Source organism: Phyllostomus hastatus, unplaced genomic scaffold (genome assembly GCF_019186645.2).
Source record: "Phyllostomus hastatus isolate PE091 unplaced genomic scaffold, TTU_PhHast_1.1 phas_scaffold_78, whole genome shotgun sequence".
Lineage (NCBI taxonomy): Eukaryota > Metazoa > Chordata > Mammalia > Chiroptera > Phyllostomidae > Phyllostomus > Phyllostomus hastatus.
Genome location: NW_025334041.1, coordinates 6,751,811 through 7,040,168, shown reverse-complemented (window position 1 = coordinate 7,040,168; position 288,358 = coordinate 6,751,811). Strand labels below are relative to the sequence as shown.

The 288,358-nt window shown below is 49.2% G+C and overlaps 3 protein-coding genes and 1 pseudogene across 5 annotated transcripts; 1 reads left to right on the top strand and 3 right to left on the bottom strand.

Moving 5' to 3' along the window:
- Window positions 1–14,400: 14,400 nt before the first annotated feature.
- On the bottom strand, window positions 14,401–80,487 carry DPY19L1 (dpy-19 like C-mannosyltransferase 1). Of its 3 annotated transcripts, none has more exons than XM_045827941.1 (22): window positions 80,022–80,487; window positions 66,345–66,369; window positions 65,639–65,726; window positions 63,387–63,524; window positions 60,800–60,920; window positions 60,128–60,221; window positions 51,939–51,996; window positions 47,600–47,691; window positions 43,515–43,614; window positions 41,285–41,362; window positions 37,314–37,400; window positions 35,148–35,207; window positions 34,523–34,603; window positions 33,358–33,459; window positions 30,931–31,002; window positions 28,988–29,037; window positions 26,370–26,394; window positions 25,295–25,414; window positions 23,753–23,927; window positions 23,024–23,123; window positions 21,870–21,977; window positions 14,401–17,110 (listed from the first exon to the last, which is right to left on the bottom strand). In XM_045827941.1, exons 1-22 carry the CDS (start codon window positions 80,302–80,304, stop codon window positions 16,954–16,956), a joined length of 2,214 nt encoding a protein of 737 aa, XP_045683897.1. In that variant the 5' UTR covers window positions 80,305–80,487; the 3' UTR covers window positions 14,401–16,953. The 3 variants fall into 3 exon arrangements, with proteins under 3 accessions (XP_045683897.1, XP_045683896.1, XP_045683898.1); XM_045827940.1 differs by having other exon boundaries at window positions 21,852–21,977; window positions 80,022–80,484; XM_045827942.1 differs by lacking the exon at window positions 41,285–41,362 and having other exon boundaries at window positions 21,852–21,977; window positions 80,022–80,485.
- A 16,532-nt stretch (window positions 80,488–97,019) lies between these two features.
- DPY19L2 (dpy-19 like 2) lies at window positions 97,020–154,291 on the bottom strand. Its single transcript, XM_045826976.1, has 23 exons — window positions 154,210–154,291; window positions 145,163–145,690; window positions 142,234–142,258; window positions 140,826–140,913; window positions 138,225–138,362; window positions 136,779–136,899; window positions 133,249–133,342; window positions 128,434–128,491; window positions 126,507–126,598; window positions 124,243–124,342; window positions 121,098–121,175; window positions 120,259–120,345; window positions 117,224–117,283; window positions 113,030–113,110; window positions 110,856–110,957; window positions 109,681–109,752; window positions 108,851–108,897; window positions 106,815–106,839; window positions 104,091–104,210; window positions 102,968–103,142; window positions 101,298–101,397; window positions 99,875–100,000; window positions 97,020–98,441 (listed from the first exon to the last, which is right to left on the bottom strand). Exons 1-23 carry the CDS (start codon window positions 154,289–154,291, stop codon window positions 98,291–98,293), a joined length of 2,550 nt encoding a protein of 849 aa, XP_045682932.1. The 3' UTR covers window positions 97,020–98,290.
- Window positions 151,502–196,522, bottom strand: TBX20 (T-box transcription factor 20). Its single transcript, XM_045828591.1, has 8 exons — window positions 195,930–196,522; window positions 192,466–192,721; window positions 191,297–191,461; window positions 187,651–187,759; window positions 183,812–183,970; window positions 175,633–175,709; window positions 157,787–157,896; window positions 151,502–156,442 (listed from the first exon to the last, which is right to left on the bottom strand). The coding sequence occupies exons 1-8, from the start codon at window positions 196,054–196,056 to the stop codon at window positions 156,102–156,104; spliced, it is 1,344 nt and encodes a 447-aa protein (XP_045684547.1). The 5' UTR covers window positions 196,057–196,522; the 3' UTR covers window positions 151,502–156,101.
- Window positions 196,523–249,518: 52,996 nt separating this feature from the next.
- LOC123812249 lies at window positions 249,519–249,593 on the top strand (annotated as a pseudogene).
- Window positions 249,594–288,358: the final 38,765 nt, after the last annotated feature.

Genomic DNA, 288,358 nt, shown 5'->3' with positions numbered 1-288,358 from the left:
GGCGGCGGGCAGAGCTGCTCCCCCCGCGTGACGCCCTCTGGAACCTCGGGCCAGAAAGGGTCCTGCACCACCAGGTGAAGGCACCCTTCAGTGACCCGGGGCCTGGACAACGAGACAATTCAAGTGAAACAACAAAATAACTGGAGGGGAGAAAACACAGGCCCATTCATTCGCCGCGATTATTCTAGAATGCAGATTGGGTGACATCAGCCCCTGTTAAAATCGCTGCCTTTCCCCCGTCCCCACACACCGAGCCTTGGCTCGGCCCACAGTTGAGCACTGCCGGGGTGACGGCAGGACCCTTCGGTCACCAGTCTGCCCTCGCCGCTCCCCCTCCCTGCTGGCAGGAATCCCACCTCGAACCCTTCTTCCAGGGTGACACTCTCAGAGCCGGGGAGGGGGGGGTGTTCGTGGACCGGTAACAGAAGGCAACACCTCCCGGAACTAGAATTCCTGTTCTTCGTGCCGAGTGCTGTGCTGGGTCCTTGCTCACGCTGCGTTTCATTTAATGTCATTGTCACGGCCCCGCCTGAGGCAAACGTCAGCACCTGCACTCTGCAGACGAGGAAGAGGAGGCTCAGAGGGGGTACACGCTACACGCCCCTGCCACCTGTCCAAGTCGGGGGAGGGGCTTGCACCGGGCCTTTCTGGCACTGGTCTCGTGCGCGGCCTCCGGTGACACGTCCCTGCCCTCGCCCGCCCTCCTCCTCCTCTCCTGTTCTCAGAGCCGCAGACGACACCTCTCCCCTGACCCGCTGTGGCCTGTGTGTCAGGTGACCCTTCCTGTCACCTCCCGTCCCACCTGTCCTTTGCCCCTTCACCTCCCCATCCCGGTGTTTGCTGTAGCTGCGCCCCCGTGTTCTCGGGACCACGAGGACTGGGCACGTGGTGGAGGCCCACAGTGCGTCTGAGGACAGGGGTGGGCCAGGCGGGGGTGGGGCCCGCGGAGGCTGCTGTCACAATGGGGCTGTCAGGGCCAGACGAAGTGCCACACACACAATGCCTTGCGTTTGTCTCTGAATCAGCCCCCGGCCCATCTGGCTGTTTCCTGCCCCTGGAATCCTGTTCCACCCGCCGAATAAAGAGCCGTTGTGCCCAGTTCCCATCCTTCCAGATGCAGACGGAGCCTGGTCCTTTCAGTCGGCGTGTGCAGGGTCCTCACTCTTGCCAAACAACAGCTGCCAGGTTCCGCCGAGAGCGGGAGTCGGCACGGCTGGGGGTGCCCGGGAAGCTCTGGGGCTGGACGCCCTCTCGGAGAATGGCTCGGTCCCTCACCTTAACCTTGGAGGTCTTCAGGTCAACCTGGGGGAGGAGGGCGGCTGGGGATGGGGCTGCAGGGCCAGGCCCCGCTCCCTGGGCCCCTGAGGGGCCCGCCTGCGGGAACAGCCTCTGGTCTGCCCCCAGTCCAGCCGTGTGCACATGGGCACAGGGAGCAGCTCTGCCCGTGGGAGACCTCGCCCGCAGGACAGGGCTTTCAGACTCCAGGGGCGGCAGAGGGACCGCCGGGATGGGGGGATGCACACAGGTTGGGATTTGGCCTGGGATCCTGCAAGTCCAGGAAGTTCAGAGGAGGCCAGTGGTGCCGGCCCAGGACTGTGGCTTTATTGCCAAGGACAAAGGGGCCTGCTCATTGCCCCCAGAGAGGATTAGGGCTGACATCCTGAGGGGCTTTTGTGAGGCTGTGAGGAAACACCCAGCAAAGTCCAGGCCTCAGGAGAGGGCTGGAGGGGATGAAAGAAACAATCAGAGATGCTACAGAAAAAAAAAAGAAAAAGAAAAGACAGCTGCAGATCTGGGGTGCCATTGGTCAGAAGGTGAAAAACGGCTTTGGGGTAGACGCTAATGAGTGAGAAATCACCAAAATGCGGTCATGAGTAGGAAGCCAGGCCCTTACCACGTCCACGAACCCTCCCTCGTGCCAGGAGTCCTCTCTTCCTATCAACCCCAGGGCCGACCAAGAAACGCCCTGGAGGAGGAGCCAGAGGGAGACGCGGCAGGCGAGCTGCACCCGCGGCTGCGGTGGCCCTGGGCCCGGGGCCCCCTCCAGCCGCCCAGGACGACACCAGACACCCGGCAGCTGTTAGTGCCTCTTCCCCCAGAGGGGCCGTGGGCCCGTCCACGCCCAGTGACACCGATGTCAGGCCCTGGTCTCCCAACCTGTGGGAGGACCGGTTCCTGTTGCGTGAAGCCACTGCGGTTTGGGGAACTGGTCACAGCAGCCTCGGGAAACGCACACAGAGGGTTAGCGTTCCACTCGCGTAAGCCAGAAAAACCCTGCAAAGTGATCAGGAGTCTCCCGGCTTGTCTCCTCAGCATGGCGGGGGGGGGCGAGGGCTGCCCGGCGTCTCATCTGGGGAGAAAGTGCGGCTGAGAGCGCCCAGCACCCCTTGCTTCTCGGGGGAAGGTGGGGTCCAGGGACACGACTTCGCTTGACCCGGAGCAGTTGACCAGTCCCTAGCGAGAGAGGCCGCCTTCGGTCACCAGTCCCAGTCCACAGCGTTTTGTACACACACACACACACACACACACACAATTAGGTCACAATAACAAGAATGTAGTCAGGGAAATAATGGTAAAATCAGGCAGAAGAATTAAGATCGCAGAAAACACGATGTAAAAAGAGAAAGAAGAAAAAAACATGAATGAAATACACAGAACCCCAAAGCCAACAGAGTATCTAGGTTGAGCTTCAACACAGAAGGAAGGCATTGACTCAGGAAGTGGGGGGATCCTTCAAGGCATCTTCCTTCATTCTTTCCATCATTTTGCTGGCGTGAGGTTTGTGCTGAGAAGGCGATGGGGCGGGGCTGTGACCACGGAGGCGGAGGCTCAGAGCAGAGGCAGAGGGCGGCAGGACCCAGGGAAAGAACTAGCTGCCCAGCCACAGCGAGGGCCGCGGCAGCTGCAGGCCGGGCTCCGAAGGGGCGCTCAGCCGGCTGCCTGGTTCCGGGCCTGAGTCCCCCTGGAGGGGTGAGGCTGAGACGCTGCCTGAGGCCCTCGGAGAGGCCTGAGGGCTTAGGTGTTTCCCGGCTGTCCCTCTGCCTTGTCGTCTCAGGCCGTGGGCACTCCCCACCCCTCATGCTCATCCACAGCCTGAGCTCCCCGCCCGCGTCACCCACGTGCCCTTCTCCCTGACCCCGTCCATGGCCCGAGGCCCCACCCCCTTCCTGACTCTGCACCAGACTCTCCACCCCTTCCTCACAACCTCCCCACTCCCGACCACCCACCGCCTTGTGTCTGTGCCCGGACAGTGGGTCAGCGCCCCCCTCCAACCCCGTTTGGTGACATACACTCTGCAGATGCAGAGGTAGGAGCAGGAAACCAGCTAACGGATGGGACGATGCTGGATCTGAGGGACCCCCACGCCCTGGGGGAAGAGAGCAGGCCAGGGTCCAGAATCTTGAGGCCCGCTCCGGGCCATGCAAAGGCTCGGTCCAGGCCGTGACCTCTCCCTGGCGACATCACTCTCCCTGCCCCTCAGCACTCCAGCATCCTCCACACCTGACCCCGCCCACCTCTCCGACTGAGAGAGCCCTGCAGTCCCGGGGGGCCCCCCCCCCGCCCCCGCCCAAGTCTGGATGCACATCAGGGAGTGGCAGGGGCTGCGGCGAGCTGGGCACGCAGACGCCTTTGGAAGGACAGTCACCCCTCAGTTCCAGGCAATCAGTGTCACGTGACAAATGTAGCAGATTTCCGTTTCAGACATTGCGTGGGAAACTTCCCAGTTTTAAAACATGGTGTGAGATGGCTCTGGCCGGGAGGCTGGGTCGGCTGGGCCATCGCCCCGCACAGCAAAAGGTGGCAGGGCTGGCTCCCCGTCGGAGCACACACCTGGGATGCGGGGTCAAGCCTCGATCGGGGCGCGCGCAGGAGGCAGCTGCTCCGTGCTCCCCCCTCGCACTGATGCTTCTCTCTCTGGTCGATACGCATGTCCGCGGGCGAGGAAAACAAACAAACAGAAAACCAAACATCGTGCAAAGGAAATCAGCTAATCGATCTGCGAGCCAGACTCAGCCCGGGCGCCCCTCGCGAGGCCCCGGCTTGGAGGCTTGTGAAACGATCCTTCTCGCCATGGCCTTGAAGTGAGAGCACCTCTGGCGAGGAGCCCGGATGCTTCTGTGAGACTCTGACGCGCCAGAGACAGAAACTGTTTAGGAAGCTTCTCTGGAGGAATGTGAGTATTGATTACGGTGGCGTTAATACCACTTTACCAGCCCCTGTCCTGCCCCCGCTGGCAGCTCGCCCGCCTTGTCAGGGCCCGAAGACGGGGGTCGGGGGGTGGGAGGGGACAGTCACTCCGCGGCGTCTCCTCCTCCTTCTCCTGGCTGCCACAGCCAAGTCGTGCCCACGTCCTGGACACGTCAGCAGCCAGGAGACCTGTCGCTTCCACCTTCATTTCCGGCCACGCCGTCCTGCTGCGACTATGCTGATGCTTCCTGACGGGTGCCCGTCCCTCCCCTGGGCTGGTCCCCCAGGGCAGCGCTACCACCCAGGGCACACACCGTGCGAGACACTGTCCCCTGCCACCAGCACGTCAAAATCTGAGCTCCCTGGTGTGGGGACTATTCACACGTGCCCCACTGCTGGGGGCGACGGGAGCGGGAACACCAGGCAGGGTCCATGCGGGGGAGCGCCCTGGGGGCCCCGCTGAGGAGTTGGGCTGTCCTGCAGAACAGCGTCGAACCAGGGGAGGGCTGAAGCACAGAAGAACCTGCTCTAGATTTTACGAACCTCGGCACCCTGAGTGCGTCTGTCACGGCACTCTCCCGGCTTGTATGTCACGGGCTGGCTGGGTTTTTCTCGAGCGTCTCCCACACACCTTCCCACTGAGAGAGGAAAGGAGCCCCGTGTGCTTTACTCCCCTGCTGCCCTGCGAGGGCCTGCAATGCAACCGGCATTCAGAGAGCCGCTGAGCAGAGGCGCCAGCCGATGGGGACGGCAGGAACGGACGAGCAGAGTCAGCACAGCGCTCACGAGGGGTCCCATCCACCCGAACCCCACCCCACCCGTCCCGCGTGTGCCCAGGGTCCTCTGAAATACGCCGAGGCAGGATGCGCATTGTGGTGGCGTGTTGGTCACGCACAATGATGCAGCGGCGGTGACTAGGCGTTAATAACGGGCATTGTATTCCATGAAGTGCAATGCGGAATAGCAACCGGTACGTGATGAGAGGAGTGAGACCTTCCAAAGCACGCACGCACCAAAATTAACTGAAAACTCTGCTTGCCGTTACGGGGAGCACAAAGGCCAAGATCTGGTATTCAACCTGGGCTGTAAGCACGAAGAATCAAGGAAAGTAGCAAGAGTCCTTATTCAAGTATGCCTTTAAAAAAAAAAAAATCAAATCGGTCAAGTTCTCTAACAATCTGGTCATATGCTAAAATGTCACCAGGGATTTTCTTTGGGCAGTGAGGTACCCTCAGTTTTCTCGGATTTTCAGTAATAAGTGCGCATTATTTCTTTTAAATCAGAAAAACAATAAAACCTTAAGAAATGGTTTAAGAGGCAAATTGATTTACTATGTTGTCTAAAGTCATATAATGAATATTTTCCAAACTCTTCCAACACTGTGTTTCTCCTTAGAGTGACACACTTTCAGCACAGGCGGGAGTCCTGCAGGCTCCCCTCACGGAGCCCCCTCACCTTTCCCCGGTGCACTCCGTCTACACGGGGTCCCTCCCACACTACGCGTGATTCCAGTGCAACCGTCAGTCGTGGGGATGGGCGGGGCGGGAGCGGTGTGTGGAGAGGCTGGACAACATGATCCGAACTGGGCAGTAAGAGAAATTCGAGTAATTTCCCTGGAACCAGCAACTAATCCGGCAGAGGCTCAGTGCTCACGTGACTCCGGTGGCCATTCAGATCGTTTCTGCCGGAGAGAGGGCTACGGTCCTTGGCTCCGCCCTCAGGGAGACAAGTGGGTTTGGAGAGCTCATTTGCACCTTGAGTGACAGATATGGCTGGCCCACCTCCTTGGACTTCCCAGAAAAGTATTAAGCCAATAAATTACCCTTTTTGATGGTTTGAATTAATTTTCTGTCACATACCTCAGGAAAAACTTTTAATAACCACTCATAATTAATGCCACTTGTCCCTTTTATTAAAGTCTCTAAGTAGGAGGACTCCAAAACACATCTGAGTCTCCCATTTTTATTTTTCTTATAGTGATAGTAAAAAAAAACAAAACAAAAAACCATTTCTTACATTCAGCTGAACTTCCTACTATAATTTTAAGACTTCTGCCTCCACACAAGTTAGAGTAACAGAAAGTGAATTTATTTTCCTCCTGAAATAACCAAAAAAAAAAAAAGACAAAAGAAAAATAAAACAAAGATGTCCAAGTCACTGGAATGAGGTGAGCCCCGCCGTCGCCCCCGATCACCGCCTGCACAGAGTGCGCAGCCTGCGGCATAAGAAGGGAAAAGCCAAAGACAGCCCGAAGACAGCCCGGCGGCCTCCCTGAGCTGGAGGGGCAGAGGTGAGAGTCTGGGCCGATGAAGGGATCTCAAGGTTGCAAGACCAAACACCACAGAGGGGAGAACTGCACAGAGAGTGGTCCGTAGAAGCTCCTTCTCAGCCCCTCAGCACAAGGCCGGTCAGCGTGTGTGTTTCGGGAAACTGTCTAATGTTGGGGGGAGGGAACCACCCGGAAGGGTTAGAGAACGTGCCCAGTGCTCACACAGGAAGGCGAACAGTGCCCACCCCTACCAGCCAGCAGGAAAAAACACAACCCGTGACACATTGGGCAGAATACATGGGAAAGTCAGGCCTCAGCAGTAAGGAAGACTTAGGCCTACACTGAGCACGGCTGTGAACCCACCTAAAAAATCATAAAGACAAGACCCAAAGGGATCTGTTTCAAAGTAACAATTGCATCCCAGAATAAAGTTCAAGGATATTTATAGGAATATAAAAATAGCACCAAACAGGACAAAACTCACAATGTTTAGCATCTAACCAAAATGATCAGCATGTCTAAAAAAAAAAAAAGGTAAGAAAACATGACTCTGCCCTGGCTGGTGTAGCTCAGTGGATTGAACACAGGCCTGTGAACCAAAGTGTCGCCGGTTCGATTCCCAGTCAGGGCACGTGCTGGGGACACACAGGGCACATTGATGTTTCTCTCCCTCCCTCCCTTCTCCTCTAAAAATAAATAAATAAAATAAAATAAAACATGACCCATAGTGAGAATAAGCCATCAGCAGAAACTGACCCTGAACTGGCAGAGATAGGAGAACAAGCAGAGAAAAACATTAGTGTGTTTGTTATAACCATTCTCAAATGTTCACCTGTTTTATAGAGACATGAGAAATATTCTGAAAAGACCCCAGTGCAACTTCAGGGAGTACATCTGGGTCCGAGATGTAAAATGCACTAGATGGCATCCACAGAAGAGGAGATATTTCAGAGGAAAAGAACAGAAACTACCCAAAGTGAAAGACAGAGAGTCAGAAGCATCCCTCCCTCTTGACCCCCAAAATGAACCGAGCATCAGTGAGCTGAAGGACAGTTACAGGCAGCCTAATATTCATCAGCTGGCGGCTCCAAACTGGACAACAGAGGGAGGTGAGGACAGATAACATATAGTATGCGAAGAAATAATGGCTGAAGATTTTCCAAATTTGATGGAAGGTATAAGCCTGTGGATCAAAAACAGCTCAGCGAAACCCAAGCACAAGAAACATGGAGAAAACTGCACTAAGACACACCACAATCACATCACTTCAAATCTTAGAAGCATCCCGAGAACACGGACATAGTACATGCAGTGGAGCAAAGTTAAGAATGACAGCAGATTGCTTCTTGGAAACGGTGCAAGCGGGAAGACAGTGGAGCAACATCCTTAAAGTGCTGAAAGGGAAAACTGTCAACCTAGAGTTCCTTGTGCAGTAAAATCGTATTTCAAAACAAGGGCAAAAGTAAAGATATTTCCCATCATACAAAACCGGGAAGAATTGCCCCAGCTAGGTGGCTCAATTGGTTGGAGCAACATCCCATATACATCAAAAAGATGCAGGTTCCATGCCCACTCAGGGCACATGCCTAGGTTGTGGGTTTGATTCCTGGTCAGAGCACATGCAGGAGGCAACCAATCAATCTCTCTCCAGTCAGTGAACATATCCTCCGGTGTATACTAAAAAAACAATTAGAAAGCTGGAAGGATTCATCACCAGCAAACCTGCCCTGCAAGGAAGTGCAGAAGGAAGTCCTTGCAGCGGAAGAAAAGTCATCAATGATACCCGACGGAAACATGGAGCCACACAAAGGGCATTGGAACTGGCACAAAAAAAAAGAGCAAAAATGTAAGCTTGTTCCTTATTACTTCAATTTCAAGTCACTCTCCGTTCACTGAGCCCTCCATGACCTCCAGCCCTGCGTATCATTAAAGGTCGGTCGAAGCGCCTTTCACCCACCTCTCCTCCTAACTGGGCATCCTCACTGCTGCTGCTTTTCCCTTCCCTGGGACTCCTCTCTGCACCTCCGGGACCTTGCTGCGCCTCTGCCCACCGCCTCCCTGAGCGGCAAGACTGAGTGTCCCGAACAAGCGTCGTCAGTACCAGCAGAAAGCTGTCAATGGCTCCACTGCCACCTGCTCTGCTCGAGGGCTTCTGGTGCAAGTTGTGCCTTATCCCTGTCTGGAAAGTCACGGCGCATGTCAGCACACAATAGGTCCGCAGGCGGGCGTTACTCAAGTATTCTGGTCCACACTCCTTATCCTCATGTTTCCCCAGCTTACTGACCCCAGGATCCTTGGGACACGGTTTGACAATTTTTGATCCTATTCAATGTCCTCCTTTGATGGACAAGAAAACTAAAGTCCAAAGAAGTAACCTGCCCAAGACCCCACAGAAGGTTAGCATTAGAGCAAAGAGGATACTGAAGTCTTCTGGAACGAGTCCCGTGTCCTTTCCCGAGCCCGCTCCCAGAAACCCGGGAACTCCTGAACCCTCCCTGAGGGATTCCCTGTCCCCCCAACACCCGCCCCACAGCCGGCAGCCTCGCCTCTTGCTCACCAGGCTTTCCCCGGCGTAAAGCCCTACCAGTGGACGCCTGGGTGTCTGGACACGCACCGGACCCTCAACTCACGCAGAGGCCTGTGCGGGGGCCGGGGGGGCAGGGGGAGAAGCAGCTGGCCGAGAAAACGCCATCTGAAGACAATGCCGCACACTCGAAGAGGCGGCAACTGTCCTTGGAACCGGCAGGCGTTCCTCTGTCATCACTCCGTCACTTGCCCGCTCCGTGCAGAAGGCAGCCCTGGCTCTGCCTGGAGAGACAGACGGTGCTCAGCAGAGCCCCCGGCCCGCCCAGCCGGGCCCGCTGTCGGCAAAGGCTGAGAGAGGGGGACAGGTGTGGAGACAGACTGTTTTGACAGGGGATTGATTTTTCTCCCCACTCCTCTCAAAGGCCTTTTTTCTCTCCTTATGTGTGGATGAATTATCCCTACTCACAATGAAAAGCAAAGAGGAACGGCAAGAAATTATTCCAAAGGGGAAGAGGAGACACCTGGGAAGGCGCACACGCACACGCACACACATGCGCGCGCACACACACACACACACACCCTCAGAGGTTGTCAGCACTGAAAATAGTGACTGACCAGGTCCACCCTGATTTGCTCACCTCTGCAGGGCCCCGTGATTACGGGAGGGAAAGGGAGGGAGATGTTATTTTTGTAAAGCTGTCTGCTATTTAAGCTTGACAGAATTCATTGCAGAGTGCCCCGATCCTCCGGCTGGGAAAAATAAGCTAGCAGACAGGTTTGATTAAGACCGAGAAGCCCCCCGGGCATCGATAACCTAGATAAGAAGGTTAGACAAGAGAATTAAAATCGGGGTCTCGGGGAGCTGTGGGCGCTTCTGTGCACTGCACTCACGATGGCCAAGATGCGAAACCGCCCAAATGCCTGTCGACAAATCGCTGGCTTTTTAAACTGTGATGCACAGACCTGTGTGGCGGGTGCTGCTCTGTGCGCCTGGGTCCCATCAGCAAACAGAACAGACCGAAAAGCCATGCCTTCCCGGAGTTCACGCTCTATTGCCAGTTCTCAGAAATGCCCCACGTGCTGGAATAGAATGTATATTCTTTACTTTTTTGGTGCAGTTTTTCTGCAGATGGCCATTAGTTCAGGATTGCTTGTTCTATATGTGGCCATTAGTTCAGGATTGCTTATCTCGTTGCTCAAATCGTGTACATCCTTACTGATTTTTTTGCCTGCTTCTTCTATCGGTTTCTAAGAGAGATGTGCTAAGATGTCCTGCTGTGTTTGTGGATGTCTGTTTCTCGTTGTTAATTAGCCCCTGAGGAGGCATATCCTTTTGAAAGACGAGAAAACGCGTTCTGGAATTAAGAAACACGTTTTATCTCGCCGAGTCTGTAAAGGGCGGGTCCAGGCTTCCGCTCCAGTTCTTGACAGTGACAATGCTAACTGCATGACTGCTGTCATCGGCTTAGTCTAACAACTTCATCCAGCAACGACAACACGCGTGTCTCCTCATCCTTTGGGAATGTCCTCCTCCCAGACTTGAACCAAATTCTCCATCCGAGTTCCCTGCTGCCCGGCCAGCGGGGCACGGTCCCCGGACCGGCCACCACAGTGTCCCAGGCCGCACCCCCACACCAGGCCGACGAGAGGCCTTCCTCTGGAGACCGACGCCTGTCTGCCATGTTGCTTTCCAACAGTTATTCGGTTCCCAGCCATGTCCGAAAGTAGCAAGGTGCCTCGTCAGGATACGAGGATAATGACTTTTAAATTTTTTATTTTTAGAAAGGGGGAAGGGAGAGAGAAAATGTCCACCAGCTGCCTCCTGCATGTGCCCTGACGGGGAACTGCACCGGCCACCCGTGGGATGACACTCACCCAGCGGAGCCACGCCGGCCAGGACAAGGTTCATCTTTGTTTTGCTGTTCATCAAGGGCATTCTTCTCTTCTACACATTCATCTCCACACACACACAAAAAAATGTCCTGGATTTCCTTCTTCTTCCATCACCAGAGCTGGAACACATCATTTTCCCTGTTAACAAAAAAAAAAAATTCGAGTGCCATCTCGAGTTTACTTCATTGCTGCAGGAAGACGGGTTTATCCCCCAAACCATTAGGCGATACTACTTGCTAGGAACTATGCTGGGTGGCGTGGTGGGTTCGGAATGCAGTGAGACGTGGGCCCAGTCTGGGAGGACACAATGCAGAGGGGAAAGTCCTGTGAAATGTGCAGAACGTAGGGACTACAGGTGCATGGGCAGTGGGGGCAGTTCACTCAGCCAAGGGGTAGGAAGTCAGGGAAGGCCTCACAGAGGAGGTGACATTTCCAGTTGCATCTTGAAGTGAAATCTGATCAAGAAAGCGTAGTCCAGGAAAAACACATGCAAAAAGAAGAAACATGACTCTCTGCACCAGTATGAACAGTTCTAAATGACTGCTCATTTATTTTTTTCACTGCCATGTTTTCAATTTCTTCTTGACACTCTAACCAGGGTTTGCAAACACGGGGCACCCATCTTGCCGCCGGCCCCCTCCCCCGCCATGGCGGACATCTCCAACTGAACACGGAATCCTTTCTTTAGTCTACTCAACGCTAGGTTCCGTGATTAAGAGAAAGTCAACACAGTCGGTCATCAGCAATGAGACAGTGTACACCGAGGAGACATCTGCCCACGTTTCTAACTTGATCGGGTGGACACGAGGAAACGGTGTCCATCCAGAACGGAGGTGGAGAAGCCAGGGCCTACAATGTCACCTGGGCAATTTTTTAAGTTCCAAACCTTAAGCCACAACCGAGACTGCTTAAAATCCCAAATTCTGGGGACGGGGAAAAGGCTTTTGTGTTTCCCAAACTCCCCGAGTAATTTCCAACGTGCCGACAGGCTTGAGAACGACTGTGACCTCATCACAGATGTGCGGGGCCGGAAGGGCTACGAAACCAGCCGCTCCGCCCAGGAAGAGAGTGCGCTACGGCTCCGTTTTGATGGCCTGATGCCACGTCTCCTTAGAAACGGTTATTTTCATTTCTAGCTGTTAGAGAAATGGCTAAGTACTAAAGCTTTAAGGGCAAGCAGCGTAACAACCCAATGATCTTAATTTTGCTACGCTGAACCTTCTTTCTAGATACTAAATTTGCATATAGGAAAAAACTCAGGTACGTTAAGTATGAATGAAATTGTACTGTGCCAAATTAAAAAGAACAGTGCCTGCCGAAACAGGATACTCAGCAGCACTGCCCCAGATACCGCGAAGTCTTCTGACATGCTGCTTATTTACCTGGAATGTGAGGTCCCAGTTCACTGAGCACAGAAAATGTTCCTTTGAAAACAGAGCCAATATCAATACTATGCTAATATCGTTGCAAAAACAATTCGACCTCTTAATTCTACCACAATGACTCAAAATTGTGAGAGAAAGTCTTCAGCTCTTCCATTCAATCAGAATTTCAAGATCTCTCTCACGGAGGAAGAATAAAAGGAGAGCGTTTTCAAAACCTTTCAGCATCTTACTGTCCTTTTCAACTGCAAATGTAAAAACGCATTTGTACTGTATTGATGCAGCCTGCAAAGTGAAGGCCAGTGTAAGAATGTAACTGACGTTTACAAGCAGCTCGGCTCTGCTTTTCTTTTTTTCTGCGTGAGGAACAACTGCGCCGATTTCCATGAGAAAGCTCCCAGCTGAGGGCAGGAGAGGGGGCAGCGGACTGGGGTGGGACCCTGTGACCCCCAGCGGCCCCTCACTGCTCTGAGACAGGGAGAAGACCCGGAGCACTGCTGGGAGCAAACGGAAGCAGTCAGGTGGGAAGTGTTTTCAAGTCCATACGTATCACTCATTCGTCTACTTCCTTCCAGACAGAGCGAGCTCACGAAAGGAAGTCCGATGGATTCCGAAGGGTGTCACTCTTTTCCCATCTCTAAACGGAAAGTAACAGGTCCAAGCCCAGTGTAGCTTCAAAATACTTATGACCCACAACTCACCTATTCAACATGGACAACGCAGACCAACTGTATTGGTGCTCTGGTTAAAAATTACCCTATCTGGCCTTGACTGGTGCAGTTCAATTGGTTGGGCGTCGTCCTGCAAAGTGAAAGGTGGCCGGTTCGATTCCCGGTCAGGGCACATGCGCAGGTTGTGGGTTCAGTCCCCAGCCAGGGCATGTTCGAGAGGTTTCTCTCTCACATCAATGTTTCTCTACCTCTCTCCCCCCCTCCTTTCCCCTCTCTAAAAATAAAATCTTTTTAAAAATTACTCCATCGGTTCTTTGCTCCTTGTAATCCCCATTGAAGCAATGCCCCCTGAGAAACAAGAGACCCCACAGAATTCAGCTCCCACTCCAGGGACCCTCCAGCCTGTCCCAGTGAGATAAACGCTGTGAGGAATGGAGCGCCCCCTGGAGGCCAGTCTCCCAGAGTCTTATTAAAACGTGGCTCACAAATACGGTCCCTGGAGTAACAGTATCACCGGCATTACCTGGAACCGGCTAGAAGTGCAGATCCTAGGGCCACACCTGTCTGAGTCCGTCGGGCCACCGTAATGTGCCACAGCAGAGACCCGTTTCCCCCAGTTCTGGAGGCCGTGGGTCCGAGATCTAGGTGCTGGTGGGTCCCCTGTCCGGTGAGAGCCGTTTCCTGGCTCACACTCGGCACCGTGTAGCTGCAACCACAGCCCGTGGGAGGAGGAGGAGCGAGGGAGCTTCCTTGCCCCGCCCCTTTTTTCCTCCGGGCACTAACCCCTTTCATACAGGCTCCGCCCTCTAACCTCATCATCCCCCCCCGAGGGCCCCCACCTCCCAGTACACTCTCAGCAGGGGTGAGGACTCCCACCTCTGCATCCTGGGGAGACATTGAGTGGGGTAGGCTCCAGCTCAGCTCAGGTCAGCTGGGGGTCAGCACCCCCCCTCGGGGCAGCCGTCTGTGTCCCGGCCGGCTCCACGGTGACTCGGACACACGCTCGATTCGAGAGCCACTGCGCTGGTGACCCTGCACCCCGGAGGGAGGTGCCGCCATGTAAACAACTTAATCATACCAGCGTGGACCAACCTGTCTGTCCTCCAGGGAGACAGAAAAACAAAGCTGGTGCTTGTATCAGGCAAAAACGTGGAGCTGAGATTTAAGAAATGTCATGAGACCCAACTGTGGTTTAATGTCTGAGAAAAAGCTCTCGGCAATGCTGGAATTATCCCCCAAATGTCCCTTGATGCGAACGATAAAGTAACGTGCGTGTGTAAATGCCATGAACAGAAGGGCGTGGGCAACCCCAGCACCCGCCCCACGCCCACTGAGGAAGAGGACCAAGTGGCTCTGCGGGCCCCGAGCTGCGCTCCGCCACACACCGGTCCGTGGTTACCGACCACACGCCGAGGCTGAGCACGTCCATGGCCAAGGTGGAAATGAAAATGACAATAAAAAACCCACTCCGTATTTTCATGATCTTTTTTATTTAACATACGTAGTACATGTAAACAACTGGCATAAAATTCATAAAAATACAATACTCCTACATAATATCCCTTTGTTCCTGAAACACCCTCTCATTCTCTCCTTAGTATCGTGGCCGTCTTAACTCCACACTCTCCTGCTGCGGGGTGTTGGAGGTGCACCTCTGTGCGGAGACACGGCCAGGCTCTGTCCCTCCTCGTCCCAGCAACGGCTGCTTCCGTCGCCTCCCGGCCGCCCCCACCTTCCTCACACAAAAGCAAAAATATCTCCCAGTGCTAAACATAAGCAAAACACTGAGCTTTAATACTGTTCCGTCGTGTGGGTCAAACCTACTTCTACACTTCGTCGCCGCAGGAGAGGTTCGTGAGTGACAGCACCGGCGGCTCCCCGGGAGCGGCACAGCGCCGGGCAGCCTCGGCTGTTCCACGGCGTCTGGCCCGGCGCCGAGCAGAGCCGGCCGGGGGGCTACGTCAGCAACTTCGGTCACAGGTGGTCTTCACACACAGAATCAGCTTGACAGCTTTTGCCCTGTCCAGCACAGGAAACAGTTCTAACAGTATTTCAGTGTTTTTCCCATACTGAATTCCAACCTTCACCTGTGAGCTTTATTACGAAGGGAATGAGGAGTGGGCAGGAAGAACAGAGAGTAATATTAAAAGTGCCATCTAAAAGCCACATTTGGGTGAGAAGCAACGGCAGACAGAGCCCAGCGCGCCCCCTCCTGCCGCCCTCGAGGTGCCCTCTTCCCGCGTTCCTGGACGGCTGCATCACTGCTCAAACGCCACTCCTAGTCCACACCACTCCTAGTCCACGACTCCCGGCTGCTTCCCTGTTTTCTGAAAGTGGCAAAACCCCAAGAGATAAGAGTCACACAGCAGGCGAGAAGGGGGCTGGCACTTGAAGAGGCTGAGAGAACCTGGGGGCTGGCGGGCAGGGCAGGGCAGGCGCCCGCCCACTCCACTGCCCACCCTGGGCTGCAGCGGCCCCGGGCAGCCACGTCCAGGGCTCCGGGCGAGGCAGGAGCCAGGCCTGCGGGCCGGGTGTCCGGGACACCCCGCTGGGAGGGGTGTCTGCCTGCGGCGAATCCCGAGAACACCGTGTAACTGCATGGGGGGTCCGCCGAGGCGGGGTTTGCCTGGAGTTTAAAGCCCCAAAACCACTTCTCAGCCATACAAGGGATTCACTGTTTTGCAAGATCTCATTCCACACAAATCACCTTCTAAAAAACAAAAATTCATCCTAGGAATTCAAAGCAGGTTCAGAAGGTTTTTAAAATAAAAATAAATAGGAAAAGAAAGAAGAAGAAGGCTGAATATATTCATCCTCATACTGCAATGGTTTTTTGAACCAAAACTCTAAGGCTTAAGGCTTTGTCTTGTTAAAGACGGGCAATTTAAAATAAAAATATAAAAACTCCATTCACTTATCATTGTTCACTTACTTTTTGACAGAAAAATTAGTTATGTTTTATTGTATCTTAATAGTAAAAGAAAAACTGCCACGCACTACAGTCTATTGTTCCACAGCACATTATGTCTACAGAAATATACGTTAGTTTCTGGATGCACTGCATTTGAGGTTGTTCAAAATAGTTTTTCTTAAAACTATAATTAGACATGAAAAGTTTTAAAAGTGGTTTAAAGGTATTAAAATATACACATTTGAATAATACTAAAAATGAGAAAATACACAATTGCCATTAATATTTTTTAACCAAGAAAAAGTACTTGATACGAGAAACTAAATGAGTAAATACCACTTATCTGACAAAGAATGATGGGAGAGAGAGGGAGGCAGGGAAGAAGGGGGGAGGGGAGAGGGGAGGAGAGAGAGGAGAGAGAGAAGGACTGAGGGGGAGGAGAGAGGGGGAGAGAGAGAGAGAAGGAGAGAGATGTCTCACTGACACCACACTGCTGGTCGCACAGGAGCTCGGCCCGGACCCCCAGGCCCAGGAGTCGGGGCGGATGCCGGCACGTTCTGTCAGGAACAAGAACAACAGAGACCGAAAGAACACAGAGGGAAATAAGCAGAAAACTCCAGGGAGCGCACACACCCTTGTCGGCTGCACCTGCTCTCGACCGCAGGGACCGAGGGGACCGAGGAGCTCACGACAGCCGGCAGAAGGACCCACGGACAAGAGCAGAGGCAGGGACGGAAGCAGGGGCCTCGACAGTCCACACGCTGCAAAACCAGCCCCCACACAGTTCAGAGTCGACCACGCTTTCGCATCGTCCTTTCACGACCCGTCGCGTTTGGTAGGCAGAGAGCTTTGCTCATTTTAGCACAAATACTTAAGTCAAATACAAGCATATACTCATTTGCATAGCAAATTTTAAGGGGTGCACTGAAATAGTACCCGACTGATAATGGTATACATATTTTTACAATCAGAGTGACATTCAAATTGACCAAGTAAAACATTTTCCGTTTGAAAACAGTTACCTATAAAAGTTTTTGGGATCGGAATTAAAAACAAGGCATGAGCTGTCGGCAGAACATCACAGGCATCCCCGCTGTCTTCTCGGGGCAGAGGTCACTCCTCGATGACCTCCAGGACTTTGTAAACACTGTTCTGGAACACCGTGGTGAAGTGCGGCTCAGACTCCTTCACCAGGAGGGTGCACAGCGGGGGCTTGCCGGCGTTCGCGGGGTCCTCCACGTCCCAGATCTCGGGCATGCTGCAGCCGGGCCTGGGGAGGGGCACGCCGGTCAGGGGCCCAGTGCGGTGGGCCCGCCCTCCGTTCCCACCCCCCCTCGTTTTCTCCTGCCCAGCTTAAAAACATCGTATCACAGCTGTTCCTATTTGTGTGAGCTGCCACTAAGTCCTCCTCAGAACAAGGTGAACGCAGCAAAGGTGACTCTGAAGAAAGAAAATGACCTGCGAACTACAGGTGATGTGCTTAAGTCCTGCCTCAGCTCCGGCCCAAACCGTGAACGTGTCCAGTTACTCGGCCTCGCCGCCCCCCCGGAGCTGTAACAGGGGAAGCTCCCCCAGCGCAGCTGTGCTGTGCGGACTGAGAGGGGAGGCTATTCCCAGCACCAGGCTCAGCACAGAGTGAGGGGTAATGTGTTACATTAATTTTAAAAATCATAATCGGCAAATACACTTAGTTCCCGTCCATGCAACTTCCCGTTAACTGTATTCCGGAATGAGTCAACCTCAAGAAAATCCAGTCGTGTTAAGCTCTCATCTTAACTAAACACATAATTAAATCTTGAAAGCAATGTATTTGTTTAAAGAATAGTAGAAGTAAAATTTGTATTGGTGCGATATTGGTCCCAGTAAGTTCTTCTAGATAACTAACATTCATTTTAAATTTAGAACTGTTGCTTTGGCTAGGGTTCACAATTTCTTTTCCTTTCTTTTTTAATAGATGGAGAATTTGTATGTTATACTTCAAACTGTCAGTCTCTTCTTTCAGAGCTTATGATTTTTATGTCTTCTTTAAAGAATTCTTCCCTATCACAATATTGTGAAAATATGCACTGTACATTCTCTGTGAAAGTTTCAGAATTTTGTTTCTCACATTTATAGCTATTTCTCAACTAGAATTAAATTCTTCAGTGTGGTGTAAGGTAAAGATTTAATTTTAAATTTTTCCAGATATTATAGATAGTCTAAGTAGCTCTTGGTCCAATTATTATTTATCAAATCCATTTTTAAACTCCCTCACCAGTGACACATTATCTTCAAGCCCATTTTGCCTGATCGCCTATGACCACTCATGTAACAACGGACTCAGGGGAGGACAAAAACGACGCAGAAAGTGCCTGCTGAAAGGCTGCTGAGAAAGAGGGTAAACCGATGGCCTCTCAGGGTCCCTCCACAGGTTTCTCATTAATGACAAAGGAAGCCCCTCTCCTTAGCTGGAGAGCGGGGCGGGGGGCCACGGCCAGCACCTCCGACAAGCGCTCGACCCCAGCACCCCTAATACCAGACAGAGTGGCATGCCCCCTGCAGAGCCGCCCGGCAGGCGCACCCGCCTTCCCGCCCTCACCCGCCGCCCCGCCTGCAGTCACGAGGAGCGAGCCAGGTGAACCGAATCCGCCCAGGGGACGTGCTCACACGACCACCGGCCTGGACTCTCCTGATTGTCAATAAAGACAGAAAGACACAAGGAGCAATTACTGACCAGTGACAACTTCCTACGTCCCGCCACAGCGGCATCACTCTCCTTGTAAGAGAAGCAGCTGTTCCCGCCGGCCCCTCCTGTCCCCAGTGGCAGCCCCCCTGCCCGGCCCCCCAGCAGGAGGCGGCACCAGTCTTGAACGGAGAGGTGGAAAAGTGTCCAAAGAGACCCGTCAGCATGAAACCCCGACCCGCACCGCTCGGCCTTTGCCGTCTGCGTTCACGCGCGCACACGCGCACGGGCAGAGACTTTCACGTCTACACGGATGCTCCCGCTGCTCTTACAAAGACGGGATCATCCTGGGACCCCGCGCTGGCCGATAAAACGTGGCCATTTTCCATCTCATTCCACGAAGACCCACTTTCTTCTTGACTGTTGCTTGTACTCCCATATACGGTGTGGCAGTCTTCAACCACTCCTCCTGGGACGGGTGTTGTAACTGTCCCCCGTGTTACTGCCACAGAGCACACTTACACAAACATCTCCGGGCCTCTCTCTCCACAAGCTAGGAACCATCCAGAAGCGGAACCATCGCTACAACAGGGGGCTAGGCGCTTCTCATGCTGCCGGCAGGAGCCTGTCTCCGCAAACGGTCTCCCCATGGGTGTCCCATGCAGGGTGCCCGGTGCACGTTTTTGCACGCCCTGGCTGACACGGAGCACACGTGACAACAGGACGGGGCTCGGGTCGTCCACCTTCTGATTTCTCCCCCGCCCCAAGGCCACGCTGTTCCCACACTGCCGGCCAGGGGCCGCAGAGCACGAAACGCATGGGAAGCGGCGAACCACCCCGCTCCCGCGTTCCGCCGCTCTGCCCGCCCGAGTGCGACATTCCTCATCCCGATCGGAGTTCCCCAAGGTTCCGCAAACCAGCCAGCTACACCTTCACACGGCCTTAGTGACAACCTGAATAATTTCTTCTGAGTTCATGCCCTTGGATCTCATCTCAACTCTGTTACTGGGATTAATGAGAAAGAAAGCAGAGAATGGAGAACAAAGGAATAGTTAACTCACAGCTCATCGACAGCTTGTACTGGAGTGTCTTTTCGTGCGTGTATTTAAACACAGGGTGTCAAGTATTTAAGGAATAATCATGCCACACGATCAAGCCACTTGGAAATGAGACCACTGAGTCGAGGTCTCACCGGAGTGCCAGGCACGGCTGAACCCTGGGTCAGCTTTGCTCCTGCTTCCCTTTCTTCTCCTGCGTGAGGTCCCCTCCTGCTCCCCGGTTCTGACATATCCTCCTGTCTCAGTGGCACGCCGGTGTCTCAGCTGGCGTAACTGAAGTGCGGGTGAGGGCCAGGGCACGGGGGGTGGGGGGCACTTTGTGAGAAACCCTGCTCCCCCCACTACAAAGGCAGGCACTAAGCGCTGTCCCCCATCCCCGTCCTGCTCTCCGAGTCCCCACCGGCTTCCCCAGCAGAACGGAGGGCGCAGTGCGTGCTGTGTGTCGAGGACCAGGCACAGTCCCCCGCCTGAGGTTTCCAGGATTTACCGTCAGTCTGGCTTAAATCCTGCAGCAGACGGAGAGTGCTGTGGAGACCGAGTGGGTGACAGAGAAGAGAGGTCCCTTCCTTCGCTGCCCTCCTCCCCGCTCCTGCTGGAACCAGCAGACAAGGGCAAACCGAGGCCCTGATGGGGATCCCTGGGGGATCCAGCACGCCCCACCCCCGGCTCAGACGCCAGGCGGGCCGTGAGCTCTAGGTGGGTGTGCTCTGACGCCGGCTCACTCACGACCGACTTTGACTAGGGTGCCCGTGACCCGCCGCACCTCTTGAAATTGTCCCTTCATCCCTCCTGGGTGCAGAGGGCAGCGCTCCGCCATCAGAACAGGAAACTACGGGACAGGCAAATCCTGGGCCCTGCCTCCACATCTCAGAACATGAACCCCCCCAGCCCCTGCGATTCCCACAGATTCAGAACGCTAGGCAAGGGCCCAGGGGACAAAGGAAGAATCTTGAACAAAGGCTCGTCACTAGCTTGGGGGGAAAGGTCACGAAACACGTTTCTGCTCCAGAGACTGACAGGCGTCTCAGGCTGGCAGAGCGGCAGTGCGGAGAGGGCCAGGCGGCCAGGCAGTGCCCACCGCGTGGGGATCGAGCGCGTCCGACGGCGGCGTCCGCCCACCGCTCAACGTCCTCAGAAGATCGCCACGGGGGAGCTCACGACTGCCCTGCGCTAAGTCTACACGGCCAGGTTACCTGAAGGTGAACGTGTGAGTTTCACGTACATTCTCACGTTCAGAAGGACTCAGGGCACGCTCTGAGCCGTGACTCTAACAGCAGTGATATTTCCTATAGATCCCGATTCAGTTCAAGTCACTTGCGACATTCACAGAACACCAACAATCCACGACTGTCTCCGTTTCCTCGTGGGCAGTGCTGGCAGACAGACTGTCACAGGACTATTTTTACTCCCGAGGGAACGTTTAATTATTCCGTCTCAGCACCCTCGCGTGAGACTGAAATGCGCGGTGAGTAAGTGTGATGAAGCCACAGACACGGCAGCCTCCTGAAGGCTTCTCTTCAACGAGGAGTGGGAATTAATCAAGTAACAGCGCTCTGTAAAACGCCCCTGACTTCTGGCGAAACCGTGCGTGTCTGCGTCTCCCCGGAGCAGGTGCTCTGGTGTCTCAACAGCCAGCTCCTGCCGCCCGTCCCCCGGCGCACCACGGCCGCCAACTGAGGGGCTCACGTCGGCTTTGAGACGCTCGCCAACTCCGGCTGCCCCCCTCTGCCCACTGAACGCCTCTGTGTGAACAGACCTTTTGAAAACCGTGAGCCCAAGAGCACACGGGTCTGTGAAATGGTTCCCCCACCCAAGTAGGAGGTGAAGCAGCAAGAGACGCCTCAGTCTGGCTGCGTCCGTCCGCCACGGGACGCCACGGGACGCCACGGGACGCGGCGCGGCGCAGGGCTGGGGGCGAAGGAGGCCTGACCCTCCGCGCCCGACTGACGCCGCTACCACGAGAGTCTCCACTACTCGGGCTCAGCCTCTACACGCCTTTTGAAAGAAAGTACATTCGGCTTGAAGTAAAAGATTCAAAAAACAGGCGAAAGTGAATAATTCAGGAAATTACCCATCACTGCCTATATAATACCCTTAAGAAAAGTGCACACATGCCAATCATTACAAAGAGATGCTCACGATGACTACGAGAGAAAAAAACTCCAATTCAAGCGATCACCTAGAGTTCTTTCCCACTACGCTTTGCTAGACGCGGTCTACGCCTCACGCACGGCCTCGCAGCGCAGCCCCGAGACCGGGCCGCTCCCCGGGCTCCCCGGGCGACTACTCACTTGGACCTGCGCACGCACCAGGACTCCTCCAGGATGTAGTAGTTCACCTGCAGCTTCACCAGCTCCCGCTTCACTTCCTCGGCTGCCTTCCGGCTGTACATGGAGTACACGATCTTCGTTCTGGCTCTTGGGAGGGAAACAGCCGGGGAGAAGACCGGCGAGGTTAGGAGGCTGCAGGCCTCCTGTTTGGGGAGGCTCTGAACGGGGCCGGGAGACAGACGACACGGAAGACTCCGGGGGTCGGGACACACTGCAGGGGAGTCCTCGGGGCGTCAGGGAGGGGGCCTCGGGAAAGGGCGGAAGTGGCCCCCAAGTCCTGGGAGGAGGGGCTGCCACACTCAGGCGTTCTGTCTGTCCGCTTGCTTTTGTCCTAAACTCTCTACGGACCGCTCTGTCACAAACACGAGCCAGGTTTCCTGTGTGTGGGCGCGTCTTTAAAGCCGCGAGGGTCCCAACCTTCACCCCAAGAACCACCAGCAGTCGCTGGCTCTCCACTTCACTCCCGGGCTTTCCGAAAGCTGAGTTCACTCAGAATAGCTGCTCTGGAAGTCAGCCTGCCAGGACTGTTTTACTGAAAAACTTTCTACTTATACATAGTTATGTCCTGCTGTTAGTCAAAGGAACATATTAATAGGATTCACCTTTTCAGGAAATTAATAATCTGACCTACCTTAGAAGTTACACAAAAATGAAATCTATTTCCTTTAGAAGAGAATGTATTTTATGCGTTTATGAAAAAATAGTGAAAAAACCTCCCATCATTCTAACAGGTTAAACTGGTGAGAACCAGAATAAACCCCTCTTTGAATGCGATTGCATTTTCAGCTGACTCCTGAGAATCCAAGGAAAACGCCCGTGAGAAACCTCAACAGAAACGTCAGGCTGATGAACCCTCGGGGCAGCCTCAGGACGACGACGACGAAGACGCTGCACGCTCCGGGGCCTTGCCGACCCACTCAAGACTGATCCGCTGGGACGCCTTCTGCTGCCTGGTCAACCAGATGACCCCAAGGTGGCAGCTGGGTCGCCCCTGGGGCTGGAGCAGTCTTGGGTGTGACTTGGCACTTTACCTCGGCATTCCTCCCCCAGCTCCACCAATCCCAGCTCACCGCCATTCCCTTCCTTAAACCCTTCTTGGCACCTGCTGAACAGCGTGAGCATTCTGTACTAACCTCAGACCCGCATCTTCATAATGTGGGTGATTCACCACGGGCCGAAGTGCGGAGAGTTTCACACTCGCCATGGTGGGCATGGCCCCCGCAAACACTGCGTCTGCGGAGCAGGAAGCGAGGGTCAGCGAGAACCGGGAGGGAGTCGGGGCGGGCACAGGGCCGGGCAACTCCCGAGCCCGGGTGAGCGTTTTCTTCGGGCGACAGTCTCATCCCACTGCTGAGAGTTTGTGTGTGTGTGTGTGTGTGCATGTGTGTAACATCGTGGGGATCTTTCCTGATTCTAGGCAAGTATGAAACGAACCAATTTTTATAACACTAAAAAACCCTGTAGATGATTTAACAGTCATTCCATACTCAAATGACAACACCTCCCTTCTTAAATGTGAACAAAGATTAAAGATTCCATGAGTTCGCTTCAAGGAGGAATTTGAAGGGCTAAGAGTAAAAATTCATTAGGAAAATAAGCATTAAAATTATTTTAAACTGTGGCATGTAAAACTTTGAAAAAATCAGAATTTATGGAAAATAGCAAAACTAATTAGGAAGAAGCTGTGCACAGCATTTCCTTTGCAAACCATGGAAGTAAATAACAATGGCATTTCTCCCTCTTTCTGGAGACTCTGGAAGCAGCACTGATCAGAAAGACTGTTGGCAGTTACTCGGGTTTAGGATTTAACAGTGGTATGCAAAACTCGGGAAAAACACTCCTAAAAATAATATTTTTTTTACCTGGTTTAGTACTATATTTGATCCACTCTATAAGTTCTTCTTGTGGCAAATTGCTGAATTCTCCTACAATATTCCATTGGGTTTGTAGGTTTGCTGAACCTTGTATCGACATCGCTGCTAACAGAGCAAAAACAACAGCACCAGGATGTACTTTGCAAAAGAGCCATCCAAACAGCTGAAACCAAGTCAGAAACACATTGGTGATTGTTAGTAGAAAGCAACAAGTATCCAAAAAGCAACGGTTCTTCCCAGAGGACAAAGCAGCCTCTGCTAGAGTCCTGGATAAGCCTTAATCACCCTAGGGAAAGTTCCAGAAGCAATGACCCTAGCAATCAAAAGACCCCACCACCAGCCCTGCACGAGTGGGCCACGGTTTAAACCGCGTTCAAGTCGAGCTCTTCTCTCAACTCGCTCTCTCTATTCCCAGAGCCAGGCAAGGCCGGGCTCACTGCAAAATGACAATGTGGGGCCCTTGTTGGAAGATTACTAAAAAGACCCAAACGGCAACAACAGAGCACAAAGCCAGGTGCGGGTGCTTCTCCGTGTGGGCGCCCTGCATGCTGGCCTCCAGCGCTGCGAGGCCAGCCCGGCATCTGTGGTCATCGCTCACACTGCTGGTGGGACTGAAGGGACAAGCGTCCAAGCAGCCTCCCTTCCTGTCCCGGCCTGGAGGAGCCAGGCACTGCGGCCTCACCCTCCCTCAGCCTCTCCAGCTTGACCACAAGCCGCCTGGGAACCTTGGGGCTGGCTACTCTTTTCCATATGCAAATAGTCCCCTCTCAACAACAACACTCTGTCTCTATTGTTCTCTCCTGAGGACTACTTCCTGAGGACACACACAGACACTTCTCCTTTTGGACTTCTGCACCCACCACTGCACCCTCATCCCCAGCTGGCGGTTCGGATGATTAGTAACTAATGCTAATTTGGCCATGGTGCCTTCTGTCCCTGACTGATGAAAAGGTGAGCCCGTGGAGGGTGGAAGTCCTACGCCTGTGACTGCAGAGCCAGGAGGCAGGTACCTGGGGAGAGTTGGCAGCGAGCAGCCATGTGGCTGCAGCTCCGTTTGAGGGTAAAGCCTCGACACTGAGCAAACTGTGCATTTGTATGCACACGTACACTCAATGAAAAGAATTAAAGCTTAATACTGAAAGCCCATATAATTTGAAAGTACTTATAACTTGAACTCAATTGTTGGAATTCTTTGTGAGATGAATGTCAAAACAAAAAATTATTTCTACAATTAGTCTCCGCTTTCCATCAACATCTGCAGTAATCACTCGCGAATTCACGAGGCTGATGGTCTGTTGTTAGGCAGGGACTGTTTCAGAAGTTAGAAGAATAGAAAATGATCAGCTCTCAGGGGGTTTTGTGGGCTTTTCAAAAACATCGCTCAGGAACGATTAGCACAGACCCAGAAAGGACTTTGCTGGCAATCATCTAAAGAGCCCCAGGGACTCCAACACGCTTCCGGGCCCCTGAGCACCGAGGCTGCGACCGCGCCCAGCAGCCACAAGGCCCGCGCAGCCGCCGCCGCCTCACCTGCCTCGAGCAGACCAGCGACGCCATCACGCACATGTGCGGCGTCAGGAAGAGCTTCAGCCGCATGATGAGGACGCCCAGCGCCGTGTACGCCACCAGCTGCAAGGCGTGATAGACCAGCTGAAAGAGAAGGGAGACCGCTCTGACGCCTGCTGTCCGTGAAGTTCAAGACTATACCGTTAAAATGGCGGATATACAGAAAAGGGCACTTTTCCTTAGTAACAACACTTTAATTTCAGGTATAAACAAGTCTTGAAATCCACTTTCCAGCGTCTCCACTTGAGTAGAGAGCTAAGCTTGTACAATTGCTAAGGCCAGTGGGTCTGCAGCCCTGCTCAGGACCACGCCTGCAGTCGGGGAGCCCCCACTTCTGCACCCCCTGGGTGCGCCCACCGGCACAGAGGGGACACGGGAACCACAAGTGACTGCTGTCAGTTCCAGACCCCAGAGTCCCGCCCCGCCTTGGAACAGCCACCGGAACCCGGCTGAAATACACGGCACAGTATCGTCCACTACGGTCAGCGTGCTTCTGCGGAGAGAGCAGGCCTCAGAAGGCCTCATCAGAAGGAAAAATAGTAACCTGTGTAACTAAGTATGGTGACAGATGTTAACTAGACTAATTGTGCTCATCACTTCACAGTGCACACACATCCGAATCATTGTGTTGTATACATGAAACTACATATAATATAACGTGATATGTCAATCATACTTCAATTTGAACAGAGAAAGAAAAAATAAAAAAACCACCCGGCCAAATCCCTGGAGATGGGAGGAGCTCACATCCCTGGAGCCCTAGGCTGGGGAGCGGAGAGGAAAGTGTCTCCAGTCACTCAAAGGACACCCCCTGGTGTCCCTGGGGGTTCCAGCCACAACCTGCTAGGGCCGCGAGGACGGTCTCAGGGACTGGAGGACAGATGTGTCTGTGACATCCTCCCACGAGCACACGCAGGCCGACTGGGGAGATGATCAGTGCCAGTCACTAACAAGCACAGAGGCCAGAACTAGGAAGGAAAGTCCCGACACACACGTGAACACTAGAATGCGGTGCATGTTAGTAACACTGGGTCTTTACCTCTCCGTGGTCGAACTGGTGTTTCCTGAAATGGAAAAGAAATACAAAGTAACTGTGGAGGCACTTACTTCCGTTATCTGCATTTGTATCTTACAAACATGAGGTCTGACAACTTGTGTAAGATTCCCGCAGGGCACATGTATGTAAATCAAAGTAACTACAAAAGCTACAAACCGAAACCCAGGCTACACTTTTTTGAGTTTTCGGGGGGAACACGACGACGCTGCAGGTCTGCAGATCTGGCTGCACGCTGCGGCGTGTCAGCCACCTCCTGGTGACCCCCGGGCAGGGGACACGGAGGAGGACCTCCGAGCCCCCCCATGAACAGGAAGGCACAGCGGAGAGGTTTCTCTGCGGCGTCTCTGGAACACACAAACAGCCTCTAAATCCCTCCTTCCACTCTGCTGGACAGTCTCAACTTCCCGAGCAGACGTGTGCTCAGAGCCCGCCCCGCCCCCACTCTGTGCCGGGCCCCACGGGTTCGCATCACAGCGGGGTGCCCTCCGATCTTTCACACGTCACCCACGGTCTTCCCACGCTGGTCCCCACTGCTCATCTCTGAGGCTCCGAGAGGCCTCGCCAACCCCGCCCCCCGCCAGCAGCAAGTTTCCTTCCAGCCTCCAAGAGGTGCCCGACTCCGGTGGTCAGCGCCCCTCCTCCATCCATTCCCCTCCCCCTCCCTGGTTCGCCTCCTCTCAGAGAACACTTCCACTGGTTTCCCTGACCACCCACCATCTGACTCTCCCCAGTAAGACGCAGCCTTCGGGGCCCCAGGGCTAAAACCTGCCCGACTCAGGCCCATGATGCACCTACGGCGCTGGGCACACAGCAGGAACAGGAGGGAGGGCGCCTCTGCCCTCGCACGGACGTCGACGGGGAGGACGAGCAAACAAAGAGGCTCCTGGACCCCACATCTGGTCACGAAACCGTCTCCCACTGTCCCCTTCCCTTTGCGCACGGCACATGACTCCGGCACTCAGGCAAAATGAAATGTCACCGCACCTGTCTCCAGCCAAGAAAGCCCCGGCCCTCCCTGCAGGGAGGCCCCATCAAGCTCCGTGGTGGTTCACAGTTACTGCCACCGCTGAGTCGCGCTGAAGGGAGCTCCGTTTCCAAGAACAGTCCCACCTTCCTCCCCGAGCTGCAGATCACAGCTGCAACTCCGTGCAACTCTGCAGTCGGTGCGAGCCTGCCGGCTCTTCAGCAACAGTGTCAGCCCGGGGAAGGGGCAGCTCGGCGTGACGTCCAGGGTCACGTCCAAGGTCACGTCCTTTCCCCGGCCCCCAAAGGCTCCTCGTACCAGCGAGGGCACGGCTGCAGCGCACTGCCCGTAAATGACACCGAGGACGGTCTCGGGGGCACGTGCAGCGGTCTACCGCTCGTCGGCACAAGTTTGTAGGTGAGAGAACGCTATGTAAGCCGTGTGTGTTCAAGTTATAAAAGGAAATACGACACTTTCACCGATCATTCTCTAGACCCCACAAAGTCCGACAGAAGCCGGGAAGCAGAACTGAAACTTCCTCTCCCCCACCTCCAATCCCACGCCCTTCCTCATTACAGGTCTCCTCCTTCCAGGTCCTTCCCACGCACCAGGAAACGCACCATCTTCCTCCTTCAGCGAAAGCGCACTCCAGATTAACGGGAGGAATCAACGGTGCCGACGGAAACACCCCCACGCGGAAGGCCCACACCCCAGAGACAAGGGCCTGCTCAGGGATGAAGATGGTCAGGGAAGGCTTCCTGAGGGAGGGGACATTCGGGCAAGGATTGGAGGAGGCAGCCGTGCAAGAGCCAGGCTGCAGGCCAGGCGGGGCACAGCCCCGGGGCTGGGGCTAGGACTCCCGTGGAACTGCAGAGGCAGGAAACTCCCGCTGTGTGTGGGCCGGGGGCTCGGGGGGCGGGCAGCAGTGCAGCAGGAACGGGAAAGAAGGGTTTGATTTCCGCTCAGTGGCTGTTTCTGTCCTTCACTCATTGTCCTAACAGGGTTTTAGTATTAACAGAAGCTCTTTATATGGGACGATCATTAGCCCGTTTTCATAGAATACAAACATTTTCCCCGATTTGTATTTTTCTTTGAACAGTACGTACAGTGTCTTACCAAACCAAAGTATGAATCTGGTCAACCTTGTCATTTTTCCTTCTAGCTAACAGGTTTTCTGTCGTACTTAACAAGGCCTCTCTAACCCTAAGATTATAAAAATAATCTCGGGCAATTTTGAGGGTTCCTTTTTCCCTGTATTTAGATCTGCGCTCCATCTGGAATTTACATCGCCTGAAAAGGGAGGGGTGGGCCCGGTTTCACAGGCCCTGCGCCTGTGACTCTGCCACCACCAGGGCCTTCCCTCTCCCTGCGGAGCTGAGGCCCGGCGCGGTCCTGCGGAGGCAGGTGGTGCGCGTGCACGGCCGCTGCGTACGGGGCCGCCCGGGGCCTGCGGCGTGACCGGGGGATGTGCCGAGCTCGGCGTGGGTGGGAAGTGAGAGCGGCACAGACGGGGACGCCGACGGTGGAAAACGCCGACTGGCAAAGGTCGAGCGGACAGCGCGCCACCGTGCGCTGAACGCACTCTGAACGTCTGCTTTGTCACAGATGGAGGGAGTAGCAAAATGTTAACACTTACCTTGCATGTGTCTGCTGCTTCACTAAGACACCCCACATGTCACTAACAATCTGCAAACAGAGTTTTTAGAACACTTTAGAACAGCTGTTTTGGGAAAAGCAGAATTTCAATTAAAGTGTCTTCTAAACTTTCAAACTTCTACTTAAGTGTAAGTACAGAGACAAGACATGGCTCAGAAAGCAATGACGACGACAACACGATCTTACACGTGAACAGAACTCGCGCAAACCTAACACCCAACGACCCTGTTCAGGCGCAGTCGCCGCCCGTCCTTGGTCAGTGAGCGACAGGCTCCGAGGGAGTCAACGACCCCCACCCAGGAAGGCGGCGAAGCCCCGCTGGGTCTGTGAACCCGGCCTTCAGCCCCCGGTCCACACCCGGAGATTCCCACCACCCAGGGCGTGCGCCAGGCCTGCCCTTAACCGCGGCCCCACAGGACCGGGGGGACCGTGGTCACAGACGGAGAAGCACGACCGTGAGTCACTGAGTTCCCCTGGTTAGCAGTGACCGGGAGGCCACCTGATCCGAGAGCCCCTCCCCGGTGCGATGTCCTCCGCCTGCTGACGGGTGTGAGTCCAGCTCCTGGAAGAAGCCCCCGCCCGGCCACTGCCTGACCCTGTGACACCTTCCGGATCAGGCCGGATCGATGCCGGTCAAAGGTCTTACTGCCAGGAACTGGCCCGAGTTCTCAGGAGCCAAAATGAATGAACCTTATTTCTACGCGGCAGGCTTTTAGCTGTGTGAAAACAATGATCCTCTTTCCGTTCAAATGTTTCTTCTTCAGTCAGACACCCCACCTCTTGAACCCGATCTGATGGTCTTTGTCACCGAGCCACCCAGACGGCTGTCTTGTAACGCATCTGGATCGCCCACATGCCGTGTTTTTTATTTCTTGCCGGGTGCAGACCCACACGAGGTGTGCCCAAGTGCCAAGGACCCAGAGCGCCTGGCACGGGGCGGAAACTGATGAACCCAAGTGGATGTGAGGGGCACGAGACCCCACAGCTCGAGGCTACACGCTGCCCGTGAGCAGGGAGGGTTCTCAGTCAGTGGACACGTCATGAGGCCGCTGACCACCCCTTGATCTTCCCACTCTGCACCTGTCAGAACAGGGGTAACGGTGTCTATGCACCTCACGGGGCTGTCGACCAACCAACTGAAACGGCACATGTGAAATGACTTTCGGAAGCACAAATTACCAACTGAACAATAATTACAGTAGTGAACAGTCTACAAGTATACGGCACTGCCTAAAACAGAAATCCTGGCTACAAACCAGAAAACTCTCAGGGTCTGTTATCTGCTTTTCTATTACAGATTTATCTCAGCTCATTCTCTCAAACTACCTACAGCTAAGCTCACCAGTTCTTAAAGGACAAAGGAGAGATCATCACACCCCTCTTCGGTAAAGACAGCAGCTTCCCCGCCCAGGTCTCCGTCTGGGCTTCGGGTTTCATCATCGTCAAAGCCAGGCCGGCAGTCTACGCATTTTACTGAGTTCACAAGACACAGATAACATCCTCCTTGTCTGTTTTGATTGATGATAACTTGGACCCAGGAGTTAGCGAACACCACACACACGACTCGGAAAGGCCCCCATTCAAGAGTTCAGGGGAACGTACAGGCAAGTTAAAAGCAAACCGGTGATAACTCGGAGGCAAGAACAACTGCGTCTGGGCCCACAGGGCCCCTCTGACCCTGACTCTCAAACACAGGCCGGTCACGGCAGCAGGCCAGCCTCCCCCCTCCCCACAGCTGTGCTACGTGGGCAGACGGCAGAGCCTTTTTAAGGCGTGTCCGTGCCCGTCAGAGGCCAGAGCAGGTTTCCACGCACCCACACAGGGTGCTGTCGGGTGCACACGGAGCCCCGCGCGCTGACGGCTGCGCAGACGCGGGAAAACGTGTTTTTGCAGGGAAAAGCTCCTCTCTCGGGAGACACATACCTTTCTGACGATGGTGATGAACACGACGAGAACAACTGGAAGCAGCAAAGTCTTCGTGTACCGCAGGGGGGTCTGCAAGGAGACCTTTGTCAGAGGAGTGCCGTTCTGAACAGACAACACTTCACCCCGAGTAATGAACCCAGAGAATCGCACCAGGAGCTCCACTCAGCGAGGGCCCACCCCGACCCCAGACTCCCATCAGAAGAGTGGAAGTGCCCTTCCACAGGAACAAACGTACCCAGAACGTCGAGCTGAAAACACTCACACACACAGTCCCCAAACACATGTAAGCGTGAAATGCGACTAGAGATTACGGTTCGCCTCCTGGCAACTGCTTCCGTACCTAGGGGCTCACCTCCCTACTCCCTACGTCAGCAGACTCCCGGGAAAGGCTGGAGCTTTCCCTGCAGACCCTGGGGGGGCCGAACGTCTTGGCCACGGCCCCTCGGCACACACGCAGTGACCAGTGTTTGCACAAGGAATAACTCTTCAGCATTCTCTTTAGTAACAGTTCAACAAAACTACACTAACCAAAACCGTACACGGCAAAGCCCTGTACAGTGCAATCCTACACACCTCGCGATGATGAGGTCACGGTCTTAAGCAATCTGAACTTGGAACTTCTCCACTGCAGCTGATTTGCTTGCCACCGCTTCCCCCGACAAAACAATCCCTTATCACTGAGTCAAATAACATGCACTTTCCCTGACATGTTCATAAAAAGAAACCTAGTTTCAACTATATTAAAATACTGGTACATTTTAATTGTACAAAATACAGAGTAAGTAGAATTTTATGATTTTCCCTCTCAACAGTCCAATTTCTCTCATTTATTAGTCTGTACTAGATGGGTAATTTATTACACAAAAATGCATACTTCATGAGTTAGAAGTCCTACTAAGAGAATTTAAATGTTCTTATCTTACTATTTACCTTTACAAACATTTTCATAGTATGCTATTTTTATATATATATATTTATTTTGTAAATTTTTAATTATGTCTCAACCTAAGCAAAAATCATAACTGAAACTATCTTAATATTTTAAAAATTAGGTATTTTCTAATAACTAATAAATACAACAAAAGTTGTAAGATGTGTGTTTACCTTAAAAAGGTAATAAATATATCATAATTGTGTTAGCATTTAACAAAATTTAACAAAGTGTTAAAAAAAATTTAATGTTATATTCCAAAAGCTTAAAAGGTATTTAAAAATATTTCTCTGTCAAGGAAAATCAGATTAGCACCAGACTTTGACAGAAATGCTCCTGAGCAGAAGACAATGTACTAACTTATTCAAGAAACTCAGGACAAGATACAGACCGCAGACCTGCATCTCGCCAACAGCGCCACAGAGAAAACACCGATGAAACCCTTTGAACATGCCAACACTCAGGACTCTGCTCCCAGGACCCCTTCCCGAGGGGTCCAAGACGAGGCAGGAGGGGCTTCCCGGAGGCCTTCACCCCACTGGCCGACCCAGCTGCAGCAGCGACGGGGACACAGAGGCGGCAGAACGAACAGTGCGCGCAGTGAGTGACGCGTTCTCGCCATGAAGACAGTGGGGCGCACTGCTGCCCACTGCTCTGCGCCCCGGGACTCGGGCTGACCCAGCCGGAGTCGGAGGGGGAAATGAAAGTGGCAACAGAGCACTGCTGGCCAGTTTAACGCACAGCACAGAATTCGGAAGAACCGCGTCTCACAGACAATAAAACATCACAGTGCACGAGGCCACAGCGTGGGGTACAAAGACCCACGTGTCCTGCTGTGGAACCAAACCAGCGCCCAGAGAGCTGCGGCATCACATTTCCCAGAGACACCGGAACAGCCAAGGACCTTCCCTTGCACCTCGCTCAATCTGCGCCGGCCCGGCCTGCGGGCAGCACCCCACCAGAAACGCGGGGCTCAGACGCGAAGGGTGGGAGTCCCAGCTCGAGAACAGTCGGTGGCACCGCAGGCCTGTCTCCCAACCCACCGAGCTGCGCTGAACACGGCTTCCTTCTAGACGTCTGAATGCAGTTTTCAAAGAAAAATGCTGCTGGAACGAGCAACTCGCACTCGGCCTTATTTCAGGGCAGTGAGGCCATCAGACACAGCGCTGCCAAGTGAGTGGGGACGTAAGAGCCTGCGCTTCACCGAACTAACGCCGCGCCCACGGAGAGGCCGCCTGAGATGCCTCTGTGCTCGCTCGTCCAACAACCCGCTGGTCGGAACGCGCGCTTCTCAATTCCTCAGGTGAGGAAGGACCACGCAGACCCGGGAGCAGTGCCAACGGGAACAGGAAGAGCTTCCCCTCGGCCACCACATGTGTCTCCTCCTTCAGACCGAGGTGACAGCACAGAGGACAGAGTCTGAACAGCGGGGACAGCCTTTCGGACAAGTGAATGGACCAAAACCTAAGGGGAAAACCGGAAACCGTACCTACCTCCTTTTCCATGAAGTCAAACTCTGCTGCACAAGTATACAACAAGGTATCAAAGTCCTTGTAACTGAAGAATTTTGACGTTAGTAAGTTGCCAATGTGAGCCTAGTAAGGAATAAAACGAGGTACCCTTAGATTATGCCGTAGAGTATAGTAATGCATTTTAATCGTAACAGTACCCAAAAATAGCCCTCACTACATTACAGAGCTCTCTGTTCCCACCCAGCGAGCTTCCGCTAAGCAGGAAGGCGCCGCACCCTCCAACTCCACAGCTCTCTCTCTTCTGCTGACAAATGAGGGCGCCAACACCACCCTGCTGCCAAGGTGGGTCATCGACAAACCCAAGTCTTTTCTCCTCGTCTCGTCCCTGCTCAGCGTGCCCGCCCTGGGGCAACACACTGGCGTCTCCTCTGCGGGAGCCCACCGGGACGGGTGGGCCTGGTGGCACAGGCCCTCCCGTCACTCACAAAAGGACCAAGTGTGACAGAGAAAGGAGACACTAATTCAGGTTTCTGGAAAGGGGACTGAAGACCCTTTGCAAGCAGCAGCACATGCACAGGCCTGGGGAGGGCACACACTTCCCACCGCCAGCCGAACCCTGGGTCACCTCGACATGTCACCAGGTGCGCGCGCTCACACCAGTCATCTGCTCCCCACAGAAAGCCACGTGAGGAACACAGACTATTTTCATTCACAAATGAGACATTTGCCAAACTTTCCATTCATTGTTGTCTAAAAAGGCAAGGACCGAAGACGGGCCAGGGGTGGGGCAGAATTACACCTAAAACAAACCATAACTAGAATCCCAGACGGCATCCGGATGATGGGGGTGGAGCGGGGGGACCGGGGACCGAGGTGAGGGTAGGGACTGAGGGGGGGTAGGGACGTGCTGAGGAATTTCAAAGCTCCTGCTGGAGAACAAAATGTGTGCTAATAAATGTAAGGAATCAACAGGGAGAACAGGTAGAGCCTAAAACAGCGCGAGAAAACTACCTGTCCAATGAAAAGGAGGAAAAAGTCTAAACGCAAGTAAAATGGAAACAGATAAAAAAACAGATAGACTTCATCTTGGAATTTGGGTTAAATAGGGGCATTTTAATATCACAAGTAATTTGTAGCTTGTTTGATCCTTTTCAGGTCCTTCAAGCCTAAGCAAAAATGCACTCACGTCATCTGTGATGCCGAAGAGTTTAGATGTCAAATACTTGAGAATGACAGTTCCAAATAACCAACAACACCCTTGGATAACCTGCAAGAGAAAAACGTAACGAAACAAAATAAACGGGTGCCCCTGCAGCCGTGTCACAGACACGGTCTGGGAGGGAAACGAATGCTGTAGTCGCACATCAAACAAGTCTCTCCACGTGCAAGAGAAAATGCTAAAAAAAAAAAAGGACTGCACCTTAAATTAAAATGTTACTCTAAAATCAAGGAGCTATCACTAAAATTAAAAATAAAAATGTACAATCCTATTATAAAAATTCATACACTTTATAGAAGACTTGCACAGCAACTACAGTTCAAGTCCCTTCTACCAACACTTTCTTGCACACGTACAACTCCTTAGCAAAAACATGGGTGATTAATAAAATTGAAACTCTTTACCTATCAAATATTAATCTTAACTTGCGTCGTGGAAAGGGCAATTTGCTACATTAAAATTGAGCTCTAATATGTCATAAAACTGTTAGATCCCCTGCACTGCACAGATCGTTCCCTTAAAAGTGAAACATAAAACCAACGCCACATTTTACAGAAGAAAAACGTAAGCGTTCAAATAGATTGATTCTTACCCATAAACTAAGTTCAGATACATTTATTTTCAGGAAATGTGGTTTCATTGCCAGTACGCCCTGCATGGAGAAAATAACACAGCATACCGTTAATACTTATAATGTAAGTGCCATAAAGTACTTCTAAATAGTAAGACTCTCGAGAACCTGAAATTCAGCACACTGTCGACCTTCCACACGGCACTGCCACTAGCTCACTGACTTCGAGGACAAGCCCTATTTTAACCAAAGTGGATCAGGTGAGTTAATGACTTCGTTTAGCAGAAAACGGATTCACACATTAATTTTTATGAGTGCCTTTTGTGTCTCTGATTTACCTAAGAATCATGAAGTATAAAATGAACTCAGAGTTTTAGACCAATGTCTTACAGTAACAAGATTTTTCTTAAGGTAAATATTATTAACTCTTAGGATAAACTACAAATAAGTTTTTAATGGATCAACTAAATACTTCTTTATCAATACTCATGTCTTTCCAAGTACATAATAGATTCTCAAATATCATACCTATTGGCATCTAAATCTACTTCAAACTTGGCAAATACAGTCAGAGATCAAAATGTAAATATATGAACCCAAATGAAATCTTTTCAGAAGTTTCTGAATATCTAGAAACACAGACGTGTTAAAATTAATGTCTCAAAGTGATAACTCTCAACAAAAATAGGCAAATGTTTGTTGATGTTTACACATGCAAAAACACGCTATATTCTGTAACTGCTGGCACTGTTTAGTTTTAGACAACAAACTATGTGAGACATACATAAATATGCGTAATTTATCCCTGTGACACACCTCAGTGTGAAGCACTTAGTAGGAAACCTGACACACTGTAGGTGCTCAACTCAACAAATTTCCTGTGAAATGTGCTCAGATTAGCTTCTACTGATGTACGATCTTCTGCTCTATGGCTTCCCTGGACACACAAGTCCCAAGGGTCGGGTACTTGAACCTGAGTAACAGCAGGCCTTGCTCGTGTACACGTGTAAAATAGAGACTTGAATACATTTTCACGTTTCCTGATTACAAACATAATTCACCAACTGTAAAAACTATCATTCTCCTCAAAACACAGCCACTCAGTTCATGATTTTTTTTGTCACTGTTGAAAACACAGCATTGCCACATGCTAATCGCCACCTTTTGTGACGAAGTATACTTGCGTGGCACAGCCTGAAAAGGGTGGTGCTATAGACTGAAAAGCAGCCTATCTTTGAGAAATGAGATCTAAGACAAATGTTACTTGTAAAATGAGACAAGGAAATAGGAGGTTCCAAACTTGCTAATGGGCGTTAGAAATCCCGAAAGCCAAAGTGACCTGAGTAGCTTAAATGACTAGTCAAGAAACAGAGTACATTTCCATTAAGACACTACAACAGGCTTTTGTCTCCCAGAAACCAGCCTCTACTAAGTATAGGAATAATTTCTTTCTTCAGAGAGTTATGAAATATTGTAATGGTGACGCCTATTGATTTTAAAAAAAGGCATAGCTCCTTCGGGAAGTCCTTAAATTCAGGAAAATGGGTAGTTGAGAAAGTCATCCCACCAAAGTAGCGAAGGAGTCAGGTGGCCTTTCCCGGTTTGCTCTAATTCTGTGCCAGGGGCTCCTGACCGCCTCAGCCCGCAGTGACTCAGCAAACTACAGCTGAATCACCACCTGGTTTAAACTATCTGAATGTTTCACACAAATAAACACGAGGGAAGACCCTAAAAGCAAAAGCCTCAGGCCCCGGGATCCAGGGGCATGAGGTGGAGACACTGCTGGGAGATGCCACGGGGAGGAAAGGGGACCAGGAGGGAGCAGGAATCGGGCAAAAACTGAAGAGGAGAGGACGAAAGGAAAAAGGAGCAGGCACAGAAACCTCTCTAAAATTAACCCTGGGGCCTAAACTTAGGAGGCAGAAAAGAGGAGGAGGGAGGAAGGACGGCTCGGACAGTGAGACAAGGAGCTGTGCTCTCCGACGTGACCCTCCAACGTGACCCTCCGTCGTGCTCCTTCGCCGCTCTGGGAGCGAGCACTCGAACACTGGACCACGGGCAGACGCACGCAGCAGGACCCTGAGCTGCTGCTGCTCACAGAAAACCCCTCACAGATCCCGAGCCAGTGATGACCAAACTGATAAGCCATTCATTTCAAACACAGCCATGTACTTAGAAAACACTTACCCAAATAATCACCAAAGAGGAAGCATAATAAGAAGTTAATAACATTGAGTTTCCAAACATCAAAACAAAACAAAGTGCAAGAGAAATCTGGAAAAATCCAAGAAAAATACAATTAATGCACATAAAACAAAAAAATAATTGCACATGCCCATGATAAACAAAATTCAAACTGTTCAAAAGGGAACATATATATAAAAAAAAAACAGCCCAAACCCTTCCCCACACTTCAACACCCAGGATCACCAGAACTGACACTTTCTGTGCGTCCTTCCAGGCCTTTACATGTACAGATTCAAGTTTATATTTTTTAAAGAACACGCAAATGGAAACTTAACCCATAAGCTATGCTATTTCTTGCTTTTACTCTTAATTTCTTTCAGAGAGCGCCCCTATCAATGCCGACCCACCCCACTTAAACGTAACCAGTCCTCTGACTGCTGCTGCACGCTTCCAGCTTTCCAGCATTGCTCTGTTGTTACTTCGTATTTCTCTACGCAAGCCTTGTTGTGACACACATCCCTTCTGTGCGCATCTTACACACATGCCAATACAGTGAGGGGTCAATTACTAGAAGCGAAACTGATGGATTCAAGGTACACGTTAAAATCTGAAAAGATAAACAGCCATGCAAAATACCGCATCAATCTACTCTCCCACCAACAGGGCACGGAAGTTCCTGTGAATACACGTTCCTGCGTGATTATCATCCTTTGAAATATCTGCCGATACCATATAAGAAAAATGTTGCCTCATTGTTTTGCTTTTAATAACGAGACACAGCATGTTTTCCTCTATTTGCTGCTCCCGTTGTTACTGTGCTGTGAGTGTGTATGTGTGAGCTGTCTCATCCTACTGACTATTCCTCGACGAGGTTTTGGTTGTTTCCCTTAAGAGCTCTCTTTACAGAACGTTAAGTCATTACCAAGCAAGCGTAGATATTTTTATACACGTGGACACTGAAAATGTGGTGTTTGTGTGCACACACGTAAGAACATACAGGGGCAGGCGAGCGTAGGTTTACAGTTGAGTACGTGAAACACAGCTCATCCTTGTATTATTAAATATGGTATTATTTGTATTACAGTTGTAAACCTACTTTTGCCCACCCCGTAGTGTATATGAGTATAGATCAATACACGAATACCTATGTGACTATACATGATACTATCCAGCCATAAAAAGAAGGAAACCCTGCCGTCTGCGCCGACATGAGCGGGCCTCGAGAACGCCAGGCTGAGTGGGAACAACCACGCGGGAGGAGACAGATGCGGCGTGACTCCACTTCCAGGAAGTGCCTGGGGTGTCAGAATCGCAGACACAGAAAGCAGAATCCGGGGGCGGTTTCTAGGTGCTGGGGGGAGGAAGTGAAACAGGGACTGTGGTTTGATGGCTACAGAGTTTCAGTTTTGCAAGATGAAGAGTTCTAGAGTGTGGGTGCACTTAACATCATGGATATGTATACTTAAAAGAATTAAGATGGTAAATTCTATGCTATGTAGTTTACCACAGTAAAAAAAAATGAGGAAAATCCCGTTTGGAGGTAAGTCTATTTTCCCCCTTTATGCAACGCAGGAATCTGTGCGGGGACGATGGACGAAGATGCTCCATGTTTGGTAAGTCACACCATCAGGCATGACCCCAACCCGAGAGCGGCTGGACCGACCACCAGGTAAACCTGTGCGCCGTGAGTGCTTCCCTACCTCCGAGTGCACGTCCTCACCCCAGCTGCCCAGGTGGTTATGGGGCAGAATCTAAACCGGGGCACTGAGGTTGTACTAGGATGGTCAAAAGCTGCATTAAACAGTCTGCGGGGATATAAGCCAAGTGTCAAAAAGAATTTACGGTTCAATCCCATTTAGGAACAGGTATTTAAAAATCCTGACAAAGTAACAGCAAAGTGAATCAGTGCTGTATAAAAGTTGTGTTTAGGAGAAAAGTAAGGATTCTTGATGTAGAAAAATCTTATCAATATAATGCATCACTGCAACATATGAATCAGGGGGAAATACATGAGACCACCTAGAAAGACGCAGGAAAGCACTTGGTGAAGTTTAGCTTCCATACACTTCCTTTAAAAAGTGCTCGGAGCGCGATGAAGGTGAGTCAGGAGGACAAAGATGACAGCCTGGAGCTGGCCCAACAGGGAGCAAGGCAAGCATCAATGCAAGCAGTGAAAACAGTGGGTTACCCTGCAGTGAATAAACAGATGCCCTCTCTCTTAGACACAGGAGAACAACTGGTAAAATATATAAAACGGTAATGTTGCAAAAAGGGAAACACAGAGGGCCCACAAACACAACAAAAGATGTTCAGCTTTATTGAGAGTGACAGAAAATACAAATTAAGGCCATTAGGACACCATTTTATACTCATCAGATTGACAAGATAGAAAAGGACATAGAAAAACATGAACTGTTATACATTACTGTCTGAAGCAGTCTAATCACTTTTGAAAAACAATGTAGTATTAAGTCATGAAGTTGAACACGTATGTAATTTACCACCCAGAAATTCTACTGCCACGTAAATGCCCTACGGAAACTCAGTGTACACACCCCAGACAACACAGATAAAAATGCACAGCACTACTCATAAACGAAAAAACAGAGGGAAATACCTAAGTGTCTTTCAGTAAGAAAATGAATAAATTGTGTTTTATTTACACAATGTAAAATATAAAGCAAAGACAATGTCTACACTCCATTAACACAGAAATCTCAGAAACCTGAGTAAAAATGTAAGTCTCATAAAACTATACCAGTTTTACAAACCTTAAAAACAATATTAATATTTAGCAATAAAAATACAGGGTGAGACAAAAGTAGGTTTACAGCTGTGAGTACAAGAAAGAGAGTCTGTTCTGGTGTCATTCTTTACCACTGTACTGTCTGCCACAGGCACAGCTGCAAACCCACTTGGGCCCCGCCCTGCGTGCGTTTGTTTAAGAGCACGAGTCTGGCTAAGTCCTGGGGAAAGGCGGGTGGAGCATGATTTAACAGGTCAGGACAACGGCTGTCCCTGGGGGTGCTGCGAGTTCTTGTTCTCAACTGGAGGGCAGGCTCGTGGCGGTTCATGTCATAACTTTGTTGATAACTTCCCTAGATAGTAATAAATGCCCTTCAATGTGAATCAATTACTAGAGAATAAAAAATAATAATGGTGTATTGTAGTAACATTAAAAGTATAGGAAAAAATCCATCAAAATTATGAAGAACTAATGACAAAAAAAAAGAGAAATGTTTTTAAAGAACAAATACTCATCAAAACTGCCCACCCAGGCTGAGGATATCTGCTCTAGCAGTCTCACTGACCCAGCACGTCCCTCTCCGAGAAACCTACTCAGCAAACCCCAGGTCCCTCCCTTCCAACCTCTGCTCCTCTACGCCCCATCTCAGCAAGAGCAGCCCCGCCCACCCGTCTGCCACCTGGACCTCCCAGCCCTGACACTGGCACCCCGACCTCCCCGGGGAGCCAGGACGTGTTCTCTCCTTCTGTCTAATCCCACACAATCTACCCTGTCGCTGTGGCTGTTACTTATCCTGTCTCCCCTCTTCCTCCACTCTGCTAGAAAGTAATCAACACGTGCGCTGGGCTCTCTGCAGCCCCACTCACTGGCATGTCCCACGTGGCTGGAGAGTCGGCACTCAGTAAATGAACACTCCACATCCTTCTAACAGAAGGCCCTGGACAGTATGTCACTCCATGGTCCCCTTTCATAATTATCTCTCTCACAGATGACATGTTAAGTCAGGCACAACCACCTCACCTCAGGTAAAATGACCCAAATTGAAACTCCTGGGTAGTCTATTTAAAACAAGGTCTGTTAACTGTATCACGGTTTTTGAATGCCACTTGTTTTAGTCACAGAATTGTTATGACTAGTTCCAACCATAAGCAAATCAAATACTGATCAGGAGTTTGTTTTAAGATCAGCTAAAAGGAGAACAAAAAGCAAATTTAAAAACCATTACCATGTGTATATAAATGATCTTCCGTAATTTGCATATATCAATGTATCCCACAACATACACTGTGAATAATGATGCAATCTGAAATTGAAACAGAAGTTGTTAAAAATAAAAAGTACATAGACAAAGGGTAGCTATAAGAATAAAAAAGATTGTTTTTATTGCTGTTTCAAACTAATTTGTATTTATTTTGAAAGGGAGTTCTGTAGTTTCCCTCTTACCCAACAGCTGACCATATCGAATGCAGTCAGCACACTAATGTAGCACGTATCAGCGGGTGTTTCTTTCCCACATGCAGGTCTCTCAATGAACCATCCAAGTGACCTGCTCTGTGAATCATCCAAAACCACACTCACTCTAATGCTGGGGTGACTACTGCCAACACGCACGGGCACACGCAGCCTCGCCCAGGAAACAACAGGAGAATGCAATTTTAACATACGATGATCGGTGCATAACGGGAGAAGGTACACTAAGCTAAAAAATAATTATGTAATGCATGTGTGTATTCACGTATTTTTATAATTAATACAGTGAGAACTTAAAATAACATTAAGTCCTGCCTGTTAGTCACTGTTTACAAGTATCTTCCTTAGTGTTCTCTTTCATTTAGACAAATATTCAAGTGTTAGTTACCCAACTTGCCAAATTTCAAGTGAGGAGGACTTGCACCACAGAGGCAACTTTGAGTCCCTCTGCAGCGCTAAAGAACACCGTGGGCGTGTTCACCGGGCACTCCGGGCACGCCGGGGCTGTTCACGTGAGCTGACTGCCGGACGCGTGCCCCTGAGTGACGCACGAGGTCTTACGTCAAAGGACGCCTCTCTGCCCTTATCCCTGCAGACAGGAATTCAAACTGAACTCCAAGTTCCTCCTACTTTGCCCACAGCCAAACAGTAAAACATACCACGTAAGTTCCATTCCTCAGGTATTTTATCTCCAAGCAAGCTACAAGGAAGCTCCTATCAGCGAGAGCGCCAAGGCTCCCCTTCCCCCAGGGCGGCCCCATCCCCGGGGTCACTGCGCTGCTGGAAATGACTGGTATGGCACCTCAGCAGTAGAGGAGTGTGCACTGTCTGTAAACCTCCCCCCAAGAGAGCACCAGCCCCTCCCCACACTCCAGGACCCCCCAGGGCACTCCCACCGCCCCCCCGCCCAAAGGCAGGCCATGTCCTCTCCCTGGAAACGAGGGGAGTGCTGCTCCCCTTCCACCAAGGGGCTAAGCAACACACAGCAGCCCACAGGGCAGGGTCTTAAGGAGTGACTCTCGGAGACACTTGAAACCAGACACATTTACAATGTCATCACAGGAAAGATGACAAAGGAGTCTAAGAGGTGAGATCGTAGAAAGAACTGAGTACAAAGACAGCCTCTTTTTAAACAGTAACAGCACCAGCAGCTCAGCTGGCTGAGTGGGGCAGAAGCACCAGGTAAGGTGTTAAGAGCCTTACACACTACCTCGTCTGACCCTAACCATGGGCCCCTAAGGTGGGCTCTTAACATCTTATTTCACGACCAGGAAACGGAAACTAAGGCGCGTTAAGCAGTCTGTCCAAGTTGAGAAGCTGGTGAATGCAGTCAGGATGAAATCCAGTCTCACTTCTCTTCTTAAGCTAGAAATTTCAGAGAACGTGAAAAAGCGACTCTTCCACTGCTTTATATGAATATAAACGTGGCCAGCACAATACAGAAGCAGTGCGTGTGTGTGGGGGGGGGGTCCGGGAGAGAGAAACACACAATAGGCCCCACTCTACAAGTGGGCTCTCCCTCGTTCTGGAGACCTCCGTTTGGGCAGAGAGGGCGACGAGAGGGCATGGCAAGAGGACACGTAAGTCACAGGTCAGTAGGGAGCTGCGGAAAGACGAACCGTTTCGCTGTTATCCTGGGCGTGCTTACCCAAGGTAAGAATGTACAGCGTTATTCACGAAAGAAACACATTTCCCTAAAAGAGACCCATCAAGTGAGAGTCCTCGCCCTCTCTCAAGCACACCAACAAATACGGAACGAGACAGGCATCCTTACTAAAATGCGAGTTCAACAAATGCATTCTTCTAGTACGTAATCAACACCCATTAATAAGTAAGTAAACCCTACACACTTCCCTAGCCGGAACTTTGTTTAAAAGGATTAACTGGAAAAAAAAAAAAACATTTTAGGAGTCAGAATCATACATTTCCGGTTCTATAATTTGATGCGAACGAGCTTAAGCCGGGGAGACACCGAAGCCCCTTACCTGGGTGAGAAGCACGAACTGGGCGAACTGCCACGGCAGCATGAAGAACACGTTGGAAACGCACAGGGCGACCAAGCTGCCTCGGTAAAGTTTCGTGGCCCTTGAGAAGACAGACACAAGTCACTCGGTTGAACCACGAAATATTCCAGCGTGGCTCCGACCTGCTGCAAATCAGAATCTCTCGACGTGATCTGGTCACACCATAAACCGGACAAAATGAACCGAGGGGTCAGAAATCACACCGCGTGACACTCGCTTCGGTAACTTTCTATGAAAATTACCCGTTATTACTGTAAAAACAAACGAAGCCTGACAAAGTGCGGGGGCCTGGGCTGGCGTATCCGCTGAATTTTGTCTAACTCTATCCTGGCAGATTCCTGTGGACAGATGTCTGAAACACCACTGCAGAGTCTGCGGCTGCGCAGGATTCCGCACACACGCCTGGCGCGGATTCCGTACGCACGTCCGGCGCAGGATTCCGCACGCACACCTGGCGCGGATTCCGCACGCACGTCCGGCGCAGAATTCCGCACGCACATCCGGCGCAGATTCCGTGCAGGCAAGTCCTGCACGGATTCTGCGCACACGTCTGGCGCGGATTCCGCACGCACGCCTGGCGCAGATTCCGCACACTCGTCTGCGCGGATTCACACCAAGCAGGTGACGAGGCCCTGGGATGTGGGGTGCAAGCGGGTCCTGCCCAGGCAGGACACAGACAGGACAAGAGGACCCAAAGGCGGGGGTCACTCCGAGACACCTTACAGATGCCTCACTTTGGTCCAACTTGGAATTTAGGGGATTTTGAGGAGGGTGCGGTGCTTTTATGTTTCACGTTACTTTTAAGTACTACCTTCCCCCTAAATCAGCGAGCCAGTGCAAAGCCTCCAACATACCTAATGTCTTTGCAACAGGAAGTGTGCATGTGAACGTCCTGAGACCACAAGGTGAGCTCCTCGGACCGTGTGACGGACCGTGGGATGCACAGATGCTCTGAGAGTCTGTCTTTATTTCCGGAAGTGTTCCTTCTCCCAAGGACACGCCTTGTGCTGTTCTAGTGCCCACCCTATCATGCCCCTAAATCGAGCAGTTTTAAATTCCAGTTACAAAATTAACTTGTTAGATAAGAACCAGCAACGTTTAATAGAGTACAGTGGAAAAAATAGGCTGTCATCCTACATAGTAAGGGTTGCACGCCATGAAACTGTCTGGGCTGTGTGTGGATAGTCGTAAATGGGTGTACAGGGTCACAATGAAAAACGTACTTCTTCTTTCTTGTAGAGCAGGGGTGTCACACTCATTTTCACCAGGGGCTGCATCAGCCTCACAGCTGCCCTCAAAGGGCGGAATGTAATTTCAGCTCCTTAACTGTTAAGGAGTAGTTACATCTGTACAGTCCTAAAATTATTTCAGCCCCCTGACAGCAACCGTGAGGCTGAAGTGGCCCCCAGTGGAAACGAGTTTGACAGCCCTGCTGTAGGTCACAGTCAGAAAGCTGAAAGCCAGTCTAAAACAGCCTTTTCCCACTACTTTCGAATACTGAATGTGACTTTCACTTCATGGGTAATGAGAGGCAAAGGAACAAATAGAAAGCCAAGGAAGTCCAGCAGGCAGTGGCTCGATGCAGCACCGAGCAAGGGCAGCAGAAGTGGGGACGGAGGTGCGGCCACAGGCAACCAAGTGCGAGCTAGGACTGGCTGGTATGAGGTGACTTATGCAAAACTGAACTTCTAAAAATATTTGAAGTTCAAAGCTGGACAAAACGAGTATGCTAGGGCAAAATATCTTCCTAACCTTATTTATAAATGACTCCCAGCATTAGGGACAGGCTGTCCCTGCTGTGCAACAGTGTCCCCAGGAGCTGCAGCCACGCCAGCAGTCCCCCTTCTTCCGGGCTCATCCGTGCTGTCCACTCCCCACCCCAGGAAATGTCGATATGGGGCGGGGGCGGGGGGCTGAACTAAACAATGTGGCTGTGCCACCAGAGCAGACAGGGTTCGGTGAGAAGGACGAAGTGCCAGAAGACTCGGCTGACCCACAGGGCTGAGGGCGCCATCCCTCGGAAGACAGGCAGGAGGTGGCCGCACCCCCAGGAGAGGACGGGGTGATCTGCCTGCAACGCAGCTGTTGCTACAGGGAAGGGACAGCAGCCACCAGAGTCCACACCAACGGGAAAACCTAAAACTGTTCTGCAAAAACCAACAGGAAAGACAGGAAGGAGCAGGTGACAAGGGGATGTGACAATGACCAGGCGGCTGAAGAACAGGAGAAAGAGCTGGCACAGAAGCACCCGGAGAACAAGACGGAAGAACCTACCAGAAGGCAGCCCCTGCAGCCCGGGAAGAGGGGAAGGGGCAGCCCCACTGTGCCTGGGAAAGAGTGGCCTCTAAACAGGCCCGCGTCCTAATCCCTGGACACTGCGCAGGTCACCTTACCCGGCAAAGGGGAGTGAAGGTTACCCATCAGGTGACCTCCAGGATAGGGAGATTAGCCCGGATTACCCAGGCGGATTATCCATATTATCCCAGATCATCCCGGATTACCACAGGGGTCCTAGAAGGCACAAAAGGCTGGAGGGAACTGAGGAGAGGAGGACTCAACCTGCAGTGGCCGGTCCTAAAGACAGACGGGGCCACAGGCCAGGGAATGCACACAGCCTCGAGAAGTCAGGTCAAGGGCACTGGTTGGCCCCTTGAACCTTGGGAAGGAGCGCAGCCCTGCTGGCACCTGGAGTTTAGGCTCCCCGACCTCCAGGACTGCGAGAGGTAAGGCGGTAAATCTAAGGCTGTGGCGGTTTGTTGAGTGGCCCTAGGGACCTGGCAGGACCTCCTGCAGCACATCCCCGGGTGGATGAAAGGGAGCAGGGCTGGCAGGCGAGCAGCTCCATCCACGGCTGCCAGCTCAGGGCGCTCAGTGAGGCAGGAGTGTGGGAGGAAGCAAAGGTTTGGCATCACTGGATTTAAGACAGAAGCAGAGGCGGAAGAAAATCAGGAATTAGAGACTTATGGGCAGTTCCTGCATCAGCTGGAGAAGCAAGACAAGGTCAAGGGTGTGGCTGCCTCCCAGGCTGCTGAGAAGGAAACTCCCGTCCAGGTGCCTTGGGGCCAAAGATAAGGAATTCACAGGTTTCCTTATATGACGACGCTAAACTAAAGAAGCTTTAAATCCCGTAATAAAAGGCATCCAAGAGAGAGCCTTCAGGCTGGAGTTGCAGGGACTTTAAGAGCTGAAAGGGAGGCAGCCAAAGGCCTATCCAAAAACCGAGGAAGAGACAAAGCCACCTCCCAGCTCTGCTCCTGCTGACCTTTTCACTGGTGACTCAGAGCGTCCAAAGTGACAGGCCTCAGCCGTGCCCCCCGTGTTCCTCAGATCACAGAAGGGACTTCTTAGTCCAAGCCATCTTCAGATTCCCACCACACTCCGTTCCGTTTTTCCATGGGCCCCTCCTGGTGCATTTTCACCCTAGAGCGGAGGCAGCGCCCTCTACACTCAGTATTTGTGGGCAGGAAGGTGGAACACTGTTCTCGGTCCTTCTCCCCACCTGGGTGGGGCTGGAATCTCTGTGCGTCTCTAGCTGAAGGCCAGAGGACCAGCGCCCGATCCCATACTGCATTTTCAGCAGGAATTCTCCTAGCAGACTTTGGGCCTATGAGTGGTGTCTCCTGCCTCTGACCCGCAGGGGTGCTAACCACATGGAGGGCAGAGAGGTGCACATGGTCCTGTACCTGGGCACGGCTGTTCTGCGACCCACTCTTAGCCCCAAAGGACCCTCTGCTGCCCCCAACTTTCCCCTTCTTTCTGCCTGTTTTTTGGGAGGCTGTGCTGGTGGCAAAACAAGCGGGACGGGTTTGCTGCTCCACGGGGGGGGTCTGCAGACCACGGAGAAAGAGGAAGGAGACTGGAAGGCAGGCTAAGGAAATGTCTTTGATAGTAAGTATTTTGACATTATATACTTAAAATAACTCTATGAATTCAACCTAACATCAACATGATCTTAGTTACGTTATTACATTGTTTTTATTGTGGAGGCTTATAAATCCTAGCTCAAGTTACTCAAGGCAACAGAAACCAAGGGGAGGGGGAGTTACCTGAGAATGTGAGTGACGAGCAACATCTGCAGGACGAGGAACGGGTACGAGAAGCTCTCACGGAGAGGCGGCGTCCACATCACGCGGGTGCACTGGGGAGGAATCACAGCGGACGGCAGAGTCGCTAACTTTGTTAAGTAAGGCGTGCCACGTGAGAGCTGCTATTTACGTGGACAGAGAGCAGTCTCCCGCACGTAATTTAAATGGCGTGTTGTCAGACAAGCCACGGATCTCTACCCACAGCAACGCTGGGGAGTGAGACACTGGCGAGAGGGAGACGCTCAGCACACGGACCCCAAGAGATGCGGACGGCGTGAACTGCCGACAGCCCAGCACCGAAAACTCCGGCGACAGCCTCACAGGACAGTGGGGAAAGGGCCAGCTGGCAGATGCTCTGCCAAAATGAAAGTCATCTCATTTGAACTGGTTGTGTAAATCGACATCGTTTGTCTTCTTTCACATGAATTTCAGCAAAACTATAGCTGAGACTGCAGAACTCTTTGCGGTCATCAGTGTGAGTGTTTCCACCCAAAGGCTGCTGAGAAGGAGTGCTCCAGCACTGTTTTTATTCCTCTTGGCCCGAGCTACCCTGGGCTGCAGAGTATTTAAAAGTGCCAGAGAGGATCCAATAAAACAACAGACGTCCTAAAATAGTCAAGTACCGATCTTTCTGAGAGTTTACTTCACACTTAATTACAACATGTACTGCCCCGGCTGTCACACTCAAGCATTCCTCTGCATGCACACTAAATATCCCAACAAGTCCATCTTTCCATTTTAAAACCCTGCACTGGAGTAAATACAAAAGCCAGATATTACTACTACTAAGTCAGTCACTCCAGAAGAAATCATTACGTCTTTCAAGTCAAGCAGGGTTCCTTTGAAGACGATACAGCATCATAATCAAGAGGTAAATTCTAGTCAACAGCATTAGTTTCCCTACCTAAGCATATCCCTACCTGAGCGTTGCACGTGTTCAGAGAAGTTTGGAGAGGTTGCTGGTTAGTCAGAAAGTTCAGCATCCTCTCCCTGCTTAACAAACCTGAGCCAAACACTCAACCATTCAGTGCTTCCACTTCAGTGCACAACAGAATGATACTGTTGACTGCCTGTCGACCACACGAGAACACTATAGGGACTGATGAGACTGTTTCGAAGTGTTCTGAGAATCTCTTTCCAGATCTTATGTAAATGATGTAACTACGTCAATAAGTAATTAGAAACAGGTACATTTACTTGTATATTTTTATCTCAGTTCAGTTCCAAAATATTTAAGAAACTAACACGGGACAGAAAAATACGTTACGTGTAATAAAAGGGATAACTAGCTATGTCTGTAAAGCCACCCTTTTATATGCAGGGTCCAGCAGAAGTAACGCCTGCGTGGGAGTGGTCGGTAGGGTAATGATATGGGTATGATAATTTACAGTTTTGATTTGAGCATTTCACCTAAACTGTTATATGGTGTGCTTGAGGGTGATATTGTTATGTTACAGAATTATATGCTTATGATTTTGTAATAAAAGACTTTGTAATAAAAAGGGATGTTATTTGTGCCAGACCCTGTACTTTGAATTATTCAGTTTAAAAAACGTAGGAATTTTCTTCTTCATATGTGTATACCTTTGTGTCTGCGAACATGGCTTATAGAAAACACTGTTAGGACTGACAACAATTTTTAAAATCTCGTCGTGAAAAAGCAAAACAAACCTATTTTACCTATAATAAATTTCTAACATTCAAAATTGGGGAAAAGTATTTAGTTTTTTTTTTAAATGTACTGATCTAGATGCTTCTCAGTCAGCGCCGTGCATGCTACACACCCCAGCTTATCGAGAGGAAACATTCTGAAGACGGAACAAACCACAAACTTACACCTGAGCCGTAACCCTGGACAGGAACAGGACCACCATTTTTTGAAAAACCTAGATAAGTGAAAACCTCTGCATGACTTTATCATGAAATGTATAACCTCTAAGCAATGAATAGCTCTCCTAGTGCATTTTCGCATGTTTCACATTTAAGCTTCTGTTTTAAATAATCGGGTTGTTTTATATTATGTATTTTGTAGTTCTTTTGTTCAGGCAAAATTTTTCCTATGTAAAATCACCTAAGAGAAAGATTATTTTTAAAAGTATGTCATATGTTCTCTTAGACTCAAGTCCAGAGCAAGCCCAATAATGGAAATAGAACTTAAGAGCAAGTAACAGTTCGCGACTGTTTTCCGGCACACAAACCACGGACTCCCAGGATGCAGTGAAAACAGCTCTTCCAGAAAGACGGGCGCTGACCGGTAAGCACCCAGCGGTTCCAGGGGGCAGAGCCCCGGTGCCGCAACCAAGCCCACTGCCTGCGTGAACGAGCAGGTGCTACAAGAGTAGGCGCTTCTCCCTACATAAAAAGTAGACACTTATTATATGTCCTAGGCAACACTTTTAAAAGTCAGAAAAATACAGGGTCTGAAAATCTCACAATCTGAAAAACAAAATGAATACAAAATTATAATAGTTTTCAGTTACTTGAGTTCTCACCATTACGACACACAAAACTTCAATTTATGCTCCCAATTTTAATATACGTCATGACCCAAAATGGTCATTTTTCTGCTCTAAGCTAGTTACTGATGCGAGTACAATTATCCACCTGTTTCAGTAAAACCAAAATTCAAATCACCCCGAGTTTACCTTTTCCTAAGTAGAAGGTGATAACTAAGCATGTATAAATATACCAAGTAGATGGAAAATACGTGTAAAATCCATCGACCTGAAAAACGACCCGGACGGTGGGAATCCCACCGCTGAACACTAAGGACTCTGTACCGAACGCTGTCCGTGCTGCGCGCGTCACCACCGCGAGAAAAGCAACATCGGGGATGAACAGCTTCTGACACCAAGGGCAAGACAGTGGACCTTTCTGCTCCCAGTCTTTAAACCTGCATCCAGTTTATGGGGGAGCCACCGGTAAGTAAAGTCACACGGGTTTTCAGGGTCCCTCCGCCACTGCCGCCCGGGCACGCTCGCGGCCCCTGCTTCCAGCGCCGGATGGGCACCTCCCGCTCCTCGATCCCCTGACGGCATCGGTGCTCCTTGCTCTGCGGTCCGCACTGCGACACTGGGCAGCATCCACAGTCAGAAAGAGCCAAATAATCCCTTTTTAAAATTTTCCCACTCAAAACTCATGCCAAACCAACTAATGGATGTTATACTGCAACCATCTGTCAAGTGCTCTAACCTAGAAGATCACCGTAGTTTTAAATTTCTGTGATCCTGAATATTCTGCATGTGTTATTAGTTCAACATCCTTTAGCTGTTCATCCCACTGAACAGTTAAAAAGTTCAATCTTGACCCCGCTGCTCTCAGAGCTTCGGAACACGCACACATTCCCAGACCGCAGACACTGAGTGTGCCAACACATGGAGCAGCTGACCTTCACCTCTCCGTGACACAAAACTCACTTCACCTGGAAGGACACTGGGCAGATCTGTTACTAGAAATCCAACTGCAACTCTGACTCAGCGAAAGGGTCTCACGGGCTCCGTGAGCGTCCAGCAGCCGGCAGTCTGGACTAAGTCGCAGCAACAGCACACACCGACCGTCACACGGCGGTTACCGTGCGCCAGGCACGGCTCCAGTCCTGTGCACACCCGAGTCCACCTACTGTCCCCCACGATCCCGCGACTGGGTGACGTCCTTATGCCCACTTACGAAGAGAAAATTAAGGCAAGAAAAATTAAAGGAGTTGTCCGGGTCACATGGCCACTAAATGGCAGAGGCCGGATTTGAACACAGGTAGGCTGGGCCCAGAGCCTGCTCTCTCCGGCACCGTCTCCTCAGAAAGCCCTTCGGTGCATGCAAGCGTGTGACTATAATAAAACAGTCTACACAGGACACGTAAAAGTGTATCGAGTGTAGTATAAATTCATTAACATAGACATGTAAAATACAGCTCTTACAACAAAAAGTTATCTCCACCAGGTAAATTAGCCCCATCCATGCAGTTTTAAATCACACAGAGCCCTGCCACAGACCCACTGCTGCTTCAGGTCACTGAGAGAGGTTATCACATAAAATACATCATGATCATGAAAAGTTAACTAAAATAAAAGCTAGTGTTTAAAGTCTGCATCAAAATAAGACCAAACATTTAAAGAATGCTACCAGAGTTTAAAGAAATTAAATTTTAAAAAGAAACCTACGCTTCCATTAGAAAAAGCTCCTAAAAATTGAAAAAATACTGGACTATCACAGAATGACCCTGTATTTCCAGAAGGAGCCCCACCCCCCCACCGCACGCGCCCCCCCCCCCAGTCTGGAAGACGAGCCCAGGCCGACCACCTACCTCCCCGTGGTTGAAGAAGAAGCACAGCACGGTGACCAGGCCTCCCAGGCGGCTGCCGCTGCAAGAGAGGGGAGAGGGAGAGAGGGGAGACGGGGCTCAGACGGCGGAAGGGCAGGCCTGGCCTCATCAGCCTGGAGACAGCAGGACGGCCCCCAGCACAACAGAGACTTCAGCCGCGCCAGAACTCCCCCACCTTGCTTATTTACAAAGTAACTTCTTTCCTCTAAAGGACTGTTAGTCAAAAAAAAGTTTCATTTTTAAAAAGTCATTCCCATCTTCAAAATGTCCAGACAGGGAGGGAGGACAGGAGAGGGCTTTGCAGCCACAAAGTTGGAAAACGCCTCACCTCATCCCCAAGCCACTGTTCTTCAGAATGTGCTCGGGGAACAGCAGTTCACAGAAGAGGTTTTATCTTTCAATTGTTTTCAAAATGCAACACAAGCGTCAGCACAGCTGAAATGCTCTTTTTCCTTCAATTCTGCATCTCCAGTCTTGTCCTCGAAGGGCTTCCCACCTCAAAGTCACGGGTTCTACCACCACACAGGCGATGGCAGGGCACCCCCCGTGACTGCGGACAGCCTGGCCAGCTACCCGGGGAGGCAGACTTTCTGGGACACGCGAATGCTCCGCTTGAAGCCGCAGGGAGCGCACCGAGGCACAGCGGCTGTGGAAGGATGGGGCCCCCAGCACTCCCCTCCCTGCCCTCCGCCCTTCGAGACGGCCGCAGGGGTCACTTTAGTTCGCTGAACAGAAAAGATGTCCTAGCCAGAATACTTGAAACTGATCTTTCCCCCATTACAGTTGATCGGTTACTATTTCAGCACTCCCTAGCGGTTTAAAGGACTTTCTTCTGCAATCTCGTCGCCAACTGTCAGGACACAGGAGAGCCTCGAGGGGGCAGGTGCTGCAGACGCTCGGCGCCCGCCACACACCCACCGCGGCTGCTCGCGGCCTCGCTCGCCTCTTGAGCCCCGGTTTCGTCAGGAATGAAGTAAGGGGATAGTAATGTAAAAGAACTTCAAGATACTTGTCAGTTCTGACACTTAGTAATTTTACAATTTTCTTTTTTCCTTTTTTACATCCTTCAGCGACATGGATTCAAAGCAATCATCGCATTTTTGTGGCTTCATTAATCATTTGGGGTTTCCCTCTATTTACTGAGGAATGATAAGACATGCACAGTTCAACACTCAAAGAGAAAAAAAGCAATCACAGTTCATTCTAAACAATTTTTAAATAACCCTAGGAGTTCGTTTTCTCGCTGAGTAAATGCTTACGAAAGAGCGCGCGCAGAGAACCACCTGGGGGTCCCTGGGTGGGGAGCCCAGTCTCCGGCCCCAGACCACCTGCTGGCCGGGCAGCGGTGCCCCCCCACCCCACGGGCCGGCTGGGGGCACAGCGCCTGCCCCCAACCCTGCGGGCAGGGACACGCGGGGGCACTGAGGAAAGAGACAGACAGTGAAGGCGAACAAGAGGACAGCAGCGAGGAAGGGCGAGAAAAGTTTTCAGCTCAGCCCTTCCAGTCTGGTACAAGCAACTAATCACTAATCAATACTCTAATTTAATCTTTGTCTGCCGGGGCCAAGAACCAGAGGGTTTTGTTTACTGGACTGTGAACATCCCAGTTCTTCGATGCAGCCGCCTCGGTGTCTAGGCCTGAGCCCTGCCTGTGGCGGGGAGTCGATGGAAACATGGAAGGAGACACAAAAATCGATCCGATCCAAAGACTGCGGGCATCCCACTCAGACGTGCAGGCAGACACAGCTCGCCTTCCTGTCATCGCGACCCCTGACCCTTGGCCACTGGCCCAGACGGGGCTCCTGCTCATCATCGGCGCCCCGTGTTCAGTGGGGTCTCTGCTGTGACCCCTCCAGACCCCTCCAGACCACCCCCCCCCATGCCCTCGGAACCTTCCATCCACGGGGACCCACTTCCTTCCCTCATGACCCACCCGGATGCCGCCCTCTCCCCTGGCCTGGAAAGCTTGCTCTCCTCTGGGAAGATGCTCCCAACCAGAGGGGACCAGACGTGCTCTCCTCTGAGAAGGTGGGCCCGAGGGGAGGCGACACCCCGACCGCCTCCCGCAGACCCTGCTCCGGCCCGTGGCCGAGCCCTGCTGCCTGTGTGGAAGCGCAGGGAGGCCAGAGCTGCTCTCAGGAAAGAAACCAGCAGGTTTCACGACTAGTCGGATGAGGCTGTGACTAAAGAGGAAAGTCGTGGGTGTATCACAGGGTTCAGACTTGGGCAGCAAACAGGGTAGTTCAGTGTCATCTGCTGATACAGTGACATAAAAAGGGGGCCGGTTCTAGAGAAAAGTTGACAATATTTTCAGCCAATAACTTTCATCAATTTATGTGTGCTAAAGAGAAATACTTGGCTTTTACATATTCATCTACAACTGTTGGACCAAACGACGAGATGTGCCAACAAGCCGGCTGACGGAACACTCTGAAAGCCACCGGGATGGAAGCGGCTGAGCCGGCGCAGCCCACGGCCTGCTGCAGACGCACCCGCGGCCCAGAGGCGGCCTGCGCGCACAGCGGAGGCTGGGCTTTTTACATGGAGAGCAAAACGACGTCCACTAAAACAATGGAGACAAAACTGGCAGAAAGAATGTAAAATTCAGCTTTTCCTTAAAACAGGTGGGGTACGGGAGGAGAGTAAAAAATTGATATGAAAAGCTGCTCTATTCTGCCAAAGAGCCTAACAAGAATCCTGAGTCCCTTCGTAGGTAACTCGGGCTGGACCAGGAAAGCTGGTTGTATTCACCGTGACGCTTCACTTCAGAATAGGAAGGGGCACGTTGAGCAAAATTTAAAGGGAGGTTTGACATACAGACTAATCCTCTCCTCTGGGCCCTCATGGCCTCTGGAACAGATCTAGAAATAAAGTAGTTTTAAAAAATTCTTTCCCGTATCAAAGAGACTATGAAGCTGCAGTGACCAGAGAAGACACCAGAGAAAAACAGACTCCGAAGAGGAATGCACTCTGCTCTCTGACCAGCTGGTGCCCCGTGTAGAAGGAAAGGCACTTTCTGATGACTTGTTCCATCTACAAAAGGATGGCCAGCTTCTACCCCCAGAGCCGGGAAGCAATGGAGAACTGAGTGGAGACGCACAGAGGAAGGTAAACACTGAAAACAGGAGGAAAAGAGCCGAAACAGGGCGAGTGGCCGCAGAGATACGAAGCAGCAGGCGTTGCACGTGGAGTGCATTCAGAAAGGTCACTGAACGGCCTTCTCCAACAGCTGTCTCAGCACGACACAGGGAGAGGAGGAGGGGCGGGGCGTGCAGGACCTGCCCCACGGCTGCACTCAGAGGCCGGACGGTCGCTGGGCCCAGGTGCCTTCTGCACCGAGGAGGCCAGAACCGGATGTGCCTCCTCCACTCTCTGCTGTCTGCTGGGAAACGAGAGAGCCACAAGAGGAGGGGCGCCTGGGCCCCCCCACAATGGAACTTACGGTCCGATCTCTCAGAAAACCCACAGGGCAGTGGGTCTGGTGCACCTCGCAACCCTCTGACCACCTCTTACGAGCTAGGGCGATCTGAAACATACCTGTCAGGTCAGGTGAAGGAGCACCTACCTACCTGGCTGTGGGGACACTGTCGATGTGGAGACGCGGACACGCAGGTTCAAGGAGACCAGGGCAGGTGGGGGGGGGGGGGGTGGTGACAGGGACATGGAAGAGGCAGAAGAAAACCGCAAGTTCAAAGTTCACTGGAAGCGCTGCCCCCTCCCAGAAGGCACAATAGAACACAATGGACAAAACATTCAAACGCAGGGGTTTGAGAAAAGCGGAGACAGAGGAGAAGAGAAAGTCGACAAAGGACAAAGCCAGAAGAAGTCTCCCCCACAGGGAGGAAGGCAGGCGCCCTGGCGGACGGAGCCCGGTGTCTGAGGACAGGAAGGGAGCAGTGTCTGCCACATGGTGGCCGCCAGGACACGGAGGAGAAGCAGGAGAGCCTGACAGATGCTCAAGGGGAACGCAGGCCCGCACCCGAAGGGGTCCACGCAGGACGGGGCCTGACCTTTGCACAGCTCTCCTGAACCTCCGAAGACACGGTCTCTGTGGAGCAAGCTCCGAGGGAAAAGACTACTCCAAGGGAAACCAGCGAACCCAGTCACACCAGTAATCAAGCACGAAAGAAAAACACGTGTCCAACATGCACGCACCTATTTTTAAACTCCTCCCACGTCCTCCTCCTTGGACACTGCCTGAGGATGGGACCCTCCAAAACGAAGGAGTGAGCAAGGGAGAAGCCCACATAGGACCAGCCAGCGGTGACCCCGACACAGAAGGGAAGCGAGGGGAGCTCTCCAGATGGGGGGGCCACACGTCCCAGCACGGCGGGGCCCACCGGCCAACCTGGGGTGGGAGCCGGGGACAGGGGGCCCAGGAGGGAGGCCCCAGGGCTGAGGGGGAAGAAAGAGGTGACATGATGGGTTTCACACACTTGCCAAAGTGTTTTACAGTTCAACTGTAGAGTTGGAGTGAACCGGTATGTAGAAAACGAAGAAAAACAAAACACTGGGCAATTATTAACCACACGAAAGAGCGGCTACCAGGTGGGCGTGTATTTACCCTTGACTCAGCACTGAGCCACATGCAGATCGTCACACCGACGTACACCTGGGCCACTGGCTGACACGTTAGACGCTCCGCGGCTTCGGAGACCTCGGAGCGAGTTTTCTCGGCAAAGGGACGGCCGGGCAACGGGGACATGTGAGGCAAGGGACCGCCGGTTCGCTCCACCACAAAAAGCCAGATAATTCCAAAGTCACACACGTGCACACAGAATGATGACCCTTGATTTAAAAACATCCTCGTAAGGGTCACACCAGCTGCAGGACACAGTCATCGGAAGAACGTTACTCAGTGAGCTGATTTGGGGACCTACTGGTATTTGTCGGAGAGCTATGAGGGGAAAAAAATCATGAAAATATTTCAGGTAGCATTAGAAACAGATGTTCTTCTTCACTGAAATAAAAGTGTACTTTATTAATTTGGGTGTAAGAACTATTAGACAAGAAATTTGTCAAAAACAAAGAAAAAGGCTGAAAACCTGCCAAATCATTCAAAACGTCCACATCGGGCGCAGTTCAGCACGGAGGAGGCCGAACCGGGGACAGACGTGTGATCACAAACAGAGACACACACTGGGCTGCCTCTCGTTCCAACTTGTACAGCAGCAGGGAAATGACTCTGAGGAGCGTTCACAGGTGAGGCAACTATTAGAACGATCATCACATTAAATGCATTATGAGAACAGAAATGGAGTCAGACAGGACCCCGGTAAATGGCAACACGGGAGCCAGAAGATGCCGACACCGCAAACTGAACTAAACGACGCCCGCAGACGGGTCAGCCTAAGAGCAGCAAGCCCCGGCCAGCTCGGGGTCGCTGGGAAGCGAGCTGCTCCGGAAAAGAGTGTAACTGTAACGAACGTCTGGATCCTTGCGAGGACCCTGTTCCTCAAAATACCTGTATGAAACTTTTCCATGAAATATAAACACTACCGCCTTTGGAAATGGAATAAACAGCTTTTTCTTCACGATTCGGTGTCTTTAAATACGCAGTAGCTGGAGCTGCAGACAGCCGAACCACTGCTGGGAAGAGGTGCGAGCGCACTCCCAGAGGCGGCAGAGGGCGGCGGCCGCAGGTGCTCACACTGCAGCCTGCGCTCCAACCCCACCTCTGCGGCCAGCGCACAAGACCTGCCTGACCTCAGGAGAGTTCTTCCACGCCCCGGTGCCTCGGTTTCCTCATCTGTAAAACGGTGAACCTACCTCATAGGGCTGACCCTAAGGGTTAAATAAGTGGATGATGGTAAAGAGCTCAGACTAGAGCTGGGTACACAGTAAGTGCTGTAATGTGATTCTTCCATAAACAACCAGCTCTAAATAAAGGGTGGAGTCTGCAGAGGAAAGGCAGATGAGTCCCTTGGAAAAATATCTGCTACAAGGGTAAATGCCCATAAAGTTTATGTCATAGATAAGATATTATTATTACTGTGCCTTTCCTATAGGGCGACCATAAGCCAAGTTTTCCTTTTCCATAATTTATTCACTTCATTCTATTCAACAGTATTTTCTGAGGGCAAGCATTCTCCCATCTCCTTGCAAGTGTTGCCTTATCCATTCTCCCACAGAAGACTCCTAACTCATTTAGGTCTTCTCCTTCCTACCTAATCACCTCTTAACAATTCTCCTATGTGTGTGTAACTCCCATCGCACTGACCCTGACAGACGTCTCACCCCCCTGTGACGACCCTGAAAGACCTCTGTCACAGTGTATGTATTTTTATAAGGCAAAGGCAAACCAAAGAACTGGCAGTAACTCTTCCTTCCCACGTCATTTATTCAAATTACAGAAGAACTCGGCGCTAACAGCTTCCACCCACAATGCAGAGCTCCCACCACGCTCCCCGGCCCCGCAGTCCCACTGCTGGCGGCCCCGCCCAGCCAGACAGGCGCGGACACTCCGCAGCAGGGCCTGCGCCTCCAGCCTTGGAAATGACCGTTGTAAAAGGCGCCTCGGAAAATGATACTGAATGATGACTTTAATAAACACATAGAAATTCTTCTTGCCATGAAAAAAAGTAGCGCCACTACAACAGACGAGCCACTCAGCAGTAACGTCGTGTCCCGTATTTTAACTTCTCTTACTTAACGCCTCATCCCCCCACGTAATGAAGCTCTCCGCGAGACGGATGAGCACGCTCGGCACACAGGACAAATGCCCCGTCTGTGTGCCTTTGCTCCTCGCGCCCCCGGGCACGGCAGCCCTGTTCTCCCCGGCCCAGCCTCCTCTCCCGGTCACCACGCACTTCTGGGTAAGCTGTCTTGTTTCAAACATAAAATCTTTCACATCTTTTTTTAAGATGTATTTATTTTTAGAGAGAGGGGAGAGGAGGAAGAAAGACAGGGAGAGAAACATCAGTGTGTGGTTGCCTCTCATGTACCCCGCCACTGGGAACCTGGCCCCATAATCCAGGCCTGTGCCCTGACTGGGGATTGAACCTGTGACCCTCTGGTTCGCAGGCCGGTGCTCAATCTACTGAGCCACACTAGCCAGGGCATTCACATCTTTTAATCATGCATTTTCATTTCAGTCTCCCCCAATTAAGTAATGAAAAGAACTTTCTCAGAAATAAGTCACAAATATTAGCATCAGAGTATCCAATCTATATGCAAATATATTCTCAGTTGATCTAATAGCTACCTCATTTAATAAATATCTATGAAGGAACAGCTATCTACTCAGATGCTAAGAACTCAATAGGTACTAAAATGAAAATGCCACACTTCCAAAGCAAAGACGAGAATGGGGGAATAGCAGATTCAAACTCATTAACACAAACTGAAAACCATACATACATACCCATGCTCGTACAAAGAATCAGTAAGCAGTAAAACAAAAATTCTAAGGATACTCTCATGGTAAAATACTTCATCAAGTACACAATTTGGAGAATTGTGAAGAGAGAGAGAGAAAGAAATAGAAAACCACTTAGAAAATCTGTTAATCTTTAGTTTTAGGAATGTTGCTTAATTACAAAGTAAATAGGGTCAGATAGTAAATACCTGCATAAAAGATATTTTTATTTTAGCCCGGACTGGTGTGGCTCAGTGGACTGAGTGGGGGCCTGGGAACCAAAGGGTCGCTGGTTCGATTCCCAGTCAGGGCACATGCCTGGGTTGCAGGCCAAGTCCCCAGTAGGGGGCACTTGAGAGGCAACCACATATTGATGTTTCTCTCCCTTTCTTCCTCCCTTCCCCTCTCTCTAAAAATTAAAAAAAAAAAAAAAAGAAATCTTAAAAAAAATTTTAAAGATATTTTTACTTTAATATTAGCAAAGAGCCATTAACACCATTTGATCATGAGTGGTCCTTTCCCTTATATTTTATGTAATATATATTGTTTATGTTCAAATGCCTATGGACTACCTAAAATGTATCAAACATGCCCACCATGTTCTACTTAAGCCTTTAAAATTATTCTCACTTTTACTGGCCATGACAATGGTGAAATCATCCAAATGGGGAGTACTTTTATATCTACAAGTAGATGGATTAGGAATGACACTGTTATAAAACTGAACCAAACTTTAATGATAATCCCACTATTTATATTACTCTAGCATACAGTAGTTCAAACACAGAAAAATATTCTCAGCCAACAGTCTTACCTTAAATATGTGCCATAAATGAAGAACAAGGCCATCATCAGTCCATTTAAAATAAAAATGACGGCAACATAAAAGCAAGCCGGATCTCCCAATCCTTTAAAAATAAACACAATGTATGTTTTAAAAACCACTTTATGTGAAAAGGCCCTCACTTGGAAGATGGCTGCCCGGTCCCCACCCACAGGACACGACCACAACACACAGATGACCGTGGCAGTGCGCGCGGCTCACAGCGGGGCTGCAGACTCACAGGCGCCCCTGCAGCACACGCGTGGGGCCCACACCCCGTCCTGAGCCGGGCGGGGCCTGCGACCACTTCCACGGTGGGCAGACGCCACACTCCGTGACTGCCCTGGCCGGGTCGTAAGAGGCCACTCGGTGTCCACGGGAGCTGAAAGGCCTCGGGGAAAGCCTGGCTGGCCTGAGACACACGCGGGACACACGCCTGCGCTGCATGGAAAGGGGACACGCAGGGGCCCCAGGTGGCAGTCCCAGGGAGCCCAGCCCTGTGGGCACAGAGGGTGAGCGAGGCAGCCCCCGGGCTATTCCGGCCGTCCAGCCACCTGCGTGGAGACACGGCCTCTGACCCCGGGAGGCCAGGCGGGCCCGCCACCCACCCACCCACCCACCCACCACGGACGAGGCCTCGTGCACAGAACGAGCGGCACGTGCCTTCGCAGCTTTCGATCGGGCTGAGTCCTTCTCCTCTGGTCACCGTCCAGCAGATCTTGGTTTGCACGCCGATCAAGTCCATTATTTTGGTGTAAACTCGGTACCAGCTGGCTAAGATTACCTAATTTTTAAAAAAGAGAGACAACAGGAGAAAAGACATGATCCTCAACAGTGTCCTTACTGGGACATTTTTAAGACACTTGGTAATTTACAGAATCTCCCCTCCGGTAGCATCACTTGGCACCTCGGAACCCTGGGAGGGTGGGCCTCGCAGCCCCCCACCCAGGCCCCACGATTCGTTCACCCACGGACAACAGCACAGTTCACCGGGGCACGTAAGATCTCCACTCTCGAAAGCTATAAACCTCGACTAGGAAACATAAAATAAGATGTGAACAAGTAGAAAGGTACTATGTCTTCCTGAATAGGTCTGATTTTTCGAGATGTGAATTCTCCCTCCAATTAATTCATAAACATAAAACAACACTAATCACAATCCCAAGTGCCCGCCCGGAACTGCTACCTGGAAGAACCACCACACGGAGACGAGGGGAGGGACGGTCCCCACCCACACCGAATGCGTCACTCACGAGGGAAACGGTGCGATCCTGGCACGAGAACAGCCGAACAGACCTGCGGGACCCCTGTGGCGGCGGTGGGCTGCCACCCACCCCTTAGGGCTGAGGCCCCCCAGGCCTCCACAGCCGGGGGGTGGGGCTGCCAGCCCTCCAGTGAGACCCTGTCTAGGAGCCCCCCTCTGCGAAAGGGTAAATTCGCTCAGCATCACCCACAGACAACGGCATCCTTTGAATGACTGACTAGTGGCAGGGCCCTTGCCTCCAGGACAGACAACTCTGCAGAGCCCTCCCCACTGCAGAGCTGAGGGGGCGGGGTCTGGCTGAGGCCTTTGCAGGGGCTGCGTCACAGCACCCGCTCCTGCTTCCTTCTTCCCCCTTCAGTCCAGATCCCAGGGCACCCCCTTACTCGTCCTGCAGGAAACCTCAGTCTCAAAGTCTGCTTCCCGACCTCAACCCCGGCCGCACGAAACACGAAGTCCGAACACAGAAGCAGCATCGACGTGCGACAATGCTGTGTGTCATGACGCACGAGGGGGGAGGGCGGACCACACAGCGAGGTGGCGGGTTCCGCAGAGGACCGCTGTGAAGGATGTGAGATTCCCACCCCACGCCATCGCAAAGCAAATCCCAGCTAAATTAAAGAGGTAAATAGTAAAAATGTAAGTACCACAATTAAAAAGAGCGAAGATATTTTACACACACGAGTGAAAGAAAAATCGTCCATTAAAAAGATTCGGACAGGGCAGCTCCGTACAGAAGAAGTACACACACGCGTCCTGCGCAAAGCTGGAAGGCAAACGAAAAGCCGGGAGAAACGCTTTACCCACGTAACACAGCACCGACACCCCCCGCGTAACAAGCGAGCTCTCGTGCGATTGCAATGGGAAAAGACAAAGGGCGTGAAAACACATTTTTGAAAGGGAAGATGCATTTTCCGCTGGATTCATACACACGCAGAGCAAAGAATCAATCAAATTAGCAAGGGTTCAGGTAAACAAGCATTTCCAAAACCACCGCTGACGGGAGTCTCCATCAGTGCGACCTATCTGGAGTGCGTTTCGGCGAGAGGTGCCTCGGCCGTCAGAGCGCACGGCCATCAAAGCACACGACCACGTCAGCAAAGCCCTGGCGCAGAAAAATACAGGCAGGCGCCGGGAAGACAGCTCAAAGACGGCGACAGCGGCGTCCGCCGGCTTTGAAGGGCTGGAAACTAGCAGATCTCTCACCGACAGTGGACCAGACACACAATGGTGCACTGTGCACACAGCCATTAAAGGGAAACCGCGGAAGACCACGACGACAAAGGGAAATGGTCACAAACGGTCTGAAAGACAAAGGCGCTTACGGAGAGAAAACAGGCCGCGCGATGCCATCTTTCTCCTGCCGCCCGACTGCTGGTGCTCGCGTGGTCACAGAACGCACTGCCAGGGAGCAGGGGAGCACGGAACTGCGGGGGCCGTTCCCTGGTCTCTGTCGCCTCATCTATCAGTGGGGCTGACTCGCTGACCTGGGGGCCCAGCCCTCGCTCCCCGGGAATGACCGAGAGCCCCGCAGCGCTGCTGCCCAGCCAGGGCCTGCGCCCCTGCGCAGTGTCCGTGGCGTCCGGCCCGTGGCGTCCAGCCCAGGCCGTCCAGCGCAGGATCTCACCAAGAAGGGGCGCACGGGAGTGTGTGCGTAACCGGAGAACCGCCCGCCCCACCCAGGGTGGCACTGAGGAGGGTGCAGCTCAGCAGGGCCCTGGAGAAGGCTCTCAGGTGTGTCACATGGAGCCCGGACGGCACCAGCGCAGGCCACACGGCCTCCACCAGATCTCACTGCCCCCCGCCCCCGCCGAGCCCTGCAAAGCCGATGATTTTTTTCATACTCCTTTCCAAGGAAAGATACATTTTCTTTTTAAAAATGAAGTAAAATTTAATGTATTGAATCATGCCTTAGATTTAGAATTAGCCATTAATACAAGTAACAGTTTTTTCTAAAGTAAGAGAATCACGAGTGGAGAAGTAACTTACCTCAGGGTAGAGATTGAACCTTTTTAACGTGTTAATGACAAGCGGGTACTCGGTCAGCTTGTCATTCATAATCGTCCACACTCCATTCAAGAAGGAGGGCGCCTCCACAATCGTCTTGAAGTAGGAGTAATATAATCCCTGGGGTAAGCGCATGTCACAGTTATAATGAAAAGTACGTAACTACTACACGTCTCATTGGCTTTAAATAAAAGCTAAAATACACTGGTTTTAAAAAGCAAAGCAATCACACAAGTTAACAGCTACAATCAATTCCACAGATTTCTAACCACTGATAAAGTTTTAGGTTGCAAAAATAAAAAGCTACATATTTTTGTATAACTTCGTCTTTACTGAAGCAACCGGGCTCAAAAGAACTTCAAAAATAGTTTCCACGTTAAAAAAATAAAATAACTCCGCATACTGCATTTAAGAAAACCCTATAACCCATATAATGTAAGTATTAGAGAAGATTATCTTAGAAATAGGGTGAATGATTTACTACAGAACTTAAATTTACCCTGAACCACAAATTCTTCCCTAGCCAAAAATGTTTCCCCCAACTGCTTATTTGAATCCTTGTTTTGTAGGTTTAATTTTTGGAATAATGTAAATATATTCTTTAATTACAAAAAAAATTTAATCCTTAACTATCAAAAAAAAATTTTTTTAGAAAAAAAATTAACCTTGCTGGGATAGGATTCCCAATAACTTTAATAAGATACAATGATTTCACTGCACGTCCCCACTGTATATCCTAAAGCCAGCTGGGAAGGCAAACATAAGTAACTTCAAACCCAAGATTCTCAGAGTAACAGGAAAGTTACAAATTTAACGTAAAATAAGTAAAACCCATGAAATCCTAACTCTGAATTTAAAAATACGAAGATGAACTAATAAGGTTCCTTTCGGTTTCCTAATTCTGTCCACTAAACAGCCGGTCGAGGAGCGGCGAGCACCTCCAGCAACAAGACTGTGGTCTCCAGACACCACCCGCCCCAGCGCGGCACGGGGCTTCCTGGAAAACCGGAGGACCCCAGGTCCGGAGACGGGCGTCTCAGAGCCCCGGAAGGTCGGGAAGCTACAGAACACGAGCACGGCTAAGGGCGCACAGAGCCCACCGCCCGCCAGGGCTTTCACCACCCGACGGCAGGTGAGCTCACAGAACACGGGAAAACCCATCGGATCGTAACGACGCTCCTGCAGAAGGAACTCCCCCGGCCACCGTGAGAAGACGCAGGGGACCGACTCGCTTTTTGGAAAAGCGGTAACCAGGAAGAAGCAAGAATGAACCCATCTTACCCGTGTGAAGCACACCTCTAAGAAACCAAGTAAGTATCGTAGGAAAGTTCTTTACAGAAGAATTATAGTTAATAGTGCGGAAAAGGTAATAGAAGAGGTAATCACCATTTGGCAACCCCAACAGAATAACTGACGTAGGCTGATGGCCAGCTGACGACAGTAACTAACGCCACTGATCAGTGCTAACATCACAGAACGTGAGTCGGCCAGGTACGGGGTGCCTCTGCGTGCAGTATCATAAATGCAGAGCATCACTTATGAAGTGTTCCTGCAACCCCCCCCCAAAATCAAACCTTCAGCTGCATAGGCTCTTACCTATCAATTTTCAGGAAACTTGGGACAGTGGAACATAACAACATGAATTATTTTGGGTAATTCTATGGGAAAATGGCCAGGATTCTTCAAAAACATAAATAGCAAGGAAAACAAAACAAAAATGGGAAGAGGAATGTATAAATTGAAAGACTTAAGAGAGAAATAAGAGATACATCAACTGAATGCAATGCATCAACCGTGTCTGGCTCCTGACTCAAACACACCAGCACACCAAGTGTAAAAAAAAAAAAAAAAGAGAAAGAAAGTCAATCAGGATATTTAAAGAGTGATTGACACTTGATGTTATTAAGCAGTTGCTGTTCATTGTTTTCAAGTGTGACAAGGGTTCCTGGTTAGCGAAAAAAGTCCTTCCAAAGAGACCCGGGACAGTCCTTCCAGGTGGAATGACGCCGTGCCTGCGGTCCCCCGTGAGGACAGCTGGGCGTGCGGGGGCCGGGGGGGGAGGGGTGCCGTGGAGAGAGCCAGGTGCGTCCCCGGAGGCCGGCACCGGGGATGCGCGGACGGAAGGGGTCTACTCTTTCCACTTTGGAACATCTTCGAGAATTTCCATAAGAGAAAGCTTGAGATTTTTAAACTCCTGAAACGCCCCGGTAAAACACCACAGGAAACTCACTCACCATTTCAGTGCGAAAGGCCATCTCCCGCTCCAGGGTCGAGAGGTGGGAAAAGTGGCGGTCGTTCTCGAAGAGGTGGGTTATGTGGCTCCTGCGGAGACAAAACCGCAATGCAGCAACGGCGTGGGGATGCTAACATTTCTGAGGGAAACACTAAATGCAAAAGTAAAATCACCTCATCATCTGAAGGTAATTTTGTGGTAAGACTCAAATACAATGGCACCCCTACTTGTTTCTCTGCTCGGCATGTCCTACAGTTATCCTAAAACTTCTTTCTACTAAAAGGGCCATTCAAATTAGATTTCAAAATCCGAATGAACCAGGGTATTTTAAGCCAAGCCCAATGAAATTATAAACTATAAATGTCACTGAGTTACCATTACAGAAATGTCTGATTAATGAAATTCACATTTCTATCTGGAAGATTAAAAAAATTAATCTTCTTCTCACCACGAACACCAAACTAATGTTAAGCAAAGCACAGTCTCCAATCTAACCTCTTCAATAATGAATCTCTTTATTTAAAAAAATTACATTATTCTGACCCTGATTTTTCAATTAAACTACTTTTTCAGACTACTGGGCGGCATGCGATAACGTGTATTCATCCTTATCACACTGAAATTAGTCCCTTACAGCTATGGGCAACAGTGATGGCAAGCCATCACCACCTGCATAGAAAAAAAACACAAGAGAAAGACGGTCTTACCAGTGCAATACGGCGGCACAGGCGGCTGGAAGAGAAAGAAAGGTGCATCACTACGGGGCCAGGGAGCCGAGTTTCCAGCTCCCAGAAAGCCCTCCCGCAGGTACCCCCGGCTCAGGACGGCAGAGGCTCAGGACGGCAGACGGCGAGCTGCTCGGGGGCGGGGGAAGAACATTCTCCCTTCAACAGCAGCCCCAGGGCTGTGCCTGAAATATCAGCGGGCTGAGTTATACAGGAACTAAGCATACACATGTCTACAATTTTCATTCACTTGCTCTTTCGACAAGATACACGACGGCCTGTTATTTGTCCGAACCCCTTCTGATGGCAACCACATCCACACACAGGACTGTGCAAGGGGGAGAACCAGCCGGGAGAGGCAACTCGGAACAAGAAATGCGTTGACTCCAGGCAACAGGACTGTGGATGGTGGATGGAACAACCGTGAACTCTCGCTTTTTCTGTGCTGCTGCAACACTGGAATTTTTATGAAAACTTTTGCTCTTTTGAACAAATTTAAAATGAACGACATAGAGGAGGAAGAGATGGCGAGAGAAAGAAGAGAAGGTAAGGGAGAGGCCGTGAGAACCGTTAAGAAGCAGACGGCAGACCAAACATGGAGTCACTCATGCTCAGCCTCACGGCAGCAAACCCAGACGTACTTACTGCCCAGCCCAGCGACAGCGCCGGCCGGCCCGGGGATGACGCAGCCTTCACCCGCCAGCCCGGAATCAATCGCCGGTCAGAACTAGAGAGGCCGCCGCAGGAAGGCCCTTCCCCTTCCCCTTTGGGGGGCCACCTGGGCTGAAACAACACACTCTATCTTACTCCCCCTTTTTGCCTTTAAGAACCTTCCCTTTCCTACCGCCTAGGGGAGCTCCTTTCTGCTTGCTGGACGGGATGTCCCCCAATTCATGAATCATTCAGTTACAGCTTTAAAATTCACTCGGCTGAATTCCTGATATTTAGCACAATCAATAGTCTGCTTTTTGTCCAAATACAAAGAACATATTAAGATGAATCCAGAAAATACCATTCAATTCTCTCATATCACGAGGTTAATCTTACTGCAGTCTTTTGATTAAATAACTACTAAAGAATTGAACAATGAAAATACTCTTAGAAATAAAACCAAACAGCTCAGATCTTTTGCCTATTCTTAAAGAAGTGTTTAGCTTAAAAAAAATACATTTTACCTGGGAGATATCAGTGGTTATAAAAAATAAAGTTCCTCTCTAGATTGCTGAAACTGCAAATATTTAACTAGGTTTGTCATTTGACATTTGTTTATGCCACTTTGACCTTTGGAAATTGATTCTCTTTCTTGTTGACAAATCTGCCATCCACTTTCCTTTTGGTTAATGATTTCACCCCACCATGGTAAAATCTGGGGTTTACTTTCTCAATGATCTAATAACAACTGTTCTGAATAAACCACTCTTCCCTCACGGCATGCAAATGCCCCCTCCATCATCCTAAGGACTTGTCTTCCTTTGGTAATCCCTTTGAAAAGATGACTGGGATTTCAGCCCTGGCTGGCGTAGCTCAGTGGATTGAGCGTGGGCTGCGAACCAAAGTGTCGCAGGTTCGATTCCCAGTCAGGGTACATGCCTGAGTTGCAGGCCACGACCCCCAGCAACTGCACATTGATGTTTCTCTCTCTTTCTTCTTCCCTTCCCTCTCTAAAAATAAATAAATAAATAAATAAAACTGGGATTTCATCTATAAATTAACTTGGGAGGAATCTTCACGTTTACAATGCAAATCCGCACATTCATGTCCATAAACATGCTATGTACCTGCAAGTATTCATCTTGCTTTTCAATTGCCTTGACAAAAATCCCTTCAGTAGAGTTAATACATATTTTAATACAGAGTCAATTCATACTTCTTGATACATTTTCCTGGGAATTTAACATTTTTTTTCTGCTAATATCCATGAAATCAATTTTTCATTATACATACCAGATATTGTTAATGTATTTTTCAATTGTATTTATTTCGTAATGTATGTATTTGTGGCTTATTCACTAAACTATTAGTTGTCAGTCTTTTCTGGTTTATCCTCGAGTCTCCATATTAAACAATATTATTTAAAAATAATAATGTTGCTCCTATTTTAGAATTTGCTGTTAGTTTCTTCTTCCCGTCTGGCAATAATAAACTTCTAAAATACTCAGTGATTCTCTGAAAGAAGGCATCCTGTCTTCTGCTGGCTGGAACAGCAATGCATTTCACACCATGCCTTTAGACTGGCTTTTGACCTTCACAATTCTGGAGTGAGAAACAGGATGTCTGAAGGTCATCACCCCCTACTCCCTCAGAGTACCGGGACTTCTCAGGGGGAGGACGGGAGGTACGGGGCGGCCCTGGACACCTTCCTCGGTCCCCTCCACTCTGCTCCTGCGGCACCAGGGCCGACAATCCCGGGCATCTGAATGGCACTCTTTCGAGTCTCTGGGTCCATTCATAATGTGCCCAATGTTTGAAACCCTTTGTTCACTTCCACTGAATAGTGATAATCACACAGCAGCTAGCATCTGAGCTCTCATCACAGGCCAGGAACTTTCAGTGCTCTACGTGAGCTAAACTCAGCGCATCCTCACAGCTGAGTCCCAGGTGGCGGGTCCGCACTGGAAAACGCAGACCCACGACATACCAGAGGCCCGCCCCAGGAAACACCATGGGACAGGATGGGGGGTGGGGGCAGAGAGAGGGGCACGGCAGAGCCACCCACGACCTGGCCCTTTGGGGGACAGGTGGTCAGACCAAGGCTAAAACCTCCTTACTCCCCTTCCCTTCTTTTAATATTAAAGATAAAAGGAAAAATGTTGCAATTTATCTGTTCATATAGGCAGTACGTTTTATAGAAGCTATTTTTATATAGAAATGTAGAGCTATGCTTTAATTTATTCAAAATAGAAATAAAGTATATGTATATGTCATTTGAAAACGAAAGCACAAGCAGATACTTACTGCCTTGTGAGCATGTGATTTAAGCATAAACACATGAAATGATAAAAATTTCTGAAGGCACCCCCAAAGAACTTCTCATGACTTCATGACTACAAATCAGATTAAAACTGGTTTCCTCTCAATTTACTCAAGGGATTATCAAGCCCGTTTATACTTTTTTGGGAGTGCCACAAAACTGCCAGTCCATTTTTTTCCATTTTAACACATATATTTTCCACTCTGAGGTATTCGAGTAAATATAGCAAGTTTTTTTTAAAGCAAAACCTAAAACTAAGCCTTAAAAAATCCAAACTTATTCAATCACAAAGAGGTGTTCGGGAAAGAAGGCCCGCTCTGCGGTCAGCATCGGGAGACCACAGCCCCAGGCGGAGCTCCGGGAGGCTCCGCGGGTTTGCTGGGAGCGCGGACTTCCAGCGCTCGGAAACCAAACCGGGCGCTCTATCGCGTTCGATGAAAGGGACTCTGTACCGGACTGAATGTCAATTTATACTCATTTTCAGTGTTCTGGGATTCGAGCGGCCTGTTCACTGCAAGTTCTTCTTCTTCTGTTATCAGAATCTTGTTTACACAAAACAGAGCATAACTCCCTGAGGGTGGAAACGATCACTGACCTTTACTCGAGCACACAGCCGAGCACACAGCCAGACTCAAGGGTTTGCTGAATTCATGTGCACGACTTGATATAATTAAGGGGGAATGAAATAATCCTAACTCGTGTCCACACAACACACCGAAGATGGATACACACACGGGCACAGACACACACGCACGTAATGGTTTGTTTTTCCTCCCCCCCCCCAAAAAAAAGTCACCACCGACTCAGTGTAAATTAGAGCCCTGGTTCCCACGCTTGGGGGCCCAGAGCTGGGGTGCCCGGAGCTGGGGTGCCTGGAGCTGGGGTGCCCGGAGGGGGAAACGGCTGTGTGGCCGCAGTTCCCAAGGTCCTGCAGCAGCTCCCGCTCCCCCACACGCCTCCTTCCAGCCCCTCACAGCTGCAGCCCCCAAGGCCAGTCCTGGCCTTTGTTCCTGCCCTTCCACAGCGCCGCCCAGGCAAGTCCAGGGCCCCACCCCACTGCCCGGCCACCATATCAGCAGCAGTGAGGGGGGGCAGGAACAGAGAAAGACACAGGACAGGGGGTTCTTCCCTACTGTTCTGACCAATCCCCAAGGGCTCCCAAGCCCCATTTCCTCTGCACCCAGCACCCAGCACCCTGCCTCTCAAAGCTGCGGGAAGTCCCGGGGCCCTGCCCAGCCCCATCAGCATGACCAGGAAGTGGAACCCTGCGATCTGCATTTTTGAGATTCCTTGGCTGCGTCTTGGCCTTGAACGTCCCAGCGCAGGTCCACAGGGCCTCTCTCTGGAGCGAGGAAAGCCGGCCTCCAGAGGCGCCTCCTCCCAGGCACACGGCTGCTCGAGGGCAGGAACTCTGGGGACCCAGGGGTCCTAAGCCCAAACCGCCGCTTGTCTCCGCCACCCTGACAGGGCTGCCTCCCTCCCCGTGGGTGGGCACTTGGTGACCTCACCTAGTAACAATATTTACACGGAGAAATGCATTCTAAGTCCAAAATGACTTGCAAATTTTAAAAACACAACTTATTTCTAGATCGAGGTTAATCCATGCTTAAAGAAAGAGTTTTAGCCTCCCTAACCCTCAAGTGACAAAATGACAGAGAGGTTGTGGACGTCCCTTAAATCTGCTAGGCAAGGCTTTCAAGTGGACCGCGGCGAGCTCTCAGTGTCCCAAGCTTCTCAGTGTCCCGGGGGTCCTTCCGGAGGGGGACGCTTCTCTCCACAGGCCGGAGTCAGCGATGGAGAGCACAGCTGCCCCACGCCGACTCACTATGGAGAACGCGGCAGCGTCTGCACGGACAGACCCAGCAACACCCCCCCTCGTTTGACCTGCCCCTCGGCCTCCCAGGGCTCCCGCCGCAGGCCCCACACACAAGATGGCCTGTTTCCAGTCCATCCCCGCCGCATGGCCATCGTGCAGGCTGCACTGGGCCACGGCCCCCTAAAATACCCAGTGCCTTCCCGATGCTATGCCTGTGCAACTGCCCGAAAAAGCCAAAGGGACGCAACCGCGGAATTTTGTGGTGCTCATCCTCCACCCCGGCTGCAATGCCTTTACCACGGCCCCTGACCAGCAAGTCCCTGACCAGTGAGTCCCTGACCAGCGAGTCCCGCCCACGACAGCTTCCCCGGCTGGAAGGCAAGCGCCTGGAGGCTGAGCGTGTGAGCACGGCTGAATTCATCACGGCGGCCACATCTCTTGTCCCTGGACCGGCCACCTCACTGCAGTGAATTGTTAAGTGACTATCGTCACGTAAGAGAAATTACAGAATGTACTCAATTAAATAAACAGCTAAACACCTAAACTACTCCTAATCATTCTGAACTACCCAAAGCAGTCCCATTACATACAGGCAAATATCTATAGAGCAATAAAGTTAGCATCATGAAGAAATATTTCTAGTCCATGGAACCTAGAACGAGACACAGCCCAGTTTCTGCGCAGCACACTCCGGAGAGAAAAGACACTCTAGGAGCCCGTCCGGGAGAGAAAACAGTCCCATAGACCACGAGCTCGGTGCCTCCTGCCTTTCCGGCACCGAGATTTGCGCGTGAGTTACAAGCGCTTCAAAGTCAACAAGTATCTGAATGCCTACTAGGTGCGCCACACATTCTCCCAGGAACCAAGACCAACACTGAGGAAACACTAGCCAGCATCTGTGCCCTCGCAGACAAAATCTTCCAGGTAGGTTTTAGGTGCATAAAGTAACGGGAGAGCACGTCAGGCACTCCGACAGCACAAAGCCTACGGGCTGTATGGAACCTGAGAGGGCGGGTGGGTAACGGCCTTGTCGGGCGGGGTCATCAGAGTGGGATGGGGAGGGGGTCTCAGGATGTGATCCCAGGTTAGGTGGGACTTGCAGCGAGCAGCCAGGGAAGAAGACAGCCAGCTACAGAAACGCTGGACGCTGACTTAGACCAACCCGACAAGACAGTCCCCATCACTGATGCCGATGGTGCAGACTACAAATGGCAATGACAACAACGAGGTAATATTTACGCAGGGCCCACTCACCAGACACAGGGGTGGGCAAACGGAGGCTTACGGCTGTGAGGACGCGAGTTCATTCTTGTATTACTGCTGGGTAACTACTGTGTCGTTCATTTGTATTACAGCTGTGAACCTCCCCGCGCCCGCCCTGCACACAGTGTGTCCGGCCGGCTCTCAGACAGCCACGGACACCAGGACGGGCTTTCGGCAGAGCTTCCCGACTGGAGGGCCTGGGGCGCCCAGGACAGGCCAGCCAGAGGCCAGTGACCAAGGGGAGGGGCGCACTGGCATGCGGGACCAAGTCCCAGACGTAACTTAAAAACCGAGGGCAAAGGTTTAAAGTGAATACATGAAAACGGAGCCTAGAATGTGCACGTCACCACCCCTAACAGCTTAGGGTTAGGCGTCTAACCAAAGAAACACACACATTCTCACATCTTCAGAACATTTACGTATACACATATTTTAACACAGGCAATACCTAACGGAATAATTACCCAATATATGTGTTTGTAAAGAACTACATTCTAACTTCCTTTAAAAATCTCATCCTCACACAACGTGAGCACAAATATGTCTAAATCAAACAGTAACCCACCTTAGTAATTTTCATAAAGCAACTTTCTCCTTATGCAAACAAATGCATTTCAGTATTTTGAGAACAAAGACCTGGATAAAAAGATACGTCCCAAATAACGTGCTGGCTCAACAAGTGCACCTGAGCAAGTGCAGCAAAACAGCACGACTCGAGCAAACACCGTGGGGGCGTGGAGAGGCCACCCGCCTGCACTGCAGGAGAAAGAGACCCATGGGTACACCGCAGACACCCAGGCCCGTCATGTTCGGCAAGAGACTTTAAGCGCATTAACAGAGAAACCGACCCGATTTCGAGACTGTGGATTCTCCCCAAATCGCAAACTGCTGAGGATATCACAGTGTCTCACTTAGCCTTTAAATGATTAAGAAAACTGTGATACTGTTTTTACTATTTTAACTCTACTTTTATAACCATGTCAAACAACCCACTAACATCATCAAACACAACTTAGTATTTTAAGTTTTCCAACAACAGTCCCGCAGAGACACAATGGGGACTGACGGGTTAACCACAAGGACGAACAGTGGCTGCCCCCAGGAGCAGCAGCGGGCCCCGGGGTGCTGTGCTCTTCCTAAGAGAACTAGCAGATCGCCTTCCCATTAGCGCACCTTTGACAGCTGCCTCAGCCTGCAGGTCTGACACCTACAACCTGACGGATGTGCCAAGACCGTAACTTCAGTCCCCAGCTCCACCCCGTGAACTCACCGACGTGTCTCCTCCCTGGTGAAACTGCAGGAGGTAACCTTTAAGTTCTCGATTTTTACGGTTTCCATGGAGATCAAAGATGAGAAAAGAATAAGAAATAAGGTCTTAAAACATGTTAAACTCAGTGGAAAACAGTAGCGCTGTGCCAGTTACATAAGTACTTTATGATCAGTACGAAGACACGGGAAAAAACTCTGAGGTCTGACAACCCCGGCGCTGGAAGGCGGCATTCCAGAGGGCAGCGATGGCCGCTCGGGGGCCCACGGGAAGACGGGGCGCGGAGCAGTGACTCTCGGGCAGACCTGAGTGGGCACAGAAACGGGAATAAAGCCTGCTCTTCTCAACGATAACCATCGTCTCCCTTTAAAAATGTGTCAAGATGGACAGTTTTCGAAAGTCGCTGGTTCCGTGACTGACACCCGTGCTCAGGTCCAGTCGGTGCCACTGGAAGATTAAAGCACCCGCATCCCCACTCAGTGCGGTGAGCCACACTGGAGCCTCTTCGGGGACGTCGGTGGCTGTGCTCTTCTGTCACCACGTGCTGCTGGAAGTTAACACGACAACATGCCATCCAAGCACGGGTCACATACAGTGATGGTGCCAGAAACGCACCTGACAATCGGTCCCTTCGGCACGAGAGTCAGCCGTGAGGAAGTGCACCGAACACGAAGATGTAGGGACTGCTGATTTATATGTGTGCAAAAAAGAAAGAGATAATGCTGAGAAAATGAACAGCACATGGAAGCAAAAACAATAGTTACAATAGCTGCAGATTTGTGTGCCCTGAAAATTAACTGCTCCACTGTTTTAAGTTTATTCCTGCTCAATGATTCTTGAATTATGAAAGGCCATTCATGCAGAATTGACCTCTCCTATGGAATGAGACTGCCTTCCGTGGAATCGAAGACCCACATAATGATGCTGACCTAGAAAACAGTTGTAATTTTTGCTCACGTGGATGACTAGTAACCATTAAAATGGCAACTAAAGAAAACCAGCAAACTCTTCCCGGGAAGAGTCCCGTCCTGATGGTTTGGGTGAAGTACCATCTGATGGCAAAAGACGAAGGAGCAAAACAAGAGTTCAGGACTAAGCACCTAAATAATCAAGTCGCAAACGACCCCACCTGGCCGGGCGGGCGCCTGCGGGCTAGCAGCCCCTGTGAGGGTCTAGCTCACCAACACGAACCTCGGCCCCGCCCCTCGGCCCCGCCCCTCGGCGGCCCGCACCGCACTGGGCAGAACACCAGCTCCCCCAGGAGACAGGGTCTGCGCCCCTCTCACGGAGGTGCGACTCGGCCCCTGCAGCCCATGTGGCCCGCTTCCCAGCCTGCATCCTCTGCTCCAACAGGTCTCGGCTGGAATGGAAGCCTTTCTATTCCCCAGAAGAAGCCCCCCAGAAGCCCTCCTGACCCTACTTACAGGGGCATTTCCTGGGGGTTTTTTTTTTACTGTCTCCACCCCTTGTTTGCTCCACCGCACTTCCTGCAATGTGCAACTCACTTTTATGTACGTGCCCCCACCCCAGACGGACGTTTCCGGGGGGCAGGAGCGACAGCTGGCCTGTTCTCCACGGCACCCCCAACAAAGAGCACCTGGCCCGGCAGGCATTCAGCGGCCGGTGGGTGTGAACGAAGCCACAGTGATTTTTCCCGTTTTATTTGTTCTTTACCATGGCCAGGCGAAACACTTATCATCACCGTTTTACAGATGAGGCAACGAAAAGAAGCATTAGGAGATCTGTATCTCTTAAGTGTAGCAACAGGATGGAGATGCAGGTCAGTACTGAGATGCCCAGCTGTCTCCCCCACCTGCCCCCGTTCCCAACACCTGGACTCAGCCCTCAACCCTACGCAGCTTCCTCCCCCTTCTGCCCCTTGCACGTCACGCGTCTTTCCAAGGACGCGGGCTTCCAGGCCCTTCCAAGCGGTGGACGCTGAAAGCAGTGCTCCTAAATGGGGTGGCTTCGCCTCCCAAGGCACATCTGCCACTCTCTGGAGACATCTGGGTTGTTACCACTGGGGAGGGGCTGCAGGCTTCCAACAGGTGGAGGCCAAGGATGGCTGCTACCCATCCCGTAGTTTACAGGACAGCGCCCCCTCCCGAAGGAAGAATTCTTCAACCCCAGGTGTCCCGGCGCTGAGACTGTGAAGCCCAAATGGGACAGAGCCAGCTGAGAGCAGAGGTACAGGTGCCGCGGGCCTCAGGAGCCAGGCAGGCGACGGGAATGAGTCAGGCAGGACCCGCAGAAGGGGATACACCGTTCGTTTTTACCACCTATTCAGGCTGCGTTTTGCACGGTGCTTGTTTTTCAAACGGCATCTTTCAGGCCGGTCGTTCACCGCCAACAAGCGTCGTTTGCACGTGTAACTCGTACACTCCTCGCTTCCCCAAGGGAAAGAAAGCACCCTTGCCGTTATTCCCGGAGCCCTCTCCAGCCACCCTTCTGTCTTCCCACTCGTGATAAGGGGCATGGGCACGAGAAGGGTCACTCTCCTCCCGGCTCCAATTAAAATAACAGCCACAGATGATAAATGGCAACTCAGAGCCTGTTTCGAGCACACAACGGAGGCTAGGGGAGACTTCCGTACACTGGACCATGCGCCCAAACTGAACAGGGGGAGAAGATTTCCTCAGTTCCGGGGGATTACTGCAGCAGGAAGGTCAGCTCAGGGATGCCAGATGGTCTGCTTCTAGGGAGAGGCAGGGCGTCAGACGCTGACACCACCCACACGTCCCCCAGTCCACCCCACCCCCGGATTCCGATGTCACTGACCAAGCCATCTGGCTGTTTCACGTTTCCAGGTGACTCCAGCACACAGCTGAGGCTGAGCGCTGCCAGTCCAGCCCAGGCCTCCCATTTTCACGTGTGCATAAACTGAGGCTCAGAGCAGCACATGCTCTGCTCAGGCACCTGACAAGTTCGGAACAGATACAGAGTCGGAACGCGGTTCTCCTGAGGTGGTGTTTGCAAAGTACGGGTCATCACAGCAGATCAGGAAATCAGCGTGGTGGCTTGTAACACACAGCGCTTTTAAAAAGGGCAGGCAGAAAACTCAGAGTGTGGCGCACACTATGGGGGCTGGTATTCTCACACGACACTGCTGTTTTGGTTCGATGTAAGCACACACGAGGCGAGTCTCCGGCTGCCTCTCCGAGTGCATGCTCTGCCCTCCTCTGCTTTCTTCCCAGCCCAGGAGGCCGGCCCTACAGATTGCATCGCCGGGCTCCTTGTAAGGGTTTCCAGCGGGTCGGCCAGGGAGAGGCAGCGGCAGACCACAGGGCTGCAGCATGTATTTGGAGCCGCTCCTCTCAGTCACCCTGCTCCCAGGCCCAGCTCCCGGCTCAGCGGGCCTGAGGACACCCCCTCCCCCTTCAGGCCCGCTGTGCGCAGCGCCTGGGTGCTTCAGGGTCCTCTGTGGATTCCTTAGGCCTGCTCACAGTCCTGAAAACAGTCCTTCCATTAGATGCTTCCTGCCGGGGCACTGACACACCAAAACAGACACACACACTGCCACGTGTGCACGGCGCAGCGTTCCAGGAGCGTGCGCAGACTTTCACGTGAACCGTACTGTTTACTGTGGGTTGTGGCCGGTCCTTCAGACCACACCCCGGCCTCCCCCGGATGACACCGGGAGCTGCCGGTGCAGGCGTCTAAAAAAATCACTTCAAGAACCTTCTTTACAACTGTTAGCATCAAGTAAAGCATAATTCATGTCCCCAAGTAAGAGAGACATGTGTTTGTTACAATGGATTTTTAAACAATGTTTAACACGGCCCCACAGTGGAAAGGGACCCCTTGATAGCTAGTGAGCTCCTCACCAGGGCTGAGCACATATGAAGGAAGAGACAAACCAGGGTAGGGACCCTCGTCAGTTTCTGACTCTTAAAATGTGTGCTTGCAGCCCTGGCTGGCGGAGCTCAGTGGATTGAGCTCGGGCTGCGAACCAAAGTGTCGCAGGTTCGATTCCCAGTCAGGGTACATGCCTGGGTTGCAGGCCATGACCCCCAGCAACTGCACATTGATGTTTCTCTCTGTCTCTCTATCTCCCTCCCTTCCCTCTCTAAAAAATAAATAAATAAAATCTTTTTTTAAAAAAAAATGTGTGCTTGCATCAAGGACATTCGTCAGTTTCTGACTCTTAAAATGTGTGCTTGCGTCAAGGAGCACCGCGTGTGAAAACCCCTTGAACACCTTACTGAGCACAATAACTGAAGCCATTCATTCTGTCACAGCAAAGTCCTGCACTAAAGAAAGACCCCGCAGTGGGCCCGGCTCTCACCGGCTCTGGGAGAGGGAAGAAGACAGGAAATGAGGCAGCTTTCGAAATGTCCACACTCTGCTCCTCTTTGCAGGACCCGAGGGTAAAGGGGCAGAGAAAGAACCGAACGTCCCAGACCCCATCATTCTCCAGAACCATCTCCCAGGCTGTCCTGTGGCCTTAGGTAAGTGGTCAGCAAGGACAGAAAGTCTCTAGACCTTATTCTGGTCATCTACCTCCACATACCTGCTGGCCAGTGGCCAGCGTACACCCAGGGGCATGGGGCAGTTCCTTCACCGCACCGCCTGCCACCAGCCAAAGGCATGAGTCCAGTAAGTGCCACGCTGTTAACAGCAATACAACTGTATTTAAGTACGGGCATCCCTAAACCCACATTTATACTACCCAGTATAAAAAGAGTCAAAGAAAATGCAATTACAAGAAAATGGGCACAAGTGAAAATGCCAGAGGTTATTATCCTGATGTGCTACTGTAACCTTCTGGACGGAGCGACGCCCTTCCATGTGTGACTAGAAGAAAGCTGTTAACGCTCGCACCGGCCAGTCGAGAAAAATGCAGCTTCATCCTGTCACCAGAACGCACTTATTATGCACGAGACTTTATAGCTGCAACGACTACGCGTTTGATGCTTTAGATGCAAAGAGCCTTTCCATATATTACCCCACCCTCTAGTCCTGCTCCTCAGGACAGGCCCGTGATGCAGGGAGGCGGTAATCCCATGCCACAGGGAAGGAAAGGCTCGCAAGGGAAATAACTTGAAACTTACACCAAACTTCACCACTGTGAAGGAAACTGGTGCGACTCATCCCCTATACCATGCTGCCTCCCCAAGGTGAACTTACCTCTCACCCACACACCAGTAAGGTTTTGCAAGCTTGCTACTGAAAAAAAGGAAGAACATACAGCACTAAAATTCTGAATTTTTCTACACTCGACTCTACAACGGGAAAAAAGTACCCCAATAACAGTATCAATGTTTCTGAACCCATCCATTAACTAACATACACACACACACACACACACACACACACACAGAGCAATGACTGGGTGTTTATAACTGAATGGCTTCTAAAGCGGTGGCTGTGGTCTCAGGAGGAGTTAATATGCTGTGTTCTCTTTCTCGGCCTATATTGAACTCCAGATTCTTTTGGGTCATTAAGGGAATATGAAAGACTATTAAGAGATAAATCGCCAACAGTTAAATAATTCAGTAGCCAAAGCCCATCAATGGCATTATATAAGAATACCAGCGTTAGGGCATTTCACTGGCTGACGTAGAAAAATTAGGCTTATTATCCAAACTGCTGTAACTTGCCTTATCGGAATGCGTATCAGAAAACAAAGGAAACCTGGCCGTGACCTGATCGGTCCACGACCTGGAATGCTTCAACTTTATTTTGTTCAGCGCCTCCTTTCGCATCATCATTTTGGTTGGTGCAGGGCAGCGGGAGGGGAGGAGAGACCTCCATACCAAACGTTCCCCTGTCAGCAGGGAGGATTAAGGCTCCGGCGCCCAAATCACGCTGGAAAGTGACTTGCCGAGGGGAATCAATAATAAAGTGCCGCCGGCAGTGTTTGAGGCCAAGAAGAACAAGGACGCTAAAATTTAATTATAAGTTTAGCAACTTTCTAGGACAGGGAAGGTGCTTTGGCTTTGGGCTCTACGGATCGCTTCCAACCCCAAGCAAAGCACCCTCCCGGGCAGGGGCCCAGATAACCGCGAGGCGGCCGGTGCGCGCCAATCGCCAGTGCCCAAATCTCGTTAGCGCAGACCTGCCCGTTCGCGGCCCGGCCGGGCAGCTGTTGATCACGGGGCCATTTTTTAAAAAGCAGAGACCGAGAGCGAGTGGGAAGGGAGCGAGGCGGCCTGAGCCGGGGAAAAGCCGAGGGAAGGGGAGGAGGAGATGAGGACGTCCCAGGAAAAGTCGGAGAGGGCTGCAAACTGGCGGGGACCGGGGGCGGGGCTGGGCGGCAGGGAAGCGGGAGAGGAGCGGAGGAGGGGGGCCCGCGGCTCAAAGTTCCGCGTCCGGCGGCGCCCGCGCGCTGGGGCTGCTCACCTAGCAGGAGCGTGGTCCAGGTTCGGCCGCGCCCCGCGCGCCGCAGGCCCAGCGCCCCGCGCAGCCCGGCCGCCAGGCGCCCCCCGAGGCCGCCCCCGGAGGGCGGTGAGGCAGACTCCGCGCGGGGCCCCTTCCTGCCCGCGGCGCCCTTGCGCCCGGGGGACGGGGGCGCACGCTCGGGCCCGGGGTCCCCGGCGCCCGGCGCCCCCCTCAGAGGCGACCGCGAGGCGCGGGGCGGCTTGGGGGCCGCGTCGCGGTGCTTGTTCCGCGCCTGCAGGACCATCTTGGCATAGTCGCGCCCGCTGGCTGCGCGCGCCCGGACGGCGGCCGGGGCGCCGCTCACTCTCGGCGGAGGGCGGGTCTGTCCCTCCCCGCGGGCCAGGAGGCGGGGAAAGCTGCAAGGCCGGGCGGCGGCTGCCTGCCTGGCGCTGCGGCCGGGAGGCGGCGCGGGACCCGCGCGCCCGCCGCCGTTGCTCCGGTTGTCACGGCGACCGTGGAACGCCGGGGGGGCGGGGGTGGGGACACCCTGCGAGCGGCCCCGCCCCCGCCGCTCCTCCGCGCCGGACGCGCGCCCCGGTCGACCAGCGCGCACGCGCGGACTTCCGGCGCGGGCGGGAGCCAACCGGGTGGCCGCCCCGCGACCCCTGTCCAGCTCGGGACCCGCGCGGAAGCCGGCGGGGGCGAGTGCACTGACCGCCTTCCGGGTGCGGCCGCTTCTCTCTCTGGGAGTGGCGGGAAGGCAGGGCCTTCTCGGCACCGGGGCCGCTGGTGGAAGTTTTGACCCGATTAAGGCTGCGCGTGGAGCCCTGCGGAGCCCGCGTGGCCCAGGAGGCGCGGCGCGGGGTGTCTGGACCCGGGAGGAGGCTCTAGGGAACGACCGTGCGGGGGCGCTGTGCTTGCGTTCTGCAGCCTCCGGGGCCCCGCCGCTGGAAGGCGAAGAGAGGGTCCAGTCGAGCCCCGTCCCACATTCACCCCACTACCATTCCTCCCCTAGTCGCGGACTTGCAACTTAGAAGGTTGAGGAGTGCAGCCCCCAGGGTGACTCTTGCGAAGGACTGTGCAACCCGACTTACAAAGACAGCAAAATTCTCGGTTTTACATGCTGTAACCTTGTGGCTTAAAAGAGAAAACAGAACTTTATTTGCTAATACAAAACTTGAGTTGAAAACGTATTTTCTTTCACCAAGCCTCGGAATACAAGAGTAAAGGAAGTCAGGGAGGAGGGGGAAAATCCGGGCGGGTACCAGTTACCCCTCCTCCCCTTCCTTCGCGTTCTTTGCGCAAAGCCTTGCAGCCTCCTGGATAACAACAGAGGAATTCCAGTCCTTGCTCTGTCCAATGGGCTTGTTCCCAAAAGTTGTCCGTGAGTCCCAGTTTTGAAATTCAAGCCACATCGTGCTGGTTTGGTTACCTTCATTGTACTTTCAGGGTCTTCACGGGCCTGCGGATCCCCACTCAAGTTTCTCTGCCCACAGATTCCTTCATTAGGGCAGCTAATAACTTGCCTTCTCTATTACGCCCTTTTAAGGGACAATGAATTCTATAAAGGGAATTTATTTTACCATGCTAACTTATCATCCTGCATACCCTGCATATTGTGAATTGGGGTTTTCAGATGTCTTTATCAGAGCAGGGAACCAGTATTTTTAGACACTTAAAGAAAAGATTGAAAGTGATGATACAGAATGCTTGGATTCTAAAACAATGCCCAATGGATCCCGTATTATCCTCTTGGATTAATTTTTAACTTATTACCCATTAGAGTAAAAGAAAGCTATTTCAATGTCTGTTAAAGGTAATACAAATAATGTGTTGACCAGTTTTCTTTAAATGGTTAGAAAAAACACATGGAAAAGAGATTTAATATTGTAAGTATTGGATCACTTATCTGTCTCCTATCCATGGTAAGCACGGATTCAGGAGCTGCCTCCCTTCAACTGGTGCTGTTGAATCAGGGAAAACACCTGTTGCATGAATAAGTGAGTGACTGAGTGAATGAATGCAGGTGGTGACACAAGCAAATGATTCACAAGGCTGTGTTCTGTAGAGCACTTAGAAGTCTTGAATGTTTAGAGGACAAAGACTCTAACTCAATCTCCTATGGTCCCACAGAGCCCACCCCAGGGCCCAGCTGCCTGCCTCGCACCGGGTTGAGTTGAATTGAAAGAGGAAGGGCTCGGGGGCAGATACGCCCAGGGGATTTTTCTTAGATCTACCAGTGGTGATGAGTTCCTCTTCTTTGCCTGGCTTCCTAGCACAGAATCCCAGAGAGGGACAGGGTAGCACATTGGTTAGAAAAAACACGGTAACTTTAGGCCCAGGTTCCAGTCTTGGTGCTGACATGTGAACAGCCCTGTGACCTTGGCCAAGTCTACTAGACTTTTTTTGAGTCTTTGAGTCCGGTTTCCTCACCCCTAAGATGAAAGTAACAAAAGCATCTCCACGGTAGTTTTGTGAAAATTAAATTGAAGACAATGAGTGCAAAGTATCTAACAATTCCGCGGAAGTAATTTTTCAATACATGTTCAAAGCAGTGGGTGGTACATAAGGAAGATGGTGGGTCCTTGGTCCTCAGTCCCCCCAGAGCCTGAGGCTCACAGGGCAGGACCGCCCGGGGCTGCGGGAGGCACAGGAACCGAGCACAGGGGCGCAGACAGCTGCGTCATCTTCGGGCCAGTCCCCCTGGGCCTCACATGCCTCGGCTGCCTGAGCCGCTGACCCTCCCCTGAAGTTTCCTGCTTCCCACACGTGCTTGACAAACGATGCCCGTTCAGGGGTCCTTAAGCCTGGATAAAATAGCAGGCAGCTCCTCTTGCCCTCCTTCCCCCCTCCGCCCTCACCCCCAAGAAGGAGGATGTTTCACACACAGGGAGGGTGGTGGGGCAGAGACTGGAACCCTCATGGAAGGTCGCAGGTCACACTTCCTTCTGTCTGTGGAACTCTGAGATCCACCAGAGCAGTGAGGCCGTTCGTTCATCCTCTGCATCTTTAGGCCAGCGCCTGCCACACAGTGGTGGGTGCTGGGAAAAAGAAAAAGGAAGAGAAACGGAGGGCTGGTTTTTACACACTGTGTTGGGCACTGGGCATGGACGGTCCTGTGAACTGGTTCAAGGCTATAACGAATATGGATTAAGCATTGCAGCCACGGACCACCTTCCAAGTGCTTCTCTTTCTGGGAGTTGCAGGTACACCTGGAAGGTATTGCCTTATGTGACGCTGTTGCCATGCTGGGCCGAGGCAGACAGGGTCCAAGGACAGGAGCCCGTGGGAGCAGCTGCTGAGGAAGAAGCCCTGGTCTGCTCCTCTGTGTGGAAACCCGATCCTTTCCTCACTAAAAGCTCCACTTGGAGCATTTCAAATTAAAAAAAAAACCACACAACTTTTTCATTGAAAAATATTTTTTAAAACTTGGGGGATAGAGAGAGAGGAGATTAAAAGGAGGATACAAGCATAAAATAAAGAGGAAGAGCATAAAATAATAGAAGCAAGGAAGTAAATACCCCCAAATCAGGCCTGGCAATATTAAGATAGAGGGACCACGGGAATATTGTGAAGTGGGCAAGGAAGTGTCAAATGAGGCCACGAGAAGCCTGTGTTGGAAGCTAACTTCCTTCTGCACATCGGCATTTTGAAGGCCCCACTTTAAACCCCCAGGTCTCCCCCTTTTCTCCCACCTGCTCTGCTCCCCACAGAGCGGCAGCCAGAGGAGAACCGTGGCTGTGGCGTGGATTTCTCATTTCCTCGGACTAGGTCACTTGATCTCTTTCACGAGAAGTGTCTTGGGGTCAAGTTCTAGATCCTGGCGGTGTTTTCCTGCAGCCGGCCGTTCAGTGTTAAAAGAGGAACCTGCACACCCCCAGCACGGCTCACAGTCACCGAAAATGGGCGCAGCACCGTGCATCTGTGCACTGCTCGCTGCTCGGCAAGTCCGCCAACATTAACTTGTCACTGTGTTATAATGTATCCGTTTGGTCTCTGGGGAGGACAGGCGTAAATTGCTACTTTACGGCTTTTCAAATTTTATCTACTGTCTTCCTCCTAGCTGACCTTGTAATTTAAACTGTTCATGCTCCAGTGGGTGTTCCTGAGAAACGCGGAGTTCAGTACCGGTCAGAGTGCTTTGTCAAGGACCACTTGGTCGGGGAGGGGCCTGTCTCTCTGAAATGTAATTCCTGTTACTGAGGGCTTCCTATGTCCGCAGGACCTCAGTGGGCGTTAAAAATTCATATGCGAAGTCCCCATCCCCAAAGGGCTGGCAGTGCAGTTGGAGGGACGGGGTACGCTGGAGCAAAGTGTAGTCGCATGGGGACGTGACGCGGTTCGGAGCACACGTTCAGGAAGTGACCCGAAGAAGGAGGGACCGCGGGTGGTGGGACTGAGGGGCGTTCAGGGGAAGAGATGCAACAGGGTCTAGGCCTTGTTAGAACCACACACTTTGAAGAACAACAACAACAACAATAACAACCATGAAAAAGCTGTTCCAGGCAGAAACAGTGTATTTCAGAAACCCTGTGAACCTGGCCCGGGGTGGGGGCTAGCATGACTATCTTAAATCCTTTGTGGAATGAGGAAGGGGAGAAACAATGAATGTAAGTTTGAGTGATAACAAATGGGGTAAAAGTGAACTCATGGGTGGAGCAATGATTGGATTAGGCAGTGCCCGGGGCACCCCCAGTGTGGGTCCTGGCTCACGGAGCCCCACACACTCATCTAGACGTGAGCAGACGCTCCCCGAAGGATGCCGGGCTCCCCGTGTGCCCAGGTGGCCTTAGGAACACTGGGAGCCTGTGGATTCCCCCTCCAGCCTCTGACCGGGGCCGGGGCCTGCTCCCACCCCGGGGGCCTTTGCTGACACCTAGCCAGGAGTCTGGCCTCTCTCAGCTGCCCCCAGACCCAGAGAAGGAGGGGACCGGCTCACGCAGACATCCGTGGTCAGCAGGCGCCCACCCCCATTCTCCAGGGCAGGCATGGGGACGCACCACACAATTTACTCCCTTATCCCGACCTTGTCATGTGCTCCCAGCAAATGTTAAAAAAAATTAGTTCACCTTATGGCCACCTAACATGTTCTACATTTCTCCTAGGACTTACTGGATGAACGTATGTATTTTGGTGAGATGAGGCCTTCACTCAGTCGGCCTTTGGGGTGGTGAGGGAACGGGAAGGGGACAGGTCAGAGGACAGGCAGCGCAGGGGAAGCGGGGGGCAGAGAGCACACCGATGTCTGGGTCCCTGGGGCAGCTGCGTGTGAACTTCGGGGAAGCCCCCCTGGACCTCCGGCCCTGGCCACCTGCCGAACCCGACCTGCCTCATCGCGACTTCGTCCAACAGTGCAGGGGCCTCCTGCACAGTTTTCTTCTCCGGGATCCCGTGGGCAGTTTTATGTGGAGATGGTGCTGCTGCTCTGAAAGACGGAGGTCAAGCAAAATACACGGTGCTCCTTAGAGTTCAGATCAGTGGCCGCAGCCCCAGAGAGCGAGGAGTCTGGGGTGAGCCCCAGGCTGCCTGCATGGCTCCCCAGGAGGCTGCTGACCACACCCGGCCGGACCCGGCCTCTATTCTCATAGAGGCCTCACTTCAAATGAGGTGTCTCTGAGAGTTCAGGGCTCACACTCCACGGCACATTAAGATTCTCTCTTTTGCTTCTGTTTTGCATTTCCGAAGACAAACAATTTCCAGATTCCTCCGTTATGCATATCTAATACTCGATACGTGTGCGAAGGAGACACACACAAATTCTGCCTGGAGAACAAATGGAAAGAGCCATAGAGATACATTTTCACCAAGATTACGCTTCATCCTTCTTTTTTGAAGTCATATTTTGGAGGAATCGCTGTTGAATGTCTGTAATAACTCTTCTTTAGTAGTTTCAGATGGATCTTGGAAACAGGCCTTGAAAATACTGCCAAGAAAACAAGGCAGGTGACAGTGGCCCGTGTGCTACTCGCAAACCTCTGGTTGGGAGGTGACACAGATATATGTGAGATCACATCTTTGGTGTCGCCTGACCTTGTTCTGTTTTAAGATTTTTTTTCTTTTTAGAGAGAGGGGGGAGGAAGGGAGAAAGAGAGGGAGAGAAACATCCATCCTTTGCCTCTTGTATGCACCCCAACTGGGGACCAAACCCACCAGCCAGGCATGTGCCCTGACAGGGAATCGAACCGGTGATTTTTGCTTTGCAGGTCAACACACAACCAGCTGAGCCACACCGGTGAGGGCTGACCTTGTTCTGGGAACCTGCAGCGGAGGGGAAGGAGCCGTGGGGAGCATCCACAGCTGCTCAGCGCTGACCCTCAGCCCGTCCAGGTCTCAACCTGGGGCTCTGGCAACATTGCCTCGGAGCCTTGAGGAGACACCGACGCCTAGAACTCACCCTGACCAAGAAGCGCATCCGCCCCTTGTAGAATCTCCGCAGGTGACTGCCACATGGTGAGGCTGAGACCCACACATTAAGGGAAAGGAAAAGAAGAAAGCCTCTCTATTCTCATTCCCGGGTTCGATGATAGATTTTTATAACATGCACTCATTTCTTTTTACGCCGACTCTGTCCAGTAAAGAGAAACGCCAAGGAGGGGGCCGGGAAGGGAATGCAGGATGTCAGTGCGATCAAAACGCAGAAGTGGCTTCCACACATCAGAGGCAGACCTTTGTCCCTGGCACCGGTCTCCGTTGGAGTCCCTCCTTTGTAGTCTCTCCAACGCTTAAATCAGGTCACAGATGCTAATTCCACCCCAGTGCACAGGAGGACACGGCGTTGGCCGGACCGCGCCTGGAACTTCCAGCCGGAGTGCCAGCATTTGCTGCCCACACTCCTGCTCCTCCCCTTGACCCAGCCCAGCTCTGCTCCAGCTTGGAAAACCGGGGCGCATGTCTCCCCTCCCCCTTCTCCACGGACTGGCGGGGATCTGGAAAGTGATGGATAGAGGAAGGAAAAAAAAAATGAATCTAGGCGAAGGGGCAAGGGTGAGGAGCCAGCGAAGAGAGTTGTGAGATGCTTCAGAGAAAAGCTTCTGGTGCCAAATCCCATTTTTTCTGGAGCTCCCCAAGCTCGAGATGCATTTGTGGAGCCAGCATCGGAGGAGGAGGCTCAGGGAATCCTAAGTGTCTTAAGAACCAAAGAGATCCGGGCGGAGGCACCGTGCGGGGTTATGTGCGGGCTCACCTCAACGCAGGAATGATGGATGCACATGTGTGTGTTCTTCACGCCCAAAGACGCGGTGACAGAAGGTAGCACATCAAAGCGAAGGAAGAGCCTCGCAGTAACAAACAGCTGCTGTAAAACCAGCCCTCACGGGGTCCCGGGCACTGTTCTGTCCTGCGCACGCATCCTTGAATCCTCCGGGCCTACCGGGTGCAGGAGGGAGCGCGCAGGGAGGCTGAGTCATTCGCTGCAGGTCGGCGCGTTCCAGGGGGCGCTGGGACAGGAACCCCGGATGGGGCCGCCCCGCCCGACCCTTGACTCCGCACGGCCCCAGGAGGTGGGGCGTTGGGGAAAGACGGACACCGTGAGTCGTGGTTTCCCTTCAGCGCTAAAAATCGCTTCCTTGAAAATAAGGCCGTGGAAGCCCATCCAACAATCAATCGCAGCCTCACGCAAGGAAGTACGTTCAGGGCCTGGGACCACCTTGGGCTCCTTGTAGCTTGTGTAGCAAGAAGTAAGCCGTCTGCAGGCTTTGGGAGTCTGTTGTTCGTTAGGGACAAGTGACTCGAACCACCGCTGACAGCGCTCCGCCACCCCACGGCGGTTGCGCGAAGGTATTTGTGGGCCGGGGCTGGAAAAGCTGGAAGGTGTTGGAAACTCGCCCCCGGCAGTTTGTGCCAGGCCTCCCAGACGGGGGCCCTTCTGGAAAGTGGGTGGCAGGAGAGGGACCACACCACAGTGTGGGATGAGCTTCAGGGCACCCTGCCTGCCGCCCGCCGAGAGCACTGGGCGGCCGCCGGCAGTGGGGGGAGGCACAGCATCTACCGCATAAAATCCGATGGCTCCTGGCTGAGAACTTGCCCCTCAGGCACAGCAAGCCGCAGGCCTGGAGGGGCCCCCCCCCCCACCCCGGCCGCTTCCCCCAGCACGTCTGGGTGCTCGGGCCTGGTGCTTCCTTGGCACCGCAAGTCAGCCGGGCGACTCCGGTCAAGTCCCCGAGTGACACTGTGCGGGGAAGGAATAGACAATCCCCCAAGTCCCTTCTAGGGAAAAAGAGAAAAAAAGGCTGCGATGTTCTGATTCACACGAGACTGGTGTATAGTTTCGGCTCCCGTGGAGAAGGACTCCTTTCATTGCTCAGTTTCATTGCATGTTTCCCTCCTGCCTTCAACCTCCTCCCGATCACGCGCCCCGAGCCCTTTCCGATTCCCACGGGGAGACTTTGTGACGCCCCAGTGCGCCTCTGGTCTGCACACTCTAAAACGGGCATCGCTCGTGTCCAATCCACGGCAGCATTTACTCAGATCATCAGCCCGGAGCACAGCCATGTGTCCGAATGCCACGCCCTCATTCGCCCCTCGGCCACAAGACACTTTTGGCCACTGGTGACCAGCAGTGAGAATCCCACCGAAGATGCGTTGGTGACATTTCACTGAAGCAAAGAAATTGTGTTGGAAAAGTTTGTTCTCAAACACGGACATGGGCCTTTCGGCTAAGCTCCCAATGATCAAGACGGACTCCGAAGTGACAGCCCCATTCAGTGGCCGATGATCACGGGGTTCTCAAGGTCTGTGCCCGGGGCCAGGGCTCTGGGCGGTTTTGTCAACTGAGAATTGTGACTGTGCAAACTTCCATTCGTAAATCCTGCATGCAGGGAGCAGTTGCTGGGGGGTAGGCAATGTGCTCGATATTGACAGAACAAACGAATAAAACGTAGTTCTGCCTCTGTGTCCAGTAAAACAGGAAGATGTACGAACAAATAATTATGAGTAAATGAGCTGTGGTAGCCACCCTCTGGGGCATCCCTGCCCTCCAGAAGGAATCTCTGAGGCCCTCCCAGCCCTCCTCCCCTGCCTGACCTACCCCCACTCCCCCGCCTGCAGCCAGGAGCCTGCAGCTGTGCTGGGCCTTGACCCTTTATGTCCGATGAGTGGGTGTTGCCCCACGCAGGGCCCAGCATGTCATCTCTCCCCAGAATCTGAACCTAAGACTAAGAGGTCTTACTCAGTGTGGGCAAGTCTGCTCAATGAAAGGCTCATAATAGAAAATGATAGAAAACCATAGATAGAAACCATGATAGAAAACCGCCCAGAGCCCTGGCCCCGGGCACAGACCTTAAGAACCCCATGATCATCGGCCACTGAATGGGGCTGTCACTTCGGAGTCCGTCTTGATCATTGGGAGCTTAGCCGAAAGGCCCACGTCCGTGTTTGAGAACAAACTTTTCCAACACGATTTCTTCGCTTCAGTGCATTGTCACCAGCGCATCTCCTTGCACTGGGATTCTCACTGCTGGTCACTGATAGAAAACTCACTGATAGGATAGAAAACCAGCAGCCACCTCCTGCTGGTCCTGTCAGCTGAGAAGCAGAGGAAATGGGTGAGCAGGAAGAGTGGCTTGTGGCAGACACAGGGAGCAGTGGTGCAGGGCGGGGGGGGGGGGTACAGCAGGGGAGGGGGACGGAGGGATCCTGGAGCCTCATGCCTTTCACCAGCGGGCTGCAGATCCCTCCGAGGCCTGGCCGTGTCCCAGCTCTCCAGGGCTCTGGGCTGCCTGCAGTTCTCTTTTGGGGGAAGCTTGCTCCCAATTTTTTTTTTTGTCAGTGCTTACAACCAAGAGTTCTCCCTAATAAATGAGTGCAATTCATCGCTATTAGCATAACACACGGGGTAAAAACGACAATTGTATTCCACGATACAGCGGCCAATGACAACGCCTTTCTGTTTTAAACTCTCCCCACGCTGCAGGTTCCCGGGCAGCGACACTGTGGGACGCTGATCTCGGCGGTGGGTGGGGGTGACAAGGCGCACCGCCGTGGTGGGCAACCTGACTTCGGTCGAGGGCAAATTCGGGGAAAAGCAAAAACACCCACAGGCTATATATTTCTCTCTCGTGCAAAATGGTTTTGTTATTGATCTCGTGGGGCAAACTGTGTTCTTACGGCTTAGAGGATCTAATGTTCAAGAGAAGAATGTCAATGAGAAAACTGTATTTGCTTTTCAGCCTCTGAAACAATGTAATACGGCCCGATTTGAGGAGGAGTACCAGGAGACAGCTTTTCCTACTTGTCCTTCCCTTAAGCGCAGGCGGCGCCTTCATTTCCACCACGGGAGTTCACCTGGATTAGCCGCAGGTACCCTCCCTCCCCCCAGAAAAGATGCAGCTGAAGGAGCATCGTCACGCCCATTTGGCAGATGGAGAAACCGAGGCTCCGCGGAGGCTTCCAAGCACAGCTGCGAATTCTCTGGCGCTCCTCCTCCCATCACGGAGCGGGGCCTCTCTTGCCGCTGCCCCAGCAGCGTGGCGCGAGGGACACCGTGTGTGGGGGGGGGCTGGGTCGCAAAAGGCAACGGACTCCCGCTCGCCGCTCTCCTGGGACAGGTCCCCTTGGAGCCTGGGCCTTCCCGGGAGAAGTCCAGCTGCCCCAAAGCCACTGTGACGGCAGGGACCACACTGTAGGAGGAGGAGGAGCCCACCACTGCTGGTTTCTGGAAGAAACTGGCTTCCAGGCACCCCTGCTGCACGCTGTGTGGCTTCCAGCACAGGAAAGGCAGCGCTGGCTTCCCCCAGGCCTCCTCTGCTGGGTGGGATCCTTGGCTGCGTTCGCCACTGAAGGCGGGCGTGTTGCCAAGGGAGGTGGGCGCCACGCAGCCACCCCGCAGAGCCTGGCTGGGCTTGAGGAATTACGCCCCCCGCCCCCCTGGCTCCCATTTGGCTGGGTCTACAGGAAAAAAATATGTGTGTTCTGAGCTCCAGCTGATTTTTTGATCCAGCTTTGGTTTTAAGGTACTCATCCTCTGTTAAAAATGTAAATTTTCACCTGCTTCTTCCAGAGAGATAGGCGAAAAGGCACAAGACCATATAAAAATCACTTTTACTGATAATGAAGTCTGGGCTGTGGGGAGGCGGCGGTGCTCACAGGACACCTGGGGTGTCCCGAGGCCGGAGGGGATGGCGACAGCCACAGAAAACCGCGGGAGTGGTGCCCCTGGGAGGCGGTGCTGCAGGACTGGCAGCCGGACAAAAATAAGTCATCTTGCTCCTTGCCGGGGTACATGCAATGTTTTCTTTAACCTCCACACCTTTCATGAATTAAATCCACAAATATTTACCAAGTATTGATTTTATTACATATGTGTTTTTAAAAAGGAGACTCAGCTCGTTTTTGCCAGCCACGAAGTCAAAGCCCAATTCAGAGGTTCATGGCCAAATTTGTGTGTCTGCTCTCTAGGTTTCTTTTAATGAAGGTGGTCCTGCTCCTTAAGGAGGAGGAGAAGGGAGGAGCGGGAGGGTTCAGCACTGTGATAAGGAGCACGTATTGTGTTTAGAACATTAAGTATACTGCCCGGTCTGTGGGAGGAGCTCGAGGTATGCTAATTAGTGGTCTTTCCCCTTCGCCTCCCATCTTCCCGGGGTTTCTCCAGCAGACGGACACCCCTGAGGCTGAGCTGACTTCTGTGTCCTCTGGGACAGGTGCCCGGAGCTGGTCCAGGCAGTGGTCTGTGAGTCCACCTGCGGCTCATTTGCATGTCGGCAGCTTCCCCTCCCAGGAATCAGGACGACCCAGGGTCCCACTTTTGGGCTCACATTCTGGAAACATTCCTCGCTACCACTGCCACCATTGCCCGTAGGGCTGAGTGTAACTGCTGGCTTGTATGTCTCTTTCTTGCTTGAAGGAATGTATCGCTTCCCTCTGAGTTCCTTCCTCCGTCTAGCACATGACAAGAACGTGATCACTTTAAAAAAAAAGTTATCTGGCTTTGCCTTGAAATTGGCTTTCAGATTCTTGGCAGGAGCGGCATTTTTTTTTTTTTTTTGACTTGTTAAACGCACCTGATCATAACAAGCCATCCCACGTCTTTGAGAACGATCCGTGATCACAGCTGTGTCAGCCTGAGACCGGGGCGGTGCTCTGCCAACCTCAGGGGCGGTCGCCCCGAATCCTCTCCACCTCCCAGACGGGGTGCTGATGCCTGGGCAGGCCAGCTGTCTTTCTGCTCCTCCTGAAACTGTCAATCACCACGAAGAACTTGAAGTGGGGAGACGGAGTCGCCCAGACTCAGAGTGGCACGTTCCGATCTCCATTTCCCTCAGCCGCAGGGCAGGCAGCCCAGTCCACATCGACGAGCCGCCCCATGTCATTTCCGCCTAAAGACGTCATTGAAGAATAGGTCTTCCGGCCCTGGCTGCTGTGGCTCAGTGGTTTGAGCACTGGCAGGTGAATTGTAAAGGTTGCTGGTTTGATTCCCATTCAGAGCACATCCCTGGGGTATGGGTTTGGGGCCGGTGGGAGGCAGCTGATCGATATTTCTCTTTCTCTCTCCAAATATAAATAAGTTAAAAAAATTATAAAAAAGGTTTTCCGATTTCCTGTGTCTCTGACAGAATTAACAATTACATGAGTGACGTGTCACACTCCATGATGTCATTGTGCTCCCACAAAAGCCTTACAAACATTTTTAGTTAAAAAAACACACACACACACACAATCTGCAGTGCATGAGTGTAGTCAAAGCCATTTCAGGGTACGTTCCAGGTTTTTACATACTTGGGAGCTTTGCCTCGAGAGGTTTCGGCAACCTGTCGTGGCAACCGCTCACCTGCACGTTCCAAACCCAGCGCGCACCTGTCTGGCTGCAGGCCACGTGCCTCCCAGCGCGGGGACCAGCGCCACACCCTCCGGGGCTACACCAGGTTCCATGCACACAGCCCAAGCTGTCCCAAAGTGGCCTCAGTGGGGAGTTGGATATTCTGCAGGTAATGTTGAATCCCAGCAAACGGATGCCAGTGAACAAGCAGAGGGGGGTGGGGGTGAGCACCTAAAGGCCTTTGCCCGGAGCTTCGGCTCAAAGCAAGTCCCCGGCCCCAGCACAGGGGGCAGGGAGCCCCGGGGGGCTGCCGGCAGACACGGGGACTCACCCTGGGAGGAAGCCGGACCTCTTCAGATTTGACCAGGGAGCCCGGGGCAGGGCGGTCAGCTGCGAGACTCCATCACTGCAGGGGCAGCCCCCACGAATCAGCTTCCGATCTCGGGAATAGAAGGAACCGGGTGCTGGGGGGGCAGGAACGCCTGGGTTTACACAACATCCTGTTTGACTGCTTCCCTGCCCCTCTCTGCTGGGGCACCACTGGACACCGCTGCCCTCCCCGAAGTTCAGCCTTGCCCTGCACCCCCCCCCCACCCCCGGCCTATGCCAACCCTGAGAAGGTTTGGGGGGAGGAGCACTGGGCAATCTGCTTGGCCAGTGATATTTGAGCCGATTCTTGGGAGGACCTTTGGAAGCCAAGGTCTTCCCCTCGAGGAAGTGCCAGTCTCTCAATCCCAGCCAGCCCTTCTTGTATTGACCAGTCCTGGGGTCCCTTCCTTTCCAGATCTGCAGTTCTACCCCCTTATATAAAGGGTTCCCACCCAGGGCACTTTGGTGAGATAAGGAGTTATTTTATCCTTTTCAGTTTGCTTTGCATTCCCTGGTGAGATACTGGTCAGAATCCATGCTCTGGAGGTCTGGGGTTGTTGAGTTTCTTACTTTATACTTGGAGGGAAAGACCACCTGAAAAAATTCAAAGTTATTTTAAAACTTAACCCTGCGGGACACCACGACACTATAGCAGCCCACAACTTTGCAGGATAAGCTGCAGCCATGGATTTGGGCCGTGAGCATTTTCTGTCTCCAGCCTGACGGCTTCTGGAAACTAAAGGTGTAAGGTAAACCTCATCAGAGAAATAGCACAACAGCAAAGCTTCCCGAACTGCCACAGCAGAGGACTGATAATAGACTCTGGAGGGGACAGACGGCCCCTGAAGAATAAAGAAACTCCCGGAGGGAGGGAGGACAGAACCCCAGCCCATCCGCAGTTGGCTCGCACTGGTCCGACTTCAGCAAGAACAATAACGAGAAGAACGAACAGCCACTTCCGGGGCACTTCTTCTGTTTTATATGCATTACACGTATCACCTTTTTTTCCCTCTCAGAGACCATTTTGAAGTGTTCAAGGACAAAATGCAACCGAGGGACTTCGCAGACCTCATTGGCTTCATCAGGCAGCTCACGCATCGCGCAGCACCCCCGATGCAGCGGCTGGAAGGGTGCTGGGTGGGGACCTTCGAAATGGAAGGATTTCACAGGGAGAAGGGCGGGGCAAGGCAGGTGTCACTAAAGGAGAGAAAGGATCGTTCTTAGACCACGATATCTTCTTCTTCTGGGTTTTGTCAAATTCCCTTCTTGGTGTTGACCAGAAAATTCCAGGCTGGTGAAGGTTCTTTCCCTGGGAGAAGGTGAGACAGTCAGGTGAGTCATTGTATCCAGGTGAGGCGTCGTGGGTGTTTAGCACAAGTGCCCTCGTTTGGGGCCTGTGGCTTTCTCTTTAACAGAGGAAGGCAGAGGTGAGCAAAAGTAGGTTTACAGTTGTGAGTCTGTGAAAGTTTATTATTGTATTATTACTTATTGATGGTTGTAGTATTGTTTTAAAACTGTAAACCTCTTTTTGCCTGCCCTTATATACCTTTTATATCTCCATTTTGCATATGAGAAAAATGTTAAATTGCCAAGCTAGGAAGTGGTAGCGCAGGGATTCAAGCCAGTCTTAATCTACACACTAATGTTTTGTGTTTGAGCCAAGAGCACCCCAAACAGTGTTGGAGACTCACAAGATATGTTAATCCATTTGGGGGTAAATTAGGTCTATAGTAGGAACAGCAAACAGTAAAAATTACCCAATGGGATCACTAACCTTTCTGTATTTATTTTTTCCTATGTTTCAAGCAGTTATTTTCCATGCTATTCCTTCATGCAACATTTACTGAGCACCTACTATGTGCCAGGAACGATGCTAAGTGGAATATGAAACAAATGACACAAACCCTATATTTAAGTAGCTCTTAGCTCAATGAGAGACTCTCAGAGGTAAAGGGGTCATTTTAAAATGATTAAACAACTTGGCAAGTGGAGTGGCATTGGCAGACCACAAAGGAGATGGTCCTGGTGGGCTTCCTGGTGGAGGGGACATCTGACCTGAGAGGTGAAGGCATGAGCAGGAAGAGGAAGTGGGAGGGAGACAAGACTTGGACAGAATGAGGCAACAGTGTGAGCATGCGCAGCAAAAAGAGGTGCTGAAAATTTCAAGCAGTTCACTCATTGTAGCTGAAGGGAGAAGTTGGGAGTGTCAATCATCCTACAGGAAGGCGGGGACCGAACCACGGAGGCACTGGAGGAAGGAGAGCAGGAAGCAACAGTGGAGATGTTATGGTTGAGGCAGAGAAGGACCAGGAATTACTGTCCCATTCCTACCTGCAGAGATGATCACAACCAAAAAGAAGTGTAGCTCATGTCCTCGAGCTTTGTTTCTGCCTGGATTTCTCCCACCTTAAAACGTGCAAACCAGCTGCTTAACTCTTTTTGTGGCTTATTTCATGACAAACGTGATAATGCTTCATAGCCAGCAGATGGCGCTAAGTCTATGTAAAATAAACATTTTGCTCACTAACAGTTTTTAGTGGGTATTTCCTCCTACTTACTGTAAAAGAAATTGTTTTCATAATACAGTACATCATTTCACTAAGTATGAGGGTATAAACAATAACTATATTTCAGATTAAGACAGTTTTGCTTTTTACAACATTGTAAAGAGGGTCTAATAAAGCCTAGCTGTTCGTTTAAAGCAGCTGGCCTTGGCTGGAGGCGTTCTGTGGCCGAATTTCCTGTGCACCATTTCACAGATGCGCGCAGCGTGCACGCACTGTGCCTGCGCAGCTCGCGTGTCTGGACTCGCCCGTGCTCAAAGGACTTTTCTCTGCTCTGGGAACGCTGGAGTTTGATAGGGCCTGGGAGTGCGGGGAAGGACCGCCTCTCTCCCCACCCCCCAGGCCTGGTGCTGGCTGCTGCGAGCTGGGGGATAGGAGCCGTGACCCTTTTAAAAATAAAAACAAATTTAATTTGTATTTCTCCTACATATTATGGAGCATGGGTGTTTGATATTGAAAAACTACCAAATACACAGATGTGTTAGGTTGCAAAAACAGAGCTCTCACCATTTGGGGGCTATCGTCCAACGGTCCTGTTTATTGACACAAAATAAGGGCACGAGATTTGGAGTTCTGAAGCGAGGTGACCAATCAGGCAACAGGACATTGCTGAGCTCCTTACTGGGTGGTGGGGGTGAACAGAACTAGCATTTGTTGGGTTCTACATGTACCAAGCACTTTCACATTCTTACTAAGCCTCATGATGACCTTCCAAGTAGGTCCTGTGACTTCTGACTTACAGGTAAAGAAATTGAAGCTCAGATGCCCTGGCGAAGTAGCTCAGTTGGTTAGAGCACCGCCCCAGTATGCCAAAGTTGTCAGTGTGATCCCCAGTCAGGGCACATACAAGAATCAACCAATGAATGCATAAATAAGTGGAACAACAAATCTGTGTTTCTCTCTCTCCATCTTTCCTCTCTAAAAGCAATGAAAAAAAAAATATCCCTGGGTGAAGATCTTTAAAAAAATGAAACTAAAGCTCAGGGAGTCAAGAAATATGACCAAGCTTAGCACAGTTCATGGCATACAGCAAGTGCTCAATAAATATCTTCTGACTCCTGAACAGATGGTGGCACACCTAGCAAATGAAGCGCCAGGATTCACTTAGATCCACCTCGTTAGAAGGCCGCACTGTCTCCATCACCACACACTGCCTTCTGCGGGGGTGGGCTATGCAGCCTCCTTCTAAAGCGGCTAAGAAGTGTCATTGCCAAACCATGACCACAGGGCCCTGTGATTTCTACCTTCATAGCCGAACTATGTCGATTTCAGAATGTGCGCTTGGTAAAGGATGAGGAAAAAGAGAAAACATGAACAGAATTTTCAAGGCTCTTTTAATTTTTAAACACACACAGCACATGAAAGTAACATAAACTCATATGAATACATTATATTTACATGGAACATTTTATAAGTTAATACAACTTGTCCCATTTTGTTGTCGTTGTTGAATTCTGCCAACTTGAAATGTTTCCTATGCAAACACCGTCCAGTATGTGTTACATTAACTGCATGAATGTCAGGTGTTATGTCTCTCTTCCTTCTTTGTCCACACGCCAAAACAAATTATTTGAAAATGCTAAAGTAAGTCAAATGTGGTGTGCTTTCTTAGCGGCTTTGTATCCTACAGTAAAACGTTTTGCAACTCTAAAAGCTGGAGAGGACTTCAAATACGTCATTACAAATGATGGCGACCAGAAGAAAACAAAGGCTGTGTCCGGTCAGCTGCACGGCTGGCAAGACAGGATGCGTTTGCTTCATTCAAGACCTAGGATCTTAAAATCTCATTGGACAAATTTAACTGGAGTTTCTTTTCTGATTATGTTTTGGCCAAAATTATGTCATGTACAATAGCAATTTTTTATTTTACCTGGATATTAAAAGAAAAACCACTGGATTCCAAAGACAGATTAATAACCTGCTAAACTTAGGCAGAGAACTAATCAGTGGAAAAAATACTTATCTGCTTGGTTAAACAAACTCAAGAGGGTCAAAACATTACAGAGTAGGCTGTTTTTAAAAATGCTTAACTTGAAGCGATAAAAAGTTATTAAAAGCTATTAAAGACCTTTCCACAGGCTAGTAAAAGCAGAAACGATCTTAGCGGTGGCATGGTTACAAACAAATTTCCCCGCGGAGGTCAGAGGTTGGGACCCCGAGGTCAGTATCGGGATCCGAGGTGTCATGTCAGCAACAGCTTTAGTCTGTCCAAGCAGTTGAGAGAGTCGGAACCAGTGTGTCCCGGTGCTAGAGAGAACCTGAAGAATTCACCTGGTTGGATTGAAAAGACTCACGTATCTTTGATTTGTTAAATTTCATTGTTCTTTTACATACCGTTTTTTAAACCTTTAAGATGAACATTTGTTTATGCAGTATGAAATGATTTAATAATTTTAATGCAAGCTTAATAAGGCTGACATCCAATGGAAGACAATGAAATAATTTACCCTTCAGCAATTGGAAAAACTAAATCGCTTTATTATCTTCTTTTTAAGGGTCCCTGCCTGAGGCTTGCGACGTCGGTCAGAGCGAAGAAGCCCAAGCGGCCGTCTGCAGTGCGCCCCTCCGCGCCGCAGTGCGCCACCGCGCGGCGGGCGGCTGCAGCCTCAGCCGACCTTGAGGACTCTGTACATGCTGTTCTGGAACACCGTGGTGAAGTGCGGCCGGGCGTCCTCCAGCAGGGTGCTGCACAAGGGGGGGTTCGCCGCGTTGGAAGGGTCCTCCAGGTCCCAAATCTCGAGCATGCTGCAGCCGGGCCTGCAGAAGAGGGAAAAGAAGGCACAGCGGACCACAGTGGCAGCGCGTTCACCTCCAGAGGAGACACGCAAATTGTCGAGCAGCTCCTAGACTTCAAGAGACTAACTTATTCGATACATTAAAGATTTTAAGGCACCATTTCAAAAACCCTAAGCTCCATATTTAGAGATAAAAATGAAAATAAGTAGGTTGCACTGTCACGTTCCATGTAATCAAATAATCAATATAGTTTGAATCCAACAAAGGATCGGTATACATTCACAACTATGTATTTAAAAATTCATTTTCAAAATAAATGCGGATCACTATATTTTCTAAGTGATTATCGGCCACCAAATATGAAGCCCATGAGTAGTGGAACGAGACAAAATTTGTAAAAGCTAACATAATTCCTGATAAACTTCGTGTTTTGGGGCCTACATTCACGAGGATCAGCATGAACACAAAGGCCAAGACGGGCGAGGGAGCTCTGACACCAGGTCCCTTCTCCTCAGCCCTCCCCACCGGGCGGCTGCCCGAGTGGACCGGGTGAGTAACAGTTCTCGCTAGAGAATGTTTTCCTTAATGACTTGAAAGTGCCTACAGCAGCTGCTGGGCAGATTTCGACCTTGAAGTCCAACATCTGGGCCTCCTGAGACCGGTTTCTGCCTACTCTTCCCCTTAGACCCCTTAGCTGAGGTCTGCTGTGTTTCACTAAATTTTGAGTTAATGAACATGATGCACACACATGAACAAAATGACGTTCCTTTCTCTTCTTTTGCAAGATGCCATCACTTCCTGGGTACATTTGTCAGATACTAAAATTATATAGAAGAACAAGCTACCAAGATTTCTGAACTTGGCTTTTTGCCACTGTCTGAAAACCTAATTCCTAATGATCCACAGGTGAAATGAAAATGTTCCACATTAGGGCTCAATCAACTTAGAACCCCTTGGATGAAAGAGCCTAAAAAAAGGCCCTCAAGATACCAACTAAACATTTTTGAACTTTATGATTTTTAGAGATTCAAAATTCAGAAATTAAAAAAACTGTTTTATATCCTTTTGAGTTACATGAAATTTTCTCATAGTTCTTATAAATCCAGTGTAATTCAGCTATAGTAGCAGAATGTTAATATCTTACTCAGCTGTAAATTCAAATCTGCATTTCACATATCTAATAAAAATTATCATAAAAACTTGGAAAGGTATGAAAAAGTTACATTTAAAATAATACATTAAAATTTAAAAATCAGGAAACTAACATACACTATAATTCTTTGAAATTAAATTCTGCTTAAATGGTAGTATAATTTTATTTTCCTGCATGAAGTAATTTTAAGTAAAATATTTTAATGAACTTTATTCAGAACAAAAATTCTTTAAGAATTAGGACTACTTTTAATAAAGTAAAACAGTGTTGCTAAAAACTGTATCACAGGGCTCATACTCACTTCGTTCTCACAACACACCATGCCTCTTCTAAAACAAAATAATTCACATGTAACTCCAACAACTTGTCTTTTACTTCTTTTGTAGATTTTCGACTATACATGGAATACACTATTTTTGTCCGGGCCCTTTAAATTTAAAGACAGGTTAAAGAAATGTTAATATGTGATAATAGAATGGAATAAAGACATTTTTTCTAGCAAATTAAAATCCGAATGCTCCCTGGATAGAACATGGATACATAAGATCCCAAATGGCACACATTATTTTGGGGGGTAGCGGTTTCCACACTCCTTATTTTCTACACGTGCTAAAATGTACAGCAGTGTGAATTGTGCATGGATTGCTTACTAACCAGTTTAGAACCTAGAGTTGGACAGCAGGATAATCATTCAGAATGTACGATTTATAAAATAACTAATCTGCTCGTGAACGCATGCAGGCAGAGACCGAACACAGTGGAAACACGGGTCTCAGCAGACAGCTTCATCCACAGAAGCCCCAGAAAGCACAGGAGTTGAGGTGAATGCAGGACATGGAAGCTTCTGACAGCGGCACCCAGGGCAGCGGCCCGGCGAGGCACCTTCGGAGAAGCTGAGAAACAGGGGTGCTCACCGAGACACGGCACGGTGCGTGGCGTGGCCCTGAGTGGGGGTTTTTTATGAAACCCCGGATGAATGTGTGTGTATTACAGACATTCCTTAGGAGTCTGCGCATGTGGGGTGCCCAAACTCCACCACCAGACGTAGAACTTTAAATAATTTAAAATTTTGCCTGTTAACAAAATGCCAAACATTAAATGCAAAGGAAATGGTTACTCTGACAATTACTAGAATGATTAGAATGATTTTTTAAAGTCAGTCATCTAAGAAAAACAATTTTCAGACTTCAGTGGAAACTCGAGTTCTCCTAACCGCCTCGCCAACGAACACCCTACACTCTGATCACAGCGCGGGCCACAGCAGGCTTCCCACCCGCACTTGTTCTGTTTGAAGACAGGCCAGTCACTGGCCGGCAGTGAGGCAGTGAGACGGGGAAAGGTCTCTGAAACGAGGTGGGGTGGGGGCGGGGCGACAGCGCGCGACAGCACCGCCAGGGCTCAAACTTCAGGCCTCTACTTTCACAGGGACGCGCGGACGCACGCATGCGCACGGATGCGCACTGAGAGCAGTGAGAACTCTGCAACACGAGTTTCACTTCGGCGAGATTGGCTTTGCTTTTTTCAGCTGCCAGAGCTTACTAAGCTCACTGGGGGTGGGGAGGCCCGTGATGTCGGGTGGTGGGTATGCGTTTTGGACCTCCAGCGCAGACACGAGGGGGAGAGCGCGTGTGTGCGCATGTGCCCATGTGCAAACATTTCCCTGTCTCCAAGAGTCGGTGTGAGTCGCGAGTGTGCCCGGTCGGGAGGTTCCATCAGCGGCCAACCTCAGGTCTGCGTCCTCGTAGTGCGGGTGATTCACAATGGGGCGCAGGGCGGACAGCTTCACACTCGCCATGGTCGGCATGGCCCCCGCGAACACCGCGTCTGGAAGAGATGATGGTCCTTAATAACGCGTTGGACAGAAAACCAGAAGTTACTGACCTTCCCTAAGGGAGTCCGGATTGGGACGCCGGAGTGCATTTAAACAATACCCGCTGGCACCCCTGTTTTTCCGCACCCGGTACTGATTGACCGTCCACCACCACAACTGCCGGCCTTTGCCGAGTGCTATCTCGGTGCCAGGAACTGTGCTAGTGTCATTACAGGGTTACACGTTTGAACGCGCACAACTGGACAGGGCGCATTCTGTGTTCTCAGTGCGTAACGAGGAGGAGTACTGAGGCTCCGCAACGTCAGTGACTCCGCCAGGACCGCCAGCCCCACCCGCGCTACAGCTCCGGCCCAGTGGGCACTGCGCTGAGACACAGAGTCGTACCAGGTCACACCCTGTCCCGGCGATTTAGAACGCTGGGAACCAGGGGCTGGCGGGTAGGCTGAAGGGCGAGTGTCCCAGTTCACTTTTCAGAATGACTTGTGTGGCCTGTGAACTGTCGTCCTGACCACCTGCCAGAGCCACGTCCTGCTTTCGTCCTCAGATCCTCTCTAAACACTCATAACTCAGGTGCCTTCGTTTCTGTTTGACTCCGTAAGTTACATATTGAATCAAAATATGTGATTCCTTGCTACTCCCACTTTTTGCAGTAATGGCACATATAAATGTATCGTCTTTTGTATAAATCGGATTCACAGAAATCTGTCATCTGACTTCACTTTCGGTTTTGTCTCTTGGAAGACAAAAAGACCACATGCTTACCTCCTGGCATTTTGTGTAAAAATTATTATGCAATTATTATACTAATAATATTTAATTTTATATTAGCATACTAAAATTAATGACAGGTATGTTATTTAGATCCATTATAAATAACTAAATGTTTACTTTTAACTATAACTATTCTAAATGTAATTTTGAATTAAAATATCTTTATGTGCCTTGAACTTGAAAATACTAAAGTCAGTTGAAGTAGAAATGTGTACTTATTACTGCAAGATCCAATAGTTAATCAGAGAAGCTCTCAGGCTGGGGCGGTGGTTTTCAACCAGGGGACAGGCCCACCTCTGGAGCCCTTCTGCTTGCCCGCTGTGCGGGAGGGGGCTGTGTGTGGGGGGCTGTGTGGGAGGGGGCTGTGTGGGAGGGGCTGTGAGGGAGGGGGCTGTGTGGAAGGGGCTGTGCGGGAGGGGCTGAGGCAGCCAGAGGGGTGGGGAAGGGGGGTGTTGCTGCTGCTTCAGTGGTCTGTCACGAGGTGAGAAATTCTGTTGCTAAAGATTTATTCGATTTATCGTTTGTTAGGGTTAAAATACAATAAAAATCTCAGAGCTGCAGCACATAACTGTGAACAATCCTTAGTTCCCGGTGTTAATGAAAATTCTTTTTGATGGTTACCTAGGAGGATTTAAAAGAGGACACAAAATCACCTTTGGAAAAGCTTTGACTGGGTGGACATCGCAATTAGCATTCTCGAAACCTGTGCAAGTGTAAACGACTAGGCGTACGTGGGTATGTTAAGTGTGTATGTATAAAACCAGCGATACATGCAACTGAGCAGCTACATACCTGTTCTGGTGTTGTGTTTGACCCACTGAATCAGTTCTTCCTGCGGCAAATTATTAAACTCTCCTATTATGCTCCACTGATTATGGAGGTTCGCACAACCTTGTAGTGACATGACGGTTAGGAGGCCAAAGATAACATTCTCAAATCGAACTCTGCAAAAAAGCCAGCCAAAGAGCTGAAATGAAAGAAACCATTTATTTATAATTCTTATATGAAGAATGCTACAGGGTCAGTAATAAATTCTCACCTTGCTACTTGAACCAAGGTGGATTGCCATTTGGTATCATCAAGTACACTAATCACTCACAGAACTATCCTCACCTATTGCTCAAAAAGAGCAAATATTTTGGGGGAATTACAGGGTCCAGTTATAAAGAAGCTCTCTCCTTCTGAAAGAACTGAGGAACACTCCCGATCCTTTGAGTACTGATTTGTCACCAGGGATTAAGATCAGCCAATCACAGTTCTGCAACATCCTAGAACTAAACCCTGTGACACCTGGCTGCGCTTTACGGCCACCTTGAACAGCTAGGGACACCGCAGTGGCACGCACACGGGCGCAGCTCTCGGGAAAATTAGCACCTGATATTCTAAGATAAGAATTCTTAGAATATTCTGAGACTCTCATGATCGGAACTAAATCAGGTGTTTCTAGAAGCACCTAGGTCCCCATATCCTCCCTACTTTGTCCAGTTCCCTGCATGGCAGCTACAGTAATGGGACCGCAGAACGGACGACATCTCCCAGGGACTCTCCGAGCCGAGGGAACAGCAGCAGAGCGAGCGTCTGCTCTGGAATCAGAGGAGCGGTGGAGGGCAGCCTTGATGGGCCACGACAGCCTCGCACAGACGCACGCTCCAAAAATCTGTGTCTGTGGATGGGCTACTCGCAGAGGGGAGGGCATGCCTCACCACTTGTCCTGGAGAGATCCGTTAAACACTGGGAATAATTTTCACAGCTACTTGAAGGTGCTTCTCTTGCTCTGCAGTGAGTCACGAACTGACATGTAACGCATCTAAGGCAACACCAGTGCTTTTATGTTGCGGGTGACTCAGCAGTCACGGCGACCACCCCGCAGCGCCCGAGGCTGCCCCGCGGGGCCGCACCAGGGTGAGCGCCTTACCCGCTGGCTGCAGATCAGGGACGCCATCAGGCACATGTGCGGGGTCAGGAACAGCTTCAGCCGCATGATGAGGACGGCGAGGGCGGAAAACGCAAACAGCTGCAGCGTGTGGAAGATCAGCTGCAGACGCAGAACGAAACGGCCGGTTAACTTTACTTTAAATGAACAAACGTAACATTAAGTGTATAAAACTATGATTACTCATTAGGACAAGGGTCACTTTAACTTGGTAAGAAGCCTATTCCTAGTTATTCACTTATTCAACAAAGATCAACCAAATGCCTGCTGTCGGCCAGGTGCCGTTCTGGGCGCTGCAGATTTTCAAAGGTGGACAAAACAGCAGCGAGAGATTCCCGCCCTGGAGAGGCTTCCACTTCTGTGTGTTTGTCAAAGAGAGAAAAACAGACAGACAACTCGAAAACAAAGCCCTGGCGTGGCGCCTCAGGAAGAGGTGGGAGCGATGGAAGAGGGCCGGAACGGGGGCAGCGCAGCGGGCGCCTGAGGCAGGGGCCCTGGGCTGTTAAAGCGTGACCCAGCTCCTCCTCACTAGGAGCAGGGACACAGAATTAGTGCAACCAAAAGTAAGTGGCGACTAAATACTCATGTTCTGACATTCCAAGAAATCAAAGATTAAAGGTGATAAGGTGTTTTAATCTACGAAATTGACAAACAATAAATTAAATTAACGCCAACTGTGAGAGAGGGTGTGATGCCACGTGCTGAGGTGACAGACAGGACGGTTCTGTAAGCCAGCGGTATTCACTGGGACCGAGGGGACAGTCGCCCCTTTGACTTAACCCTCCGTCCTGGGAACTTGAGGGAGTAACCAAAACACAGAAATGCTTCTGCAAAGATGGCCCCCAAAGTGGAATTTCAGCAGCGAAAATAGAAACAACCCGAGCGGCCAGCGGAGAGGAGAGGGACACGTAACTAAGTTACTGCACTCCCACACGTGTGCAGCCATTAGAAGGTCACACGTGGGAGGGCGAGTCAGTGGCGAGGAAAAGTCTCGGGAGTGTGAAGCCCTGTGCATGCAGAATGCAGTGGATTCGGTGGGGACCGCCGGGGGGGGTGTGTGTGCACACATACGCACACATACGCATGCATGTGGGGGAGACCTGGCAGAATATGTGTCTAACGAGTCACCCAGAGCTGTTGCGTTTTTTAAAGATATTTTAAAATGAAACTTGTTACGTAATTCTTCCCTAATTCTTGGACCCAAAGTTGGAACGTGGAATGCTTATTTTAAAACCAGTTCATTTTTTCTTCAGTAAAATTCATCTTTGGGCAGAATTAGGGGCCTGGTGTGGGGGGAGAAGGGAAAGGCAGAACTAAGGAATGCCGTGTTGCTGAAAAGAGGTAGGCTCTAAGTACGGTGTGGTAGGCTGTAAGTGTGAGTGTGTGCTCACATGCAGAACTCAGGACTGCGACACGGCCGATTCGCACAAAAGCAGCCACGTTCAGTGGCGGCAGAGTGACCGGCTAACAGCATGGACCCTGCCGCCATACCCCTGGGCTCAGCGTCCTTGGGCCTCCAAGCGGGTCACTAGACCCCTTCTCAGCCACAGCGCTTCCCCCCAAGGGCTGGTGTGGGAACGAGGCTGCGAACACACGTGTAAATCGGGAGGCAGGGAGCACCGACTCCGACTCTGAGAGCCCTGGGATGGACGGCTTGGGTTCAAGTGCAAGCTTTCCGGCAGCTGGCTGGGGGACCTCAGGAGAGCGGCTTCGTCTCTCCGGGCCTCTGCTGCTCTGTGTCCCAGCCCGCCTCCGTCAGGTGGGCCGGTGGTGACGCGCCCCGTCTCCAGGTGCGGCCCCTGCAAATCCTCCGTCTTCCGTGTTCCCGCCCCTCCGGCGGCAGGCTGGTGCGGACGGCGCAGCAGCCGGGGAGCCGCGCGGACCAACGGCAGAGCCACAGGAGGAAGGAGTCTGGTCTCTCAAACCCTGCTAACCAGGGCGCCTGCTTTTGACCTTACGTGTGCAGAGGATTCAACTACTAAGTTATGTCAGTGCTGATCTCTGTGCGGGGTAGTGTCGCCCAGTTAACATCATTTTCTTACTTGCAAAATGGGAATAATGTTATAAGAATTAAACAGCACAGTACATGGCACACAGTAGCTGTTCAAAAAGAGCAGTTATCATTGTAAGCGACCCCTACGAAGTTCAGATTTCATTGCTCTCTCTTGTAAATTTGACCCTTCCTTTAAGACTAAGTTCTGTTACTTAGGAAATCACATTTCCGGCCCGCGCTGGTGTTTTCCTTGACGTGCCGCATGATGGCTTAGCACGGTACACAACGCTGCCTCACTTGTGTCCCGTCTCCCGTGACACTCGCACTCATCTGCAGGCAGGGGCACCGCTGCACCACCTCCTGTGTCCCGCAGCCCTGCCGAAGCCTGCCCCCCGGCCCACCGCCCCACTGCCGGGGGGCAGAAGCCCGGCCCCAGGGGCCTGTCCGCATGGCTGGCTAGCTCGGCAGGTCAGGCGTTAAATGTTTGTTCTTGCTGAATAAGTGAAAGAATGAATGAATGAAGGTAATGCCATTTAATTATGCTCTATGGTCATACACCAGCCTTCTAGCTTTCCATTCCTTGCTACTGTTCAAAACAGAGCAGACTAAACCGTGGAAGGATGGGCAGAAACAGGCCAGCGCGGCTGGCAGCAGCAAGGCCTTGAACTAGGTCTTAACCCACAATCTACCAGTGATTAAAACGAAGCCTTTACCTCACCATGTTCAAGGAGCTGTTTTCTGGAATAAAACAAAAACATTCTCTATTTACTAAATGTCCATTATACTATGGTCACATCAAAATAAACTTCATTTCTTCTTAGATGCTAAACATTTGATTCTCTAAACTACTTAGAAGCGTAAAAAAATACAAATATTAGATAACACCATTAAAAGTTACAGTAATTTAAAAGGCATGATTTATAATGATCCTTCTACTTAAGGCATCTGGAAAAGCCATTCTTTCTTAAGATAAAATAGGTGTTACTAACTGCTGGAGACTGGCTGTGAAAGGGTAGATTAACAAAAAGAATGTCTATTACATAGTCAGCTGTGGACAGCATATACAATGCTTTAAATAAGCACGGCTGAATGGTTCTGATTTTTCACAATTGTAAGTACCAGGAACACCTCGGTACACCGAACTGTGAGCATCTCTATTTCCTCAGGGTAAACTTTTAGAAGAAAAGTTGCTGAGTAAAGCCTACACACAGTTTTAGTTCCAGAGAAGCTGTCTAACAAATTGACTAAATATTTGTGGCTAAAAACGGGCTGCGTTGGCATGGCGCCCCTGCTGTGTCCGAGCTACTGTGCAGTGGCCACGGCACGAACACCTCTGACACTGGTTTTGTCCCCACGCAGCTTGTTTCGGATGCGTGTGCGAGTGTGAGGCTGCCTATGCTCGTGTTCCACTAAAAAGACTACCTGTGTTATAGCCAAGTTCTACAGGATGCGGAGGCCTTCTCCTATGGATGTGGGAGTGGGAGAGAGAAATTAAAAAGTGAGAACTTGAAGGGCACACACAGATCCAGAGATTTGAAAAAAATGGGTAATTGGGAGAAGGTCTCTCTGGATATTAGTGAAATCACCCAATCAACTTGGTCTCCATTTTGGTGCCTTCCTCACTTAGGCAGTCAGGGCCGGAGCGAGAGGCGGGCGGCCTCCCTCTTTTCCTGATACACCGTTTCGTCTGAACGCATTACCGTAACCGCGTCCCATTCTGGTGCCCACACGCCCACAAGGCCGTCACCTTCAGGTGTGTGATCCCGAAGACAGACCTCCCTATGTTGAGCTGAGCATCTCCCACTCCCTGGCTCCCTCTAGCGTGTCCCCTCCCACACTGCACCCTCTCGAGTATTTGAAGACCCCTGAAGCTTCTACTTTCTCACTGAAAAACCCAGGCCCCTTCATACATTCCTTATGTGAACAGTTTTCAGGGTTCTACGTACACGCTTTCTAGAATGCCAAGAGCTCCACTTGAGGGTCTATCCGCTCTCTTGTTTCAGAAATGATTTCAACAAATAGGATTCTACCATTTCAACAATTTCACCCAAAAAACCCTAATTAGTACTTCTGGCAACCAGGCAAAACTTTGCTGAAACGTAAGCACAGGGTGTGGGGTCATGAGCACTCCCGTGCCATCGTCACCACTGTTCTGGAAACCTAAAGCTGTATTTCCTTAACTACAGCGAATCTAACGACATAGCTACATACATAGAGTGTGAGTTAAGATTTGCCTCAGAGGGAAATTTCTTCAGCAATTTACCTTCATGTCATATTTTCCTTGCATATGTTTATGCCATAAATGTAGTGACTTTACTAAAACCACAAAAATGTAATGGAACAAATAGTTTCAACCGTAAATGGAGAAAAAACCTATTTCATGAATATTCAGAAAAACAATTACACTTTCTCTGAAAGTTAAAAAAGAATTGCCCAAATAAAACATTAGCATTCTTCTGTTTATCGACTTGAAATTCTAGTCATATATTCAAATTAAACTAAATCGATTTAGGTTTTGAATTAATTCACAAATATACATATCTCTAAAACATATCCAAATACATAAAAGTGATCCCTGAGACTAATCCACTGTATTTTATTTTTAGAAAACATATAAGTTTGGTTCATATCTCCTTTCTTAATCATAACGCTGAAGTTTAACATCCACTCATTTGGAAAACTGATATTGTCAATAAGTTATTTAATAACTGACTATAGCATGATTTAGAAACAACTATGATATAATTACCTTAGATAAGTGTTTGCAGATAAGACGCATAAAACATCACGAAAGGTCTGCGAATAGAATCAGATCAATGAAACTTTTCTAAGAAGCCACACGACATTTAAAATGCCCTGGTTCACGAACATAAACACACCCAGTAGAAAGCAGCATTTTCATGGTTCAAGTGGGTCCTTGGGAACAGTTTAGGCTCAGCCATGCCACAGGCAAATAGTATCTCGAAGCCTTAACTTCCTCTAATTAACAAAAGAGAGTTGGGGTAAACCCTCAGGGTCTGTTTCGGCTCTAAAATGCTAAGCTTTCACACGGAGCAACTCCTTGCAGGAGTTCAGCCTGCATTTCATGGGAGGCGGGCGGCCTGAGCGTGGAGGTTGGCAGTGGCCTCCGGGGACTTTCAGGGGCCGTGCTACCTTCCCCTTCCAGGCCAACCAGGGAGCTAACGCACACGCCCTCCCTCCGACCCTCTCCGTCCAGCTTGTCCAGCTTCGAAGTCTGTGTGGTGGTTGCGGGGTTAGTGTGGCGCGTCTGCTTCCCCCGAGCTGCCGCAGCCCGAACTCACGCTGCAGGCGGCCTCTGAGCACATCCCTTGGGTGTTAATGTGCCTCTAGCCACAGGGAGGGTAGCTGAGATATTTCTTTTCAGGGGATAATTAAGGGTATCTTTTCTAATATGGCTTTCTACAAAAGCCATGTAATGCTAGATAATAAAAGATTTTAATAAAAAATTTTAGAGAGGGAAAGAGTTCCTCCTAAAAATAAGACGGAATTCTGAGCTATTATCATTAATGTATTGTAAGTCCTTGTCTTGAACCCAAAGTAATACATTTAAAAAATTACCTTTTTAAAGATGAAGTAAGTGATCACCATTACAAGTGGAAGCAATAATGTCTTTGTGTATCTCAGCGGAGTCTGAAAAAAACAAATTATTCAAAATAGTCATTTATTAAATTTTACATTAAATGAGTAAAAATCCATGTTAAACTGAGTGTCACAAAGAAATCTCTTCAAGATAGAACTATCTTTGTCATTAACAGGATATATATATACATTTACCAACCTTTGTGTTCTAATATAAAGACCAACATTTAAAAATAGTTATACAAATTCATCAAAAAATTTAATGATAAAAGCATTAAACCAAAAATTAGATATGTCCATTATTTTTCCCTTTGGGGGGGGGTCTATCCTTTATTTACATAATACTAGGTTTTGTAATGTGTATTTACTGACCCCTGGGCCCTACATTATCATTTCCCAGGCTGCGAAGTCCCACTATTTTCATTTATGAAACCAGAACTAACAAGCAGCGCACTGGCCTGAGCACTTACTGGAAGTATAAGCCCTGGGGCCACAGCGGCAGCCGGACAGAGTTCACGGCCTGCTGCTGTGTGGGGAGTGGTCCGCCCCGAGACGACAGCGTCTGCTGTCTGAATGCAGAACGGAGTCGGAGTCATGTCCCCCTGTGTGGCCCTGCAACAGGCTGCCTCCCAGGGAACTAGGGGCTGGGGACTGTTTTTGAATGAACGCATGACTGGATGGATAAGTAAGAAAATCATGTGTGGTTAGTTGTGTACCTTTCCTGCAAACATCTTGTTCAGAATGTTTATAGTATTTGGGGTATTACATGAAATAAAACTGATTTTTTTAAAAACCTGACTGAGACTTTGGATTGACTTTTCCAGAGTGCTGCCACGACTCCCACTGACCTAGGTCATGACAAGTATTGTCACTGACTGTCATCACGGTCATTCACTGGGGACCACGTGATATGTTATAAGCACCTCCCTGGACCATCTCGTTCAACCATCATCAGTAACGCTTCGAGGTAGGACCCATCCTTTACTGCTTTGTGCATAAGAAAGCAGGTGAGAAAGGCGCAAACATTCCAGTAAAAAAAAAATGATAGGGTAAGTTGGATGTTTCTAAATGCAAATTTTGAGTTTCAGATTCAAAAGAAAACGTAAGAGCTGAAAAAAAAATGCCATACCTGTAGAAAAGGAAAACAAACATACCGCTTTTTCCATAAAGTCAAATTCGGGAGCACAGGTGTAGATTAAGGTGTCGAAGTCTGTGTACCCCAAGATCCTCGCGGCTATGAGGTCACTCAGGCGAATCTGGGAGGACAGAGCGTAAAACAAAGTGAGACGACAGGGTTTCAGTGACGGCTGGTGAGAGAACAGCAGTGAGATCGAGAGAGCGCATAAACCCAAGGCGCACGGACGCCCCTCGAAGGGAAGATCCACCCTGAACAATGCGCGCTCTGTGCTGGGGCACGGGAACAAAGAGGACACCAGAGAAACGGAAACTGACGGAGGTCAGAAAAACAAGCAGAGACGGCAGTGTAAAGGGTGAGCCGACACCAGTCCTGCGGGGCGGAAACCACCGTGCAGTTAATTACGAGATTGTTTAATCACACCGTTTATCAAGAGAAAAAAACAATCTCGGGTTAAGCCCTCGCACCACACGTTGTAAATCATGAACAGTTTTTCTCTGCGTTGTCATTTTTACAAAGCCTCCAACATCAATTACAATTTCTGGTGCTTCTTGAACTTTTGGGGCACACGTTTGAGCCATTCAGTGTGAGAGCTATTATTCATAAGAGTCACAACACGTACACGTACTGCGTGGATGTAGTCACCTGACCCCCATGGCCTTTAAAACAAACACCGCCGCACAGACCCGATGGAGAAACTCCTGTTTTCCACTGAGTGTGCATTACCTACTGCCGGAGGGACACTACTTTTCCCACAGCATTCTCCGGAGGCCATAAAAAAAGGAAAATATTTGGTACATTAAACCTTAATTCATAATATTTGACAGGGACAGAAATTAGTTTATATCAAGTTGACATGATTATCTGTGGTTTTCTTGCATGCATGGTTCCCATTATCTACCTACCAGGAGAATTCAGAGTTTCCTTTATTTTTCTAGTTTAGAGTAGGTCTGGTGACTAATGGTAATTTAACCAAAACGCTGTAGTTTCCAGTCTTTCTCACTGCGGTCACACAGAGGCGGTCACTTACGGGCGTGTGGGTTTGTGTGCGTGCACACATGTGCTTGTGTGAGGTTTGCACAGTTGGGTGACCATGCGGAGCAAGGCGAGAAAAAAACACACAGACCAACCTGATAGATAAGTAAATAACTTCAGAGACCTAAATAAAGTTGATAATAAAATACATACTCCCTGTAGAATTAAAAGGCAAGACCAATACAAAGGAAAAGAAAAACAAGGAAAATGTGTCAGACATACCAGAGAACAGCAGCAACAAATAAACCTAATAAACCACCATGCAAAGGTAGCAGTAAATAGCAAATAAATCCTTACGTTTTGAAATTTTATTTAATATGAACATGCATGCGAGTTCAATTCTAATTAATAGTGATCACACTTGACTTTTCAGGGAGTAAGAAGTATACTCCCCTGGTAAAGCTGCAGTAACTCCCACATTAGACAACGTCCTAAATGGAAAGTACTAGATAAGGTAAATTTTGCAGTAGATTGTACGATACAACCATGTATGCTCATATCTAAACAGAAAGTGCTGAAAATCAAAAGTAAATCCATGCACTGCTTTCTGTTCCTTAGAGTAATTCGTTCTGTGGGACATGCGCTGTGAACAGGGCCATCATCTAAGGGCCTGGCCTTAGAACAGACAGAAATGCCACACACGAGGGATCGGTGGCCCACACAGTTTCTGGAAGATCAAAAGATAGAAAACTTTTAACGTTTTCTTTTTATATTATAAGAAAAATCCTTAAAAATTTCAAATCATATCTTAAATTTAATCCATGATTATAAATAAAACTATACTGAGATTTTAGGGGTTGTATATTTCAAAGCTGAGTACAGGCTGTCCATATGTTAACATCTGCAATAAATGAATAACTATTTAAACAAATACTCACTTGTGCGTTCACTGAAATATAAACAAATAACTACTTAACATATTCTTAATTTTCCCAGAAGGCTAAGGAAGTGCTCGCTGATGCACTTTTTTCCTGGTTGATTCAAACGGTCATTGAACGGCAGGGCTGTGGTGCTGACTCTGCCAGTGACCGGCTTGGAGACCCTGAGGAAGGCACTTCACCTCTCTGAACTAAAGAGGTAAAAACAGATGGTCCCGAAGTTCTCACCCAGGTATAAGCAGTTAGAAAGCTTCTTACGTTTTAGCTAGGCAGTACTTACATGGTCTGAAACGCCTAAGATTTTAGATGTCAGAAACTTCAAAATGATTGTTCCACACAACCAACCACAACCTTGAATTAGCTAAAGAATAAATAAAATAGATATAAGTCAGGTACTAAAAAACTACCCAGTTAAAATAATTAATTGCATCAACAAATGGCACAGGAAAATTTTAACCACGTGAGGCATGTGAGTGACAAAGTCTAAGAAAGGACGCTGCTATAGGAAACTGAATGCTTGACAGAAAATGGTGCCACTATTCTGGCCCCCATAGTTTCAGGTGAGAAGTCTGCTGTAGTTCAAACCAGTTTTACTCTACAGGTCACACATCATTTCTCTCTGCCTGCTTTCAAAATCATCTTTTTCTGTAGTTTTTAAAAATTTCATTATGATGTGTCCAGCCATGGATTTTGTTGGGTTACCCTACTTGGGATTCAGTTTATTGACTCTGTAAACTTACACATTTTACCAAATTTAAGAAGTTTTTAGTCACTATTTCTTCACATACTTTTTCAGTCCCATTCTCTTTTTCCCCTTTTTATTGATATAAATATTAGATCTTTTGTTATTGTCCCACAGGACCCTAAACCTCCATGATTTTTCCAGTCTGTTTTTCCTTTGTTATTTAGATTGGATAATTTCTTTCTATTGCTCTATCTTTCTACAGCACTGGACTGGAATTGAGGGTATAGTTATGAAATTATTTCATACATACAGATTTAATACATATAAATACATATGCATGTGGGTGTACATACAGATACATACAATGGAAAGGTCTAGAAGCAAGGACACACTGGTAGCAGTGAAAACACCTAGCACTCAGATCTTGGTTTCTAAATACCATTCTACACCTAAAGGAACTATAGATCCTGGGAGAAATGCCTGATTCCAGAGTTTGGGGAAGGAAAATATGAGAAGTGCCCACAGCATCTCAAACCATAACGTAAGAGACTGCATAAAGAACTATGAAGATATATCAAATGGGGAAAAACTCAGCTGGAAAAGATTCACAACGGCCAAGTCTGAAACTGATATTTGGGTATGATATAATTTTTCCCATATGTGTAAAACAAATTATTCCAGCCTCTCATTGAAAAGTGGCCTGAAAGATAACCATTACAATTGTCTTGACTCTAAACATCAACTGGGGGGACTGACATTGTATAGAGTCTTCCTCTGCAGAAACATGAAATTTTTTCCTTTTATTTTGATATTATTTATGTTGCTAACACACAAAAATAACTTTCTAAAATACTGAATGCATTTTGTTAAATTTATTCAGATACTGTTTATTTTTAATTCCTAATATTTATGACAAATTTACAAAATATGTTTTCTTTTTGTTGCCAGAAAAGAGAAATATAACTGACTTTTGTATAAGCTTTTATCTAGCCATGCTACTGAATTCTTACAATTTCTAAGAAAAATTATTTAGTGTTTTCTATGTAAATAATGACGTTATAATGATTCTTGATTCTTCCCTTCCATTTCCTTCCTACTGCTGTTTTCTTTCTTGCTTTAATGTGCTCACTCAAACCTTTAATGAAAAGTGGAAAAACATTTATCTGGATCTTTACTTTAAATAGAACACTCCAAACACCCCGCCCGTAGGACCAGTGAATGCTGGAGAACTTTATGAAATGAAGAAAACTCCCTGCTGCTCCCACTGTGCTCAGTAAATGGGGGTTCGATTTTATAAAATTCATTTTCTGCATATGAGGGCATGGTCGTAAGTTTTTTTCCTCCTTTAATCTGTTAGTGTGACACTTTGCACGTCTGGAATGAACCCAACTTGATCAGACTAAGGAGATACATATACCTGTTCTTGAGTTGCTCACATTTTCTCCAAGTTGCCACATGATGGTAAAGAATATTAAAAACAGATTTTGGCCCTGACCAGTGTAGCTCAGTGGGTCGGGCCCTGTCCCAGAGCCTGAAAGGGTCACTGGTTCGACTTCCAGTCCAGGAACATGTCTGGGTTGAGGGCCTGGTCCCCATCCCCACTTGGGGGCGTGCAGAGGCAACCAGTCGATGTTTCTCTTGCACGTTGATGTTTCTCTCCCTCTTTCTCCCTCCTTTCCCCTCTCTCAAAAAAAAAATAGCCCCGACTGGTTTGGCTCAATGGATTGAGTGCCACAAACCAAAGGGTCACCAGTTCAATTCCCAGTCAGGGCACATTCCTGGGTTGCAGGCCAGGTCCCCATTGGGGGTCTCATGTGGGAGGCAACCACACATTGATGTTTCTCTCCCTCTTTCTCCTTCCCTTCACCTGTTTCTAAATATAAATAAATAAAATCTTTTTAAAGAAATAATAAAATAAACTCTTTAAAAAATAGATTTTGATCAATTATGAGTGACAATTTTTCTGTGTATATTTTCCTGTCATTCAGTATAAAATAATAACTTCCTTGTTTTCAACATTTTTAATTATAATAGAGTAAGATATGCAATACACTCTTTAGTCCATTACCATTAAAGAATTACTTGAGAAATAAAATGGGTTTTTTATAAGAAAAAGTGTTAGTTCAAAAAATATCTCTGCTTTTTCTTTTGACTGTCTTCTATAAAACAAGAACAGCAACAGACTCTATAACAGCTGAGATATCTATTGTATTGTTTAGATGACTATTACTACTTGTTTTTCCTTTTTGCAAGAGAATTATACAAGTTTCAGAATATAAATATAAGCTGAATAGTCATTATATCTCAACTTTTCTTTCCTTAGAATTTGGTCTCTGGAAATTATTGAAATGAAACCTCAGGTTAACTTTCATTCTTTCTAGTCTAAATCTGAAAATGTTTCAAACAATAAATTTGCCTGAGAATAGCTTTGATGGAATTCTCTGAATGTCTATGGACACTGTTGTATTTATCGTCATTTTTCAATAGCTTGTGACTGAAATTTTCAGTCTCTTTTGAGTACAGTTATTAAATAAAAATCTTCAAATTTTCTGTTGATTTCTCGATTTAATCTTTAAAACACAACCACTACTATTTTCTCTGAAGTAAAAGAAAACCATGTATTAGAAGAAGAGTCATGCCATCCAGTAACTTAAGTGCACAAATACTTTCCCTGTTCCCTGTGAGGGATGAGAGAGTGCCTCAAGCAATGAGACTGGCGATGCCTTCCGTTTGGTTGTTTCGTGTTCTGAGTGTAAATGTACTTTCTTATCTTACCCTAACATTCCCAGTTTTACCCTATCAATATGTAATATACAATCACATACTTCTTCACTATGGCAGGTTTTGTTTTTTAATAGAAGCACATCAGAGAAAAAGAATGGATGCCATCTGCTGGTAGTGTGATAATCAGGAATTGTAGCGTCTACCTAATAATACACTTACTATACCGGGAAACGAAACACACAGATCTGGAGGTGACATGGGCCATCCATGAGTATATTAAGGTCAAACAAAGATTAAGCAGTGTCTAAGCTGAAATAAGAAGAGGCTGGGAGATTGTAAAGAAATGCTAAAAGGACAAAAATACTAGAATTTAAAGTTGGAAGCAGGAAGAAAGAGATAATAGACAGATGTGGAGAAAAACCAAAGGGGAAAGTAGGAACAAAACTAGAAACTTATTTTGAAGAGAAGACAGTTAATCTATAGAGAGAAACTCAAGGCAAATAGAAATTTTAAAAGTAAGGCAGTACATGTACAGCAGAATAAACAGTAAAGGAAGAAAGATGGAGGGCGGTATTGAAATAAATCAAGTGTCTTTTTAAAAAAAATCACTGATTATTTTTAGAGAGAGGGGAAGGGAGGGAGCGAGAGAGAGAGAGAGAGAGAGAGAGAGAGAGAGAGAGAAACATCACCTTGGGAGAGAAACATCGACGTGAAAGAGAAACACTGATCAGTTGCCTCTTGCACGTCCCCACCTGGGGCCCTGGCCCACAGCCCAGGCTGTGTCCTGACAAGGAATTGAACCAGCGACCCTTCAGTCTGTGCGACGGTGCCCAACCCACTGAGCCACACCATCAGGGCAATCAGCAAGTTTCTTAACAATGACTTGTAGATGTTGCTAAGGACTGCTTCCCACCTTAAGCAAGTAGCTATTTATAAGATGTATTAACTCTAAATCATTCAATTTTTAAGTACATAAATGAATAAGTACATAAGTGGATAATTATCTTATTCAATTTATAGAAATAAAGAGTCTGAAGAAGTTGTGTTAAAAATGTTGACTCTTACCCAAAAGTTGAGTTCAGACACTCCCAATCTTTGAATGTTATTTCTCTTCAGAATTATCACCTAAAACGCACAATACAAAATAAAATAAACATTCATATTTTATATGAATTACAAATTTCGAAAATTACAGTCATTCCTCATTCCATCTTGCCTACCACCAGCCATTTTACTTCTTAACTGCTGACTTTTCAAAATTGGAACACAACAAAACCTTCTTGGGGTGAGAGCTAAACGCTCTGTGTGCTAAACGTTGCCTCTTGGCCCAAATCCACCCCTCCCTGCATCACTTGGGTGTTGCACGTGCGGACGACTCCTCTGACCGGGGGTGGGGGGGTGGGGGAGGTGGGGTGGTGTGTGTGGGTGGCATGTCCATGCAAACGGGCATGGGCGTTATCCAGCAAAGTTAGCGCTTCGAGTTAACGGGAAAACCCTTCCTTTCCAAACTCCCACATAAGATATTTAAAATTTTTTCCTAAAAACCTAACGGAACTTTTAAGAAAGAGAAGGGGCTTTCCAGATGCCAGACCCAAAACGGCAATTTTGAAAACTAGAGTGTTAACTGGGGGAGCACCTGCGGCTGTGTTCCGGGGGGGCCGTGGAAGGGGGGACAGCTATGGGCCTGGGTGGAGTGGGAGGGGGCTGGGAACTCAGAGAGGCAGGAACCTGGAACTGAGACCTCCGCGTGGAGCCGCATCCTCAAAAACACACACACCCTCAGTGCTGTCGACGAAATGTTCAGTCCCCCGCCAAACCCGTGTGGTGAAGCCCTAATCTCCCATGTGACACGCTGGAGGCGCAACCTTTGTGAGGTAATTAAATCCCTAATGAATGGAATTACATTTTACCATGTATAATGAGCAGCCAGACTTTAATACTAATTCCCATGTATAATTTGCATTATACACGGGAGAATTCACATTATACATGGGAATTAGTACTACTCTTGTATAATGTGCATCCTTACTTTTCCTTCATAAATTTGGGTAAGAAAAGTGTTCATTATATATGGCAAAGTATGGCAATGCCTTTATAAGGAAAGACATGAGAAGTCAGGTGAGAGAGATGATCTCTCTCTCCACGTGTGTGGACACAGTCAGGGCACCTGCTTACAAATGCAGATGAGAGCCCTCACCGAGAACCGGCTGGCACCTTGAGTGTGGACTTCCGAACCCCTGGTGCTACAAGAAAGAAGCCACACCGTCTGGGTATAGTTGTTCTAGCCGCACCCATAGCTACCGTTTGCAGAGCTCTGTTTGTGCGGCGCCGTACTGACATGCCCATGCGGTACACCCCGTCCACCTGCGGGCCCTCCGTTAACACTCCTGGCAGTGCAAATGCGCTCACGAAGTCTTCATTGTGCCTCCGTCTCTGAGCCACATGTTGCTAGTTACAGAACTGTAGATTGATAGCACTTTTTTTCTTCTTTAACTTTTATTTTTTCCATCACCATTTAAAGCATTTAAATCCCACCTTCCAGCAATCACTACACCTTTGTCCAACGGTGTTTTTTCTTTAAGGGTTTGGAAGCTGTTGCTTGTCACATTGCCTGTATTTTTTCCTTATGAAGTACTGGCTAACACCCTTACCTGTTGTTCCTCTCTCTATACATATTTAACTCGTCTTATTTCTTTGACCGTTATTAATATTGTACCTTTATCACTGATTTTGAGCAATTTGATTATAATATGTCTTATTACAGCTTTCTTATATTTGGGATTACTGAAATTCTTTGAGTTGATAATTTTCAACCAATTGGAAAAATTTTGGCTATTATTTCTTCAAGTATTTTTCCACCTCTTCCCAGCTCCCCTGACTTAGACCCGCACTTCACCGTTCCCACATTCACTGTAAGGGAGGGAGGGGAACAGCACCATTTTTTGATCCCTATAGTGCATATAACACATTGGCTTTATGAGGCCCTCTGTGTGACTGTGTTTCAAAATAAAGTGGGTTTCCTAGAAAGAGGGGGATGAGCACGCTGTTCCAAGTCCTCTACCTTGTCACGCTGAGAAGGTTCAACAAAACTGAAACTGAAAAGGCAATGTATTGGGGGATGAGAAAGAGAAGGGACTCCTTGTTGTGAGGGAAGAAGGACGTGGGGAACGAGAACGTTACAACGTAAGAGCAATCCCGAAAGGGCCGATCGAGGCACCGTGCGCAGAGACGTGCTCCGTTTGGTGCTGCTGTGCGTGGCCCCGTGTCTGAGCTGGGGGCTGGGGAAGAGCACGTCCCAGGCACGTTCCAGTGGAGGGGACACGACAGGTTCTGGCTCACGAACGTCACAAGTGTGACTGGAAAGTGATAAAACCAACAACTTACTGAACCACGGTGCCACATGCACGTCCAAATGCGTGTTATTCAATGACAGGAAGTCATGTGAGAAAACAATACACGTATTCTAATTATGTTACCATTGCTCAAGACAGTTTGGAACTCCGTTTTCTGAACTTCCCGCAAAGGTGATTTAGTTATCGGTGCAAGAAAATAGGTCTTATCACTTGAATGTCACGCCGTATTTTGACCCAGATCTATGTATCACCCAGCCCAATCACGCACCTTTTTCACAAGACTTTGGTCGTTCCCCAAAATCAAACCCGCCCTGGAAAGACGAAGTTTTGTCGCCTGTGAGGACCCTCAAGGGAACGCACGGCAGCCCGCGAAGGCAACTCAGAAGAGCTCCAAACCGCGTGTGGGCAGCGGCGGGTCCCTGGGGTGCGCACTTAGCCTACCACAGTGACTTAGGAGGAAATCACGACTTTACCGTGAGTTTTTGCATATTTTGAAAGTAAGTCTTGTTACCATCTAATTGTTTTAAAAAATATTTACTTGGGCAGTGCCTTAAAATGGCAAAGTCTGTACCATGTTATTTGCCAAGGGTTGGACAGGGAAGAGGCGTGACTTGGGAAACCTTTTTCAGGTGAGTAATGATCAGGAAAGGGCCCTGTTTGTTCTCCTGAACCTCTGGCCGGTGGGCCAAACCTGCTATTTCACCGGTAAAAAAAAAAAAAATCTTAAATGAGCTTAACAATACTTACCCATGTCATTAATAGAGATGAAGAATAGTAAGAAGATAAATACATTGGATTTCCAAACATCAATACAAAACAAAGGAGGACTGAAATCTAAAAATTGAAGAAAGGAAATGCATGTTTTATCATCACTAGATATATAGCATAATGCAGATTTTGTTGGTAGGCAAATAGCCATTCTAATACAAACTTAATATGCATAAATAAGATTAATAAATAGATCTTGGCCAAATGATAATAGAATTTCAACACACTGTTAGGTTTTAAGTATTTTCAACACCATAAATTCTACATAGGAAAATTTAATTTTTTCTCTATCTGCTACTTGGTGCAAAGAAAATGGGAAAAACTATCATTTTTATTGATTCAATAATGGAGTTACATAATAAAAAAAGACAGCTATAAGTATTAATCTTTTAATCTTATTTTTTGCTGAACTACTTGAGGATTTCTATCACTAAGGAAGATCTATTTTATGTTCTTAGCTAGAACATACTTATTTTATGTTCTTAAGGGAGATGTGTTTGGAAATGAAGATTAAAAGCAAAAATATGAAAACATAAAATTCACAGTGTGTCACATTCATGCACAGTGTTAGAAATGTCAGGTCTCGGGGGAAAAGGCAGTTTCAAAAGTAGTGACTCCTAATAAATAAAACATAAAAGTTTCAGAGAGAAAAAACATCTACACGGTAGTTGAAAGTATATTATAATATGCTATCTATAGTGTACACTTCCTGTTTGCCTTCTGGATATTATCAAAATCACATGTATTAAAACAACTTGAAAGCAGGCAACCCCAGTATCTTATTTTAATGTTTGACTTAGAAATATGAAATGTGTTACCATGTTCACATAAATGATCTTCTTGAATTTATTTGGCTCAATGTACCCCACGACATACATAGGAAATAACGAGGCTATCTGAAATAAAAATATTAAAGACCAAAGTGAAAAATATGTAGAAAACAGATACTTCACTATTCAGAAGCAAAGTAAACGCAAGAGGAGTTACGTTTCTAATAACGACACCTAAGTAATGGCAACCCGTGTCCTCACCGGGAATTGGAACAGCTGGGGAAAGGCCTGCATGTAAGCCACGGATCACCAACAAGGCAGAAAAGAATCAGGAGGCTGGGACCAGTGAAAAGGTGGAAACGTGCAGTGAAGAGCCTGACGTTTTAGGTCACTTTTCTCCCCAGGTGCCTGCCGGTGCCTGGGGGTCCATGGAGGGGGTCCACAGACTCGGCAGGGAGGCCATGCCAAGAATGGGGTCCCTGCTACATCCTCAGGCTTGGACTTGGGGCATCAAAGGGCTGTGCCAAAAGAGAATCAGAAACCCAAACAGTCCTCAGAAAGATGAAAACCACCTTTGAATTATCTCACTCCCTAATTGCTCCAGGGTGATTCAAGGCTCTTAGTGTCTTTACTTGTCTGCTGGCAACACATTTAATCTTCTCTGGAAGATGTTAATAGCAACATAGCCTCAGATTAACTGTATCATTATTTGTGTGCAATGCCCAACACCACATCAGAATTAAACAGATATAGGAAGAGACAAGACATTATTACAACAGAAACAGGTCCATAAAGAATCTAGTTCAGGTGTCAGACAGTAAATACGTTACACTTTGTGGGCCACATATAGTCTTGATTGTGTACAGTAAGTTCTCACTTAACATAGTGAGAAAGTTAAGCAACTTTTAAAAGTTTTGCAACTTTTAGCAAAAATCACTATGTGAAACAATTTTATCATAGGCTAATTGATATAAAAAAGTTAAGTTCTTATGAAATCTCATCAATGTTATAACAAAAGAATATTGAACAAAATATTTGAGGACCTGCTGTACTTTTTTTCTTTCTTTTTTTTTTGAATAACACTTTTAAAATGTAAAAATGACTCTTAGCTTGCAAATCACTCAAAAACATGCCTGGCATCATCAGACATAGACTTATGTTTGGTATGTGCAAGGAAGTAACAGACGGGATTGAAAATTCCAGGGGCATACTGAAAGCCACTTAAAAAGAAACTGAAAACGTACAACTATTACAGCAACCAATATGAAGAAGTTAAAGATGGTTTAAAAGCAGGTCGAACACAGCAAAACAAAGACATGACAAATTGAAAGACAGGTCAAGAGAAAACATCTAGAAGAAAGCAAAACATGAGAAAGGGGTAAAAAAAATACACGCAAGGACACGAGAGACGTAGAATACAGGGTGTAAAGATCCAACATAGCCCACTTCACATCTCCGAAATGAGTGAAGGACTGAGGCAGAAGCTGCACTATTCGGGTGAGAACAGAGGGAGCCAACAACGCAGTGGACCTCGAGGGCTGCGTGAGGACAGGCAGACAGGGAAAGACAGACACTGGACCCTCCCGCTTATCTGTGGGATCTGAGACAGCCTGGCTGGTGTGAACAGAGTAGGATGGTGGGCACCAGGGGCTGGGAGGTGAGAAGATACCAGAGTTATCTGTGGATTTAAGGTACAGACTGGCAACGAGATGAGTGAATTCTGGAGAGCTAATGCCCAGCATACTGATTCCAATCAATACTGTATTACATACTTTGAAGTTGCTAAGAGACTGTGTCTTAAATGCTCTTACCCTCCCCCCACAAAAATAATTACGTGACTTGATAGAGGTGTTAATTAACATTGTGGTGATAATAAGGTGGTGATCATACTGCAATGTATCGAGGAACAATGTATCAAGTCAACACGCTGTGCACCTTAAACTTACATAATGTGATGGCAATTGCATCGCAGTCAAAAGGACACTAAAAACATAGTACATCTTTTGAATGGCTAGACAATCATTAAGGCAATATCAAAATTACCAAAAGAGCTACTTAAATAGTTCCATCAGCGCCACTGGATTAATAAATTTGCTTGCAAGGAGGTGACGCACATGGGAAATCTACGCTACCACGTTGGCAGGTGCAAATAATGAAAACCACAGACTTTCTGTGTTAGGGCCTGAACGGGCCAACTCGCAGGGAGTGCAGAGGACATTTGGAACAGGCTTTAACTCTGCAGCACCGATTAGGTTGAGGTGTTAATGTCACTCTTTGTAGACAACTGGTGGCACAGGCTCCTTGGCAGGGTCTCTCACTGCCATTAAAGAACATGACTATTGCCCCTGTGTAGTCATTAGGCAGAACGGAGCTCTCCTGCAAAACGTGAGTATCACGAATGTGCGTCATAATCGACCTTTCATCCTCTGCTCCCCCAGCTCAGTTTCCTGCCACCAATTACTGAGTTCCTTGGGGGAAACAGGATACTGCCTCGATGCACTCAAAAATGTCATGATAGCCCTGGCTGGCGTAGCTCAGTGGACTGAGCGCGGGCTGCAAACCAAAGTGTTGCAGGTTCAATTCCCAGTCAGGGCACATGCCTGGGTTGCAGGCCATGACCCCCAGCAACCGCACATTGATGTTTTTCTCTCTCTTTCTCCCTCCCTTCCCTCTCTAGAAATAAATAAATAAAGTCTTAAAAAACAAACAAACAAAAAAATGTCGTGATGACCAAGTGGAGAAATGGTGTCTGGTGAGACTCAGCTCTTTGGACAAAACTGCCAATACGTAAGCTGCGTTAGAAGCAGAAGCCCTCTACCATGAAGAACAGGGTTGGCCCTCACTATGTTGTGTGGTGTGGCACCCAACATAACTCCTAAGGCAAGAGGAAAACCCACAGGCAGATCTACGGAGCTCATTTCAAATGCCAACAAGACAAGATATGAATTAAGATAATGGAAAAAAGGCTTTTGTGTGTTGATCATTAGTATCTGCCTAACTAAGCAATACATTCATAGACTATAGGGTACATGGTTTTTAATTTTTAAAAAAAATCACACATGTAGGTAAACTTCACAATCATTCCATATTTTGAAAATCTGTTAGGACACAAATGTAATCACACTTGAAAACCCATACAGAAACAACAAAGCGCGTCTTGCGGTTGACCCAGACCCGTGCGAGGCCACCTCACCTGCGTGAAGAGTATGAACTGCGCGAACTGCCAAGGCAGCATGAAGGCGACGCTGGCGAGGCCGAGCGCCATGAAATGCCTGCTGCTGCTGTTCGAGGTCCTTGAGGGAGAGAACGGACAGTGGTCAGTGTCGCCCCCAAAGGGGCTTCCCGCCACCAGAGGGGAAGAGGAGCTGCAACACGACCCAGGCTGGCGGTTCCCTCACCTCTGATGTAAGGCCACGAAGTACGGCCAGCTTTCCAACGCTCATCGGAAAGAACTCCAACTACTACTTGGATTGTAGAAACGCGGAGCATAAAACAATGGGAACTGGAGCTTTAGGGGGGCATCGCACCTAGTTCATCAGTAAGTGAAATGTTTTGAACGTAAAGCTCACAGTCCCCTGACCCAGCCCAGCAGTGGAGTGGGGCCCCGCCCCAGCGAGGTCCGGAGCGGCAGGTGAGTGGACGGACGCGCTCCCTGGGCGCTGGCCCGTGGGGGCAGCGATGCCTGTCCTGTGCCGCCACTTCCAGGTTTTAAAAAGCAGCGCAGGGAAGTCTGAGTGCCCGTAAGCAATAGATTAGTGACTGTGAGGAAATTTTAAAGAAAGAAATTCAGATGACGTTAAAAGAATGATTCTGGAACACAGTCAAACTCCTGCCTATTGAAGTTTAAGCTGCCCATTCTGCGATTATAAGGTATACATCAGCCACTAACCTTTTACCAGAGAAGACTTCAGTGTATTTTAGAATATGAAAAAATAAATGCAAACATTTTGTGTAAGTAATAAAGCTGCAACTGTTCTTTTTGTGAAGGCTGTGTTGGATGGTGTTGGATTGATAACTCCTTGTATCACGGTACGTAAGTTTTCAAAAGCAAGATTTAAATGCTCATATTGTTTACTCATATAATCACAACATAATCTTCATTAAGTACTAAATTTTCTTATATATATCAAACAAAAATTATCTTGGGCAAAGGTATAGGGCTTAGTGCATGCACTCAAGGGGACAACCCTCAATATTCCAGCTAACACATTTCATTCCATAAAACCCCTGACTGATCAGAGTAATATCACCTAAAAAAATAAAAATGGAACATAAACCATCTTCTTCAGAGTTTCCGTGGGAAGCAGGATAAACGAGCAGCTTCCTCCATTACAGTCTTTGAGAAAAAGTCACGAGCAAAGACAGAGGAATCTGGGGGGAAGCCAATTCCCAAATCCAAACTCAACCCAAACTCAATCCAAAATGAACCTGTCCCACAGGCCAGGAGCCGGGCCGCACCGCCCTCGGGTGGGGGGCCACCGGGCTGCCACTCGTCCCCTGCCGTGAGCTAATGAATGGGGCTCGGCGCCGGAACTGCAGGCAGGCAGTGGGCACAGCGCTCCGCGGTGAAGGGGAGCGACGCGGTGGGTTCCTGTCTTGGGCGGAATTTCAATGCAGTGAGTGCGTAGGCAGCCCTTTGTGTGTGTGTGCGCTTGGTTAACAACCTCGCAGTTCTAAGAAAGAAAAACCACATGTACACAACAGATTTCGACACGGGCAGACTCTGCCGGGTGCTGGTAAGAAGGGGAGAGGCAGGTTCCTGGGAGTTCAAGGGGGGCAACCACTACCGCCTTCACCGAGGGGGCCGCCAGCATTTAGGAAACCTGTTTCTGTGGCCAAGTTAGCTACAGAACTCTGCTCTTCATGTTTTCGTTGCTGCTGTTTCTCAGGCCTCTTCAAATATGTAAGGCTTGTAAATTAATTCCAAATAAAAGTGTCCAAGAGAAGCAATTGAGGTGAAATTCTGACTGAACTGCTAGAAACATCAGTCGAGAAATTTTCATGATACATGAATATTTCATGAATACATGACTGTTTCCTGTCTGTCTAACCTGGCATCTCCCCAGGTCATCTGGGCACTGCACGCTTCTTGCCTGGAACACACAGGAATGCTCGCCCAGAACCACAGGTGGGAAAACAAGGGATCCGATGACATAATCTTTGAGGGGAAAAAAGTAATAGTTTCTTACACACCTTTGAATCTGTACCAAATACACATGAAACCTTAAATTCTGATTGACTAAAACATCATGTAGTTCTCTCACACCTGTAGCCTAGACTCTAAGGTGGAAAAAAAATTTACATAGTATTTTAGATTATTTTCTCAACTGGATATTCAACTTATTTTAAAAGTAACTAAAAATAGCATGTACATTTGAATTATAACAATAGGTGGAAGTATATTTTAAGAAACGTAACTTACAATTGATGTCGATTTGTTTTATTAATGAAAATTACCTGAGAATCAAAGTCAGAATGAACATCTGAAGCACGAGGAACGGGTAAGAAAAACTCTCCCGGAGAGGCGGGGTCCACATCACACGGGTCGCCTGAAATCAACAAGATGCTAACTTCTCACATTCTGTTGCAACAAACATGATTCATCTCAAAATCACAATGGGCTGGTTCTACGCATTTTCACAGTAGGCTCCTTCACTGCTGCGTGCCTGGGGAGCTTTCAGTTTCGGGAGCTCTCCTGACGGACACGCAGCCCCCAGCTGTTAGGCAGAGAGCCCTCCACGAGCACGTCCAGAAACCAGGGGAGACAATCACGAAGGACAGGCAGGAGGGCGGGACAGGCGCCGGCTGGCTGTAAGGAACCCAGGGCTGAAAGACAGAGCCACATTCCAGCGCTGCCCTGTGACCCTGGAGTCCCCAGGCTCGGAGATGTGCACGTGCCCAGGAAAATATCTAACAAACGTCACCCACCAGACTCACAGACATCCAGGAGTTCGCATATAACCAGTTTAGTGAGTACAGACACACATTACAAACAATTAAGATTGTCTCTGAATCTGTGAAATATACCTTTTAAAAAGTTAACTATACATTTCTAAAAACAACTGGAAATCACTCAAGTGATGCACATAATAAAAGTATTCATTACATTTAAATAGACTTTAAAACTGTTTTAAGACATATGGGTGAGAATATGATAAAAAGTTTTATATCAAAAATTCTAAAACTATAGAAAGCATCTAATTTCTTATAACCTTGCAAGAGTCTTAAAAGCTATTGCTCCCCTTCCAAGAAACCGACGTCGTGAACCCTGGAAGATCCTGGCTGTGCGGCCCGCTTCAGAAGTCGTGATGCCAGCCGTGCCGCACACTCAGAGACCGCGTCTCGCCCCCATGTGGACACGCTGGGAACGACAGTGCGTTTGTTCGCTCCAAGTTAACGTACCTACCTGTAATTTTTATGACTCCTCCGTCTAGCAGATTTTTTGAAGTCAACCAAATCCCTACCCTCCCCGACAGGCATGAATGAAGACCGGACCACACACAAGCTGTGCCACAGCGTCTGACAGGCTGTGCTCCATGAACCCGCAGGTCCTCCCATGTCTCTGTGCCGGCTCCTCAGCGTGTGGCAGAGTCTGGTACACGGTACGTGCTCAGGATTTTGCTGGGTGAATTTATCCTGTTATACGTTAAGTTTCTAAGAACTTTTTTTAGGTGGCCCGTGTCCTGTTGGGCTGAATCAGTCAGTTGGCTTCTATTTTGACTCAGCATTTGGTAGTGTTGAAACGGCAGCCTAATGTAACAGAAGGCATGAGGCTTTACGAGCAGGGGGCCCAACCCGGACCCAGGGGCTGCATGTGTCCCGGGATGGCTACAAATGTGGCCCAACACAAAAGCGTAAGTTTACTTAAAACCTTTTTTTTTGCTCATCAGTTTTTGTTAGTGTCTGTGTGTTTGATGTGTGGCCCAAGACCACTCTTCTGTTTCCAGTGTGGCCCAGAGACGCCAAAAGGCTGGACGCCCCTGGGTCAGACAGATGTGAATGGGAAACCAGCTCCACCGTGTCGTGAATGTGAAATCGTGGATAAGTGACTTAACCTCTCTAAATTTCCATTTCGTAGCTCCTGTGTGGGTAACGACCACTTCCCAGTGCTGAACTCAACAAACACAGCATTTCCTTTCTCTACAAAATAGATGCGCATGAATGAATCTACACAGTAAAAACCATCCAAGACACTTTCTGTCATTACTTCTAGTTATTATGCAAAACTGCAGATCAACATGATTAAATATCAACTTACAACACAAGGTGCTTTAAAATATTGCGAAGTCCTAAGTAATATGCAATTATATATTGTTTTGATGAATATATTTCCTTGTTCCTATATAGTCCCCTCTATTTAACAATTACTTGCTAGAAAACGAACCTCTCCATGGTTGAAAAAGCAGCATAATACTGTAATTAGACCTCCAAGATGAGTCCCACTGTAAAAAAAAAAAAAAAGCACACAATCACAATCCATGCAAACTATAGAGTTTTTCACAAAATTATCTTAGAATTTAAAACCATATTTAAAATGTTACAGTACTAAACCATATGAAATAATCGTAAACATTTCAAAAGTACCCATGTTGTTGATGTTTTAATCTTGAATGTGCAAGCATATAAAATGGACATGTAAAATAATCTGATTTTTATATTTATTTTCTAAATAAAATACGTAAGGTGTGAACATAAGATACTATTTAACAAACAGGCCAGCACTTCAGAGTCTACATGACATTTCCTGAATGTTCGGAATGGAGGCCAATTTCTCTCATCTGATGAAGGGATGAAAACAAGAGTCAAACGGTCTCATTTAGCAGTGACTTTCAACGGTCTGAACTACTGCAGTATCCTTTCCTTGAGCCCCAGAGAAACCACAAGGCAGAGAACGAAACTTAGATCCAGGACAACCATCAAAGGCGGAGAACCGTTTCTTAAAGTTGCCTTTTCTTTGTACGCTGTTCATCACTTATATCCACAGCTCCACACACAGAAGACAGTAAGTACTGGCGGGATGATTTAAAAAGGAAGGACTAGTTTAAAAAAATAAGCAGAGGAAAGCAAACGGGAAGCGATTTATCATTAATAAATTTTCACGAAAGGAAATTCGAAGGATGCACTTTGGAAAGTAAGGAAGGGAGAGGAGTGTCTGGGGGGCAAGTACGGCACTGCATCCAGACACAGGGACCGTGCGGGTACAGCTACGGTCTGACAGCCTGGACAACAAAGTAAGGCACAGAGAACAGTGACCACTGGAGGGCGGGAAGCCAATCAGAGCACCGAACTGCGGGAACAATCGCACGGATGCAAGGGGCTGTGCTGAAGCCAAGTGTTCCAAACTCCCGGTACTAATCAGAACAACAGGAATAATATCAGTTAACTTCGGACCTGATAAAGTTAGACGTGCACATTAACACTTTACCATTAACCACCCACAGGACATGAAGGAGGCACCTACTTCATGGCCGCAGCAGAAATGCCAACACACCCCACAGATTCCTACTTGGTCTCCGTGAACGTCTACAGTCACCTGCGCCGTGTCCATCCACCCTCCTCAACGCCCGAGGCCTCACCTGACCCTCCAGAGCCACGTCACCCGTTCAGAGAAGACGGTGCCTCTGGGGCTGCTCTAGCAATGCACCGTGTTCATTGTACAAAGTTTTAGTCCTGTGCAACACTTTCCGCACTTAAAAAAGCATAAGCTCTGCAAACTATTTTCTAAAACAGAACATTTTTTAAGCCCAACACCATAAAGTAATGAAGTAATACTGTGATGAGCTTAGATATATTTTGCCTGCATGACATACATATCTAAAAGTGCGTAACATTTCTAGACCGTTCATGGAATGATTATAAAGTGAACCTCCTGGTAACCACCACGTCACTGAGACAGAAAACTGATCTCACCCAAGCCCCCACTTGCTGCCCCTTGAGACAGCCATTGTCCTCATTTTTGCGACTGTCAACACAGCCACTTCTACATACATATCATGCTGCCATTTAATCTGTTTTTAAACTTCGTACTAATGAAAGTACACAGGATTTCTTTTTCCTTTGTGCCTGCCCTCATTCACTCAACATGGTAAGATTCGCCCGTGGCGATGGGGGCCGCTCCAGCTCACTCCGTGTCACTGCTGGACAGACCCCACTGCACTGACCTACGACATGCACGTCTCCTGCTGATGGACACGGGAGCTGTTCTCAGTCGGGAACTATTACAAACGATGCTGCTATATTCTTGTACATACTATCTCCTGGCGTACACGTGCGAGGGTGCCCTGGACACACGCACTTTAAATGGGAACTGCTGAGTGATCTACGCCTTCAGCTTGACTCGGTAACGTGCACTGCTTTTCCAAAACAGTTGTACTAATGCATACGTCCGCCTGCTGTGGGTAAAAATTCCTTTTGCTAATCTAGTGGATGTAAAATCGTAGTTCATTGTAGTTTAAATCTGTATTTTCCTGATATCAGTAATTAATAATGGTGGTCAACTTTACATATTTTGTTTGGCAATTTGGAATTCTTCTTCTGGGAATGTGTGTTCATAAACATTTTGTCCATTTTTCTGTTGGGCTGTACATCACTTTAGTGTTTGTCTACCCCCTAGAATATAAACTCTGTAAGGACAGAGATGGCCTTTTCTAATTCCAGCACCTAACATAGTGCCCTTGGTCTCAGCTATTGAATATCTAGGCATTCAATAAAAATTTATCAAATTAATCAATGTAATGTCTGGATACTATGTTGGGTATATGCTTAGCAATATTTTTTCCCAGTTTGTGGCTTATCTTTTCATTCTAAAATGTCTAAAGAAACTTAAATTCTTTTTATCAAACGTATCAGTTTTTTCCTTTGTGGCTAAACTTTCACAACTCATTTAAGAAATTCTGTCTTATCCCAAGCTACTGACAATATTCTCCTATGTAACAATCTCAACATTCTGCAATTTTGTCTTTCATATTTGAGGTTTTAATCCAACTAGACTTTGTATTTCATTTGGTTCCAACTTCTCTTTTTTTCTGCACGATCTTTCAATCCCAGAGCCTCTCAGGACCCCGTCTGTGCCCATGGGCCTGCACTGGCAGCTCTGCCGGTCTTTAATCACATCAGGGGTCTTTAATGGTACGTTTCTGCCTCTGGGCTCTGCTTGCTTCCAGTGCTAGGTCCCTGCGCCGAGGCTGCACTGCCCTGTGACTGTAGCTTTACCATAGGGAAACAGTTAATGAAGCCAGCGGTCTGTCCTCATCAACAGGGACGGTAGGTAGGCCTTTCACGCTTCTGAGAAACTCCAAGACCAGCTTACCAAGGTGAACAAAACTGGCAGTGCACTGAATGTACAAATCAAGTGGACTAACTCTCGTCTCTTGAGTCTTCCAACCCATGAACATGGCACATCTCTCCATTTACTGAATATTCCTAAATGCCTCCCAAAGCTTTACAAGTCTCCAAAAGAGGTCATATATAGTTTTTGCTAGACTTATTCTTCAAAATTTCTTTTTCAAGACTATTCTAAATGGAATCCTTTTAACATTTCATTTTTTTGATGCTAGAGTATAGATTTACAATATATGTGTATTAATTCTGTTTCCAATAACATTATAAACTTTCTTATTTTAATACTTTACCCATGGACTTTTTTCTGGATTTTCCTATATAAAATCATGTGATCTGCTTATAAGGATACTTATTTTTCTCAAGTTTTCCAATCCTTGTACTCACTACTTTTTCTTAACTTACTATGTTGAATAGGATATACGGTACGATGTTATATACATTTTTCATTGATTCTATGCTAGTATTTTTATACTGAAAACTTCCCAAAACAAGGGGTGTATAGACACTAACCTGTACCTAGACAAAAACCCTATGAAGACAATAAAATACTATTTAAAGATCAAATCTAGATATTTCATTTTAAATGTGGTGCAGTTCATTGTAAAGGAAGCTGATGATTCGGTGAGGAATGCATTCTGCTGTAAGACACAGAAAATCTGACAGACGTGGCCTAAAATACGGCTGTGTGCTAACTAAGCCAGCAGGAGCACGGAAGATGCGCCTGTCGCCAGCAGTTGGCAGCGATAAACTGCGAGGGCAGACATGTGTGCCATGTGTATGGTCCTCCCCTCATGGCTGCAATGTGGCTGCTGCAGCCCCAGGCATCACATCCAAGTGAATGCAGGACGAAACAGAGAAGGGGCAGCTGAGTCCCTCCTTTTGTGAGGAAGGCTAATGCTTTCCTAGGTGTAACCAAGGTGGACTTCACCTTATTTTTCACTGAAAAAGTGAGCTCAAAGGGTTATCCCAGCTTTATTGGATAGTAAGAAGCACTATCCAATAACAACGAAGGTTTGAACTGTGAGGGTCCACTTTTACGTGGAATTGTTTCAATCAATACTGTAAACACATTTAACTATTTCTCAAGATTCTGTTAATAACATTTTCTTTTCTCTATCTTACTTCATTATAAGAATGCAACTAATATATATAACACACAAAATATATATTAAGCAACTGTTTATGTTATTAGTAGACTCCTGGTCAACAGCAGGCTGTCAGTAGTTAAGTTCGGGGGGAGTCCAAGTTATACATGGATGTTTAACTGGGAGAGGGGGGCAGGGGGTGGTAGGTGGCACCTCTAACCCCTGCATGGTTCCAGGGTCAACTGTACGTGACTGCCATAGTAGACTTCAGCCTACCGCCTGCAACCAAGCACACTGCTGCCCGCCGCTGGGCTGTACAGCGCGGTTACCAAGAAAGGCAGGCTGTCGCGCGGGTGCCTGCCAGGGGGGGTAAACAGCCTCTGCACTGCTCGCTTAATTTCTCACGGACAGAGACCAAAACGAGAAGCTCCCTGTGGCTAATGCCAGCTAAAGATCGCCTCTTTACATTACTGTCATTGTAATGTCACACAGGACCCAGGGGCGTTTTCATTTAGAATCTGTTAGGGCATCTTAAGTAACTAAAACAAACTCCCCGCAAGAATAAAAGGAAGGCCTCTATGGTGTTATTTGAGTGACAGCTCCATTTGGAGGCTGCATGATACCAGCTAGGCTTCTGAGAAAACAATAAAATAGATCTAAAAATGTTCCTGCTATTACTCAATGAATCTCATTAATTATCCTTCTCATATAATCAACAAGTGCCAGCCAGTCCTTGTAAGGGCACCGAGAGACCTTCCAATGTGCAGTCTTACCTCAGGTATGCACCGTACACGAAGAACAATGCCATCATCATTCCATTTAAGATGAAAATCATACCAACGTAAAAGCAAGCGGGGTCTCCCATTCCTTTCAAAAGACACAGATTATTCAGTATTTAGTGAACAAGTGGTTATAAAGTAATAGGACATAAGCGCTGGTGAATTCACGGAAAGCATTTGCTTTGCAGATAACTGCTCCATTTAATCGTTACGTGGCACTTTCCCCTGACGTGAGACACTATCAGTCACACTCAGATTTTACACTTTACTGCAGTGACCTTTATACTTTCCCCCAATTAAGTATCATTATGCTGAAACAGTCGGTGCCTCCCGTTATTTAGGAGATGCTGCTATTGTTCAGGACCTAGAACTGCCTGGGGGCCACCTGATGAGTCACGGGAGAAAATCCAGAGCGTTATCATCTTTTGCTTGGTTCTGGGAAGAGTAAGACATGGGCTCTGGGCCCAAGGAACAGCTTTGGCCGGTAGGAGAGAATCTAGTCCTTCGGTCCCCTATGACGCACAGCCCGAACCTCAGACCTTCACACACAGATGTACGCCCCGTGCGCAAGGCCAGGTCGCTGGAGAGGTGGACGGACACGCGTAAAACACATCAACGCGCACATGGTCTCCTACAAGGTGCTCTACAGTCTTCATGTCACACCGTCCTCAGAACAAATCTACGAGGTTAGCTGGCACGAAAATAACTTCTAATGGTTGAGCCAACAGGACACAGAACAGGTGAAGTTATCTAGTTTTCAAAGTTTTCACCAGGGCCAAGGCCGGACAGCTGGACGGCCGGCCACCCTCGTCCCCCTACTTCTCGGACCGTCCCTCTCCGGTCTGTCCTACCGGCCTCCCTCCCCGCACGCCCCCTTGGACACTGGGCCGCCCGGGGCCTCCGACACATGCCCCCTTCTTTCCTCCGTCTCTGTGCTTTCCTCAAGGAAGTCCTCCCGCTTCTGCAGCCCCGGGTGTCTCCTCCGCACAGATGACTCCGAGTCTGCTGTCAGCCCAGGACGTCTCCCCATCTGCCCGCGTCCACCTGCAGGGGCAGACACCTGACCTCCGCACTCCATCCGAGGCCTCGCGGGCATCCGCACCTAAGGCAGCAACCCGAACCTGTGCCTCACTAACGTCTGCCACCATTCCGAGGGACGCGATGAAGACGGAGACCAAACACTCACCCGCACGGCTTCACCCTCCTTCCCCTTTCCCACCAACCAGGGACCGAACCTTGCCACACCAGCTTCCACGCACTCTCTCACATCTGTGCATTTGCTACTTCCCTCTCCTGCCTGGTCTCAGCGAGCCCACTGTCGTCCTGCACTAACCCCTCTTCCACACACCTGCCAGACCAGTGGTTTTAAAACACAAATCTGAGCCCTGGCTGGCGCAGCTCAGTGGATTGAGCTTGGGCTGTGAACCAAAGCATTGCAGGTTCAATTCCCAGTCAGGGCACATACCTGGGTTGCAGGCCACGGCCCCCAGCAACCGCACATTGATGTTTCTCTCTCTCTCTCTTTCTCCCTCCCTTCCCTCTCTAAAAATAAATAAATAAAATCTTTAAAAAAATGCAAATCTGTTAGCATTCTCCAAAGAGCAAAGTACAGAGTCCTTGGTCGGCAGCCAGCCGGCCACGGCCTGACCCGTGCTCACAGACGGGCCCACACCGCATCCCGCTGTTCCTTCCTCTCCATTGTGCTGCTCCTCCGGGAGCCCTTCTTCCGGCCCCCTGTCGCCCCCGGAGTTCCGACCACGCTGGCCCTGCTCCTGAAACACTCCCCCTCCACTCCTGACCTGGGCAAACCCGTGTTCCTGTTGGGGACATCGACCACAGTTACTAGCGCTGGGAGGGCAAGGCGCCACGTTGACTGGCGCACCTCGGGGTCCTCAGGCCTGACGCTAACCTGTCACCTAGTGGGAACTTAGTAAACATCATAAATGTACACATATAAAGGGATTTTTTTCCCATCTCTCAGAAAAGGGTACACCTTCTAAGCTGATTGAGTCATTACAGAGTCTCCATTTTATGAGGTATTTTCTCCATTCCTTTATTTTGCTAAGAAAAACCTAATTATGTCTCAAAATCCTCAATCAATGCTACATTAGATGTTATAAAGATCACCTGAAGGACTAGTAAAAACGTAGGGAAATATGGAAATACAGATTTGGAATATGAGGTCTGTCCAGAAAAAGTCCAGCCATTGTTAATATAATGAGAATGGGTTGAACATCGATGGAACCTGGCAGCCCAGGAAAGTGGACAGGAATGCGCATGTGTGAACAATGACGACTTCACTGTACTTGTCAGCGGGGGCGGTAGATGTGGTTGAGTGATCACGTGCACTGTGTGTCGCATTCAAAATGACTGAGTGAGTAGAGCAGCAAATGTGCATCAGATTTTGCACCGAGCTTGAACAATCCTCTGTGGACAGTATTCTGACGACTCAGAAGCCCACAGCTACGGGTAACTAGTGACTGGCAGCTTCATTATGAAACTCGCCTGCTCATCCATCACATCTCGTGCAGAGTTTTTCAGCGAAACATCAAAGCACCCAGGTGACTCAGACCCCCTACAGCCCAGATGTGGCACCCTGTGACTTCTGGCTTTTCCCAAAATTAAAATCACCTTTGAAAGGGAACAGATTTTAAGCTGTTGATGAGATTCAGGAAAATACAATGGGGCAGCTGATGGGAGAACTGTGTGAGGTCCCGAGGTACCTACTTTGAGGGGAATGAGGCATCACTGCCCTATGTACAATGACTTTTGTATCTCGTATCTTCTTCCATAAATGTCTGTTTTTCATATTACATGGCTGGATACCTTTGGAAAGACCTCATATATTCTGAGAGTTAAATGTTATTGCAAACAAGTCTATAAAAATATACTTTTAAGATATACTGTGTTCACGTTGTGGAGAACGTGAAGAAATAAAGGCAACACCAACTCTGTAAATGCTACGCAAATAGATACATGTGAATATATATTTGAATAGCAGTCTCAAGGGAGAGTATCATACTTAGACTGTAAAAGTGCTAAACTGCAAACATCTTAGGCAGTTATAACAAATACAGACTCCTGGAAAACTGTCAGCTGATCCCAAAAGTGGTTCTTTGTCTGAGATACCAATATACAAGGTAGCACATATGAAGAATGTGAAGTTTTTCTAACTCAGTCTATTGTTGCCTATCTGATTTTATGTTCCCACTATTACAGGTAAATATTTGACTATTTAATTTATCTTCACATTTACATATTCAAGCTACCCCAAAACTTATAGTCAGGACTGCCGTACACTGGCATACATTATACCCAAATTCTAAATTAATACTCGTATCAGTAAGTACATAGCCTTCTCAGACAAATTGCCATAAAGGCAAATACTTTTATGTGAACCGGTCATCATGTTTAAAAAAAATCAATCCCTAGTTTGCAATAATTCTTGAAATACGTCCCAACGGCATAAGCTGTTCGTGTGAACATTAATGACAACCCGGCAGCAGCACAGGGAACAAACGTGCCTTCACAGCTTTGAACTTCATTTAGAGGCTCTACTCTGGTGACATTCCAGCAGGTCTTGGTTTCTATCCCAAGTAAATTCGTGAGCCCCACCACCGTGCGGTACAGGAAGGCCAGAATCACCTGCATGAGATAAAAACGAAGAGAGAGAGTGAAGGAAAGTACATCATCTTCACAGGAACTCTTCCAAAATACCATTTCGTGATGGTTGCCTTTGACACTATGAACTTGGACAAATTCATTTATATCATGTCACCTGGGAAACAGTCATTTTAAAATTATTCATGCACACAATATAAACTAAAGTTCTGTATGACAGGGTAGGGAACATCTATAAAACTTCTTGTTGAGAATAATTTAGTCACTTCATCAAGATGCAGGGTGCTAGCTCAATATTCAAAATTAACTGTAATTTCTATACAAAAGCAACAAAAAATGGGAAACTAAAATTTAAAAATAATATCACGTACAATAGTAAAATAGTGCTTATAGAAGACTGTAGGCTGAAAATACGAAACACTGCTGAGAAAAAATGATGAACAAAGTGGAGACTGTTCCTGCGTCATGGACGGGAAGACACTGAGATGCCAATTCTCCCCGCACAGATGCATGAATCCAATGCAACCCCAGTTGAACTCTCGGTAAGATTCTTGGAGAAACTGATAAACTGACTCTAACATTTACGTAGAAAAACAATTTTGAAAAGGAGAAACAAAGTTGGAGAACTACCTTATTTTAAACTTTATTGTAAAGCTACAGTCATCAAAGCAGTGTGGTACCAGCATATATATAGATATACAGAACAACGGAGTGGTAGAGAATCCAGAAACAGATTCATACGTAATATACTCAGTCAATTTTCAACATACATGCCAAGACAATTCAACGGGGAAAGGATAGTTACCACGAAGAGGCACATGGGAACTTTCTGGCATTATTTTCATGTTTTATAACTCAATTGTGGTTTGGTTATACAGTTTTATACATCTGTCAAATGTATAACTCAAAAGACTCTATGCTCAAAACGGTGCACTTTATTGCATGTGAGTTATACCTCAACAGAGCTCATTAAGGGAAAGCAGCCAGATCAAGAGAAGATACGTCAGCATATATCACTAGGGATTATGCTATAAAATACATCAATTATTCCAACAAATGAATAAGAAAGCAACCATCAAGTAGGTGGCAAATATTTATACAGGTTATTGATAGAATAAATCCAAATGTCTGGTAAACATGAAAATATCCTTAACTCCACCGATAATAAGGGGAGTGCAAATTAACACAAACTCAGCAGGGGAACGTCTGATACTCTGCTCAGCTGTGAGGACACATACAATCAATAAACCTTCAAGGTTCCTCCTTTTAATATAACATCACCGCGTTTCCCTGCTACTTTGTGTAATGAAAAGAACCGCTCCAGGAGTGCTGACCGGGGCCTCACTCACCTCGGGGTACAGGTGGAAGCGCTTCACCGTGTTAATGACGAGGGGGTACTCGGTGAGCCTGTCGTTCATAATCATCCACAGCCCCTCCAAAAACGAAGGAGCTTCAATCATGGTCTTGAAGTAGGAATAATAAAGTCCCTTCAAAAGGCACACGTTGTTAATGTAAGTCAAATGTGCAAAAAATTATTTTGACAAACTCTTTTAGAGCAATTTTTCAGTAGGAAAAGGTTAATAAGAAGACTTTTTAATTTTTCCCGGCTACTACTGCATTCTTTGACTCAAAAGGCATACATTTTAGGTTATCGCGGTACTATTCTTCGGCGAGTCCTGTAGGTTTGAAGAAGCACTGGAGGGTGGTTAAATGTTTGAAGGAGCTTTGCCAACCACACCTTAAAACATGTATACAATATATTCTTATTTCTACCATGCCTGACTTTACCTCCACTCTTTCCTCCCAGCTCTTCATGGAATACCATAAATGACCATAAACGCCATCAGATGGAACTTTATGCTTTCACCCTACTTCCTGGCCCCACCTCACAACTCAGCACAAAGTCCTGCTGACCAGACGCCAGCGGACTGCTGCCCCACACACGGACGCTCTGTCCTGGGAAGGGGCTTAGCTCAGTGCACGATTCCGGCATCTGCAACGGCGACTCCACTGGCCTAGTTGCCAGTCAGAGGTGAACAGAACAGGAGCATGTTGTCTCATATTACTCCCCTCACCGATGGCCTGCTTTCCTTCCTAAAATCTAAAAGCAGGCGGAGCGGGGGCTGGAGGGGGGTGAAGGAGGGCATGGGGGGAATAAACGGTGATGGAGGGAGGCTCGGGACGAACACACGACACTGTGTACAGATGGTGCGCCGTGGAACTGTGCACCTGAAGCCTGTGTAAGTTTGTTGCAGTGTCACCCCAAGACATTCAATAAAAAGGAAAAATACAAGCAAGTAAAGGGCCACATTGTTTGCAATACACTCTCCCCAAAAAACATTAAAAATAATCTTCAACTCTCCACTCACTCGGCCTCATACAACCACATCGTCCTGGGGAGAGTAAGCAAGCGCAGTGGCTGCTGAACTGCAGACGTGTTCGGCTGACGCCTGAGAGAGCACGTCCTCACGGCCGAGACTGGCAACACACGAGTTCATACCGGGACTGTTACTTCTGCTGCAGGGGGCAGTGGGCACTACCACAACAACAGGATACCTAATATGCATAGGGCCATATTTAGAGAAAATAGATACACAGGTTTTCCTTAATAGCAGCTATGGCTTTTTTAAAAAAAGATTTTATTTATTGTTTTTAGAGAGAGGGGAAGGAGAGAAAAAGAGCGGGAGAGAAACATTCATGTGTGGCTGCCTTTTGTGTGCCCCCTACTGGGGACCTGGCCTGCAACCCAGGCATGTGCCCTGACTGGGAATCGAACTGGCAACCCTTTGGTTTGCAAGCTGGCACTCAACCATTGAGCCACACCAGCCAGGGCTAATAGCAGCTGTGGCTTTTGCGCCAGGTGCTGTGCCTGGTGCTTCGCCCACTATCTCCCTTCACTCCACATAAAGGCCCGTAAGGCTGGCCTTATTTCTAGTTTGCAGACCAGGCGACCGAGAGGGAGGGAGGGCACTGACTGGCCGTCACTCAAGGACGCACGGACCCGACATCCCAATCCAGTGCTCTGCCACCGCTACACTCGTTATTTAATGACATGTTCATCCTTCCTTTGAGATAATACCTATAAAACATTAAAACTCTGAACGCCATACAAATGCTAATGTAGCCGATTCTACAAAGCTTTCAAAGGGCTGTGAGGGGGAGATTCAAAGAGCAGTGGCGGAAGGCAGATGCGGAAGGCAGAATGCAGGTCCCCAGGGGGGCGGGGCGGGGGAGTTAGTGGGCAATGGGCCGAGTTTCTCTTTGGGATAATGAAGAAGTTCTGGAGACGATGGCAGTGACGGTTGCACAATATAAACCTATGTGACACTACAGAACCGTGCGTATAACAATAGTTGAAATGGTGAATTTCACTACTTAAAATTTGTTAATACAAATTTTTTTTTAATTTTAATTTAGTTTTTTTTTATTTTAATTGAGCCACAAAAAAGCAATGGCTACAGAATCAATCAGGAGGCCAGTTTGGTCGAGTTCCTGCCTCAGCCCCTGACCAGCTGATCTGGGGCCTGTCCTGGTCTCTCAGCTGCAGGGTCTGCGGTTCCCGCCTGGGCTGTCCCACTTCACCCGCCCGCTAACGATGCCAGACGTGTCCAGCAGGTGGCACTGTCTCCGTCCTACAGGCTGGGCATCAAAATGACAGGAAAACTACTAAAGAGAGTATAAAGTGGCCTCTTAAAAGAGATTATCTTGAAGTTAGGAGAACGGAAAAAAAAAAAAGGACAAATCAAAGAGAAGTCTGTATTGGACAAAGAGGACAGTGAGATACATAGAACAGAAAAGCCCTACACCCCTTCCTATTTCAATAATAAACGTAAGTTATAGCTCGAGAAACAGCCCAGTTCACCGAAAACGCATTTCGGGTCTGAAACGTCCACCCTGCAGTCTTAATGCCACTACACTGCACAGCAACTCATCAGAAGGAGGAACCTCACCATTTCAGTGCGAAAAGTCATCTCCCGCTCCAAAGACGAGAGGTGAGAAAAATGACGATCATTTTCAAAAAGTGTTACTAAATGTATCCTAGAAAAAAAAAATAAAGCACCATTTTACAATAAGAACATGTTTCAAACGAGTTGTAAAATAACTGAGTTACAGATAAACAAAGCACGAAAACCATGAAGAAGAAGAAAAATAAATTTTGATAACCAACACTGAGATAGCTTTATAATTTGCTTTCTAACGTGTATATTGCCCGGCATTTACAATCTGGGGCTGCGCGCACAGCTGAACTTCTCTAACTCCGGGCCCCTAAACCAGGACAGAGGTGACTTCTGGTTCATTTGTTCAGTTCCCCAAGAGCTCCTAATCTGCCCAGTCTGGGAAATGCCTCTGTAACTGCTGAAGAGCATTCAGAATATAATTTTAAATAAAACTACTTGATATTAAAGCAATGATAACTAAGGCTAATTCCACACGAGGAATCAGCTTTCAAGTGTCAACACAGCACTGTCCTTCAAGCTGCTTCATCAGTGCAACCGGGGACAACAGCCTCGGGCAGTGAAGACCGACGCCCGTGGGCGGAGCTCAGTCAGAGACCGGAGCAGGCTGCTGCCCCTCAGTTACTGCAGGTGCTCCCCAACGAAGCTGAAGAGACAGGCAAGCTCCTCGATGAACCCTGGCTCCCACTCACCTTCACTTACGTGTGGGACAAAGGCGCAGGGCCAAGAGCTGTAGGAAACACTCACCAGCACAGCCTCAGTTCTAACATCAAAGTCTCCCTGCAGACCAAATGGCCACAACAGTGCTGTCCCCAAGGACGTGGGGCACAGCCCATTCTTCCCAAGGGAAATCCCTGGGCTCAGGCAGAAATGAAATAGGTAAGGGGAGAGTAGTGTAATTTTACATGCAATTTTTACCAAAAAAATCACTTGTGCAAAGTGAGGTACATGTGCACTGAAGTCTCACTTAACTCTGCACTGCCATTGCGGTCTCTAGCTTCATTTCCACCGGATTCCCAACTGCCGGGTGTTACTAAGCTTTATTTCTAAGCTTCTGTCAACTAACATTCTTTAACATTACTGTCAAGTAAGGTAGTTTTTTAGATGAAATAACTAAGCAAAGAACACTAGGCAATCTGGATTTTTAAGAAATATAGTAGTGAATCCTTTGGTAAAGCAAAAATATTTTAAGGCATAAGTTACTATTCCCCTAATGCACCCATTTTGCAAATGCTTCCGCATGAGGCTTTTTCTAAAGGAATCTGTATGTGTCCGCTGATACTGACGCACGTACAGATGCTCTCCACGCATGCCAAGAGGCTATGGCTTTACTGTATGCAAACAGCGATGGTACTTTCTAATTCAAGTGCTTTTACTTATTTCAGACTGAAGCTAATCTTACCAGTGCAAAACTCCTATAAAGGCAGCTGGAAAAAGAAAAAAAGAGAACAGTGGTTAAGAGCTGCTTAATTATGTGTGATGGTCATTATAACACACCCGTTATATAACTATTTCAAATGTATCCCCCTGTGCGTCTGCAGAGCGCACACACAAGCCAGCTGGCTAGCCAGTTCTGCCTGGGCGATACAGGCAACACTCCAGAAGCTCATAAAACGAACTGTGAAGAGTGTTTACCTCTGCAGGGCGGGGGCGCTGGAGGAGCAAAGGGAGAGACGTGGAAGGCCACGTCTCATTTGTCCCATTGATGTCATTTGCAAAAGAATGATGAAATTACTGATGATATTTAGACCTTTCTGTGATTTTTCAGTTTCGTTCTCTCTTATTATCTGTTATTCTCTGTTTCTGTACATCCAGTTTTAAAAAGAATCACATATACACAGTCGGACCACCAGCTCAGTCCTCTCAGCAGGGACTCCAGCCACCAGAAGCCACTGGAACCCACCGTCCCTGGGCTCATCACAACGTGGCAGTGCAGGGAAAAGCTTCCTCAGTGGCCCCTCCCCCTCACAGCCCCACAAAAGCCCCTGAGGGCAACGCAAGCCTTCACGGAGCCTTGACAGCTCCCGGACTCCACGACCGGGAGGCTCGTCCAGAGCCCCCAGGCCAGCGTCCTAGGGAGGAGGCTTCGTCAGGGAGCTGCCAGACTGGTCCAACCGGGAGGCAGCTGTGGGGATGGGCGGTTGGAGGGGCTCCAGACACTGTCCCTTCTGGTAGCGGGGACTCTGTCTCCTTTCAAGGACCTCATGGAGATGGGGAAAAGGGATGGGAGGGGGCCAACTGAAAACACCAGCAACCCCACTGTTCTTACAGAGTTTCAGTCGTTTTTCTTGAACGAATGCGCTCTAGACTGATGTGAACCTTTGGTTCGTTTGCAAAGATCTGAAAAAGTTGATTCCATAATATTTCAAGTATTTTCGTTACTGTCACAGGGGAGCAAATTTACTTAGTTATCCCTGATGTCCTGCCTCCCCTCCAAGATTTTATAATAGTAACAGTTGGCCAAAAAGTTCGTTCAGTTTTGTCCACAGGATGGCTCTTAAGTAGCGCTTAGCTGTCTTTAGCTCCATTTGAAACAATTTTGTAACATTGTATTGTGACAGCTGTTATATCAGTATGCATTTAAAAAGCTTATCAAAATTGGTGAATTTTGCGCAGCCATTTTAATATCAGAGATGGAAGAAAATATGCAATATTTTTGGTATGCTATGCTTTGTTGTTTCAAGAAAGGTAAAAACACAACTGAAATTTAAAAAAAAAAGATTTGTGCAGTGCATGGAGAAGGTGCTGAGACTGACTGAACGTGTCATAAGTGATTTGCAAAATTTCTTGTACTGTTGACATTTTGACCAAATAATTCTCTGCCGTGGGGCTGTCTGATGCATTGGAAGACGTTTAGCAGCACCCTGCCCTCTACCCACTAGAAGCCAATAGCGGGAGACTGCCGACATACTCCAATATCCAAATCAGTAAAGTTACTGGTGAAAATGAAAAATGTGTCTTTTATTTCACAGAAAAAACTGAACGGACTTTTTGACCACCCCGATATTTCTTCTGGTGGTCCCAGTTACACTTGGCAAGTTATTTTTCACACCACCAACGTTAGCCTCTTGAAAATTCAAGAATAACTCAACTTGGCTAACAAAATAAGTGCAAGTTAATCAATAACTCAATTAATAATAACAATAACAATAATAATATAACACTGCAATGTCAAAGACTCCCCATCATGATTCTCCAGGTCTTTTTCCATATTCCTAACCACCTTGGGCTCATTCCTATGACTGTTCAATACTTCTCAGGAGATTTCATTGTTTTACACCACGAACAGCAAACTACAGCCCACTGTCTGTTCTTGTCCACTAGCTAGAAATGGCTGTTACACTTTTTTAAGGCTGTAAAAATTAGGAAGAAGAATACACAAGGGAGATTGCAAATGGTCCGTGAAGCTTAAAATATGTACTAAGTGGCACTTTACAGAAAAAAAATTCACTAGATATGTTAACTCTTCCTACTAATATATAACATACTCTGAACCACTTTGAAATTAAACCTGTATTTTCTCTGTCAACTTGAAACAGATGCTCCTCTGTCACGATGACGTTAACTTTCAAATACACCGTCCTATTCAACTACATTTGTATCCTCCTTCTTACTCTCCAGACAATTATATATACTGGTGAAAACTCTTAAAAGTTATATTTAAGGAAGAGGGGAAAAATAAGAATATCCTACTAAAACCACCTGGCTTTCCAAAAATCCTCAAAATATTCTGTGCCTCTCACCCTCTCCCAGTGCCCTCACATTCCACACCTGGTAAAATGAAGCAGCATACTAATGCCAACACTCTAAACGCAGAAGGCATGAGAGAAAGCAGGTCTCCGGGTGCCCTGTATCCTGTCCACCGACCTCACCTCTAAAAGTGGCCCAGCCTTATACTTGGCTGAAACAACGATCATTTGTCACAAACATCGCAAATGTCTCTCCTGCCCACTTCAATGTTTCTCTGTGCAGTAATCCTTACTTTTCTATTCCCTCCCATCTAAGAATAATAACCCTCTCTTCTTTTCCATAGCTTTTCAAGTGGATGCCTTTAATTCCCTTAATTAACCCTCAATTAACAATACCTGCATCTCAAGCGCTAAACTCTCATTTTCACAACCTGTGATACAAACGGAGACGCTCCGGTGAAGATATTTTGTTGGTGCCGCCCGGATGATCACCATGCCCCCAAACCCTGGAAAATGTGTTAACACAAGAACGAAGGGGACCAGCGATTTTGCAGAGCTCGGACCTCATCGTTATTGCTGTTAGGCTGCTATTCTTCCAAACCACTTCAAACCCAATGGCTCTCCCGAGTCTGTCGTGCTCACCTACGCCGACAGTTGTCCGGAACGAGAACTGACGTCTCCGCAAGAGATGCACCTTGTCGCGCAGCTGCTCCAGGAAAGAGTTGAAGAATTGGAAGCGGCGGAGAAACAGGGTCTTGGCGACCAGTTCCATTTGCATGCATGTCTGCGCCTTCAGTTTTCGGGGCCTCCGCGGAGAGCAGGGCCGGGAGCCCCCCGGCAGGCGCCCGAAGCCTACGGCCCTGGGCAGCTCCGGCCTTTCCGCCTCCTCCCGCGGCTCCTCCTCCAGCAGCGGCTCCCCCGCCCCGGTGGCCCGCCGCCGCCGCCGCCTCGCCTGCACGCAGCGCGGAGAGTGCAGCGGCTCCGAAGCCGCTTCTCTGGGCTTATTCCTCCTTTGCCCGACCATTTTCTCATAGTCCCTATTCCGGTGGAGCAGGGTCTCTCCGCTGCACTGGCCCCTCCCGGTCCGTCGAGTCCGCGGGCCTCGCAGCCTCAACGACTCCGCCCAGCCGCCGTTGCGGGCGGCCCGGGTCGTCAGGGCGACCGAGGAACCTGGGGGCGGGGCGTGAAGTCCGGCGCCGACGCGCCGTCCGCGCGCGCGCGCGCGCGCGCAGCTGCACGTGCGCAGCCGCCCGCGTGCAGCGCCGCGGTTTCCGAGGTTTCCCTTTTCGTTCAGTTTGATAGTTTCCGGGGGTTTCCAATGGACTTCGGATCAATCAGTGTCTTAACGGAATACAGCGGAGTCTTACCTTGGTCAAGCCCTTGTAAGAGCAAATAAGGTCGTTTTTATCCTTTAAAAACAGTTTTATAAGGAGACTCACTAGGCTATTTGTATCACTTAAAACTAGAAATAACCTCAACGTCCAACAGCAACATAGAACACTCAGTACAATGCGGCATTCATTACTAAATTGACTAAAGTCATTTTGAATGAATATGTAATGATATAGGAAAATACTCATGATGTAGCGTTAAAGGGAAAAGCAGCAGAATATGTGCATATAATTCAGATATATACTAAACACAGAATTAACTGTAAGGCTCCAGCGATTTGCAGAGTTACTAGTGTGTGACTTAAGCTAATAACTGCTATTTCCTCATCCGGAAAAATGCTGAAGCACCTAAAACATAGTACATGCCTAATTGAAAAAAAAAATCCTCTATCTTGAGAGTATAATGATGAATATTAAGTTTTTGCTCAGATTCTTTGTCATTACGTTGTTTGTTAGTTCTATTGTTAAACGGTTATATAAGTTCTAGTTTCATTTGTTAACTCAGGAAGCTGACAAACTAAATAATTATGCATTCTCCAGCTAAGGAGAGATTGATTTGTGCTTATACGAGGGAAAACGTGGTGCTGGTTTCATTCAGTTGAATAGAATTGTGTGTTTTCATCTTTTTATGACTTCTCTGACAGTGGACACTTATTTCGCTCTGATTGTGAATGGACAGTGGTGTGAGTCATGTTTTAGCTGTATGCTTATTAATGACAGTAACTTAAAATAGTGTGCCTGATACTTATTCTGTGATGAACTGAATTAAAACGATACATTACAATTTGGTATAATACAAATATATTCTCACAGTATCCTATCCTCTTTGAAATGACTATGCCTCGTGTTTTAGCAAGTTATGTATTCCTTTTACTTAGAGATTTTGAATGCAATCTTCCATATCCAAAACTCACCCCTGTTTTTCCTTTTGCCTTTTTAGTGAAGTGGTCATTTCCAAAAAAAAAAAAAGCAATGAAACTATATAGCCAGCAGATGGCAATAATGGCTTGTAAATCAGAATTTGATATTTTAGGTAATTTTAAAGTTGATTTTAAAACAGAAAAAGCACTGTTCTTATAATAAATCAGTTTACTAAATATGAAATTTAGGGAAATTCCAAATATAACCCTGCATAAAAATAATTTCTTTGTATATTTCATATATCAAAGTAATTAAGATATTCATCATGGGCAATGTTTGGTTTTCCATTTAATACAGTAATGGCTTTGCTTGAATTGATTCAGATAATTTTTAATCAAATTTTAATGTTTGAACTTTGCACAAAGACATAGATATAAATTCCACTTGAATAGCCGAGTTATATCTTTGTCTAGCTTGGTTTTATGGAACAAGAAAGCTCATAGTTCAATCAACATCATTTTCAAAATTTAAAATTTGATAATTTAAAATACTAATTTCACTTTAATTGATACTCTTCTGCATAGAAGGTGGGTTTTTATTTGTGCTATTTCACAGTTTCTTTTGCAGTAATGTATTTTTTCCCTTTTTATGGTGCAAGGAGTTGGAATTGGCATCCAAGCGTTCATCTCTAGTCTGCCACCATCAGTCCCAAAGATGGTAACAGAATTCTCAGGATCTCCTCATTTTGTTAGCGATAACTGAACCACATATTCAAGATTTCTCTTAGTTTGATTTAGTAATTTTATTCATTTCAATCAAGAAATTGTATAAAGGTAAACCAAATGAGATTCGTATTTTATACTTTTGCAAGATTTCCTATAAATTCACAAAAATGAAAAAACCCTCTTGCTGAAATATATATACACACACACATATATATATACACACACACACTTTTGTCTCCAAAAAAATGGGAGAGCCGTGGGTGTGTGCTTCTTGGTGGCTATGTATTTTCTGACTGGTCTGTGTTCACATGTTAAAAGATATTTTTCAAATTTTTCTTCAGTTAAATGACCTCCTCTGAAAGAAATGTCTTTGCACAGGCATATTTTGTGAAACAACCAATACGTAGTCAGAGTTTACATCCAGACCAGGAGACTGTTGTTGGGGCAGCAGAGTCCTACTTCCGTATGGATGTCACCCACCCACACGAGGAACTTGAAAATCCTCTTCTGCAATCTGTTCAAACTCTTCTTGAGACACTTGCCAGTGATAATGTATAATCCATTAGGAGAGAAACTGTTGAGTTATGCAGTTTTTGTTTCTTAGTTAAGGCCATATATCTGAGTTAAGAAAAGGCAAGATAAAGTTGCTTGTTAATTCTTAGAATTTAGAACTATTTGTGCCAGGGGTTAGTGCAGCATGTTAGTCACAAGTACAGACAGGACTTGCATCCTGGCTTTCCCACTTACTGTAGGCCCCTTAATCACTCTCGGCCTCAGTTTTCTCATACTTCAAATGGGAATAATAATAGCCATTGACATCATAGAGTGGTTGCAAAGACTGAGTAGAATGATAGAGCATAGAGATATAGTAAATGTTTTATGAAAGGTACCAGTTATTATCAAATCAAAGCACAGGATGGAGAAGGATTATTTACAGTAATTTTTTCATGCCCAGGGAATCCAAACAACCAGCTATAATTCTTCCTGGAAAAAAAATAAAGAGGTAAAAACAAACTAATATAAATTGAGAGCCTAAGGCCATACAATGCTATCCAATAGGCAATATTATCTTCTTTTTACAGATAAACTGAAGCAGGGAGAAGGCTCATGACCACTGACTGTTAACTCGCAAGCACACAAGATTCACTCCCCTGGAAGTCCTCAAAGTTGACAAGTTGGGCCCTAAGGAATGAAAATAAAAGATTTGCGGGATATCTTTCTTTCACATTTTAAAGGAGCAGCTTTAGTGAAATGTAATTCACATACCATAACTTACATTCTTTTAAGTGTAGCATCTACTGACTTTAGTACACTCCCAAGGTTGTGCAACTAATTCCACATTCCCATAGTGGTATCTCCTTGTTGTTTCCATTTGCATTTCCCAAATGAAATATGGTGCTGAGCATCTTTTCATGTTCGTTCGCCATCTGTTTATCTTCTTTGGTGAGGCGTCTGTTCTGCTAGATCTTTTGCTCCTTTCCCAGAGATCAGTGGACTGTATTTATGTGGCTGTGTTTTCTGGGCTCTCTCTGCTGCTTGGTTGATCTTCTTGTCTGTTCCTTCACCGGGATCATACTGTCTTTATTACCGTAGCTTTGTAGTAAGTTTTGAAGTTGGGTTCTGTCAGTCCTCCACCTTTGTTCTGTTTCAAGATTGCTTTGGATATTCTGGGTCTTTTGCCTCTCCATGTAAACTTTGGAACCAGTTTGCTGATAGCCACGTAACTGGCTGGGATTTTGATTGGGAATGTAATGAATTTCTAGGTCAAATGAAGAAGAGCTGGCATGTTGACAACATCGAGTCTGCCTATCCACAGAAATGAAGTATCTCTCCATTATTTATTACACCTCCTTTGATTTCTTTCATCAGAGTTTTCTAGCTTTCCTCCTATAGATCATATACACACTATTTTATTATATTTATACCTAAGTATTTTGTTTCCCCTTTTTTGGTGCTCCTGTAAATGGTGTTCTATTTTTATTTCAAATTCCAATTGTTCATTGCTGGTAGGAAAGCAATTGACTCATTCATATTAACTTTCTATCCTATAAGTTTGCTACAAACATTCTATGAAGTTTTTTTTGAAATATGTTAATGTTCTTTGTTTTCTTAAAAAAATATCAGTAAGAACGAGAAGGAAAAAAAGAACCTTTAAACTGTAAGCAAGCTGAACGAATGAACTCGGTTGTATTGCAAGTGAATGACATAACCACGCAGGAGAACAAGAAAGGAGCTAACCCACGTAACTGCAAAACGTGTCATTTAACCATAGACCCCGAGTTGAAGAGGGAGATAACTTCAAACCCCAACTCTGTGTAGAAGGTGTATTTATCGTGGGCGTTTGAGGAAGCGACATGAAACCAGCTGGCATGTCTGACAGATGAGTAAATGGTGCGTGGATGTTGTCGGAAGCCAGGGCTCTCGCAGTGGGAGAAGGCAGACACGGATATGGAAAGGAGCAGAGCAAGCACTAAAGGACTCCGTGGGACACCTTGGCATTGGAGATATCGGCATACACTCGTGATTTCTAAGGCCTTTTGTACACACGCACACGTATGTACACTTGAATGTGTGTTTGTATGCATCTGTGTATGCCTGTGAGCTGCAAGGGCGTGGCAGTGAACACACCCCATTGGGCACGTCTGCACCCAGATCTTGGTTCCTGATCCAGTTCCCCGACAAAAACGAGTCCCAGGCTCCTTGTAGAAATGGCTGATGCCGGGGCTGGGGCAGAAGAGATACCAGATGAGCCCGGGAAAGTGTGTTATGCCAGAAATCAGAGAAGTGCTCAAAAGTACATTGGGGCGTGTCCCAAGGGCACGGGAGCCAGCGCCAGGGGCTCCCAATGGCCAAATCTGGGATTGCATCAGGATAAGTAAGGATAGTAATTGTCAGCCATTGAACAACAGGGTTTTTGTGTTTTTTCTTTCCAGGAGAGACAAAGAAGGTCTGAGGAACTATCTCAAATACAGGAGACTGAAGAAACATAACAAAATGCAGTATGTGACCCTGGACTGGGTCCGTACTGAAGGGAAAATGTGCCACAAAGGACATCACTCTGTCGTTTGACAAAGCTGGAGGGCAGACGGCCGATCACAGTACCGTGCCATTGCCGAGTTTCCCGAAGTTGCTAACTCTGCCGTGGATTTTTCATGGAATCTCCTCTGTTATGGGAAATACCCTTTGAATTACTTGGGAACAATAGGGCGTGGCATATGAAACCTACTGTCAAATGGTTCAGAAAAACAATTTGTATATACATATAGTGTGTGTGTGTGTGTGTTTGCACTACTCAGTGTGAGCGCAAATGGCAAATGAATCTTGGTAAAGAGCATGCTGGGTTTTTTAAATGCAATTCTTGCAACAACTCGGTAAGCTTAAAGTTACTCCCGCTGGAAGATTTTTACAAGAGGGGTGTCCGGCATGCCCGAGGAATGAAGGGTAAGAGGGCAGAGCTCTGAGAGCAGCAGGCGCGGTAACGTCAGATACACTGGAGGACTGCCATGCGGAAGGAGGATGAAGACCGAATCTGGCTAACCTTGTTTTGTGTCAGCCTGCTGGGTAATGTCATTACCTCGCGTCCAAGAGCTCGGGGCCGGAACGAGAGGTAGGAGTCCTTCGAGCCTTATGGAGTTTTCACATCGCTCCGTGCAGAGGTCAAGGCCCCAGCATTCTACGCGTTCACTGGGGAGTCGGAGAGGGAAGGGGCGTGGGTGCGGGAAAGTTGGCACTAGTGGGGACTTGAGAGCAGTATCTTCTCTATGGGTTTTCAGAGGCAAGGGCAAAACCCCGAGTAGTGATCCAGTGGGCGGCACCTGGCCTGGGAGTGGCCAGTGGTGACCTTGGACCGTGCCCAGTCCCCCTCTTTTATTTCAGGTGAGGAAACAGGTGGCAAGAGTCACGGAGCAAACGGTGTCACATAAGGAAAGGTGTAAATGTGTGTCCGTACGTATCAAAACCACACCGTTTTTAATGAAAGAAATTGATATGCACACATTTCGTACTTCTGTACAACTTTGGGTAATATATAATTTTAAGCTGTTTACAAATAACAGGTAATGCTTCCAATATTACATAATGTCGATAATACATTTCTAGCAGAAATAAATATATTGCACTTAAAAAGAACTTCATTAGATGTTACTTCATAGTCTCAGGCTTATAACTTCTTTTCTCATAAAACATTTCCCACGCCCGTCCCCCAGCCCCCGACACACACACACTTTGTCCCGGTGACTGCACGCACGCAGGTCGTCAAGCACATGAACACAGCAAACGACAGAGCGGTGATCGAGTCTACTAAAAGGCTAATACAATTTTTTTTTTCCTTTAGGAAATCAAAGACCTTCTTTCAGGTGTTTGCAACTAAGAAGAAGAAGGAAAAAAAGCAACTAAATACAGTATTTTAATGTACCAGAAGTAAAATACAATAAATCGTATTTTTTGTCCAGAGGTATTATCTCAACAAAATGTTTTTATTTTATTACTGGGGGGGGGGAGGGGAATTGGAAGTAGTTAAGGCATGGACAGAAAGAGAAGGGCCAGAAAATGCTTTGGGAACATCTGCCTATCGAACAGTTACAAAGGAGCCTCTGCATATTTAAGCGTGCCGAAGAACTCGAAGTGTTGGAATATTTGGTAACTGGAATGGAATGAACAGTAGTGAAGAAAGGATATTGATTTCCTCGGGTTTTAAGAGATTATGACCTTCCCTTTGCTCATTTACATATAATCCTTGGATTCTGAAATAATGCAGAAATGTTTAAAATCCACAGTCTCTCCAAGTGTGAGTCTCTCAAACAGCCAGCTGCAAACCTCTCCTGCCCGGTGCTTTGTGTGCTGCCCGTGCAGTCTAGATTCAGGGTGCAACGTGGTTTCACCTGCAGTGGTTACCAACTGCACACACATTCCGCAACGAAAGCAGTCTTCCTTACCCAGTGACTGGGAGACTGAGTAAAAATATTGTTTTCCTCACAGCAGGGGTCCTGTCGATTACATAACTGTATTTTGAACTTTAGTTTCTGAGTCATGGCTAAACTTGACCACGTATTCAATGGGGGGAGGGGGGTAGTCACTTCACCCCCTTTACCAGAGGCTTATTTTCTCACTACAGTTCAGCTCAAATGTAAGGAGCCCAGCCTGAAGAGCGAATGTGAAATTCAGAATCGGGATAAGTGTCCTAACCTCTTGCTGAAAAATTCACAGGCAGTATGGGGTGAGGATGCTTTACTCCCAAGACTACTTATTTCCTGGGCTTTTACAGGTTTCCTTTTCGGGGGCGTGGGAGGTTGTGCAATGACAGGGATGTGGGTGAGGGTGGCAGAGGAGAGACCCTGGGACGCCCCAGACATCAGTGTGACTCCCATACCCCGGGGGTTTTGCCAGGTGAAGAATTATCTGGCAAAGGAAGCTTCCCGATCGCCGCTCCTCCGGGCCCCCCTACCAGGAATGGCGGCAGCCCTTCTGGACCACGGAGCCCCGTTACCCACTCAGAAGGACCCGCAATGCGGCACACATTCATTAATGCAGACCTCGCCGCCTCGCCGCTTGTGATACGTTACACAGGAGCTGGATATATTTATCTGTACACTGCTAAGGGTGGGCAGAAAGGGGAGATGATTTTACTAAGTCAAAGAGATAATAGAACTTAGAATTATTGATAAATGCTTTTAAAATAAATCATACGCACAGGCCCTGCTAAGCTACAAATTCATTTCTTCGGGTTAAACAAAGCCGTTCTGGCAGAGCCTTTTCTCAGCAGCCCTGCCTGCTAGCCATGCTTGTCCATACTGTAACATATGTGGGGGGGGACCCTGAATTTATCCCAGTTATAACTCATGCTCTTTGTTATTCGCTTGGCTTTTTTTTTTTTTTTTGCTAATTATCTATCTAATTGTTGCAATTACTTTTGGTAAAACAGACATAACAGTTTTACATCTTAAATACCCATGGAGTTAAGTGAGAATCAACACCCCGAATAGCTCATAAGGACTGGACAGGGGGCGTGGGGAGCAGGTAAATTTCTACCCCAGTTCCCACAGCTGCAGGACTCCGATCGGGTTGGCCTCCACAGTTGTGCTTCTTTCCTTCTGGTTCAGATAAAGCCACCTGCTTCAAAATACATCCAGTTTCGAACTCCAGGTGCGATTTCCCAATAGCATGCTTTGACATCTTCATCTTTTCTCTCAGCACTCTACTTATTTTTAGTCTTATCGCTTAATCACAAAATAAAGTTATGAAGTCAGGAAATACTGACGCGAAATCATATTTACCAAAATACATACACCCTCCTCTGGAGTCACACGGATTGGGAACAGAGTATCAAGATGGTATTAAAATGACCCTGTCGCTCTCGTTGGAAAGGAAACGCAGGTGGGGTTTACTTCAGTTCACCAGCAGTTCCCGGGGCATCGACTGGCACCACGTGAAACAGCATCTACTTTGGTCGTCCCCACGTCAAGCAGCCGCACTCTGTCTTAAAAGGAGCCTTGGCAACAGGCCAACAATTAAACATTAAATCCCTCTCCTAAGCTCCATGGATATTGAAACATCACTCATGGCTGCTTTTTAAAGGAAGTGCACAGCCGTGCTGTGTTGGGAGGAGAACTACCTGTGCCTGCCACAGCCCCGCGTGTCGGAGGCTGCAGAGGAGCCCGCGGCGTCCGCCACGGGACCTTGAGCTGCTGGGCTCACACAGCCCGTGCTTCCCCACACGTAAGCCCCGGGACGCAGCGCAGAATGGCAGTGGCAATGACAAAGCCCGGCGACAGCATCCCCTGGACGGACGACGCCATTTTGCCTTGTTTCATAAGCTGGAAATGCCCGAGAAAGGCACTTGATATGGAAAGGCCTAACATTAAAACAACCCAATAAAATCCCAGCGGAGTCTGTTGTGATAAGTATATTGCATTTACTCTGAAATGCACTTCTACTCTCAGGAGCAACAGTTCCCATCTCTTTGAACAGATTCAGTATTTTTGCAGCCAGACAGAGTCAAACGAGTGTTACATGGAACACGTAAATTAAATTAAAACCGTTTGAGGGAGCTTTGTGAAGAGGGCAGGTTATAGCCTACAATTAGACTGCAATGTATCTAAAGTCAAAGGACTGTAAGGCTCATTACATTTCTGTTACTAGGGTAATGAACTCTTGCAGCATACCAAAGCACTACCCTGACAGTAAATGTTTACACATACTATGTTGCCCCAAAATAATAGAGATTACATATAACGAAAATATAATTAATTAGCATACACCATTAAAGGGATTAGGAAGAAGATAGCAAAAGCTGAAAATTAGTGGGTAAATGTTCAGATTTACTTATAAGCCATGTTTCAGTCAGGGCGCCCTTGAGTTAACGTGTCATCGCATATCACAGGCTAGAAACCGGTCAAGGAGTCACTGAATGTAACAGGAAGCAAAAAGGACAGATCGGGGAGCGTGGACCCACAGCTCCTTGGGAGCAGCGCAGCTCTGATGGTGGCTGTGCGGGCGCTGAAAAGGGTCATTCACAAATCCTTGTCAATCAGCAGGAGCAGCTAATCTAACAATGACGCAGATTTTCCAAAAATGAGAATTGGGCCTAGTGCCCTTGAACATCCAGCAGGTCTCCCAAAGCTGAAGTAACAATGAAGAGCCCTTCGGCACCCATGACCGGGAGATGCCTGTCAGAACCGGGCAGCCGCCTCTCCACCGCAGCTGCGGGTGGAAGTGAGCCCCACGTGCCGCCCCGGGGTGGCTGGAGAGCGTGCCTCAGTGGGCACATCAGCCGTGGACTGAGAAGCAGCCCAGGAAAATAAACCCTCGGTTCCACCGTGTACCACACAGAGCCTCCCCCTTCGACACTGTATCTAGGAGAGTTTTCCTGCATTCGTGGCAAGTAATTGCAAGAAAGAGAATTAAGAAGACTGTGAAAAAAGAGCTTGGCAGGAACTGGCCCTTCGACAGTACCAAAAAAAAAAAACCACCTCATGAAATCTTGACCCAGTGTCCAGCCACGGAACAGGATGCATTAGCATTATCTCAGCTCCTCCCCCAGCAAAGCAACACAAAGCAGAACTAAACATGCTTAAGCTACAGCACTACAAATACGTCTCTATTGGCTCTCGTTCCCCACGGGGAGAAGTGGACTTCAGCTAGTCATTACGCATTACGGTTGGTGTGGTATGTGGTATTGCCTCTCGGAAGATTCTTTTAACCTGCGGAAAGCAGGAAGAACACCCCCGCACGCTGATTTTATGCGTTAGCGCGCCGACACAGCGTTTTTTAACCGCTAGGAGTAATGCACTTTAAGATTCATCTGCCTCGTGGTATTCAGCTTCCTGGGTACACTGATGTCCTGTTAGTTGCGGGACTCAGGCCTCTCCACGGATTCCTTCCCGAACCCAGGAGCCACCCCACAGCTCCAGGTGCATCCTGGTCCATGGTGCATGCTGTCCGCAGTAGGCTTCACTGAGAGTCCAGGTGTCCTCGATCTCAGACCCCATGTCTCCTGCAGAGCCCTTGCTCCAACGCCCCACATCCCCACCCCCCACCCCCAGCGCCGCCCTGTGTTTCCATACCCACTTGCACATTCTGGATTGGAGTCTCCTGGTTTTACAAGAGTCATACAAACGGCGTCATCACGGCGGAGGAGTGGCGCAGTCCCTGGATAGCCGCATAGGGCCCCTGCTGGAAGTAGTGATGGTACCGGGCCATGTGGAAGGACGGGAAGGTCGGGCCGCTCCCCTGCATGGGGCTGGCGATGGCCGAGGGTGTCAGAGGCATCCCGAGGCGGCCGTAGGGCGGCAGCGAGCCCTGGATGGGGTGAGGGATGGGCGTTGCGATGGAAGCTGTGCTGGTGCCAAGAGCCGTCAGGGACTGCGGGTGCTGGAATCCGGGGAAACTGGACGAAGATGACACCCAGGAGCTGAGAGACAGGTTATCGGAGGTGGTAAAGGCCGACCCTGAAGGGGGAAACAGCTCGTTAGGCTGGAAGTTCTATTTCCGCACGCAAATCCAGAGTTGTAGGCTCCGTAAGGGCCGACTTATTTTAAGAAATACATCGTAGATCTGCAATTCAAAAAGACAAACCTGTCGACCCGAGGCAAACCCACCTTTCCAGATAAGTCTCATTTACACCACATGTGAAAGAGTGAACTAAGTAAAGACTTAACTCGTTGGATGACCTGCGTGCTCCTAGACAGGGGCCAAAGCCCTGGTACCCTCCCCGAAGGTAATGGACTGGCCCCCTGTAGAGGACCTCCAGGTGGCTGGCACCTGTGCTACCCTCTGTGGCATCCCTGGCAGGGAGGCTGGGCACAGGATCCTCAGAGTTACTCGGTTTCCAGAGCCATTGTGACAACCTACAAAAGTGTTCTTTCCTCCCTCCCTCCCTCCCTCCCTTCTTTCCTTCCTTCCTTCCCTTTCTTTTTTCTTTCCTTCCTTCCTTCCTTCCTTCCCTCCTTCCTTTTTTCTTTCTCTTTTTCTTTCCTTCCTTCCTTTTTTTCATTTCTTTCTTTCTCTCTGTCTTTTTTAAGCTTCTATTCATTCTTTGTTAACTATTTCACAAGGTACAAACTAACCTTTTCTTACATCGGGGCATCCAGAAGCTGAAACAAGAGCTGACGTGGAATTTGCCCACTGCATAATTCCTAGGAGCTCATGTGGATTTTGTTGTAAGAGATATCCTCTGTTGTGACTGATTATGTTCTTTGTGTATTGTGGACGTTAAAATATGACCGAGCTCTCGCTGTCCATGCGAACACCCCTGTTGGCCACCCTCTGGTGCCTTTTCTCTGGACTCCCGGGTGCAGAGGGCTCTTCCCTGGACCTTTGTGCCGGGACCTTCCGGCTTTCCCCCACTCTCATCGCTGGGGCCGCTGCCTCTGCGTTATTCCTTCCTTTGTAACGTGTTTTCAGTTTTAGTCATCATCCTAAGAAGGTATTCCTGACCTAAGTGGCACAGATTCGCAGATTCTGAACTAAGGTCAGAAAGACTAAGGGGGCTGCCCATCCCCCCCCCCAAGCCCTATAGCCCTGGGGTTAGTGGGTCACAGGCATGCAACTCCTGAGCCCCAACTCTGAGGCTCCTGGTCCTTTTACTCCAAAACAAGACCACGTGGCACCTTCAGGCAGCCTCATCACTGAAGATGCAAGGGCAAAATTAGGACCCTTGTGAAAATCAGCCTCCCTTCCTGCAGGGGCTTCTGAGACTCTTTGGGGGCCGCGTGTACCCTGAGGTCAGGGCCCGTCCCCTTCGGGCTCCCGGCAGCACAGCAGCTGGGCTGGCCAGCCCGCGGCGGCCTCACCTCGGCTCTGTGCCGTCTGCACCTCGTCCCCCAGCACGTCCTCTTCTCCGTAGGTCCGGATGGGCGAGCGGGCGTAGGAATGCTTCTGGATCAGGCTCTCCACGCTCTCCCTGGGCGACAGGGCAGCACGGAGTGAGCGGAGCGCCAGGGCCTGCACGCAGGTCTCGCGAGAATGTACGAGTAACATTTTCTCGGCCGAAAGGCCGCTACTTCCGGGGAGGGTGACGTTCCCAACGCGTGTAATTTATCCCCTTGCAGACAGCTCAGAAACACGACCTCGGGCACGCAGACACAGGCAAACGTAGCCGGGTGTGGGGGGGGGGGGGGCAGCGCCCCGAAACCCCTCAAAACAGGGAACCAAGAGGTGAACACAGCTCTAGGAAACCTGATCCCGGGGAGATGGAGCTCGATTCTGGGGAGAGAGTGGGCCACTTCACTGGGAGGCGCTGCAAAGAACCTTCTCACTGACATGATCTCCCAGCAAATACAACGCCAGATCCTCGACCTCTGATAAAGTGTTGGCCGAACTTCAAAGTATCCTTGGTCATAAGAAGACTCAGCGTTCAACTGCCGAAGCTGGCGAGCCCCCGGGGTTCACGACAACGTGCCCAGCTCGGGGAACGACGCTGACACCTTCGTGGCTCGAAGACCGAAAAGGATAGAAAACTTGGGAAGGACACATATGTAGCCTAAATTAGTGGATTGGGGCCCCCAAATAAATTGGCCCATGGTCTTTGAAGGTGGTTTTTCTCTTGGGACCAAGTCTATAAACTAAAGAATGCATCAACTTAAAAAAAAAAGCCAGTATGAATTTAGTTTAAATTCTTTGCCAAAAAGCACAAAGAGGTAACAGGTTCGCTTACAGTATACATCTCCGGAATAGCCGTGGCCTAGAGACTAATGCCAAATTAACCACCGAAGGGCAAAGAAAGCTCCCTGCGTGAGTCCGGGGCACAAGCAAGGCAAGGAATGAATGGAAGAGGGGGGTGTGATCGATCCTTCTCTACACACATTCCTCGGTACCATCTACACTTTGGTCACACGCATTGTTTATTCAAAATTAATTACCAGTGATAAAGTATTATGAGAAGTAATGCCCTACCAGTGAACAGAGAGACAAGAGCTGCTGGTCTAAGAAATATCTGCCTCACAAGGCGATTCATTCTTCCAAAAACCATATATTTGTTGAGTGCCTACTCTCCTCTGTTCTAGGGATTGTGGAAGTGGCGGTAAACAAAACTTAATAAATAACCCATGCCTCATGAAGGGGGAGGCCAGAGGGAAGAGAGAGACAACAACAAAGCCCACAGCATATTTGATGACGACGATGATGATAGTGCTAGACAAAAACAAAATAAAGCAGGGACAGTGACAAGAGCTGTGAATGCAAGGATTCCATGAGATAAGGCATTTATTTGAATTGCCCAAAATAGAGCCTGGCACGTGAGAGATCCTCAGTGAATATTAGTGACCTGTGAACGTTTAGCTAAAGCAGGTAAAAAGGTGTTATTGTCTTAGACTGTCGTTTCTCCAGTTTAGTTCTGCCCATCTGAATGATCCTAGTTCAGAATAATGTGGTCCACATGAGAGGATTTTTCTCAGTGATTGAAAGCTAAAGTCAGCTGGGAACTTGAAAGTTCTTCGCAGTCCTATTAAAAAATTATATCTATAATAAAAGATAGAATGTTCAACTTAAGTGAGTCTGTACCATTTGCTTAAAAGTGCAACCTATTTTTTAAAATCAGTTAAAAAGACTTGTTGGAACGAGAATATTTGATCATTTACTAAGAGGCATCAATAAACACATCAACTGGGATAATATATATATAAATACATATATTAATGGAAAGGATACTTTGGCATGACATGGGTCCTGATCGATTTGCCAAGTGCCACGCATTTTCATCTTTGTTTGCCCACACTCTGGTGATGCTGGGCCCCCCGCAGCCTCCACAGCTGGCGTTACTTATTCAAGGACTTGACTCACTGCAGTGTCAGAGAGTGACTAGCTGCCTTTTCGGGTAACCTGGGTCGTTAAAAAAAAGGTCAAGCGAGCTGAGCAACCCCTTAATAAAATGACAGCCCTTAACAATAGGACATTCAAGCCGATGTCCCTTTAGCCTGAGCCACGTCCGTACTGTTAATAAGATGAACTTAGAAAAGAATTACCTGGTTATTTTCACATGAGGAAGGGACTTGCTTCAGATACCCTGGCAAATATCTTCTCTCTGCACGGTCACAGAGGAATGACCACCAATGGACCCGAACTGGGGATGGCGTTTCCCTAAGGGGTTTTCCTCTCCCCACCCCAGGCGTGGAAGCTGCTCAGTCCACGCGTTGATGTTCAAAAGCAGAGCGTAGTATCCGCTCTACAAGTGCCCTTGTGGAAAATCATTTCAGCAGCTTTCGCGGACACGCGCAAGAAAAACCACTTTCCAAACAACGCAATGCATCACTGCCTTGTGATTTTTTTTGCTTTTCTATAAGAAGGACACTAATTCGTTTTGTCCTTGGTAGATCGCCGGTATCATTACTTATTCCCGTCTCCAGGAGGGAGGGAAAAAAAGGGGATTTTATCGGAGTGATTTACTCGTGTCAGGCCTGGGAGTGAACGGGGAGCAACGGCAGTTCTTCTATAAAGGGCGGCATAATTGAATCACTGCCTTTTAAGCGATTGGAGACCGTGCTGCCTATCAGGGCCATCTCTTCAAAGACGCTACGAAAAGAAGACAGCCCGTGCTGCTTGTGTCTAATCCCTGTTTCCAGCAAAATGAAAAGTGCAAAGAATTTGTTCAGCCTGGATGTCTGGTGGGAGGATTTCTAAAACACCGTACCCTGAAAATTAAGGGACAATTCACCTAACGGGTTAAGCGATTTAGGTTATTGCAAGCTATACCTGTGCCTTATAAAGCTCAGCGCTGTTAAATCCCAAAGCCGGAGACGGCGAAACGGGTGCTGTTTGCGAAACCTGGCCTTTCTAACATCTAAGACTGAATTACTTTTCTAGGCAAAAAGAGGACATCATACCTTAGGTATCTTAAAAGCTTTCTCCTGACTATGTTGTAGCCATCAATTCCAAGAGTAATAATATACTGCACGTGCGGGGCACACGCAGCACCAGGAGGTGGGCAGGACTGAGGGTAGCTACAGTGCTCATGCGGATCCTGCCAAGATGTTCAGAACCATTTGAGGTCATTTAAACTATTTGTCCAGACTCCAGATAAGCAAAACCAATAGACTTGGTCCGTGTTGGAAATGACTGCCCTTCCTCTGTCTTTGAAACTAGAGCACAAATCTCTCATTGCTCAAAAAGGCAGAACCAGTGTCGCAGGTTCGATTCCCAGTCAGGCCACATACTTGGGTTGCAGGCCACAGCCCCCAGCAATTGTACATTGATGTTTCTCTCTCTCTCTCTCTCTCTCTCTCTCTCTCTCTCTCCCCCCCGCCCTCTCCAAAATAAATAAATAAATAAAATCTTTAAAAAAAAAGCAGAACCTTCTTTTCCCTCACGTGCTCCTTTGCACTCGCGTGGTGCCTACGTGTTCCTCTCTTGATGGCAATCATGTATCCACGTGACTGTACTTCTGCACTGCTGGCCTCTGGACCAGGCAGAGAACAATGCTTCTTACTTTTTAAAACAATTAAAGTTTTTATTTATTCATTTTAGAGAGAGGGAGAGAGAGAGAAACATTAATTTTTGCTGTCCCACTTATTTATGCACTTACTGGTTGATTCTTGTACCTTGACCGGAGATTGAACCCGCAACCTTGGTGTGTCAGGATGATGCTCTAACCAACTAAGCTACCTGGCTAGGCAGAACAATACTTCCTTTATCTGGGCATTGGTTCTTATACTGTAATGTGTGTGATAGACTGAATGGTTGTGCTCCCCCCAATTCAATGTTAAAACCCTAATCCCTAATGTGATGAAATCAGGAGGCAGGGCCTTTGTAGACAGTCAGGACTTGAGGGCACAGCTCTCATCAGTGGGATGACTGGTCTCCGAGGAAGAGACCGGGGAGCTGGGCTCAGCTCCTCCTTCTGAGCCGCGTGATGACACAGCGGGAGGGCGACTGACTGTCCGTGAACCAGGAAGGAGGTCCTCAGCAAACCTGCCCGCACCTTGATTCGGGATTTCCCAGATTCCAGAGCTATGAGAAAGAAATGTCTGTTGTTTCTGAGCCACTCAGTCTATGGCATTTTTGTCATAGCAGCCCAAACAGACTAAGAGAGCGTGCACCCACCTAGACGACTTGTCAAGGCACAGACGGTCCGCCCCTGCCCTGAGTTTCTGACTCAGGGGGTCTGCGGTTTGCCCAGAGAATGGAGTTCCCAGCATGTTTCCCGGTGACGCCGCTGCTGACGTGGAGGCCGCACTGGGACACCTGCCCCAGCTTGGCAGGTAGGGAGGGGCCTGCCCGCCGGAACCCATTTAGCACAAACCCCAGCTCTGCCGCATGCCAACGGTGCGCTTGTGGGCAAATCACTTCTCCGTGCCTCCGTTTCCTCAACGGTAAAATGAGGCTATTAACGGCATCCAGCTCTTAGGGTTATTATTGATATTTTATGGATTGATATACATGGAGCGCTTACATGTTGGTACCTAGAATATACTACATGCTCAGTAAGTGTTTATAGATAACAAAATTAAACTATAATTGTTATTATTGAGTATCATGATGATGTGCTCCCAAAGCTGGCCACATCTCATAATCATTTTAGATGAAATTAAGAATAGAGCCCTAGAGTTTAGTGAAACCATCTTTTAACCTACACGTGTCAGAGAGGAAATTCAAGAAAAAGTAATTTCAATGTACATTTTAACTTTCTCTCCTAAATATAAACCTAAAAATAACAACAACGAAACCGTGTCCAGGAGGAAAATGTCAGATCCATTAAAATGAAATCTAGCTCGTAGGAAACAAAGTATTTAAAGTTGTCCTTGCTTATCAGTTTGTTCTTGTTTACATCTGTCTTGCTGGGCCTCGGTAAATAACTCCTTGTCACAATGTTTTTCTAAAGACTTATGCAGAAAATTTTATAAATTACTGGGAGACATATCCATATTTATAGCTTCCACAAAGTACTCAATAAATGAAAACTTTAGATAATACAATTTGAAATGTATTATAAATCATTTATTTTAATTTGAAAACGGAAATATATTATGCAATCCATTCTGGAAAAAAACAAAATAACTCTAAATTAATCTTTTAAAAACCTTCTAGAGTTTATTTTCATTATCTGACTTAGTCCTACTGGTTTTTCTTTTCGATAGTAATATACATTTCTGATTTTGTATTATCATTAGTAACTTAGATAAGTGAACTATACCACTGAATAAAACAAAAGCTATTCTGTTTAATTTCCATGGTCTTAAGACTGTGACAGAAGAAAGGCACCATGCAAAGTATAGCTTACTCAGCTTCTGAATGAGCTGGAGTAGATGGTGAGACGGGGACAATGTCCCTCCTACACAGGAACACACAGACACACGCAATAAAGAAAGGAGGGTAACTTGCAATCGTAAGTTCACTCTGAAGGCCTCTGCTACTCTGGCTGTCAGACTCGGGGTTGGTTGGACACTTTCCTAAAGTCAGCGCTTCCTCTTAGACGCTGTCAATAAGTGGGTCACATTTTAAGGGCAGCAGCACAGCTTGTTAAAGGAATTTGGTGGTGAGTACTTCTATAATTTGAAAACAAAATTAGTTCTGTGAAAAGCTATGCCTTCCTTTTCTGTGGCTGGTGTCAGAATATTATTTTAATGTATTCGATAAAGCAGATTTTATATAAAGCAGACTGTAATCCGGTTGCCACACCAAATGGCTTTCATTTTAAGCATGCAGGCTGTATACTAACTCTACCTTCGTTGGAGGTGGTTTTTAATTTTTGTTTTTATTTATTGATTTGAGAGTGGGGAGGACGGAGGAGGGGGAAGACAGAGAGAGAGAAACATCAATTTGTTGTTCCTCTGATCTATGCTGGTTGGCTCCCGTATGGGCCCCAAACGAGGATCAAACTCACAACCTCACAACCTTGACAATGCTCTGACCAACTGAGCTACCTGGGCCAGAGCCTGGGGATAATTTTTTTTTTAAGTTTCTTTTCCAAGAAACTGCACATCCAGAATCTTTATCTGCATCTTGGCTTTGACTGCTTCTGTAGAGTGAAGGGGGTGTACTGGGGGAGCTGGGGGGCTGGCTTAGATGGTCTCTAAGATTGAATCTATAAATACATAAACCAAAATTAAAAATTCAAATAGCTATTTTGAAAGAGTCTAGTACTATTTGCAAAGAACCTTGGGTTCTAACTCCAGATCTTCTAACTCACTGTGACTTGGGCAAAGCACCTGCACCCGTGGGCCCCAGGTGCCTCGTTGGTGTCATGACGGAGGTGCCGGGTGGCTCCCCAAATCCCTCTAGCCCCAAAGCAAATGACCCCTAGAAAGTGAAGTTTCACTTTCCTTGGAAAGTTTACATCTAATAGGTCAGGGCATACTAAAGTGTGAATATAATGTAAAATATTCTGCTTATGTTTTAGTCTAGGTGTAAGAAAGAATAAACTGTATACCAGTAATTAAAGTTATTTTCCTTTCTACAAGATTGGGATATCATACGTTGCTCAGTAATCCCAGAGATAAAACTCGATTTTAAACTCCTCGACTTCCGTGTCTTCACTCTGAGTGACGTGGGTCCCTGAGGCCCGTCCCTCCGCGCAGAGGGGAGGCACACCCCTCCGTCCTGTCTGTCTCCGAGGCGGTGGCCTGCTCTGTGGCTCCCGTCACAGAACATGGGCCCCCAGGGAGCCCCGTGGGCCACCGGGAGCAGGCCGATCTCAAGGCTGGAGACGGTTGTTAGTAGCTTTTCCCATTTGCTGTCTTTAATGTTTTTCCTTTCCAGCAGCTTGCCTCTCATACAGTGGCTGCTCTATATGTGACTTTTCAGTTTTGGGGCGCGTTTGTTAGCAGATTTCACTGGAATTATATTTCACTTTTACTTTATACAGACACTGTATAATCTACATCGTAAGAGTCTCCTCAACACTCAAAGATAGCTGTATTTTGGCAAGATGGAGGAAACCGGCCAGCTAGGTTATGAGCCATGACCATTTCAGCATCCACTAGGCTGAAGTGTAATCTGTTTACTTGCGCAGCCAGGGCAGTCCCCCCCCCCCCACACACACACACACATTCTCTACTGGCTGTCTTCTAAAGATAGACTAGAAGAGCCACATGAGAACTTCAGTTGTCGGCTAACTATGCAACGACTATTACATTGCATGACGCCCTCAGGATGCCCGAGTGTCTGGGCTTTCTTTCCCCAAAGGCAGCCAGCATGCTGCAGAGCCAGCCCAGGTCCCAGCAGACCCCCGTGTGGGGAGGTGAGGACAGAGGAGGATGAAATGAGGGTGCAAAAGCATCCCGCAGACGGTCTTGCTCTGGAGCAAACCTGAAGAACAATGTGACTGATACGTCCAAAATTCGAAGGCGAAGGAGGATTTTTCAAGAAGCGTCCCTACTGTGGGGCATCTGGAGAGGGTACTGAGCATGTGCGACGGCCACTCCAAAGTGGTGCCAGGTGCCAGCTGCCTGGAAGGGAGCCCAATGGAGAGGGGGGAAATCCTCGAAACGATCACATTTCACCTCGCCCAGGGACTCCCTCCACTTGGCCTTGGCATTGTCAGCAGAGCTGTGGGCAGCTTAGAAGGGGTTCCATGGGGAAGCTGCTAGAGCTGAGTGTAGAAGAGTCTCGGATTGTCCTCCAAAGACTACTCACCAGAAGGGCGTGCGTGGCAGCAGAGGAGCAAATGGGAGCAATGTTCCAAAGGACGGATGCCACCCTCTTTCTGCCCCTCCCTGGGAGGGACAGCAACTACAGATAACCATCCCCTGGGATCTGGATGTCCCCCTCTGCCCTTGGATCAGGGAACAATGGGAACAGAAGAAGAAGGAGGAAATCTTTTGGTCATTCCAGAAAAAAGACTAAGTGACTCACATGGGAAAGAATATTAGATGGTCATCAGAGTTTAACAGCCTCTCGAGGAGACAATGAAGTAATGACATTTCAAATACAGCAGGAAAGGACATGGGCGGCAAGGACTGTATACCGTATACCAAGTCACACCGATGTTTGCCGATAAAGGTCAAGGAAAAACTGTCATGTTCATGCAAAAGACAGGAAGACTGGGCCCACGAGCCCTTCTGGAAGAATCTAGCAGTGAATCAGTATAAGATACGATAAAGAGCATTGAATATATATATATATACTCGTTGACCTGAGACTAAACCCTGTCTCTAGGAAAGAATACAGTGTGTAATGGCATACACACGCTGTCAAGGAGATGAACAATTCTCAAAAACCGGGGGCAAAGGGGGAGAGAAGATGATAAGGAGGTTATGGTTATATTTATTAACTGGGATTACAGGGATGTGGTTTTAAATCAGATGCTGAAAAAGAAGGAGGGCAGAAGGAAGGAAAAGTAAGTTACTAGTTACTAGTTGGTTTCAATATGTTTCACAGTGGAGAACCCACAGAACATGACAAAGGGGTGGAGGAGGAGTTTCTAAAAGATCTTAGCGTAAGAGGAAAACATCAGAATAGGAGTAAGAATTTTGATATTTATCCTCCAAAATAATACCCAAGAAAGGTTGTTAATAAAAAGACCACATAGTAAAAAAATCATTTCTAGAAAAGACTTGTATCTCTATTTATCTACAGCAAAGCAATGACATAACTGAACCAAACATAACCATGTGTATTACATGTAAATTATGTACCCATATAACACGGACATACAAATACATATAATGCACACTATTATGTAAAAATGTAAAATATGTGTAGAGAATGTTAAAATGTATCTAATAAAAAGAGGAAGAAGAATATATAACATGTACCGGCTTATATTAGAAAGCCCAATGGAAGAACAAACAATACTTTTTTTAATGGTTTCAAAGGAGAGGGAAGAAATGGGTAGGGGTGATGGGGTGGAATCTTCATGCCCTTGAATAAGCCATGTTCTGCGCATTTGTCTTGAAATCCCATAAATCATACATTAAATAATCACATAGGAAAAATGCATATGTTTAAACTCTAAAATATGGAAAATATAATGAAACAAATGAATCTAAATGTGTACCATTGGGTTAGTGGCACAGCTACACAAAGGAATGATCCCAAGTGACTTTAAAACGCTCTAGTAGTAAAATAAGGGAGAAAATTGGAAAGAAACAAACACTCCAGCAGAATCGCTAGTAGAAATTACACTAAAGAAAAAAGAACCACAAAAAAGATTTTTTTTTTTTTTCAGTTTTGAGGCACCATGTTTTGGGAGCTATGTCGACTAGGCATATTAGAGCAAGAAATAGAGCAAATGAGTAAGAATGGACTAGTTCATCATTGCCACTGTGACTGAGAACTGGACTCTTAGCATGAGAGGAAAGGGGTACAGAGGTCAGGCCAGAGTCATCCCGAACTTAATGGAAAGTAATCGTGTGAACTTCCGTTCGATTGTACCTGCAAGTGCTGAAAGTGTGCATGCGCCCACACAGAGCAGAGGATGGCTGCAGAGGAGGATTCTGGGAGGGGGAGGCTCCCATTTTACTTAAAGTTTGAGTCTGTACTTCCTACATATTTCCAATATTACATTGTCCTGCCATTTTTAAATGTAAATTTGGGAAGTAGTCAAAAAAGTATTTTCTAGGTCCTTAACAACACACTCGATGATGTTTTAGGTGTCGCTCAACACCTCCTTTCCCAAATGCCTTTTACACCGCTCTCTAAAGGTCTCCCGAGTGTCTGGTACCCCCGAGGAGAAAAAACCATCCCACCTAGTTTTCAAGCATTCATGCTGGATTAGAAGATGGACAAAAACAACACAGATCACTGAAATCTGCAGAGCCCCTTTAAAAAGTGTGCATCTCCAGGTCGTCCCTTGTCCTCCTATTCCGTCCTCGTCCTGCTGGCTGGACCTCTGGGTGCCGCACCACCCTGAGTCCGTCTCAGCCTTCACAGTACAGTCAGGAAGGACGACGTGCCGACGGACATCCGACCCCACCAGCTCTGTCAGCTCGCATCCCTGCCTCAGAATGAAATTCTAAGTGTCTTCGTCTCAACCCAGAAAGAGGAAGAATCGTCCTAAGGAGGTAAAATTTCCAGGCAGGCAGTTCCCTGGCCGCCGACATCTGCACAGCCCTTTAAAGCTCTAAGCCGGGGGTCAGCACAGCGCTTCTGTCAAGGCCGGGGAGCAAACGTGTGACGCTTCGCAGGCCCGGGGGCCTGGGTCAGGTGCACGCAGCTCCGTCTGGGCGGCGCGAAGGCGGCCGAGTGCAACCTGTAAGCTGAAACTGCAGCTGTGCGTTCGTAACTCTTTACAGACAATGAAATTTAACTTTGTGTGACTTTTGCACATCACCTCTTCCTTTATAATGATTGTCTTAATAATTTTATAGCTTCCTCAGCCACTTATACATGCAAAGACCAATCTGCACCCGTGGGCTGCAGCAAGCGGGCGGCAGGCGGTGGTGTACCAACCTGGCTGCAAGCCCTGTGTCTGCGCAGAGGTGGGCCCCACGGCCCCTCCCCGCTCCTGAAACCTCGCTTCTGCAGACGCTCTGCAAGCCGCTGAGAGCTGCGTGAGGACCAGACACGTCCTACTTTCTAGCCCTCCACATCATGATGAAAGACCTAACAATCATCCATCAACTGTGAACCTCATTAGCAAATCTGCCAAAAACGCTTGCTGCTCCGTGGCCCTGACGGAGATAAAACTTCCATAATTTCCCAGAATATTAGATTTGCAACTTTCTTTCTTGAAGTCCCCTTCCTCGTCTAAACTAATAGAGTGTTTCCGAGCTCTGGGCACAAAGGCCTGAGTCCCACTGGGCGTGTGTCCAAATGTCATGTGTCTGAAAGTTCTACTCAGCGCAAGCAGCTTAAACATATTTTGTAGAGACTCTCAGTAGGAATTCTGAACCAATATGGTGAGATAAGCCTATGTATCTAATTCTCTGCCTCACTAATATGACTGAGAAAACAAGGGGAACTCGGGAACTTGGGACGAGTGCCAACGGCTTATTTGGATATGTTCGCCCAAACAGGAAAGGGGTGGGGGAAGCACCAACCAGCATGCCAGTCGTCAGTGGACGAGGAGGAGGGGAGCCTGGGGAGGGAAGAGGCGACAAGGCCTCTGCCAGGGCTTCCCTGAGCCCCACCTGACCACAGCGGAGGTTGATGATAAAGGCAGACCTTGGAGCAGCTGACAGGGAGGAGGCTTGCGCCCTGCCGGAGGATGGGGGAGGAAGGAACCTAGAACGGCACTCTCGCCAGGACGCAGTGACTCGGGTGCCCAGGAGGGTGCGAGGCCCTGACCGTGACCCCCTCTGCAGGAGGGCCCTGAAGTTGCTGTGCTGGGTGTGGGGAGAGAGCCGGTGGTTCCTGGCTACCGTCAGAGAGAGCAGCTCAGTCGGTGCAAAGTTGAAACTCCCCTTCCAAGGCTGTGTCCCTCCACCCCGGGCAGCTCCCCAAACCGAACAGAATAGTCAGAATAATCGTATTTCCAGAGTGGCAAACTTACAAGTCTCAATTATTACCTCTTTTTTGGTCTGCTCCTAAGAGAGGTTTCACAAAGATCCACATGCTTTTATTTAACATTAATCTCAGCTTCTAACACTAAACAGATAACATCACATTCTATAGATGAGCTAGAGAAAAATACCTGGACACTACAAAGCACTCAGCAAGCCAAAAGAAGACTAATTTTTACAAAGCAGAACAAGTGATCTCTTTTGAAACAGACTCACTGCAAGAAATAGGGAGAAATGTTACAAGCCTGTAATTTATAGTTTCAAGTTTTCGGTGGATGTAAAAAGACCCTGTGTTGTTAAAGCAGGGACTAGTAGTCACGAAAAGGGAAGAGCCTGGAAATGTAAAAGTAGAGTTGGAAACGACAGAATCGTGATTACCACGTTCTAAGAGAACTCAGTAAACAGAGCACTGGATGCTGCAGGAAACGAACCCAGCACATGAGAAGACTCATGTAAGAAGTCTCCCCAAATCAGTAAAAAGTTAAAGAGGTGAAAAGTGTTAAGGAATAAATAAGAGAAAAAGGGAATAGATTTAGGAGATGCAACACATGTACAATTGGAGTTGCATATGGTCTGAATAGACAAGACTGATTAGAATTGAGGAGGAGGAAGAAAAGAAAGAAAATTTTCTTGAGCTCAATAATGACTTGAGTTTTCAATTCAAAGGGCTTGATTGTGTTATAAATACTAATAAGAATCATTTACAACTAAATAAATGCCGGTAAAAAGTGCTGAGTTTCAGAGACAACCTTTTAAAAGCATTTTATCCAGACCAAAAAAAAATGTAAGTTTCCAATAATAGAGAGACAATGAGCTTTTTATGCCATTGATGACAGTTGGCATCAGCTTTTCTTCCACGATGCTTCTAGGGTGGATGGCAAAGGAAGCTGAAAGAGTTCTGAGGAAAAAGACACTGGCACTGTCCTGTTCAAACGCAGTGACAACAGACCCTCTCAGACATGCAAGACCCATAGAGAGAATGGCCCCATGTCCTTCCTCAGCCAAGACCTCCACAGCGGGACTCCACCATGAGGCAAAATAAACACCAGAAGAGAAGGGGGTCTTGGAAGCCAAGAGAAAGGAGGGAGGGAATGGACGACCATGTCAAACCCTGCGGACAGGTCAGGTAAGATGGGGACTGAGAACTGACCACTGGGTCTAGCCATGGGGAGGCCGCGGTGACCCGGACAAGGGCGGGCTGGTGGGGAGTGGGGGTGAGCGTCTGAGAGGCGGAGCAGGAGAGATAAAGGGGAGAAGGGAATTGGAGAAGAGAGTATATACAACTCTGTTGAAGGAGCTTTCCTACAAGAGGGAGCAAAAATTGGGAGGGTCAGTAACTCAAGAGACAAATGGAATCAACAGAAGGTTGTTTTTCCTTGATACAATAAACAAACAAACAAAATTGCAACAGACACAGAGACACAGAGACCAGACGGGTCACTGCCAGAGGGGAGGGCGTGGGGGAGGGGGCTGGGTGATAGGGGTGAGGGGACTGAGAAGTGCAGGTTGGCGGTTACAAAGCAGTCCTGGGGATGTGGGGTAGAGCACCGGGCATATAACTACGTTTGGAGCTGGGTGGGTACTGGAAGTATTAGCGGGAATACTGGTATACAATTGTCTAATTCCTATGCTATATACCCAAAACAAATACAAAATGATACTGAAGAAATATTTAAAAGAAAGACAGCAATCTCAGAATATCGGCTGATGCGAGAGAGAGATCAGATTGCTGTGGTAACAGATCGTTTTTTAAATGAAAAAGCAAATAAAAGAAAGTGAACATTTTATTAGCATAGCAATGAAAGAGTAGACAAAGTAGAATTAAGACAGAAAGCATTAAGTGGGATAGAAGTTAAATGTATATTTGATAAACAATGGGACAAAGTAAGAATGTGAAGAAGAATTCCCCAGAAGAAGACTGCGCCCAGATCAATGTGTGGGCAAGACGGTGAAATCTTCAGGGAGAGGATCACATCTTTGCTACTAAACTCATCCAGACAACAAAAAGAAGGAAAATACTTTAGTTCATCTGAACAAATGGGGAGAAACCAGATACCAAAAACTAACAGGGAAGGCAAAAAGAAACAAAGTCAAATCTCTGTTATGAAGATTGATACAAAAAGCCTAAAATAAAGTGAGCAAATTAAAGCTGGCAACAGTGTTATGGAAAAACAGATACAAGCCCTGACTGGCGTAGCTCAGTGGATTGAGCACGGGCTGTGAACCAAAGTTTCGCAGGTTCGATTCCCAGTCAGGGTACATGCCTGGGTTGCAGACCATGATCCCCAGCAACCGCACATTGATGTCTGTCTGTCTGTCTGTCTCTCTCTCTCCCCCCCTCCCTTCCCTCTCTGAAAATAAATAAAAAGTCTAAAAAAAAAAAGAAAAAAAAAGAAAAACAGATACAGACCACGCAGGACTTACTCCAGGAGTACAAGGATGGCTCAACACAGACAATAGGACTACAATTAGTAATATTGTCCTTTAAAAGTGCAAAAGTAATTTAAATGGTCTCATTGGATATTAAAAGAGTGTTTAACATAAATTCAAGTAACATTCAAGATAATAAAAAGCTCTTAATTTAGGCATAGAAGGGTATGACCTCAATATGATAAAGACACCCATCTGGAATCGAGAGCCAGTGGAAACCATGTATCATGATAAGACCCTGGAGGCATGGCTAAATGTGCCCCTAACAAGGGCAACTGCCATCATCATTCCTTTCCAACAGTGTCCTAGAAACTTTAACCCGCAGAATAAAACAAGAAAAAGACATATTAAAAAGTATAACTCAACAGGCTAAAGTGAAAAATTCTTTAAAGTAATTTTTGTAAGCTCAGTAAAATGGCAGGATGCCAAAGACATATAGGAATCAATAGCTTTTCACAGGCTAAACTGGGTAGATTTCTAATTAAAAATTCCATTTTCAAAAGCAAATCCTCTCCACTCTCCCCCAAAAAGCCCTCTTAGCGCAGTGCCATCCAACAGAAAGGTAATGTGAGCCACACACAATTTTAAATGGTCTGGTTGCCACATTTTTTAAAGGTGAAATTAATTTTAATATATTTTATTTAACCTAATACCTGTCCAAAATATTATGAGTTCAACATCTCATCAATATTTTTAAACAATTACTGAGATATTTTTGTTCTCTTTTCATACGAAGCCTTCGAAATCAGGGGCGCTGGTGTGCGCACACAGCACATCTCAACACCGAGTGGCTGCACGGCGAGCCCTCACTGGCCACGGATGATGGCCGGTGGCCGTCGGACTGGACAGTGCGCCTCTAACAGACCTCGCTTTGTGCCTAAGAAAATACGTGCAGGCGGCTTACACACGGGAAAATTCCAAAACTTCTAGAGAACTTAAGAATCGATTTCAGTTAAAAGACAAATACGTGGCAGATTTCTGGAAGGAAATCTCCATACTGGGAAGATGCCTCCCCCAGATCACTATTATACATTCCACACAAGGCCAATCAAAACTCCAGAACTATTCTTTCTACTGTGGTGAACGACTTCCTTTCACAAACGAGGGGGAGGCTGTCGCTGGGGAGCAAGGCCACCCACGGAGCAGGTGGGACATTGTGTCCACACCGAGCCCAGTCAGGTACCAGCAGGAGCGCTACCATAGTGCCTTTTCGGGGTCTCCCGCCAGCTGGTGCGGATGCAGAACTCAGAGGGCTGAGCTTGGAGGTAGAAGGCACGCCTCCCCACAGGCATGCTAGTTTGGGTGCCCCGCGGTCGGTGTAAATCTGGCCCCGGAAACTGGAAATCGCTGAGGTCACATACTTCGAACGTCCTATTCAATTAGGTTAGAAAAGTGCCAATTCTGTCATCGTGTCATAAAAACGTGTGCTTTTCCCTCAGCTCCCTTCTGGAGACGACTTCCCTGTATTGTTACAGATGGGGCTGCTTTCAATCAGCTACAAGGAGCAATTCAATTACTAGATGGTTTAGTGCAGTAACTGACTCCAGACTAATTTAATTTCTTCAGGTCTCTAAAGATCAATTGATCTGATTTGTCCCATCCCCAAAGGCTGTTTAGGAAAAATTCAGACTTCAATACCTGGGAATGAAATCCCAAACCCTGGCCGATTTCACACGACTCGAGTCACGTTGCAGACACTCAGCTGAGACGTAAGATGCTCCCCTGGCCCTCCAGCCACGGGAAGCCACTCAGCATGGTGTGCGTGCACGTGGCCCCTGAAATCAGGGTGCTCCTTCACTGAGTGGGAGTGTGTCACAGGCATCGTCCCATCTGTCATTCCAAACGGGCAGTCGGCCTGGGCACTCCTGTCTCTGGAGCACATGCGCAGTCGCAGGGCTAGTCTTACTCCTGGCGAAGTTTGTGCAGACTCTTAGAAGGAGACTTGGATGGGGCGAAAACTAATCTCATCTCCTAACAAGAGGAGCCTGCATTTACAAGCTCCTTTCGTGAATGCCACCTTCCTTGGTTCTCACAATAAACCTGTGGAGCGAGCAGGGGTATTTTCTTTATTTTCTAGAACGAGGACCACGGACTCAGAGGTTCGATGACTTCTCCAGGATCCCTCTGCCAGGAAAAGGCAGAGCTGGGACTCGAACCCTTGACTTTGCCTCCCGATAGAACACAGGCACCCTGGAGCTGAGAGAGAAGGTATGACGTCCACTATGAAGGCACACACACCCCCACCGCCCCCACTGAGCCACCGTCTTCATTCTTGCATGACGCCTGACTGATGCTGAGGAGGGTTCACTGTTTCTGGTCCCGTCTGCACCATGAGCCCGGGCTGCACCAGAGCCTCCGGCACTCCAGAAACAGCTGGAGAAGGTCATGCCTCCCGAGAGCAGACCGTACACGGACTCACCGGTTATCCACACCGCTGATGCCACATTCTCACCGAGCTGGGTCTCAAGGCTGATGATGTGCGCGCCCATGACCCAGCTAATGAGGGAGCTGCCCACCTGCCTTTTCAGCTCCTGTGACGGATCTTCACCCGCAAGCTCGTTTCTCCCCCTAATCTGAACGCCTCCCAAGCGCTCGTGAAGGCTTCCGACCACGGAACCTTTTTTTCTACCCAAATCCCACAGTTCCCGCCCTACTTTCAGCCTGTCCTGCTGGCTTCTCTGCCTCCCCACGGAGCTTCCATAGCTGTTCCCCCAAATGACAGCCACCCCACCATGCTCTGCCACGTGGGAAGGCTGAGGGAAGGATCAGACAGGTGTTGCTAAAACATGTGATTTTTAAAAAATCTGAGCTACCCAGACAGGTTGGGAAGAAGGGATCACGTGGAAGCGAGCGAGCGAAGAGCGTGGCCAAGCGTAGCAGCTGGTAGGAAAGTCCCATAAAGATCTGGAGGTAAGACCAGGCAGAGGGCTGGCGCCCGGTACCCCTCCCACCCACAGAGACTTCAGGCCACACAAAAGAATGAGCACAGAAGATGGATAAGGTCTGAGAACCTAATGTATACCAGGGTGATTAGAGGTGATGATACTATTGCATAACTGAAATTGGCTAGCAGAATAGAACAGAAATGTTCTCCTACATACACAACACAGACCTAGTAAGTTACACAGTATGTATAAGAGATGCCAATAACCATGTTTAAAAAATGCCTTGTCTCTGAAAAGCACACTTTTTGACCCTCCTGTTGGACCAACCACGGATCCCAACACAGTCAGGACTGAACACAGCGACGGCCTCACACTGAACCATTCGAATCAAGTTAAAAGCCGGGCAGGTCCCAGGCACAGGACTGTCACTCATCCACATAAACGTCCCCAGATCTGACATCTCTCCCATTAAGCAGAAGCAGTCCAAGCTCCCGGTCAGACATGTGCCTCGAATTAAATTCCATCTCCTTTTATTTCAAAATCCCGAGCTGCCTTTGTCTTCTTCATGTTAGCAAGTACCCCCAGCTCAGAGGCAAAGGCTATCAGGACCCCATTCCTCTGCAGATTGCCACTCAAGACGTGGTGCTTAATACCACCAAGAGGGCTGAGTCTTTGATAACAAAGAGGCCCCACTTTTTACAGCTGCATAAATGTCCCGACCAAAGGGACCACTTCACTCAGAAACAGCACAGGACCGACCCGGCTGCGGCAGCTGTCAGAACTTAAGCACGGGCGGAGCTACAGGGTTCAGAAGGGAAGGGGCAGAGACACGGAGATTATATACAGTGAGGTTACAGTTCGTTGGCGTTGAAAGGAGCGTGTTCTTACAAACTCGCTCTTCTCTTTATCTTATCTGGACAAAGAAAGTAAACAGAAAATTCTCATTACCTCTCAATGTCAGTAAGCCTGGAGGAGTCTCGAAATCCTTTGGCAAAAGGGTTGCTGTCTATTTTCAGCTTGGTTATCTGGAAGGGGAAGAATGCGTAACACAACAATTATCATTTCTGAGGTCCAGGAAATAAAAAATCAGAAATAGAGAGCGTGTTCATTTTCCACTGTGGCACCCCAAGAATACCCAGTGTCTCTCAGGATTGTGAGAAAGGTCACACTCGCTAGAGAGTTCACAGGAAGGGTGGGCGGGGTGGGCTGGGATGCCTGGGGAGGGCATGGGCTGGGATGGCCAGGGGAGGCCTCAGAGAGAAGGAGGTGTCTGAGAACAGGCTGGAGGTCAGTGGGTAGGGACAGTTAGGGGTGGGGGCCTTTCACGCACAGCGTGGCTGCCGTGTGAAGTGTGTCGGAGAGTCACGGCACGCTGGGGCCCCACGGGCAGTGGGGGAGCTGTGCGGAGGGCCAGCGCCGGGGGGCATGGGGAATAAAACCGAGAACGCTGCCTCACGCTGACTTGGCAACATCATCTGTTAATGCCATAGGCACATGTGGACACCGTAACGGTTAAAGAAGCTTAAACGGCCAAGAACAGCTTCACGCTCAATGCTATCTTGAGATACATGGCATAAATAAAGGCTACAGAGCTTTCAGAATATAAATGCACCCCAGTATGCCCTTCCGTCTCACTGAATTAGACTCAGATGAGTCGGTCTTTCGCTGTCCACCCCTGCAATGTTATTTACAGACTCTGAGTTACATGGAAAAAAATTACGTGCTAATAAGAACTACGGTCTGAAGTATTGAGTATCTATGCTGTGCTAGCCCTGGTGCCCACAGTATTAATATTAATGGGAAAAGATCCATTAAATCACATGCACTGTATCTCCAAGAATAACAAATCAGGTAATGAAGAAAAACAAACAAACAAATAAAGGGAGCACTGATGAAAAGACACTTGGCTGGTGAACTTCTGGGTGTTAGAGCTGAGAGGCACCTAGGAGAACTGACAAAAAGAACCACAGGCCCCTTTACAGAGAGTCGTAGCTCGTTCACATCAGTAAGAGAGCCCGCGCTAATCTTTACAGGGGCGCACGAAACGGTCTTAGCCTGGGGAAAAGGTGGCAGGTTGAGGCGTGTCCCTCTCTTTCGTAGCGGGGAGCGCACAGAGCCAGTCTGATGTGCTATTTCACCAGAAGCAACTCTTCCTCGGATCTCAGTGTATCTATTGTTCACTTTAAGCCATTAACACCTAAATAATGGCTTTTGTTAACACAAAAGAAAAGCGTTTATTTCCTCTTTCACGTTTTCTTGATGTCAGCTAACCACAGTACATGCTGCAAAGAAGCTACTTACCTCCCCTACAGCGGAAATTCCCACACTGGCGTTTCTCTGCCATGACCACTGGGGAGCTACAAGGTTGATGCTTTGATAGTATTAATGTTGAGGGCACCTGATAGCGCCTGAGAAGTGCTCGTGTTCAGCCCGAGAACACTCACTCCAGAGCAGCCAAAAAGAAATTTGCTACTTTCCTTTGCAGCTCAGTTCATGGAGAATGGAACGCAGGGAAGGAACGAAACTAGCTAAGTCAGCAGTCTGTTCTTAATGGACAGCAACAGCCACTGGGAGGATGCATAAAAGGAACAGGCGGGGACCCCGGAGGTGGCCTCTAAGGTGTGACCGTCTGGAGTTTGTCGAGAACCCCCCCTCACACGCAGCCACGGAGCCCAGAGGGGTGGGAGTCGGTGTGAGCCGCTCTTTCAGAGTAGGACTTACTTCCGAAGGTCCATTTTCGAGGTGAAGGAGGAAAGTTTTATTTGTTTGAAATAAATTTATAAACATCTTCTAGAGCCCAAGCAACCATTATATTCCAAGATTATTGACACCAAGACTTTCAATTCAAAGACAGGAGTTGTGCTTTTTTCTACTGAATAATTATAAGGTAAAATATGTTTTTAAAGTGTTTTATAGTTCGTGAAACAGCTTTTGCCATAACTCAGGGACAGATCGTTAAGAGAGACTGGTTACTTATCACACCCTCTGAGAAATGTCAGGTGGGACAAAAATAAGGAACACACAGTCCCTGCCCTCATGGGACTCAGATCTCACGGAGCGGGCAGAGGGACACACGGCTGGCCAGAGCTGAGGTGGTGGGTCCCAGGGAGGAGGGCGCCATCCCATCCCGGGGAGTGGTCCAGATGTTCTGGGTGAGCCGACCCCAGAGGGAAATCCCCAGCTGAAGCTGAGAGATGAAGCAATCGAGTGAAGGCCTCTTTTAAACTCAATTACTCATCACGAGCTCATTTGTGAAGTTAAAAAGTAAATGGATTTACCAATGAATAACATTTTCTGCAGACAATGGCAGATAATAAATGCATCTGCTGGAAAAACTAAGGACTCTGCAGTCAGAGAAAGACAAATGCTGTACGATTTCACTTTGATATGGAATCTCAAGAACAAACTAAACAAAAAAAATGAAATAGACTCATAGACACGGAGAGAAAACTGGCAGTAGCTGGGTGAGGGGTGGAGCGCTGGGTGGAGGAGGGGAAGGACTGCGAGGTACGGATTGGTGGTTACAAAACAGTCACGGGAAAGCGAGTGAAGCACAGGGGATACAGTCGATGATATTATAGTAACATCACCATGGATGGTGCCCGCTGGGGACTGGAAGTGCCAAGGGGAACACTATGTAGAGAGTACGACTGTCTCACCACTACACTGTACACCCCAAACTGATACATAACAGAATAAAATACAAAGAAAGAAAAACTAAGGACTTGGAAAGAAGTGCTTTTACATCATCCCTCTAAAATGTGAACTGAGTGAAGCTTTGTTGGAGAATATATACAAACTAAAAGGATGGAAGGTATTATCTCTCTGTTGTAATTGAAGAATGACTTCTCACCCGCTTTGTCCCTGGAAAGAAACTGTGGAAACTGCACTTGTTGCTAGTAGAGCTGCCGTGGAGAATGAACACCCCCACACCTGGGGGGCCCCTCTGGCGTCACCACGCCTCGCTGCCTTCACTTTGAATTAGGAGGCGAATTAAAGCCAACACCCGTTTTCCAATTTTGTTGGAATTTTCTTTCATTATGAAAACTTTCTACTTCCTCTATCCTAAATACCTCCTTCATAAACCCCTGGAGTAGCAGTGGTAACTTTTTTCTTTACGTGTTGATACGACCTCCAACCACAGGCAAGTGTGGAGACTGGCACCAGGTAGGTGCGCTCCTACACCTGACTTCCCAGTGGGCCGCAGCAACGATTTGACTTGAGTGCACCGCTTACAAAAGGAGCACAAGAAGATAACCAGGTATCCGCTTTCTCTATGGACCATTGATCTAATTCCAGGGAAAGCAATTGCTTTTATAAGTTGGAGAAAAAACATTGAATGGAGTTCTTATTACTAAAATGGTGTGGGGGCCTGGATTAACCTCCAACCTCGAACAGGTTTTATGGAGCACGGATCGGCAGCACAGGGGCCACGGGTTCAAGTCCTCAACGAGCCTAGGGTGGCCCCCGCGCTATCACTAGGCTCGGAATCCACTGCGGTGCTAACGATGGTCACCCGGAAACACTGGCTGACCTTTGCTCCCGGAGAAAGCAGTCGGAGCTATGACTCCTTCTTTCTAGTTACAGACCGAAGGAAACTCGGCTTCAGTCCCCATGGAAAGCACTTTCACTTGGTTTTCTGTCTTAAGATAAAATAATTTTTAGCAAAATCTTAACATTCTAGGTAATCATGCCTTTTTCAAGGTCAGGCAATATGTTTTATTTTCCTGGGATATTTAAGTACTTAGAATACCTGCCGCTTGTGACACCGTTGAGCAATGTCACCCTCGTCAAAGGTAAGGACGCCCAAAACAGTCCAACACCAAACATAACATGCATAGTCTCGATCATCTAAAGCACAGGTGTGGCCTAGAATTCAAAACTACATTATAAAAGCAGCAAGGTCTTTCACTGGGCGAGGAAAAAGCACTAATAGACAAGGACAGCACTTTGCGCGGAAGAAACCCTGTCGTTTAGTGTCGATGCACACACATGCACGTCGCTAATTCAGGCCAAAACGCACCCATCATTTTGTGCATTGAACTGACAATGTAGAGAGAACACAATGCAGGTCCTAACCAAAAAACACACTATTTCAGCATCTCCTTTATCTGCAGATGAAGGTGTGCGTGACCGCAAGGCAGCTGTGCCAGAGAGAAGGGGACCTTCCCAGTGGCTGGCATTCCCCATGACATCACGGGTCTCGGAGTCCATCCGGGGCTCCCAGCCGGGGCTCCCAGGCGGGGCTCCCAGCCGCAAGGCGGAATGGGCCCTCTGAGACCATTTCTCCAATTATCAGGAGAAGATCTGGCCGAAGGCATTTAAAAATGAAACCTGACCTACACTTCAACTCTACCGCAGTGGCCCGCCTGCTCAGAAACCAGGTATGACCTTTAAGTCTTAAATTATAAAATAGTTTGTTGAAAGTATAATGTATTTAGCTTTTATCTAATAATGTAGACAAATGCAATCATTTCCTCGCCAAAACCAGAGGAAAAAATAGTAAAAAAAAGAAAAAGGGTCCCATTTTCATTACTTATAAATAAAACTACCAGCCACAATAAACGAGAAGCTTTTTCACAACTCTATTGGAAACTTGGATTTGGCTTTTAACAGAGATAAAAATAACAGTCCTAGCTAAAGTTTCAGAGATATGAAGGTGATCCTGATGAGTTTTATAATATTCTTCCTCTTTCTTCTTTATACTCTGTGCACAGAAAAATTCTAATAGTTCTGCTATCCTTAGTACATATTTAATTTACTTCCTATATATTTATTTTATTCTATGCTTGCCATAAGATAAGCAGTACACAAACACGATATAATAAGGAAAAAGCAGCCGATGCAGGGAGGCCTAGAAGAATCAAGGATGACTTCAGAAAATGGTATAGGATTAAAGAAAATACCAACCCCCAAATGATTTACTCGCCCCATATATGTTTATTAAACATGAGTTTTGATTGGCCTTATGAAATTTATAAACGATTTCAAAACTGACTTGAAACCCAAATCCAATCTTCATTACATTTTTTTGTCCTTGGCTCAATTCTTACTTGAATTTCAAATGTGCACGTGGCACTGTGCTAGCGGTCAGGGTTTTAAAAGTAGATGCATAGAAATAAATGGACTGTTGGAACCTGGCAGCACTGCCCCTTCAGTTTCTAAGCCTCAACACTGGCAGCAGTCCCCTCTTCCTCGGCCTTGCCGTCGAGCACGAGGCCACCAACAAGGAGGAGCTCAGGCCCCGCAGACGGTCCTGTCACTTACCAGATTTGTGTGACCCTCGGCAAGGGTATTAACTCCTCTGACCCTGTTTCTTCGTCTACAAAATGGGGCCCAAGGGGGCCTTCTGCGGGGAATTAGTGTCAGCGTTAAATGGGATCGTGAGAAAAAATGTGGAGAGATTTTTCTAAATTAAAACTAATACATCCAGCCCTGGCTGGCATAGCTCAGTGGATTGAGAGTGGGCTGTGAACCAAAGTGTGGCAGGTTCGATTCCCAGTCAGGGTACATGCCTGGGTTGCAGGCCATGACCCCCAGCAACCGCACATTGATGTCTCTGTCTCTCTCTCTCTGTCTCTCTCTCTCTCTCTCCACCCCCCTCTCTAAAAATAAATAAATAAAATCTTAAAAAAAAAACAACGAATACATCCAACCATGAACTTCAGTCGGCTCCTAGTTCAGCGGGGAAAAGGGGTTGTGAAAGACATTTGTTGGTCTGTCCTGAAGATGTTACTATGAACTGAATGTTAGATGATCCTAAGGAATGTCTTATTGCTTTCCTTCGCTGTGATAAAGACACTGTGGTTACAGAAACAGTATTCTTGTTGTCCGTGTGCACTTGTAGGAGCCTCCACTGGGAAGCATCACGGTGCACACGAGTGAGCGAGTATCAGATGATGGCAGGGACGGGGGAACGGGTCCGTGCGGAGGGAGACCTGGGCGGAGACAGCCAAGTGGCACGATGTTACTTTTTTGATCTGGATGGAGGACATGGTATTCATTGTACCATCTGTGTAGCTCTTACATATTTGAAGGTTTTCTAAGTAGAAAGTGGAGCGGGACAAAAAGCATCAAAAGAGGTCGCGTCATTAGAACGTGTGGCCCCTGTTGGACACAGCCGGTGCCAGTGGCCATGCTGACGGCCAGTTTAGGACGACTGCCCCCTCGTCACACTGGCGGGCAAGCGGGAGCCCTTGTTGAAAAGAAAAAAAATGAACATGACGTGAACCTAAAGAGTTGAAATCCTCTGAAAAGGAAGTCCTGGAGTCAGTCCATCGGGGTCACAAGCCAGGAGGACACCAGGCAGAGAGAGGTTAAGGACACTGACCACCTGGGGTCAAACCTGATGGGTGCAGGACGGTCACCCTAGATGAGCTATTTAACTCCATGCCTCCGTTTTCCAGCTGTATGGGTGGCATAGAAATACTGTTGTTCCTATCACATAAAATCATTGTGAAGATGAAATAAAACAGCGCAGTGTAAAGGGTGCCTCGCACACAGTAGGGACCCAATATTGGCTATTAGTGTAATCACGTAGATGATGACCCCTTGGCCCGTGAACCAGGATGTGAGAGGCCCTGCTAACAGTTACTCAGCGTGGCTCCTTTACCTCCTGGCAAACCGCATCTAGATGTTCTTCTGTGAAACTTCCTTTCATTTTGCTTTCATCCTTTAAGATAATCGGTATGATAGCATTTGGGCATTCGTGTATCTCATTAAAAAATAAGCCACTAACATTTCAACATGCAAATGGTGACAGATCCTCCCTGGACAGTCCAGGGACGGTCCAACAATAACCACACGCCTCATTCAGAGCACCTCACGGTGTCCGAAGGTGCGTTTCCCCACGGCATCTCGTCTGGTTCTCCCCGGCATCCCCGAAGCCGGTCGGGGCAGTCTCCGCCCCAGCTCGCAGGGAAGGAGAGCAGCAGCCACAGGGACACCTACTCGGGGCCCTACAGGCACGACAGGGGTCCGCCCCGGTGTTTGCCCACGGCCCTGCTCTGGGTCCCCCCTTCCTTATCTGAGCAGAGCTCCCCGGGCTTCCAGCGTCATGGCATTGCTTTTCCTGAGAGACCCAGCACCCTGGCTCCTCTGGCCGGCCAGCCCGTCTGGACCTGACAGCACCCAACAGTTGTTCCCTCGCAACCCAAACTGCAACAGGACAGGCGGAGAGCGATAGTCCTGCTACCCGTAACCAACCAAATGAGAGCCGGACACTGAGGGCCATCCCCCACCAGAGAGGGTGTGGACAACTGAACTTGGCGAGCAAACTGACAGTGGGAGTTTCTTTGACGGAAAAGAAGTCCTGCTCCCGGTCTTTGCCGACTGCACAAGAACCGCTTGTCCTGTCCGAGCGTCGGCATCCTCACTGCAGAAGGCTCCTGTCACCCCAGCCCCCACGGCTATGCCCGCCAGGAATGAAGGAAATATGCGGGGAAGGGCCGAACGGCACCCAGCCCTCACCAAGACTTTGGCATTTATGGAATTGAACTAAACCTTATGGATAAAAAAAAATGCGTACATTTTCAATGCGATGTACAACAGAGATTGGAAAATATATCACTCAATATTATCAATTACATTTCTTGATGGCAATTAAACACACACTGCTTACATACTACCGTTTCTCTGAAGAGACATTTAAAATCATTCCACTAGAATGAACATGCCCCAACTTCCAGCTGAATGAGCCTCACAAAGCTACCCCAAGCGTCAGCGCTGTGGGCAGTTGGCTAGAATGTGTGTCCTAATTTAGCAGAAGAACGCAAGTCCTACATTCTGAGGAGCAAACAGTGCGTGGATGATTACGTACGTTATGAGACTCTATCAGGAAGAGGAAAAGGAAGCAGGTACTTTCTCGAGCAGAAACTCGAGAAGCCAAAGAGAGGCGGGTTCGAGTGAGAGAGTGAACAGCGCGGACCACCGGCCTCGGAGCTCGAAGCTTCTAGACCAGACGGTGTCATCCGGCACTCGCAGAGGCCCCGGGGGCTGGTACTTCAATAGCTCTCTGCAAAGTGAACTTCTATTTTAAGTACCGGGACAGTTGTTCTCTCCAAGAAAATGAAAGAGCCTCCTAAGTCCTTATCTCAGTTGGGACGTAACTGGGGAACGCAGCACTCACCAGCTGATTCTGATAGGCGGTGACCGCCGTGAAGACGGTCTCGGGGAAGATGAACGTGCGGAACTCTTCCGACTTCAGGTTGAGCAAGGACGCCGTGTGGTCTTTCTTCTTAATGATGTGCACCCGCGGCTGGTACTTGTGCATCGAGTTCAAAATGATCTGCCGGGAAGAAGGGGGGAGGGGTACTGACTTTCAGGTATTGATATTGCTCAGCGGGCCAGATTACAATCCGGGGACAAGGAACTGGAAAGTCTGCAGTTTCAAGTTCAGGTTTGCAGCAGGACCTACCCTGTTCCATTCTTAAAGCAAATCACTTCCCCAAGATACTGCAGGGTCATCCCTGTAAATCACATTTTACCAAAACAAGGGCAGATAATACAGGGGGTTTCAAGTGTCTTTTCTAAAGTGACGCAGGGAAGGTCATCTGGAGAATGAGTTTATTTAGTTTTAAATCAAGTTTCTAAAACATTTTTTTGTGTGTTAGTCTCGTTAGACCAAAGGATGTTTGTGTACATTTTCCGAAGCAAGGAATTGTATATGCTAGGAGGACAGATTGCTATTTACTGGGGATGGGGGGGGTGGATTAAACAATTTAGAAAGGCCGTGCGATATTAAACAGATCTAGGATAGAACACTGAATCTGCTACTTCCTAGCTCTTTACTCTTGGGGCGGGTGACCTCACCTCTCTCCAACCTCAGCTTCTCAAAAGCAAAACCAGTATTAACCTCACTGGGTGTGGTGAGGATTCAATGATGTCACCCTTATAAATCACAGAGCAAATAGGAAATCCTCAAAAAACGTGAACTCTATTATTATTGTTGATGTGGCTGATTCCTGACTTCCGGTTATAAACTAAACATGAGTGATAGTGATGGCCGTCTTCCGTTCCGTAGCTCATAAAAGCTGCCCCGTGTTTAGAGATCATACCCTACCCTGGTCAACAAGGCAGTATTTTTTCACGCAACTCTTAAATAAAATACATTAATTTGCCACTATGAAATCTGCGCGACAAAATTCACTTTGGGATACGAAAGGTTTTCCATATCGCCGCCCCCACCCCTACTCCTGCCCCGACACCCAGCGAGCTACCTAAATCTCCAAAATTCATCGTGTCTTTCCCAGCATACCAGGCCTCACGTGGTAGGCCCTATACCCCAAGGGCCCAGCAGAGAGCCTGGCTCTCAAGGGAGGCGTTTTATAAACGCTATGGCAGGACCAAGTTCAAATGCACACAGCGCTGCTGCAACCCACGGTTGGTTCCCCTGTTGGCCTGGCTAACATGGGTGTGGCGCAGGAGGGCCCCTGCTGGTTGACTTCACTAGTCACGGTGGGAAACCTGACACGGAATCGACCTCCCTCGGTGCCGAGACACAAGCCAACTCCACGTTCCAGCGCGTCCATTGGCACTGAATTTTGTGCCCGCCGCCTTTTCATGGTCCTAAACCCGAGTAGGCATAACGGAAACCTATGAGAGCTTTAGACACATTGACATAAATGTTAAAAAGAAAAAGTCTTCTCTTTGTATAGTGCGTGCATCCTAAGGAGTTCAGGATATCTGTGCTCAGTCATAAGCCTGGAATAACCTTGACACGACAAAATACTGGTTCAAGAAAATACCTGAGCATTCGTGATACGTATGCCCTACGAAGAAGACAGAATTTTCAAATCCCACACACAGCGGGAAAAGCCTAACCTTTAAAGAAGGTCCTGGCTCCCCTTCTCACGCCACCCCAAGGTCAATTCCCTCTGGGAAAAGACACCAGGTAGACTCCGACCTCAGAGTGAGCCTCAGACTCCGGGCTCCTTGACTCCCTGCTCAGCCCTCACGGGGCGGAGGAACACTCATAAAAATGTGGACTCTGCTTCCTCGTGCTTCCAAACAAACTGCTGGAAGTAAGGGTTTTTCCTGTTATAAAACTCAAAGCGCATCGGTAAGAGGGGCCTCGTCAGGGCTAATTCAGAGGATGCGGCCAAACGGCCCAGGTCCTAAAAATGTCCCCTCGTCTTCTCCAGAGCACACTGTGGCTGGTGGCAACGGGTTATATTAAATAACAAGATTTTAAAGTCAAAATGGATATTAACAACAACCTAAAACTAAGCAATTTGTCAAAGTCCAATCTCGCAATCAGACGAGAGCCCAGAGCTCTGGAAATACAGCTGAGTGCTCACCGATGCTCACCTGTGAGGCTGAAGCTCAAAGGAAAACGTGTCCAGGTCTGGACAGCTGCTCTCAGAAAGAACTTTCGAGTCTTCCCAGAGGGAACCCAGAGCTTCAAAAAGCTTCACATAAGGACAATACTAGAACCGTTAAAATTTTTCATGTCTCCCTGCAAAGATTTTGGTAGAGCCCAAGAAATGTCAACATGGCTGATATAAAGAGGGATCATGGGCCTACAGGAAATGTCTCTCAGATACATTATAAATTTTAACCTGCAAAAATATGTGAATGGAGACAATCTTTGAAAAAAAAAAGGGACAATTATGCCAACACCCTTAGGTCAACTACGTTTTCCAACACGTGAAATAACAGAAACCTGTCCACCTCCTCCCAGCGTCTGAATGGCAGCCGCAGGTGAGTCACAGGTTAACCTGCTCACTCTCGCTCGGCCGTGATAGGCCAGGCCCCTGTGGGCACGGGGAGGTCAGCCAGGCCTGAAGCGACCTCTTTAGTTTGGGGTTCAAGCCAACCACCTGAAACCACGTCTAGAACCTCTATTTATTGTCTACGTATAACCGTCTTTTCTGGGAAAATGTTTTGAAATTCTTCTAAATTGAACCAATCCAACAGAAACGAAACCCTAACGTCACAAGAGCCTAAAGTAAGGGGATAAGAGAGAAAATAATTGCATCAGAATGTCTAAGCCCCAAAAAGCAGCTAGGAAAATACCAATGTGCTTTGTGTCAATTAAGGCCAAAAAAAAAAGTCAGTATTCTCATCAAAAAGAAGTATGCAAGTCTGTCCAAGTTTTCTTAGACTTACAATCTTTAAGAGCACAGGTAGTTCCTTAAAAAGCAATCTTATCCAATGCGCAAAGGCCCGCGCCAGTAGCTTTTGTTCTATTAACTATTGGTAAGAGCTCAGAATTCCCGTTTCTCTTTTTCTACTTTTTGATGAACTCAGATGCATCAAATTGTTTTGTTTTTAATTGCAAGACTCCTCTGTGCCTCACTATTCATAAGACTCTCCACAAAGGGGATGTATACCGAGCACAGAGCACTGTCCCAAACTTATTTAGACATCATTTCCAATGGTTGGCTTGAACCCAAAACCAAATCAATCCCTTCAGGCCTGGCTGACATCCACAGGCCCACAGGGCCCCCGTTTATCACGGCCAGGACGCCGTAACCAGGTCCACTCGGGACTCTGCTAGCGCGCTGTTCCGATGCTGGGAGTAGCTGAACAGGTTTCAAACTTACTTGGACATAACACCCTTTTGTTCTTTTGCATCTCACGCGAATGTGTCCATAGAACACGCTTTAGCAACCCCCATGGGGGCACCTCAGCCCTGTTCCTCTTATGCTGTGTTATCTGATAGACCCCCGACAGAATTAGGATGTCTAACCCACAATCGGGCTGGAGTCGCCTCCACCATGCACGCTCTCTTTGTTTAACTGGCGTGGGTGCAAAGCCATTGCTGAAGTCTCGGGAAATCCATGGTGCCGAAGGCCCCCGACCCTCTTGCATGGAAATGGCCTCCTGGCAACATGACTACAGGGAGGTCCTCATAGAATGATTCAGAGCTAGAGGGTGGCAGAGGCGGAGGGAGAGGAGGAAGGCAGCGCTGGGTGGCTTCTCCATTGCACCCCGAGTGCACTCAGCCCAAGGTGCTGCACTTACGTGGCCGTGTTGGTCCAGTTCGTTGTTGGTGAGTTTCACCTTCTCGAAAGACACCATCTGTTTGAGTAGTTGCTCGCCCGTGAAAGGGGAGTCTGGGTGCACGTACAGCCTGAGAAAATTGGGAGATTTTATTGAGGCATTTTTAAAAAATCTGTTCTCTGTGGGTTATAAAATATTCTGATTCTAAAGGGACACAAAACCCCCATATAAGGGGTGGATTTTATTTGCTCCATATAATTTCAAATTTCATAATACAATGATACCAAAATAACTCCAAAACCTCTAAGTGTTTCTTTATGTGTCAATGATCTAAAAGGGAAAATACTTAATAAACTTTCTATTATCTGTTGAGCAAACCATTTTTAAAGATAGGGTTTTTTTTTCTGCATAATAGGCTACTAGGCCACTTCTATAAAACATAAAATCTCATTGGTAAAGGAATTCTCAAAAGAAAGATTATGTTATCCTAATTGCATAATGAGGTTGTAGGTTAGGCATTGCTATAAAGCAATGAAGACATAAGGAATTTAAAAGAGGAAACAGTTCTAGAGAATCCATTCATTTAAAGTAGAAGGTGACTGAGTTTCAAGTTCATGGTCTTAATAAATACAGGACAGAGTAACTTGGATACAGTGAGCTGGAAACTTAATAGCCCACACATCATAACTGGGTGCTCTACCTTCAATGCTATTTCTTCCCTCATCATCTTGTGAAATCACGAGAATGAAAACAAGCTGAGTAAGCTTCAGTTATTCAATGTATTTATTTGTAAACAACCTAAGTCAAAAAGTGTATTTATCAAGCATGTATCATCTATCGATCAGGTGCTACGTGCAAAACAATATTTTCAGTTAGACTCAGGCCATCTGTCCTGCCTGTGAGTACCCCACTAAGTACAGCTCTTGGTAACTCCCAGTCCTGGTTTCCACGTGACAGAAGCTCTTCTGAAGTTGGGGGAGATCCCACAGCCGATAAGAGGGGAAGGAACCGTGCTTGATTCCACAGGTAACAGATCATTTATATCTGAACTTTGTATAGGACCCTTATAACTCTAATCAAACATAAATATTACAGTGGGGGCCAAGGCAAGAAAAAAGACACGGAACCTTTCCTTGCAATGTTCACGTGGAGAACCAGAAGTCTGTGCTGTGGTTTGTCACACAGAGGGTGGAGAACAGAGCCCCTGGGGACAGGAGCTCAAGCAACGCCCAGCAGAAGCAAAGCACAGCAAAGCACAGCAAAGGCTGGCAGCCACGGAGACTCTTACTAGGCCCGCGCAAGAACCAGACGGGCCTGCGGTGTTCGTTCGCCTGCCTGTTTGCGTGATTTTTCTTTCCAGGACGAGTGCTCAGAATTGCCTTTCCACTGCAGTGTTCTTTGATAACACGATGATAATGGCCTTTCACGTGCCACCCCTCTGGGGCTATAGCTTCATTGCTGCAGCTGTTTTACCTGCCGGCACCCCGTCCGACCCGCCCTGCCAAAAAGGCTTCGAGAATATTTAATGTCCCGGAAGCTGCTGAAACGTTTTCTAAGTATCAATTCACCAGGTGTAACCACATTAATAAAGATGAACATATTTATTAAATATCAATTACTCTCAAGAACAGAAAATGTCCTCTGTGAAAACAGAGCATTATTTTAGATCCTGCATAATGTCTTGCCCGTTATTGTGATCAAATGATGGGGTCAAGCGTTACTGCGTCTGATTAGGCGCAACCGACTGAGGAAGCTCAGTCTGCAACAAAATGTGTCCGAGGACTAGAGCCCAAGGAATCCGCACCGTCAACACAGAAACGATCACCCTGCCGCGTCTCCCACCTTTTCTTTCACGGAGCTAGAAAATACACGGCACTGTTTCCTTTTTAATAATAATAAAGGACAGTGGCTTAAATTATCCAGAACATTTCCATCCTATAACACACTAAACACTTTTATCTAATATCCACATAAATAAGCCGAGCTAAGATGAATGAAGACGCCCACAGGAAGCCCCTCCCCTCTCATGGTCCCGGGGACTTAAAATTCCAGCAATAGCTTACACATGCTTCAGTTAAGATAGTGTATTGGTACGTGTTTTCTTTCTGCAACCAGAAGAGATTAGTAACATAAACAAAGCCTGTCATATTTCCAAAGGCCTGCTGGCCTGCACCAGTCCCCCATACCTTCAGATAGGAACAAAACACACGCTAAGTAAGATTGATTAACTTCTTAGAGGAAACACTTTAAAGGGGAAAAAAAAAGAGGGTTTGTTTGTAAAAATGGTTAGGAGTCTGCTAACATCCCCCCTCCTCAAAAAGCTGGAGAGTAATGCGAAGCAGCTATCTAGTAGTAAATAGTAGCAAACACGAATTATATTCATTTTAATCGCTATTGGACACTGGTGACTCTGGCTTGCTCAATTAAAACGTAAGTAACAATCTTTTGTCTCAGTCATTGAATATGTGTTCATGTACTGGCTCGGCAGGGTCGGGAGGATGTCCTTCCCGGTCCCTGGTGGGAGTGGGAACCTCAGAGAGGCTCCTGCCCCCTCCTCCCCAGCGCTTCCAGCACACCGTGGGCTCTATAACGAGATCGACCACCAAACAAGCGCAACGCTCCCTCCGAACTGTGTGTGCGACTTGTCGGTGTGGGTCCTGTGCGGCCGCTAAGACTCCAGACCGCCCCCTTACACACAACCAGCTGCAACCCCAGAGCTCTTAGAACTCTACAGCTAAATCAGTTTTCAGCTCTGAGACGACCTTTCGGTGGATTACAAAAATTGGCTGTAAAACAACTTAAAAGCTGTGAGACTCGGCTGTAGAACCCTAAGTGCTAATATTCCTTGCATTAAAGTGCACACTTAGGTTCCCACAACTATAGCTGTTCCTGTTCACATAAATAAATAAATAAATAAATAAATAAATAAATAAAATACATGTTCTCCCCCTCCCGCCCCCTCCCCATGCTCAGCTGGGCAAAGCAGCAATACTCAAGGTTTACATGTGGGATTTTAAACGGGGTTCTACTGGAAAAAAACATTATTACCAACGAATAGCACAAAAGTAAACATATTTGATCCCTACTATACTAATTGAGTAATGTTTCATGTAAAAAAAAAGTGTTAACCTGATGTTGAATAATACATTCATCCACTTAAAAATTAAACTTAAAAATCTCTGAGCCCTTTCTGGCCAAAAAAAAAAAAGCACATTTTACCAAAATGATATTTATTATGTGCAGCTTTAAGCACACTGTTAACAAATATTTACTACAAGCAAGCACTGCACCAAAAGGCACTTTTTAAGAAGGATTTTAGGGCAACCACTTCGTCGGTAGATTTATAGGGCCCGGTGTTCGGCAGCCAACCGGAAATGATGAATGCCGTGCGAAATGGGTCCCCGTCTCTAGCCAACATTGTACCTGCCGTTTAAGGGGACCTTGAACCTTGGAAATGGACTGAGAGGGAAGAGAAAGACGAGGCCGGGTCTGGGCACACACCCCGCCCTTCTCGGAGGCCCGCCCGCAGTTTGTGTGGTCAGTGCCTGAGCGTCTGGCCCTGGAGTCCCACCAGAGCTCGTGGCCTTAAAGACAGACCCCCGAGGGTTCCCACCAGCGGGGCTCGCAGGCACGTTGGTCAGGCAGAGAGAGGTCTGGGGACACAAACCTGGCCGGCAGCGGCGGGTCCGCCTTACCAGCCACCAGCCAGGAGGACCGGTGGTAGGCGTAGCGGTACCTCTTGTTGTCCACGGGGACGATGTCCATCAGGACTATGTACTTGGCCTCGGGATCCACGCCGGAAAACGACACGCGGATGGTAGGGAACATCCTCCTGTCACAGGGAGACAAGGGGAGTCGGCCTGAGCTCACACGCCCGCCGGAGAGAGGGAGCGAGGGTTGGCCTCCCCTCCCTGCCTGGCCCTTTCTGTTGTTTCTTGGAAAGCCACCGAGATGGGAATTTAGAGACCGACGGTCTAGATAATTTTAAGTGCCTTTACAAGCGTCCTGGTGGCTGGGGGCAAGTTGGGTTTTCGTTGCGCTGAGAACACCTGCTGGTCTGTGATTACGGAAAAGCCTACCCGCTTTAGCAAGCCCATTAGCTCCCCGCGCGGCGACTTCCTGGCCTTGCTGGGAGGAAACTCGCTCCCTCCCCAGAAAGCGGGAGGGGGTGGGGGGACTCTAGGGTTCAGTTCGGGGAACTCTCGAGGTATTTCCTGGAGTCCTGAGAGCTGGAGGGAGAGACCAAGCACCCAGGGCCACCGACCTCCGGAGCCTCTGCCCCAGGCCCCGGGAGTGCCGGCACCCTCGCTTCCCGCGAGCCCTGAGCCCGCCCAGCTGTGGCGCCAGGGGGCCCGCGGAGCCAGCACCCCCTCCTCCCTAGAGTGTAGTCGCTGGGAATTGCACTCTGCCACCCAGGTTTGACTTTCAGTTTTAATGGGAGCTGGAGGCTTCTGCGGATTGAGGCCCACAGAAAGGAAGCTACCTGCCTTTCTCCAAGCACCCAGCACTCGCCCTGTACCCCTGGGCTCGAGTCCCTCCTACCCTCCAGGTGCCAGGCCTGCACCAACAAACCCTCCCGGGCTGCAGGGGACAGAGGCCCCTGGTCCCTGTGCCTTTCTCATCAAGACCGAGGTGAGCTTTCCCATGGCCAGAGCTCGAGAAATTAAAAAGACCAGCAGTGGTTTCCAAAGCAAACTGGTGGAAACAAGCTCCCCCATTGAGCGAAGCTGCCTCTGGGACCCAGGACCAGCGGGGATTCCCCCGATCCCCCCAAACGACCCACGCCACCCAGGGCGCGTTCCCACCCTCTGCCTCTCCCCGCCACGGCCCCGCTACCTGCCAGACTTGGTGATGATCATCTCCGTGCCCAGTTCGTGGAACTTGTCCCAGAGCTCCTTGGTCTCCAGGCTGCAGGCGATTTTGGCCATTTCCTCGCTGGGGATGATGGGGGTGGTGGGGATCAGCGGCTCGGTACACAGCGCGGAGGACGGTGGGCTGCTGCCGCCCCCGCTGCCCCCGAACTCCCCGTGAGCATCCAGGCTGGTCAGCTCGCCCAGGGGCTGAGCGCAGGGTGACTTCTCCACAAATTGTTCTGCAAGAGAAGGGACAGTGACAGCCAGCGCCGTCCAGCGAAGCCACTGGAAGAGGACCACGGCGAACGTAGGTACCTGGTTTGACCTTGGAAAAGTTGGGCTCAGAAACTCCAGGGCGGCAGCCGAGAGCGCGCCGTGTTCTAAATCTAGCGTGCGACCCCCACGGAGAGGCACGAATCCACCGCTCGCTGGCTGAGCCACACGAGTGAGCTCCAGAGCCGTGGCTCCCGACCACTGCTCCTGAGTCCCGCGCGGGGGAACAAGCTCGTGCGGACTGGAAAGGCAGCGATCGTGATGGACAAAAAGTGAGCGTTTCTGTTTTTATCCCTCCCGGGGTCTAGACCCCTCAGCTCCTGGGATCTGGAGCTGGTCCTGCCTCTTTGAAAGCCAGGGGAGTGGGGGAGATGAGCCCGCTCTCCAGAGAGAACATGAACCGTGGGCCAGAGAGAGTAGGCAGGCAGCTAAAAAAAATCAAGTCACTTCTCTTTCTCCTCTCTGCCTGGCTCTCCGTGCCCTAGGCTTTGGAGAGGCTAGACTAGGGCTTTTGTCCAATGCACCTCCCAGCCTGAGATCTTTAAAAAAGACTAGCATTTAGCTTGTTAAATCACAGGAGTGCAAGCTCTGGGCCATTTCGAGACCACAAGGTCCCAGGAGCGAGGAAAACAATCGGAAAACCAGGCTAGCAGGCGTATTAAAGCAGGAAGGCAGCTTTGCCATCCAGCAGGAGGCTGCAGTGCCGCTGATAAGGGCCTGGGACTCCACCAGTCACTTTGATGGAATACAGGGGGACTTCTGTAATTATCCCAATTATCTCGCATCCCTTAAAAAAGAAACTACTTGAATCTGCAATGTGAAACTGACCTCCAAACAACTCTATTCTGAGTACCCCCAAGGAATTGAAACAAGTTCTCAATGTAGGGATGTGTGTATATATTTATATATTTATACCATATATACATATACATATATATATATATATATATATATACATATATCATATGAAATGGTTTTCTTTCTGTATTTCTCCTTGACTTAGGGCAGGAAATAGAGGGTTTTTACCTTTTCTACTTTTACAATAACAATCCAGCTCCTGGAAGTGTTTTAAAGGAAGAATTGTCACATTAATTATCTCACCCTTATATTTTTCAGTTCAAAGCAAGAGACCCACGCCCTGGCTGCATCGTCTTTTCTACTATTTTCAGAAGCACGTTCACACACTGTCTTCCTAAGGAATTCACAAGGAGCCTTGGAAATTTTATTTTCTGACCATCAAAAAAGAAAAATGCAAACTCTCTAAGCCCCAAGCCACCGGAAGAAGAAAGTGATCCAGAAGTGCTCTAACACGACGTGACGTGTCAAATACATCTCAAATCAAGTTTTTAGAGAAACGCTCTAGGGGTCTCAGGCTGTCCCTCTGAACAGACTTGGTGTGTTCCAGTGCGCAGTCAGGGGACGCCCCACTTCGCTTCGACATCCCACTGGGGTTTCACACCCCATCCGCTCTTCACAGAACCTCTAGGTGTGTCTACTCCTGGCCTACAGTTACTAATCGTGCTCTCTGGGACCGACCCCTAAAAGGGACAGGAAGGCCTTCCGGTCCTTCTGGAGGGGCGCTTACTTCTTCCAGACTGCATGTGTGCTGAGGAAGGGGGCTGGTGGCTCCGAGCTGGGGGCCGGTCCACAGTTTAGAATTTAGGTAGGTGTTTTTTTCTCAGGAAAATCAACAGGCAAGGAAGCAACACTGAAATGACAGTGGCGCTGAAGCTGGCTTGGGTCCCAGCCTGCTGTGTGTACGGGGGTCAGGAATTACAACCTGCAGCTGGCCTTCCCTGCGGGCTCCCACCCTGACACGGGACATCTGCGAAGAATCAGGAAGCCCCCAGGACAGGAGCGGATGATGTAGGGAGGTCCCCCCAGAACATAACTTTGAAATAGGTGGCTAACTTTTTTTTCCTGAACAGTTGAGGTTGTTTCCATTTCTTTGGCGGGTTTAGATTTAGACCACGGGGCAGGTGGGGAGAGCCAGGGCAGGGAGTGAAGGTCTTGAAGGGGAGACTTAAGACTGCACGTTTTCTAGAGACTTTCCACGTTCTCTTTCCCCGGCTCTGCGTTGCTGCAGGGATTTTAATTCTCGGTTCTCTCTCTGCCCAGCTCATTTTTTTTTCTCCATCTCCAGGGCTTCGTCTCTCACATTCTCATTGTTGTTCGGGATGTGGGATATTAAATTATGGGGAAGGACAGGGAGAAGGAAGGAAAAGTTGGGGAGAGTTCAAAATAAATATTACCCTGTTTGCTTTTGTGATGTTTTTCACTGTTTCAGGGTTTCCAGCTGATCAGGATATGAAATAACTATTTCCTGGGGCCCCAAGAGGTGGTGATGAGGGGACGACTTCTCCGTGGTAAGGGGATGCTGAAACACATTTCCGGCAGTTTCTTTCCCACATAATTCACTCGTGCTACGGGGAGCATAACCCCTTTCCTCCCTTTACTCCGAGCCTTGGAGTCTTCTATAAATGGTAAAGGTTGTTAAATAAACAGTATAGCTAAAAGTTGAGGAATTTGGGAAATGGTTACTGGCTGATGTTTTTGCCAACCTCTACTGAAAATGACGGCAGTTATACAATGATGTCTTATTGATACGTCCAGCGCTTCTGTGAAGCCAACGATTCGTGCCGGGAGAGCTGGCTCATTCCACAGCCCTTGACGGTGTTTTTCAAGAGCTGGCCCTGTGTGGCCTATCAAATCGGGGGGAAGACAACATTTAACTAGTTTCTTGTTATGTCACTGGGAGTGGCCTTGGTTTCCACTGCACAAGCAGGTATTATACGCATCATAAATCCCGCTGAGTCTTAGGAGGGGGCTTTATTATTATTTATCCTTGAAAGTTTTTATCCCGACAAAGTTACACACCCAGACAAGTAGAGAGAGCGCCTACCGCGTTATGTGGGATGCGAAAGAGGTTGTGTTAGCAGATTGTGAAGCGTCCCCCGCCAAAAAAAAAAAAAAAAAAAAAAGGTGGGCCTTAAAGGAAAAAAATCTCCCCCTCCCCACGACGTAAAGTCCGTGGCCTAAAGGTCAGAAGCTGCCGTGCGCGAGCTGGGAAAGCGGCCGCACTCACGAGCCTCCCGCAGCCAGGGGACCGAGGGGCACAGGGACAGGCAGCGCCCCAGCTCTGCCCACCCAGGACAGCCAGGCAGCCCGACTTACCCAGGGGTTTGATGGTGTTCTCCGCGGCCTCCTTCTCCTTGGAGCCGCCGCTGGACATGAGCGCGGCGATGGAGAAGGCGTTGGCCCGGGAGGAGAGCTGGGGTTTGGGTGACGCGGTAAACTCCATGACCCCCAGTACGCGGTCCTGGCCAGGGACCGGGCCTGCCGAAGTGCCGTCCAGCTTCCCCAAGGGAGACAAAACCGAAACACAGCGCGAAAGTTTCCGAATGCAATCACAGCGCAGCAGCCGGGGACTCCAGATGAGTCAGCCCCAGCCTCCCAAGAGCTCCACACGGGCCTCTCCACTACCCCACCGCAAAGCCCTGGAGCCGAAGAGACTTGGAACTAGCCGGAGAGGACCGCAGAAGACCAACTGCGGGCTCCACCGGGTGCGCAAGCACCAGGGCGCGCCGCAAGACCACAGGCTGCGCCGCTGGAAGCTGGTGACGAGCATCAGCTGCGCAAAGCCCAGGGGTCCGGCAGCATCCCCTCCGCGTGGAGTGGCCCAAGAGGCAGGGAGGTGAGGATCGGCGGAGCGCGGCTGAGAGGGCGCGGACCCACCGCAGGCAGGTCGGTCGCGGAGCGGCGCAGCACCGAGGACACTGCGCCCGGGGGCTCTCAGCCCCGCGCCTTAATTTGCTGGCGGCGCCGATCCCCGCGGCCACCAGCCAGTCAGCGCCGCCCCACGTCACCGCTTCCTGATTCCGCCGCCGGGGGCGGGGCCTTTGGGCTGGGCGCGAGAAGGGGGGCGCTTGCGCCCCGGGCGCTGCGCCCTCGTGGCCTCCTGCCGCAATCGGCTGCAAACCTGGCACCCGCTGGGGGAAAGGGGTGTCACCATCAGACTGGCGCAGCCGCCAGGGACGCCTCCCTCTTGGTCTTGCAGTCCCGGGGCGGGAGGGAGGTGAGCACTGTCGGGAGGGGCATTTCTGTTGCGACCTAAAATCCAGGATCCCGGGAGTGGTGCAGTGCGTGAACCTAGACTGGAGGAAAACTGAAGTTTTTGCTTCGTCCAGTATTTTTCTTACCGGCGCTCAAAGTTCCAAAAGAAAGTTGGGGAGCGCTAAGTAGAGAGGAAAGCGGCGCAGCAGAGCTGGTGCCCACGGGCCAGATCCCATTCTCCGGGTAGCCCCCTGGGCTGAGTCCCCATACTGGGTGGGGGGCGGGGGGCTCCACTGTCTACCTGCTTGACACTGAGGGGCGCAGCCCCTCAAAAGATGCGCCAAGGCGGTGCTGCGAGCATCGGGCAAAGGACGCTGCCCTCGCAACCAAGGTTTCCGCTGCACACCGGCGTGCCTCTCACCCGGGGTTCGTGTTCCCGGGAGGGACTCGGGAAGGTGGGGCTCCGACCGAAGGGAAAGCGAGGGGCGGGCGCAGTGCGGGAGGGGCGGGGTGGCACGGCACCCTGCGGGGACACGCGACGCACAGCGGGAAAGTGGGAGCCTCGCAGCGCCTGGGCTCGGCGGACACGGAGCCCTCGCAGCCCGGGCGGCGACCGGGACTTCCCACGGCCTGGTGGGGGTCGTCCTGGTGGCCGCGTTCAGCTCGAATAACTCACATTCTCCGAATTCGCAGGGTGATCCGCTTCGCTCTGAGCGGCGTATACTCAGGCGGACACACACACTCGAGCTGTACACGTAAACATTTGCGCTCCTTCGCAGCCAGTCGGCCTGGCGATTCCGGAGCCTCTTGGTGGGTCTTACATGGGCGGCGTGGGGGAGAAGGAAAGACAGCAGCCCCCGTTTCCCACCAGACTTTTACTTTCCTCCCTGCCCTTGCCCTCCCTGGCTCCTGCACTGAGCTCGCGGGGGGAAGCTGAGAGTCTAAGGTCGAGGACATTTATTGAGGAAAACGATGTCATCGGGCAGAGAGAGGCGTGATTCAAGCCCGCCTCGTCATCGCCTGTCGATAGCTTCTAACGCGGCGCTGCCTGGGGGTGACCGAGAAGCGCGTTCTGTGGTCCGCCTCCCTGCGCCCTGTGTCTGTGCAGATGTTTGGGGAGATTCGTGAAGTCGTGGACTCTTGCGCGGGAAGGGGTTTATGCCGCCGTCTGGCCCAGCTCGGCTTTCTTTTGAGAGAGAATAACCGGGTCTGGCGCGGCGGAGGGCGCGAGTCCCTCTGCAGGGCGCCCAGCCGGCTAAAGGCAGACTGGCGCTCAGGCCGGCGGCACCCCAGGCCACCGTCCTGGTCCCCGCCTGACCCGGTCCCGCGAGGGCGAGGGCAGAGCCAACGCCGGCCGAGAGCAGAGGGCTTTCCCGTCGCACCGCGGTGAAGACTGGAGGGTCAGTTTCCTTCCTTTAGTTTTCCGTCCTTTGCTGTTTTTAGAGGACCGCGACCCAACCCTTGGGTCACTGAAACCTCCCACCTCCCTCCCCACTCCCCGCTGACTCCCCCGCACCGCAGCAGCGACATTTCTTGCGCGTTCGAGGCTGGTTCCTCTTCTGTCTCAGGTGCTTAGAGTTCGGCAGGGAAGGAAGACAGATGTCAAGAGTTTTTTTTGGGGGGGGGGGCTTGTGGTGGTGATATGTGTTTGGGGATTTTTTGGGGGGAGTGTGATGGGGAAATGTCACAGTTAATCTAGAACTAGGCATGCTTTAGCTGGGTGTCGAACATCTTGTCTGCGGGTTTGAGTTATCGGAAACTTATGGTGGGATTGTACCTCGATTTAAAAAATTGTCATTGCTTTTCTACACAGAGGGCATGCTGTACCTTTTCTTAATTGTCGTAATGGTTCAGACTGGGCTTTGAAGAATACCGTGAGAGGGACGTTTGTAGGAAAACTGGCAGAGCAGGGCGGGTGCTGACTGGCCCCCCCAGTCTGTTTCCACTTTCTTTTCTCATCGCCCACCGGGCCTCAGCCCAGCTCCGAGTCTCTCGTAGGTAGGGAACTTCTGGCTGTTCATCCTATTACAGGTGAGAGGGAAGGAAGGGAAAAAAAGGCTAAGCCAGCAGGCGGCAAAGGCCGCGCAGACCCGGGCTCCAGCGGTGAGCTGTTCAGGGACGCCTGACAAGCGATGCATCTTTGCGGTGTTGAAACGGCAGCAGCAGAATGTATACTACAACGTAATTATCAAGGGCACAGTGCCCCTTCGCTTAGATTTATTGCCTTTCCAAATCAATATATCGGTAGTGCTATATATTAAAAAAAAAAAAAAAAAACAGCAACAACCAGGGAAACGGAGCTTAGCCGAGAGAGGCTGTCAAAAGGTGCCTTCGAGACGTCCCGAAGAGGCGGGCGCGGAATTCTGAGGTCCCTTGCACCCCCTGAGTTGGGGGGGGTTAACAGGTAAAGCCACGGAAGAGGCGGGAAATAAAGCGACCCCGTTAACACTTCCCTCCGGGCCCTTCGCGGGCTGACGGCGGACAGGCCGGTGACGCTTTCCGACACTGGAAAGTGCCTTCGACTCCAGAAGACTCTGAATCTTGACCTTCGCCCGGGGTTAGCCCGGAGACTTCAGGTGGGCCCCCTAAACTTCCCAAAGCCTCGGCTTCACCATCCACACTAAAATAGGGCCAATAATTTACTCCTGCCTGGAAAACGGTTCTATGGATTTTAATGAGGGAACAGGCAGAAAGCGCCTAAACCGTTAGCAGCTTTAAGTCACCCCGATATAAGTAACACGCTAAGTACGGGATTTTGTTCTATTAAATTTTTGAACTGCCATTTTGCGACCACAGAGCCGCAGACAATTTTGAAATGTGCACAGAAGACTGGGGTCACGGGGTGAGTAACGGGCCACGGTTTAAATCCTGTTGAACTTTGCAGCCTGGAAATTTAAAATTTGGGGGCATACGTCTGAGTTTGGTTACACCGACTTCGATTTTACGGAGGACTGCAGGATGTCCTATACACGCCACGCTTTCAAATTCTCATTTGTGGCATCCGGAACTCAAAGCTTCCTCGGCCCCGAAAACGGTCCAAGAAGCAACAGTTTTCCCGCTTTTGGCCAATGGCCCCTAGCTTAACTATGGCTAAAGCAGAGCCCTTCGCTGGCAGCGGCAGGGGCCAGTCCCCGGCTGGGAGCCGTGCTCGGTGGCGGGGCCGGGTGCGGGATCCAGAGCACCGTCCGGGACCGGACGGGGAGCGCCGGACGGAAGGTGGGAGAGAAGACCAGCTTCTCAGCACGCGGGAAGCCAGCTGCTCCAGGTCGTGGAGGGACATCCCGTCCCCATCCTCTCTTTCACTCCTTCCGGTAAACGGTTTAAAAGCCAGAGTGATGGGACTCGGGGTCTTTGGATTTCTATATTCGGTTTGCCGCACGGAAAGACTGCCGAAGCAGCGTGGGAGAGAGGCCGCAGCCGTCCGCGGGCTGCTGCTGCTGCGGGTCCCCGTGGCGCGCAGAGAGAGCGGCGCGCGTCGCCGCGTCCAGCAGGGAGCGCGCGGCGCGGCCTCGGATTTCAGCGCCGGCGGAGAGGGCGGTTCCCAGCCTTGCCTCGGAGGAGCCGAGGCCAAGGCTCAAACGCAAATGCTAGCGGGGTTAGTTAAGTTGCCTTGACCCCCAAAGTGGTCCCCGAGATGCGCCCCTTCCAGCCCGGGCAGCAAGCACCCGCGCAGAAGGGAGGCCCCGGGTGGGGCCTCTCGAGGCGTCCCCGCCCAATGCCAGCTGCCAGGACCAGGCAAAGATCCGCTCCTCGGGGGGCACGGCCCGAATGCGTCCCCTGACGGTCCCGGTGGTGTGTGCGCGCGCACGTTCCACCCGGGACCTCAGCTCCACGCCCAGCTGTCGGACCCAGAACGGGGATACCGTGTGGGTAGAGCAGGTCGCACCCGTTTCCAGAGCCCTGTCCTCAGGTGGTGAAGGGAAAGGGTCACTCAGACTGGAGCCTGGGCACTGCGGCATGCCGTGCCCTGGGCCTCCTCCGGCTCCCACCGGAGGCAGTGCTTGGCCTGGGGGCAGAGGTCAGGCGCCAGGCCCCAAAGCCTCCTCCCAGGATGCCCCCTCTAGGCTGTGGCCCTCCCGCCCCATCCACCCCGCGACCGCAAGCTTCCCGGTTCTTCCTCCAAGAGCTCTCGAATGCAGGGACCTGCCCTGGGCGCCCTACGCCTTGGGATCCGGGAAGAACCCGTGCGCTCCAGCTGGGTGCAAAACTCAGCGTGACCCCGAGAACCGCGAGGAAAGATCGCCTCTGACCCAGTGAGCCCGGGGTGCAGACCGCTCTCCGCCGCCGCTTGCCCTCCGTCCTCCTTTTCCCTGCCTTCCGCCTTCCTTCTCCAACCCACCTCTTGGGACGCCGCTGCCTCCTCCTCCCCACCGCCAGGCTGCCCACGGACCCCATCTCCATTTAAAGCTCAGATATTTTGTCCATCGTGAATTTTGTTGCATGGGTTTTGCTTTTTTTAAAGTTGCTGCATTAAAATATTGTTTCTTGATTACTGAAGGGTGTTGTTTTTTTTGCCTCCCCTTAAATGTTGGGCTCTCACCCTAGTCCCCGCCTGTCAGAGGGTTAAGAAGTTGATCGACATGACGTTGGTGCTAAGCATTGGAGCGAGGATTCCAAGGCAAATTGCTGGCTTCGACAGCAGCGTCGCTGCTGCCATCACCTCGGGCACTACCCTGCTTAAGTGGGAACTCCCTGGAGGAGGAAGAAAGCAGGCAGAGGACGGTCCTCTGCTTCCGGTGAATGCCCTGTAGGCAGGCGCCCAGCCCGCCGGTGCAGACTCACGGGGCCTGCATGGACAGGGCACCATACAGCCAGGCAGGCGGCCCCAGCATGCTGCCTGAGCTGCAGTTTCTTAGGTGTTTAAAAAGAAATTCAAAACTAAATGAGACATCCTCCACAGATGAGCAACCACAGCCATCTTGCCGGCAGCGCCCTTCCCCCCACAAAGTAGTGCGGGCGTTGGAGATGCCACCCAACTAAACATACAGCAACGGCAGCACCTCGGGAGAGGATCCTCCAACCGACTGCACCCTGTCCTCTCTGGCGATTGCCGGGGTACGTCTGCCCCCTGCCTTCGCTCTTCAGGAGCCGGAGTGGAGCCCTCTGGTTGTAACCTCTCCGTGTGGTATGCGGAGGTTTGGAAGATCAAGGTGAGGGAGACACAGGGGAGAGGTGGCCATCCGAGGTCTCTGCCACCAGCTCCCATTGTGAGTCACCCCAGAAGCCACCCACAGAAGCTCATCTTATTTCCTGCCGAGGGCAAGATATACCCAGTAAGCACTTGGGTGCCTATGCCCAAGTGCCAACGTGCTCCAGATGACTTGAAGCATGGGTCACACGAGGGGACAAAGACATAAGCATCTGACAGGAGGTGGAGTGCAGAGTGTTTGCTCATTTGTCCGGTGGTGTCCGGCCCTCACTCTGGGCTGGGTACGTTGCAGGTTCCCGGAAACAGACCAGCAATCAGAACCCTAAAACTCGTGCCTTGGGCAACTCCCATTCTGGTGGGACACACTTTAATGGGCATGCAAACACCACAAGAAATAGACCTTATGACAAAGATGGGAGGAAACAAGGAGCAGAGATGGCAAGCCCACCCTATCTGGGGCATTCCTTCATTCTGGACCGGGCACTGGCTTATTGGTAGGGGTGTGGCTACATCATTTGCATATGATCTCTGCCCATCAAGGATTCCAAGTCCAGCCAGAGACGGATCAAAGACCAGGGACATAAAAAAATGCACATTCATTCTCCTCAGCATTGACCTAAAATAACTCTTAAGATGTAGGGGCAGAATGACTTAATGTTCAATGCAAATAAGACAGAACAAATAACTAATAAAAACCCTTGCAGAGGACGGTGTTCAGTCTGACAGCAGAAACGTGGGTTCGGAGCAAGTCGTGTTGCCTCAGTTTCCATGTCTGTAAAATACGGTTCCTGGTGACAATACCTACAACAGGAGTCTGTTGTGGAGATTAAGTGGAGTGACGTCCCAGTGAGAGCAAAGGACTTCATAGGCGTTGCTGTCAGCCAGCTGTGAAACCTGGGGGGAAATCCTCTTTCTCAGTTTAGGGGAGATACAAATGAGAGCCCATCAAGGGGTGTGTTCAAGAGCCCCAGATTCCACACTCAGGGGATGTAAGGAACAGCTTTCTCTCTGGGGTCAGTGAGATGCTGGGGGTCTCACTTCCGGGCTCACGTGCCACCGCGAGGAGGGGGCCGTCCCCGCAGACGCTGGACCATGTGCCTCTCTGCCATGAACGGCTGGCTGGGAAGCCCGGAGGCCCACAAGGGGCCTCTCCGCTGCATTGTCTCCTCTTAGCTCACGTAGTTGGAAGGCGCTTTGAGCACATTTCAAGCTCTGGATGCTAGTTTTTCAACGCATCACGAAGAGCTATTGCGCATTTAACATGTGCCAGGCGCCGCATTTGGGCGTGCCAAGAAGTATGTGATGTTGATAATAGTATCAGTTGGGTAGCATTAGCATGTGCATTTTAAAGCTGTGGAAAATGAGACCCTGGAAGCTAATTCACTTGCTCAAAGGCACATGGATAGTTTCATGGTGGGGGGTGGGGGGCGACCCTGGACCCTGTAACCCAAGTCTTTTTGCTCCTCAACCTTAACCCCCACCCTCTATCGGATTCTAGCGCTGACTTGGTCAGTTTCCTGTTCTGGAGGCGGAGGCAGTTCAGAGAGGGCTGGATTTCTCTGGTCTGTTTGCAAAGACAGGGTCGCCCGGGGAACACGTGCCTGTCTTTGTTGTCTGTCCGCCGGAACCCGGGACTTCATTCTTCTCAACATGGGCCTATGTCCACCCTCCTGGCTCGCAAAGCCGAAAGGCCAGCCAAATAAAGTTTATTTCGGTGTGGCACTTGGACCGCGGGCCCCGTGGCCTTTGTAATTGTTTCTTCTTCAATGGGTGCAATTACCCAGTAATCTGCAGGTTCCGCGGAGGCACGCGAGGCGTCTAGGCGGTCGGCCTGGGGATCACTCGTGGCTTGGGGGAGTCTACACGGCTCACTGCCCGCGAACCCGCAAGTTTTGGAGACAGGCTGCCAGACGGCCACGTTTTCGAGGTTCGAAGTCAGACTCTCCCTTTGCTGGCCGCCTGACCCTGAGCCGTCCGCGCTGCTCTGAGCCTTTAGTGTCTCCAGCTGTGGAGAGCGGGGCTTGAACCGCGCCCTGGGCGTGCGCAGTGCCCTGGGAGCCGCGGCGCCAGCTGGGGCGATGCCACGGCAGGAAGCGGATTCTTCCAGCGATCAGGAGGCGCGGAAGCGTGGAGCCCAGGGGTCTGCCAGGCGTTCTCCCCTCTGGCAATCGCTGGTCTCTCCCAACAACCCACCCCATCCTTAGTAGCCGTCGTGGGCCCCAGACCTTCACCTTGGGGACAACGGCGAAGTAGCCGGGCTCCACCTAGTTCCCCCACTTGGTGACTCCAGGTGGGAGATTCCGACCCCCGAACACTTCCCAGGGTGACGCTATCGTGGTCCCTGCGAAACACCGCATTTTTGGAGAGGCAGACCCAAACCCTTTTCTCCGCTCGGGGCACTCGGCTCCCTCCTCCTCCCCCACAACCCGGGACACACGCGACCCTCGCCCAGGACCTGAGGCCAGGCAGGGACGGTGCCCTCGGCTCCGGCCCGCCCTCCCGGGGGCTGGGACGCAGATGTCCAAGTTAAAGCCCTCGCCACTACCGGTCCCTGCTTAGTCGGCGCGGTGGCCGGGGCGCTGGCGGCGGCGGGGCCTTCTCTTGGCTGTGCTGCCATTTAATCAGGGCTATTATCAGACTCGGCTTGCAGGATGGCGCGGTCCGAGCTTTACCCCCATTAGCGCGGGGCAGGGTGGGGGCTGGGTCCCCAGGCCGCCGCCTGCCCGGGCCGCAGCTGCGGCGCGTCAGGAGCGCTTTGGGGGAAAAGTCAAGGCGCGCTGTCTGGCGGCGGCTCGGGCCGTTTCCACCCAGCCTTTCTCAGGCCGACAGTGTACTAGACTTTTATTTTCTGGCTACCAATTCGACCCTTACTAGCTCCGTGACATTGGGGCAAGTCACCGAACTTCTCCGAGCCTCCGTCTCTCATCTGTAAAATGGGGACGTAACTCTAGAGTGTCATGAAAATGAACTAAAATGATGCGCATTGAGTGTTCCGCGGATGAGCTAACTCGCACAAATGGTGTTATTACTCCTGTTATTCTGTTATTTTTTTACACACTGTATCTGCTTTTAAAAAAATTATTATTGAAAAGGAGGTGAAGCGAGGGACCCAAGTTTGAATAGTTCAAAAAAGAAGTCCAAAGATTATTGACGGACCTGCTGGTTCTATGCATTCCTGACTCTGTTTCACCTCGGCCACTGGCCACCTGCGTGGCTCTGGGCCTTTCGTGGCCTCTCTGTGCCTCGCCGGCCTCAGCTGTGAAGTGGGCAGAACCCCAGCCCCTGCACTGACCCACTCTCCTGCGCGTCCATGAGCCGCTTCTTGGAGACACTGAGCACAGGGCAGGCTCTGCAGAAGCACAGGCTAATTGTTATTAGCAAAGACGTTTTTTACAAACCACAGACTTTAGACTGAAAAACAAAAATCTTCCTAGGAGCAGCCTGCTGCGTCCTGATCCTAAGGGGTCTTCTAGAGGTGAGGGGCTCAGGTTCAGAGCCGAATGCAGCGGGGCGGGAGGTGGGGGAGGGCGGAGCGGGGAAGGCCCAGCGGCGGCTTCCGGCCCCAGCGTGTCCTCCCTGCGTTCCCATCACGACGCGCTATTGACACAGCCATTGAAAGATAAAAGCTCAACAGCAAAATCAGTCACCATTGTTTTCCGATGGCTGCGAAAAGATTAGTGTTCCAGCAACCCACCCCCCCTCCCGCCCATTGTCAGCGGTCCTTTCTAATCAGTGCCGTGTAATTAGCAAAGCGAGACTCATTATTAAAGCGACCTTCGAAGTAGTGAGTGTTTGCGAAGGGTCCTTAAGTGGGATGTGCCGGGCACACAGCCCGACCCTGAAGGACTGCGTTCAATGTCAGCCAGCTCTGGCCCGGGCTCTCCAGCCTCCCCAAAAGCCTAGTCTGGCTTCTAGAATGACTTTCTCCCTCTAACAAGTAAAGCAAATGGCTCATAATAATGGTTAACTGATTTCCAGTGTTTGTGTCTGCCTGGTCACAGCCCAGGCACCCTACCTGTGTATTTTATTTGATTATCCTCCTTTTACAGATGAGGAAGTAAGGCACAAAGAGGTCACGTAACTTACTATAAATCACACAGCTAATGTGATTTATAGTAAGTTACTACACTATAGTAACCACCACAGGTGGTGGAGAGTAGGCTTGAACTCTTGTCCACCTTTTTCCAAGGCCCCTGTGCCTCTGCCCAGAGGAAAGCAAAGAGAAGACTTCAGAAAACTCTCTGCTTCTAGCGGTGGACGCACCCAGCAGTAGAGGCCGAGATAAATTCCTGGCAGGGTCTGAGGACCGTCACTGCTGAGGGTCCCTTCTCGCCAGCCACGTCTCCTCTATGCCACGGTTCACTCTCTGCACAAGGACTGCGTGCTCCTTTACACCGAGTAACTGTGAGTGGTACAGGATCGGACGAAGTTAGGTCGGTAGTTGTTCGTAGGGGAAGTAACACAGTAATTAATAAATGCTTGTATAAGAAGGAACCCTGTGTTTCACGTACTCACACCTGTAAACCTACTTTGGACCCATCCTGTGTTGTGTAACATTTGGTGAGACCTGTATATGTTCAATTTGTAGGTACTTGAATATACGTCATTTCATTGTAAAATAAATTTGATACATTTTATTTTATAATAAATACTGTCAGCCCTGGCTGGCGTAGCTCAGTGGATTGAGTGCAGGCTGGGAACCAAAGTGTCCCAGGTTCGATTCCCAGTCAGGGTACATGCCTGGGTTGCAGGCCACGGCCTCCAGCAACCGCACATTGATGTTTCTCTCTCTCTCTTTCTCCCTCCCTTCCCTCTCTAAAAATAAATAAATACAAATCTTAAAAAAATATATTAAAAAAATAAATACTGTGTACCTCACAGGCCTTTTGTGATGATTCATCAAGCTGAATTATTTGGAAATATTAAAGAAACAAGACTTTGTTAGAAATGACTATTATTTATTTGAAACATGCTGAAAAAATGATATCTTCAAACAGTAAGTTTTCAACGTTTGGTTCCAAGTCTACTTGGTTCCAGAGTGCCGAGGAATTCTGGGTATTTCTGGGCTCCATCCAGAGTGACTGCACGCAGGGCCCCTGGTGCCTAACAGGGGTGGCGGCGCTGGGGAGGAGTGTGCCTCTGTTCCCAGCAACCCCTGAGCTCCCCCTGAGTCCTGGTGGCACTGCAGTCTTCCTGGTGGCCACATTTAGCTTTGGACTTGACCAGAGCAAAGAGAAACAAGAACTTCCCACCTCTTCTGAGAAGCCATCAGTGATTAATCAAAAAGCCCCACACTGAAACCTGTACCTTTCATAATTTCCTGCCATACCCTTACCTGGAAGTGTGGCTTCTGGATCGGACATGTCTGTTGTTGCTTTCAAGGGTGAATACGGGGAGGGCATGACCGACATGTACAACTGGAAAAGACAAAAGCCACCAGCAAGTTCTACGCCCCCTGCCCAACCTACCCTCACCCCACACAAACCCATCATACTGAGGGCACTGTCGGAGCGAGGTCCTTAGCGTGAAGTATTACAGCGGAGACCAAGACATTTCAAAGTGTTTGAAAAGATGAGCAGGGTCACTAAAGTTCACCCCCTCAAACCGAACGTCAAAGCCTGGGTCCAGAGTGACGTACCCAAACTCACGCCACTGGTCAGGTCTTCGAACCCAGTTTGCCTGACTTGGAATGAACACGGGCCTCTTTTTCAGGGCCTCACCTTAGGGGTGGGAGCACAGTCTCTGTATCTAAGGCTGGTGCCCTCTGAATCGTGACCCACACAGGTTGGGCTCTTCGGTGACAGTCACGGTGCCTGCACAGCGATGCTAAGAATGGGCCTGAGTCGTCTTTGGACCTGAAGGTGGACCAACTGGCAGGATTGATTTGCTGTTTTATTTTGGGGGGAGGGGTAGAGTTTACCCATGACCTGACAACACGCAAGTGTTAGAAACAAAATTGTAAGGGAGCAGAGTTGAGATAATGTGCACATCAATTAAGATTTTACGTTGTGACTAATCAGAAATTCTTCTCGATCTACTTTAAACGTAAAGGAGTTTGTTGGCCCATCCACTTAAATAGTTTAGGGTTGATTTCAGGTGACATGTGATCCAAGATGCAAAGGAAATCTTCATGTCTCGTCTCTGGCTTCTTGGTGTTATCTCTATTTTTAGGCAAGCTTGCCCCTGGGGTCACAAGAGGGCCGTCAGCAGGTCTCATGGCAACATCCTTCCTTGCTTTCCTCCGTTAGGAAATAGACTCTCTCCTTCCCTTACACCTGCAGAGAAAGGAGTCCGGGAACTGTCTTTACGTCTCGTTGGCCCTGGTTTAGGATCATGTGCCTTGAACCCCAAACCGTGATCCAGTGATTAGGGCACACTGGCTTAGCCAACTCAGGGCTCCACCCCCCGAGTTCGGGGCCAGTGGAAGCCCTCCCAAACCAGATGACTGAGACCAGGAAAGGGGTGACTTCACTGAGGAAAAATGAGATTCCTATTGGCCATGCACGGGCTTGGGAAACCTCGCTTCAGGACACTTTGTTTTTTTCTTTTCAGGAAACCTGGATTGTGTTTCCCAAATGAGGCTGTGCAGGGCACAGGTTGCTTCCAACGTGGCCTGTTCTTGTGCATTCTGAGAGCTAAAAGTGGTGCTCACATTTTCAAATGGTTGGGAGGAAAAAAACCAAAAGAAGGATAATATTTTGTAACATGGAAGTTACTTGAAATTCTAATTTCAGTGTCCGCAAAGTTTTGTGGCACGGGTTGGCGAACGTTTTCTGTCCAGGGTCAGACAGTAAATATTTAGGCTTGCAGGCCATGTGGTCTCTGTCACAGTCATTCGGCGCGGCCACTGTGACACCCTAACAGCCGTCGACAAGATGTAAACAAATGACTTTGGCTGGGTTCTGATACAATTTTGTTTACGCACATGGAAATTTGAATTTCACATCATGTTCGTGTCACAGAATATTTGCTTTGATATTTTGGAGCCACTTAAAAACGTAAAGATCATGCCCAGCAAGTGGGCTGTATAAAAAATAGGTGAGTGGCCAGATCCGGCCCCAGGGCCGTCCTCGGCAGACCTCAGGCTGACTGGCTGTGTCTGCAGTACCCAGGCAGAGCTAGGTAGCTGTGATGGAAACCACGTGGCCCACCAAGGCCAACATGTTTACTAGCTGGGTGTTTGCAGACAAGGGTTGCTGCCGCTTACTCTAGAATGGTGCTTCTCCAGCTTTCATTCACACACAGAGCACCCGGGGATCTTATTAAAATGCAGAATCTGACCCTAGAAGTCTGGGTCCCTCCAGAGGGTCTGCATCTGAACAGTTTCCAAGGTGGCTTTTTCAGTCATTTTTCTCTGGATGGTCTCCATCAGAAACCTCAGAGGAACTCCTCTCTTGCCCCACCTGCACTGGAACTAGAATCGTTTCTGCAGGGGGATTTGCATTATTAAATAAGCAGATTCTTTCTCGAACAGAGATTCAGGGACCGATTCACCGAGGACTGAGTAGCAGCCAAGCCATTGACCTCAGAGCTGGCGGGACTTCCGTGGGGTTTGTCCAACAAAGGATGAGTACTGGGTTTTTTGTTTTTTAAAGATTTTATTTATTTATTTTCAGAGAGGGAAGGGAGGGAGAGAGAGAAACATCAATGTGTGGTTGCTGGGGGTCGTGGCCTGCAACCCAGGCATGTGCCCTGACTGGGAATCGAACCTGCGGCACTTTGGTTCGCAGCCCACGCTCAATCCACTGAGCTACGCCAGCCAGGGCTTGAGCACTGTGTTTTTTAAGATGCCATGAACCATCCAACTATTTAGCATAAAGACTTGTTGTTGTTGTTGTTTAATCTCCAGGGAGTGAATGCTGTTTACAGCATCTTGATTTCACCTGAAGGCAGTGAGGTAAGGGATACTGATTGCGAGCAAACTGGTACCATCCCCCATCCCCACTTTAGCTGTGCATTTATGATCTGCAGGAGCTGTCTGCACACGGATAGGGCTAAAGAGCAGGATTGGGTTTTTATCTATTCTGCATATAGTAGCAAGGCAAACTTTCTAGAAAACTCCATTCCACCCTTTCTCTGTTGATTTCCTTTTTACTTCTTCCCTTCACTCTTTCCTTGACAGCCATCCATGTTGAATTTTTTATTTTTGTTTCTAATTTTAGTAAACTTCCAAAGAATGAACCTCCCAAACACAAGCAGCTTTTACATTCGAGCCAAGGGAAAAACTGAGGAATGGGAAATCTTTACCAGATGTGGGCTTCGAGGGTTACAGAATCGGAATCAGAGCTCAGGTGCTAGACAGCAGGGAGCAGCTCACCTGGGAGCCCGGGAAGGTGGGGCCTGGGCAGCTGTGGAAACGGGACCGTTCCCGTTTGTTCAAACAGCATCCATGACACCGTGGGCCACCTGAGCAAAAAAGCACCATTTGTTTTCTTCTTTTCTATCTGTACCTTCCTGTGACTCAAAGCCAGCTTCATAATCCAATCTGTGCACTCGGTCATATCGTCCAGGCCTGGCAGTGCCGCCAGCTGCTGGGAGAGGGGTGGGCCCTGTGAATGAGAAGGTGGGTGGCGGGGAAATTTCCATTCAAAGGCTGCCCAGAAGTCCTGGGTGTCTGGAGGAATGCCTGATGTATGATTAATTTAAGTTTTAGCTGCTTCACATTGCACCCTGATGGGTATTTTTGTTTTCATTAAAATTAGCATAAAATTTTCTTTTCATTAAAATTAAAACTTTTTTAAATTTTTTAAATTTATTTTCAGAGAGGGAAGGGAGGGAGATAGAGAGAGAGAGAGAGAGAGAAACATCAATGTGCGGTTGCTGGGGGTCATGGCCTGCAACCCAGGCATGTGCCCTGGCTGGGAATCGAACCTGCGACACTTCGGTTCACAGCCTGTGCTCAATCCACTGAGCTACACCAGCCAGGGCTTAAAATTAAAATTTTTATTCTCATTAAAAGATGTTCTCTTTTCCTAAGAAATATAAGCTTAGAGGTGGATCCCCCAAATCCAAGTCAAGCTGCTGGAAGACATCAGTCTTAACTGACTATTTAACCAGTAGATCAAAGTGAATGATGACGATTTTTTTTGAAGGGATATCTCGAATGTTCTTAAATAGTGAAACTCTTATTTAACCAAGTCATGGTGATAGAGAAAAGCAATATTTTCCTTAAAAAAAATCCCACGACAACCATCCCAAATGCCTGACTTGTCAGGGCTGGGGCTGGTGGATACGCAGGGCCGTCCATCCTTGACTCAGGGCTTACCATAATGCAGCATGATTAGCCTTCTAGCTTAAAAGGCCCCAGAGTAAAAGAAATCCGAAAATGGAAATCCCCCTAGACCTCTTAGAATAAATTACGTGGATTTGCTAAGTACACAGACTGGTCCTCTTAAAAGGGAGATAACCACTTAACTATTGCTTTGGAAAGAGAATCCATGAGGCCAATGGAGAGCCTTATTATACATTAGTGATGTCTACACTGGTAAAAATAACCAGCCTTGGGCCCTTCACAAGGTGTTGCTTTAGAGCAAAAACCACACGAATTCGGGATCTGTTTACATTTCAAAGATAAGGCAGCAAAGTGTCGTGAAGAGCCTGCCAGACCAGGAATCAGAAGAGCACGTCCTCCTGACTCCTGAGTCAGCTCAGCGGGCCTGTGAGCGGCCGACATGTTCACCCTCGGAAAACAGAAAACAGAATCTGCCCCGCATTCTCCGTGGTATTGTTTCTTCCTTCTAGTTAATTCTGGCGCTGTTGTGAGATACAAACGAAAGAGAGGATATAAAATCCCCCCTCTGAAAATAATAAATTCTAACAAAAAGTATTTTGGAAAGTCGAAGTAGGCTTATGGAGGCTGTCACACGTACACGGTTACTTTAACATCCCGTCGTGTTCCATTTCCCTCTTCCCCTCCTAGCCTCGGTCTTCTTGGTGAAAATTATATACACAACATTAGAGAGGGGAGGAAACTGATCTTTCTTGATGACTGATTCTAGAATCCCGGGATAGCCGGCCCCCAAGACCGTCCCCAGGGAGCCCCACGCCTGGTATCACGCTCTCGTGTAGCCCCCTCCTGTACTATGTCGTGGTTGGCCTGTGTGACCTCCAAACACAACCCAGGCGAGGGCGCATCACGTCCACGATTAGGTGATGAAGTAGGAAGCTTTCGTGTCTCTCTCTTTCTCTCTCTTTCTGTTTCTCTCTGTCTCTGATCTCTCTGCCTCTCTCTCTCTGGGAGAGGCGAGCTACCGTGTTCCAAGTAGACTTATACACAAGCCCATGTGGCTGGGAAGTGAGGCGTTCTGCTAACAACTAAGCTTACAAGCAGAAATCCAAGTCAAGCTTCTAGATGACTTCAGTCATGACCGACTAGAAATGTTCTACAGGCAGACCTTGGAGATGTTGGAGGTTTGGTTTCAGACCACCGCAATAAAGCCAGTATCACAATGTAATGATTCACATGAACTTTTTGGTTTCCCAGTACATATAAAAAAGTTTTGTTTAGCCCTAGCTGGTATGGCTCAGTGGACTGAGCGCCAGCCTGTGAACCAAAGTGTTGCAGTTTTGATCCCCAGTCAGGGCACATGCCTGGGTTTTGGGCCAGGTCCCCAGTAGGGGGCGCATGAGAGGCAACCACACACTGACGTTTCTCTCCCTCTCTCCCTCCCTTCCCCTCTAAAAAAATAAATATATAAAATCTTTTTTAAAAAAGTATGTTTACACTATGTGGTATTATATTACTATTACACAATAGCATTTGGGTAAAAAACAACAAGATACAGACCTTAATTAACAAATACTTTTACTGCTAAAAAAATGCTATCATCGGCTGAGCTTCAGAGAGTTGTAATCTTATTGCTGCTGGAGGGTCCTGCCTTCAATTTGTGAAAAAGTCACAGTATCTGGACCCAGCCGGTTGAATGAAGTGTCATCCCATTCACCAAAAGGTTGTAGGTTCAATTCCCTGTCAGGGAATATCCTAGGTTGCAGGTTCGATCCCCAGTCTTGGCACGTACCAACCCCGGTCTGGGTGAGAACAGGGAGCAACCCATTGATGTTTCTCTCTCTCACCCATGTCTCTCTCTGCCTCTCTCTTCCCCCTCCACACTCTCTCTCCCTTTCACTCTCTCTAGAAGCAATGAAGAAACGTCCTCGGGTGAGGATGAGAACAGAACAAAACACAGTCTCTGCAAAGTGCAGCAAAGCGAAGTGCAATAAGACGAGGTTTCCCCGTACACGTTGATGTACGGGTGTGGGTGGTGATGACATGGATGCATAATCATGTAAAATCACTTGAGCTGTACACCCATGATTTATGCACTGTACTATATGTGTGTTATACTTCCAATGTTTTAAAAAAACATCATTCAAAGGCAAGCCTTGTTACTATAGTAAGTCTACCAATTTGGATCCAGATCTCCCTTCTATAACCAACAGTAAGAATTAATAAATGGAAAACTTATGAAATAAAGGAATTATTACTACCTTAATCTGACTCATAAACTGACCCAAGGCAGCCTGATATGTTGGTTCAATGTCATGGTCATGGCAAACACGTACTTTTAGTCAACGCCAGTGATTAGGAAAGGTATTTTATAGAACAAGCTTGTGTTAAGTGATGACATAATTTATTTGTGTGAATCAATCTTGTGGATCAATAGGGCAATAAAAACTCCAGCCTGATCACCCTCACAGTCCATACGCCCTCATATTGTAACACAGAACATAATAATTAACAGTGATAGACAACACATTAAAAAGAACACAGATGAGTCGGGCACTAAAGGGAATGAATGGTCACAGCACGGTGGCACGTCCTAGAGGGTGGGGGAGGTGGCGTGGGAACGTGGTTTGGGAAGGCTCCCTAGAGAAGGTCTGGAACAGTGCAGAGGGATTCGTAACCCAGCTGAGGAATGAAGCCGGCTAGTGGGTAAAACACGAGTTCCCTTCTCGGGTGAGAGAGAGAGAGAGAGAGAGTCAGGGAAGTGAGGGGCGTTCTCCACACCATCGGACGTGCCGGACGCAGCTCTGCACCACCCGTTACTGAGAAAGTGAAAGCAGGGCTGTGTGGATGCGGCTACAGCAGAGAGAGTCACTTCACACACACGGTCAGGGACTCCAAACGGGACAATGAGGGACTCAGATGACGTTCCTCGTCACGTGGCCACAGTGGCTCGGGCCAGGAGCCGCCTGCAGAGAGAGACGTGGCTTGCCCCGAGAGCCAACGTGGAGCTGAAGAGGAGGCAGACGCAGAGCGGAAGGCCAGGCCGTCCCACGGCGAGAACCCGGGCAGCAGCCTCGCGGCGCCTGTCTTCCTCCCGGTCTGGGCCTGGACAGCCCCTCCGGAGGGTGGGGGCGGTGGTTTCCACCATGCCTGGAGCAAGGTGCTGTGTGGATGTCTCCTCTAATCTGTTCTGATGACAGGCCTGGTGACCTTCCGTGGCACGCTGACTCTTTAAGGAGAGAAAAGTATAAAGTGCAGAAGCCTAAACAATCCAGTTCCCAGGATTAGTAGACCATGTCCAGACTTCACCTTGAATCCTTCATCTTGTTCAGTTCCCCATTAACACGAGACAAGGTATTAAGCAGGTCAGGGTTTTGAACCAAAGACCGTGTGCTTGCTTTTCTGTACCGGTCCATCACTGCAGGGCAATTAAAGGCCTCACCCCACGGCTCCGTGTGCAGCTGAAGAGGCCAAAAGGAAGTCTGAAAGGGACTTTCAGAGGGACACGTGTGGCCCGGAGAGAGGCGCTCATGGTGTTCATGGGAAGCTACCTGGACCCAGTCCCCTTTCAATAGCATGTCAGGAGGCACAGCCTCCCTAACGAGATCCGACAAGCGTACGCTCCGGAGGAAGCGGAGGGGAAGCTCTCCGTTCATATGACTAATTAGATGGACTTCACGCTGGGTTGCTCTTTTTTGATGCGGGTCCTGGTCCTAATTGTCAGTTTGCTCCTTGGAAAAGTGAGGTTGAGTTCAAATGCTTACGTGCCCTGTTTTCTTTTAGCATTCCTGACCTGAAACTGATGCGGGGCGACAGGGGACAGACGGGAAAGAGACCCCTCCTTGCACTCGCAGTAAACCTTTTCAAGCTCCCCACGAGGAGGACTGGACTGCTGGGAGCAGCTGCCCGGCTCACGGCAGCTGGGGTTCTGCCAAGGAGCTGGCCTCCGTGAGGGGCAGCTAAGCACTGGTGAAGAGACCAGGAATGCCTATTGGCCAGGTCGGCCTGGGTAGTTCTCCAAAGGCCAAGGCAGTGATTGGCCAGATGCAGCAATGTGTTAACGGGGATGACCCTGGGAGATGGGAGGCAAGAGACTGGTTGCAAGAAGAGCTGCAATTCTTTACCCCTCCCCACCGCCGTGCCCTTCCTCCTATCAAGAGGTGGGCTCTGTTTCCCTGCCCTGAACTCTGGGCTCCTTGTGGCATCGACTAACTGAATGCAGCGGCAGTGAGTTTATATCAGTTCCAAGCCCAGATCGCCAGAGGCCTGAGCACTTGCGTTATTGAGAGAAGGTCATGTGCCCACATGGAAGGGAGAGAGGGCGCATGAGCAAAGGTGAAGCATCTCACTGGAAGCCATCCTGGATCATTCTGGGCCCAGCTGGCCCACCACCTGACGGTGACACATTGGAAGACCCAGCTGTGTCCAGGTCAGCCTAGCCTGGCTCAGGCTAGAAGTACCACTCTGTACATTTATGAGGGGGAAAAAAGCTCATTGTTTTACATGATTAAACGTTGGATGTGTGTGTGTTAGGTCAAGTCCTATGAGAAGCAGATGCCCAGTTGGTATGAGACGTCCTGGAGATTCCCGGATGAAACGCCGTTGAAGAATAAAGAGGAGGGAGACAGAGGAGGCAGGGAAAGCCTTCAGACTGAGACACAGGTCTGACCTCCGTGGAAGGAAGGGGGAAGGATTGACTAGGGAGAGTCTCAGACTGCAGCGCAGGGCTAAGGAAGTTCTCGCCCGCCCGATGGGGAGTCTTGGCACCAAAGACATTGGGAAAGGCACCTCGCATCCCACAGAAGCAGGCCTGTGTAGTACCCCCACTGTGGTCAGCGAGTGAAGTGTGGGCTCACTGACTCGGGGATGGGTCCAGAAGGGCAGCACCTGGGGCCGTAAATCAGTTACACTCCCCACAGCCAGGGTCTGAGGGGCACAGGTTGGTTTGTTACGCAGCATTGGCAAGGCAACAGGTAGCTGATACATGTGGGGCAAATCGATTCCGGGGCCTCCAGAGATTTTTGTCGTGTCCTGAGGTGGACCTGTCTCCACCCTAAACACGTCTCTTTGACTAAAACTAGAGTGGAATCTTTTCCTTGAGCAGCATCGAAGTTCTAAAATGCTCTTGGCACATAGGGTTCGAGTGTCCTAAGAAAATTGCAACAGATCTACCCCCTTAGAGGGCATTATTTTATTCATTATTTTGCCCAAGAAGCAAAATAATGTCACACGGTGTCCTCCGTGGCATGCCAGGAGGAAACAGAGTCCTTGGCTAACAGGATTTTAATTACCTAGATTTGCAATTGGCATCAGCCTGTGAGATAAAATTTATGGACTATTGTTGTTGATGGCAAATCCTTTACATAATATGTGGCCTCGATTAGCATGCCTCATTATTATTGTTTTTATAAAGCAATTTCATTACTAAGCTTTTGTAATCACTACTATTAATTGGCTTTTTATAGATATCTTGGATGAAGATACAACCTCAGATTCAATTAACATTTATGGAACTTCTTGATGGGCTAGGCACTTTGCCAAGGACAGAGTTCACTGAATTCGCACCAAAACCGAGGCAGGTGCCTGTCACCCCCATTCGTCTCGGCGACCGCACTGCTGGTAATGAGACCACAGGCGCCCGGTGGGGTCCTCTGACATCATAATTCACGTGCTCAGCAAACATTCATTGCACATCTACGGTCGTCTGGGAGCTGTGCTGTTTGATGGTAACACAAACATAGCTCCTGTTCTCAAATTGTCCACAGATTGGTAGGGGACACACGTCACATTTGCATACTCTCAGGGACATGCGTGCTACGACCAAGGGAGGCACGGGGCACTGTAGCCTTTGGTGACATAGTCGTGGCACCTTTTACGGGCTGAACGGCATCCTCCCCACATTCCTATGTTACAGCTCTAACTCCCATCACTTCGGGTGTGACTGTAGTTAGAGTTAGAGCCTTCCGAGAAGTAATTAAGGGAAAATAAGGTCCTGTGGTCAGGTCCTAATCCAAAATGACTTGCACCCTTACGAGGAGAGAAGGCCGGCCACAGATGGGGGGGGGGGTGTGAAAACGCAGTGAGAAGGTGGCCCTCTGCAGGCCGAGGAGAGAGGCCTCGGGAGACACCAAATCTGCCGACACCTTGATCTCGAACTTCTGGCCTCCAGAACTGTGGGAAAATAAATCTGTTGCTTAAGCTACCCCATGTGCAATGATTTGTGTGATATTTGCAGCCCAGGCACACTAACACAGCACCCACCCCTGCCGGGTGGGGTCAGGAGGAAGCTGTCACAGAAGCACATGGAACAGAGAGGTGGCTGGAGGCAGGAGCACGAACACCGTCCTGAGAGCAGGAGTCATGGCATCTAGTCCCTCCTTGGCCATGGAGTCACTGAGTACCCTGCGCAACTCCCTTCCTCTCTCTGGACATCAGTTTACGCCTCTGTGAAACGAGGGGCTGAGCCTGGAAGAGTGTTTCCCAAAATAGGTTTCGTGGAGTTTTGATCCCTTCAGACATTTCCCAGAAAAGGGGGGACTCGGGCACATTTGGGGACACCACGCGAGCCTTCCTCTTGGGAGTTCAGAACACAGAGCCGCATGTTGGAGGACCTGCAAGGTCCTGCAGCAAAAAGGTGTTTTCTGTAGAATTCACCCCCCGCCCCTTATTCAGGCACAAAACTCCATTTCCACGGCACACTTATCAGTCCGACATCTCCCAAGAACCCATCGTGGGTGACTTAGGTCCAAGTGCCCCGTCTCTTTGTTTTTCAACTCTGACACTTAACAACCCAATAAACACATAAAGTATTTAAAAATCTCAAGTGTGAAATCTTCAGGGGTTAGGGGTTAGACCTGCCACTTAAATAAACTGCCGATCCGGAGGGGTAGTTGTAACACCAGAGACAAGTGGAAAAGAGATGCGTTTATTGGGTTTATGTTCTCCCGTTTGAAATTTTTCTCTTCCTTTCTAATATTTAAATCTAGTTTCTTTTTCTTGTCCTCTTTCCTTAGCAAAAAGTAACTGGACAATGTTGAGTAATCATGGTGATAGTGGGAGTCCACGGCTTGCTTTTGACTTGAATGCAGATGCTGGAGTATTTCACCATTAAGTGGGTGTTGGCTGTTGATTTAAGAAAGATGCCCTTTTGTATGTTAAGGAAACACCTTTTCATTTCTAGTTCTTAAAGACTTTTTTAACATGAAGAGCTAGTAACTTTTAACAAAATCTTTTTTGGCTTCTCTGGGGATAGTTATATCATCTTTTAGCTTTGACTGATTAATTTAATAAATGGCATTCATTGATGAAATTACCCTTACATCTTAGGGTAATGGTAACTTGGTCATGAATGATCTAGTGTGATGCATTAATTTATTTTAGAATGTCAGCTGAATATAATTGCTGGCTTTCAGCTGGCTGTAATTAGATGCATATATTACAAAAACACTTAAAACAAAACAGATTTGTGCTATTGATTATTTCACCAAATTATGCCAGCATACTTCGGTTTGTTTACATACCTGAGCTGCCCAGCTCTGGTTCAAGGCGATACCAGTCAACTGTTAATCTACTGGAATGTTCGGTGAGCATGCACAGAGGTTGACGAACCATGCGCAGTCTCCAGAGAGGGTCTTCTAGAGAAAATTCTGCCATGCGAATCTGTCTGTATATATTAGTTGTAGGAACAACAAATGTTACAAAAGAGTTGTTTTTTAGAGTCGAACTATAAAATGAGACCATGGAAAAGGGATTTTTTAAAAGGCATGTTAGTGATTACCTTTTGCAAATTCTTTGCTAACCACTTAATAAAGTATTTATACATAAAAATCCTTTTTCTGACACACATTTACAGTCGGAGCTGTGAAAACATCACATCTGATCTCCATTAACAAGTGCATGTACCTGTTCCTTGTCACAAGATACTAGCTAAAAAATGTGGTATCTTATCTGAACTTTTTCTCAGATTGACTTTTGGAATATGTTAACGACAGAGCTGGACTAATTATTATGATAAAGTGGAAAAAAATCATGAGGACTGATATTCTATATCTCTTATCTTAATGTAAAACAAAGCAGAGAAAGTAAGACACCAAGGGAAATGGCATGGGGCTGATTTATTTGACAGTTAATCAGCTTATTTCAAATTTATTGTTGATTTAAATGCTTATTTGAATCTTGATAGTAATGCTCAGATACACATCAGTGATGGATTATTAATTTATGCTCATTTCAGCAATGTTTGCCAACCAGGCTTTGGGACCTTCAGGAAAACACTTGCATGAAGTTCAGGAACAACGTTAGCGTCTCGATTTCTCTGACAAACGGAGCGATAACCACGGTGCTCAGCCCGCGTGAAAGCTGAAACCACGAAGAGACACCTGCGTGGTTCCTCCAACCCGGGGAATTCTGGGACAGCCCTTCTGCTGACAGAGGAGCACAACTCAGTGGGTCACAGGATATCAGGGATAGAAGGGACCCTCATTTGCTAGTGATCACTCGGGCAGCTTTATCAAGTGCGGCCCTTCCCTGTTTGGGGGCACCGCTGAAAGCGCAAAAGATAAATAAAATGTGCCCTGGCTGGTGTAGCTCAGTGGATTGAGCGCGGGCTTCGAACCAAAGTGTCGCAGGTTCGATTCCCAGTCAGGGCACATGCCTGGGTTGCAGGCCACGGCCCCCAGCAACCGCACATTGATGTTTCTCTCTCTCTCTCTTTCTCCCTTCCTTCCCTCTCTAAAAATAAATAAATAAAATCTAAAAAAAAGATAAATAAAATGCCGTAACAAGAAGAAAAGTCTTAGAGCAGAGCAGAGCAGTAGGTAGTACACCCTGTATGGGCAGACCATGTCTGTGGGCCTTGCTAGGGCCATTCTCCTAATCCAGAGTCACAGACTGGGTGTGAACTTGGAGATCCTGTTGCTCTATCCGTGAGTGGCAGAGAGATAGAAGGACAGCAGGCTGCCTAGGTGCTCCTCTGTCTCCTTTCTTTGTCCTGGGTCCCTGGGAAGACTGCATTTCCCAAACTTGTTGGCGGGTCACAGTTCTGTGATGGCCTCGTGGGAAGTGAGCACAAGAGTTGTGTCCACCCTAAGCCTGGGAAAGTCCTCTTCTCTCATTCATCCTCTGAATGCAAACGGTCCTGTGGTGGACTCGGGAAATCCTAGAACATGGGAGAACTGGCATCCTTGAAGTATCGCACTGATGGCGAGATACCTGATTGGACTGGGGCATGGGCGGGAAATACAGTGTTAGGCCAATGACGTTTGGGGAGTTGTTTGTTACAGCGGCTAGCAGAACTATCCCAATACACTCATGCTGTGATTTGGTGGTGACAAAGCTGAAAACAAGATTTCTAATATTCTGTCCTTGCTCTTAATTATACATCATCTCTGAGGCAGAAAATATTTATCTTCACAGACCCCTTGCCGAATGATTTCTTATGAAATACCTGCAGGAGAGGGGAAGTTTCACTTTTCAAAGCTGAATGACAAGCTGTGGACACGGTCATGTTAGAGTTGTCCGTTTCTCTCACCGTAGCCTGTATTTTTATTCCTTCAGGACAGAAACTGACGTCTTGGATAAAGTTCAGAAACATCCTCAGGGCCGGCCTGCCCGGTAGGGGTCTGAGGCTCTGTGAGCCACAGGAACTACTTTGGAGTTAGTTCTCTCCCCGCGGTTAGAGGCAAGGAGTTCATTCCTGGGGTGGAGGAGGAGAAGGGACCCGCTCTTGGGTGCTGAGACATTAAGAGAGTGTTACAGAGAAGCAGCAGGCTGGCAAGGACATTGTAAGCACAGTGCCCATGGGTGTACCCAGGGACCATGGTCACAAGAAATCAGCACGAGGTGATGAAGGGAAGGTCACGCGTGTCATTGTTCTCCCCATTGAGAACCCCATTGGCATCTCCGGGAGGGCAGGCCTTCTCAGGGGCAGTGCCCCGAACAGTGTGGGACCTTTAGCTGCCTACTTCTCAGGCCAGTAGCACCCCTGGCCTAGGTGTAATCATCAGATAGGCTCCTGCATACTCCTGCATGCTTCCTAGGGGGGCAACCCTGTCCCCGACTGCGGGCCACTGGTAGGTGTGCTGAAACCCAGCATCTACACTGGGCTTGGCTCCTACCCCGCCGTGGGTCCTCACACGAGGCTTTTTATGTGGATCTGAAGAACTAAAAGGATTAGTTCTTTAAGATCTCTTTCCACTCTTACATTCACTACGTCTATAATTTTTAAGTAAAAGAAATATAACCAGCTTCCCTGGAGTCTAAAAAAGCGACGAAGTTTAGCCGCCAAACCACACCAAAAAGCTAAGTTCGAGAGGATTTTTCCCAAAGAAACAAAATGTAGGCAGTGAATGGCAGGCGTTTCAGGCCCGGGGGACGTGTGTGGGTCTTTTTCCTCCTTACTTTCCCCCCAGGAAACCGTGGCTCGTTTCTACGGATATTGGGTGGGAATGGGAAGGAGGTCCAATAAAAAGGGAGAGGAAAAGTTTCGTGACTTAAGCCGAGTTTGATGAGAAATAATTTATGATGTCATTGCTCACCTCCCGTTTATTTCATTTTTAACATCCCCTCCCCTCCTGCACCCCCGTCACCCCTCCAGGAGCCAGGCTTTTATCACCGGGGTCGTGTGATGGAAGTCCGCCTTGGCCTGTGACACTGCCAAAAGGATCTGTGTACCCAGGAACATTCTCACCATTTCCAAAGTATCCAATTCTCGTCTCACTCGCTCGGTAGAAACGTTTCCCCTCGGGGTGTTCTTCCTCGCTTGAGTGCTCTAAGTCTCTATTAATACACTTATTTCAACCAGACCTTTAATCAATATTTCATGGGCTGCGCCGAGAAGACCCACTTAATCTCCTTAAGTCCCTGCAGGTGCAGGAGTGAGAGAAAGCACAGGCCCCAGAAGACGGATGTCATTTACACACGCATGAAGATGTCCGCATCGATCATGAGCTCGTTGGGGTAATAATACTTGTGATGAGTCACGGGCAGGACGGGGACAAGGCACTTGATGTTTTACAGGATGGGACTCCGGGATCCTCAAATATCTGTGAGTCCCATCTCTAAAGCAATCAAGGATCACCACTGGGCCCACCTCCTGGCAAGGGAAAGTACTCGCACAAATAAAATGACATGAAGAGCCAAACCCATGGGGGCGCGAATGGGGCTATTCTTTGCAAATGTGGATATTCTAAAGAGATCGCAGAGCCGTGTTCTCCATAGCACCTTGTTCTTGCTCTTGTTTCATGGATGAAATATGCTCCTGAAAGTTTTGGAGGACACTAATTAAAAATTTTCAATTTCCATGTTTCGTAACTTTGGTGTTGTTCAACATTGATCATCCTGTCTATTTATCGTAGCTCTTTCTTTGTTACTCCAGGTTTTTCTCAAACGTCTGATGATCTTTAACTGCTCGTTGGTACTCGTGCATGAAGGACCATGGTGATGGGTGTTGGAGGCTGGTGTGCACTTCTGTTTTGTGAGAGTTTCTTTTCATAATAGGTTTCTCCCCGTCTAGAAGACACAGCCGCAGGTTGAGCCTGCTGATGGGTATGTTTCTCTTCATTGCAGAAGACAGCCTGGGGTCCCACAGCTCGTCAAAGTGACTTAGACTTGACCTTGCTACTAGAGTACTTCAGTGTTTTTATTTCTGGAAGAGCCGCCTTTTTCCCCACCCACGTCTCCCACAGGGCTATTATGTAGGACCAGAATTTTCTAGAGTGCTGTTCTGCTTTTCTCTTTCCAAACTCAAAAAACAAACAAACAAACAGTAGTGCACCCTCTCCCTGTGGCCCCCAAAGGGGGACTGATCTCGATCGGAAGTGTTCTCCAGGCTTTGCCCCGGGGGCATCACCACGCCCGTGTGAGGGGTCAGGTGGGGGCGGGGGGAGGGAGGGGACAGCAGACCCAGCCATGCAGCAGGCAGTGTCTTTCTTACTTGTCCTGAGGGTGACCCGTGGCCAGGGTTGCCACCAGTTCCATATCTGTGTTCTCTGAGTGGGAGATTCTAGAACTCTGGGAAAGAACAGCTCTCTCCTCTGAAATAGCCTTCCCCCACCCCCCTCTTTTGTGTTGCAGTTTGTTCTACTCCGGGGTTCCAATTAATCTGACCTCATTGGTTTTCTAACTTCTAGGAATCCCCAAAAATATATATGGTCTACTAGTGATACTCCTTCCTGTTTCTCAGGTTGTTCTGAATTTATCTTTAATGATATACTTTGTGCCATTTCCAACAGAGTCTGGCAGAGAGAGGAGGTAAATGTGTGTGCTCAGCCCGCCATATTGACATGGAAGTCTTTACCTATTTTTTATCTGCAGTTAAGGTTCTATGGGCTATTCAGATTTTACTTCAATTATCTCTTAGCTTCAAAATAAAATCTCTAGGGTAGGAACTTTCATCCTAGGGATCAATGAATCCCTGTGTTCCTAAATAGGTCCTAATCTACTCTTTAGGGGATTTCAGAATAAAGCCCTTCAAAAATATTTTTCATGTTCTACTTAAAATGACAATGAACAACTAAAAATAGATAAATAAAATATAAATGCACATGCCATTCAGGAAAACTTTATGCAAAGTTACCTTTCCCCAGCATTATATTCTGAGAAATTTAAACACACAGAAAAGTTGACAGAATTATACAGCAACCCCCCGCCACATACTTAATTTTGACAATTACGTTGAACTTCATTTGCTGTATGTCATATTTAGCTTTCCTTTTCTCATCAATAAATTCTCATTTTTTAAAAATATATCTGCAAGGAAGTTGCGGCCATTAGTGTGTTTTAGAAGGTACTTTTAAAATGACAATACATTTTCTCTGATTTCCCTCCCTCTCAGTTTCTTTCTCTTTCTGCCATCATGTTCTCATCAGGCGAGTTTGCCCCCGGACACCAGGCCTCCCCTGTCTGGTTGGCTCACTGGGGTTGAGACGTGCCAACCACAGTGAAGGACCCGCACAAAGCGCCCCTCTCCCGGAAAGCCTTCTCTGATAGAGGGAGACAATCCTGTCTCTGCGATCTTACAACACTGTGGGCAGACCTCTGCTGGGCTACTTGTCAGATTGGTGCTGTGGCTTCTTCCTTTGACCGAATGTCTCCCCTTTTGACTATCGGATCCTGCATATGTGTGTGTTTGCTGGTGTGGTTGTGGGAGACAGTGAGTATTAACTGGGTCTTATTTACCTCTGTGTCCAAGACCTGAGGCAGTTCCTGGAACATACTGAATGAACAGATCAGTGGATGCACACATGAATCAATGCTCGCCTGCTTAGGGTGGATAAAAGAGCTCAAAACTGGTTTTGTGATCATTGCTCTTGGATTAGTTAGGTAGGTTACATGACACTGATTGCTTTGCTTAAGGATGTTTGCAAACCACACGGCTGGTGTGGGTTTGGTGTAGTGCCTAGAGAAGGTAAGAAGATGGCCCAGGTGAAGTCCCATACACAATTTCAGATTTCAGGCCTCAAAGTCAAGGATGGATGTCACTGTGTGGAAACAAAATCTACCAAGTTGCAATCACAGCTTCATGGAAAAACCTAATGCCATCTGTGTTCTGCTTTGCCAGTGTCACCAGGAACTTTTCACATTTTTTTTTCAATTAGAAATAATAGAGGTCGTACCATTGTAAAGAAATTGTTTCTGATTTTTACTTTCTCGCATTTTTAGAAAATTTCCCAAGGATTATTTTAGGCACTGAACTAACACCACCATCTCGAGGGCTGGAGTGAGACCCGGCCCCTTGGCCCACCTTCTCCTGGATGTTACACCTTCCTCGGAGCACAGGTGGTTCAGAGCCACCCACCCTAAAGAAACACAGGGCGGGTGTTAAGCAGTGCCCGACCTTTATTGATGGCTATGACGTGCTTGGCGCTGTCCTAGGCAATCCACATGGGTGGCTTTTGTCTGGAATGGCCTCCAGGTGAGGACAATTGGTTTGGGGGACTGAAATCCCGCCATGGAACCCTCTCCAGGCCTACTCACGGCTTGCTGGTGGGAAGCTAAGGAACGCCGCCTCCCCTTGCATATCTGTCTCCATGATTCAGCGTCCTCCTCGAGAGCAGTGCCAGCCAGCGAGGCCCACGGAGGGTGCCGGGCTCCCGTCAACATTTGCTGTTCAAAAACGAAAGCACTTCGGAGAACTCCCTGGTGGACAAGACCTGGGGAAGACCTCCTGGGCCCAGGTTTTGCTTTTGCTCAAGTCACGGATCCCGGATGTTTAAGACAAAGCCCACAGACTCATCCCTCTTCGTTCTCCTCCGTCTTCACAGGCAGCCCGCAGCCCTCCTGCAGCCCAGGAGCGCATCTGACAGCACGTAACAAATGTGGCCCCGCCGGGGATCAACACCGCCACGGGGGAACCTCACAGTCTGCAGTCCACAGTCCCTCCCAGGCCCCGTACACCTGCAGGGGTCCCCCCAGAAGGCCGCCCTGTCTCCCCATCTCGTCTCAGGACTCGAAGGCACTCGCCACGTGCACCGCTGGCCGGGCTCCCCAGCAGGCAGCTTTGGGGCGGCCCGTGCTGTGGGAGCAGATAAGAAATGAGCTCAGAGGGGCCCTTTATCAGCTGCTGTGCTCACAGAGGCCAGATGATCCTCAGGAGTTGCTTCGAGATGTAAAGCACTGATGTGACAAGGAGGCTTTAATTCCGATGTCCCAGCTGGCTCTCCGCGGCCAGTGTTTACGTAAACTTGGACAAGCCTGCCACGACCGCTCATCGCCCTCGTTTTTCAACCTTAATGGTGATTCCACTCCAAGGGCCAGGAGGAACACAGCGTCGGGGCTGAGAGTCTCCCTCGGACGTGGCGCTGGGGTGTTGCAGCGGGGCCCCTGTGGACAGAGCAGGCAGGTGGGTACAGGGGGTCTCTTTACTGACTCTTCTTGTACACACCAAGTTCTCTCCTAAAGACTCAAAGTCCCTTTTGCTTTCATGTGAGAATCGAAATTCAGGAATTAGGAGCGGTGGCCCTCTGACTGCACTTTGTGAGGACGGTGACCTTGCCCCCAAGCCCTCAGCCTCGTCCGGCTCCCCTCACCACTCTTCCGCCCGCACCTCCGACCCTGTGTCTGTCTTGCACAGCCCTGTTTTCCAACAGCAAAGACAGGCTCTGGGAGGGAGCAAGGCCTGACCCAACAGTCCAGAACCCTGAATCCAAACAGTAGGTGGGGACACCGAGAAATGAGACAGATCCCCTCCGCATCGGGGACCTATGTTTGCCCCTTGGCCAGCTTTAAGGACTCCTGCCCTCCACTCCTGGGGGGCCTCCATTTCTCTTCTTCAGTCTGTCATTATTGCCGTTTCTAATTTTTTACAAGAGCAAAGGAAACATAAATGACTTTGGATGGAGGCTAGAGTTGTGTGTGAGAACATATTTTTGTCTCGTATTCCCTCCCTTTCCCTAATAAGGCCAGAAGGATGGAGTTGGTGGGCGCCAGTAGACAAATCCTGGGCCTTGAGCATCCCGGCCACCCTAGGGCAGTTGCCTGATGTCTGTTTGGCATCTTGGTGCCACTGGGCCCTGGCCCTGCCGCCCTGCCTTGGTGAGCCCAGCCTTCTGGCCGATCGCTGGAGCGGTGTCGAGGGCTGTGAGCACAGCCACCCAGATGAAAGGAACTTGGATCCCGTTCTTGGAATCCAGAGCAAGGATCCTGACGGAGCCCTTTCCTTCCTCCCAGAGGCCCCGCCTCTGGCAGGCTTCTTTTCCCTCTGTCCAGGAACGCCAGCTTTCAACAGTTTTAAGAGCATGTATCCTGCTCTCGCATCCAAGAGCTGGTCCCCAGCACAGCTCTCGACTTTTCTCAAAACCAGCAGCGTTGCTAGGCTGGGAATGTGAACTCCCGAGTTCAGTGTATGGATCCTGGCATTTTTCCACGTCCCTACCTTCAGTAGAAATTCAAGAGCAGATGTGAGTCTTGGGAAGCTTGAAAATTTGTGCAATTTGGGGGGCTCCTGTTAAGAAAAAAACCATGTAACACGTCCTCTTAGGCATGTCCCCAAAATGCCCATGACACGTCAAAACCACCAGCGTGATGGGAGGCGTGACGAAGTAGAAGACGGGGAGGAAAGGGACAGCAGTCCTGCACACTGGGCCACAGCGTCTGCTTTAGCGACCTGGGAAGCAAACACACAGCCTCTGCCCCTGTGCGCACAACGCTGACCATGGGCCCGGGCCCGGCAGGAGCCCGCGCCACTGAGGGGCCAGTGGCTCACGCTTCAGCAGCCTCACTGTGAATTGGCCTCTGCAGGAATATTTTCTCCCTAAGACAGTGAAAACCCATCCTTCCCTTCCCCTAAACCTCATTTATCTGGCTTTTTAAAATAAGATTTTATATATTTATTTTTAGAGAGAGAGAAACATCAATGTGTGGTTGCCTCTCACACACCCCCCACTGGGGACCTGGCATGCAACCCAGGCATGTGCCCTGACTGGGAATCGACTGGCAACCCTTTGGTTCATAGGCTGATGCTCAATCTACTGCGCTACACCAGCCAGGGCGACATTTCTAAAATTGCTTTTCAAATGACCTTTGCTCAATTTGACAATGTATCAAGAGCCTGAACATCCTCCTGTTTTGTCCCAGTAATTCTACTTTTGGCAATCCAGTCTAAGAAAACTGTACAAATGGTGGAAGAACTTGATGCACAAAGATGCCTATTGAAGCATTATTTATAATAGCAGCAGTTTGAATAAAGCGACTAAGCATGGGAATGACTAAGTAAAATACAACATATCCACCTGGTGGAGTGTTATACCATAATGCCAATTTTTTCTCTTCAAAGTGCTTAGAAACATCTGGGCAAATGCTAATACAGTGATGTTAGAAAGTAGCAGTACACAGAAGTTATGTAACAGTATAAACAGCCAGCTGATAACACTCTTTGAGTTTCCATCTCTTTGGAAGTACTCTTGCATGACACCTATCTTCTAGGTGAGCAAAAGAAAGTTCTGGAACTTCGGCGTTTCTAAAGTTGAAGACCAATGCTGACCACACTGGATACAAGTCTTATTTAAAAATAACTTTTGATGTTTATATGATTTTTAAAAGATAATTCTCAGTAGCGTTGAGAATATGATAACATCAGCACTTTTATTTATTGCTGGAAGATTTTAAGCACAAAAACTTTCTATACATTCATTCCCTTTGACACAGTAATCCTAACCCTGCACACCCTATTCCCAGGAAACAGCAGAAATATAAAGGCATAACACACAAAGATGCCAATTGCAGTGAAAATGCAACAGGAAAGCGTTACCAACAACCCGAAGATCCAACACTAGAGAAATTTTTTAAAGATCACCATGCGTTTGCAATGGCGTACTAACCGTTGAAGCGGTGAAATCAGATGACATGGAAAAAAGACAGAATGAAGGTAAAAACATGCAATGGAGCTGTGAGTGAGGTTAACACAAAGACGGATGTTGAAGAGCTTTCTGTGTTAAACTCTGATGTGTACCAGCCACCGTTCTAAGCTCTGCAGGAGGATGAAACCATTTAATCTGGGAAGTAGTGGAGCCGCTGCCCTCTGGAGCTACACGCCCCTGCTTTTTTCCCATCTGCTGTGCTGTTCCAGATTAGCTCTAAGCTTCCTAGCAACCAGCGTGAAAATGGAAACCATATCAGCTGCAGTGCAGATGGAAAATCGTAGATTAATCTCCCTGTAATAAATAAATTAAAAAATAGAAATAGATGCAAACTAAATGCTAGCAAACTGAATCAAACAATAAATAAAAGGATAATACATTTCCACCGAGTCAGGTTTAGTTTATCACTCCAAAATCAATGCATAAAAGAAGAAAATCATGATTATTTCAACAGGCACAAAAAAATCATATAAGTTCACTACCCTTTCATGATAAACAACAAGAAAACACACAGCTAAAAACTCTTAGCAACCTAAGAATAGAAGTGAACTACCTTAATATTATAAAATGATACCCACAAAAAATTGCAGCAAAATTATATCTAAATGGTAATGTTGAAAAATTATTTCCCTTGAGATTAGGAAGCAGACAAAAATGCTACCATTCTCACCTCTATTCAACATTATTCTAGCGTTTCAAGTTAGTATAATAAGCAAGAAAAGGAAATAAAGGGTGAAATGGTTTAAAACTGCCATAATTAGCAAGAGGCTATACTACTGTGTATAGAAAATGCAGAAGAATCTATAGATTTGAATTCATCAGTACATTTAGTAAGGTGGTTGGGTATACAATGTCAATGTTACAAAAAATTACAAATGTCAGTTGAATAAATTGTTAGACAATGAAATGTTAAAATCTATCATTAACAATAGAGTAAAAATGACATTGGATACCTGGAGTTATGTCTGATATGAGATATTCAGGGTTATTACTGAAAGAACTATAAACTATTATTGAAAGAAATTAGACAAGACCTAACAGACAGAACTGTACTATGTCCGTGGACTGGAAAACCAGACACTGTCGGAAGGCGTGTGCGCCCGCCCAGCGGACCCACAGATCCAATGCCATCCCCAAGCAAAATTCCAGCTTTTCCATGTTTTTTCTCTTTGGAAATTGTAAGATAGCTCTAAAGTTTATAAAGAAATGCCAAGAATGAAATAAAGACAGAAAAAGCAACCTTGAAGAACAAAGCTGGAGGACTTACCCTGCTAGACATCAAAGTGGCCAGTGTAATTTGTCATCATAGTTAGTATTAGTCCTGCATTCTATTAAGCCTCCATTTCCCATCATTGTCTTTGTTTTTATTTTTATTGAAGGGATGTGTAATATATATTTTATATTTTTATTAAAGATATATATGACTATAAAGACTAAGCATTATATATGTATATATTTTTTCAAAAGTCATGTAGTCCTGTCTATATGGCTTTATAAATGAAAACGACTATTTTTGACAATGGTGTGTTAGGTGTGAGTTTTTCCTCAGTCATTCCATTTTTCATGCTGCAAACCTTTTTGTTTTGCAGTTCAGGTCCCTGTTTCACTCTGGAAAATGTCTTTGGTTATTCCTTCGATGACGGTGTCCTCTGCATTTACCTGTGACACCTCATTTCGCGCTTCTCTCGGCTGGATGTCAGGCCTCCAGCCTGGATGCTCCGTGTCTGTTACCTTTCCTGCTCTTGCTTTTCATCCCTGTGCCTTTTTACTTTTATGCTTCAAGAGGTCTTCCAGACTTTCCCCCTAAGGCTTCTATTAAATTTTTATTTCACCAATTATATTTTTTGTTTCCAAAACTATTTCTTGTATCCTTCATCATTCCTTTGCATTGTTTCCTACTCTTGTTTTGTGGGTTAAATAGCTCCTCAAATATCACAGTACCTACTGGTTAGGTTTTTAAAAAAAAAATCACTAAACTTGAATTATGTGCATGTTCAGCCTGGGCTGGCTCTTTCAAACTGCCCTTTTGCCTCTAATGTCCTAATAAACACCTTAACATGTTTTGAACACCTTGGAGCGTACCTTGATATTCAAGAGTGTGGATCAGGAAGGCGAATGGGAATTCTCTGTGCACTGGGCAGGCTTGTTATTGAAAGCAGGCATCGCTTTAAGGTGGAAAATAGGGAGCTAACTATTATGCTGACAGCATAAGCCAGGGTGAGGACTGCTCCACCTTTAGGCACTAACGCCTCAGTCATAGCCTCAATGTACTTCAAGTACATTGTAACTTTTTTCTTTCCTTTTTAAGGAAAATGCCCTTGATTTTGGGCCGGGGAGAAATGCCCGCTTGCCTGAGTTTCCCGCAAGGAGGGAGCCATTTGCTGTTTTGTTCATAGTCCTTTCATTCATCCCCTGGTCTCAGCGCTGTTTCTTAGTTCCACGCTTGTGTGTCTGTGGTTCCCCCAGAGCCCGGAGGTTCTGGCTCTGTTGCTTCTAGTCCCCTCGTTCTGCACATGCACTGTTCCCCCTGCTCAGCCTCAAGCCACTGACGGTGCCTCTGCACTCACTCTCTGTCGCCTGGGAACTTGTTAAAGTCTCGGGTCTGTTAGCTAGCCTCTTTCTAGTTGCAGGCCATTGTAGGTGTATGCCTTTTTGTGGCTTTACCATCATTTTTCTCAGGGCTAAGGAGATGAAGGTGGGGATTTAGTCTGTCATCCTGAAGCCGAGTCCTGTACTGTACCAATACTTAAGAGGAATTCCTTAAATGCCGTGGAAGATGACGGACTAAAGCCCAGTTTCAGGAATATGTAGAATCTGTACAGACACAGGGGGCTGCAGCAGACAGAGCCAAGGGCCCGTTGGGGCGGCAGCGTGGCGATGGGGGTGACCGGGTGAGGTGGGGAGAGTAACGAGCGTGTCGGCCAAACAGGACCCTAGGTGCCAGGGGGCAGTCACCGGAAATGAGATGGAAAAACTCCTCTGGGTCCAGAGCTTTTCGTTCTGGATGAAAAAAAAAAACCTGGCTGTTTTGAGAAGAGTTGAAAAGCGATGAAATCAATATTTTAGAAAGATTCATTTGGCAGGACACGAGCTATGCTTTGGAGGGAGAGGGACTGGCGGCAGAGGGCCAGCTAGGAAACAGCCGTACTCATCCATTTGTGAAATGAGGGGTGATGGCAGCAGCAATGGGAGAGCAGGAGGAGATGTGCGCGAATTGGAGGAATCTGTAGTAGTTGGTGAGCAAGCAGTAGGGTAGGGAGGACAAGACGGCTATATGGTTTCAGGGCTAAATAACTATGCATAACTGTGGGCATAGCCGTAGCTGGAAAACTCATAGGCCCCTATCCTCCTTCGACCCCCTTTCTAGTAAGAGTAGGTAGAGTCCTTGTTCCCCAGTCTAGGTAGCGCTAGCAGTGGTGATGGTGGCAGTGACCATGGCAAAGACAGTGATGGTGATGATGGCAATGGCGGTGCTGGTAGTGGTGATGGAGGAAGCAGCAGAGATAGTGATGGTGGTGGAGGTGCTGATAGTGCTGATGCTGATGGGAATGTTGAAGGTGGTGGTAGTGCTGGTAGAAATGGTGACAGAGGTGAAGACTGTGGTGGGGATGCGGCAAAGTGGTGGAGGTGGTGGTGGTGGTGGTGATGTTGTCCTTGTAGTGGTGGTGATGCAGGTGGTGCTAGTGGCAGCAGTAGTGGGTGGCGATGGTGTTAATGATGGTCATTACGGAGGGGATGGTGATGGAAGTGATAAAAATGCTGGTGATAGGGGTGGCGTTAGTGGTTGTATGACAAAGGTGATGAAGGTGTGGCTGGTTTTAATGATGAAGGGAGTGGTGGTGACAGTGGCAAATGATTTTGGTGGGATAGAGGTGGGGACGCTGGTGGTGGTGGTACCAGTGATGATGAGGACGGAGGTGGTGGTGACACTACGGCTGCAGTGGTGCTGGCTGTGGGGGTGGTTGAAGCGATGAGGGGAGCAGTCGTGGTGGGAGTAACAGTGGTGGTGGTGATGGTGACGGTGGCTATGCAACTGTGTGTCTTGAGCTTACTCTTGTTCCTCTCCTCATGAATTCAGGAGAACAGGAGAAGGTTCAGTTATGCATGGAGCTCCGTAATTCTGCCCTGCTTACAGTGACAGCTGATGAGGTGACACATGGACGTCTCCTTCAGGGAAACAATGCTTGGCTGGGTTGAGTGAGAAGATTTCCAGCCTCCAAATTTAAATGAGAGACTTGTAAATCATTGTCATGAAGTATGGACAGTTGAACTGCACAGACTTGTGGAGCCAGAGTCTGAGTCATCACCACGTCAGTGAAATGCTGCGGAGGGTGCAGGGGAAGCAGGAGCTCACGAGCGAGGAGAAGGTGGGGAAAGAGAGCATGCCAAGGGAGACAGGAAATGAAGCAGGGTCAGAGAAATGCAAGGTGAGGCAGCCAGCAACCTCCTTCCCGGCTGACAAGGTCCAGAGAGACCATCCACGTCTCTGATCTCAGATGGCCATGAAATGGCCAGTCGTGTTCTTTCCAGAAACCCCCCTTTTATTTGAATTACTTTCTGTGGGTTGCTGTTCTTTGCAACCAAATATCAGAAATTAGTATGTTTGCAAAGTGAATTGCTTTTTGTCCGTGCTGTGGGCAGACTTCTTCCAGGTCACCAGATTCTAGACACCGCTGTGAGATGCTTTTGTGTTCGGGCCACTCAGCTGTCTCCCGGGGAGCTCACACTGGACGGCTCACACACCACACACCTACTAATTACATTTAATATCAGATCATTTCATATGGGGTCCAGGCTTTCTAAACTATTATCTATTGCTTAACACTGCCCCTTAATATTTCAAACTCAGAGTTTCCTCAGCCTGTGGGACATCCTTTCTTGCTTCTCTAGGGGCACAAATATCCCTAGATTCTATCTTCACACCCCCTCACCATGCTCTTGTTTTTCTGGTTTGCTTTCTCTTGACTTACACCTTGACCTTCCTTCTCTGCCCCTTCTCTACCTTTCCCCTTTCAGATGTTGCACCTGCGCTCTCCATCTGACTGTGCTTTTGACCCACTCACAGAATCCTGGCCCTGGTGTCTCTGTCCCAGGGACGGAAGAGGGCAGCTGGCTGGCAGGCAGGACTGATGCCTGGCACTCTGCATTTCTGCAGGTGGGCAAGAGGGGTCGGGTGGGAGGCAGGGCCTCTATCTGCCGAGTAGCCTCCCTGCGTCAGCTGCCCTGGCACCTGGGAGGCCAGCCTTACTGCCTTCATTACATAAATGATAAAGCTCAGAGCGCATCAGTGACTTGCCTGAGTTTATCCAGCGAACGAGAGGCAGATCTGGGGTGTGAACCCAAGTGTGTTTGACTCCGAAACTTGCTTTTGCCTCTTAAACGGTGTGGACTTGCCAAAGTTGGAATAGAACCAACACTGGTTGAGCACTGTGACCGTGACCTTCAGCGGCCACTCCATGTCTACTCTCCCCGTCTTTCTTAATAGCAAACCCCTGATTTCACTTGTATGGAGAAGGGACCCCCTTAAAGACTCTATACCCCAGGCTTCCTGAAGCAATGTATGAGGGCACGTGACAGCCAATAGGATTCAAGTGGAAGGTTCGTGTGGGCTTCGAGGAAGGCTGCTTTGAGGTTCAAGTTGATCCTGCTGGGAGGTCCTCCCTTTCGCTCTTCCTGCTGCTGAGAGCGCAGGCGCAGCTCTGGTGACCACCCTGGACGGGAGAAGAACCTGAAGATAGAAGCTACATTCCAGGCGGAGGAGCCTGGGCCCTTGAATCAGTTCCGGGATGCCTGTATCTGGACTTTTATATGGAAGAGAGATAAATAACTATTTTATTCGAACTAATCTTATATATAATATGATTCAAGCACCTGGTACATGTGAGACCCCTCTGGCACATGAACGTTTGGTTGCCCTATTTCAGATGAAGACCCCAGGATTCAGAAATCTTGCATCATTAACTTAGGATCACACAGCTAGTAGAGTGGCATGTCTTGACTTTAGACCGTATTGCTCTAATACAACACAAATCTAAATTTCTTCATTTTTTACCTGGCATAAAAAACACCCATGATATACTCTTTTGAGAACACTGTTCCCCCGCCTGGGATTCTCCGACCCTGCTTTCCTCTGGGAAGCTTTGCTCACCCTTCAAGACCCCGTCAAAGTGTTACCTCCTCTGAAGTCTTTCCCGAATGGTGGTCTCATGACGTAGGTCTCCCTTCTGTGCCCCTGTTGTGCCATGCTGCGCCTTACTAAGACGTGTGTCACCCATAGCACGCCCACTGTCTCCATGCCCGACTGCCAGCCTAACGCTTCAGCTGCTCGAGGGACCAGATCTTTCCGTCTCTCTTCTCAGCCCCAGCTCACTGCCTGCCCCGCCCCCGCCCCAAAAAGGGAAATTTCAGGGAAAGACGGACTGCCTGAATGAATGAATAAAAAGTAGGCAATCAAGCTGAATGGTACCTTTCAGTGAATTTCAGGGGCTAAAGGTCACATCCTGAGGCTTATCTCCTCATGTGTCCCCTAAGCCACCTGGGAGCATGTGGGAGCATGTCACTGGAGGGCTGCTTTAAACAGAGACCCATGAGATCTCGTGTCTCCATGGAGACCTTCCAATTCACTTTCCTCTCACTCCGTGGCCCCCGCGCCTGAAGAGGACTGAGGTCTCTTTTCAGCCCAAACTATCATTTTGTTAGGGAATGTGACCGAGAAGACCATCCAGCGAGTCCGATTCTGGCTTTAATGCTGTAAGAAAATCGAATCAGTCCTGACACAGCATCGTTTCTCAAGATTTCGAAAACTTTTGAATCCATTTTAAATGAGATTGTGATCGACAAACCCACGGGAACATTAGCGAACAGTTAAATCCTAATTAGCCAAGTCCCTGCTAATCTCCCAGCTGTCAAAGGCGCAGATAGAGACAAAAGCTTCCATTAAACCTGAGTGGGTCCCCGAGGAGGGAGAGGTCAGAGGGGAGTGTTCAGTCAACTGTGAGATGATGTGAACGAAGGCCCAAGTAATAATCATCAAAAACATGCAAATGTCCCGTTACTCATTTAAAAAGACATTACAGTGACATGAAAACTCTCTTCTCGTCACCCTACTTTCCCCCAACTCCCCCTCATTTAACTGTTCTCCATTACTTTTAGGATAAAGTTCAAAACTTTCCCCCTGACTCTCTGCCCCCACCCATATACGATTTCCGGCTGTATCTGCCACTTTCTCCTCCTTCTGGACCTTCCACTCACAGGCCAAATGTGCCCTCAGGTACGTAGAAAGGAAGATACCTGTAAGATCCAAGACGGACAGAGATCCTGTGGTTATGGATGGCGGCGGTGGTGCGTTGGTGGGTGGGTGATTAGGTAGGGTGTTGAGACGCAACAGCAGAGAAAGTTGCCTCCTGATGATCCAAATTTGTCTGCACAGAGACCAACTCTACTGTGGACCAGCTCTCTCTGTTTACTCTCTGCCGCCCTCCAAAATTTTTCCGAATAATTGTTCAGAGTTTGAGCAAGTGTAACCGGTACTCTGGCCCAAGTCCCCTGTGCAAGGGAAGCCGGGCTAGAGCTGCCTTCTGAAGACTCCATTGCGGTAGGAGACTTTTCCTTCCCTCCTGTACAATGTGTAGGTGAATCGGGGTGTTCATAACTTTCATATTATTCTCACAGTCATTTAAGCCCCCCAAAAGGTGAGAAACATCAACTTAGAAGAGATTAGTATGAAGATTTAAAACAGAAGTGTAGGCCATTTACAGGAGGATCAACCAGAGGGCTTGTTTTCGATATCGATCCTCGGACCTCAACCCAGAACTCTTGAATGAAAGAATCTGGAGTGGGAGCCCCAGAACCTACATTTAAGAAGCCTTTCACCTGGCTGGCGTAACTCAGTGGACTGAGCGCGGGCTGCGAGCCAAAGTGTCGCAGGTTCAATTCCCAATCAGGGTACATAACTGGGTTGCAGGCCATGACCCCCAGCAACCACACATTGATGTTTCTCTCTCTCTCTCTATCTCCCTTCCTTCCCTCTCTAAAAATAAATAAGTAAATTAAAAAAAAAAAGAAGCCTTTCAGAAGATGCTGTTTAAAATTTGCAATCCACTGGCTTTAATGGACCTAGGGCCATGTTTAGTGGTATTTTATAATTTGTGAGTACCTAATAATTACCTTTATTTCTGAATTCTAAAATTTGAATAATTAGTTCCTTGAGTTTTCCTGAAGGATAATCATATCATCAGAAATATAATTTTCCTCCTTCTTTCTACTTTGTGATTATTATTTCTTTTTCTTCTCTTGTTGCTTTGTTTTGGAATAGGGATTGGCAAGATAGGGCCCACAGTCTTAATTCAGCCACCACCGGTTTTTGTGTGACCCATGAGCTAAGACTGGTTTCTACACTTCAGAATGGTTGTCAGGTAAGTGCCTGCACAGTATCTGCCATGTTGCCTCTTAGCAGACACAGCCTACGGTATTTACCCTCTGGCTCTTGACTGAACGAGTTTGATGACCCCTGCTGGAGACTGGAAAATGTACCATCCAGAGCCCCTTGTGTGGACAGACAAGATGCCCAGCATAAGAGTGACCCCTAAGAAACATCTTGTACCCCACACCCTACACCTGGGCACCGGCTTCCAGAGAACCCAACCTTTGACAGGCTATAATTTTGAGTACAACATTAATATTGGTAATAATGAGCATTACTGTCTTCTAACTTTGAGAGAAATCCTTCTTCTTCATTATTATATAAAATGTTTGCTATAAATTTCAGGTAGATATTTTTTTTATCTTAAGTCTCTTTTGATATTTTATCAGGACTCTGTCGTTTTTAAGATACAAGTCCTACGAGTCCTACACATGTTTTGTTAGTCTTATACCTAAGTGTTTCTCTGTTTTCAAGCTCCTAAAATGACAATCAATTTTTTCTACTTCCCAGGTGTTGATTACTAATACATAGAAACACAGTTGATTTTGTATCCTGTGTGGTATCCTGTGATCTTGCTAAACACACCTATTAGTCCTGGTACTTTTTTGTTTGGAATTTTGTCAAATGTTTTTTCCACATCAGTTAATATGTGATCACGTGGTTTTTATTCTTTAGTCAGTTTATATGGTAGATTATATAGAATGATTTTTGAATGTTGAACCAGTCTTGTATTTCTATAATGAGATCCATTTGTTGTGATATATTAGTTCTTTTATAGATTGCTAGGATTGACTTGATCATGTTTTCTTAGGGATTTCTGCCTGTATTCATAGGGGACAGACATAGGTCCCTCTCCACCTGGGCTATCTCTGTCTTGTCCAGCATCATGACGCTGCTGCTGCTGCTGCATGAACTGACTCGGGACGGGTTTTCTTCTACCTCTGGCAGACAGTGTGTACAACTCCTTTCAGTCTTCGTTAGAATATGCCAACGGAGTCATGTGGGCTGGAGCTTTCATTCTGGAAAGGCTTTAAACTAAACGTTCAGTTTTTTGAAGAAATATAAGACTAGTCAGATTACCTATTTCCCTGTGGGTGAATGTTGGTAGTCTTTATCTCCCAAGGAATTGGACCATCTCACCTACGTTATTCATAGGACTGTTATAATATTCTTTTTTTATATTTTATTTATTTATTTTTAGAGAGGAAAGGGAGGGAGGGAGAGAAAGAGAGAGAGAGAAACATCAATGCGCAGTTGCTGGGGGTCATGGCCTGCAACCCAGGCATGTGCCCTGACTGGGAATCAAACCTGTGACACTTTGGTTTGCAGCCCGTGCTCAATCCACTGAGCTACGCCAGCCAGGGCTTGTTATAACATTCTTATATCATCTTTTTAATGTCTTTAGGTCTGTGTGGATACTCCCTTCTTCATTTCTAATGTTAGTAATTAGTGTTTTCTTTATTTTGTCAAACTGCCTGTAGCTTTATAAACACAATTATTGTTTCAAAGCTTTTATTGATGTTCTCTATTGTTTCTCTCTTTTCACTTATATTAATTTCTGCTTTTGTCTTAATTGTTGTCTTTCCTCTACTCAGGCACCACTGATTTTAATTGTTATGCTATCACATCTCAATACTGAATCACCTAATTTTGTTTCAAGGCTTGAATGTTGGTAGTTTGTCTCCACCCAATTATTTTTGAGAAAAATACTACATATGTCATATAATTTTTGAAGCCCTGTACCCCTGGAAATGTGTCTCTCTGGTTATACAAGAAAGCCAACTTAACTAGGTATAAAATCCTTAGGTTCCAACATTTTTCCTTTGAAAATCTGTCGATGTGGTTTCATGCCATCCAGGATTAGGAATGTAGAAGCGTCTGAGGCTGACCTTGTTTGTCTTCTACCACAGGAAACTGATTTTTTCTCCTGATAATCATAGTTTTTTCTTTATTTTTGTTGTTTAATTTTGCAAGCAGTGTGGGGCCAACTGATCATTTTTACCTGGGTGGCAGTCAGTGCATTTAATCTCCAGGTCTTTCTTTAGCTCAGAAAAGTTGTATTCAATGACACATATATTTGATTATTGCCTTATGTAACTCTTTTGATTATGTAATAGTTCTGTTTTCTCCCTTGTAAATACTATTATTAAAATGGTGATTTGTGATTCCCTGTTCTGTATTTCTATTGACTTGCATTTGTTTCCATAGTTTTTCTTTACTTCTTTCCCTGCAATCTGTAATACCTGATTTTACTACTTTTTAATTTCATCTTTTCCTGACTTCGGATTTTTCTGAAATAGATTTGTTTTTACTTACTGAGGTTGTCTCCCCTTGTGCTCTTCTGAATATGCCAATTCATTTTCTGAATATTTTCCCTGTAACTTACAGTAGATATCTCCTAGGTTTATACTTTTCTTTTGAGTCTTCATTACATTGTTCTTTTCCCTTTGTTGTACAATGCTTTTAAAAAAACATTGATTTTGTTCTCTTAGTCACTTCCTAGAACAGGGCCTGGCCCACAACGGGGAATTCACAGACATTTGTTTAATGAATGAATTGTGAGGAAAGTGACATCTTCCTGGACGCTGGGTGTGTGAATAGGCCCTGGTCCTGCATTTCCCCTGCTTGTGTGATAGTCTGATTCCCTTTTCAGATCTGTATTAAGTGAGATGCAGAGATTTCCATCTAAATCCCGGGGTTTTAATTAATGCATCTCTTTTCTACTAAGCTGACACCATTCCCGGTGTCCGATGTTCACCCATCTGGTGCCCTGCACTTATGAGATGCGCGAACAAGCATCATTCCCACGCTGCCAACTTTCCCCCTAGGTCTGTGCACATCCACAGTGGTTTCTCGGGGTGGTTACCTATCTCACGCACAATGCCCACATGAGAGTTTCCTACCTGCGCCTTCTACCCGGGTGGTGCTCGGCATTTGCTCTTTGACTGTTGGGAAGCATCAGGCGGAGCAGAGAGGTTTGTGGGCAGATGGGAACACTAGCCCACCTGTGTTCAGTCACCGAAGGAACGACTTATGCCCAGCTCTCTGAGTGGAACGTACCGAGGTCTCTGTGTCAGGGGTGGTATAAAATGCAGTATCACTTTTCCATTCTTCCAGTATCACTTCGTCACTTTTCTGGGATTCCTATTTAATTTACCGAGGAGTTAGACTATATTAAACACAGAGCTATCAGCCAACACCATTTTGAGCTAGAACTCCATTTCCAGTATATTTTTAAAGTATTCGAATTAAAAAAAAAAATCCAGCTGGCATCTAGGGCGTTTGCTTTGAATGAGGACACAGTGCTGGTTTTCTGGGTGGCATGCGCCTCCTCCCTCATGCTCTCACACACAAACGCGCCCAAACTGAATACGCTGTGCACTCGCCACGGAGAGTTGATAAAGGACTTCTGAAACCATTTATAAATATTTATTACGGCAAAATAATAGCAGCTGTTGCCAAAAACAACATCCCAGCTAAGCATATTCACCACCGACGATCTCCAGAATCACTTCATGCTGAGTCATAGGTTCGTCCTACTCCAAAGCTAACATGTTATTCTCTCCCAGCTCACTCCAGAGTTACCAACCCCGCCCCCTCGTGAATTCCCAGTCCAATTAGCAACCCCCCCCGCCCCGTCTTCCGTTACACTATCTGTCACAGCGCTTGCTGAGTTCCAAGTCCAGCACAATCTATTTCTAGGCTGCGGTTCCTCCCACTGGAATTTTTTGCAGTCCTTACATGTCAAAGAATTTATTTTCAAAACAAAAACCGATAAACACGTTGTAGATAAGTGTGTATTTTCCTCCCAGGACAGAATCCTGCCAAACATCAGAAAACTCATAGACTTCTGGCTTACCATCTGCCATCATCCTGTCTTACACCCTGACCTCAACCATCCCAAAGCGCCTCCCTTCACAGCTGAAAAAGTGAAGTTGTGGACCCTCCATCGGCTACAGAACCACCGGCAGAGAAATGCCCATTTAAAAAAAATTAGAAGCCACAGCTGTATATAGTGATACATTTTTTCATTCCCATTTAGCTGCTCTCTTACTGATCCATTCTCTTCGCCCTCTTTTTACTTCTTGAAAAGCAGTTAACAGGGTCTAAACTACTGCATTTCCTGTTTTTAAATCTGATGTTTTTCTTCATTTGAACAGTGGCTGTGATCATGTTTTCTCAGGTCTCTGAGAAGCCACGGTAATAAGGAGTAGCAGCCGGTCCTCAGGCAGGCATTCTAAGAGCAGACTTCTCACGTGGCAAGACATAAAGGAAAAGAGGTCATTGGACATGGAGGGAGGCCCCATATCTGCACCCCCGTGAGCTCACGTCTGTGCAGCAGGTTGGAATCCTGCTTAAGTTCCCCACGGAGGCAGGAGTGGTTTGGTGATGACGTAAGGGGGCCCTCAAAGGAGACTGTCAACTTTTTCTTAGGACTAGTTCAGAAAAACAAAATAAAACTATCCAATCAGCCCCTCCCCTGCTTGCCTGGGGCAAAATCACCTCGTCTAAATCACCTCCCTCCGCCTCCTTGAAAAACAGGCACTGACGAGAAAACTAGGACTCCCACTCTTACCTCCTCACTGCCTTCACCCTTCGCACCGGCAAAAGTACGAAGTTGGTTGAATGTGCTTCTTGGAAGTTTATTTCCCAGCAAAACCCGAGGTGCAATTGTGCCTACAGCACCACCAGCGGGCTCATCTGATAACAGTCAGAAGATACATTCATGGATGTATCTTCTGGCAGAAAAAGGTGAACATGAAGGTTGGCAGAATTTGCCTGGAGAAAACCCGTCTGTTTCATACGATGCCCTACAGGACCGTTTGGTTGGAAAAAGACCCCAGAGAGCACGGCGTGAGAGCGTGTAAGGTAGAGAGAAACAAGCGTCTCGGCCTCACAAGTCTAGATTTGTGTTTCCTAGACCTAGGAAACCTGTGCTTGGGTTTCCAGCACAGCCTCCAGAAGGAGGATAGCAGGTCCCGGGATAGGGAGGTGGGAGTGGGGACAATGGCAGAGTCTGAGAGAATCAGCCCAGGGAGAGAGCTGGGGGGCTTAAAGCTGGAGAGAAAAGATAGTTTCCCCAAAGTCCCCCATGCAATGTATGGTGGAGAGACTTTGAGTAACTGAGCTGTTCAACATCTATTCTTAAGTTCTTTGTGTTATACAGTCGATTCTCTTCACTGGTCTTAGTTATATTCTATCAAGCTGCTGCGATCTCTGAATTAATTAATTTTGAACCATTAAAATCACCTGGGGGAAGTGCAGGGTGAGGTTCCTATGAGCCTCTGGTCACAACATTTCAACAACTAATCAATATATACCCTTGTTGTGCCGGTGTTTCTGTTTATAGACGCCTTATTTAATGTTTTGTTGATCCATTAACATTGAACTCATAACAGCACTGTAAGTCATGACTGAAAAAAGCTCACTTTGTATGGTGGTTCTCAGAGGGCAAGGGGGTCAGGGACGGTAGAAAGGAGGGAGGGGCCGAATATACGGAGACGGAAGGAGGCTCGACCTGGGGTGGGGAGCACACAGTGCCGTACACAGGTGATGTGCTACAGAGCTGTGCGCCTGCAACCCATGTAGTCTTATTAGCCTACGTCACCCCGATAAAGTCAATAAACTTTTTTTTAAATGTTTAACTGGGTGGATCTATTCACATTATTTTTTATCATTTTATTTATTTATTTTTAGAGAGGGAAGGGAGGGAGAAAGAGAGAGAGAAACATCAATGTGCAGTTGCTGGGGGCCATGGCCTGCAACCCAGGCATGTGCCCTGACTGGGAATCGAACCTGCGATGCTTTGGTTCGCAGCCCATGCTCAATCCACTGAGCTACGCCAGCCAGGAAATTCAATAAACTTTTTAAAAATAGAAAAGCCTTTTTTTTGTTTGTCCTCTGTAAGGCACATCACAGTTTCTTGCACTCAGGAACACCAGCGAGCACTATGTTTTGGAGACATTTTCAACAACTAAAAACCACCAACAAAAAGCACAAAAGACTGGCACTAATAGACCACAAGCTGTTTACAGTGTGGGAGCTAAAAGAACACAGAGTGTCACCCTGCTCTGCCGTCTGGGGACGCATGTGCCCATGAGGTTACAGGAAGTTTTTGTGGCACGTGTCCGTGAACCATCGCGAAAGCACCACGAGTGTGGATGGGGCGTTACAAATCGGTTAGAGCAAGCGCATGAGTTCCCAAACGTAGAGCTCCTGAGCGGTGAGGATCCACTTGACTTTGATGCAATCTCTCCTCACTGACCCCCAGGATTTCAGTAAGTGCTTACTTTAGAGCATGTCCCATCGTAAGCGTCATTTAGGAGAAGTCAAGGAACTTAGGCGATGTTCCACAGCTGGGTTGATGAAGATCAGGGTGCCTGATGCGTAGTTAATAATTAGCAATTACTGTGATTACTCGGGGTACCAGGGTACCTCACACAGTGGGAATGAGGCAGCGACCATCCTTTCCACACACACCTTACAGTGCGGACTTGCCTCCGTGGTTACCCTTTACTATCTTAAAATCGTTCCAACGATATAAAATCGGGATATCTCTGTGCCTCTGTCTGCAAGGAAATCACGCATAGTGACCTGCTCAGCCTAAACTCCACAGGAGGGTCTTGACACCAGAACCCTTGTTTTCACTTGCCTCTCCTACCCCTGCCTCCCTCCGCACCCCCTCACTTTTAGAAGAGGCTGCTATCAGAAAAAGAATCTTGTATTTGCTATTTGCATCTTAGGAAATTCAGCTCTTCATCCATTATCCCACTTCATAACCCATTTTTCCCTTCTTCCCTCTCTCTCCATTTTCTGTCCTTCCTCCCTTCTCCCGGTGGCTGGTTCTCCTGGAAGTAGCCGGCTCTAACTGGATGCAAGGCACGACCAAAGGCAGCCATCCCAAACACAGGTGCCGTCGCAAGGAGGACCGGTCTACCCTCCCTCAGGTCCCTTCCATGGCCCTTTGTGAAGACTAGGAACTTGTGGCAAAACGTCTACAAGTTCCTAGAGATTCTGGCCACTGAGGTTCCTTGCAAATATACTTAGTACACATATACAACCTGAAGCTCAAAATCTTTGTCCGAGAAACTCACCCTGCACCGCCTGTCTCAGCATCATCTCCAATGCTGTCAGATCCATTAAATTAAACCCCTCTCACCCAAGCTGTGTGACAAGGACAGCAAACCTCTGGTCCAGGTGTCAGCTTTCTCATCAATGCACCGGGAGAAACACACCGCCTGGCCTGGGGGGCAGGCCTCGTGGGCTCTTCCCAAGGTTCTGCTGCCACCGGCACGGGCCCCCTTAACCCACTGCTTTCGCCAGCCTTGGGCTGAAGACGTGTTCTCTGTAAATTGAGGAGACTGAGCCAAGTAAACTTTAAGGCAGGACTGACAAATTGACATGGTGGGGGGTGGGGGGAGCTATATATATATATATATATATAAAATGTCCAGTTAAAAAATACACACACGCACACACACACACACACACATAAAAAACATCTAGTTTAATTTGCATAACAGAGAAACAACAGTTTTTTTTTAGTGTAAGTATATCCCATTCCATATTTGGGGCAGACTTATGCTAAAAAATTTCTTGTTATTTCTCTGAAGTTCAAAGGTACCTGGGTGTCCCACAGTCTGCCTGGCAACCGTACTGGAAGATCCCCATTAGCGCTCGCACTCCGAGGCTATTTTTGCGGTGTATCCGTCAGGATTCAATCAGGAAAGCAGAACCAGTGAGGTTTTGAAGAGATTTATTGCAGTCATTAGCCCTTACCTAATTGTGGAGAGAACTAGGGGAAGTGATTTCAGAACGGAAGTGGAAAGATCAAAGAAAGAGTCACCCACCCGTCCAGGGAGAGGCTGAGCCCTGGCCGCCGCCGCAGCAAGGCACGCACAGGCAGGTCTAGGAGAAGCTGTGTCTGGGAGCAGCCGCCACCTCTCCGCCTCTGCCGCCACGTGTCTGTGGGCCTGGGGGCGCGTGGTGACCCCGTGTCTGCCCGGCACCTTCAGCCAGTGATGGCTGGGGCTTCCCTGCCACATGCACACAGAGGGTTCCACCTTTCCTACAGCCGCCCTAGGATAACGGTCCTTTGCACGAGAGCTGTGTCTTGTCTTCGTTATTTTCCACAAAGCGCACCAGGAACTTGGTGCGCTTTCGCTCCACTGCATTCGCCATGCTCAGTAGGAATTGGCGATTTTCAAAGGAGAAGCGTGCATCAGCGCGCCCTCGCCACTGAAGAAAGCCTGGGCCTTGTGTTTTTAACGAGACAGTGCTTTTTTAAAGACAGTGTTCTACCATTTATCCATCTTTTCACACGACGAGAGCCAGTCTGAGCAAACATTTCATTTTCCTGGGGAAGCAGACGCATCTAATGCTGCGTGGCTGGCAAGCGGGCAGAGTCGGGAGAGAAAACTGACGTCCCCCTTTCTAATGCTGTGCCTTGTTGACCTGAGTGGTCCTGTTCGGGAGGGACCCTCAAGACCTCTCAGGCTGCGAGGCCGTCATTTTCACACCCATCACCTTCAGACGGGGTTGTGGGAAGTTCTGATTCCAGGAGACTTTCGGTTGTTTAGAATCTGAACAGGTCAGAGTTTATTCTGTGGTTCATTCACTCAGCAGACCAGTGTGGCCAGGGCATGGACGCCCCCACTGACCATCCGACATTGGTCCCCCAGCCTGTGCAGTGACCTCTGGGGTTTGCTCCTTTCCCAGGTGGGGGGAGGGCGGCCCTCCTGCCCGGCCGACCCTGTGGGCTCGCCCGGCCTGCGTCACGGAGGTCACTGGACCCTGTGTTTTCTCTACAGATGTCTCTGGCATCCGAGAGGCCAGCGAGCCCGCAGCGCCTGCCTGCTCACACAGGGCCTTATCAGTTGTTGATGAGACCCTGTCTAGGCTCACAGACAGGCAGCTTCCTCCAGCCCCAGAGCCCGAGCCCGCTGTGGAGCCAGAAGAAGGTGATAAGCCTCCGAGAAGATTTTTTAGGAGCCTTGCCTATCTTTCACACAAAGTCGCCAGGGTGCATTTTCCATGGTCGCCATGCACAGATAGGGGTGGCTGCTCTCGGATAAGGCTGGGGGCAGCGGCGGGGGGAGGGCCGTGGAAGGGGTCGAGCGGTTTTTCCAATTAGCTACCCTTGGGAATCCCTCTGTACCCTACAGCCTCGGTCTTTGACGACTTTGTTTTTCTTTTTAATTGTAGGAGTCCCTCCCTAGCCAGCCATGCAAACCCTCTGCGGCTGGGTCAGACAGGGTGGGCCCAGAGCTTCACGGTGGAGAGTTCGGCCTCCATGGGCCTTCCCGACGGGCAACGCTCTGTCTGCAGCTGCCGGGCAGGGAGGCCTCGGTGGCAGGGGCTGGGGGCTGCCACAGAAAAGCCCAGGGTGAGTCCTGAGACCCGGGCCGGTCAGGTGACAGGAAATATGTTTATAGAATTGACCGCAGAGCACACTCTGGACAGAGTCCCTTCACCCGGCGTTCGGACAAGGCCCGGAGCAGCACACAGACACCAGCTGATGCTTGCCTGAGGTCCAGAACACCTGCCTCTCTTAGCAGACGTTTTCGGAGCCGGACAGGCGTGGTACAGAAGGCGTATGGCCGATTCTCATGACGCGTTAAATGAGGGCTTCAGGTCCTGTTCAAAAACACATCATCTTGTTTTCCGGTGTGAGCAAGCACATGTGTGTTCGGGCTTTACAAAGGGAACTGAAGTACAGTCCGTTTTTAAAAATGTAGTCTCAAGTCATTTGTTAAGTGCCTGTCCATTGCGTTGTCTCATTCCCTTGTTCTCACCGCTATTCTCCGAGGAGGAACTGGGGTCCGGGGAGGCAAGCGCGTGCCCGGCGTCACACGCGTGGTCGGGGCAGAGTGGCGTGTCAGTACGTTACGGCTTTCCTCCACTTCGTGCTGCTTTCGTTCTTGTGACTGTTCGTTTTGTTTTGGTTGGTCCCCCAAAGGGCACATCCAGACAGAACACAGTCTCCGAGGGCTGCTTTGGGGGTACAGCACGAGGTTTGCTAACAATGTGACAGCGTGTGTGCTGGCCGGCGGGGCGTCAGCAGAGGGCTGGGAGTAAGGTCAGGCAGGCCTCCAGGCGCCGACCCACGGTGCAGCATGGCCTCCGAAAGGCTGCTCCTTTCTCGATTCAAGTTTCCCGAGGGGCAACACCCAGGCCGTCATCCACGCTTTTAATCACACGGCTATGTTTTTCCCACCGTCGGCTCACACCGCCGCGTCACCAGTGTGTCTCAGATCCCGTGGGGCGCAGCAGGCAGCTCGGGGGTAGCCTCACGTCCTTGGAGTCCTGCAGGGCCCAGAGCTCAGGGATGGGCACAGAGAAAATGGATAGGACGTGGTACCCCCAGTGGTCATCATCATCATCGTCATGGTTTCTGGCAAGTCGCAACGGTGAGAATGGGCTCTCTACTTTGAAGAGAAATGCAGAAGCAGAGCGAAAATGAAATTATGCATGATGGCCTTCGTGTCAGGATCCCAGTGAGCCACGGAGGAAGAGCGCACTTTGGAAATGCAAGTGCAGGGCCGGCGTCCCATTCCCCCATCGAGAGCGCCCGGACACTCTCTGTCTGGTTCCTGTTTGTCCTGAGGAACCTGGGCCTCGGGGACAGAGACACAGGTGGAGGGAGATGCCTCTGTGGTCCCTCAGGAGGAAAGGACACACTGGCATCTGCAGAGGACACTCCCCAGCCTAACTCTGACCTGCCTCCTTTACTTTGGAACCTGGTGAACTCAAGGCGACCACCAGCAAAGACCACCGACTGCTCACCCTCTAGGTAAGCTTCCTCGCCGGAACTTGGTTTTGAGGGTTTATTTTGAAGGACAAAGTAGGTGCCGACAGCCACAGCTCACGGCGTTAGCACCCATGGCCACTGGACACTGCCTGGTCCCAGGCAGCTGTCTTCTAAAGAGCCACCTTAGGTCCCGCTGAAGTGGTCACAGTTCCAATTTAAAGGCCCCATGCTCCCCACCCTTTGAACTCTGGGGACAGACTCTGCCACTAAAGGTGCCTCAAGAATCATTTAATAATGTCAGGTTTTTTTTTCTCAATATGGTGCGTGGAGAAATATTGGAAACTTTGGTGTTTGGGGAAAATGCCAAAGGCTTTGGCTCATCTGAATTCACCTGGAATAATAACAAAGTCAGGACAAGGTGGGCGGTACGTCTATTCTGCAGGTGAGGAAGGACATAGGAGGAAAGGGAAGGTTGCGCTGAGCTCTGGGAAGCTAAATCCTGGAAGGTTCTGGATGTTGGAAAGCATGCTGCCTGGGTTTGCCTAGTTGTGTGTGTAACCCGGCGTGATGGGATGGCAGGAGGGGCTGCGCTTCCTGGCTTTGTGTTCCGGTACAGGTGGTAGCCTCCTGGGGACACTGTGGAGCTGGTTTAGCTTCCCCACAGTGCGACTCAGCACCCTCTCTGGACCACTAACCCTGGCCACGTGGGGGTCATGCCTCACGAGCTTATGGTGCAGCGTCACCCCGGGGTCTCCCTCACCACGATGGAATGCGGCCAGTCGCACCCTAGACAATTCTCGTGACTTGAGTTACTGCACGGCTTAGCATTTATGAGTCTTCCTTCTCACATATTTTCACTGGTAAAATTGAGAAATACAAATTACCCACCGGAAAAATAAATACCATGTGTGATTTTCTTTTTCTTTAAATGAAAAGCATTTCTTGTTCCCTTTCTTTTTTTTTAGTCCTCACCCAAGTATATGTCCATAAGTGCATTGACTTTATTTTTGAATTTTTATTAAATATTTTATTATTCTTCTATTGGGAAAAATTGTCCCAATTTTTCCCCCTTTGCCCTCCTCTGCCCAGCCCACCCCCCGCTCCCACAGTCAGTCCCCACACCGTTGTCCATGCCCGTGTGTCATTCATGCATGTCCTTTGATTAGCCCCTCCCCCTTCCTTCCACCCTCCTCCCCCTCTCTCCTCCCCTCCGCTCACTGTCAGTCTGTTCCTTGTTTCCGTGCCTCTCATTCCATTTTGCTTGTTTGTTTGTTTTGTTCATTAGGTTCCTCTTATAGGTGAGATCTATGGTATTTGTCTGTCTTTCACTGCCTGGCTTGGCATAATGCTCTCCAGTTCCATCCATGCTGTCATGAAAGGTAGGAGGGAAGAGCTCCTGCTTCCTTTCAGCTGTGTAGTATTCCTTCCTATAAATGTACCACAATTTTTTGATCCACTCATTTACCGATGGGCACCTAGGCTGTTTCCAGCACTTGGCTGTTGTAAATTGTGCAGCTATGAACATTGGGGGCTGCATAGGTTCTTCTGAACTGTTGTTTCAGGATTCCTAGGGTATAATCCTAGCAGTGGAATCACTGGGTCAAAAGACAGTTCCATTTCTAGTTTTTTGAGGAAATTTTATACTACTTTCCATAGTGGCTGCACCAGTCTGCATTCCCACCAACAGTGCACTAGGCTTCCCTATTCTCTGCATCCTCACCAGCACTTGCTGTTTGTTGATTTGTTTATGATGGCCATTCCGACTGGTATGAAGCGGTATCTCATTGTGGTTTTAATTTGCATCTCTCTGTACTCACTTTGGTAACACACGCACTAAAATTGGGATGATACAGAGATGATTAGCAAGGCCCCTGCACAAGGATGCCCATTGACTTTAGGGTGAGAGGAAGGGAGACAGAGACAGAGACAGAGAGAGAGAGAGAAACATCTGTGGGTTGCCTCCTGCACGTGCCCTGACTGGGGACTGAACCCATGAAATAGGTATGTGCCCTGATCAGTAATCAACCCTGCAACCTTCTGGTGTATGGGACGACACGCCAATCAAATGAGCCACCCAGCCAGGGCTCTTGTTTTCTTTCTATAATAAAGTCCTTTTGGTCCATCACCTCATCAACTAGAAATTTAGTAACACAATTTTCAAAATAAACAGGCTGTTCGAATATAATAAACGAAGCTTCACTGGGAAAATGTTTAACAGCAATTTTCAGATACTGCAATAATAGGGCCATACACTTGCCACTTAATACCTAAATCGGTGTCTCTCAAAGCATGTACCTGGGACAGCCAGGTCCCTGAGGCCCCTGTAGGGAGGCCCCCACTTCGCTGAATCTTGGAAACTCTGGCAAACCACTGCCTGCCCCTCCCCCTTCTGCACACCTGACCCGAGATGGTGAGACATGGTTTATAACTCCCACAGCTCCCTCCAGATCACTCAGTGCCATCTGAATGGCGGAGAGAACTCCACTGCCCTTTGGATCTTTGGTACAAGTGACATGAGTCGGCCAACTTTTGGCGTAACTACTGGGTCCCCAGAGCTCTCCTACTTTCTCTCATTCTGGAAGAGTTGGGGGCTTTTGCATATGTAAAAGGGTGATTTCTTTTTTCCTTTCCAAGTAGACTGAGCTGCCTGCAGTGGGTGTCAGAGATGGCCTGAACGCTGTGCACTGCTCAGTCTTAGGCTAGCTGGGGATTTCTTTCCTCCTGCCAAAGTGACTTCAGAATGTAAAGTGAATACCCACTTTTTTTTTTAAGATTTTTATTTATTTATTTTTAGGGAGGGAAGGGAGTTGGGGTGGGGGGAGAGAGAGAGAGAGACATCAATGTGCGGTTGCTGGGGGCTATGGCCTGCAACCCAGTAATGTACCCTAGCTGGGAATCGAACCTGGGACACTTTGGTTCCCAGCCCGCACTCAATCCACTGAGCTACGCCAGCCAGGGCTTTGAATACCCACTTTTAAAAACCGGTGCCCTAAGCAACCCAAATGTCCACTGATGGATGACTGGGTAAAGAAAATGTGGTATTTTATTTAAACACGATGGGATAATTATTATTTGGCTTTTAAGAGAAGGAGGCTTGGACACTTGCTACAACATGGATGAACCTTGAGGACATCATGCTAAGTGACATACGCTGGACAAATAAAAGACAAATATGAGCATATGATCCCCTTTACTCGAGGTACCTAGAACAGTCAGGTTTCTAGAGACAGAAAGCAGAGGGAGGTGGCCAGGGGCCGGGGGAGGGGGGAGGGGAGGAGTCATTTAATGGGGACGGAGTTGCAGCTTTATAAGACGCAAAGGGTTCTAGAAATGGATGATGATGGTGATGGTTGCGCAACAACGTGAAGGCACTCCACGCCACTAATGAAACTGGTTAAAATGGCACATTTCATGTTAAGTTACCAAAATTAAAAAGAAAAGAGCTGGGTCCCGTGGGTGGGTGCCACCCCTGGCTGTGTTCAGCGGATGCCGGATGGCGCATGCGGACACGGCTCTGCTCCCAGCGCACGGGCAGCGTGGGGTGTGCAGCCTGTCAAGCAGATGCCAGGGCTCAGCCGCCTGCCGTCGGGATCCCTGACGTCCCGGACACTGAACAGGGGCCTTTCCCTGGGTCCGTGCTCTTTCTCGGCAAAGTGATAATACTCCCAATTAGCACGGAGACCTGCATCTGGACAGCCTGACAGGCGGGGTCCTCGGTCAGCATGGGGAGGGGGGCTGGAGAGGGGCTGGACCTGGCCCGCCCGGGAGTGGCCAGACACCCAGCCGTGGGGAGGCAGCGGGTGCAAGGAAGAGGCGCAGGAGATAGAGAGGCCAAGAGGGGAGTGCGCTGCTGACAGAAAGGAGATGTATTTCAGGCTGACTTCTACAGCCAGCGACGTTTTCACTTCACTGCCAGAGCACGGGGCTCTCCGGGTAACCTGAGTCACTCACTGTCCTCTCTGCTCTCCGCCAGCGAGGGCCGGGGAGACCGCAAAAGCGTGCCCCCCCACCCCCCCACCCGCCGCTCTCTCTGCTTCTCTCTGATAACTGAGGCCTGCGAGGGCCCCTGCTGACTGACTCGAGACAAATCTCAAGGCCCTGAGGGCTGAAAGTCATCTCCGACAACGTAGCACCCAGCCCCTTTCTCTTCTCTTGAGGCAGACCCTCAAATCTTGGAGACTGTCTCCCCCCTGACCCCCATGAAGCAGTCGTGAGTTGAGGAGGGGTCCCCAAAGCATCACCCAGAACCTGCCACTGTCGCTGTATTTGGACAAAGAGTCTTTGCAGATGTGATTAAGGATAGGAGATAAGGTCACCCTGGATTATCCAGACAGGCCCCGAACCCGATGACAAATGCCCACATAAGAGCAAGGCAGAGGAGACACAGAGAAAACAGAGACAGAGATTGGAGGGATGCAGCCACAAACCAAGGGACACCTGGGGCCCCCAGAAGCTGGAAGAGGCAAGAAGAGTGCTCTCTCTAGAGCCTCAGCAGGGGTGCGGCCCTGCGGTCACCTTGAGTTTGAGCTCTGATCCCCGGAACAGTGAGAGAATAAGTCCCTATAGTTTTAAGCCACCACATTGTGGTGATGCGCTGCAGCAGCTCGAGGAGAGTAACACCAATGCCGCCGCAAACCCAGCGTGGGAGTCTCCCTTGTTGCTGAGTTGTCGCTGGTGGGACTGGCACCTTCTTTTCTCCAGAAAGTGCCATGCCGGCGACAGGCAGGAGCTGTGCTTCGTACACTGTCACCCCCTGCGCATGCACCACCCGGGGACCCTGCAGTGGGGCCGGCTGTGAGACAGCGGGGGTCCCAGCTCCTGCATGTCTAAGCCACTTCCTGGGACACAGACGTTGCTGTCGACACGGACCCACAAAACTAGTTGGAGATACAGACTTTCAAACAGAAGCACGACACGTAAACACGTTAACTGGGCTTTGCCGGGAGCCTCTGGCCGGCGTTCCGTCTGTACCTGGGCCCCTTCATGCCTCAGTCTTACCTACATTTCCAGACTTTTACCACAGTCTCTGTCCTAAGGTGTTCAGCGCTGTAGCCAGAATGTCATCATGACTCATGACTCTGCCCAGTAACCTTAGAAGCAACATTGCATCTTTGCATAAAGGTCTCCGTGCCTCATCTTCCCCACCCGTCATTAAACAAGGGGCTCAGGCTCGGGTTGCCCAAGTTCCTTCCAGCTCGAACCTTCTTCGGATGTAGCAAGCTTTCCCCCACACAGGCAGGGGGCCCTGGGGGGGGTCCCAGGCTCCACCTTTGCCTTCGAACACCATCCTTGACTTCCGGCTCGGGGCCTTTCTCCTCACTGTGCCCTACATCAAGGGCACACGATGCCCTGATTTTCTGCCACTAAAGGAAAGTGATAGGACGCCCCTCTGCTCCTTGCTGCTGTGCTTTCTCTCACTGACCAGCGAGGCACACCCGGCCAGTTGGGAGCTTTCTCCTGAAGAGCTGATTCCCATGGACCCATGGATGCTGAGCCTCCCCGATACAGCCTCCATTTTCAGGGGTGTGTGTGTGTGTGTGTGTGTGAATCTCATTGGGATCCACTGTGCACACCCCCGGGTGTGAAGTCTGGCTATCCCGAGCATGCAACCGTGATCTGCACTTCCTTAGCACAAACCGGAGACGCCTGTCCTCTGTGGGCGTCGCTCTGTGGGCATGAAGTGACCGCTGCCTTTGTCAGAATGTCACTCCCGTCATAAGTGGTTTTCACAAAAAGCACTTTACTCCCAGGATGGACACCGTAGACTTTTGCAAAGATGCTTTGTGAGCGTCCCATAGCCCCAGCGGGACAGCTGTCTGCAAGAGAGTCGTTCCGGTTCCTCTGAGTTCTTATTGCCTGACTGTGCTTCTAGAAGTGGGCACTTGAAAGATTTGGCTTAAACACACACACACACACACACACACACACACACACACACACGCACCCCTGATACCATGGGAGCCACTGCCCAGTGGCCCAGAGTCCCCAGCTCACAGAAAACGCACTTACCTTCCCCTCAGGGCGAGCGGGTACCTTCTCGCTGACATTCCTTCGAGGGCCAGTCGGAAGGGGACAGCGTCACTGCGAACGGAATGAGGCCACGTTAAACATGCCCCCAAAAATGATTTCCACGGGAAACATTTACACTGGAGAGTGAGCAGAAGCCACCCTCCGGTCTTTATTCTGGGTCATTTGCTTACCTTCCTCCCTCAGCTCTCCTCTCTTTCTGTCCGTTTTGGTCAAACCTGTTGGCGATGGAAACACAGACCCTTACAAGACCCCTCCTCACTATGGGGGCTGGGAGCAGGTTGACTGGTCCCTGGGCAGGAAACCTGTGTGTGGAACCTGGGCCAGAGGCAGGCATGGGACCCGTGTCCCTGCCTGGCACCTCTGACTCCGCATGGCCGCTCCATGTTCCACCTCTGCCAGCAGCTTGCTCTGACTGCCCAGGGCTCCTGCTTCTCTGTCGCTTGGGTTTACACATGGCCCTTTCCGGCCCCCTGACCTTTTCCTTGCTGCGTCTTGCTTCAGCTCTGATTGTATATTTGCAAATTCTCCCCATGAGTTTCAGATCAAATTCTCAAGAAAAAGAATCTGATCGTAGAAGGAGCTTATCTTTCCACGGGGCCACTGGAAAAATGCTGCTCAGCCTCTGATTGGTGCTCCCAGATCACGTGTCCTGGGTCACATGACTCACAGTGATCCAATGAGCTGTGGCTTAAGTGTCACAGGGCAGAAACCCTGGGCCAGGCAGCCAAGGGCAGGGGTGAGCAGATCCTCTGTGCAGATGGTTTGGAAAGGACTGGCAATGACCCAGTTTCCAGGGCACATGCTTCCCTATGTTATTCTAAAAGAGCTTTCGATAAAAAAAGGCCAAGAGGTAGATCCAGGGGCCCCGGGGTCATAGCTGTGCAGTATGCACCAGCTCCCTCCTAGTTTCAGTCTTCAAAGGAGAGAAGGGGTGAAGCCAAAGTCAGGGAGAATTGACACTGACCTCGCAAACACCAAACAAGTGTGTTCAGAACCCCCGCAGCGAGCTGGTGCCCTTGCGGAGTCTCAGCCCCACGTATCAGAACGCCGCGGGCGAGCAGGCGGTGGGCTCGCTGGGGAGGGCTGGGTGTCACGGGGCAGGGCAGGCGAGCTCTCAGCTGTGAATGTGCGCCGTGCACTTGGACGCGCATCGGGTGCAGCCCGCCGCGCTGCACATCGAGGGTCATGGCACCGTGTGAATCCCATTTGCAGGCCCCCTTTTTAAAAGGCAGGGCTGGCCTCTTTGGCTCTAATGGAGAGGAGCGGCCAGATCACAACCGGGGAGGAGGAGGGGCATGCCCGGCGCTGGGAGGCTCTGATGGTCTGGGCCAGGCACCTGCTGACTTCCGCTCACTGCTCCACAGCCGGCTCCTTCCCAAGTCCCTCATTGCTCATTTCTGCTAAAGATTTCTGTGTCTGAACGGCACAGTGCTGCATCAGAAGGGACTTGATTGTAAGAGTAATGCAATAAAGCTTCCGTAAAGAAAATATAGAATACCCTGACACCTTCATACCTGGGGAGAGTTAAAAGATTTCTTAGGACACAAAAAAGCACTAACCAGAAAATGAATAAAATGGACTTCATCGAAAACAAAAATTTCTGCTCATCAAGAGACACCATTGAGAAAATAAGATGAGCCAAAATCTGAGAGAAATATTCACAATATGTGCATCTAACACACATCTAGTCTATATAAAGCACCCTTTAGAAAACCAAGTTAAAGACTTGAACGGACACTTTCCAAACATACAAATGGCCTGTAAACACATGCAGAGTGTTCGACGTCATTGCTCATCAGGACACGCAAGCCAGAAACCACGAGGAGTTATTGAGCCACAGCCACTCGGTAGCTGACAATCCCAACAGTGCATGGGCCTGGGGGAACGGAGCCCCCGTGTGCTGCCGGTGGGAGGGAAGAAGGCAAAGCCACTCTGGGCCACAGTGTGGGTGCTTATTCTTTAACCGTTCAGGAGACAGCTACCCCATGGCCCACCATCCCATTTCTAAGTGTTCATCTGAAAGAAGCAAAAGCCTATGTCCACGCAAATACTTGTTCAAGAATGTCCGTAACAGTTGTATTCTTAATAGCGAGAAATGGGAAATAACAAGAATGTCCATCAGGAAGTTAATGCCAAGGAGTGGAGGTGGGGAATGGGGACATCTGTGACAGTGCCAACAATAAAAGTCAGGTAAAAAATAAGTTCATGTATAAGTAAAGTAGTGTCAACAATAAAAGTAAGGTAAAATAAGTTAATGTATAAATAATTGCCTACAATGAAATATTTCAATGAAAATGCTAAACATACACAAGAAGGTGAACGAATCTCAAGTTCATTAGGAATGCCAGACACTATAGACAATGCCCTTCGTGGTTCCGTTTACATGAACGTGCAGGACTCACCAAAGTCATCTGTGGTGGTAGAAATAAGAGCAGTGCTTTTCCCCTGGGGAGGGAGGGTGTTTGGGAGGGCAAGGTGAGAGGGCGGAGACTGGGGTGAGGAGATGTTTTCTCTCGTCAGGGGCATGTTGGGTACACAATACAGTGGATACGACGGTGCTCTGCCCAGATGCCATCCTTGGGACTGGATTGGTCTATGGCCTGTGTTCCTTCAGCCCCAGCTGCTGGGACTACCAGCAGGACAGCCCACCACCTGCACTTCTTCCTGGGCATTGTCCTTGGCTGAGGAGAGCCGTCTTGCCCGGTCATCTGCCTTGCAGGAGGTGGCAGTGACTAATGACTGGCCACTGAGGGGATTCAAAGGCCTGACCCCTGGCCTCTCTTTGGGACACTCTAAGGACATTCTGTCCCTTCTCCAAAGCTTCCCACAGGACTAGCCTTGGCCGCAGTCATAACACCATGGTGGCTCAGCTTCTCCCTCTGCCTGGCCCCGCCCTCCTCACTTCTTTGCAAGTTTATCACCGGAGAGAACGCAGAAGTAAACTTTCTGCAACACGTTTTCCACTGGCCTGATGCTGGTCTGATTCCAACAAATGGAACCAGAAATGGTCCAAGGGCTGGACTCTAAAATGGGATTTTTTTGGAGCTGGATAAATGGCCAATGAGAACCAGTTACTAGTGGTAGGCAGAGGGTAAAGGATTCTTAGCATGCTGCAGGGTGTGGTTATTAAAACTTGTACCGGTGATGGGCACGGGTGGGACACCCATGGAAGGGACATGTCAGATGGTGCCCTGGGTGGGATGAGGGAAGGAGGAGCCACAGAATTGCAGGATTGAGGGGCTGTCATTGCATACGTGAACTCACCGATGCAAGCGAAAACCAAATAAACACATAAAACACAAAATAAACCCAATAAAAAGCAGAGGTACCCAGTTATTTGGAGACGGAATGGAGAGCAGATTTGCCTCTTATTACTACTACAGCGATAAATGATAATACTAGCTACAGTTTGTGGAGCAGATGCTACGTACCAAGAATGTCCACGTTTGCTCCTTCATTTAATCCTAAAGATAACCCTGCGAGGCCAACAGCATACCCATTTTTTTACAGAAAGAAACCAAGACTCAGAGAGCTAAGATAAAGGCCCAGAGTCACAAATCCCAAGGGCGGCGGAGGCGGAATTCCAGCCCCAGCTGCTGATCCGTGGGGCCAGCGCCGCCTCTCTCGCGCAGCACCATGGGCTGGCTGCAGAGCTCTGGGCCGCGAGCATCTCAGCGAGATGGCTGGGCTTCCAGCAAGCAGGCTTAAGAAAATATGCTTTTTGCTTTCATGTTTTTGAAGACAGAATCAGTCATAAAGGGCATTCCTTTAAGACCTTCTGCTTTGAAGTGATAAAAGCTAGATTGAGGGAAGGCTCCCAGGCCCCTGATCCGGCTCACCTCTGACCCCGGAGCCAGGAAATGTGATTTCTCCTGCCATCCCTTCCACTTACTCCACTTGCTCTGCTTCTTGGGTCTCCGGTGATTTTTTTTCCCCCTTAAGAAAAGAAGATAGCTGGGTTAATTTCAAGTTCTCCACCATTTATCTGTGCTGAGCAGGAAGAGTGTTGAGTGGGAAAGGGTTTCATTGTCCGTGAAGGCCTCGCGGCTCTTCAACACCCACCACTTCTGCCTCATGTCAAAGGGAAGCAAAGAGGTTTATTAAATAGCTGTCAAACCGAATGAGCGTGCACCGAGAACACACGGAGGGGAGATTGGATTAGAGGGAGAGGACATGCCACGCTAAACAAGGGCACAGATTTATGGCCTTGGCCATGAGGCCCTAGCGATGATGCCCAAGGTGGATACGTGAGGTGGGAGCAGGGGAGGCTGGGCCGCGGGAGTGAGTCGTGGGGTCGGGGGGAGGAGCAGGAAAGGCCGCGCTCCTCCCCTGGCGTGCGGGGCTCTGGGAAACACATGTAGTCTTCAATCTCCCACCGTCTTCGGCGTCGGAAGATCCGAGGACAGCGCTGGAAGGAGGACTGAGTGAGCCTGTCGGCAGCATCTGCTAGTTCACCTGCTTTTAAGCCAGTTCATATTGGCTTTTACGTGCCTTGAAACTTACACATCAAGTAGAGAGTACGGATCATGTTTTTGGAAATCTCGAAGAGCCTGATTATCGGGTAAAGGAGTTCAGAGCTTAACTAGGGGGAATCAGGGCTCTTGGAGGAGGAGAATGACACGAATGCCTTATGTTTATTTTCTTTACATTTATTTCAGAAAAACAGTCATCTCATAAGAGCAAAGAAGCAGATGAGTACCAGCAAGGTGATTACTGCCACAATCTAAGGGTGGAGACGTGAGGTTCTGGATGGGGCGGGTTCAGATGGACCTCAGTCCTCAGATTGAGACACGTGGCCTGGGAAGAAGTGGTGGGGCCCTGTGGCTGGAATGCTGTAAGTTATGTTAGAAGTTCCCAGGCGCTGATGGAAGAAAAACGGGGGCTGTATGATCGGGGGACAGCGGCGTCTGACTGAGCCCAGGGCAGAGCCGGAGCTTTGTGTCTCCCCTCTCCCCACCTTTCCCACCTCCTCTTCATCCTCCTCTTGTCTCTAAAGACTGGCTTCCTCTGCCTTCTCACGTGCCAGGGGGGAGACAAGACCACTGACAGTTTCTGAGCTTCTGTGGCCCAGTTGGGGTGGAGGCTCACCCCTGAGCGTATCGGTCATGGCCACAGGAAGAGGGACACACACACCAGATCCCCCTTTGTGTGTCTGGGAAGGGGACTGTGGGGTGCACTCCCCTGGTAGCATTCGCCCCTCCAAACCGGGTGCCCCTGGATGGACACTGGCCCGGGCTCAGTGAGCAGAGGAGCGGGCCAGTCAATAAGAACATGGGGCCCCTGGTTGGAGTGACTGCGAGACTATAACACCATTTGTCTGGAGGGAAGGTCAAGGCGGCTGCAACGGATTGAAACAGGAATATTTTTAATAGAGAGTGATACGGGCCGGGGGAGAAGCGGCTGAGCACTGACCCAGGGAGCATGACTTCAACCACTGCCCTCTGCGTGCAGACAGCCTTTCAGTCCCAGACAAGAAGAAGCCTGAAGGGTGACAAGGCCAGTTTGGGCACAATCGGGCATGGGTGAGATCAGGAAAAACCTGAGGCTTAGGGGACCTCCCAGGGCCTCCCTAGAGTAGAGTTACACCTTTGTTCCCAGAGCAGAGGCCTGACACCTCCCCTACCCCCCGCCCTCCTGCCCTACAGACCAGACTCAGATGAGGGAGGGCAGGGCAGGGCCTGCAACTGTGCTGGCTCTCACACAGCTGCCTGGCTGGCCATGAGATGGGAGGCTGTTTTAGTTTATAAAGCGAAGTGGAGCTCTAGGTCCCCGGGGGAAGGGGCCAGAGAGGGTTACCTGGGCCGTCCTTCCAAAGCCCGCAGCAGAAACTGCTGATTGCTCCTGGAGCCCAGAGAGAGCGCTTGCAGTGGGGGGCTCCAGGCAGCCTCTCGGCCTGTGAGCGCGAGGGGTGAGCCACATCGTCCCTGGTGTAGAGACGGCTGGTGGGGGTGTGGGGTGGGGAGCGGGCGAGTCTGGGCCCAGAACACGTTTTGTGGAAAACGAAAGGGGTCATGGCAACCATGAATGTGACCCCAACACAAAATTCTAGCTTGGGTGTGAAGGTGCCTTACCCTTCTAACTGGTGTAGGGATAGCCACGGGGTTTTGCAAGGTGCTCTTTCACAAAACTTAATGTCATCCTCATAGTGGCTCAGTGGGGCCAGTGCAAAGTGGGTGCACGCTAGAGATCAGAGAACTGAGATGTGAAAGGTCATCTCCAAGTTCAACCAGCCGGCACCAGCTCCCCGGTTCCCCCGGAACTGGATCTTCGGACTGCTGGTCCGTGTGGTTTTCACCGCCCCGAAGTACAGTCTGACTGGAGAACGCATTCTTCTGCGGAGTTGTGGGATGAGGAGAATCTGCGCTCAGGTTGCAGGTGACGGGATGGCCTCGCAGAGCGTCTCTCCTGCGAGTCTGGGTGCAGACCAGTAACCTCAGCGTCCACTGGCAGCGTGTCAGCAGCGCAGGCCCCAGGCCCCAGCCCAGACTCCCCTGAATCAGGATCTGCATTTTAACCAGGCCCCCCCGGCCGATCCATGGCACGGCAAGTTTGAGAAACGCGGTCCCACCAGACGCACGTGCTTCCTGCACTCCTCCAAGGCTAAGAGGGTTCCTCGGGCCGGAGAGTTTGGGAAATGCTGGATCCTAGCCTATTCTTCTTATGCATATAATAAAGGCTTGGGGAAGTTCCAAATTTAAAAAAAATTATTTAACTTTGTTTAACCCAGTATTTTCCAAATTTGTTAGTTCATGAAGTCTTTGTATAAATAACATTTATTACTGTGCCATGGATTTACTGTTTAACAACAAAAACAGTCGAGACGGGCTGCCACAGAATAAGGCCGGATAAACCCGGACCTGCTTGAGTGAAAAATAAAGAACGCGCCAGTTGAAAACTGATCCGGTAACCAATCATTTGTCATTATCTTCAGGTGATGGACACTAATGACATGTTAGGGACATCACTGTTGGAAAATGAAAAAAAATAATAAAATACTCAAAGAGGGGAGAATAAAAGAAATCTGTGATAAAAATAAAAGGAGTGGCAGTTGGATGGGTGGGCAGGTGTGTTTGATTCAAGAGGAAAAAAGATAAAAAACATAGATATTTGTTTGATTATATTTGTAACATTCTACCTCATACCCATCTACCCATGAGAGAGGCTCAGGGCCTATTTGGATTCCGTGTATAACCTTGCTGCATCTCTACAACAACAACCCTGGGTGGTAGATGGTAGCACCTCCAAGTTACAGGGGAGGACACTGAGGCTCAGAAAGATCTGGGCATCCGCCAGGGGTCAGTCACACAGCGGATGAGCGGGAGGGACTCAGCCCCCGCAGTGGGTGGCTCAGAAGCCCAAGCTCATTAGCCTTTATATAATGTTACACTGAAAACACACCTGGGCACCTGGGGGACTGTGTCCAATCTGAGCCTGGGGTCCCGAGGACCAGGTGCAGAGGCCAGGAGCCCCCCGAGAGCCGGCACTCCAAGTTGTCACCCCCTCAGGGATGATACATGCGGTGCCGGCTTCGGGTGCTCCTGGTCTCTGCTCCCTCGGGGGCTGCTCTGAGCTCTGGGACGTTACACGCCCGACCCAGCGACTTGTCTCCTGTCCTCCACCTGCCCCTGGTCCTGGAGCTGCCGCTGCCAGGCTCACGGCCACCCGAACGTGACCACATACAACAGACGACTGAACAGTCGGAGCCGCCAGGCAAGCTGCCTGTGTTCCAGCGGCAACTGTCGTTGATGTCACTGATCGCAGGGCAGGCCAGAGCCCGTGTGGCCTAGTTCAGTGCTCACTGACGCAGTTACTTAACTTTTAAGGAAAACAGTTGTCTCCAATAAATAAAAGCAGGAGACTCCCCTGCTTCTTTCCCGTGAACTTCCGTCACAGGCCCGATCCGCAAAAGGGAGGCAGAGGGAAGAACGGGACTCGGGGGAGCACTGGGAACAGCGTGAAACTAACAGTCAAAGCCAATGCCAAGTGACGGCCAGCTTCTCATGCGGGCTTGAGCCCATTCGGCCTTCGCATACACTCCAGGGGAACGAGCACCATCACTATCCCCACTTTATGGATGATGACACGGAGGCCCGGACACTTTGCATGATTTGTGCTTAAGGGGGCACAGCCAGCAGGTGTCAGCCACCCGCCTAGAAGGCAGGTTCCGGACCCAGACTGCCCAAGTTCAAATCCCGCCCTGGTTTGCCCTGAGAAAGGAGAGTGTGTTGTTAGATCCCTCTTTGCCAATTTTCATACAACCATACTACTCTTTTCTTGGAGCCTTTTGCCAGCCAACTCTCTTTATAAAAGTTTACCTAAATATATCTAAAAAGAAAACATAACAAAAGTGAAGTTGAAAACGGATGCTTCTTAATGCAAGATAATGGTAAAAAATAGATATCCCGAGGGGGGGGAAAACACTGTTACCTGAGTCTAGGGCACGGACCTGTTTTCTCCTCCTTAAAAACAGAGGCTAGCATGGGTGAGAGAGATGTTAGAGACTGACTAGCCTCGGCCCATAATTTTCCTCCTGGAAAGAACCAGAAATAGTGAAAGAGACCAGAGCAGGAAGCGCTGGCTCACGGCGCACTCAGGGAGTGCTGCGCTGCCTGTTTCCCGGGTCTTGCTCCTGCGCCACGGGACAGGGACGGCGTGGCGAGCGCCGGACCTCAGCAGCTGCAGGAGCCCACGGAGGGCGGAGAGGTTTCGGTGGCTGCAGCGGGCCTCCACCCAGGGGACCCGTGTGCTGATTGTGCAAGAGGAAGATGGTGAGCACACCCTCCTCCTCCATCTAGGAGGGGTCCCCCCGGCCAAGACGCCCCAGCTCCAAAGCACCCAAGTGACATCGTGGGAGCAGTGCGTGGCCACGTCCCTGCTCACCTCCTTTCACGCACATGGAGGGGGACTGCGTGCCATGCCTCACACTTGGACATGCACCGTGGCCGAGAGGCTTGCTTTGGCCAATGAAACGTAAGAGGAAGCGATGTGTGCCGCTTGCTGGTGGAAGCATTTAAGAGCTGTTCTCTCTTCCCCTGCAACAGGGAATCCTGGGACCTCACGGGGAGATAGCAGAGTGACGAGATGGGGGGACCTCTGTCAGCCTGGGTCCCTGAGCGACCCGGGTCTACAGAGCGAAGTCCACCTCCTCATCCTCTCTCTCGGCTGACCCACAAGAGCACTCACATTGTTTTAAGCCACCGTGACTTTGTAGTCCTCTGAGTCCAAAATACAGACCAGCCTATCCTGACCGATTAAAGGACAAAGCTCTCACACTGGCCACCAAGGCCACAAATCCAGACCCCAATGGTCGGGCAAGCTGCCCCCCCCCGCCGAAGCCGGAGGTCCCCTCCTTGGCCACTGTTGCTGCCTCTTCACCACGAGTGCAGCTGGACAACTGCTAATGTCTCTGCTGCCAACTGCAGCCACAGCCCTGGCGGCTGTGCAGCTCACGCTCTTGCTGCGCCTCCTACACCAACGCCACACGCCGATTCCTGAGCCCTCCCCGCTTCGAAGGTGTTCCTGCCAAGTGAGACTGACATCCTCCCGGTCTCTGTGCCACCCCCGGTGAAATATGCCCCATAAGCCAAGGTCCTTGGGCACCCAAGGGTCTCAGCATCTAGAGACGAAGTCCTTCGGATCCACACGTGCAGCCCCTCCCTCCAGATGCAAGCACAGCAGCAGGCTGGCTGGGTCACTTCCTCCGCGTCCTGTTCCAAATCCCCACGTCCTCAGCCTCCCCCAGGGCCATCCCCCCGCATCAGACATGTTTATATGTCTGTTTTCCCTGACGTCTCCTCAGCGGCCAGGAGGAATCAGTGGGCACGGATGGACACTTGGACGGGGTGTCCGAGAACCTGCCCTGGCCCACCCAGGGCACCCTGTATACGGCGGCCCTGCATGCAGTTTCCATGTGTAGCACGTCTCACTCTTCCTCATAGACCGTGTGTTCCCCGAAGAAAAGAAATGGGCCTTGTCATGTTTGCATCTGTCCGGTTAATCTATTGCTGCCAAGCCACTTCGAACTTAGTCATGCAAAACAAGAATTCCTGTATTATACTGCACCCATGGGTTCTGGAGATCATGAGTTCCAACGGGGCGCACGAGGGCATTACGAACTGTGGAACGTCTGGGACTTTTTACCCAGCTTGCAGATGCACAGGTTAGCCTGTTGCAGCTTCGTGGGTGCAGGTAGAACACAAGAGGCCCCTGGGTTGGAGGCAGAGGGCGTCATCACTCACAGCACCAGCAGTCGTTTAGGTATCAGTTTCCTAGTCTCAGTTCCCGGAGGCCCGGTTCCCACGGGGTACGGGAAGAGAGCAGGCATTGTCTGCACACACAGTGGGTTGCACGATAGGGGAGGAACCCCAAGCTTAGGGAGCCTGAATCTTTTATAACAGGAGGTAAGCATACCCGCCGTAAACTCCAGAGGGAGATGTTAACACTCTCTCTGTTTTCCAAGGCTGCAAGCAAACCCACCCTTTACTTCAGAGGGGAGCACAGTCTCTCTCTTCTGGGATGTTCACTATACAAGCATCTTGCAAAGCCAAGTCTGTAACAAAAGCTGTCTGAGCGTCTTTTTACAAGACACGCGGAAACGCCAGAGACCCGTGGAGAGTTGTCTCCCAACGCGGCAATGGCTGTTTCTGCTCCGCAGCGTCTGGGACCTCGGGTGGGAAGACTCCCACGTCTGGTGGCTGGGCAGACACAGAGCCCAGACATGTCTGTGCTCAGCTGGGACTGTCCACGGGCACCATACTCCCTGTGGGCTGACATTCTCATATCACGGCAGCTGGATCTGAAGAGGGAGCATTCCAAGAGGGCGCAGGTGGAGAGCAAGCGAATAAAACGAACCCGAGGGACATTGCGTGGCCTTTCCCGATGAGCCTCTCGAGTCAAGCAGTGTAGCTCTGCCACCTTCTATTGGTTACAAGCAAGTCGCTAAGGGCAGCCCCCACTCAAAGAGAGGGCGATGAACCGCTCGATGTGGGGGAGGGGCAGGGTCCCATTAGAGGCGAGCACACGGGGTGGAAGAGTGTCGTGGCCATCTTCGGAAAGCATGCCCGTGGAGTGGAGTCTGTGCTCGGTGCAGAAGTCAAAACACTCTGGAACAGGCACAGAGCCCCCTTCCACAGGCTGCTGTTCACGCTGCGTGGGGTAGTGAGAAGAGCCCAGCCCAGACGTGCACAGGGCTGTGCCCTGGTGTCTGCCACACCCCTGCACCACCTGGCTGTGGCCCGGGGCAAGTCACTGACCTCTCTGAGCCCCCGAGACCCTGGTGCCCTGGGAAGGCTCCCGCAACAGAAGGAACCTGCCCCTCTCGCTTCCCGGGGTTGTCGCCTAAGTCCCACGAGGGTCCTGTGAGGGTCCCACGAGGGTCCCACAAGGGTCCTGAGCCGCGTAAGGCAAACGGGCGGGGGTGCAGAGGGCTACCTGACGTGGGGCTGTGCGGGAGGCAGAGTGTCTGCAGACCATCTGCGGCTGAGGCTCTCTCTCTCGGCTTCGTACTGGGTGAGAGGCACACAGCTTCAGAATTAATAATGTAATCAAAGCTTTTAATTCTTCTAATTGAGTTACCCGTGAAGAGCAAGGGGAGAGCACCTGGCTTTCTGCCCTCTGAGGGCTGAAAAACAGGGAGAGGATTAAGTGTCCGTGAGATTGCTTCTGGGGATGCTTCTAACCAGGGGCCTGCTCCACCTGGGAAAATGAAAACGGGAGAGGGGGTGGGGGGGGCGAGAGAGAGAGAGAGAGAGAGAGAGAGAGAGAGGGAGGATGAATAAGGCTGTGGAGGGAGATGCAAACAGCAAAGAGGAAAATTGGCCCCGAATAACAGAGACCTGTATCCCACCACCTAATACACAGCCGCCACCACAGGAGACCCAGGCAGGGGTGTGTGCAGCTTCCTGGGCCCTCAGACACCCACATCCTGGGGCCAGGGACGGGGAACAGAGGGGGGGATACTTTTAGTTCTGAACAGCAGAAGCTCAGAAGGGCTTGAGGGGCTGCATAGGAAAGCCGTGGAACATTTACTCCAAGGCAGAAATTTCACGAATCTGGGAGCTGAGAAGGATTTTTCCGCGGAAGAAACCACGTGCACTGAGGCGAGGCGCACTGCCCCAGACTGGGCGTGCTGGGAGAGATCAAAGCAAGACTTAAGCAAGAGACGCTTTGGCTCCAAAGCCCAGCCTTTCCCATGGTTTCCAGTATTTCTCTGTCCCGTGTCGGGGCCGAGGGTAGGAGGAGAGAGAGGAAGGGGGTGTCTGGGGGTGGGACCTGGAGTGAGAAGAGGACATCCCAGTGGTGCCAGCCAAGGACTTCCTGCCAAGAGCCACTTGGCCACACCCCCAGGTTCAGCCCTACGCGGAGTGAGAGACAAGAGACAGGCAGAGGGAAAGCCGTTTGGCCACGCGGGTGTATTTTTGTAGTTTGAGACCGATGCATTCTGGGTAAAGTGCACCCTCGGGAGCACTTCCGACCTCAGTCCCCCCTTCCTCAGGGGTGCCACACGGCTCTGTTTACCGCTTGTTCAGAAAGCGTTTGTTGAGCACTTGTGACATGCGAGGCACTGGCCTGCCTCCGGAGGTACAGTCGTGAACGTGATTGCCTTGCCCTGAATTAGCCTCAGTCTCATGGGAGAAACTGCTCGTTTCCGTGCAGACTGATGGGAGCTCGCAGAGAGCAGCACCAGGAAACCATCCAGGCTCACGGGGGTGGCCACCGCCAAGGAAGGCTTCTTGGAGGGTCTCACATCTTAGCTGAGCCCTGGAGGACAAGGATGGGGAGTCCAGGGGGTCGTGAACAGAGTCATTCGTGGGGGCCTGGAAAGCAGTCCTGAGTCACCAGCTGCAGCTCCATGCACATCACCCTCCCCTGTGTCTTTTCTTCTATCTGTTAGAGTTACTTTCGCTTCGAGCTGCGTAAAATCTGACGCAAACAGACTTAACAAATGGACAACCACACACGGATGGAAGGAGGGACAGGAAGACACCCCTGCGGAAGGAGTAGGGATTTTTTAAATCGTAAGAGAAACGTAAATGAAGCCCTCAACCTTCTAGAAAGTGTCAACTAAGAAAACTGACAAAGAAATAGCAAGTCTGGATACACCGTAAACTCTTAAAAGAAGCTAAGTGAATAGATAAAAATCACCTGGGCAAAAAGGACACCCGATGGAGTTACTAGAAAGTTTTACAAAACTTACAAGTAAAATAACTCCTATTTTACACAAATGGATCATCTTCCGATTCATGGAGACAAATCAGGTCATTTCCTCCATAAATACAAGAAAAAGCATACAATAAAATTTTGTAGCATTTACGCTACGAAACCATTAGCAAACGGTGAGTCCAAGAGAACTCCCGCACCTGGCCACACACCCAGGCCGACCGTGACCCTCGAGGGTGGAACGTAGGCACGCTCGCCGCGAAGCCGCACCCCGGCAAGGAGGCCCGCTGCCGCCTCTCCCAGTCCACCTGGTCGTGCAGTTCTAACCAGCGCACAAGGACCAGGAACACGGCGGAAGACGTAAGAAATAAAAGAAAGAAACAAAGTCCCATTCGTTATCTGTAGGTTATATAGAAAACTCTGAGAACTAAGCTTTCAACAACCACCCGACAGAAGATCGACATCCACAAACACAGCATCCCTAGGTACCTGAAATAGCCAATTAGAAAATACACTAGAAAATGTGTTGTAGCAACAAAACTGTATGCTGGCTAGAAGTAAATCTACCCCGAAATATGGAATCGATAAAGAAAATGTGAAACATGACTGGACTACTGGACAGCCTCTCCTCCTCACGGGCTAGAACGCAGACCTAAATGAGGTCCACGAGTCAGCCGACCGGCTGAGCCCACGCCCCGAGCCCACGCCCCGGGGGTGGCACAGTGACAACAATTTAAAACCTCAGCTTTGTCAAGTTTCGATATTGATCGCTGCTGCTGGAGATGTGAGAGTGTACATTGGTTTGACTTATTCGAAGCACAATTTGTTAGTATTAAAAACTTAAAAAACGTGTAGACCTTTTGGTCTTACAGTAGGAATATATATTCAAATAATCAGGAAACAACTTAAAGATGCAAATCATACTCGGTCATAATTACCACGCAGTTTTAATGCAAACGAACCAGAAACAACGTAAGAGTGTTAGTGTATTTTTTTATCTAAATAGATATCAGTGCCTTCTCAAATGGAAAACTGTTCAGTATTACTACTTACTGCCATCAGCACAGCCGTGTCCAGTTGTTAGAAGGAAGCACACAAGGCAGTAATCAGCACGTTACCAGTGTGGGTGTTTGTGGTAGGTGCCCGTGTTTGTGGGTTGGTGAAACAGGTCTGAACTGGAGGAGGAGGAACCTTAGGGTGACGAATACCACGATCCTGCTGGGCACCGTGGAGAGGGGGGTGCCCGTGTCTCCCGACGAGGAAGTGGGCGGCTGCCCCCCCCCCATCAGTGGGCCTGCACGGGGTCCTCCGCCTGGCAGGCATGCTCCGCATGAAGAAGCAGCCGGAGTTAACCAGCTGAGCTTGGGCTTAAATGCTGACTTTTAAAGGGGTTTTTTTTTGATACATGTAAAATATCTCATCATCGAAAAAACGTTAAAGGAGCCATAAGAGAAAAGCTCCAATTTAAAATAACAACCGAAAACTTCAAACGCAAGTCATAAACTTTGCGAGAAATATGGAAGATGTCTATGAAGAAAACCAGAACACCTACGGAGAGCTTGAAAGAAGACGGTTAAAGTGAAATCTCAGGCTGAAGCCCACTATATAAAATAGACGCTAACATTTGCTACACAAACAGATCACAGACCCCACTTATCCAGCACGTACTCGGGCCAGACACCGCACAGAGTGCTTCATGCACAGCGTCTCCCTCGATCCTCCAGCAGCCCAGCGAGGCAAGGATTGCCACAGTTCCAGCTGGACACGTGAGAGCGCCGTGGGAGGCTGGGGTTCTCGGTGCGGGCGTGCGGAGTCGGGCTCACAGCCCAGGAAGGCCCGGCCCCAGGACCCGCGGTCCTTGCTGCACAGAAACCCTCTCTTGTTTCAGTGGGGTGGCTTCCCAGCGCCCTGCCTCTGGACACCCCCTCGCTCCCTAGGAAGGAAGAACTGGTCCTGCTGACATCAGGGAGCTGTGTGTGCAGCGCTATGCAAACGCGGCTGAGTCGGTGTCTCTTCTATTCCGGTCTGCCGTCACGTCATTCTTTAAAGTCCCAGCCAGTGCGCTGGGTGCTACGCAGCAAAGGGTGGTGACAGAAACAGAGGGGAGGATCCCAGGAGGAGGTTGAGACAGAGGCTAAGCGTGGGTGCCCCACCCTCCGACAGGAAATGCTCCTGGGGCTAATCCTTTGTGATTTGGTGGTAAGAAAGGTGGTTTCCTGCCCCAGACAAGAGGGCGAGGAACCCTAGAATCCAACCCGCCAAGGTTCAAGTCTCATCTTGCCCACTCCGTAGACGTGTGAACTCGGGGAAGTCACTCAGGCTCTCTGGGCCGCAGTTCCTTGATCTGGGTAAAGTGAGGTGACACAAGAATAGCCCAGGACACAGAACCTAGCTGTCGTAAACGCAGTTGTGTCTCCTCTGTCATCATCATTGCCATCGTGGCCGGGTCGCCATCATTATCAGCACCTAGGAGCCCCCCGCAGAACCTCAGCTCCCAGGTCCTCCTGCCACTCTGGCCACAAGGCCTCTGCGTCACCAAGTGCCCCGCAGAGGGGGCTCGGGGGAGACCAGAGCCCTGGGAAATGCCCACCCCCTCGGGCCCTGGCTCCCAGGACTGAGCTGTTTGTGGAGGCCCGGAGGGGAGACCGATGACTTGAGATAAGATAGGCAATCAGCTCGGGACTCACCACGGCAGACTTCTGGTCTACTTGTAAAATGAGTCTTGTCATTTATTTGACAGTCCCCAGGACCCCACCGAGGGGGAGGGGGGACAAGTGAGGCGGAGCCCCCAGCGGAGTGTTCCTGATAGCCTCAAGTGCAGACACGGCTGGCCCCGGGGCTCCCGGGCGTGGACCAGCCCGTCCCCAGCCTGGCTGTCTCCAGGCTCTCTGCCCGTTGCGGCCAACAGTGGTGCAGTGACGGGCTGCCTCCTCTGAGGGAAGGCGGTTGGGGCGGGGGGGGGGGTCCTCCCTTTAGGGGCCAGCGAAATGGGTCCACTCCCAGTGAATTCAATCCAGTTCCAAAAATGCAACTCAAAGCCGAAATGTCCCATCAGCATCCCTGTAGCCACCCTTTAGTCAGCAAAAATGCAGAGTCTGGGGCTGACTCAGCAGCGGACACACTGCTCAGCCTGCCGCCCGGCTCACGACACTGTGATGGGGAAGTGAGAGTGTGTGTGAGCCACCCAGGAACTCAGGCACCCCCTCCAGTGAGTCCTAAGGAAACACGGGTAAAGCAGAGCACCCTTCCACTTCGTATAGTGTTTCCATGCGTTAGGCCGCATCAGCATTCAGGTCCCACGGCAGCGAGGGCAGGAGGCCGGGGCCTTTGCAGCTGGTTCCAGGTGACTGCCCCCTCCCCACCCGCACCCACCTGAGCTTCAGGTGTGGCTCACGTCCCTCGGTATCCTCGGCACCTGGAACAGGGCCTGGCACAATGCTGGCACCTCAGTGAATATCTGCTGAATGGGAGATCCAGAGAATGGGTGACAGCAAGGGAATAACAAATAGGGGGGACCATACTCCCATGGTCCGACTCTAAATGCCGCCTGTTCTTCCAGGTGCAGAACACCTTCTCTCTGTAGCTTCCCCGGCTCCCCCGCCTCCTCCCACTGCCTTAGGGTCTCTTCCCTCTGCCTCTCTCTCTCACCTCTCACTCTCCCACGGTACGATGGACTTTTCTGTCTCTTTTTGTCTTAGAAAGCCGACAGAGGGTGTGTGAAGGGGACAGAATCCACCGGAGGGGGTGGCCCAGTGGGATACATGCAGTGTCCTCCTGCCACTGAGCCATGGCTGATGGGCTGCACTTGGCTGTGGCCAGGGAGGGCTCTCCCTGATGCCAAAGAAACCAAGGAGCAGCACGGGACAAGGGGCACACATTGGGGTGCAAATCTAGAAAGGAGGGGTAGAGACTAATTACCGGCGGCAAGTGGGAAAGTTAAAAGAGACAGAGAGAGAACAGGTGTGATGTCATGAGCCCACAGTGACCACCCAGCAAGGAGGAGGCCATGGACGATGTCCATGTCGTATAAACCAGTGCTCCTCACTCTCCATGTGAACAGGAGTTATCAGGGTCTTTCCTAAATTCAGGTTCGGCTTTGGTCGGTCTGAGCTCGGGCTTGAGACGCCACACGTCTAGCGAGCTCCCGGGTGATGCTGCCAGGGCCGGCCCAGGAGCCAGACTTTGGGCGGCGAGGGCTGCGTGCACAAGGCGCTGAAGAGGCTCCCAAGCATCTCCCCCATCTCACCCTTTAAAATGTGAACAGGCCACCAGAACAGACACTGAGGCACTCTGAACATCCCGGTGTCCAAAGGGATCCTCTGGTCACTGTCCCCCTCCTCTCATCTCACGGCCTCTGCCCAGACACTCCTAAGCACGGGGCAGCCTCCTGCAGGCAGCCAAGGCTGACGGAGGATGAGAGATCCCGACGGCTCGACTCCAGACCTCAAACTCCATCCCCAGAGCCACAGCAGCTCCCACGGCGTAGATGAGGGCAGCCACAAAAACATCCCACTCGGACCTCCCTCCAAAAAATGCTTAATCCGGGACAAGTTTGAGCTCCCTGGCTGCTGTCCCCTCTGCACAGGTGATGGACGAGCGTGTCTGTAGGCGTCCTGTCTCTTTATGCTCACCCTCAGCCCCGACACACACAGCCTGGAGACGATGGCGGTCCGAGGGACCCGAGTCATCTGTGTCTTTGTGCCCAAGGCTTTTAACATAGTAGGCGCTTTAGGGAAATGCTTGACGAGTTCATTAACGAAAGTTTGACTTTCTTTTTCGCTACTTCAATTAATCAAATTAGATTTTCTTGAGGCAGTCGAATTTCTTCTGCATGGTAACACAGGTTTTGTGAGCTTGAGTGGCTTTGCTTAAGGTCACTGGCAGAGGAAAGAAAAGAACTAAAACCATGTTCCTGGAACAAACTGTAATATGAGTGGCTCACAGTATGAGGGGAACAGGATTGGATTACCCTAGAAAAATTACAAAATTCTCTAACAAGAAGAAATTAGACCTCGTGTAAATCCACAGTGACCGATAGCCTGGCATGAAGGGTCATCTCTCTCCACGCCTGTGCCCCTGGCAGACATTACTAATCAATCACAGCACTCCCCCTGTTAAATGTTGATAGGACTCGAGAAGGCTGAGGTTCGAGTCCAACCCTGAGGTTTGTTCACTGACCCACTGTTAACCCTATGCTCCCGAGCCTGTCCACCTGAGCACGTACTCATGCAGTTCCCTTGTGCACGTCAGGTGTCCCTCTGCTCCCCAGGAATCACAGCTCAGCCTGAGCTGTCTAGGGTTTACGGTAAGAGAGGCGCACACTCATTGTGCATAGTATCATGAGGACGGGGATTGTGTCTTGTTCATTCATCCAGCACTGGTTTGCCTGTGTTCCGTTCTCTGTCTTAGAGCCCTAATGCCTGTTTGGATGGTGGATGGATGAAGGAATGGATGGATGGGTGGATAAATGTTTGATTAGTCACCTCTCATGGAGGGATGCCTGGTAGTATTCCTGAGGCAGGACCCTCTCCTTCTTCCCCTTTCTCTGCCCCCAGTGAGTGGTTTTCTGCTTCTCGGTCTCTCCTTGTGTACGTACCGAGCACGCCCCACACACAGCCTCACCGCCCCCAGGGGCAGCACTCGACTTATTTGAAGGCACTTCCAAACATGTCTTGACCTGGGCCTTCTAGACTATTCCACCTACCCAGTTGTTTCTGTGGATGAAACTCGTCTTCATGGAGAAACTTCATATGGTCAGCGGGGTTCTGTCATTTATTGTGTATGTAAAGTGCTGTCTGAGACCTTTCACGCAACCTGTTTGTTCCGTCTCCAGCATGGCTGGACAAGGCTGTCCTCAGGAGCCTGCTCTGCAGTGGAGGGAAGACCCCACTGGCCTGCCCCCGATGACATAATGCGGTTGCAGGGTGGGGTTCGAGCCCAGTCCACCTAGCCTGAGAGTCTGCGCCCTTTGCACTTGCAAAGGGACTGCGGCTGGTCAGGGTCTCCGTGAGTCCCGGGAAACCGTGCGGTGGTCCAAGAAGCCACCGTTTCTGCACTGTGGTTGTCTGCTTCCAGAAAGATCACTTCCCCCAGGGCTAACGAGGAGGGTGGTCACCCAGCTCTTCCCTCCAATGCCAGGAAGTCAAGGCTCCCTGCCCCTAGCTGTCGCCATTTGCCCAACCACTCCCTTCCATGCTTCCAAGTCTTCCAGAAAGGAGATGACAAGATGGGGGGGGGGTACATACAGGGGTGGAGAGTCCTTTCAAGCTTCACCCAGTTAAAGATGTACTGAGGCTAAAGAGAGAGGGAGAGCGGTTCTCCTGCTGGTCCCGCCTGCCTCGCTCCTGCTACCAGCACCAGAGAGAGAAGCAGCTGCGGTGCCCCAGCCCAGCTGCCCCCGAGGCCGAGGCCGAGTCTGGGCTGACCCAGGCACTGCATGTTACCTCCTAGCCCTGGAACCACCCCCAGGCCTTGCCTAGCCCAGGGTCACCCAGGCTCCCTTGCACTGGGAAAGCCCCACTTTGTGTAATGGCTTAATTATCATGTCAATGCGGGTCATTAGCATGGCAGCTGTCACAGCAAATGGGGGAGAAGGGGGCTCCAGGGCCCCTAGGGTCAGCCTAATTGGTGCAGTGAACAGAATACTCTATTTGCTCAACAATGGTTTGGGTTTCTCTTCTGACCTGGGAAGGGCATCCGTGCTTACCAGGAATCAATAGCAGCTGAATTTTCATCCCCAGTGACAGGGACAGGATCCGTGGACTTAACCCCTCCAGGCCCACCCAGGCGCCAGCAGGAGTCCCCTCCCAGGGAGAGGCAGGAGACTTCTCTCCCAGGGGCAGAAATGCGGGGTGGCCGGGGTGGGCAGAGTGGGGAATGTTTGTGGAATGAGTGACAAGTCACTGTTTTTGAATGCCGACTATGTCAGATACCTCCCTAGCTTTTTTTCAGGTGCATCGACTCATAATTCCCCCAAACCGCTGAGGGCGTGTTCTGGTTATCCAGGGCCGTATAGCTACCCGCCCTTGGTGGCTGAAGACCATGTTGTTGTTATTACATCTCACGGTCCCACACATCAGGGGCTGGGACCAGGCGCAGAGACGCCCAGCTAATCTCCGCTCTGTAGCGTCTGGGCCTCAGTTAGGGTGACATGAAGGCCGGGGGCGCTGGAGCTAAAGGCTCCCTAGGCCTCTGTCCCCCAGACACAGGGCCTCTTCGATGGCTGGCGTGGGCTTCCGCCCAGCGTGGCAGCCTCCCCTGTGGCCGTTTTGGGCTCCATGAGGCTAAGGCAGAAGCTGACCCCCCTCCTAAAGACCAGGCCTGGAACCGGACTATGCCATTTTACTAGACTTTGTTGGTCAAAAGATCGCAAACCAGCTCAGATTTAAGGAGAGAGGAAATAAGTGGCATTGTTTGAGTGAAAAGTATCCAAGAACTTAGATCTGCCTCTGGCCCGTCACAGGCGCAATGACTCCTGCCAGCTGCAGACGGGAAACCAAGGCCTGGGCAGAGAGTGGCTTCCCCGCTCAGTGTCACACAGAAACGAGCGGTGACCGCAGGGGCTGGACCCAGGCAGCCTGGCTCCTGAGCCTTTAACTGCTACTGCTCTGCGACCTGGGGGAGTTCACACCCCAACTTGGGCCTCGGCTTCCTATAAAGTGAGGGCTTGGGTGACGTTCTTTCAAAAGTCCCCTCCCACATGAGCAGTTTCTAATTCCCAACCACACGAAAATGACCTCAGCCTGGGCTTGTGCTTCCGTCGGTCTGGGGCACAAGGGGTTGGACGGCCTCTCCGAAAAGCCTCAGGAACTTTCAACCTCGAGTTAAGTCTCCAGAGATTGCTCAGAAAAGTCAAATGCAGGGGAAGCCAACATGTACGTACTTGGGTCGCAGGGGTTGTGGCACCTGGGTCTTGAGAGGAGCTGCAAGCGTAGTGGGGTCACCTGAGCCTGGCTAATTCCTCCCCACCGACAGTTCCCCCCACAAAGTGCGTCCTCCCAGCCTCCATCGGGCTGTGATTTTAGCCTTAAAATCATCCAGAGCTGTGACTGGACCCCGACGGCTCCAGGATCTGAGTGACAGAAGGAACCCGCACTAAAGGGATCATGTCCCTTTAGAGGAAGTGTCGTTCCAACAGCTTTTGGCCCCTAGGACCCCAGGCTGATCGGGCCCCTGGCGTGAATGAGGTTCTGAGGGCTGGCGGTTTGGGGGCCAGTGTGACGGCCCAGACCAAACACGTGAACGTGGTCTCGGCTCGCACGGGACAAACTGCCTGTGTGACCTTGGACAAGCCGCCTGCCCTCCCTGCGGCCCAGTTTTGTTTTGTTTTTAATCCACAAAAAAGGAATTTGATTAAGCCCAGGAGGACAAATAGGTTTCTCACTGGTGCCAACTTCGCGGAGCGGAAGTGGTTTTCCTGAGGGGACCACGTGGAGGGTGCTTGGGTGCTGCCAAGGTAATAAATATCCTGAGGTGGGGAGTCCCCTCGAGATGGCGAGAGCCAGAGATGCCTGGGTTCGAAGCCCGGACCCTCCACTCAGGAAACGTGGGATCCTGGAAAACCCTGTTGAATTTTTTGAAACTGCCTTTCTCTCTGCAACGTAAGCATCATAAAGCTTTTCAAAGAATTGACGGTGACTTCAATGAGACAATCCGGAAAAGCCTGTCCGCCCAGAGCCGGGCACCCCCTACGTGTTCCGTGAAGGGTCATTGAGTCCGAAACCTGGGCACCGTTGGGGTACACAGTGACAGACAGGGAAGCTTTCAGTGACCTCGATAATGCTTGTCAAATGTAGCAAAACCCGCATTTTAGATGCATCATAAGGCTGTAGTTAATGCTGCAGGCCTGGCGGGATACGGAAAACAAAACCTAAATGTTCTTTTCTTGTTTAAGAACGGGCACGCTAGCCACCCACAGACAAGTGACAGCGAGCACCGAATGTGGTGACGCTGAGCCGATGGCAGCTGCAGAGCGAGTCCGTGGCACCGATGGGCGCGGGAGGGCTGTCGGCGGGAGCGCTGGCCTCGCCCGGCCTCGGAGAGTGGAGGGGAAGCCACGGGTGTCTCCGGTGGAGGAGAAGCCGTTAGGTTCACGTTTTCCGTGTCACCAAAAGTGGCATCTATGTGTAAGCTTGGTAGTGCAAGGGTGAGGTGCCCTGACTGTAAACCTGGGAAGGTTCGGGAAGGAAAATGGGGGTCTGATGATACTGTAGCCTCGCAGGGGCGACGGCCCCTCAGACTGAGACCGTTAAATAGGCTAGGGAGTGGACATTCCTTGCGGCACTACTAGAACAATGATTATAATTTAATATCATGCAGGCGGCGCTTATAAGGGGCCCGCAGTGCATTAAGGATCGGCACGAGCTCAATTCATCCTCACAGGAAACCCAAGAGGCAGGTCCTGTGACTTACTGCGTGTTACAGGGGGCGCAGAGAGACTGGGGACCACCCAAGGTCACACAGCCAGTTGGCAGCGGACCGGAGCCCTCCAGCCCTGCGGCTGCATTCCCAACCCCGCTTCCTCCGTGCGACCCACAGATCCCGCCCGTGCGGCTTTTTTAGGGGAATGGCACAGGGTGGGAAACTGCCACTAACCTGAGCCAGGGAGGCCTCTGGACTGGTGGAGCCACGCAGTCCTCAGTTCAAATCCCAGTCCCGGCACTTACTAGTCCCACGACCTGGGTCTAGAAGGTGGTTCATTGTTGTCAGCCGCCTCTTTAAAATGGGATTTCACTGGATTTTCAACCACACGGAAATTGCCACGCTGGATCTGGGAACTAAGAAGGCCTCAGAAATCGAAGTCAGCTTCTGTCGCCCACATAAACCTGGGAAATGCTGAATTACAGGATGCAGGAGGTTTGCGCACATTTTTCACAAAAAAAATGTAATTTTTTCAACCATAAAAGGCCACCCCACCCCCATGTTCAGGGTTTAGTGTTGAGGGGGAGGGGAAATAAAGTTAAAATGAGCCAGGAAGTAAAATATGAAGATTTATACAAACACACAAACAATGCCCACAATTTAAAACTCAGTATCTCTTGTCCTCATATTCTGTGAGGTTTATCTGTTAGCCCCCGCCCCCCACCCCCAAGCTGCCTTTTCTTTTCATTAGACAACACTCTCCACAAATTGTTTCTAACTTTGGGTGATTTGCTGACCCCCACTGACTGGGGTCTCCTTCCCCCCACCACCTATAACACCCACTTTGCATCCTAACCAGATACAGCGTCCCCGCCGCACCCCCACCCCCCACCGGGGATGGTCTCCTTATCAATAACCCGACCCCTGCAAGCCCAGTGGGTGACTCCTTCGTGCCCCCGACACCGATGCAGATGGGGGCTCCGGATCCCCAGTGTAATCCCGGCCCGAAACGTTCCCGGGAGCCCCACGGCTCTTCAATTACCTCCCTTGGCCCGTCAAGACCACAGCATCTCAAATTCAGTTAGCCGGGCTTTGGGTCTCCGCCAAGGCCCAGCCTCTGCTCCTAATGACAGCCAGCTGAGGGGACACTGAGAGGGGCTAAATTCAATTTGCAGCCCTTCTAATGAGATTAGGGGAGCAGGGTTTTTTATTTTCTCCAAAGTTTGCCATGGGCAGGATGAGTGATGGCCCAGGGGCGAGCTGTCAGCGTCAACAAAGGCTCTGGGCTGGGGGGAGGGGGTGGGGGGGCGGGGATGGGAGGGGGAGGGAGAGGGAGAGCTTTTCCAGACAGAGCCCAGGAGCCCCGAGTGAGTCACCCAGCAGGTGACTCTTCCTTGGTTGGCAAAGTGTCGCTGCGGATGGGCCGGAGGCAAAGTCAAGAACGGATCCGAGCAAGGGCAAGTGTCAAGGGCGAGCACTCTTACTAAGTAGAATCTCTCTCTGCTTCTAAATTCTTCTCCATCTGTTTTGACTTTCTAAAAGTCACCAAGCAAGTGGTATTTTTTTTTAATAAGTCCACTCAGAAGTAACCTCTCCAGTACAGAAGCCAGGGTCCCCCTGGTGTCCTGCCTGGAGCAGCCCCGGCCAGCAGTGTGCCCTTGGCTAGGAGGGAGCCGGTGTCTGGAGTCGGCCGGGACCTCCGATGCCCCCTTGTGTCAGCCAGGGGCTGGGAGGCACTTCATCTGATGCGGGGTAGGTTTGGGGTGAGGCGTGCTACGCAAAAAGTGTCTAATGAGCGTTCCAGTTAGCACCTGCCTCCGAGCCGCTTCAGCTCCGGTGTAGGAGGCTCAGAGCGGGACATCCTTCTGGGTCAGACCGAGAGAGACGGAGGGGGAGCTCTGGGGAATCCACAGAGGGAGAGGTCTCTGTGGCTGGGAGAGACAGGAAGCTTGGTCTTTAGAAGGAAGCCTTGAGCTGAACTTCAAAGGACGATAGGACCCGGAAAGGCCAAGAGGAGGGACTCGGACCCTCGTGGTTGAAGGTCTTCATGTGTGTCTCCTGCAGCCCCACCGTGCACCGACCCGGGGTCAGTCCTGCTGCCCCAGACCTGGACCCTGTGCTCTGAGCCCTGACTTGTCCACTGTGCCTTCTCAGAGCTCCTCGGAGACGATCCATGCTTACGACAGAGCGGCTGCCCAGCTTCCTGCCCCGCATGCGAGCCCTTCCGTGGATGCGAGCCTCCGCGCTAGACCCTGACCGTGGCCCCGGCACCTTCAGCTGCCTGGTCTCGCCAGTCCTTCGCCGGGTGGTGGGAGTGGAGGCTCATGTTCCTTGCCCCTTGTTCCCCAGCCACTGCCCAACGTCCTGTTCCTAGCAGACCGATAGCCAGGGACCACGGCATCACCGCCCTTCCTGGGCTTCCCCTGAATGTGGAAAGCAGCCCAAATCAAAGCCTCTGCTCAGCCTCCCGACAAGCCAACAGGAGTCAGGGCACTTTGCGGACATGCGGTACACACTTGTTCGGTGTCCATCAGCCGAGACGAGCCACGGGGAAGGTGAAGCCTGACGGCACTTGAGCGCAGGGACGGGTGGACAAGGGGCTGGGAGTGGGAGGCATTCTCCGCCAGGAGGCCAGCTCAGAGCCAGCGTGGTGCTGTTCGGCTTCAGAGAGCGGTCATTTCTGTCCTCCGGCACACTCCCGGCGGCCGAGTGGTGAGCCCTATTACTCACCAGCCCGTGCGTGGTCAGCCCTTCAGGGTCTCCGGCCACTCGGAGACTCGGTGATGGGCTCGACAGTGTGTCCACTCATGGGAGGGAGCTGCTGCTGCCCACAGACCGAGGGGACGATCCCGATGGTGCCGCGGTCTGACCATCAGCCAGAGGAACCAGAGGAATCCTGCCAGTTCCAGAACCCAGAACATCTCAGGGGCGTGCCGTGGCCGGAACCCTCAGAGAACAGCTTCCTCACAAAACAAAGCACGGAACCCCTTCGGGGCCTGCGTGGGATCAGGCTGGATGGCTGGGCCCGGGTTAGGTTGAGTTTGGACTCCAAGCTCGCACCTCTCAAGTCCAATGCTGCCGAGAGGGCAGGCCCAGGCGCTGGGACTCAGAGCCCGGAACAGCTCAGGGCTGCGGCTACTCATGGCTGTCTTGTCAACGTGGCTCCTCCTATGCTGTGAATCGTTTCTGAATTTTTTTTCTCATCCCACTGACTTTTATTAAAATTTGTAGCCCTGGCTGGCGTAGCCAGTGGATTGAGCACGGGCTGCGAACCAAAGTGTTGCAGGTTCGATTCCCAGCCAGGGTACATGCCTGGGTTGCAGGTCACGGCCCCCAGCAACTGCACATTGATGTTTCTCTCTCTCTCTCTCTCTCTTTCTCCCTCCCTTCCCTCTCTAAAAAAATAAATAAATAAAATCTTTAAAAAAAATGAAAAAAAAATTTGTATGGGAAGACCATTCTGTCCTGGGGGAAGGGGTTATACCATGAGGTGACAGAGACATTCTAGACAAAGGCCTAGGACATCCCCAGCTCTTCTCCTCTCCACCGCGGAGGGCGGCTTGTGCAGGTCCCAATAAAGAGGGACTGTCCCGGAAAGTACCCTCTGGGCCACGGCGCAGGGGCTCACGAGCCGGTGCCTGTGGCACTTTAATAGACCTGCGGCCCTCGTCCCCGTGTCCCACATCAGGCTGTGACAGTTAGCGATGCGGTCTGGGGAAAGCAGGAAAAGGTGAGGACGGCAAGGATAAGAAAATGGCCAGCTATCAGTGCGTGGTGCTTCTTAATGAATAGGCGTGACTCCAGGCCGACTCCTCAGAACCCCAACTCTCCATTGCAACGCACGGTTCCCATCACAGATGATTTCCACGCCCATTTTCTTATGTCAGCCTTACAACAAGCCTATGAGGGTCTCCTGATGTTCATTTTAAAGATGAGAAAATGGAGGCACCCCAAACTTAAACAAGTCACCCAGGCTCTTGCGAGGGTGAGCCTAGGCTGCAAAGCCGAGTCTGCCCAATGCCAGGCATGCTGGTGCCTTGATAGGGCGCAGAATGGACCGTTCCCCACACTCCCCCACCCCACCCCCATCTCCTCTGATTCTGCTCGTATGCAGAGCTCTGGGCTCTTCTACCCATCGCCTGGTGGGAGAACCGTTGGCCCAGTCAAGAGGGAATCCTACAGGGCAGCTCCCTTGGGGCAGCTCTGTGCTGGCAGGGAAGGCACCTCACTGCCCTAGGAGCCCCCTGCCTACACGGGACGTGGAGCACAGAATCCTGGGCTGGGTCCCAGCCTCACTGTCACCGGCCCCACTGTGATCTTGAACTAGGGGCTTCCTCTCCACTCCCAGCGCCCTCTCGGCTCCTTGCCAGTTCCAGCATTCCCAGACTCCAATGCTCCAGGTGCCCAAATCTTAGGAATGGTCACTCAAACCCCTTTCTCTCTGCCTACAAATCCATCTTGTGTTTGTTCTTCTCCCCCTTCCCAGTTTTCTCTTTTGCTGCACCAAGTACGTGTGGTCATCAGCATTTCCAAGGCAAAAGCTGTGCCTGGTGCCTGCTGGGTTTGCAAAAATCACCCCTCGGGCTGCCCCTCCCAGGGCGATGCCAGACCGGAGGATGGAGCCCTGGGTCTCTTCACGTTGCGCCACATTATCACAGAAAGGTGGATTAGAAGTTATCTCCACTCTGCTTTCTCTCAGAGCTCCTTGGCAACACCGCCACCTCGATATAAATACACACCAGAAACGTGCAGGGACTCATACTCGGAGTGGAGGCCGTCGGAGGCCCAGGGGGCAGAAACCGCTGGGGAGCGAGGACATCAGGAGATCCCCAGGACGCAAAGGAGTGCCAGTCTCACCACGTCAAGGTCAGATATGGCGCCCGTCAAATAAAACGCCGTGGTCCCTGAGAATTCTCAGGCTCCCCATCTCAAACGCCGGCCATCTTTCGTCTCTCTGGACAGCCAGTGTGTCACAGCTGGGGTTTCATTGTCATCTTTACCATTAAACAGGGTCGGATTACCTTTCCAGGCGTGGCTTTCCTAAATTCCACTGTTTGTCCTCCTTGATCACGGAGATTAAAATCAAACACAGTGAAGTTGTGCTTCTGAGTGTAATAGTAACATTTTAGGAATGAACTAATTCCTAGCACATTGTTAACTGTGATGGCTAAAATAACGAACTATTCAAGAGAGCAACGCAAACGGATCTCCGTGGTTGGTGCGGGTTCAACGGCACAGGAGACACACGCACCGGCGAGGCTGCAAAACACCCTCCCACCTGCGGGCCCAGGAATGAAATTCCCCTAGTGTCTCTCATATATCTGACAGTCCTCTTAACGTTGACTCACAAAGCTCTGTCAGGCATTGTCAAACTACAGAGAGCCTGGCAAGAAAATGCAATAAAGAGATCAGAGACCTAAAAGGCCAGGCCACAGAAAAGAACCAGAAGGAGCAAGTTGTGTTCATTGTAAATATTTTAAATCTGTTTTCTTATCTTGGTTCAGGGCTGTGTCCTGTCTTGTCTCCGATCACTGTAAATATTTAATGTGCTATAGCGGCATCTCCGTACTGATGCCGGGGCGACAGATAAATCCGCTCGTGCAGGGGGCGTGTTTTCGCCTGTGTGCAGACTGCCGGCCCGAGAGCACCCGTGAGGGGCCGCTGTGCATGGGGGGGGGGGGGCACAGGCTGCGCCCTGTGCGATGGGTCTCAGGGCTGGAAAACAGGTCCCGCTCACCCAGCTCAGGGGCCACGGGGTCAGTTCTGAGCAAAAGGCCCCTTTGTACAATTATGTGGTTTTTTGTTTTTTGCTTTTTTTCAATTCACAGTTTCTTTGTATGCAAGGATTTAGGAGAGTGGATGGGAAAATGCTCTTGTTTATTAAAAAAAAAAGTCCAGAAATCTTTTCAGTATAAAGTTCAGAAATATTTTCAGCCTAAGTATGATTTTCTCTAAAATAAAAATATAGAACTTTTTATTCTGTTTTCCTTTTTTATTCACCTAGCAGCCTAAGCCTTCTCTCAAGACTTACTTGGTTTTCCTTGCAGACAGAGCCAAGGCAGCTTCCAGAAGCAGCCGTCTACTACAAGGGGCAGGCAGTGAGGAGAGGGGTGGCTGCAGGAGCCCTGGGTCTGTGGACAGGTTCTGTCCTGCCTGTCATCCCACCCCCGGCACCTGGCTCTGGTTGCCCCAGCAGGTGACCAAGTCTCCCTTGGCCTTGGCTCCTCCAGCCGTCCCATGATGCATCTCGGTGGCTTCTTCACACCAGGGCCCGTGAGTGCTTTGGCTCCACCACTGTGGCCAGTGTCACCTGCATCCTCAGGGGATGGCAGAAACACAGGCAGGAGAAGCCGCTGAGATTCCAACTGGACCTGTTGTCAGGAATACCCTTCCGCAGTTACTCTGACCCCTACCTTGACCTTGGGAAGATGAACCCTTCCTCGACTTCAGCTTGCTCATGTGTAAAATGCAAATAAACATACTACCCCTGGGACTGCGTGAAGATTTAACACTAAACCAAGTTAGGGACTCAATACGCAATGGTACCTTTCCTCTCGGAAGGGCGGGGGCCCCAGGACAGTGCGAGTAAGGAACAGTGTCCTTGGGATGAACATCTGTGGCCTTTGCACTTGAACATGGAACCAAGAAGAGTGCTGCCTGAGAAGCAGTCTGTGACGAGGGCATTTGTAGTTAAGAAAAGCTGCCTGTGCCTTTCCCTCTGCAGGGAGGACACCAGGCAATCCGCCCATGCGGCAGGCTCAGAGCGAGAGGGTCAGGCGTGTCACAGCTCAGGTCCCCTGGCTGGGGAGGCAGGAGCCACCCGAGCTTCGGCTGCCTTCCTCGGCTGCGTGGCCCCTCCGTGGCCCCTCCGTGGCCTCTTTCTGCTTTGCTCAGCGGTTGAGTCTTCAGAGAGCAGGGGCGAGGCCCGGGAACAGAGAAAGCAAGAAGCAGATGGGTCTGGAGCCACAGCTCAGCACCACCACACGTCCAGAGACTTGCACAGGCGGCTCCGTGTACGGGGTAGAAGACGGTGAGAGCAAACAGGGGCCCTCAAGGGCTTTTGAGTTAAAATTCTGGGACGAACTCCACAGCCTGAGTTTCTAGACACTCCAGGGTATCTTCAAGTATCTCAACAACATAAATGTTGATATGGGCTGAGACCTGCAGTCAGTCTCTGTCTCTCTGTCCATCTATCTATCTATCTTTCATCTATCTATCGTCTACAAATTCATTTGAATTCTCTGTAATAAACAGACACAATACAGAGGTGTACTGGGATGCAGGTGCGCCATGAAATCATGAGGGCGTGCTGTAGGCCCCGGAAGGGTAGAAGTCACCGCACCAGATGATTGTTTTATGTCCCTCTTTGGAACTGAAGGTCATGAATCTTCTTCCCACAACTGCCAGCTGTATTTCTCAAATGGGCTGTGGGGAATTATTCTACAGTCTTTATTTTTTCTTTTTTGTGGGTGTGAAGATCATTCAATAGTGTTCTTGCATCTCATAACACCTTTCTTGTGTGCGAGGAGGCCTTCCTCTCCTCTGTACAGTTCTTCCTCTCCTCTCAGCCTCGGTCCTTTCCTCGTACCTGCAGATGTGTCTGTCGCTCATTCCTCCATCGCCCACCGAATTACCGTGTATGAAGAGCCTATTAAAAACTTCGCTAGGAACGAGGGACGTCCACCAGACAAGTTACACGCAGTATCTGCTCTCACAAAGCTCAGAGTCTAGTGAAGAGACTAGAAATGTGCAACACCCCCGTGAACGAGGATACCTGAGTAAGGGGGGGGATGCTGTGAAGTGCCATCCAGATGCCCTTCAGGGACAGAGTTCTGCCAGAACACAGCCCTCACCCGACCCCCTCCACGGGCTGCCTTCACTGGAGAGGGCTGCCTCAGCCCAGGTCCAACCCGCTCCCAGAGCGCCCACATCCAGTGCCGTTTGACGCACCGCCTACTCTGGACAACCATGCAAGGCTCTCCCGCTTCTGAGCTCCCCAAATGTGCAAACTTACTTTGACTCCGCCTTCCTCTTCCCATCGTGCTGTCTGTCGACCTACGAAGCAGCCGAAGTTATATAAGCCATTAATGTCCCTTCCTCCATGAAGTCTTAGAAAACAGGACCCCAGAAAGCAGAAAGAGGACTGGTGATGATCTATGATGCTTTGGGCAATGACAGTCTCCAGAGACAGGGGTCACTGCGGTGATGGCGGCAAGAACCTTCGAAGCCATGCATTCTTACGGTTGTGACTTTTTCATATTCCAGTGGCCCCGAGTATGGTGGAACCAGATGGGGCAGAATGCCTTCCCAGAGGGTCAGTGAGACAGGGGTAAAAGCCTGAGAACTACTGTAAACTGGACTGAAAGTGGTGACTGTCAATCCACCTTTCAACCACGGGACAAAGACCAGGAGTCAGCTCTCACAGGTAGGTGAGGCCTGGAGCCACGGCCACCCACACAGTTTACCTGGTGACAACTCGGAGCCTAAGCTGCCCTCACCTTCCTGACAGTGACTGATGGTCTGGAACAACTTAATGGTAATAGCTACTGGAACGTAAAATGGACTCCACGCTAAGGATGATAAAAGAAAATAGGATATATTCTTCATTTAAAAACTGAAAATGAAGCAAAAATCAAGGAGGTATAAAAACCAGAAATCATAAAAGAAGAAGGCAGATTTTAAAATGAAATAAGCAAACTTTAACAAGAAATATAAGTAGGTTGAGCTCGCCTACCTAAGAGGTCAGTAGTATCATAGAGAGCAGGAACATCCATTTAAACTGTAGAGATAAACACATAAATACACGAACACAGAGCGTCAATCGGCAGGATGGCCTGTGATTGGAGAGCAGTGGTCACGGCTGCCACTGTGAGGGGTCTTCATGACCGTGCAAGGGACAGTCCTCCCTCCTCTGCGGTCTGCTCAGCTTCTCTTCCCCCCACGGCTTTGTGAGGATAGGTAACAGCACAAGGACAGATCTGAGGGAGCAGGTGCAAGTCTAAGGACTGTACTGCACATGGAACAGGGTGCCGTGAGACCTGATGTGTCAGGGACCTGCCCTGGTGCATTACAGGAGACGAGGAGGAGCAGGGCCCAAGATAGAGGGACTGGGACGGGGTGGCAGAGGGAGTTCTGGTGGCACAGGAGAGGGCGGTCATGGCTATGCTTAAATGGGCATGGACAGAGATTGTAATGGGGCTCCTTGGAAAACCTGGGAGAAACACAAATACAATGAGAATTCCAAACTTCAGCATTTTCCTCATTTTCTTAAATGAAACACCAGTGAGGAACCAGATTTTCTCAAAGAATCTCAAACATTTCCCGAAGGTCAAAAAACATCTCCAGTCCCTACTCTTGGCCACGATGTAACAAGCCAGAAATGAAAGACAATTATTCAAATTAAATCCCCAACTACTTAGAAACTGTAAGCAGTTTTTCCTAAAATTCTTTTGTCAGCAAATAAAATGGCCACACAAATCATTTGGAAAGAAATGTCTGTAAGAACACGCTACACAAAGTGTATGGAATGTGCCCCAAACCATGAGAAAAATATTCATAGCCCTAATTTTTTAATTTTTAAACAGAAAGAATAAAAATAAAGTAATAATAAATTCAAATCATGCAGCTATAGAAAAAATGTTTAAAAATGTAAGAGAAGAGGGAACATTTTGCAAAGAGGAGCAGAAATGAAAGACTTAAAAATAATGAAACTGAGAAATGAGTTAATTCTTTGAAAAGACCAACAAACATGGACAAACACATAACAGCAACCACTTAAGACAAGTGACAAATATACAAACATTAAAAACAGGAAGCAATAAAATGACAGATTTTGGAATTTTAAGCATAGACTTGACCGTAACACCATACAACTGGGCAATCATTTGGAAGGAACAAGGTCCCATTCTTACTTATACCAGACTCAAAATTAATTCCAGATGGGTTAAAGTTAAAAAGAAGTATATGTAAATATTTATATTAATTTATGATAGAGAGGTATTTTATAAATACAACATCAAAAGCAGTAACTATAAAGGAAATAATCGATCAATTACATCACATTAAAAAACCAAATTCCTATACAGAAAAAAAACCCCAAAAGACAAATGACAATTTGGGAAAATATTTCTAATATATGTGACAACCTATTAGTAACTCTAACACAAAAAAATATATGAACATCACAATCAATAGAAACAAAATTAATAAAATAGAAATCTCAGAAGTCAAATATATAAATTTGAAATGTTTAGGGTTTTTAGATGTAACAAATATGTCCACTTAAAAACTAGATATATTTTTCAGCTATTGAATTGGGAAACATTAAATAAATAATATCATTTTTCAATAGAAACCTCTTGGGCTGCAGTTGGGTTATGTATCAAAAAGTCTTAAAAGTGTGTGCACACTTCTACTGAAATGCCACTCCTAGGGACTTATCCTAAGGAAATAATCTGACCGACGTGTAAATATTTAGTTCCAATGATTATTGCTGTTTTAAAAAAATCATATCCCCAAATTCAGATCAATGTTGATTCTTAGGAATGGAAGATTGGTAGTTAATCTGATGGACTTCTTGCTGTATAACCAACAAAAAATAACGTGGCACATCTATATGTGTTCATCCGGAAAGCTGCCAGTAATACGTTCAGCAAGAAGAGCACATTGCACCACAGACGGTGATATCCCGTTGTTTTGGATTCCAAACACGAGTCCAGACATGCGCACATGACATAAGGATACTCTTCAGACATTTCCGTCACTGACTGATGAGGCTGAGGATTACTTTGTTGATTTTTAAATTTTTTATCCTATACCATATTGTATTATTTTTTTAAACAAAGAGAACATTAAATAAAACCAATTACATGGGCATTGGCTACAGCAGAGCTTATATGCTTCTATCATTGTATTGTTTTATATACTTTTTTACATCTATTAGTTTTTCTCCTCATGTTATGCCTCTAACCATTACCCCCTTGAGGACAAGCACAGTTTTTACCTGCATGCCCATCACTTCGCCCCATGTTTTACATATTGTGGACATCACTAAATATCAGCATTTCAAGGAAGGGAAGGGGGAAAACAGAGGGTAGGGGGAGAGAATAGAGGGGGAGAAAGAAAGGGAGAAAGGGGCTCAGGGAGGAAGGGAGAAAAGGAGAAATGAGAGGAGAAAAGGAAGGAAGGGAGGGGGAAGGAAGGAAAGGAGAAGGAAGGAGGGAGAGGAGAGGGGAGGACAGAGGAAAGAAAGGGGAGGGAAATGGGAGAAAAAGCTGGGGGAAGCGGGGGGGAGGCTCGGGGGAAGAGGGGAAGAAACTGGGGTTATAGGCCTCATCTCTGCACAAGCACACTCGTAGCTCCTGGGGAGGGAACTGGAATCCCAACCACAGCGGCCCCCCCACGCCCAGTCCACACTTCCACCATTTCCTCTGTTTCAGACGCCCCGGGATGCCGTGGGCTGTACCAGTCTTCCAGAGCCCGGACCAGCTAGATCCAGTCAAAGAAGACGTTTTCCCACAAGGTGCGGGTGCAACTTGCAGATTTTGCTGACATGCCTCCATCATGAGCAGACATTACCTAATTGATAAGGGCGTCCCTCCAGGCTGACCACCCGTTCCCAGCTCCGTGTGACACACAATCAGACTCTGTTCCCTTACCCTGTGACATCAACATTCTTGGCCAGGCCATCGGAGGGGAACTCCTTTTCCACCCAAGATAAACCGAAATCTCGGGACGGAACCAGTCCCCGAGGATCCCCACACACACTCCCCCGCCCACTCGCATCTGCCTGGTCTGCACAGCGTTCCAGCTCGCGCCGCCGCGGGGCTGCTCTCGGGGCCTCGCTCGCAGGGACCCCAGCGCAGCTGCAGCGCCTCACCAGCCCCCGGTGACAGCGGGAAACAGACTGGGGGCAGCAGGCATGCGGAGTCCTTGGACGTACACGCGAGGACCCCTGAGGACCATCCCTCCCTCCCCCTCCCGCTGTGGCTCCCCTGACACAACGGCGCATTGACACTGAAAAGGTCCACCTGGTCTGCGCTGGCAGCCGGCTCCTGGTGATAACGCAGTTCCCTGACGGCACTCAGGGGTGGCGCGTGAAT

What these genes read in the sequence shown, in the direction of transcription:
- DPY19L2 (XM_045826976.1), bottom strand. Translation starts at nt 154,291, where the DNA reads ATGGCGTCGTCCGTCCAGGGGATGCTGTCGCCGGGCTTTGTCATTGCC. An exon ending in TGTCTGAACTCAACTTTTGG is followed by an intron (nt 113,111 to 117,223) that starts GTAAGAGTCAAC and finishes TTTATTCTTTAG; the next exon opens with CTAATTCAAGGTTGTGGTTG. An exon ending in TTGACTTTATGGAAAAAGCG is followed by an intron (nt 109,753 to 110,855) that starts GTATGTTTGTTT and finishes TGTTTTTTTCAG; the next exon opens with ACTCCGCTGAGATACACAAA.
- TBX20 (XM_045828591.1), bottom strand. Translation starts at nt 196,056, where the DNA reads ATGGAGTTTACCGCGTCACCCAAACCCCAGCTCTCCTCCCGGGCCAAC. An exon ending in GACCCGCCGCTGCCGGCCAG is followed by an intron (nt 187,760 to 191,296) that starts GTTTGTGTCCCC and finishes CAATTTTCTCAG; the next exon opens with GCTGTACGTGCACCCAGACT. An exon ending in GCAGACGGCACAGAGCCGAG is followed by an intron (nt 156,443 to 157,786) that starts GTGAGGCCGCCG and finishes TTCCCCCTTCAG; the next exon opens with GGTCGGCCTTTACCACCTCC.
- DPY19L1 (XM_045827940.1), bottom strand. Translation starts at nt 80,304, where the DNA reads ATGGTCCTGCAGGCGCGGAACAAGCACCGCGACGCGGCCCCCAAGCCG. An exon ending in CTCGTCACTCACATTCTCAG is followed by an intron (nt 43,615 to 47,599) that starts GTAACTCCCCCT and finishes TGTCTTCTCAAG; the next exon opens with GGCCACGAAACTTTACCGAG. An exon ending in CCTCTTTGGTGATTATTTGG is followed by an intron (nt 35,208 to 37,313) that starts GTAAGTGTTTTC and finishes TTCTCCATGCAG; the next exon opens with GGCGTACTGGCAATGAAACC.